This window comes from Thamnophis sirtalis, unplaced genomic scaffold (genome assembly GCF_051295495.1).
Source record: "Thamnophis sirtalis isolate CommonGarterSnake01/CBP01778 unplaced genomic scaffold, rThaSir2_p1.2 scaffold_3, whole genome shotgun sequence".
Taxonomy (NCBI): domain Eukaryota; kingdom Metazoa; phylum Chordata; class Lepidosauria; order Squamata; family Natricidae; genus Thamnophis; species Thamnophis sirtalis.
In genome coordinates this window covers 36,077,588-36,365,945 of record NW_028261383.1, presented here as the reverse complement: position 1 = coordinate 36,365,945, position 288,358 = coordinate 36,077,588, and the positions used below count along the sequence as shown (strand labels likewise).

At 44.2% G+C, this 288,358-nt stretch overlaps 5 protein-coding genes across 12 annotated transcripts; all 5 read right to left on the bottom strand.

The window, feature by feature from the left end:
* Positions 1-1,948: 1,948 nt before the first annotated feature.
* Positions 1,949-19,981, bottom strand: OGG1 (8-oxoguanine DNA glycosylase). Its single transcript, XM_087708684.1, has 7 exons — positions 19,825-19,981; positions 14,061-14,434; positions 12,564-12,743; positions 8,321-8,502; positions 6,468-6,615; positions 4,302-4,351; positions 1,949-2,753 (listed from the first exon to the last, which is right to left on the bottom strand). The coding sequence occupies exons 1-7, from the start codon at positions 19,932-19,934 to the stop codon at positions 2,649-2,651; spliced, it is 1,149 nt and encodes a 382-aa protein (XP_087564810.1). The 5' UTR covers positions 19,935-19,981; the 3' UTR covers positions 1,949-2,648.
* A 3,292-nt stretch (positions 19,982-23,273) lies between these two features.
* BRPF1 (bromodomain and PHD finger containing 1) lies at positions 23,274-59,691 on the bottom strand. 5 transcript variants are annotated; one of them, XM_087708679.1, is made up of 14 exons: positions 59,515-59,691; positions 53,911-54,526; positions 51,510-52,469; positions 43,652-43,850; positions 42,655-42,789; positions 41,087-41,233; positions 36,839-37,145; positions 34,328-34,633; positions 31,577-31,861; positions 28,924-29,071; positions 27,342-27,478; positions 27,124-27,242; positions 24,750-24,904; positions 23,274-24,144 (listed from the first exon to the last, which is right to left on the bottom strand). In XM_087708679.1, exons 2-14 carry the CDS (start codon positions 54,510-54,512, stop codon positions 23,961-23,963), a joined length of 3,684 nt encoding a protein of 1,227 aa, XP_087564805.1. In that variant the 5' UTR covers positions 54,513-54,526; positions 59,515-59,691; the 3' UTR covers positions 23,274-23,960. The 5 variants fall into 5 exon arrangements, with proteins under 5 accessions (XP_087564805.1, XP_087564806.1, XP_087564807.1 ...); XM_087708680.1 differs by having other exon boundaries at positions 27,124-27,239; XM_087708681.1 differs by having other exon boundaries at positions 27,357-27,478.
* Positions 59,692-74,802: 15,111 nt separating this feature from the next.
* On the bottom strand, positions 74,803-105,447 carry LOC106548182 (copine-9). 2 transcript variants are annotated; one of them, XM_087708677.1, is made up of 15 exons: positions 105,375-105,447; positions 100,757-100,820; positions 97,681-97,784; positions 95,544-95,648; positions 93,914-93,955; positions 90,763-90,838; positions 86,472-86,525; positions 85,652-85,713; positions 85,262-85,308; positions 84,080-84,261; positions 82,270-82,397; positions 80,609-80,711; positions 79,873-79,930; positions 78,898-78,971; positions 74,803-75,337 (listed from the first exon to the last, which is right to left on the bottom strand). In XM_087708677.1, the coding sequence occupies exons 3-15, from the start codon at positions 97,770-97,772 to the stop codon at positions 75,185-75,187; spliced, it is 1,176 nt and encodes a 391-aa protein (XP_087564803.1). In that variant the 5' UTR covers positions 97,773-97,784; positions 100,757-100,820; positions 105,375-105,447; the 3' UTR covers positions 74,803-75,184. The 2 variants fall into 2 exon arrangements, with proteins under 2 accessions (XP_087564803.1, XP_087564802.1); XM_087708676.1 differs by lacking the exons at positions 90,763-90,838; positions 93,914-93,955; positions 95,544-95,648; ... (1 more) ...; positions 100,757-100,820; positions 105,375-105,447 and having other exon boundaries at positions 85,619-85,713; positions 86,472-86,521.
* On the bottom strand, positions 98,302-145,861 carry LOC148047918 (copine-9-like). Its single transcript, XM_087708193.1, has 8 exons — positions 145,523-145,861; positions 123,880-123,920; positions 112,022-112,068; positions 110,269-110,372; positions 110,031-110,070; positions 105,375-105,451; positions 100,757-100,820; positions 98,302-98,316 (listed from the first exon to the last, which is right to left on the bottom strand). Exons 1-8 carry the CDS (start codon positions 145,597-145,599, stop codon positions 98,302-98,304), a joined length of 465 nt encoding a protein of 154 aa, XP_087564319.1. The 5' UTR covers positions 145,600-145,861.
* Positions 145,862-148,946: 3,085 nt separating this feature from the next.
* Positions 148,947-261,679, bottom strand: MTMR14 (myotubularin related protein 14). 3 transcript variants are annotated; one of them, XM_087708671.1, is made up of 19 exons: positions 261,401-261,679; positions 259,387-259,535; positions 248,592-248,700; positions 245,501-245,576; positions 244,677-244,737; positions 242,121-242,243; positions 241,315-241,388; positions 237,399-237,469; positions 235,487-235,561; positions 223,104-223,170; positions 220,761-220,846; positions 219,941-220,017; positions 219,014-219,050; positions 215,911-215,981; positions 213,416-213,465; positions 209,566-209,698; positions 200,846-201,022; positions 169,334-169,477; positions 148,947-149,392 (listed from the first exon to the last, which is right to left on the bottom strand). In XM_087708671.1, exons 1-19 carry the CDS (start codon positions 261,662-261,664, stop codon positions 149,215-149,217), a joined length of 2,022 nt encoding a protein of 673 aa, XP_087564797.1. In that variant the 5' UTR covers positions 261,665-261,679; the 3' UTR covers positions 148,947-149,214. The 3 variants fall into 3 exon arrangements, with proteins under 3 accessions (XP_087564797.1, XP_087564798.1, XP_087564799.1); XM_087708672.1 differs by having other exon boundaries at positions 213,416-213,462; XM_087708673.1 differs by lacking the exon at positions 169,334-169,477.
* Positions 261,680-288,358: the final 26,679 nt, after the last annotated feature.

Below are 288,358 nucleotides of genomic sequence, written 5' to 3'. Positions count from 1 at the left end.
AGGCACATTTTTAGGAACTAACACACAGATGGTATTCAACCGGTTTGGACCAGTTTGGGTGAACCGGTAATGGCAAACTGCGGGTGGACCCGTCCATCCGCCCTGGCTCCAAAACATCATATATAGCCTTGTTTTTTACACCATACGCATACATGCGAACTTGCATGCGTGAGCAAAGCACATGTACGGAAGGTTGCACGCATGCACGAAAGGCGCACAAGTGTGGTAAACCTGAATCCCAGCGGTGAACTAATGTGAAAAGACAAACCATGCTAGAAGAGACCTAAGGGACAAACCAGGATTGTTTTATTAGGATTGATACAGCACTTAGAAATAACTTAGAAGCACTTTATAAAAGGATAAAAATAAGTAGATCTTTGCCCAAAACAAAAGGAAGAAATGGATTTGGGCAAGAGAGTATATATATAACAGTTTTCTAAAACAGTACACAGTAAAAAAAAAAAAAAGGCCACAGCCAGACCAGGTTGCACTCTTTAAAAATCTCTCTTCTGACAGTGAGTTTCAAGGAAGTGTTGCCTGAAATCGGAAAAATGTTCGGTTCGGCTGCAGCCATGCTTAATCGTTTGGGTTTAGGAATCTAATTTACGACTTCTTTATAGACGCAAAGAAAATGAATGAAAGCGCAAAAAAGGTAGATATTACAAGGGATTGAATATTAGGGGTAGCGTTCTAAATACATGGGGCAGCAAAGGAAAATTGGAGCGGTTGTGTCACATATACATAAGCAAATGCAAAAAGATAAAGGAGTTGACTCAGCATCTGGATGAGCATCAAAACATCACACCAGAAATGAAACGAAGTACCTTTTAAAAACACCTTCCTATTAATGCTGGATTTTGGGACCACAAACACTGTTGCCACTTCAGTAAAACCGCTTGGAAATCAGCCCCATGTCCAATGACCAGCGCTTTTTTTAGAACAAGGGTCTCCAAACTTGGTGACTTTAAGAGTTGTGGACTTCAACTCCCAGAATTCCTCAGCCAGCCATGTTTTAGAATATCATCATCGGCAAAACACAAATCAGCTGGAGATGGCCATCCCTTAAAGTGCAACTCCTTTCATTTCCTCAGGTGTAACCTGTTCAAGAGGGCTCTTGAACTCTTATCAATCTCAGAGCCAGGGGTGAAATCCAGCAGGTTCTGGAGAACCTGTAGCAGAAATTTTGAAAAGTTCGGAGAACTGGCAAATACCACCTCTGGCTGGCTTCAGAGTAGGGTGGGGATGGAGATTTTGCAGTATCCTTCCCCCAGGAATGGGGAGGGAATGGAGATTTTGCAGTATCTTTCCCCAGGAGTGGGGTGGGAATGGAGATTTTGCAGTATCCTTCCCCCAGGATTGGGGAGGGAATGGAGATTTTGCAATATCTTTCCCCAGGAGTGGGGTGGGAATGGAGATTTTGCAGTATCCTTCCCCCAGGATTGGGGAGGGAATGGAGATTTTGCAATATCCTTCTCCCAGGAGTGGGGTGGGGATGGAGATTTTGCAGTATCCTTCCCCAGGAATGGGGAGGGAATGGAGATTTTGCAATATCCTTCTCCCAGGAGTGGGGAGGGAATGGAGATTTTGCAGTATCCTTCCCCCAGGAGTGGGGAGAGAATGGGGATTTTGCACTAACCTTCCCCTGCTATTCCCACCGGTTCCACCACAAAACCGCGGTAGACAAAAGCGCGCTCGACGAAAGCGCGTACGTGACATCATCATAGCACGACGAAAACATCGCGCTGTGATCGATAAATGTAAAAATAAAGCGAAAACCTTACCCTAACCCCCCCAAACCTAACCCTAAACCTAACCCTTCACCTAACCCTAAATCTAACCCTAAACCTAACCCTTAACCTAACGCTAACCCTTAACCTAACGCTAAACGTAACTCTAACGTTCTAAACCTAACCCTAACCCTTAACCTAACCCTAACCCTAACCCTAACCCTTACCTTTATGTGAATCGGCTTGCTTTAATTTTATTTTTATTTCAATTTTTAATTTTTTTCGTCGCACTGTGATGACATCAAATGCGCGCTTTCGTCGAGCGCGCTTTTGTGGACCGCGGTTTTGACGGGTCACGATTCCCACCAAGCCACGTCCACAGAACTGGTAGTAATTTATTTTGAATTTCACCACTACTCACATCTATTTAATGGGAGTCCAGATTGCCGCCCTCCCGGCTGACATTTGTTACCTCTTTCCAAACAATGATGCTTTTGACATTCTAAATATTTGACATTCTAAAGCCCCAGGCAAGAGATAATGACTCTCCTATGGCCTGCTTGAAAAAATTGCCTTATGCCCAGTACCAACGCACAGCAAGCCTATCGCAATTACAAAAGTCACAAGGAAAAAGCGGGAAACGTTCTACTGTTTAAAATACATGGCAGCTCCATTAGACGCTTTGGGTACAAGCAACCTCTGGTGGGAAAAAAGACAATAAAATCTAAAAAAAAACAAAAGTTAAGAGCTGCCGACTGAGGGACCCCCGCAACAGCCTCGGTCTTCCTCAGTGGCTCACAGAACCCTTATTATTCTCAGCATGGGTGATTTCTCTCTCTGGCTCCAGCCATTAACAGGAAAGCTCTTCTTCCTCGCCTGTATATCAGTCCCATAAATAAGGTGGAGCTGCAAGAGAAGTTACTATGTCAAGGTGGAGTGGCTGCTCTGAGCCACTTTGATGCAACGGTGTTTGGCGTTCGGATCTGTGGTCTCTTGGTTTTTCCTTAGGTCGGCGCAAAACAGGACCTGGCGAGAGAGGGAAAAATCTGGATGGCACAAAGGGTTAAATATATATATTTTTTAAATGGGATATATCAGGTATGGCTGCAAACATCGAGGTCACCTGTGGGTGGCAGCCAAGAGGAGATTGTTTTTTTCCTGTCTCAGTACTTCCCTCTAGTGATTATTCAAATTTTTGCAACTCCCAAAGAGATCAAATCAGTCGATCCTAACGGAAATCAACCTTGGCTGTCCTTTGGAAGGACAGATACTGAAGCTGAAGCTCAAATACTTTGGCTATCAAATGAAAAGAGTGAACTCATTGAAAAAGACCCCGATGTTGGGAAAGACTAAAAGCAAAAGGTGAAAAAGGGGGCGGATTAGATAGTGCCATCGATGGAACGAACATGGATTTGGGCAAACTCCGGGAGACAGTGGAGGACAGAGGGGCCTGGCACGCTGAACAACGACTTATCTACTAGAAATTGTATTCCCCCCTTTTCCTGGTTCCTGTTTCTAATCCCTGAGGTAATGACTGGATCCTTGGAAGTCAAGCGATCAAACCATGATCTGCAGATCCTCTCAATTTCTTCCCAGCATCCACCTGACCTGCATGTAGCTAGAAAGAGAAAGTTGCTCCACTTCTACTTCTGATGGCCTCAATCTTCATCTGCGTCACTGCGGAAAGCTTCAGCCAAGAACCTCCATCTTGGCTGCTTCCGTCTTGGTATATAGAACAAAGTGGGTTATATGCAGGGGCGGGATTTACTTACCTTCCCTACCGGTTCGCAAATGTGAGCTACCTGTCTGCACATGCACTCAGTCTTCCGCGCATGTGCTTTGGCTAAAAAAGGGGCCTAAATAGGATGGCATAGAGCCGGGGCTGGCCCACCCGCGATTTCCACTACCGGTTTGGTCAACCTAGTCCGAACGGGCAGAATACTTCCTCTGGTTATATGAGGGGATATGTCTATAAGGAAAAGGGAAAGGAAAAAGGGAAGGAAAGGAGAAAAGGAAAGGAGAAAGAAAGGGGAAAGGGGAAAGCGAAGGCAAGCTCTACATAAGTGAACATGTGAAAGAAGAATCTATTCTGGCCCACTGTGGGTTTTTGTTTTATTAAGCCCAACTTAGCAACTACATAGAAAAATCCATACAGTTTTTAGGTAACATTTTTAGAAAGGATTGTTATTGGCTTCTTTCCAGGGTTCACAGAGAACAACGTGCTAAATCACCCAGCCGGTTTCCATGTCCATAGGAGGACTAGAATCCATGACTTAAACCATTGGACCAAACCACTATCCACTAATTCAGCTCCCCAATCACGAAGATCCCTCCCCCCACTAGACGGTGTGGGTTCCACCTCTACCTCGAGGAAGAGAGACTTCCTTTTAAAAAAATGAGAATTCAGATTCTAGTGTTGTTGAGCTAAAATGGGTCCTGCAGTTTCCTAATATAACGGAGAGAGAAAGTTTATACAGCATATATAAAGATTCTTCTAGTCTGGCATCTTACCTCCTCTGGCAACCATGGGCACCGAGCAGTAATGGGAGAAGAGGAAAACGATTTCATACTTACCGCTTGCGCCCATCCAGAATATGGTCCCCAAAGGCTGCGGAAGAAATTTCCTGAAGGCGAAACAAACTTAAATTAGAATGTGGTAAAGAGCAAAGTCCACAGAGCTGAAACAATGGAATAAGGGCTGATTTCCAAAATTAGTTCACATCCCTTCCCATATTACTGTATTTCAGTTCTAGGGGGCTGCTGGAAAAGAAATTAAAAATTTAACAGGACTTGTAACTTAAAGTTAAAGGTTACCCTCGCACATATGTGCTAGTTATTCCAAACTCTAGGGGGCGGTGCTCATCTCTGTTTCAAAGCCGAAGAGCCAGTGCTGTCTGAAGATGTCTCTGTGGTCATGTGGCCGGCATGACTAAACACCAAAGGTGCATGGAACGCTGTTACCTTCCCACCAAAGGTGGTTCCTATTTTTCTACTTGCATTTTTACGTGCTTTCGAACTGCTAGGTTGGCAGAAGCTGGGACAAGTAACGGGAGCTCACTCCGTTATGCAGCACTAGGGATTTGAACCGCTGACCTTTGTGATCAATAAGCTCAGCATCTTAACCACTGAGCCACCGTGTCCGAACTTGTATCAAGCTTTAAATATCTATTGATGGTTCTGCATGTATCTAGATAACCAACAGAGGTTTCCTGTCCCAGAATATCCAGAAAACAATCACTGCTATTTTAAGGGGTTTTTTTTCCAAACTAAAAGAGGCTTTTACAGAGTTTATTTTTACCATTTTATTTGTATTGCCATAAATTTCATATTGTTTCATTGCAGTCATGGTTTTATATAATATGATGAGGGTTTATTATCATTCTATGATTTAAGATGCTTAAAAATAGAGAAAGAAAAATAAACATTCTATCAGTTAATTACAATTTAGAATGGCAACATTCCAAGGATAAAAATATTTGGCTTTTCATCCGAGAGGCTTCTACATACTTAAAACCCTTCATATGTTGAAAAATACATTTTATTTATGGAACTCAACTTTGTTTAACTCCTCCGAAATTCATTCAGTCTATGCTTTTAGGAAGTGTTTACCAGTGTCCCAATGTTGGACTAAAACTAGAGGCAATGCAAGGGAAGACCAGGTAAGCTGATATACCTCGTTTCCCCGAAAATAAGACCTCCCTGGATAATAAGCCCAATCAGGCTTTTGAGCGCATGTACTAAAATAAACCCTCCCCTGAAAATAAGCCCTCCCCCAAAATATTGCAATGTAGTAGCAGCCATGAGGTGACCACGCTCGTTTCCTCCTGCACCTTAAAAATAATAAGAGCTCCCCGTAAATAAGGCCAAGTGCTTATTTCGGGGGTCAAAAGAAAATAAGACCATGTCTTATTATGGGGGAAACACGATATCTAGCTTAGCTGCTGACCAGCTATCCTTCCTTCCACCGAAACTATCCTTTGTAACACTATCTGATGGATAGGAAAATTCATGGAAATAAACTTTGCTTGAGGAACTGCTATTTATAATTCCTCTCTGCTTCCTGTAAGGCTAATGCCCTCCAGTTTTATCAGAGTTTATCAGTAGCTACTACAGGAAATAAGATGTGATTGATATCGGTCTGATCCCTCACAACTGTCACCTCCTGTTTGGACTACTGCACACGCTTCATATGGGGATGTCCTTGAAGACATTTGGAAACTGGACCGGACCAGAATGCAGTGGCACACAGAGAGCTTTGGGTGTCCTATGGTTCACCCAAGTAATACCACTGCTGTGTACCAGCTTCCAGTTGCTTTTCAGCTGCAATTCAAGGTGCTGATTATTACCTTTAAAGTCCTACATCGTACAGGGATAGGTGACCTATGGGACTGCCTCTCCCTGAGCGTATCTCCTACCCCTACTACGTTAGATAGGCTGGGTGCGCTCCAGTTCCCTCTCCTACAAGAGTCTTGGGGGCAGAGTGGTCAGCATGTAGTATTGCAGGGAAACTCTGCCGGCAGTTGGAAGTTCAAATCTCCCCAGGCTGACTCAGCCTTCCGTCCTTCCGAGGTCGGTAAAAGGAGGACCCAGATTGTTGAGGGCAATGTGCTGATTCTGCAAACTGGCCAGAGAGGGCTGTAAAGCACTAGGGGGCAGTATATAAGTGCTCCGTTGCTGTCGCTCAGTGTTGCTATTGAATATGGTTACCAGCAAGCAGGACCTGTTCCAAAGCGCCCTCACCAATCTCTCGATGAACACGCTCCGTCACACTGCGGGCCCCCATCCCCAACTCTTGGCCATAGTAACGTTTGGCAACCTGCCATATGTGGGTGTCCACTGGTACCGCTTCAGTCTTGTCCAGGGCCATGAGACACACACAGTCAGCCACCTGCGAGGGAAAAGAAACGGCCGCAACATATCAAATTTACGTGACACCCTGTTCTCTATATCAAGGGTCCCCTTTGGGACCAGGCTGCGGAAGTGGTTGGTGAGAGTGCACAGGAGTGTGTGCATCCCCACTTGTGCAAGCAGTGGGCAGGCATGGGTGCACACTCTCCATTTGCACAAACAGCAGGCGTGCGTACACGTCACTCGTTTGGAGCCCTCCCCCTCCCTCCTCCTGGCCCAAGCTGCAAAGCCAGAAAGGTTGGGGAACTCTACTTTATAAGTAAGAATTCCAATAACATAAAAAGGTAAAAGTAAAGGTTCCCCTCGCATGTATGTGCTAGTCGTTCCTGACTCTAGGGGGCGGTGCTCATCTCTGTTTCAAAACCGAAGAGCCAGCGCTGTCTGAAGACGTCTCTGTGGTCATGTGGCCGGCATGAGTAAACACCGAAGGCGCACGGAACGCTGTTACCTTCCCACCAAAGGTGGTTCCTATTTTTCTACTTGCATTTTTACATGCTCTCGAACTGCTAGATTGGCAGAAGCTGGGACAACTAATGGAAGCTCACTCCGTTATGCAGCACTAGGGATTCGAACCGCCGACCTTTCTGATCGATAAGCTCAGCATCTTAGCCACTGAGCCACCGCGTGCCACTCCAATCCTGTATTACATATTAAAGCAAGTCCCCCTAATCACAGCAACAAACAATAAACTTTGCAAATAAATGCAGACAGCATTCCAACATAACCCCAAACCCTCTTCAGATGGGGAAGCCAATCTAGCTTCTAGAGCAGGGGTCTTTTAAGACTTGTGGGCTTCAATTCCCGGAATTCTGGGAGCAAAAAGCCCACAAACCTTAATGTTGCTAAGTTTGGGAGACCCGCTGCTCTAGTGGGAGGGTGGCTGATCCCCAGAATCGGGGTCATTATAATGATTGCACGCTTCTTCAGTTTCCCTGGTCTCCATGAAATGTTTTCCTCAGGCTGAACAAACTAATAGGCTTATTCTAGTTGGAAAATACCACTGCTATTGTTTGACTATCAGAGATAATCAGAAGTAGGGCCAAGGAATAGGGTGTATTTGGCTTTTGCCTTAAGCCAACTGGGGCCTCAAATATGGGCCACAGCTAAGTTTTTACTCAAAATAACAGTCCGTTGTTTACTTGGGGCCTCAAACTCAAGACTTTGCTGTGTTTTTCCAGTTATAACCCACTGTTTTGTGGCATAAATGGTCGTTTTTCGTTCTGTTATATCTGAAGCCTCAAAAGTTGGAATTGGCCTAGGGCAGGGGTCGGCAACCTTAAAAACTCAAGAGCCACAAGGGTCCTAACCGGAAGCCCTCCTGTTCAATTCTGGAGCACGACCGGAAGTCCGGTTCCCCCACCATAGAGTCTCCTCCTAGCACAGCATCCTTTTTCCTCTATCTGTCCTAACCGAAAGTCCTATCAATTGTGGAGCTGCAGCAGACGGATGAAAGACCCACATGCAGCTCCAGAGCCGCAGGTTGCTGACCCCTGGCCTAGGTGTTTCTGGATCTCAGGGTGGGGAGAGAGGGGGGCCTTGATCACCTCCCACAGCAACAACAAACCTACCTCAAACCCTTTTTCACAAGCAGTTCCTACATTTCCCTCCACAAATAAGTACAACCGAACCCACACGCTTTGGCTAAACAGCAAAACAGGGGTGGAGGGAGCCAGGTTTATGCTCACCTTGACTCCCACTCCTGGAAGGGTGCACAAGGCATGGCGGGCCTGCTCATAAGGGACAGTGCGCAACTGCTGAAGGCCAGCGGCCCCACCCAGAGTCTTCATGACAGCTCGGGCGCTCTCGCTAATAAACCGCGCCCGATAACCGAATCCCAGGTCCCTCAGCCGAGCCTCTGTATCTGCTCCTGCAAGAAGTGGAGACATGAAGCCAAATCCAGAAATAATTCTATTTTCAAGAAGAAATAGAGCTGCCCCTCGAAGGGGTGGGCGGCATATAAATGTAATAAATAAACAGGCAGTGCAACATCAATCAACTGCCTAACAATGAGAAACCGACAGCTTGCAGCCAGCTACTAAAGGAACAATCGAGCGACACCATCATTTTAACGGAGTTACCCTACTCCAAATTAAGATTTCAATCAGGGAAGGATTAGTTTTGTTCACTTTAGTCCTAACCGTAGATCTGCTACTCTTCTCGCCAAATCTTTCAAGAAACTGTTAAAGACCTCTTCGTTAAAGTAGGAAAAAAATAATCAGAATTTTCCTTTGGTAAAACAAATAGAATTTCTGCTGCAGGATGGATCTTGGTAGCTCATCTCTGGGATGTATTTTATTTTCTTATAACTTGTTTCAGTTACCTAAGCCACCAGTTTACCTGGTTCATATTCTAGCAATGAGCAATAACTATTAAGCAAAGGTGTGAATGCGGAGGGCATCAAGTCACTCTTCATTGGCACGTTTTTATACATGAAACAAATCTTTGCCCAAGCAACAATTCAAAGTATCTTTCAAGGAATATTTGTTGTTGTTGTTAGTTGCGAAGTCGTGTCCGACCGATCGCAACCCCATGGACAATGTTCCTCCAGGCCTTCCTGTCCTCTACCATCCTCTGGAGACCATTTGAGCTCACGCCTTTTCCTTCGGTGACTCCAGCCAGCCACCTCATTCTCTGATGTCCCCTTCTTCTTTTGTCCTCAGTTTTTCCCAGCATTAGGCTCTTCTCCAGTGAGTCCTTCCCTCTCATTAGGTGGCCAAAGTATTTGAGTTTCATCTTCAGGATCTGGCCTTCTAAAGAGCAGTCAGGGTTGACCTCCTCTAGGATTGACCGCTTTGATCGCCTTGCAGTCCAAGGGACTCACAGGAGCAAGGTTTAGTTTATGAGACTAGGTATCTTCTCCCACTTCCATTCATTCTTTCTGTATGATGGTAAGAAGACTAGACAGGCTCAAAACTGACTGTGGATGTCTACATTCCCAACAATTGTCAATTCCCTTTTAACATTAAACTTCCAGCACTTCCATGTGCAATCTTACATTGACTTTCCCTTCGGATCATTGTCCACTTGGCTGTATTCCTCTTTTACAAGCCTGAATTGACAGTGGATCCCTTATCCTTGCTGAGTCCTGTTCCCAAGCTCTTAAAAACATTTCTTCAATTATATGACCTACAATAAATTAAGAGGTCTTAAATAACTGCTGAATTGGTCTTCAGAGAGTCATACTGGGAGAGAGTACAAAATACATGGCTCTCGAGAGTTTTCCTAGCTGCAGATTGCTGAGAGATTTTGGTACTGGTGGTATACAAAGTGGAAAGTCCTGTTGTGGTAGGAATTATGACTACAACCAGGGGTGGGATTCTACCAGTTTGGACCAGTTCGGGCGAATCAGTAGCTCCGACTATCAGCTGGGAGCGAACCGGTTCACTCCGACTTTGAAGTGGGCCCCTGTGCTATATTCAACTATATTTCGTTTTCCGAAGCCCAGCTGATCAGTGTGGCAGAGTGGATTGCTGTGCCTCAGCTGTTTTTCTCGCCAGCAGTAATGCTGAAGGTAAGTTTTTGCTCAAGTGTGCATTCGCGCATAGCACACGTCAGGCGTGTGTGTGCGCGCGCGAAGTACGCGCTCAGACAACCGGTTGTTAAACCGGTAGGATCCCACCCCTGACTACAACTAAGATATGTGGAGGTTTAATTTATTTACTGTATTTTTGGAGTATAAGACGCACTGGAGTATAAGACGCACCAAGATTTTGAAGAGGTAAATTAAAAAGAAAAGTTTTTGCCCTCTGCAGACCTCCCAAACCCTCTGCACGCCTCATTTTTTGTGAAAAACGGGGCATGCAAAGAGTTTGAGAGGCCTGCAAAATGCTCCTGGGAGCTGGGGGGAGGAGCAAAAAATGGCCCATTTTTTGCCCAAAAAAGGCCATGCATGGTGTTTAGAAGGCTTGTAGAGTGCTCCTGGGGGGGGGGGGGGGAACGATTGAAAAATGGTCCGTTTTTGCTTGTTTTTGTCCCCCCACCCAGCCCCCAGGAGCACTTTAAGATAGTTCTTAAAATACATTTACTGCCTGCGGCTTTTGAAAGGAGCGTTTTTTTTTAAAAAATGCTTCCCCTCAAATTGTTGTGGCGATCCGACGGGAATAATCAGGGATGAATCAACCATTCTCTTTACATCCTTTCTAAAAAGTTTTTTTAAAACTGATTTAGGGGATTTAATTTTTTTTTTTTTAAAGGACACCGGCTTTTCATTTCAGTAACATCGTCATCTTTGAAATTGCTGTATATATATTTGTACTTGTGTACAGGGCTTTAATAAAAAGATTTTTAAAAAGCCCTCTGCACGGCCATTTCTGCAAAGGGGGTGGGGTTTCGGGAGGCCAAAAACACTGTATTTAATGTATAAGCCGCACCCAGATTTTCACTCTCTTTTTTGGGGGGGGGGAGGTACGTCTTATACTCAGAAAAATACGGTACCTATCTCTTTATGATTTCAGAAATAGCTCCTTTGTGATTTAGAGCAGAAGTGTAGGAAAGTTGCACATTGAGTCAGCCAGCACTGTGACTCTTAAAGTAGAAACAGATATCAGAAATCAGACCAAGGGTCCTTCCTTAGAGTAAAAACAGAAGAGTGGGAAAAGAGGAAATTGCAACCAGGGCCATCTGAAACAGGAAGGTTAAAAGGAGAGTTCCCACACTCTCCCCTCTGGCATTCTGCAAACACTCCAAAAGATGTTTGACATCCACTAAGAACTTCCCTATATTTGGTGAAGGGAAAGGATCGATCTCTGTGTGAGGAAAGTGCCAGTTTTTGCAGGCCCAGTGCTTGTTAAGCATAAAGGTTGCTTGGAGGAAAGAAAGAGGTGTAGGGTTGAGGAGAAGGATGAGGGAGAGGGCAGATGCTTCAGATAAAGTGTCTGCTGCCAGAGTGTCCAACCTTGGCAGGTTTTAAGACTTGTGAACTTCAACTCCCAGAATTCCCCAGCCAGCATGAGGAATTCTGGGAGTTGAAGTCCACAAGCCTTAAAGTTGCCAAGGTCAGACACCCCTGGTCTACTGGATTACCTGATCAGGCCTGCCTCAGTAAACTCCTCCTCTGGTGCCTGGTTGAGACTCAACTCCTTGCCTGTGCTGCTACAGGCAAGCCAGCACCCATAATAGTATGTGGGAATGATTTTTGAAGATGAGGAGGAGGAGGAGGAGGAGGAGGAGAAGGGGGCGGGGAATACACACAACCAGGGGAATGGTTGGATAAAAGGCAGATTTCCTTGAAGCAGGAATGTGAATGTAGCACAAAGGTCTTTTGATATGGGGGAAGAAGAAGAGCACTTCTTTTGATGTAGTCTGGAGGCGTTTAAGAAGAGATGGGCAGCCATTTATCAAATACTAGCCGGTAACCTGGCGTTGCCCAGGTATTTATTTATAGGGGGGAAATATCCGGACCAAACATAATTTCTGATGTTGAATTTTCCCCTTTACCAGAGGGAGCCCCCTTGTGGAGTACTGGGAAGCCATTATCATGGCAACTCCACTGCACTGTACAGTAGGAATCCATTTTACGGCAGTACAGTAGAAGCCATTTTTAAGGCACAACAGGCTGTATCTTAACAGAACACAACACACACACCGAGGGGTGTTGGGGGTATCTCACCCCCACAGTATTTGTTTCCAGAAAGTAAGTCTTCTGTGTACCAAGTTTGGTTGAAATTGCTCGAGGCGTTCCAGAGTTATGCTGGAACATACAGACACACACACACAGCCATTTTTGAATATATAGAAGAGAAGGAGATTGTATAGGTCTCCTGCGAGAGTAGGGGGATGGACTAGATGACCTGCAAGGTCCCTTCCAACACTGTCATTGGTGTATCCTTTTGGGGATAGAACAGAAAGCGGAGAAGCAGTCAGAAGACGTAGGTGGGATGGTTTGTGGAGGGAAAGGCCGCAAAGCAACTATGAGGCCTAAGGTTTTACCTGCCATTGCTTGCAGTGTGGGGAAGGCATGATAGGTCTTGGTATCCAGCTGGCAGAGGCGGCGCCCAAAGGCCTGGCACAGGTGTTGAATCATGTTGGTGATGCGGGACAGGTGGTTGTTGGAGGTGCAGATGAAGGAGAAGAGGCACTCCACTGGGTCCTGCCGCAGCACCCGGACACCTGGAGAAAGAAAGAGCCACTAGGTCTTTTTCTGCCATCCATTTTGTATGTTTCTATGTTTCCTATCTCTAGTCACATGCTTTATGTTTAAGCTAAGAAATTCAGTTTTCCTTGCCGCTGAATTATACGGTGGTTTCCGATTTCTGGATTTTCATGGTACTAGCAGTAAGCTGAGAGAGAACCCTGAGCAAGAAAGCCTCACCAATAAAGGAGAATATTTGTAGCTCAGGGTTAAAATGAGGGGTCCTTGGTGCTCGCTCTTTAAGCGTGGTTGTATTTCTTGCAGACATTTCATTATCCAACTAGGTAACATCATCAGGGCTGCATTTTTTTATCTGCAGTGCAGGTAATAAAATGTTTGCAAGAAAACAACTAAGTTCAAGGAAGCCTCACTTTTGGATCACCTGCCTGCCCATTTTCAAATCTCCCCCTGCCAGACAAGGACAATGTTTGTTCCCTAAAATGCATAAAAATAAAGACATTTAAGAATTCAAATTCTGCGCTCTCGATATAAGACACAGCTTTGCTGCTGGTCAGTTAAAAAAGATAAAAGTAAAGTTTCCCTTCGCACATATGTGCTACTCATTCCTGACTCTAGGGGGTGGTGCTCATCTCTGTTTCTAAGCCTAAGAGCCAGCGCTGTCCGAAGACGTCTCCGTGGTCATGTGGCCGGCATGACTAAATGCCGAAGGTGCACAGAACACTGTTACCTTCCCACCAAAGATGGTCCCTATTTTTCTACTTGCATTTTAAACATGCTTTCAGACTGCTAGGCTGGCAGAAGCTGGGACAAGTAACAGGAGCTCACTCCATTAGGCGGTGATAGGGATTCGAACCGCTGAACTGCCAACCTTTTTGACCGACAAACTCAGCGTCTTAACCACTGAACCACCTCGTCCCTTACATGGGTCAGTTACTGATTATTGCTGGTCAATTACTCTCCACTAAATAAAACATCACTTAGTTCTAATTCCTGAAAACAAGAGCTCACATACAAATTAGGATATTGTTACTATTTTTTCATCATGTAAACCAGTGGTAGTCAACCTGGTCCCTACCGCCCACTAGTGGGCGTTCCAGCTTTCATGATGGGCGGTAGGGGTTTGCTGCAGCTCTGCTTTATAAATTTTATAAAGTTACTTCCCTACTTTATAAATCACCATTACTGTGGAACCGGTGGGCGGTTAGAAAATTTTACCACTAACAGAGATACAAAAGTGGGCGGTAGGTATAGAAAGGTTGACTACCCCTGATGTAAACCAAACTCATATATTTTTATTGTAGCAGTGCATTATTCTCCAGTGCTAGTTTGCCTACCTGGGAATTTAACACCTATTTCCCGGAAATGCGAGTCAACATAAGACCAACCCTGGTATAACCCAGATACATTTACATGTAGCTGGAAATAGTCCTGGAGGATCTGAGAAGGAGTCATCCCATCTGTTCCCCGGGCCAACTCTCCAGGCAAATGGCTGCCCGGACGTTCGCTTGTCCCAGGACGATTCGGTTCTGGCTGTGTTTGCTTCCTGCTCTTCTTCAGGGGAGGTTCGGAGAGGCCTTCTTCTTCTCTGCCACCGTCCTCCTTTTCCTCTTCATGCAAGGTGTACCAGAGATGTTCCTCAGACTGCGTGAGAGTCCAGACTCGTCCGGCCAGCACGCCAGTCCAGTAGCCGGGGCTGGTTTCAGACCACCTGAGAAAATCACAGGCTTGGTTAGCAGCAGAAACAGCCAAGACGTTCTGATCTAGGCTTCATGAGAAAGTATAAATCATACTTTTAGTCCCCAAAACCCTCTTTTATTTAAACGGCTGTGAATTATGGTCATTCACAGCCCGTAAGGATTCACAAACAGTCTGTGAAGAGTCCGACAGATGTCTGCTCGAGTTGCCAAAGTCTTTCAGGGGAATGTTAATAAGCACCCACCTTTAACTCCCTTGAAACGCTGCCAGAGACCTTTTGCAAGGCCAAACGTAGCACAGAGTCAAACGGAGCTTCTCAGAGTTTGAACCAACCAGAATGAACTCATTGCTTCCTGCAAAGGCTCACATCCGTTTACTCCTCTTTTATGACTTACGGAAGGGGCCAATCATCTCCAAGCCTTACTCTCAAGTCGCCCCCCTTTTTTTCTCGTGACCCGTCAAATGAGCGATTGTCAAATCTGCGCCGACAAAACCGTGCCCGCAATCAACAAACAACATAATGGGACACGAAAACAATGTTATAAAGGGTTAGGGTTACAACGTTGTTTTCGCATCCCATTATGTTGTTTGTTGATGGCGGGCGCGGTTTCGTCGGCACGGTTTTGTCGGCACGGATTTGACGATGGCGCATTTGACGGTGAACCCTTTTTCTTAATTGTTCTTGCCTTCTGGCAGCTCTGTGCATGCGCACACTGGGAACAGGCTCCCCCTGTTCTTCTTGTCTCGCTGATGTCAGCACATAACTCCCAGATGGCCCTGGTCCCTTCTCTGCCTCTGACACAGAGCCCTCGTCAGAGCCTTCCCCAGACTCCAGGACTGGCCCATGTTCCTCCCCAACCTCCTCACTGTCTGAATCTGCGGCCAGCTCTGCTGGCCACCGGCGGACTACAACACAAAGCTCATCTAAAAAGAAAAGGATACCCAGATCCTTCAGTCAATTTAGGTAATCCCCCACGTGCAACCGCATGAAAAAGTGAATTATGGCCACTTTCACACATGGCCATTGTAGCATCCCCCGTGATCACGCAATCAAAATTCGGATGCTTGGCAACTGACTCATATTTATGACGGTTGCCGTGTCCTAGCGTCATGGGATCCCCCTTTTGCGATCTTCTGACAAGCAAAGTCCACGGGGAAGCCAGATTCACTTAAAAACCATGCGACTAACTGAACAATTACAGAGATTCACTTAGCAACTGTGGCAGGAAAGGTCGTACAATGGGGCAAAATTCACTTAACAACTGTCTCACTTAGCGACAGAAATGTTGGTCTCAATTGTGTTTGCAAGTCAAGGACTGCCTGTATGTTGATATTGTTTATGTCTATTGAGGCCTGATTTGTCAGGGTGCCAGGCTTCCAGGTATTTTCCAGTGTTCTTGGACTTTTTCCAGGAGGGTCAGAGTTTCCCAGTTGAAACTATGATCAAATCTGTCCATGTGTTGTAAGATTCAGGAGTGTTCCTCGTGTTGTGGGAAGTTATCACCCACCCCTCTCCCAGAGAAATGAAATATCCTAGGAAATATGGAAAAGGCAGAATATTATATTTCCCTGGATGTGAAAAGGAAGAAACATGTTTTATAAAGAGAAAATAGCTCCCTGAGCTTCCTGCCCCCACATGCTTTGTCAATGGGCCATTAAGAAGGCCAAGCCAGTCCCTTTACATAATAAAGAGTTCTCCCCTTCAGCTCCAGGGGGATGGGATTAAGGCATGATAATATTGGCACTTTACCCAACTCCCCACATGGCATCTGAGAACTCAACCAAACCTGGATTCAAAACACAGCCTAGAGCGTTGCCCCTGCATGGCTCCATGGGAGTCCGACAACCAATCAGAATACAAGCTCAAGATCAAAGGCCAGAGAGGGCATAAAACCAGGGACTCAGCATCTCAGCCTCCCTTCCTCTTCTTCTCCACCAACATTGAAGCATGTGATCACCTTTTCTGTTCAGGACTCAAGCCATGTGGTCCTGTCCACCATTAAAACCATCTTTCCAAGTAGCCTCCATGTCTCCAGTGTCTTTTTCCCCACTTGGAGCCGAACCCAGAAAGATATTTCTTTCAACAATATATTCTGGCTGCTAGTTGGTGTCCATGGAGACTGGGTGTGCTAAAACACTATGTATAGATTTGGTACGGTGTGGTATGTCCAGTTCTTGGAAAGCATCTTCACTTTAAGTATTAATAATTATATTAGATTGCATGATGGTACTACTAACATTTTGCTAGCATGCAAAATGAGAAAAGAAAAAAAATGGAAGCTTCTTATATCTACAGTAGTGAGTTTGTTTTCCAACTAACTTGATAGCTTCTGTGACAGCTGCTCTCCAATCAACTCTGATTAACTCTCTAAACTGTTTGAGCAAATAACCAGTGATAGCAGCCGGCTTCTACCGTTAAGCTATTCACGTCCCCAAAGTTATAAAAGTTATTATTATTTCCTGCCTTTTATCTATGGAGCACTCAAAGGTAAACAAGCTAAGTTATTATCGGCTTAACATGCAATTACCTTTATTAGTGGTGCAATTCAAAAATGCATGGTTACAAGGTACAGGATTAATTCCCTTATTGAAAACAGAAGGAGAAATACATTTATTTCTGGAAGAAAGGCACTCCGTTGCTCACAACTGAGCAAGGAGAAGCTTCTTCCTCATATATCCTACAACTGGGGCTCTGAGGGTCCAGGCAATTTTAATGTTATTTATTTCTTTAAAGCCTTAGGTATGGCCACACCTGGAATACTGCATCTAGATTTGGTCACCACCACATTACAAAAAAGATGTTAAGACTTTGGAAAAAGTGCAAAGAAGAGCAATTAAGATGATTAAAGGCATGGAGACAAAAACATGAAGGACGGTTGCAGGAATTGGGTATGGCCAGTCTAGAGAAAAGAAGAATTAGGGGTGACATGATAGCAGTATTCCAGTATTTGAGAGGTTGCCATAAAGAAGAGGAGGGGGGTCAACTTATTTTTCTGAGCACCAGAAGTCAAGAAACAATGGATGGAAACTAATCTAGGAGAGAAGCAACCTGGAATTAAGGAGAAACTTCCTAACAGTGAGGACAATTAACCGGTGGAACAGCTTGCCTTCAGAAGTTATAGGGGCTTCATCACTGGAGATTTTTAAGAAAAGACTGCACAGTCACCTATCTGAAATGATATAGTCCAGGGTCTCCTGCTTGAACAGGGGGCAGGACTAGAAGACTTCCAAGATCCCATCCAGTTCTATTCTGATTATAACCACAAAATATACAAATAAAATAAAACTGATGCGCAGACTAAATTTTGTTACAGCCCTTAAAGAACTTCAGATTGGGGATGAAAAGTCAATGTAACGCAATTTGTCATTTAGAGAAACAGTCTCAAAGGTGTTTTTTTTTTTCAAAGGCAACTGGACTTTGTTTTTTCCTGAAGATGTTTTGCTTCTCCTCTAAGAAGCTTCTTCAATTCTGACTGAATGGTGGAGGATGGAAGGATTTAAATCGTTCGGTCAGAACTGAAGAAGTTTCTTGGATGAGAAGTGAAACATCTTTAAGGAAAAACAAAGTCCAGTTGTCTTTTAAGAAGGCGAGAAGGATAATAGTAATACAGCCCTATTCCATTGGTAATACCTTTAGGCGTAAGACAGTGCTGGGGGAGGTAGGTGTTTTATTGCAGGCTACTTCAGCTGACTGCTAGCTGCAGTTTGGCAGTTTGAATCCCACCAGGCTCAAGGTTGACTCAGCCTTCCATCCTTTCGAGGTGGGTAAAATGAGGACCCAGATTGTTGGGGGCCATAGGCTGACTCTGTAAACTGCTTAGAGCCAAGGTGGCGCAGTGGTTAAATGCAGCACTGCAGGCTGACTGCTAGATCAGCAGTTCAGCGGTTCAAATCTCACCGGCTCAGGGTTGACTCAGCCTTCCATCCTTCCGAGGTGGGTAAAATGAGGACCCGGATTGTTGTTGGGGGCAATATGCTGACTCTGTAAACCGCTTAGAGAGGGCTGAAAGCCCTATGAAGCGGTATATAAGTCTACTGTTATTATTATTATTGCTTAGAGAGGGCTGTAAAGCACTATGAAGCGGTATACAAGTCTAAGTGCTATTGCTACAGCTATTAACAGAGTGATGGCATGGGGGGAAAACTATTTTTGTGCCTAATTGTTTTGGTATGCCATGCCTTATAGCAGCATCTGAGGGGAGAAATTGAAATGGTTTATGTCCAGGATGTGAAACGTCTGTAGACAGTGTCTCTTTCTGGCTCGTGCAGTACACAGGTCCTCAATGGAAGGCAGGCTGGTTAGAATTGTTTTGTTCTGTAGTCCTAACTATTGGACTGCGTTGAAGTCTGTACCTGTCCTGTTTGGTTGCAGATTTCCCCTGATGCAGATTTTTCATAGGTGTATAAAGTGATCTATGAAGTCCTTGGGGCTAATTGGAGAATGAAGCATCTGCAAGTGAGCAACCAAGCTGTGAGAGTGACAAGAACTCCCCAGTTCAACCCTGAGCTACATATCTTGTCTTCTATTTCAGTGTTCGCTCAGGTTCTCTGACAATACGATAGCAGCATGAAGAGAATCCAGGGAGCCAATGGCTGTGCCCAGAGCGACGGATTTGTAGCTCAAGGCTTCAGCTCCATGAAGCCAAGATTACACGCATAAAACAAAAGAGCTCAAAAAGACAGTAGATTCTACCGATGCTTCAAAGAATTAGAAGGGCTTTTTATTATTTAATGATATTGTGGCTTTGGGAGGGGAGGGAGAAAAGGGGCAGCACCGTTTGCAAAATGCAAGGGGTAGCCGCCCCTTCTTCCCCCCTCCCCAAAAAACCCCAAGGAGTGCCACCCCCTTCTTTGCAAAAAGATGGGTTTTCATCCTTCCTACAAGTGGTAAAGCAAAAGGAATCCCTGCGGATTTTACTTCGCCAGCCCTTGCCAACTATAGGGGGCGGTGCTCATCTTCCTTTCTTTTACAAATGGAGGATAAACCATAATAATAATAATGATGATGATGATGATGATTGGAGGTTGTGGATGATGGGAAAAGGCCGCAGGAGCATTGCTTGCACAAGGCAGAATATATACCAAGAGAGCCTGGTATATCTCGCTCTTCTCCCCCTCCGCGAGCCTGTCGGGGCTTTTATGCATGCATTCAAAGCGCTTGCTTCCTTCATCACCAGGGCTCCGTGCATCCCCAAAGCTGCACAACCCTGGGGCGTAGCCAAGGGGGAAGCAAGGCAGCAAACCCAGAGAGGGGCAAGTTAAAAAATGACTGCGGAGGAGAAGCCAACCAAGGGCGAACGGCGATGCAAAGAAAGAAAGAAAAGGGCCGAGGGGAAAATTTAAGGAGATGCTTTCGAAAAAGGTTGCAATTCCTGGCTGGGAGCCGCCAGGGGGCGCACTAACCGGAAGGTCTGCCCGCCACAGAGTACCAGGTCAAGGCGGAGTTCGGTGCGCGGGCAAGGCAGGGAGCGCCAGGGAGTCGCTCGAGGCAGCTGGGTCGGCCGGGGGTTCATGTTGTGCCTTCTGCTGTCCGCTGTCCTTAGGGATGAGCGCGCTCCGGCCGCAGCTCTGGCTGCACCAGTTTGGCGCAAAACCCGTACCTCCGAGTCCGTAAAATCACCATAGAGAGCGGCCCCTGGATTTAGAGGAGGGGCCGCGCAGGGGTAGAGCGGGGCAACCGCTTTCCGCTCTAGGGCTGCGAGGGGAGGTCTTTATGGTCTGTTTGGGCGGAAGCCCGGGTCTTTGGGCACAGAAAGGATTCTTCCTGTCCGCTGGTTAAGGCTGGATAAGGCATGAAAAGGGTTTTGTATGGATGTTGCAAGGCGGATGGGAAAGGAAGCGGCCCTTTTAGCCGAGGACGGAAATGGAGCTATCGTTAACTGGGCAGTAGATGGTAGCACAATTTTCCTTGAACTGGATACTCTTTGCTATAATCATAGTTTAAATATCTAGCAAGAGTTTCAGGCAGAAAACTATTACTATTATTACTATCATCACCATCATTATATACTTTATTCATTAAACATGAGACTCAGCCAACTGAACATTCAAAAATGCATCACAAATACTAATTGTTGTTGCTGTTTTTGGCATAATGCAAGCATCCTTTCAATTATCCTTTCTTTTCTTGTCAAGCATGGGGGTTAGAAAGTTAGTCAGGCCCCGATTAGGGGCATTGTTGTTGTTCTGAGGTTTTTTAAATTCTTGGCAGCCTTTTTTGTTGTTTATTTTGGTTTATAATTATTTATATTGTTTTAAACTCTTCACCCACCCAGATTCACCTTGACAAGCCATATACATTAACATGATATTTAAGCTATTGATAAAACACATTACTGCTGCCATTTCAAGGTGATCAGCCCTTAATCTGTCTTGTAAAAAGTGCCGAAAGACACTTAAATTAAACACTTGATCATAGAGTGTTTGATCTTAACAACAGCAACAAAAGCTACATTTCCACTTTTTTTAGCTGATTAGCTGCTAAAATTGACATTAAGAATAATAGGGTCACATCAAATAAATATGTTGGGAATTGAAGCAGAAGATGGAATTCATTTCCATGGTATATAACATTTTGAATTCTGGATTCTTGTAAGTGATGCATTTTCTTTAAATTCATCCAAATTGATGAAATTAGTGGGAATATAATTTAATTTTAAATCATTATTTTCATGATCAATCATCCAAATATACATTTCATTAAAAATTACTATAATTTAAATAAGATATTCATTTGATCTTTGGGTACAACAATTCACCTTTTCCAAGGCCAGATTGCAAATTGTGTGGAATCAAAGCTCTTACTCAAGTTTTTAAAACCCTTTTTATACTTGTGAGGATTCTTTGTTTTTCAAAAACTGGACACGTCACAGCATGGAAGATAACTGTCAAACTGCTTTATTGTGGTACATGCTTTTCCTAATAATACTTGCCCTGGGTTAACTCCATCCTCCTAGATTTTGAGAGCTGATGTAGCCATGTAAATAATGATAGTTATTCCTTATAGCAAGTAAGTCTTAAAATTTGTATAGTAGCATACAACTTTTGCCTTTCTCTAAAATTCTTGTGTCTTGGGATTAGGGCCTACCTCAATGTGGTTTGTCTTTTTCTGGCTGCTATCAAACTCCAGCCCAAAGTCTTAAGCCAAGTGCCAAGTAGAAATTACCCCATGATGGGTTAAATGTCTGTGGAGATTCTCAATCATCCAGGTCATGGTTATCCCAAAGGGGCTTTTCAAAAGACAACTGGACCACAGTGGATTGCTTACAAACACTTGTAATCCTGGCAGTTGATTGATTGTCCTTTCCGTTACCTCCTGCAGTAATTGTACATTTCCAAACATCACTTCCTGCTTCACTGCCTCCTTGTTGTCTTCTTATCCTCCACCATTTCTCCACACACTCACTCTTGTAGGCTAAGAGCCTGGGTGGAGTGAAGCTGCCTATGGATGTTGGCAGGGTGCTAAAAATGCCAAGATTTGGTTCAGTTAGGTAGACACCTGAAATATCAGTGTGCATTCCTTTGAGTAAACTGCATAGGAGAATTAATAAGCTAATTCCCTTTGAAGTTTCTGGGCCTGTAAAAATTTTACTGCCTTTGGGAGAAAAAGCATGAGTTTAGCCCTAATGAATTGGTGATGAGGATGGTTGGGAGTGGGAGGTGTTTCTGCTTTGCTGCTGTTGCTTTTTTCAAATGCAGGCAACAATCCCAGCTTCATTCTCGCACAACATTAGGACATATTATTTATTTATAACTAGCTGATAGCCCGGCGCTACCCTCCTTCCATGAACGTCGCCGCAATTTCTAATGTAGGATTTTCCCCCTTACCAGATGGAGACCCCTTGTGGAGTACTGTGAAGCCGTTACTATGGCAACTCCACAGCACTGTACAGTAGAAGCCATTTTAAGGCAGTATGGTAGAAGCTGTTTGCACAACAGGCTGTATTTTAATGGAACACACACACCAAGGGGTGTTAGGGTGTCTTGCTCCCACAGTATTTATTTTCAGAGAGTAAATAATCTAGCGAGGTCTCATTCGCCATCTTCAGGCTGTGAGACCTCGCTGAAATATTGCCAAGACAATCTCAATCTTACACTCCCAGTGAGAGAGAGTGTATGTGTGTGTGTGTGTGTGTGAGAGAGAGAGAGAGAGAGAGAGAGAGATTATATTAGATGAAATGATTCTCACGCAGTTTAGTTCATCTAAAAAGACACTTTAGAAAAAAAAAGGGGGGTGGGAAGTAAATTAAAGATTTCTTCGGAAATACAACAAATGAAGCGACTGCAGTGGAAGGAAGGGTAGGTGCAATATCTAAATATTGGATGAAATGAATAGATTTGACAACAATCTTTCCAAAACAATTAATTAGAAGCTTTTTTTAAAAAAAGAACCATATACGTATTTGGCACTCTTGGTCTAAAATGTGACTTTATGAATAACCTGAAAACAAGTTGTTCTGCTAATATCTTCAAGTTCTAACTTTGTCATCTGGATGGGAAAAGCCTTGAGAATAATTTGCTGAGCCCTTTGAAGGAAAAATGAAGCTTCAGTGCAGTAAACTAAAATACAAGGAATGATGAAAACAATTCTTTAAGCCATTTTTTTCTACAAAGTGAAATCATGATCATTTCTAGATATTAAATCTTATGTATGTTGCTAATGCTCCATAAAACAATGGTGGTGGTGGGGATGCTAATCCTGATAACAGGATAGTAAAGATAGCTCGATGATTTAATTGAAGCCAAGAAAACACACAAAGAGAGTCAGCACATCCTATGAGACCAGAAAAACCCAGAGATTCCCTTTTATCTTTTCCGCAAACATTATTTAAAAAGGCAAGGAGCCCACTTGGTTCCAAAAGAGCCACTTTATTTTCTAAGAATCAATAGAGATCTTCTTTCTCCAAAATAAATACAAGTACAAATGCCCTCCCGGCTGCAGCAGAAAGAGCCGGGTTTCTACAAGGGGGGGGAGGAGGGGGTCGAGGGGGTGAGGGGGCCAGGCAGAGTCCAAAAAGCTATAGTATCAAAATGTGCAAGTGAGAAGACGGCGGCCCTGCTCTGCAGAGTGACGGTAGGGCTGGGCCAAGGAAAGGCTGATAGATCTGGACAGGTGCTATGATGCAGGGAAACGGGGGCCAGACTCTGTATGTTGGGAGGGGTAGGTGTACGGAGCAGCCCAAATAATTTACATTCTCCCACTATGATACAGTATCTTACAAAAGTCTAGAGCCTTAAGACCCAGAGGGTTAGGGTACTGCCCATAGGAGCTATGCAGGCAGCTGGGTATTGCTCGTGCAGCTGGTCAGGGCAATTCCAGGCATGGAACAAGGAAGGGCAGGCTGGCACAAGAGGTAGGCTTTGCCCACGTGAAGGGCACAGTGCTCTGTGGGTGTGCCCAGCACACTGGAGGAGCGGTTGGGTGCTCTGTGCGTGTTCCTGCAGCAGCCAGGCTTCCCAAGGCTGGAGCTCCCTGCTCCCTTCTCCCGTACAGTCCAGCTGCACTGAGTGAGCACCCAGGGCGGGAGCCCCTCGGAGGGTCAGTCGCTCTCGCTGGAGTCGCTGGTCTGCTCTCCTTGCACCTTGTTCCGGTGCTGCATGGCTCGGTGATAGGCAATCTGGACAGACTTGCGGATGTTGGACTTGCGGCCTTCCAGCATCTTCTCCTTATCCAAGTCCTGGTTTACGCCGAGGGGCACGAGTTTGGTGCGGGGCAGCCATTGCCTGCAGGAATGGAATGTGCGAAAAGTCACTAGAGCTCGGTTCACTCCCAAAACAAGAGGGCTATTCTGTCCCCACTCTGTTCCCGTTCCTCTCAATTAATTCTCCCAGCCTCGATTGAGCTCTGCTCCTTTCTTGTAGTTTTTGATACCTGGGAAAGAGTGAGCTTCAGCCAGGGGTGGCCTGCTGGGGGTTTGCAGGGGTTCGGGAGAACCTCTAGCTAAGATTCTATGCAGTTCAGAGAACGCCCAAATCCCACTCCTGGCTGGCCCTGCCCGCCCCTCCCCTCCCAGGAGTCCCCATGCGGCCTGTTTGGATGCAGGTAAATGCCGGACGCACGTGGAGGGTCGGTGAGGGAAAAAAATGGGCCTACCGGAAGTTTGGGAAGGCCGAAAATGGGCCTATTTCCAGCCTCCAAAAGGCCCCTGGAGCCTGGGGAGGCTGTTTTCACCCTCCCAGAGGCTCAAGGAAAGTACCCGGAGAGGGCAAAAACATCCCCCCGACAGTGCAGGAGACTGACTAGGCCACATGGCCACACCCACCCAGCAACCAGGCAGAGAACCCCTTGCTAAAAAATTTTGAAGCGCACCCCTGGCTTCAGCCCTTACCAGGTGCGCTTGTTGTCGAAGAAGAGGACCAAGTAGAGATGCTCCCGTGCTTCCTGAGTCATTTGCTCTCCCAGCTTCAATACCTCCAAGGGGGGCACCGGAATGGGGACACCATGGTGGAACATCCCTTCCCGGGGCATCTTCGGATCAATGATCTGCCAAGAGCAGGAGGGAAAAGATCAGGCATTGTGGAGGGGGAGGAGAGAACCATCTATTCGATGTGTGGTAAGGAGAGGTTTGCAGAAAAGGCAGGTTAAAAAGGAAACAGATCCAGGTTTTATGTACCTGCAGCAAAGTCTTGAGAATGAATGTGGCACTGTAGATACAAAGCCATACTGGAAACATTCATCTATAAACTCCAATCTGACCAGAGTTCATCGAGTAGTCTTCTGCTGTTAGTTACAGAAAATGGGTATCCTAAAACCTTAACTTTCTTCTTCCACGCAAACAAGTTTCTCATTTCTTATCACCTTTCCCCAGTCTCATTAGTTCTCATCGTCTCCAGCTGACATATCCAACCGTCAAGTCAGTAATGATGGAAATTGTAATTCCATCTTTAGATTCTGCTGTGTGTGGAAAACGTGCCACTGCAATACTGCAGTGACTAACCTCAGATTTTGTGTGTAGGAAAAAATAATAATTGCCACCCTGCTGTTTCCATTAGGATTGTCCTTAGGCTAGGAGGTTCTGACTGTGCAAGTTATATCGTTTGTAACATTGCAAAATACACTGTTCAGTAAGGATGGTATGGAATGGTATCAGCAGGGCCAAATCGACAGAATAATGTTTCTCAACCTTGGCAACTTGAAGATGGGTGTACTTCAACTCCCAGAATTCCCCAGGCAGTTGCCAAGTTTGAGTAAACTCTGCCATAAATGTCTGTAAGAGGTTCTCGGTCATCTAGGTCATGATTGTCTCAAAGGTGCTTTTTCAGAAGGCAACTGGACTTTATTGTTTTTTTCTTTTGAAAAGCAAAACGTCTTCAAAAGATAAGAAGTGAAATGTCTTCAAAAGAAAAAAAACAAGAAAGTCCAGTTGCCTCCTGAAAAAGCACCTTGGGGTCCTGACATAAGTGGTACAATTGAGGTCTCAAATCTCAAACTTTCTGGTCTTTACAGTCTAGCCCTAACCTGTTCCCTTGAGATAGTGGTGGAGTACTTTCCGTTGCTTCTGCCAATCTTCTAAGAAGCCAGCTCACCTGGTGTCTTTCTCTCTAAAACCTCTGGTATCTGAGTTCCCATAACCCTACCAATTTTCTGGTGAAAGGTAAAAGCATCACAATTGCTGTAATGGCATTTGTCGTGGCCATATCATCATTTGCCATCAAGTAATTTTCAACTCCTAGCAACCATATAGAGAGATCTTCTCCTAGCCATAAGGTGCCATATAATTTAGAAGAATCAGTATTGCTCCACTACCCTTTGAAGGAGATAGATCAATTTCAGAAGGGATAAAGAAGAACCAAATCTTAGAAAGAAAAATATAGAAATCATTGTTTTCTACTTTTAACATTGTAAAAATGTAGCGATTCAGGATCTAACCTACAGGGACAGACAATATAAAGCAGCAGCAGAAAAATGTGTTAAACTGACCCCCCTGTCCCCCGAAAATAGGCAGTGATCTGATGTAATTCCACAAGGCCCCGAGTTTTACTGAGTTAAAAAAAATCCCTATGGTCTCAACATGTTTGAAAGGTTTACAGTTTCAGAGTGTGTGCAAAAATAAAGACTACTGGATTTAAGCATACACTGTCAAAATAAATTAAACTTTAATGCAGATTCTGCCTAAAATATTTATCTAGTTCTTAAAGTTAACCAGTTTCTCAAGGCAAAAGTGCTTCTTTTGCCTGGATCGTCTCTGGAAACAATTATTAGAGCTTTTCAGGAGATGGTGCACCCCAGTTCAGGCACAGCAATTCCGTTCCCCATTTCCCCAGGGTTCTGCCTCTGAATTTTCAACAAAACAACTCCTTTTTTCTCCACCTGGAAGGGACCTAGCAGAAGTTTATATTCAAATCCAGATGCTGACTAGCACTTAGAACGGCAGGAAGGCTGCAGCATTGTGAATACTAGCTGGTGTTTCACAAGAAGTTCACTCTTTGTATCTATGCATCAAGCTGTAATGTATTTCTTTCTACTTTCTAGTCAAACGAATACTCAGTAATGGGTGCGCCATCACCGGGGGTTTTTCAAGAAGAGATTGGAAAGCCATTTGTCTGAAACAAGGTCCCCGGCTTGAACAGGGGGTAGGACTAGAAGACCTCCACGGTCCCTTCCAACTCTGTTATTCTATTATTCTGATAATTCCCACTCTCTTTCTCTCTCTCACAGAGATGCATACAAATATATACACCGGGTGCATATTATAACCTTACCAAAGCTGGATATGATGGGTAACCCCGGCATTTGGCCCACACCAAGTCCAAGGCATCCAAAGGAGAATCTTCATCTTCAGAGAGCCACCCGGCTGATCGGCTGATACTCTTCCGGACTACTGCACAAAGAGGAAGGGGAAAAGGAGAGGGGCTGTGTCAACCTTTTGCCAACCTAGCCCTGATGGGGAAACCAGAAGAAATTGCTATCCTATACTCACTGCCATGGCCCACACCTCGGCCGGTCCCCACCGAATAGGACTCGTTTTCCGTCCCTGACGTGTCTTCACTGCTGTCCTCTGGGAAGTTTACCCGGGAGAAAGAAGGCTTCCCTCTACCTTGCTTGGAAGGTGTAGTGCTGCAAAGGAGGAATAATTGTCTCAGTGGTGGGGCATTAAACCACAACAAAGGGGCCGAAAGGAAGAACGGCGCTAGGAGGGGTGAAGGCTGAGGATAAGGGAGCCCAGAAAGCCCTTTGTGAACTTGGCACAGGAACAACGAGGCCTCCCAAGCAATTGGCAGCAGAACATGAGGAAGCCAGATGAACAGGGCGAGTCCAAAGAACCTTTAATCCAGTACCTTGTTTCCCAGGTTGGTTGCGCAAAGGAGTCTTGGAAGGTTATAGGCAAATGGGCAGAAACTAAGAGCTATGGCCCGCTGCATGCTTTTGCTCAACAATTTATATTTTGAGATGTCTTGCCTGTACTGTAGATACTAGAAATCATAGCTATCAAGACTCAAAGCCATGGAGTCTTGTCTAATTTTCCTCCCAAAGCACATCTCATTGGAAAGATGCAACCGTTACAGAGTGCCAGCAATCTGCCCCATACCAGTCCTTGGCTTTCCTTGCTAGTAAGTGCCACTTGGTCTGTTCTATACTATCCAACCTATCATATTCAAAGAGCATTCCCTATCAGAACAGACAGAATACTTTAAGAGCCATGGTGGCGCACTGGTTAGAGTGCAGTACTGCAGGCTACTTCTACTGACTGCCGGCTGACTGCAATTTGGCAGTTCGAATCTCACCAGGCTCAAGGTTGACTCAGCCTTCCATCCTTCCGAGGTCGCTAACGGGGGGCAATATGCTGGCTCTGCAAACTGCTTGGGGGCAAATATGTTGGCTCTGTAAACCGCTTAGAGAGGGCTTTAAAGCACTGTGAAGCAGTGTATAAGTCTAAGCGCTAGACATTTCCATACATTTTAACGTAACAACAGGTAAGTAGAAACTGTATTTGTTGTTATGTTAAAACATGTATGGAAATGACAAAGCCAGAAAGGTCGCTCTATGTCCAATGTTTTTAATGTATATTCAATATGTATTTATGCATGTATGTGTGTGTGTGTGTGTGTGTGTGTGTGTGTGTATATATATATATATATATATATATATATATATATATATATATATATATATATATATATATATATATATATATATATATATATGTTTTTTTTTATTTGTGCTGATAAATAAATATAACAAAGGCAACAGTAAAAATATTGGGTTTCTGTCGTGATGGACTCTTGTGACGAGCCGAAGGACAGATGATGGAAGCAGTTAGCTTCCTCCCATAATTGGGGCTTACCAGGGGTTGTAAAAAATCATATATATATGCAGTTGTTAAAGTCAGTAGCATATATATAAAAAAGACTTAAGTGCTATTGCCCTTGTGACAATGCACCTTTAAGGAACTGATAAAAAGAAACAAACATGGCAGGCTTGAAGAACGATGGGACTCAGGATTACGGGGCTGCCGTGTGACACAAAGCAGGGTTTCCTGGGGCGGCTGGGTGTTCTGGTACCTGGTGCGATCTGAAGCTGCGCTGCTGGTGCTGGTGCTGCTGGACTCGGAATCGGAGCTGCTGCGTGGGAGGTTGTAGCCGCTGCGGTAGACCAGGAAGCTCTTCTTGACTGGCTGGCTGCCGCTGCTGAAACCATTGGCTGGCAGGTCTGGAGGGAGAGACGGAGCCGTTAGAGAAAAGCCCCCGTCTAATTGCTCCAGTAAAGCAAAAGCTTCCTGCCAGGTCTACCATCAGGCAAAGATGGATGAAAGTTTAGGTTCACAGTTCAAGAAGCAAAGGCGGTAAGGTATTAAGGCATCTGTCTGTGCCTGGCTTCTACAGGTATCCCTCAACTTACGACCGCAACGAGACCAACATTTCTGTGGCTAAACAAGACAGTCGCTAAGTGAGTTTTGCCCCATTTTACCTTTCTTGCCACCGTTGTTCAGTGAATCATGCAGTTGTTAAAGTCAGTAGCATGGTTGTTAAATGAATCTGACTTCCCCCATTGACTTTGCTTGTCAGGAGGTCGCAAAAGGGGATCCCACAATCCCCGGGACACTGCAACTGTCGTAAGTAGGAGTCATTTGTCTACAACAGTCATGTGGAAAACTGTCACAAGTCATTTTTTCCAGGGCTGTTGTTAACATCAAACGATTGCTACATGAACTGTTGTTAGTCGAGGACTACCTGCACCGCAAAGGTAGGCGGCTTGGGGAAAAAGAGGCTAAGCTTCTGCTTTAAGAGGCTAACACTCTTGTCCGTCGATCATCCCCAACTCTGTTTAATAATTTATTTTTGAAATGTTTTATTTCCTCATTAAATATGAACCTTGCTTCCTGCTTATATAGGCACTCCCCTTCGATTCTGTTGAGTGCCTATATAAGCTGAAAGGCAAGGCATATAATTAATAAGGAAATCTTTTTTTTTCCTCCCCAAGCCATCATTACTCTCCGATAAACATGTTCAAGCTGCTTCCGCATGATTGACTCCTAGTGGTGCCAAGCACTGGACTTCCATTGTAGGCTCAATATGGAATCCCCACAGACTGCCTCCAACTCAGGCAGGGAAGACTTAGCATTTTTAAATATGTTTCAACACTGCATGTACATTTTTTTAAAAAAGCATTAGTGAAATCAAGGGAAGTGGGCTGCAGCCTTACATCAGAATAACATGTTTGTCCACAGATATATGAAGGTACTAGCTGGATACCCGTGCTCCGCTACGAAACTATGTGAACAGGCTTGATAAATCGACACTTACAGCTTGAAAATTAATTAGTAGTTATGATTGGCCTCTCCTTTACCCTTCTCTCCCTCAGGCTTGCCCCACAGAAGCCTCTCCTTTCCAATCCCACTTCTCTCCATCAGGCTGTTCCCATTGCTCCTATCTTCTCCCCTTCTCTCCCACAGGCTTGTCCCACAGAGGCCTCTCCTCTCCTATCCCCTTCTCTCCCTCAAAGCGTGTTAATAATAATATAAGAAATACTAATGATCTGATGGTCATTTTGAAAAATCCTTTCTTAGCAAGCACCTAGAAGATAAGAGGAACATACGTGCCAAATATCAAGTTTGTAGGCTTTACAATTCTGGAGATTTTGTGATAGCGCATGAGTGGCATTTTGCTTATATATCTATATATCTATCTTTATATTATATTATTATATTATATTATATTATAATTATATTATTATATTATATTATTATATTATATTTATATAGAGAGATTTTATATATATAGATATAGATATAGATAGATGATAGATAGATAGATAGATAAGATTCATTAGTTCATTAAATTCCTCTCTAATTTATTGCTCAAATTATCTATATAATGAGGCAAGAAAAAGGCGGCATTTAATTACTCCCGTTGAGAGCTCTGGCTGAGACTAAGAGAGCTGTAGTCATCGTGTCTGGAGGGGTGTCAGATTAGGGGAAGGCTTAGATTGTATAAGCATATAGAATGTATCGATAGAAGATGCTACTCCTAGGTTCCCAATATGGATTTTTTTAAAAGAAAAAAAGTTTGAACTGTGGCAGGGTTCACAAATCATGATGATTAGTCTGATTTAGACCTAACAAGTTGTATAAACACAGACATTTGGACTTATTCAGTAAAACACGATTCAATAAACCATGCTAATGTGATACACAAAGTAAACATTTATCTATTGGCCGTACACTGAGCTCATTTATATGACGGCCCTTTTCCTTCACAGTGACGTTTTGAATTAAAACAATAAATATTTATCCAGTTGCCTTTATCAGTACTGCACCTTTAAAGTCAGATCCTCTGCAGATTTACTCTCATAAAGAGCCACTACATTCCCAGAGAAGGGAAGTTTTTACAGGAAACCAAACACCTCTTCCTTCATAAGAGCTGGGGTGATGCAGTGATTAGAGTGCAGTACGGCAGGCTACTTCTGCTGACCGCCAGCTACCAGCAATTCAGCTGTTCGATTCTTACTGGGTCAAGGTTGACTCAGCCTTCCATCCTTCCATGGCTGGTAAAATGAGGACCCAGATTGTTGGGGCAACGTGCTGATTCTGTAAACCGCTTAGAGAGGACTGTAGAGTACTGTGAAGCGGTGTATAAGCCTAAGTGCTAAGTGCTATAATGCACATAAAGTAGAACCAAGGTCCGGCACTCAAGGTTTCCCAGCAGCTTCACTCACCAATCGGAGCATCCTCCACCGATTTGTCGCTGTCGCTGTCGGAGCTGGAACTGGGGCGTGGGCTCCTCACCCGCTTACGCTGCCGCTGGGATCCCATGATCGGGAGCTGAGGCGGCCCCACGGGGCTGTTCCCGTGACCTGCAGCCAGCTGACTGTCACGATTCTTGGGGGGGCGCCCAGGACGCTTTGGGGGCACGGCGGTTTTGGGATTCTTCTTGGAGAAGAGCACCGATGTTCTCCTGCCGACTTCGTGTGCTGGGGTGGAGGAGGAATTGGGGCCAAGGCCTGGAATGAGGTGGAGGCTTTGGTTTAGAGGAACAACTTGAGCACTCTGGGGCCAGGAGCCTTCTTCCAGAGACAAGGGCAGGTGGTCCTTGGTTAACCGTAGCAATTGGGATCATTATTATTGTTAAGTGAATCAACAAGGGTCATTAAGCAGGAACATCACATGGTCACCATTTACAACCACCTGCCGGCTTTCCCACTGGTCTGGCTTGTTGGAAGCCAGGAAAAAAAGTTGCAAATGATAACCACTTGACTGTGAGATGCTGCTATAACCAGAACTCTCAGGACTGGTCGTAAGTACCACTCATTCAGTGCCACCACAAGTGCAAATGGTCACTGAATGAGTAGTCATTAACCAAGGACACTGTAAGTTGAACAGCTGATTTTTAAGAGGGTGTTTAACCTTTCCGCTAAGATGCACTGGCCAGCTGGTCTTCAGGTTTCCGGCTTTCTGGTGCTCCAGTGTGCTTAAAGATCAGCTGTCCGGGGCGCATGTGCGTGCTGGAAACCAAAAGAGCAGCTGTCAACGATGCATGTGCCCACAGAGAGGGCTCTGTGTGCCACCTCTGGCATGCGTGTCATAGGTTCACCATCACAGTTCTAGATCCATCAAGTGCCCTTCTTAACAACACTGTGATATAATTAATAGACTTGGTCTGGGGAAATCTCCATTCAGCTGTGATGCACCTTGCATAACATTAGACTAAACGTCATCTTTCAGGACTGGGCTATGGACAAATCACTTCATGCTGCTCGGGTTTTCTTAAAGGACAAGCAAAGAGCCGAGAGACAGAATTGGAAGACCTCTGGAAGGTGCCATTCTAACATCAGACAAGCATGGCTGACCAGCTTCTGCCAAAGTAGCTTGCAGAAGGAAAACGTTCTGCAATTGCTGAGGCGGACTTTTCCAAGCATAGGTTCAGTGGCCTTGCCCTAACCTAGGAATATTGTCCCATCTTCTGGAAGTGGCACAAAGCCTTCTCTGCATCCAGGAAACAACATGTTTTAAACCGTGATTTTTTTCCCCATTATATGTTCGTTATGCGTCTTTTTTTCTCTTTTTTGTAAGCCGCCCGGAGTCCTTCGGGATTGGGCGGCATATAAATTTTATAAATAAAAGAAATAATAAATGTTAGGCTTTTTTTTGTGAAAACAAGGTTACTGATTCCAAAAGGTTATCTTTCAAAAATTAGGCAAGCTTTAGTGACGGCTGTCTTCCCGTGTGTAACTCAGCAGAGTAATAAGGGCTGGATGAGAGGAGCTTCTGTATACGTTCAGGAAGATGGGCCCCAGGGACAGTGAAAAGCTAAGGAAAAAGGCAGGAGAAATACTGATTCCTCTGAAGAAAAAGGGATCTCGGCATCTTCTAACCCTTCCATTTCATTGTTATCTGGGGAATGATGGGAAATGTAGTTCAAATGTAGGGATGAACTGTGAAGTTCTTGGAGCTCTCTGATTTTGATCGTTTGCTTGCAGACATTTCACTACCCAGCTAGCTAACAGTGTCAATACGCTGATGACATTACGCAGTTAGGTAACAAAATGCCTGGAGGGCAACAACCAAGCTCAGGGAGCTCCAAGGATTTTCACGTATGAAAGATGCCACGTTGGAGGAAACCCAACTAGGCTAATTCCCCATGGAGATTCTCAGTCATCCAGGTCACGGTTGCTCCGAAGGCATTTTTTCAAACGGCAACTTGGACTTCCTTTCTTTTTTCCCCCCTTGAAGGATGTTTCGCTTCTCAACCAAGAAGTTTCTTCAGCACAGGGGTGTCAAACTTGATTTCATTGAGGGCCACATCAGGGCTGTGTTGGATCTCAGGGAACCGAGGTGGGAGTGGTCAGCTCAACGTCACTCATATCGGGGACGTCGCAGTGGTCCGAGCTTTCTGCCAGCAAGAACGGCCTCCTGCAGCTCTCTGTCAGCGAAAACGGAGCCGGGGGGGGCATGCATGGGCCCCGTTTTTGGCCACGGCGGCCTCCTGCAGCCCTCTGCCAGTGAAAACGGAGCCCAGGGGACTCACATATGACCCTTCTGAAGTTTGTTTTTGCTGGCAGAGGGCTGCGGGAGGTTGTTGCAGCCGAAAATTGAGCCTGGGAGGGCCGCAGGCAGCCTCACAAGCTCCATTTTCACTGGCAGAGGCACTGCGAGCTGACCCTTCTCTGTTTCCAGGGCAGCCTCGCAGGCCAGATCTAAGCACTCTGTGGGCCGGAGTTTGACACCCCTGTTTCAGCAGAACTGAAGAAGCTTCTTGGGATGAAAAGTGAAACGTCTTCATGAAACAAAACAAAAAAAGCAAAGGAAGTCCAAGCTGCCTTTTGAAAAAACACCTCTGGGAGAAACTAGGCTAATGTGGCAGGACTCTTGCATTCCCAAGAGATGCCCCTGCAAGCTTCCAGAGAGAAGGAATGCCCCAATTCCGCACAGGGACAAGCAGCTCCAGGCTTGCTAGCCTCACCACCAACCTTTGCTGGTTTCTTGGCTGCTGCTCTCCTCAGCGGCGCTGTCGGTTTGAGGGTCCTTCTCGCAGGGGTTATGGGTCGGCAGAATGATGTGTGGCAAGTGGCCGTGCCCATCCCTCCCTGTCTCCCGCTGGTGTGCCAGCTTGCGCCGCAAGGCGGTGATCTCCTTCTTGATCATCTTGATTTGCCGGCAGCGGCTCACGCTTTGCTTCCCGGCGCTCACCTCGGGCAGACGCTCGAGCAGGAGGTTCAGCTGGTCTTCCAGAGGCAGGTGCTTTTGGTTTTCTGACAGCAGCAGCCGCTCCTCATCTGGGGGGGCGAAAGGAAACATCTGCTTTTACGAAATCTTTGTTTCGTTTTGTCTTAAAAGCGCCCAAAGTCACTTGACTGTGAGACGGGCAGCATATAAATTTAATGCGGAGGTGAATTCAATTAATGTTTTTCCTTTAAATGTATTAAATGTGTAGACCGCCCAACTCACACGTGGTGGCTTTCAGATTCTTAATACAGGTAGTCCTCAACTTAACAACCAATCTATCAGTGACCGTTCAAAGTTACAACGGCATTGAAAAAAGTGACTTATGACAGTTTTTCTCACACTTTATTGCAACATTGCAACATCCCCACAGTCCCGATCCAAATTCGGACACTTGGCATCTGGCTCGAATTTATGATATTTGCAGTGCCCCAAGATCACGTAATCAGGTTTTGCAATCTTCTGACAAGCAAAGTCAACGAGGAAATCAGATTCATTTAACAACCCTGTTACTAATTTAACAACTGCAGTGATTCACTTAACAACTGGTGCAAGAAAGGTGGTAAAATAAGGGCAAAATTCATGTAACAACCTTCTCGCTTAACAGATGTTTTGATCTCAATTGTGCTTGTAGATCGAGGACTTAAAAGATCCTGAGCTCAGCTAAAGGACACACCATTCCTTCTCCTAGTCCTTCTCATCGTGGAACGGCCTCTCAGAACCTCCATTCTGGAGGCACAGCTAAGATGCAGAGCAATCGTGGCTGTCCAGAGATTGCTAAATCATAATTACCAGCTGTCTCAGCCAACAAGTCTAGCATCGAAGAATCCTGGAGTTGTAATTCAACCACATATGGAAGAGGATAGTATTCTGACCTCAAGGTTTGAGTATAAAAACACTGTAGCTTTCCTTTCTAATCAAGGAGAGAAGCAACTTAGAACTAAGGAGGAATTTCCTGACAGTTAAAACAATTAATCAATGGAACAATTTGCCTCCAGAAGTTGTGAATGCTCCATTAGTGGAGGCTTTTAAGAAGATGTTGGATAACGATTTGTCTGAAGTGGTGTAGGGTTTCCTGCCTAAGCAGGGGGTTGGACTAGAAGGTCTCCAAGGTCCCATCCAACTTTTTATTCTGTATTCTGTAACTTAATTAGCTTTAGTGAGTTACCTTTTATCGGTTTATCTCATAATGGCCTTGCTTCCCACAACCTATGCTCACTCCTATTTCTTCCAGTGTTATCAAAATTTCTTAAACAGCTTCCAAACCACTTGTTTTGTTAGTGTTTCTCTTTATTTCTTAGATTTTTATATAAACGTGCAGAGGGGAGGAAAAGATCCATGATAATCTATAATAAGCTAAAATAGTTTGGCCATTTCTGGATTCAGAATTCAAAACAAGTCTGGACTGAGTTTGGATCGGGATCATTTGAATGATCATCATCCTAGCAAGCAAGCAAATGAACAAGCCCAGAAAACATCCATTAAGAAGAACATTATTACATTCTCCATCTTTTGCATTGATTGGCCAAGGCAGATAAGGAAGCATTGGTTTAAGATGGATTACGATGAATGCACCCACAGGGCGATAAATTGCCACACTAATTTTTTTTGCCTGGGCTAATTCTCTCCCCCAATGTTCTCTGCTCTTTCATCCCTAAATGTTTAGAGTTTTTTAGAGTTTTATTGGGATTTATAGGCCGCCCTTTTCCCTGAGGGGACTCAGGGCGGCTTACATTCATAAGGAGAGGGGGGGTGCAATATAAAAACATAAACAATATGTGAATAAAATAAACAATAAAAACACAACTTTCATTCAACACTCAACACTCGGGAGGGGTGAATTAGAAACTTATCCCAGGCCTGACGGGATAGCCAGGTCTTCAGGGCTGTGCGGAAGGTCTGGACGGTGGTGAGGGTGCGAATCTCGACGGGGAGGTCGTTCCACAGGGTCGGAGTTGCTACTGAGAAGGCTCTCCTCCGCGTAGTCGCCAGTCGGCATTGACTGGCGGATGGAATTCGGAGGAGGCCCAATCTGTGCGATCTAATTGGTCGGAGGGAGGTAATCCCTTCCGCCTGACATTTTATTGGAACTGAATTTCAGGCAGAAGGGTTCTAAGCTTCCTTTTCATATATCCCTTACTCCAATGCATGACAGTATTACATCTACATGCTCTTCTGCTCTAATATGCTGGAGCAGGATTTTGGGCCGTACCGTTGCTCCAGAAGGGCCCTGCCCAGCTCTGAGAATGAATACTAACCGTTCTCGGTGCTTCGCAGAGGAGCCTCCTCCCCAGCCATGGGGAAGTGCATGCCGGTCTCAAAGTCAATGCCCATCTTCTCAGCTTGCCGGCGTGCTTGTCGCAGCACTGCACCCCCTTGTTCCCGCAACCGAACAGCTGCCCGGTAGAAGATGGTGTCTTTGGCATTGTACTTCAAGCAGTTGCTGACTATCAGGTTGAAGTCCTCCTCAAACTCATCCAGGTTCAGGTAGCGATAGGCCTCCAGCTTCTGCTTCATTGTGTAGAAGTCCATTGGTTTCTTGATGTGGTCCAGGTAATCTGGGACCTGCAGTGGACAAAACAGCAGGGAGGCTAAGAGGCTGGGATCCCACCTCTGGGGCAGTCCTGCTCCAAGAAAAGAAGAGGTTAGAGCAGCCTTCAAAATGGCTTCAAAGCTCTTGCCCAATCTGGAGCAATGTCCCCACGTAGAAGGGGTACTGCCGTTCCCTGTGGGCACATAAGACACGACGCAACAGGCAGTCAAGAAACACACCCAAGAGCAAGCAAAAATCATTTTAAAAAAAATATCTTGAAAGGACTGCTTGTTTTTCAGGGAATAATGCAGCACGTCAGAGAGAAATAGGCAGGCTCATTTTTGGATGTCAGTGGCTTAAGACGCTGAGCTTGTTGATCAGAAAGGTCAGCAGTTTGGCAGTTTGAATCCCTAGCGTCATGTAACGGAGTGAGCTCCCGTTACTTGTCCCAGCTTCTGCCAACCTAGCAGTTTGAAAGCACATAAAAGTGCAAGTAGAAAAATAGGGACCATCTTTGGTGGGAAGGTAACAGTGTTCTGTGCACCTTCGGTGTTTAGTCATGCCGGCCACATGACCACTGAGACGTCTTCCGACAGCGCTGGCTCTTTGGCTTTGAAACGGAGATGAGCACCGTCCCCTAGAGTTGGGAACGACTAGCACATATGTGCGAGGGGAACCTTTACCTTTACCTTAAAAACTAGCTACTTAGGGTTGACCATCCTTAATCCACCTGGAAACAAAAGTTCTCAATTTTTTTCCATTCTTCATAATCTAGAGGTCCACCTATTCTGGCTCTGATTTCTCAGTCTCAACGCACAGCTCGTTCAATTACTGGGTGCTCTCTGAATCTTATGCATACTGACTTTTTTCCTAGCGAAAGGACAGAGAGGTAAACTGGACATTTAAAAATCAATGGTTGCTACAGCAAGGGAGGGGGAACCATCCTCTTTTTTAAAAAAAAATGATGTTACACAGTGGGTTTCCTCACTCCAACCAACAGAAGGAATGATCTAACTCTGAACCAATGGTTCATTTTGACGGATTCTGTAAAGAGATGGTGTCTTTTGAAATTCTATTGTATTTTGATTTGCGGGTTTTTAATATGTGGAAATGAGGGGGATTGCTTCATTTACTGTATTTTTAGGCAAAGGGGAAAAAAAGAGTCTTCTCTTCTTAATTCTTTATCGTAAATAGCAAAACGGTCCTTCAATAAAAAAATTCTCCTAAATAAAGCAGGTGAAAGGAGATTATTACCAAATCCATGGGCTGTAATCAGATTCTCAGATATTACAGGGAAAACATTGGTATCAGCTAAAAGTTAATACTGTACAGACTTATTGCAACAAGGTGCTCAGAGATTCCCCGCCATGGGAAAAGCAATCCCCTTGACTTCGTCACCTGTAAGTTATGACCCAGCAATTAAAAAAAAGAGAGAGATAATTGATCCACCTAAAGCAATTTGATGATTAGCCTACCATCACCAGCCATGCAGGAGGAGCTTGCTTACCTGGGCCTGGGGAATAGCTGTGCAAAGCCTGCTGCTTAAATGAAGCAGCCACCTCCAACTCCCATTAAATACAATAGTTGCCATGGTTAGGAATGGCAGAGGCTGAAGGCATTTGAACTGGGGAAGGCTGGAGAACAGTCTCAAGATTACAATAGCACTAGCAATAGAGCTTAGACTTATATACCCCTTCACAGTGCTTTACAGCCTTCTTTTAAAGGGTTTACAGAGTCAGCCTATTGTCCCAACAATCTGGGTCCTCATTTTACCCACCTCAGAAGAATGGAAGGCTGAGTCAACCTTGATTCTGGTGAGATTCAAACTGCCAAATTGCAGTCAGCCGGCAGTCAGCAGAAGAGCCTGTAGTGCTGCACTCTAACCACTGCGCCACCATGGGTCATAAGAATGTAATTGGGAAAGTTCTGAGAGCTTATGGCATTCCAGGGGGAGGGGGGGCTCAATTGTTTATTAGCAAATTAGGCAGCCATTCATTGGTTACTGCCTATGGTAGATGGGAGATTATTGGCTGATCCCCAATACCTAAGCAGGAACAGACCTGTCTATTATTTGGATGGGAGACTAGCAGGAAATCCCCGGGCTACAGACTAGACTGGGAAGTCACATCTTGAAAGAAATCAAAGGTAAAACCCATTCTGGTAGAGAGATGTACCCTGAGGATGGGCTCTAGTACGAGTCCAAAAGCTCAGAAGACTAAACCCGGGTCCCGGTGACCAACCCCGATTGGATCCTGCAACATTATCCTGCGACAGGTATATTTGCTTTCATTCGTAAGCCACTTTTAAGCTGTTGTCAAGGAACCTGTATGGGGTTCCACCACAAAACCGCGGTCGACTAAAGCGTGCTCGACGAAACCGCGTACCTGACGTCATCACAGCGCGACGAAAAAAGCACGCTGTGAGCGGTAAAGCTAAAATTAATGCGTAAACCGAAACCTAACCCCCCGAAACCTAACCCTAAAGCTAACCCTTAACCTAACCCTTAACCTAACCCTAAACCTAACGCTAACCCTTAACCTAACCCTAAACCTAACCCTAACGCTTAACCTAACCCTAAACCTAACCCTAACCCTTAACCTAACCCTAACCCTAACCCTAACCCTTACCTTAACGTGAATCGGCTTGCTTTAAAAGCGCCTTTTAAAGCGCCCTTTTTTCTCCGCGGTCGTATTTGTCGTGCTGCTGATGACGTCAGGTACGCACTTTAATCGGGTGCGCTTTAGTGGACCGCGGTTTTGTCGTGCCACGCCTATATGGATGGGACCATATGATCTAGCAGGAGATGAAGTTAATTTGGGGAAGCTTTTGCTTTTAACAGGGTCCGAAAAGGAAGCAGAATAGTCATACTAGGTCATATATAAATTCCACCTGAGGGAAATAGGAAAGTAGAAGAAAACAGCCTTTTCTGGCTGGACTATACAGCACAGATTAGCAGATCTACCCTGCTCATAAGGAAGACTGGCTTCTAGAGCAACTTGAAAGTCAACCAGGATTGGGACAACCAATGTCAGTCTATCCAGAGTCACCCAATCTAGGGAGGCATGAATATTGGGATACTCAAGGAGGAGCCACAGTACTTCTGCTCCTTCACAGAACCTTCCCTCTCCATTCTCAGCCTTCCACTGCGATTACTGATAACCCCAGAAACATCACCTTACACCTAAACTCCAACTGAAATACCAGCTTCAGCCATAACCAGAACCAAAGCGATATCCAAACCAGTGTCTGGGTGGCATGGTGATGGAAGTGATGGAAATGAACCCAAAAGAGCCAGGTTAAAAAAAAAAAAGCCCACCTTTAGTCCAGTTAGTTCTGAGAGAGACTTCTAGGCCAATCGCTGACTCCTGGCCCAGGCTACCTAACGGGGATGTTCTTGAAGGACAAAACATGGATGAGGGAACATTGTCTACGCTGCCTTGATCTCCTGGAGAAAAGTTTTTAAAAAGTAAATAAATAAGAAACCAAGACAGGGACCCCTGAATGGTGATTTCGTTCTGACAACAGGGCCCAAGCTAGAATCAATGGTCATCCACTGATGCCAGGATTGAGAACGGGGGCTAAGAGGAAGAGCACTTGAGGGATCTACTGCTCATGCACATGCCATGTATGAGGTGAAACATACAACTTGGAATAGAAATGCATACTAAAAAACCACTTGAGCCCAAGCATTCTCTTCCAGGACCATGAGAAAATCCACATTATGATTGCACAATGAAACAAGGAGCAGCGATTTAACGTTTTAGGCCAACAGGCCCAATTCTCTAAGGTTTCTCACATTCCGTATTGGGACCTGGATGCTACTAGCCGGCGTGGCACGCGTAACTGCTTGGGCCTAGCCACGAGGGTGTGCGGAGTATCTTGAACAGAGAATAGGACCAGCAAGCCGCAAGTCCAGCCCCTCGGCCGGATGGGAACAGAGCAAAAGATAAATTGGGGGTGGGGGGGTTCTTACTTCGTAGAGTTCTGTTACCTCAGACAGCGGGACCGGCTGGCTGAAGATGTTGCCCGTGTCCTTCTCCTGGAGCTGCTCGAGGGTCCGGCGCAGGAGGATGAGGAACGGAGTCAGCTGCACCTCCAGGGCCACTTGCTGGATTTTAATCTGGAAGAGAAGTGGAAGGTGCTACTGAGCACGTGGCGGCCAAACCACGTTGGTTTGCCGTTGTTACCTTGGGGGGCCTCTGAATCACCGTGGGGGTTAGAAAGCAGGAGGGCCCAAAAGGGAGGCCGAGCTCAAAGGGCACAAGCAGCATCTTGTCTTACGTTAGCAAATCCGTTATCGGTTTCACTCTCAGCTTCCATCCCTGAGACCTGTGCCCACAAACCTGATAAATACCCGTGTTTCCCCGAAAATAAGACTGGGTCTTATATTAATTTTTGCTCCGAAAGACGCATTATAGGGCTCGTTTTTCAGGTGATGTCTTATTTTCAGGGAAATACGGCACTAAATGCATCTGTCTGGCTGAGGATCTTAACTGGGACTTATTTTGTGGGGGTAGGTCTTATATTACAAGCATCCTGAAAAATCATGCTGGGATTTGTTTCTCGGTTGGGTCTTGTTTTCGGGGAAAGGGTGCAATCTCTAACCCAATACAAAGCCAGGTTCAAACTTTCTAACCGCAGGGGGTGGGGTTTTTTTTTTGTATCAACTGGCTGCTCTCTATTTATATAGGGAGGTAACATGCCCCAAAGCCTTCTTGTCACCCTTCGTGACCTGAGTGCTTATAAGCCCCTCAGAGGTGCTCCTGAAATGATGAGCTGCAAGGACATTATCAGTCTAATAAACAAGCTGGCTTTTGGGCAGCTTGCCTGATACGACTGAGCTTGTTTTTGTGAAACCCCCAAGTGAACCTGCGCTGAGCCTCAGGGACACTGGCTGAACGCCACTCCCCAAGGAGAGGAAAAGTTGTAGTATGCACAGCCCAGAGCAGGCTTTGTTTGCATCATGGAAAACAGCCCGGCAGCAGGTAGAGAACGAACACCTTCTAGGTAGCAACAGCACTCAGACTTACACAGCACCCTATAGTGCCTTTCAGCCCTCTCTAAGCGGTTTACAGAGTCAGCACGTTGCCCCCAACAATCTGGGTCCTCGTTTTACCGACCTTGGAAGGAGGGAAGGCTGAGTCAACCTTGAGCTGGTCAGGATTGAACTCCTGGCTGTGGGCAGAGTTTGCCTGCAATACTGCATTCTAACCACTGCGCCACCACGGCTCTAAATGCAAATCAGATGGCCCCCTTCTCCCCCCCCAAAAGCAATTTGTGGTTGAATTCATTGGCTTCTGCGGTTTCCTTTATCCTCCCAGGGAAACGTCACGCCTTTCTCTGTCAGTGTCATCCTCCAATTAAAAAAGGCCTAGAGGGCAAAAAATCCGCCATCTCCTTTCCTTTAAAAGCCTCCAATCGCAGGTATTCTTGGGAGCATCCTACTACCCCTTCCCCCCCTCCCGCCATCCCCAAAGTCATTCAGAGGAGAACTCCCATGCCTTCCCCCCCCACCCCAACTCCCTTCCCTGGCACAGTTACCGTCTCTCTCTTGAGCTTCTCCCGCTTGCGAATTAACTCCACCAGCAAGCGCGCTCGTTCCAGGTCGTGGCGGAGGCGCTGCCAGGACTTCAGCTGCTCTTTCAAGGCCCAGTTCTTATCCTCTGTGTTATCTCGCTGCAGGAACATCAGAGTCTATGAGAGGAAGGGGCATCCCTGCCAAATGCCAGGCTGCCGTTGCTTGTAGAACAGCAGCAAATCAGCTCCTGCCAGAGTTGCTGCCAGGAGCCAAAAGGAAGTGGGGCATGGCAAAAGCCACAGCCGTGTCGGGTGGAATGTGGCAGGCCCACTTTCGGGGAAACTGTTCGCTTTCTCCCTCCCTCCCTTGTCGCAGAGGAAGGAAGGAAAGTGCAAAGGCACTAACAACTTGACACCAAGTTACCCTGCCGGGTTCACTAACTACCATTGAGCAGCAACTACCGTACGGTATTCAGGATCTCAGAGGAAGTGGGCCTCCCGTTCCATGATTCTCTAGGAGGAGATGCCAAGACTGAACATGGGGCTTCCTACCTGCAAAATACAAGTCCTTGGCAGCTAATCCCCCAGCTCACCTTGCTTTGAAAGCTGAAATTTTCCTCCCTCCATAGGAACTGGGAAGCCTTGTCAAACAAGGCTCATGACGGTTCCCAAGCCAGCCCACGTGGCTGCAACCCATCCAGCACGGAGAAACCGATGGATAAACTGAGCCGTTGGGCGAGGCTGCTGGATGGGCCACTCTTGGGAATGGCTGGAAAACTGAAAGCGAGTCGGGCCTCGGTCACGCTACGCTCTTTCCTGTGTGACTGTTTTTTATCTCGTGGATACATTTTAGCTGCGGTTATGAGTTGGGGAGCCATACCAGTCGGTTAAGTCAATAAACGTAAGCCTTTGCTCTCGGCCATGTGCACCCAGTGGTAGCAAGGGCTCTTCCACAGCAGGGACATATACACCCGTTCCCTTTCCATCCACCCTTGCCCGAAAACTCAAGTGAAAGCCGTACCTGCTCAGTCTTGGCCACTGGAGGAGGAGGAGCCGGCCTTCCTTGTTCACAGTTCCTATGTGACTGCAAGTGCGTTTGGAGCCGCCGCAACAAGGGGACTCCATTGCGGGATTGCCTCTTCAGAGTCCAATAACTGTGCAACCTCTGCATGAACTGACTCTTTCGCTGAAGGGTCAAGCGGTTGGTGATCTTACTAAGCCTGCAGGGGAAGAAGAGTGGGGTCAGATAGGAGATATCACAAAAGGCCAGAACCCTACCAGACTGTTGAGAAAGGATGCTGCAGCGGCGCTGGTCAGGGGCAGTAGATAAAACAGAAGGATTCAAATTCTGCATTCAACCAGAATAATCTTAGTGTCAGGTCTGCCATCTTCAGCATTCTTCGCTTCGCTGGCATCCTGCCTTAAAACGCGGGAAGGGGTAGAGGTCACTGTTCCCTCTAAGGTGCGCGCCTGCGCGGCCGCGCACGTGGCAAGGAAATCCCGCGCAGCAGTTTCTATCTGCCGCGCAGAGATTTCTGCCAAAGCAAACGTGGGGAAGTCCTTTGCAGGTGGCTAGAACTGGCCGCCTGCAAAGGACCTCCCGAGACTTGTTTTGAAGAGCACGGCTCTTCAAGTCCATGTTCGGGGGATCCCTTAGAGGGATCCCACTGCTCCTCCTTCCCAGCCGGGCTCCCAGCACTGCAGTTCTGCACCGCAATGGCCACCGCAGCGTCAAGGCCGTTCTCCCGGGGGGGGGGGGGGCGGGCTGCTTCTCCGTGCCGAAGCTGGTGAGTCCCGAACACGCCGCGCTTCTCCCTGTCGGGGAGGCGGTGGGGGTCACCCAGGCTCGGGCAGAAAGGCAGGTCGGGGTGACCCAATTGCGGAGCATCTTCCGCGCTGCCGCCCAGACCAAGGCAGCGAGGGTGGGATGGAGGTTCTGCCCGAGCTGGCCGCCGCGGCGGACTTGCTATCTGCGGTCCGGACTTCGGGAGGTGATCCAGGAGGGCGTTGGCATTCTTGGGGAGCAGCTAGAGTCCGGGGGACCCTCTATGTTCCCTTCCCTTCTGGCCTCGGCAGCGCGAGAAAGGGAGAAGAGAACGGCCAGCGTCGACTTCTTCGGGGTGGTGGCTTTTACTTTCCGGGGCCAGGAGGAAGGTATCCAGAGCCAGTCCGCCTCTGAAGATGGGGTTTTATTTGCAACCGGGCATTCAAAGATTCTCCGATAAAGGAGGATTTAAGAATTGATACTTCAAAAGTTCTTCTCATGCTCCACTAATCTCTCAAGAAAGGAAGAAGGGGGAATCAGATGCTTCCCCCTTCACTAAAGAGGCAAAGGTTTCCAATTGTCCGGCAGCCTTCGTGGCAAACATTTTTTTCCCCATTTTCTTGAGGAAGTTTGACTCCGGCGGTTTCCGTAGTGTTTTACTGGTGGGCTTTTCATTTTAGGAAGGGATTTGGTCCTACATCAAGATACATTTCTGAAGATGTTATCAGTACCTCCTTTCTGATTTTTATTTTTATTTGCTTGTTTGTAAAGTTGCAAAGTTAGCGGTTGCAAGTAGTATGAGGTCACCATTGGGTTTCTGGACTAGAAGATCCCATTGATCTCTCCAAGTGGGTCTCCTGTACTTTCAGTGGGGGTGTCACAACTTCATGCACTGTTCCTGTCTGGGGCTGCATCAGAATGAGGCTCTCTGGCTCAGTGTCAGGGAGGCTCTTCTGGCAGCGGGCGAGGGGGGCATCCAAAAGAGAAGATTGGAGTGGAAGTTGTCTAATATGTCTAAGAGTTGCCTTGGATGAGATAGATGTGTGGCTATATAAATTTGATTAATGAATACAAACTTTATTGCTCTTACTGTTGCAATATATGATTAGGAGGTATATCTGCTTGAACATGTATGTTTATATATTCTTACACACATACAAATATTAAAGTCTGTTGTGGGCACATATTTAATGGAATGGCAAGGATTGGTTTATACGGAAGAATTACAAAGTGAAGTAATGGACATTACATAATCTATTGTATGTGTTTATGTCTTTTTTCCTATTTACTTGTTTAAGCTTTATTCTAGAAAAAGTTTTTTTCTCTTTATTTTCAAGATATTTTTAAATCCTTTGGGGCAAATAGAGAAATGTAGGTATAGTAATGAACATGGCTGACTTCAGAGAATACAGCTTGATATTTTAATTATAGGAAGTTTAAAGCCAACCTGTTTGTTGGCTTTAATTGAAATATTTTCTATATTGGCTTCAATTTTGGTCCAGTAAATTTATTTTTCTAAGTGGAACTAAAATGAGCAAGCATGATTAACATTAAGTAGATAATACAGAGTTTAAAAGACATTTTGGTTAAAAATTTAAACCTTTAACTTCTTCAGGAAAAATTTCAGATTCCAACTGTTTATCAAGCAACAGTAAGAAATCATTCTCCTATGTCTGCTTCCTCCTCCTCCTCCTCCTCCAACAGCACTGCCGGATTTCCGCCCAACGCTGTGGGGGCGCCAGCGGGAGCTTTGGCAGCTTCACCTCAGCCACAGCGCTGGGCAGCAAATGTGTCGGTGCTATTGGAGGAGGAGGAGGTGAAAAAATCCCCATGACCTGCAACAAAATTCATTCTTCCACTCTTATCTTGCCCTAACTTCTGATAGGTTCCTGAAATATAGATCTATAAAATTTAGTGAACATATTTCTATCTATTTTAATACAGACTCGTAAAACAGATTGGGACAAATGACATTAGTGCTCTGGGATAATAGCAGGTTTACTCTATTTGGATTTTCAAATAAAAGGTATCTTTTGTGCTAAGTTCTAACAATGTAGTTCTCTAATGTAACTATGAAACAGTCCAAATATATAATTCCCCTCAGGGAGGAATTCTGGGAGTTGAAGTCCACAAGTCTTAAAGCTGTCAGGTTTAAAGACCCCTGGGTTTTTTTTTTCTAAAGGGTTAGGGGTGCAAGGGTCTGGTAACTTGGCAGTTTTAACACTTGCGTGCTTCAAATGCCAGAGTTTCTGAGCCAACCTTTTGGTTGCTAAGCAGGACCATTGTTAAGTGATACTGATATTATATAACACTTTTAATTAAGCGGGTACCTTGAATAAACATAACTTTGAGTTTCAAATAATACTGATTTTATTGTTGTCTTAGGTGACATCTGTGAAAAAAATTCAGGTGCTCAGGCATGAAAATGTACCGCTCAAACACTATACTTTTCCGCTCACACTGAAAAAAAATTAGAGGGAACATTGGTAGAGGTAGGAGGGGGGAATGGCAGGGTGACAGGAAGCAGAGCAGCCAATCCAGACTGGCTGATCAAGGACGAAGCTGTGAGAACTCCACCAAAGAGGCGGCAAACCTCAAAGCCATTCCCAAAACACCTGATTCAAATTTCCTTGGACCCTGATGGGACTGGTCAAGGGGGGGAGGGAGGACCAGGGAAGAGGGGAAAATGCAGGCTTTGCGCGGGAATATTCAGATCCAGCTTTGCTTATGCTGTAACCACTTCATTTTTTTTTTAGTAAAAGTAAACCTTTCACTTCCAAAAATTGGACTCGAGAGTCTTTCTTTCATAAAAGTTCAAGTCGGGACAAGCTTAACACTTAGAACTACAAAGGCAACTTTCAGCACTCAGCTTGATGGACCGAACAAGATCAAAAAAGGCTAATGAGTAATTCCAAAATCCGTTGGGTGAAGACTGAAGGTATTGTTGTCAACTACATCATTCCCCGGATCGTAACAGGTTGGGAAAGATCGCACAGTGAAACATCTAAGCTGTTGAAATATCACTTCTGCTAAACTTTCACATGTCCTGCTTCACAATCACCCTCTTAGGTACTATTAGAGTCAAAAATCTACTGACGATTTCAGTGAAACCAAGTTTAAGCTTTTAATTGTTTTATATTTATCTTTTTTTTAAAGATAAGACTACCAGTCATTTAATAGTGATATGGGCAACATACAAATACAATAACAGACAGACAGACAGACAGACAGACAGACAGACAGACAGACAGACAGACAGACAGACAGATATAGATAGATAGATAGATAGATAGATAGAGAGAGAGAGAGAGAGAGAGATAGAGAGCTAGAGAGAGAGAGAGATACATACATACATACATACATACATACATACATACATACATAGATCTATATTCTTAAGTAAGGGTTCATCTGGAATTAGAAGACAGGACAAAACCTGTCCAACAAGTTTGTCTCACACGTACTTTTCCTAAGTAAGGTGTAACTAATACCATCCAAGGTACCAACATTAAAATTTGGTTGCAGAGACTAAGAAGGATGAGAGGAAAATAAAATAATTGGGTGCTGATGGTGGCAGCTACAGTTCAACTAACACTCAATTTGACATAGTTTCAAATATCTCCTCGGTTTCATTTCAGCAAGTTACCAACTCTCAGATTAATTCCACTTGCAGCTGCTGATTACTTCCTGTCCTGGAACAAGTCACAAATCCCTTCCAGTGAACAATGCCAACAGCTACTAGTCACAGCAACACAACCATTTGCCCAAGGAAAAGCATTATAGCAGTATGAAATGCTGTATGTGCTGATTGCCTAACCTTTAAGCTACAGAGGAAGGAGCGCTTAGTGAAAACCTGGTTTTATTAACCCTGGAAGGATTGATTTAAACAGGGCGACAGTATATGAGTTGTGAGGAATACATGGGGGGGGGGAATTCACATGACAATGATCAGAACAAAGAGGAACAGAAATCGTAACCATTTGCTAGTGCTCATTTGGGTTTTTACAACTTAGCTACAGTAAGCCCTATTTTAAAGCACTTTTAAAGCAAAGCCACAAACACTGAAAAACTACAGGATCACCAAGAATTTGAAGTATAGTTAGTCCTCAACTTATGACCACAAGCAGCCCAACATTTCTGTGGCTAAGTGAGACAGCTGTTAAGTGAGTCTTGCCCCATTTTACAACTTTGCTTGCCACAGTTGTTAAATGAAATTGCTGCAGTTGTTAAGTTAGTATCCCGGTTGTTAAGTGAATCTGGCTTTCCCCATTGACTTTGCTTGTCAGAAAGTAGCGAAAGGAGGATCCCATGACCTTGGGACACAGCAATGGTTATAAATATGAATCGGTTGCTGAGTGGCTAAATTTTGATTACCTGATCATGGGGACGCTGCAAAGGTCGTAACTGTGAAAAACGATCACGAGTCAACTTTTTCAGTGCCAACGTAACTTTGAACAGTCACTAAGCGAACTGTTGAAACTCGAGGACTACCTGTATAAAAAGTACCCTCCAAAAATGTGCAGCTCACAGCATTCTCAATCTATGCAAAGCAGTTCTACAAGGAAGGGGAAGCCTTCGGGAAAATGAGGCACCACTGGTACAGGCAATGCCCATTCACCCAGGGGTGTGAGTCTTCGGTGCATGCGCGCAGAATTGAAAGGAGGCTACATAGGACATTTGGCGCCACAACCTGTTCAGGCGAACCGGTACGAACCAGCTGAATACTACCTCTGCATTCACCTCACTTTCAGTCCTTCTCCCCAACACCAGTTAGGATGATAACAGTGGGAGGGCAGCATGTAGACAGGAGGAGAGGCCAAATCAGATACATCTGGGCTGCTTTCTTATAAGAATTTCATGGGGAGGGAAGTGCCAAATTAAAGAACAAGGTCAAGAGATTCCAGAAAGCAACTCTGTTTAGCACTGCTGCCAAACTGATTGTGCAAGCAGCGGCTTTGGGTTCTCAGTCCATTAATACATTTCTCAAGAGATCTGAAAGCAACTCCAATTCTGCTTTAAAGAGGATGTCGGATGTGTGGAGTCCACAACGTACAACCATTTGCTTAATGACTGTTTTAAGTTACAACAGTGCTGGGGGAAAAAATGACTTATAATTGGTCCTCACATTTATGACCATTGCCTATAGTCCCTATAGTCACATGATCAAAATTCAGGTGCTTGGCAACCAGCATATAAACTTTATAAACTTTGCACCATCCCACAGTCACATAATTGCCGACTTTCCAAACCGTCTTCTGACAACACACTCAATGAGGAAGCCAGAGTCACTTAACCAGTGCAGGTAGTCCTCAATTTACAACAGTTCATTTAGTGACAGTTCAAAGTGACAATGGTGCTGAAAAAAGTGACTTATGACCATTGCAACATCCCAATGGTCAGCTGATAAAAATACAGGCTGTTGGCAACTGACTCACATTTATGACGGTTGCGGGGTCCCTGGGTCATGTGATCCCCTTTTGCGACCTTCTGATGAGCAAAATCAATGGGGAAGCCAGTTTCACTTAACAACTTCGTAACTAACTTCACAACTGCAGTGATTCACTTAGCAACTGTGGCAAGAAAGGTCGTAAAATGGGGCAAAACTCACTTAACAACAGCCATTTGGAGCTCAATTGTGGTTGTAAGCCGAGGACTACCTGGATATGATTCACTTAAGAAGAGGAGCAAAAAAGCTTACAAAATCAGGTTGCAGAACTCATAGTCACCACCATGATGGTGATTCCAATCCCAATTGTGGTTGTAAATCAAGGGCCATCTGTTTATTTCCTGCATCTGAAATGATTGCTTAGAAGAAGAATGAACAAACCCTTCCAAATGTTATTCCACACTAACAAAACAAAAATATGTTATCTTACTGGAAAGCCAAGCAGAGAAGAAATCCAAAATATTCTACATAATGAATTTCACCAAGCACAGCCCCCAAGGAGCATAGCAGCTATACCTTCAGACAGATATACAGGTGTATTCAAAGATTATAAGGGGAGAAAGGAACAGTTCAAATTCACGCTTAGCTGCAACGGTTTCCGAATGATGCTGGTCAACCTCTCTTATTGTAACTATGTACAAATTATATGTGCAAGGTGGCGCAGTGGTTAAATGCAGCACTGCAGGCTACTGCTAGATCAGCAGGTCAGCGGTTCAAATCTCACCGGCTCAGGGTTGACTCAGCCTTCCATCCTTCCGAGGTGGGTAAAATGAGGGATTGATTGATGATGGGCAAAGACAGGAAGATTGCTGACGGAGAACTTAGTTGCCTGGGTAAAGGTGAGGAGCCCTTGGAAGGGAATTCAGCTTATAGTAACTGAAAGCTTTGCCAATGGGCTTCTGCAAAACTTCCAAATTAAACTAAATTTGGTGCTAAAATTTCCTGAGGGCGATGACAATCTGCAAGTGCTAAAAGTGAAGGTCAGTTAGATGGGCAGTGAGGGGCTTGGACTGCTCAAAGATCCATGACTAAAACAGGGGGAATCCCAATAAAACATTGTCACACAGTATCGTTCAAGAGCCTTGGTGAAGCTGAAGAGCCGAGGTGGCGCAGTGGTTAGGGTGCAGTACTGCAGCCACTTCAGCTGACTGCTAGTTCTGCAGTTCGGCGGTTCAAATCTCACAGGCTCAGGGTTGACTCAGCCTTCCATCCTTCCGAGGTGGGTAAAATGAGGACCCAGATTGTTGGGGGCAATATGCTGACTCTCTGTAAACCGCTTAGAGAGGCTGAAAGGCCTATGAAGCGGTATATAAGTCTACTGCTATTGCTATTGCTATATTATATGTACAAATGTTATCGCTATTTAAAATGCTACCAAATGTATCTCTACTTGGAGGGGGCTATTTTATATGTTTATAAAATGTGCATCTTACTTTATTTTAAGGAACACTGCTGGTGTAACTGGTGCAACTGCAGACAAAGACAGTTCTTACATGCATTCCTGATTAGCTGACCAAAACGTAAGATCCCTCTGAATCTAGCTCTTCTCAGTTTCAGAAAATCCCCAATGGTAATCTCATTGTTACAAACAAAGGCGGCACTCCAATGGCTCTATTTACATTGTTGACATGTGTCAAATAAAGAAGCTGAGAATGACAGCTGCCATACCTGTGAGGAGGTATACAGGGCACTGACACCACCGGGGCAGCTGCTCTCTTTTCAGCCAGAATTTTCCTTGCCTTCTTCATTTTGATCCGGGATTTAGCCTTGGCCCTTTTCACCTTCTCTGAGCTCCAGCTTTTCCCATCCTCTTCCTCCTCCTCTTCTTCTTCCTCCCCTTCGCTATGGGAGAGGGCAGGCAAGCGTCGCATTGAGCCGGGCGGCGTGTGGATGTCACAGTAAGCGGTCTTCCGGACACTAAACGAAGTGCCGTTGGCCCCCGTTTCTCGGACAGGCTCCATTTTCATGTAGAGCCCAGCCTGCTGAGCACAGGTAACGTGGAAGGCTGTGTAGCAGTTAGCTTTGTGGCACTGTATGCAGGCCCCAGAGCCTCGCTGCTTGCAGATGTAACAGGTCAGCTTCCAGCGGGCTGGTGGGATGTGCTCTATGCTGTCTATGGGCTCCAGGAACACCGTGTTCGCAAAACAGACCTCGGGGATCCAGAGGGCACACACCACATGGGCCCAACGGCCATCGTCCGTCTGTTTGAAGGCGCCGCCTTTGTTTGGACACAGGGCGCAGTCCACGGCCCTGGAAGGCGACTGCAAGCAGCGGCGGCACAGCCACTGGCCTTCTGGGATGTAAGGGACCCCATAGCATTCCTGGTGCACAGCCAAGTTACACATGTCACAAAAAAGGATGACGTTGCTATTCTGACATTCCCCGTCGTTGCAAATGCAACAGACGGCATCCTCGTCTACCAAGGCATTTGGGTCACCTTTGTTGTGACTCTCAAAATAGGATTCCTTCTCTAGCCGGTCCATTAGATATTCAAAGATCTCCTGAGGAATCGGGCTGACACCTTCTGTCTTCCGACGTTCGTTCATAATGTCCAACCAGATGTAATCTTCCTCATCCATGTCGTACTCAACCTCCTCATCCAGCTCTTCTGCTGACTTCTCAATGTATCTAAAAGGAGAGAGAGAGAGAGAGAGAAAGTGCAAGGCTGAGGAAAATGGGAGTCTTAGAAGGTTTACAGAGCTGCTATCTATTACTGAGCATCCTTACACTTACTTTAAGCGGTCTGAAAGGGTCACCATCACTTCACTGCCCTGCTCCAGTGAGTTCTAACTCGGCCTGGTTCCCTTCAGGTTTTCTGGATTTCATTTCCCAGAATCCTGATAGTTAAAATAGCGGTGCCAGAGAGTCTCTAGTCAAGTTGGCCAAGGGTCAGTTATTGCTTCCTCTGATTGCAGAACCATAATAATGAACCCCACATCTAGCTGTACTTTATCTCTGCCCTACACCCATCTAACCTGGAAAAGGTTCTAATGATGGGAAAGGTGGAAGGAGACAGAAGAAGAAAACTAACAGCAACGTGGAGGGACTCAGTGGCAATGGACGGAAGTTAGGTTAAGTTAGGTTCAGATTATTATGGAGAAAAATCTATTTATGTGGCCACCAAGAGTCAACACCAACTTGATGACAATCCATCTATCCATCCATCCATCCATCCATCCACACACACACACACACACACACACTGCCATTAGAAGTCACAGTGATATAACAAAGCACAAATGATACAAATCATGTAATTTGTGTCAGTATGTTATGGTGCAAATGCCAAAAAATGTGCCTTTTGCTTCATTTATCCCACGAAGCCATGACCTGTGTGATGTATATGTGTATCTCACTTTTTTCCTTCCTTAGAAAGAAAACTCCATGTCATAATAGGAAACCTTTAAACCTAAGAACTCCTGCTACTGAAGCTGAGTGGAACAGGCTGAACAGTGTTGTTTCAATTGGGGGAGGGAGACACAATGTATCAGTTTCATTCAGTACCAGATACTTTTCTAAATCAAAACAAGAGAGGGAAGGGAATGGAGAATATCTGCTTTTTGTGACCTTCCCACAACAAAGCCAACTTTGGGGAAGTTAAATTCACTTTAGCAACCGTGTTACCAACTTAACAACTGCAGGGATTCACTCAACAACTGTGATATAAGAAAGATCGTAAAACAGGGCAAAACTCCATTAAGTAACAACTATCTCACTCAGCAGCAGAAATTTTGGCCTCCACTGTTGTCTTAAGTCGAGGACTACCTGTATCGCAATGGAGTCACTTCCCAAACAGAAAGACCCTTCTTTCTGTCCCCCCTTCTGTCTTCTTACTGCCCTCCCCCCTGAAAACAGATTACTTTGGTCTCCAAACCGGAACAAAGTGCAGTCAATTCAATTCATTAGATTTATAGGCCGCCCAATCCCGGAGGCCACCTTATGAGAGGGAAACACATCCTGGAGGAGCCCTCCTCTCCCTACCTGAGGCTCCAGATTAAAGGATCCTCTGCCCCTCCCACTCAAGCTCTCTGAGCCGGGGGACTCTGCTTGCGGTGAACTGACTTATTACCTGTAATAAGAAGTGGGGCGAGGTGGGGCATCGGGGGTATCCTGGTCCAGCTCTCGGTACACAGCCTCGGGAAGCTTAGGTGTGTTGCCAGCTGAGGCACTGTGGTGATGGTGGTGGTGGTTGGAATCCTTGCGTTTCTCCTTGTTCTTGTGCTTTCCGGCTTTGGGAGCCACCGAGGGCGTTTCCGTGTTCTCCTTGTTGCTGTTGTTCTCCGGGGCCTCCTCGGGAGTCTCGTCGTCCTCGGACACCACATCCAAGTTATCGAAAATGCTGATGCGATGCACGCGGCCATGCAGATCCACCTCTACCATGCGCTGAGCTTGCGCGTAAGTCATAACGTCCCGCCCTGGGGACTGCGAAGTCTCGGAGGGGCTGGGCGACTGCTTGTTGGTTGCGCGGCCGTGCCGGCCTTTCTTTTTGTGCTTGCGCAGAGGGGTGTTTTGGGGTGGCGGTGGATTGTCATGGTCGTAGTGGTAGAGATGGTACTCGATGCCACTGTAGCTCTTGTAGATTTTGCGGCAGGTGTCCACAGGACATTCGTAGGGTGGCTTGGTTGCCCGCAGGTTGTGGCAGAAAGTCTTCACGTCGAAGTCCACCCCCATGGTGTCCCTTGGCTCTGTAGGGAAGGAGCAGGAATGGTTAGGTTTGCCACATTAGCCACCCACCAACACCCAGGTGCAAAGTGCACAGGCTTTACCAACGCTCTTGAATTCCTAGGACAGAATCTGTTTAACCCCAATTGATTAAGCAGAGCTGAAACCAGAAAGGCAAATGGAGACCTGGATGATCCAGAAGATCAACTGGTCAAAACAACTGGATCAGAACAAGTATTGCAGCCATGTTGTAAATATGATGGGTATATCTTTGCATGTCTTTTAAAACAAGCATTATTTGTCACCCTATTTCTTCCGAATTATTGCTAAATTTTGCAGACTGATAGTAGCACTATCAGGAGACATCTTTAATTACAATCAATCCTTACCACCTGCTGTGTGTTCACCAACAAAATTCATTGTCCTGCGTACGCAGGGACCAGAAGGACCTACCTGCCAATCTGCTTCTTTTCTCCTTTAAAAAATAATCTACATTTTCAACAAAGCTCTCCTTGTATCTTCTTGCCTTATTTGAATACTTGCAGATCCTACTGTACACCAGTCTCATAGTGTCAATTTACACAGCACAGTGAAGATGTTAATAATTGCGGTCAACACACAAGTGTGGCCTGAGATATGAAAAGAATTGCAACGATCCCTCACATCCAAACAAAAATATCCTGCTACAGTCTGTCAAATTTCCAAGTTGAGGGTTTATATATCTTTATTAAGAAAATGTATACAACCGCCCCACTCACGGTGACTCTGGATGAGTCATATTGTTTTGAGTGGCTATCACACTTTATCAGTGCAATTGTGATATGTAGAGGGATTGTTTTGAACACTAAGTCCTGTGTTTTCTTTCTGCTTCAGATAAGGATGCTAATTTCTAAGCCTGGAATGTTGCTGCCGCTACATTACAGTTTATACTGGAAATAAATTCTCGGAGCTGTAGAATTCAGCACATCTTGAAAACAATACTGGGTAGAAATCTGTACTAAACAATTAGTATCAAGTGGCACCACTTTGTTAAACTGATTGTTTTGCTGATTGCAAAAAAACTAAGCAGGTCTGGACCTGGTCGGTATTTGTATGGGAGACCATAGTAGATCATAGAGCTGTAGATTGAGATGGGAAGTCAAGAAACATTTTTAGAAGGCAACGGTAAATCAGTTCTGTGTTTCCCCCCCCCCCAAAAAAAAAACCCCAAACCCCAACCCCTTCTATCTGGACATATTTATGAGGTCGCCAGGAGTTAAACTCTACTCAAAGGAGATTTTATTTTTAACCATCAATCAAAGATGCGAAAAGGATACAAGTTTGAAAATAATCCCATTCTCAGTTGCATAAGGAAGATTATCCGTGACCCGTCAAAAGCGCGGACGCCAAAAGCGCGATCGACAAAATCGCGCCTTTGACGTCATCACAGCGCGACGAAAAAGATCGAAAAATTCAAATAAAAATTAATAAAAATTAAATTAAAGCAAGCCGGTTCACATAAAGGTAAGGGTTAGGGTTAGGGTTAGGGTTAGGGTAAGGGTAAGGGTTAGGGTTAGCTTTAGAGCGTTAGCGTTAGCGTTAGGGTTAGGATAAGGGTTAGCGTTACGTTTTTCGTTACTTTAACGGTTAGGTTTAGGGTTAGGGTTAGGGTTAGGTTAAGAGTTAGGGTTAGGGTTAGGTTTAGGGTTAGGTTTGGGGGGGTTAGGGGAAGGTTTTAGCTTTATTTTTACATTTTTTCGATCTTTTTCGTCGCGCTGTGATGACGTCACAGCGCGCTTTTGTCGAGCGCGATTTTGTCCTACGCGCTTTTGTGGTGGAACCAGATTATCCACATGCTATTTGTACTGAATTAAACTACATTATAGGAAATGATTCCAGGAAAGATTTCCCCAGTGCAGACCTGTTTTAGAGGAAGCATTTCATTTGCCTTTCTTTTCAAAAGTAAATTCTTCTATTTGTTTTTATGCTGAAGCTTTACTGGCTTTATTGAGACAGCTGAAGCTAACACTCTTATATTATTAACGATGTTCTTCTCTGTCTTTTTAATTCCAAGCCTCTGGGGGACTCTGGGACACTCGGATCATGTTCCCAAGTGAGGAGGAAGGAAAGAGGCTCCCAGCCCAGTCCCAAGCATACCTTGCTTTCTCACACACCTTTCTTCATCCGGCAGGGAGCCATTTGGCTAGGCAGGGAACAGGAATTAAGGAGGATGCATGGGGAGGATGAATCAATCACTTCACAATTCTGTTATAACTACCAATACCCAGCCTGGAGCAAACCCAATGGACACTTAAAAGGGGACAGATAGTACCAGTGGGCGGAGAGAGGAGAGAGGTAGTACTAGTGTTATTCTGATGGTAACTTAGCACCAATACCACCAATATGCGGACGATACACAGTTGTATCTGTCCGCCCCGTGCCAACTCAATGAAGCGGTGGACGTGATGAACCGGGGTCTTGAGGTTGTTAAAGACTGGATGAGAGCTAACAAACTGGTACTCAACCCGGACAAGACCGAGTGGCTGTTGTGTTTTCCTCCCAACAATTTGGCCGACGTTCCATCACTCAGGCTGGGGGGGTCAAAATTTATACCCCTCAGACAGGGTCTGCAACTTGGGAGTCCTCCTGGACCCACAGCTGAGTTTCGACCATCATTTGTCAGCTGTGACCAGGGGGGCATTTGCCCAGGTTCGCCTGGTGCGCCAGTTGCGGCCCTACCTGAACCGGGAGGCCCTCACAACAGTCACTCGAGCCCTTGTGATCTCTAGGCTGGAATACTGCAATGTGCTCTACATGGGGCTGCCCTTGAAGAGCATCCGGCGACTTCAGCTAGTCCAGAACGCAGCCGCGCGAGTGATTGTGGGTGCACCACGGTTCGCCCACATAACACCGATCCTCCGTGAGCTGCGCTGGCTACCTGTTGGTCTCCGGGTGCACTTCAAGGTCCTACTTACTACTCACAAAGCGCTCCATGGTAGTGGATCTGGCTATTTGAGAGACCGCCTTCTGCCAATTACCTCCCTCCGTCCCATCAGATCGCATAGAGTAGGCCTCCTCCGAATTCCATCCGCCAGTCAGTGCCGACTGGCGACTACGCGGAGGAGAGCCTTCTCAGCTGCAGCTCCGACGCTATGGAACAATCTCCCCGTGGAGATCCGCACCCTCACCACCGTCCAGGCCTTCCGCACAGCCCTCAAGATCTGGTTATCCCGTCAGGCCTGGGGATAAGACTTTACTCTCGCCCCTCCCGAATGTTGAATGAATGTTGTGTTTTTACCGCTAATCATTTTTACTCACATTTTCTTTTTGTGTTTTGTCCTGCACCCCCCTCCCCTATTATTGTAAGCCGCCCTGAGTCCCCTCAGGGAAAAGGGCGGCCTATAAATGTTTAATAAAACAAATAATAAATAAAACAAAACCTTGCCATGCCACCCCATTACCTTGAGAAGAAATCCCACTAATCTCATGCTGATTCCTGTAGCTCTGTCAAGGAAGGGAACTGACTGAAGACAATCTGTCAGCATGCTAAGGAGGATTCCCCTTTACTGACACTTCTTGCTAATCCCATGTTTTCCCTCTTGCCTCTTAAGAAGGATGAACTCAGGATGGGCTCCCCCATCGCATGGTTAACCACAGCTATGCACAAGGCAGAAAGAAAGGGAGAAGGGGGGAAAATATGGGAAGGTGAAGTGGAGGAATGCCAACAGTTGGTACTACTTCTGACAGTTCAATCTTTCTCCGCAATCTCGCTACCAGCAGGGGAAAAAAATGACAGTTAAGGCAGAGGATGTCGGGTATCGCTCCCGGCGGCTGGGATAAACAGGAGAAAATATTAAAGAGAGTGCAAAGAATGACAAGCACCCTCTCTGCCTATGCCAGTTCACACACCGCCTTCCTAATACCCGCAGCACCTCTCTTTTGGCACCGGAGCTCAAGTTAAAAAGAAAAACCTTCCACTGTCTTCCCATCCCCAGATTCTACCTGCAGCTCTTAAGGAGGGAAGGACAACTGACAGAAAAGGGAGCTGTCAAAACTCAGGCTCAGTTTTGTTTTGGTTTTGTTTTCCAATTCAAGAGAAATCATGGGGGGGGGGGAACACCAGAGAGGAAAAAGACAGGAACAAGAGCTTGCAGGAGAAAGAGAAAGAGAAAGAGGCAGAGACCATTCCTTCTTTAAGCGCGTTTGCAGCCACCCCTGTTGCACATCTGTGCTAAGAAGTTTTTTTGGGGGGTGTCAACAGCAGAGTTTTCCCCAACCGGCGGCCTTTCACGCGTGACTCCCCCCAAAAACGGGAGGGAGAAAGGTAAAAAGTTTCGAGGTCCGGTCCATCTTAAAACAGGCAAGCTTGGCTTGAGCGGTAGGCGGACGGCATCCATCCCGCGCACCCCTGACTTCCCAAACGGGCGGCTGATCCCACCGCCGCCCCGGAGATGCTACCTCTCCCCCCCCCCCGCTTATCACCTGCCACTCCCCCCAAAGGCCTGAAAGGGGGGGCGCAATGTGGGAGCGCAGAGGGTTTCCCCACCGCAGGCTGCTTTCCTACCAACCTCGCTCGCCCCATATTGTGAAGCGGACGAAGCTCCAGATTTTTTGGGAGGGAAGGGAGGAGAAAGACCGGGGGGAGGGGAGAGAGAGAGAGAAAGGCTGTCACGCTAACCAAGTAGCGGCCCGCCGCCTTCCCGCCTCCCGCGGGAACCCCCCTCCCTGCCATGCACGTGCGGCGGCCGAGCGGGGCTCCTGGGGAGGGAGACCCGCGCCAGCCTCCCCGCCACCTGCCGCCGCGACCTCTCTTAACGGGCGGCCCGCTTCATTCCACCCGCCCCGCCTCTCCCGCGCAGCCTCCGGGCGATGGCGGGAGGAGGGAGGGAGGAGGCCCCTGCCTGTCCCTTTCCGGGAAGGGAAGAAACTGCTGCTTTCGGGGGTCCCCCTCCCCGAGGCCGTGTCGCTCCCGCCGCCCGACGGCGCCTCGCCCAGCCAGCCTCCCAGCCCTCGGCGCGCGCGGATCTCTCACCGAGCTCGGCTCAAGCCCCGGCCCGGTTGAGGCGCGGCGGCTGCAGAGCGACTCCAGCGGCGGAGGGGCCCATCGGCCCAACCCGGCCCGGACAATGGAGGTGAAAAAGGCTCCGGCGGCGGCGGCGGCAGGAGAAGCGGCGGCGGCAGCGGCGGCGGCGGCTCCTGCGCGGGGAGGCCGCTGGGTAAAGCGGCGCCCTGGCAACCGCACTTTCGCCACGAGACACGGCTGGGCCCGACGCCCGGCTCTTCAAACACCCCCCCCCAACCCCCAATCCCACCGCCACCGCCCTAATCCCAGCCTCAGTTTGGCGGCCTCCCTTCGACAAAAGCCGCTTGGAGTCACACACACACCCTGGGCGAGGAAGCGCCCCGCCGAGAGAGCAAAACGGCCGGGCCGTCAGGGGCGAATCTGCCGCCGCGGATCGCCAGGCTTTGCGCGCTGGCTGGGGAGCCGGGAAAGGGGCGCTTGCCGAGTCCTCGCGGGCTGGAGCTCTGCCCGGTGCCGGGAGTCACGTTGCTGGAGTAGAAGCCTTGAGGAGGAAGAGGAGGAGGAGGGTGGTAATTGGGTTCCAGAGTGGCCGGGGAGCTTCTCCCTCGAGAAGTCGTGTGTGTGTGTGTGTCTGTGTGTGTGTGCGCGCGCGCGTGTGTGTAGGTCTGTTGCCAGTTTGTCTGTGTATGTGTAGGTCGGTTGCCAGTTTGTGTGTATGTGTAGGTCGGTTGCCAGTTTGTGTGTATGAGGTCCGTTGCCAGTTTGTGTGTATGGAGGTCCGTTGTCAGTTTGTGTGTATGGAGGTCCGTTGCCAGTTTGTGTGTATGTGTAGGTCGGTTGCCAGTTTGTGTGTATGGAGGTCCGTTGTCAGTTTGTGTGTGTGGAGGTCGGTTGCCAGTTTGTGTGTATGTGTAGGTCGGTTGCCAGTTTGTGTGTATGAGGTCCGTTGCCAGTTTGTGTGTATGGAGGTCCGTTGTCAGTTTGTGTGTGTGTAGGTCGGTTGCCAGTTTGTGTGTATGTGTAGGTCGGTTGCCAGTTTGTGTGTATGAGGTCCGTTGCCAGTTTGTGTGTGTGGAGGTCGGTTGCCAGTTTGTGTGTATGGAGGTCCGTTGCCAGTTTGTGTGTATGAGGTCCGTTGCCAGTTTGTATGTGTGGAGGTCCGTTGCCAGTTTGTGTGTGTGGAGGTCGGTTGCCAGTTTGTGTGTATGGAGGTCGGTTGCCAGTTTGTGTGTATGAGGTCCGTTGCCAGTTTGTATGTGTGGAGGTTGGTTGCCAGTTTGTATGTGTGGAGGTTGGTTGCCAGTTTGTGTGTGTGGAGGTCGGTTGCTTGTTTGTGTGGAGGTAGTTTATTTTTGGATCACACTCATTAAAGTGGTATTTGACTTCCAGAGAAAGAAGGAGAAAAAAGAAAAGAAAACCCGCTTTGATGCATGCCTTGAGTGCCTTCAAAGCATTTCGTATTCATTCGGCTGTCATGTATTATCCTGTAGTTCATGCATAGAAATATAAGATTTCCTCGGTCAGAACATTGAGTTTACAGAATTGTGAGAAGTCAGGGTGGGTGGTATTTACCCAAGTTGGTTCTGTTAAGTGCAGTAAAATATAATAGTAAATTTGGGGGATGGGGGCAGAATGATACAAACTAGTGTTACTAGTGTCCCTGTTCTCCAAACAGTTTAGAGAAGTTTCTACTTGAATTGGTATTTACCTGGCAGAAAACCAAGATGACCTTTAACCACAACGTCCAACTTTAATGAAGGCCTGACTTAAAAGCATAATTAATACCTGTAGGTTACAGAATATTGTGAACTTCACAAGAAATCAAAAGAGAGAATAGTGAGAAGCAGATAGTCTATGTTGCTTTCTAATATAATGCAGGTAGGTAGGAATGTTTTGTCAAGTGATCAAGTGCCCAGGCAGTTGCTTCTTTTGGATCCAGAGACAATGAACACTCCAGTAAATAAAGGGATTTTAAGATTTATTGTTAGCTCAAGCAAAGAGATTTAAAAGCATAACAAAAAGCATACATACTAAGCAAGATAACAGTTAACTTCTCTTACAGGCTGCCAGGAGCTCCTTAATAACAATAGCAGAGGTAGCCCAAGGACAGCCAATTTTCACAGTACCTAAAATGTTGGTTCCCTACATAGGTTCTTCATTAATAACAAACACACAGTTTTTATCAAAACCTGATGCCATGACTTCCTGGTCCTGCTATGTTAAGGAGACTGCAAGCCGTGAATTTAACTGAATGGCACCTGACTGGGATGGGAATTGAGAGTCAGACTTTTTGGTGGGTGAGGGGAAGCTTTGAAGATATATGGAAATAATCCTTCCATCCACCCCTTCTCCTTTATTCAGCAAGCTAGAATGAAAAGCAAGCAGACTAGCTAGCCCAGAATGAATGCGAAACTTCTAGACTTTTCTTAATATGAAGGCAAAATCAAAATATGTCACTAAACAGGTTGGAATAACCGTGGTCTTCCATATTATCACTACAATGTAATGACCCAAGGGATAGCTTTTTGAAAGCAGTTGTGGAGTCCCCTGATCTACAAGGCACGGTTACCACATGAAATCTGGGCCACAGCTTGTAGACTTGCAGGAAGATGTGGAAAACATTGGAGGGAAAGTTATCTTGCTCATGCTTCAAAGACTGCCTTATATTTGCTGCCAAGATTAGTCTTTCCAAAGCCGTGCCTCTCAACCTTGGCAACTTGAAGATGTGTGAACTTGAGTTTGCAGAATTCCCCGGGAAACCTGACTGTGTGAAGTCCTGAAGTCTATATTTCTTCCGAGCCGCCACGGTTGAGAAAAACTGCTCCAAAATATTGCAAATAAGGTGGGTTTTTAGTTTATTCTGTTCATGCAGCAAGAGATGATACCTTCTCAAGGATACCTGTAAAAGGCTATGAAAGCCTTTTAAAAGTTGAAAGACAAAAAATGTTAGCTCAAACAGTATTTTAGTTCCCATTATTCTGCAAGAATGAGAATGAAATCTCCAGGTGTTATAATGATGCACTTGAAATTGTAACACTAACTGGTTTTTAAGTTGCATATTTTATTTTATTAAATCACTCAATGCATATCATTTAATTTTTGTATTGTCCTTTTTTTAAAGTATACATTGATTAGAGCAGGGGTATCAAACTCAAGGCCCGGGGGCTGGATCTGGCCCATGGGGTGTTTAGATCTGGCCGGCAGGGCCACCCTAGAAACAGCAAAGGACTGGCCCACAGTGCCTCTGCCAGCAAAAATGGAGGTCAGGCTTCATTTTCGGCTGTGACAGCCTCCTGCCACCCTCTGCCAATGAAAACGGAGCTGGGGGGGGGGCATGTGCGGCTCCCCTGAGCTCTGTTTCCACTGGCAGAAGGCGGCAGAAGGCCATCGCAGCTGAAAATGGAGTTCTGTAGCTCGTTTTCGCTGGCAGAGTGATTGGGCCACCACAGAAGCCACATGAGTGATGTCAAGCTAGCCTTGCCCACCCTGGTCACGCCCACGCTGCCCTCCCCCAAGGTCAAAGAACCCTGATGTGGCCCTGAATGAAATTGAGTTTGATACCCCTAGATTACAGGAACAAATGCTAAGAAAAATAAAAGTCACATATTAATCCTGTTATTTGAAGAAATCTAAGATATTCTAGGTTCTCCAGTGTTATTTTTCAAATTAAATCTTGGCTTATAATTTGTTGTATATTTAAAACATCAATACTACATGAATGATAACTTGACCTTCTATGAAATTTTTTTTCATATGGCTGTAGGGATGCTGTAATCAGAAGCACTAAAAATGATCTAACTTTTTTCAGCACCATTATAACTTCAAATGAATGATTGTAAGAGTATGAGGTCTTCTGTGCATCCAGACTTTGTCAAATAGATATATAATTAACCCTTTGTGCTTTTGTTAGACTTACCAAGGTTAATTCTGAGCTTGGAGGATATTGATACTGTTACAATTTGGCATGAACCAAATTGTTTCTGTGATTCTGAAATGGATAGTAGCAGTCCATATTATTTGTTGCGTAGTTTTGGTCTCATGATGAAGTTTAAGAGCATGGTGGCTCACATGGTTACAACCCCAGGGTTTGTCAATCAACAAGCCCACATTCAAGACCCGAGTGATGCTGCATGATGGGGAGAGTTTCCATCATTTGCTCCACTTCTGACACAAATGTGAATGTAGTGATGAAACGGGGTCTGTCACACCTGGACCATCACATTTGTAGCTTATAGTTATTAGTTAAAGGTAAAGGTTCCCCTCGCACATTTGCTAGTCGTTCCCGACTCTAGGGGGCAGTGCTCATCTCCGTTTCAAAGCCGAAGAGCCAGCGCTGGCCGAAGACATCTCCGTGGTCATGTAACCAGCATTACTAAACACCGAAGGCGCACAGAAACATTGTTACTTTCCCACCAGAGGTGGTCCCTATTTTTCTACTTGCATTTCTACATGCTTTCGAACTGCTTGTTTGGCAGAAGATGGGACAAGTAATTGGAGCTCACCCCGTTACGCTAGGGATTCAAACCGCCGAACTGGTGACCATTCTGATCAACAAGCTCAGCGTCTTAGCCACTAAGCTCCTTTTATATAGTTATTATTCTGTACCAATTGTCATGTACCATGCCATTTAATTCCATGACATATACTCAGTGTACTCGTGGGTGATTACCGTGACAGGAATATGGTATGGCATTGAAGATCTTTCAGAGATAAGTATGAATTATTACATTACCCAACCGTAGTCCCATTAAAAAAGGCAGTAACTACCATCTCTTTTAAAATCCACTTTTAAATGTATTGGGAACAAAGCTTCCAAAAGATGGCACTGTGACTTTAGCCATCCCTAGTAACATTTTGCAGCTCCAGCTGGGAATTGGAGAAGGCTCCCCAAAGCAAGAACAGGGGCAATTGCACCTTGGTTTTCCGTTGCTGGCTTTTAATTAACACAACATCTTTGGAGACTTTTCAAGCAAAAGTCATTACACACCGGAGATTTACTGAAACAGCTACTAAGGAAACATCATAAGCATAAGCAGTGCAAGGAATGAAACTTGCTGGGATGACAGATCATCATTTCCACTGTGAAGTTGTTGTGAATGGAATCCAGGGTATAAATAAAGGTACCAAGAAAGGAGAATATTTGTAGCTCAGGCTTGAAATAAGGGTCCTTGGTGCTCTCTGAACTTGGTTGTTGTCTTGCAGATGTTTCATTACCCAAACTAGGTAACATCAGTGCTAACATCTGGACCATGCTGGCTCAGGAGTTCTGGGAATTGAAGCCCACAGTTCATAAAGTTACTATAAAGTTTCCCACCCCACTCTAGGTTAATTGCAAGCAGGCAATGGAGTCGTGCTGTGAAATTAGGCTGAAGCTGCCATAACTAAAGATGAAGCAAAATCAAATACATAGAGGACAAAAAAACCCAGGAATCTTATCTAAAAGATCCCTTTGGGGGAAGTAAATAAGAAGAAAACAAGTCCTTAAGAAAAGAAAGGGGGGAAAAAACCAGAACTAATTAAACTTCTTGAACGAGAAAAGAAACTTCTTCAAGGAAAAAAACAATTCAGATGATGGTATCACCACCCACCATCACCACATGCATCAGTTTACTCTTACTTGAACTGAACCACATTTGCCGTTTGGTTGACCATTCACTCCAAAGAGGTTTTTCCTCAGCTCTTCACAATCACATCGTTTTTACTACTGTGAATAACATGATATTGGCCAGTCCAAGACAAGATCATTTTTGAACCAGTTAAAAAGCACCACCAGTCCCAGCACAGATCCTGAACGATCACATCTTCCTACCTTTTGTCAAGAATGCTGCCCGTTTGTTCTACTCTCTGCACTCTGGTTTTTAATCAATTGGTGTTATGCCTTTGGAGAGCCTGTTTGGTGTAATGATTATGGCATCATGCCAGGAGATCGGGAGTCCTAGTCCTACTTTAAACATGAAGCCAGCTGGGTAACCTTGGCCTAGTCTCCCTCTCTCATCCCTAAGAGGCAGGACAAAGCACTTCCAAAAACCTTGCCAATAAAACTGCAGGGACCTGTCCAGGTAATGGCCAGGAGACAATACTGACTCGAAGGCAGGTGGGGAAAGAATACATCTTTTGGGGAACTCTTGTGTTGTCAAGGTGTAACAAGTTACCATACAAATGATGTTTTTCTCCTTCCTCTGCCTCTGAGATTGAAACGAAGATTAGATCTTTATAGTACTGAGCAGGTGGCTTCTGAATTGAGATTATGGCATCGTTTTTTAGGGCGGATTAAGGCTCACTGGTGCCCTAAGCACTGACAAATATTGGTGCCCCCCTCCTTTGTACATACTGTACAAACCTTCATTTGTTTTTTTCCTTCTCAACTTTATGGTTCCCCCTTTGGGCCTGTTGCCCTAAACATGTGCTTAGTCTGCTTAATGGTTAATACCCCACTGCATCCAAGCTCTGATTTCGGCATTTGTGTTTTAACAATTGCTACTCTATTTCTCCTATAATGTTGTCTTCAGTAGGGGATCTAATGCTTCTCGGATGTGAAATGACCCATTTCAGTCCATTTCAGTTTGCTGATGCACAGTCTTGACTTCGCTGCTCCAACAATAGCAGCTTTGCCTCAGTTTGGGTCTTCTGACACGACAAGTATGCAATGTGTACATATATTGGCAGCACTGAACTTTCTAGTTGTCTCGGACACATCAGCAACATGATTTCAGTGTTAATCCCGCCATGTCACAAATATCAGTGGTACTCGTACTTGCTCCCATCTCTTCCACTGTCCCTTCTTGGATACCTTCTGACTTGGAAGGCTCATCTTCTACTACATGGTAGTCCTTGACATCCAAGAGTTTGTTGAGTGACCGTTCAAAGCAGGGGTGGGTTCCTGCCAGTTCTAACCTCTTCTATAGAAGAGGTTCCACAAATCTACAGTGCAATTTAGAACCGGTTCCAGCTCCCTCCCCCCGCCCGTCCGCACATCATCAAGATGAAGAGTGAGAGGAGGAATTCTGGGAGTTGAAGTCCACGTCTTAAAGCTGTCAAGTTTGAACACCCCTGGTTTTTTTTCCTAAAGGGTTAGGGGTGCAAGGGTCTTGTAACTTGACAGCTTTAAGACTTGCGTGCTTCAATGCCAGAGTTCCTGAGCCAACTGTTTAGTTGCTAAGCAAGAGCGTTGCTAAGTGAGTTTCACCACATTTTACAAGCTGGCCATACCCACCCAGTCACATGACTGCCAAGCCACTCCCACCCGGTCACATGGCCAGCAAGCCACTCCTACAAAGCAGGCCACACCTACAGAAGAGGTTCTAAAAAATTTTGAAACCCACCACTGGTTCGAAGTTACAACAGCACTGAAAAAAAGGGACATGATTATTTTTCACACTTGCGACTGTTCCCCATGGTCAGTGATCAAAATTTAGATGCTTGGCCACATATTTATGATGGTTTTAGTGTCCCAGGGTCATGGGATCATGTTTTGCGACCTTCTGACAAGCCAAGTCAATGGGGGAGCCAAGTTCACTTAACAACCGTGTCACTAATTTAACAAGTACAGTGATTTACTTAGCAACTGTGGCAAGGTAGGTCGTAAAATGGGGCAAAACTCACTTAACAAATGTCTCACATAGCAACAGAAATCGGGGACTCAATTGTGGTCATAAGTTGAGGACAACCTGCATCATATTGACATTGCCCTGGTTCTCAATGGGCAGAATATTGGACTGGGTTACCATTCCAAAAAACAGTACAAGTAGTCCTCAACGTACGACCACAATTGAACCCAAAAGTTCTCTCGCTAAGCAAGACAGATATCAAGTGATGCGCCCCATTTTTTTTGCTTCAGTTGTTAAGCAAAACACTGTGTTAAGTAAATCGTGCAGTTGTTAATCTAGCTTCCCCGACTGACTTGGCTTGTCAGAATCCGGCTGGAAAAGTGGCAAATGGTGTTGACATGCCAGTTGCCAAGCGCTCACATTCTGATCACATGATCATGGGGATGCTGCAACAGTCGTAAGTGTGAAAAAAGGTTAGGTCAATTTTTTTTCAGTGCCGTTGTAACTTGGAATGGTCATTAAACAAATGGTGGTAAGTCAAGGAGTATCTAAATAGACATAGCAATAGCAATAGCAGTTAGACTTATATACCGCTTCATAGGGCTTTCAGCCCTCTCTAAGCGGTTTACAGAGTCAGCATATCACCCACACAGTCTGGGTCCTCATTTCACCCACCTCAGAAGGATGGAAGGCTGAGTCAACCTTGAGCCGGTGAGATTTGAACCACTGAACTGCAGATAACAGTCAGCTGAAGTGGCCTGCAGTACTGCACCCTAACCACTGCGCCACCTCGGCTCTTTACCGAGGACATGTTTTTATAAACTAGATATTTATGTTGTGGATTTTGTGAATTCTTGTACTCTGTCTCAGTATTTCTCAACCTCAGCAACTTGAAGATGTGTGAACTTAAACTCCCAGAATTCCCTCTCCTGCTGGCTGGGGAATTTTAGGAGTTGGAAGTCCACATATCTTCAAGTCACTAAAGTTGAGAAACACTGCTCTGTCTCAAAGTTGGACATATAATTTGACAAAAGAGAGCTGAGATAAAAGAGCTTCCTCTAAGTTTGGATAGATTGGTTAAATATATCTTGCAGGAAGAAATACAAGAATGCTGAGTTGAAGTAGATCACTCCTTTGTTAATTAGAGCCAGTGTTTTTCAACCTTTTTTGTGCAAAGGCACACTTTTTTCATGAAAAAAATCACGAGGCACACCACCATTAGAAAATGTTTAAAAAATTTAACTCTGTGCCTATATTGACTATATATAAAGTGTTTTTCCCACGGCACACCTTACACTATGTCACGGCACACTAGTGTGCCGCGGCACAGTGGTTGAAAAACACTGAATTAGACCACATAATGCTTCCTGATTTTGGTAGCTGTGTAGTACACATGAGCATACAGCACAGATGGCACAGATTTTATCCTGCTATTGCAAAGACCTGTTTGTTCCTTATAAACTAGCTTGGGACACTCCATTAAGCAGCATTAGCTTACAATCACTGCAATATACACTTGGCTTAAAGTTATTTATCCATTTTCTTTAGTAGTGACCTCATTCTCCCAACTATTATCTGCTTCTTCTTTTTTTCCTGCATTCTCCATTGTTATATAAGGCATTCACTGTTCCTCCACTGATTATGATTCAGGAATTTGAGCATAGGGCAAACGTTGAACACATTTGGTTAGAGAAAAGCGGAGAAGAAATATAAAAGACATGATGGTAGATATGTTAAAAATTGGCATACAAGGCAGAAGATCTGGATAATAGCTCAAGGGACATCCTACAGAGCAGTAGGATATGTGAAAAGGATCTGGGTATACTTGTGGATCACAAGGTGAACCATAAGCCAATGGGATAAGGCTGCCCTCCCCCCAAAAAGAAAATGCAGTACAGGTAGTCCTTGACGTATGACCACAATTGAGGCTAGAACTTCTGTTGCTAAGTGAGATACTTGTTAAGTTAATTTTGCCCCATTGTATGACCTTCCTTGCCACAGTTGTTAAGTGAATCACTGCAGTTGTTAACCTAGTAACACGCTTATTAGGAGGACCTGACTTCCCATTGACTTTGCTTGTCAGAAGGTCACAAAAGATGATTAGATGACCTCTCCCAGACACTACAAACTGTCATAAATATGAGTCAGTTACCAAGCATCTGAATTTTGATCACACGAACATGGGGCTATTGCTGTGGTCATAAGTGTGAAAAAGGATCATAAGTCACTTTTTTCAGTGCTGTTGTATCTTTGAACTGTCATTAAATGAACTTTTGTAATTTGAGGAATTTACTGGTTTTGATTCTCATTTTACTAAATATGAATTATTAATACTGGTACAACTTTAATTCCATCTCCCACCTCCAACTTGCTCTCACATTAATATTACAACAGTAAATTGTTCATCCTACAGTAGATGGATTGGAGGGCCAGGGAAATATGTCAGGGAAGACTTGAGAAACAGGGACAAGAGGTGGAGGAGAATAAATGAGAAGGCAAATAAGAGACTTAATCCCCAGATCCCCTGCCTGCCCATCAGCTGTGTGTTCTGACCTAGGCTTCCCCAAACCACGAAGCAGACTCTTTGTCCTGTCAAAAAACCCTTTTTTATTAAGTTACTGTGAATTCTGCTCATTCACATCCAGCAAAGTCTTTCAAGGGTGAATTTACAGTCACAGATCTTATCTAGCTTGGAAGCTACCAGGCCGATATTTTCAAAACTTGGCAAGGAGTCTCAGATTGTCACAAATCAATTAAGCTTACTAATTGTCTCCTGCAAACTCCACTCCCCTTTTGCTCCTCTTTTATTTGCTCTGGGAGGGGCCATTCATGGGCCACCTGTGGCCTTACTCCCAAGTCACCCCCTGTTCTTTAGCTGTTCCCTTCGTCTGGCACATGCGCACACTGGGAACAGGCTCCAGCTGTTCATCTGCCTCACTGATGTCTGACTCTAAAGGCAGCTGATAACTGGCATACAGCCCTGGCCCCATCTCTGCCTCCGACACAGAGCCCTCATCAGAGCCTTCCCCAGACTCCAGGACTGGCCCAGGGTTCCTCCCCAACCTCCTCATCGTCCGAGTCTGCTGCCAGCTCCACTGGCCACTGGTGGGCCACAACCCTGTGTGCTGCCCCGAAACCAGCAATTGCTTACCTGCTCTAAGGTAACCCAGGACCTGAGGCCCTTCCTCTACATTAACTGGAGCTCTTTGGACAAAAATGACGAAGTAGTCTTCAAGTTAAGATTGAGACAGAAGCAGAGCTTTGTCCTCCTCCTGCTCCTAGCGAATGAGCTGAGGCAAACATCCTGCCAGATGCTTCTGTGGTAGTGCCAGGAAAGCTGTGCTCTCCTTTCAGGAAAAAAAAGAACTAAAGTAGGCCACCCACCCCGCAGAAGCGAGAATTTTCTCCCCCCCCCCCCCAAGCTGCTTGCTAGTTTCAAGCAATTGAACCTCACAGGCCATGTGCTAAATAGTTATCCCTACTGGAGTGTTCTCAGGACTGGAAAAACATATCATGTTTTGTTTTTTTTAAGCAGCTTGTGTGTCCAAAACATCACTGTTTCCCCCAAGCATTTAACCAGCTGAAATTTTCATTCTGGACCTGAGCTGGAAAAGAAGGTATACGCAGAGAGAGAGAGTGAGAGAGAGAGATAGAGAGGGAGGGAGGGAGGGAGAGGAAGGGAGGGGGAGGGACGGAGGGAGAGAGGGAGGGAGGGAGGGGAGGGGGAGGGAGGGAGGGAGAGGGGGAGAGAGAGAGAGGGAGGGAGGGAGGGGGAGGGAGGGGGAGAGGGGGAGGGGAGAGGGAGAGAGAGAGAGAGAGAGAGAGAGAGAGAGAGAGAGAGAGAGTGTCCTTTTATGACTTGTGGACTTCAACTTGTGGACTTCAACTCCCAGAATTCCATGGTCCTTTTATGAATGGTGGACTTCAACTCCCAGAATTCCATGGTCCTTTTATGACTTGTGGACTTCAACTCCCAGAATTCCATGGTCCTTTTCATCTGGGAGTTGAAGTCCACAAGTCATAAAAGGACCATGGAATTCTGGGAGTTGAAGTCCACAAGTTATAAAAGGAGCGTGGTTCCCCACTGCTGATTCTGTAGCAATCTCTGAACAGATAAAAAGAAAGTATGTGGGAAGAATGGGGGGGGAGGGGGGGTTTGACAGAGAATAGAGAAAAAAATAGTAGTTCTCATGATTGGCATTCCAATAGACCTTTCCCAGGGTGCTTACAAACCAGTTCTGAAGTTATGATGGCTAAATCCCTTCCTCTCATCACGTGACCGCATGTTGGGCTTCAGCATTTATGGCCGTTTGCAGTGTCCTGCAGTCATGTGATGGTTTACGTCAGTTTTGCCAAAAAAAAATGGCCTTTAAAATGGCCAGAGGGGAACCATTGGTTCGTTTTGCAACCGTGGAATTCACTTCACGACTGGTGCTCATTTGACAACTGCGGTTTTTTTGCTTAGTGATCTCTGCAGCAAAGGTTATAACATCCAGTCATTTGGGTGACTTGTTTTAAAATCGCTACAACTTATCATCGTGATGGGCATTACAGACGTAAGTTGAGGACTACCTTTATTCCTTGCCCACAACTCAGCAACTTGCTCAGCAACCTAGAACTAAGGAGAAATTTCCTGACAGTTCGAACAATTAATCAGTGGAACAGCTTGCCTCCAGAAGTTGTGGATGCTCCAACACTGGAAGTTTCTAAGAATATGTTGGACAACCATTTGTCTGAAGTCAAAGGTGGTATTCAGCCAGTTCTGACAGGTTCTGGAGAACCGGTAGCAAAAAAATTGAGTAGTTCGGAGAACCGGCAAATAGGCCACCCCAAATGCCTCCCAGCCTATCTTCTTTTGTTGCCCTGAACAAGAGAACGGAGCTGGAAAGCAGGTTAATGGGGTGGAGAGGGAATGGGGATTTTGCAGTAACCTTCCCCCAGGAGTGAGGAGGGAATGGGGATTTTATAGTATCCTTCCCTTGCCATGCCCAAAAAGCCACACTCACAGAACTGGTAGTAAAAAAATTTTTAATCCCACCATTGTCTAAAGTGGTGTAGAGGTTTCCTGCCTAAGTGGGGGGAAGGGGGGTTGGACTAGAAGACCTCCAAGATCCCTTCCAACTCTGTTATTCTATTTTATTCTAACTCTGATCCCAGTCTCGCTAAGCTGACCACTTCATATTAGGGTAGAAGTAGAAACCAAATGAGGATACTAGACTGAATTATAACCGCTAGAGACAAGGCGGTCAAAATGTGAAGTCTGTTTAACTCCTTTTATGGATTTTGATGAGCAATTTCAAATGTTCCTCTCCTGAACCTTTTGCAAAGAAGAATTTATTACTTGGATTTTATTCACCCAAATTCCTGTTAACTGTGCTTGTTGGAAAATCCCAAATGTTCCCTCTCTTTTCGACCTTTCAAATAATTTCTCCTCCACGGTCTCCCTTCCATCCTATCCAAACATATTTCAGATCATAGCCTTTTTCTAAGATGTTGACGTTGGATCTTCTCCAGTGGTGGGTTTCAATTTTTTTTAGAACCTCTTCTGTAGGTGTGGCCTGCTTTGTGAGAGTGGTTTGCCAGCCATGTGACTGGGTGGGCGTGGCCAACTTGTAAAATGTAGTGAAACTCACTTAACAACGCTCTTGCTTAGCAACCAAAATGTTGGCTCAGAAACTGGTCTTTGAAGCACGCAAATCTTAAAGCTGTCAAGTTACAAGACCTTTGCACCCCTAACCCTTTAGAACCCCCCCCAGGGGTGTTCAAACTTGGCAGCTTTAAGACTTGTGGACTTCAACTCCCAGAATTCCTCCTCTCGCTCTTCATCTTGATGATGTGCGGACAGGCAGGGGAAGGGAGCTGGAACCATTTCTAAACAGTACTGTAGATTTGTGGAACCTCTTCTATAGAAGAGGTTAGAACTAGCAGGAACCCACCCCTGATCTTCTCCCTGAGGAAATGCACCCATCGATGGAAAAAGTCCCCACCTTCTGCTAAAAAAAGAAAGAAAAAAGAAAGCGTCGACCTGAGTTAGAACTGGTAAGGAAAAAAAGCAAGGAAATTTCTGTGCCAGGTACTAGTGTAAATTTATGTTAGCTTTCCCTTGTTTTAATTTCATGTTGTAACTTCTTGTCCAGAAGTATCCTCATCCCACATATTCTCAGATTCGCAATGCATGTGGCTGCAGCAGACTGGCAATTTGCAATGAATAAAATATGTCTGAAAACTTACCGCTGTGTTAAATGTAAGTAGGGTTGGGCAGAGAGATCCTCTCTCTTGAACACATCCTCCCCCCCTAGTCTGGGAAGCCTAGAGATAGTGACAGGAACTGACCAAACAGAACAGAATAACAGAGTTGGAAGGGACCTCGGAGGTCTTCTAGTCCAACCCCCCCCCGTTCGAGAAGGAGACCCTATGCCATTCCAGACAAATGGTTGTCCAGTCTCTTCTTAAAAGGCTCCACCCAGTGTGGGGAGCGCCCACCTCTTCTGGAGGCAAGGTTCTACTGCTGAATTGTACTCCCTCTTAGGAAATTTCTAGGCTTAGAAATTAGTTCTAGGCTGCTTCTCTCCTTGATTGGTTTCCATCCATTGTTTCTTGTCATGCTTTCTGGTGCTTTGGAGAATAGGTTGACACACACACACACACACACACACACACACACGGCTCTCTTCCTTGTGGCAAAACATTGGAACACTGCTAACGTGTCACTCCTTGTCCTTCTTTTCACTAGACTAGACCAGGCGTCTGTAACTTTAAACATTCAAAGAGCCATTGGGACCAGTTTCCCACAGGAAAAAGAAAAACACTGGGAGCCACAAAACTTGGGTGGGCGTGGCCAACTTGATGTCACTCAGTCCCAATCACATGACTCTCTTTCCCTCCCTCCCTCTTTCTGTCTCTTGTCTCTCTTTCCCTCCCCCCTCTCACTCTTTCCCTCTCTATCTCTTTCCCTCCCTCTCTTCCCCCCGCTCTGTCTCTCCCGCTGGTGGGGGGAGGCAAGGAACCTCTGAACTGGTGCTGGGTATTGGGAATCTGACCTCTGGATGCCGACAAGTGCAGGAGCAGTGCACCGAAGATCAGCTGGTCGTCGAAGAGCCGAAGGGGGAAGGGGGGCATCATAACACCAGTGGCTCTGCAGGAAAAACAACTGACATTTCGGAGGTGAGAGCGAGCCAACAACGATGCTGATGTTGCCTGTGGCAAGTGGGGCAGCGTCGCATTGTGGCTCTGCATCGTAATGGGCTCCGGGAGGAGAGGACCCTGTCTCCCCCATTGTGAAGCGTGCTAAATTTCACTTTGTTGCGCAAGACGCTGCTAGCGTAGCGGGCAGGCCATGGAGGCAGCAACAGCAAATATACCGCGTCGAAGGTGGAGTGCTGTTTCGGCAAGTGCAGGGGCGCTTCGCTCCCATACTAAGGCTCCAGCTAACACGACAGGGCGACAGCTCTTTCATCCCTCTGCTGCGACAGGGAGCTGCAGCAGAGGGACGAAAGAGCCACATGCGGCTCTGGAGCCACGGGTTACAGACACCCGGACTAGACGTACCCAATTCCTGCAACCGTTCTTCATATGTTTTAGCCTCCAGCCCCTTAATAATGTTTATTGCGCTTTTCGGCACTCTTTCAAGACTAAAATAGAATAAAATAGCCATATGAGAATATAAGATAAGATCATAACATAATAATAAGATTGCCTTAAGAGAACCTGGGACCAAGGAATACTTTATTGTCAATAACCAGGCAGAAAGAGGGCTCCATGGCACCTTATTAAACAAACTGGTCTGGAAGCAAACACAGCTCCAGGATTCCCAGCGCGCTTCTTCTTCTTCTTCTGAACTTCCTCTTTTCAGGCTCTTGCTGTTTTATGAACCTGGAATCATCTCCTTGAGATCCTGGGTGGAGCCAGGCTTTTTGTGCTGGTGTCTCATCTGGGGTGTGTGAAGCATGGCATTCCTATCCTGCCCACTTCCCGGTTAGTGAACTTCCTGTCCCCCCCCCCCCCGCCCTGAACTAGCCAGTTCTGAATGAAAGAGAGGGAAAGCACCCCTCTCGCCTAGGTGGAAAGCATCTTCCCAGTCCCAGCTGGAGCAGAATGATCTGCATTGGCTTCAGGCTGTGGAGAAGACAGAGCTACTGTGGTCTAGCAGAAAGAGGCTTGATGTCCCGGGTCTTCATGTATGAAAGCAGCTGCTCTGGGATTTCGGCTAGGACATCTTTCGCCAGGCGTGCCATGCTTAAAATGTGGTTGCCGGAATGGTCTACGTAGTCTCGGAAGGGCACAAACTACAACAGCAGGAAAGACACAAAAAGGCAGCGGGTGCTGAATTAGATTCCCAAGTCCGGTGCAATCTTCTTGGCTATCGATAGCAACAGAGGAAGGAAAATTTCGTATTTCCCAACTCAGTTTACACGAGCAAAGATACGAGAGCTGAATACCCACCCATACTGTACAGCAATAGCATTTAGGTTTATATACCGCCCCATAGCACTTTATAGCAGTTTATAATGTAGGAACATTATTTACATATTGCCCCTAACAATCTGGGTCTTTATTTTACCGACCTCGGAAGGATGGATGGCTGAGTCAACCTTGAGCCAGTGAGAATTGAATTCCTGGCAGTGGGCAGAATTAGGATCGAACTCTAGACTGCGGGCAGAGTTTGCCTGCAATACCGCACTTTAACCACGGCGCCACCAGTACCCATTTCTGTTGCCCTAGAAATATGTAGATCCACTCTATCTGTCATATTGCCAATATTTTAATTTTGTTTTCTTATGCCCATTAGCAATTCAGGTCCATAAAACTAACACTGAGATTGATCATAGCTCATCTGCAGATTTATACGTTTTGCAAGAAAGCTAAGATGCTCAAATAAGTACGGTATTTTCCAGACTTAATTCTATTTTAATTCCTAAATTGCAGCTATGAACAGCAACAAAAATCCTGCTGTTTCTCTTGGAAACATGAACTTTGCACACTATCCTTTGCACTGCAAGGATAAGTTAATACTGTAAAATCATATCAAAATAAGTGCCGTATTTTCAGGCTGACAATCTAATCTGGATGAGAAAGTAAGGGTTGATAGCAATAGCAATGCCACTTAGACTTATATACTGCTTTACAGTCTGTACAGCTCTCTCTAAGCTGATGTCCAGTCCTCTAGGTCATGAAGGGGTACCTTGATCAGTACACAGTGTTGTATAAGGCCGCAAACACATATGACAATCATGGCAAACATTTTCATGTTAGCATGTAGAGAAGTGCTGATGGAAATGCAAGAGAAAATATGGTGTTGGTTAGGACAAGCAAAGCACACTCCTTCCAAAAACACCTTCTCATGGACGGTTCCACCACAAAACCGTGGTAGACTAAAGCGCGTGTGACTAAAGCGCGGTGACAAAACCGCACTGTCAAAACCGTGCGACAACAGCGCGCCGACAACAGCGCGCCGACAGAAGCGCGCTGTAACATAACCCTAAAAATAACCCTAAACCTAACCCTAAACCTAAAGCTAAACCTACCCTAAACCTAACCCTAAACCTAACCCTAAACCTAACCCTAAACCTTACCTTAAGTTAAATCACGCTTCTGTCGGCGCGCTGTTGTCAGCGTGCTGTTGTGGGTGCGCTTTTGACATCGCGGTTTTAGCACCGCGGTGTTGTCGGCGCGCTTTTGACGTTCGCGGTTATGTCGTGCCACGCTCATGGACTTGTGACGCAATAGACCCTGGCTGTTCAACCTATAAGACACTTAGAAGTTTAAGAAATTTTGATAACACTGGAAGAAATAGGAGTGAGCATAGGTCGTGGCACGACAAAACCGCGCTCGACTAAGCCGCGCCCGATTAAACCGCGTCGCTGACATCATCAACAGGGCGACAACAGTGAGCGCGGAGAAAGAAGGGTGCTTTAAATAGCGCTTTGAAAGCAAGCCGATTGAACTTAAGGTAAGGGTTAGGTTTAGGGTTAGGGTTAGGGTTAGGTTAAGGGTTAGGGTTAGGTTTAGGTTAAGGGTTAGGGTTAGGTTTAGGTTAAGGGTTAGGGTTAGGTTTAGGGTTAGGTTAAGGGTTAGGATTAGGTTTAGGATTAGGTTAAGGGTTAGGTTTAGGGTTAGGTTAAGGGTTAGGTTTAGGGTTAGGTTTAGGATTAGGTTTAGGGGGGTTAGGTTTAGGTTTAATTTTAGGTTTAGCATTTACAGCGTGCTTCTGTCTCCGCGCTGTTGGCGCCCTGTTGATGATGTCAGCTACGTGGTTTCGGCGAGCGCGGTTTAGTCGAACACGGTTTTGTGGTGGAACCAGCATAGGTTGCCAGGAGAAAGACCATTATGAGATAAACCGATAAAAGATAACTTGCTAAAAGTAATTAAGTTAAGAATACAGAATAACAGAAGGAAGGGACCTTGGAGACCTTCTAGTCCAACCCCCAGCTCAAGCAGGAGACCCTATGCCATTTCAGACAAGTGGCTGTCCAGTTTCTTCTGAAAAACCTCCAGTGGTGGAACACCCACAGCTTCTGAAGGCAAGTCTTTCCATTGATTGATTCTTCTAGCTGTCAGGAAATTTGCTCCTTATTTCCAGGTTGCTTCTCTTCTTGATTAATTTCCATCCACTGCTTCTTGTTCTGCCCTCTGGTTCTTTGGAAAATAGATTGGCTTCCTCTTTGTGGCAGCCCCTCAAATATTGCAAGACTGGTCTCATGTCATCTCAGTCCTTCTCTTTTTTTAACATCATTGTCTTGGTAATTATACCCATTACCTCATAGAAACCTCCCCGCTCCCAATATCCCACCACACTAATCAGTTATCTTGCTCTATCCAAATATGTATATATTGTAATTTATCCGCCTACCTACCCCTGCCCTATCCTGTTCTTTATTTCCTGCTTTCTAGCTCATCACAATCGTGTGGCACAGCTGATTTCCCACCCACCTCGCTGTTTTATTAATTGTTGCCGACCTGGAAGGCGCATATACATATACACATACATATGTGTGTGTGTTTCTGTGATTCTATAGCTTCTGTGATTATTGATTCTGTACTTCTGGATTCTGAGTTCTGATTCTGGCTTTTACTGCAATGGGTAAGTTTCTTATATAAATGAATCCTGCTGAATTACCATATTTTTGGAGTATAAGACGCACCTTTTTCCCTCAAAAAAGAGGCTGAAAATCTGGAGGTGGTATTCAGCCAGTTTGGACCGGTTCGGCTGAACCGGTAGCTCCGATGATCAGCTGGCTCCGCCTACCTACCCCTGCCCTATCCTGTCCTTTATTTCCTGCTTTCTAGCTCATCACAATCGTGTGGCACAGCTGATTTCCCACCCCCCCCTCGCTGTTTTACTAACTGTTGCCGACCTGGAAGAAAAGCAGCTGAGCTTCTAAATGCTCCATTTTCAGCACTGTGCGCAAGTGCTTTAGCTGCATGCGTGCCCAAAGCTCTCTCTCACCGAACCGGTTGTTAAACCGGCAGCATCCCAACCACTGTTATAGGGGTGTTTATATCTGCCTTCTTTCATTTCGCTTTCACTCCCTCTGGTACCCTATGAAACCATCCATATTTCACCAGAATGATGAAACAATTTTGGGGGGGGGAAATTTCCCCTGTAGAAGTAGATCAGAGTGAACATCCTCTGTTCCGAACAAAAGGCTCCATTATCAGCATGGGGAAGGCTCTCTCAGGGGATAGGTTTTGCAAAACTCTTGATGATCATCAGTTAGAAATCCTAGCACCTCACTCCTTGCATAGATTGACGCTGTTAAGAGAAACAAGTCGGGAACAGGACAATTCATCACAGAAACCTTCCTTTGGCTCATTCTAACCAGCCAGATTCTCAAAGAAGAGTTACCTGTACAATGTCTCTCTCAGCATAACGGCCCCTGGAGGAGACCCGTACTTCATCTCCATCCAGCTCTTCCATAGCTGATGATAACAAAAAACAAACAAACACAAGATCTTAACATTTGTTGCCATCTTCTAGGAGAACTATTACTATACTGACACTGCTTGACACAGCTGGAGAATAAATCTTAAGGTCCTTAATTCTGCATTTTGCTCTAGCTTTGCAGAGGATAGGATAGAATAATAGAGTGGAGTGGAGTGGAGTGAAATGGAGTAGAGTAGAGTAGTTTAGAGTAGACTAGTGGAGTGTAGAGTAGAGTAGTTCAGAGTAGAGTAGTGTAGAGTAGAATGGAATAGCAGAGTTGCAAGGGACCTTGGAGGTCTTCTAGTCCAACCCCCCTGCTTAGGCAGGAAACACTCGGTGCTGAAAAGGTCACACAGAAACATCGCGTATGCACATGAGTGCTTGTTGGCACTGTGCTCTGGGAAAAGCCAAACTTCTGGGTTCTAGCGTGCATGCGCGCCCGACGATCAGTTGGCCAGCGTGCATGAGCACACTGGTTTTCGGCACTGCTGCATGCGCGAAGGACAGCTGATCATTGTGCACGCATATGCGCCAGAAACGTGGAAGACAAACAGGTAAGGTCACGTGTGCTGCGCGACATGGCTTCGCGTGCCACTTTGGGCACGTGTGCCATAGGTTCGCCATCACGGCCCTATACCGTTTCAGACAGACAATTGTCCAACCTCTTCTTAAAGACTTCCAGTGTTGGAGCATTCACAACTTCTGGAGGCGAGCTGTTCCACTGATTAATTATTCTATGAGGTTTTGCTTATGGATGCAACCAGCCAAGGATTGGGATGCCAGTCTTGATGTCTTGCCAACCTGCGCTCCCCTCAAAACATCCAATCCACTCATTGAATTTCTCAGACTCAATTCCCTGATCACTCACAATTCATCTGAATGAGAAACGACACTTACCCCCAAACTCAGCAGGGCCCACTCCCACGATGATGACAGACATGGGCAAGGAAGAAGCCTGCAGAATAGAAGGTTTATTGTCTCAACTGCACAGGAAATAAACCACAGCTTTCCAAAGTTTTGGAACTTCTTCCCCCTTCTCGTGTGCCAAATGCTGGTAAAATCGAGGTAGGGGAAGACTCTGCTGGTAGTCTTTGACTTATGACCACAGCTGAACCCAAAATTTCTGAGGTTAAGCGAGACAGTTGTTAACCAGTTTTGCCCCGTTTTACAGCTTTTCTTGCCACCGTTGTTAAGTGAATCACCGTTAGTAACACAATTGTTAAGTGAATCCGGCTTCCCCATTGGCTTTGTTTGTCAGAAGGTCACAAAAAGAGATCACCCAACCCCAGGACACTGCAACCGTCATAAATATGAGCCGCTTGCCAAATATCCCCATTTTGATCACATGGCCATGGAGATGCTGCAATGGTCGTAAGTGTGAAAATGGTTGTAAGTCGAGGACTCCTTGTACTTTAAGTCATCTGTGGGCATCTTTCTTGATATCCACACACCCACACCCATACAATTGATGACAGCACACTGTCCCTTAGATATTTTTCTGTGTGGGGTGGCTCACACAGACTATTTAATGGGGATTGAGGGCTTTGGAGCTGGCGATGATGCTTTTATACCCCAAACCTTGGACTTTATTCCATTTCTTATTGCCCGGTGAGATACACCAAGGCCGACTCACACTGACAATGGCTTCTTTAGTCTGCAGCATGTCGGAAATCACTCCATCGGTGACGATGAGAAGAACATAATACTGGGAGCCATCAGTGACCTGGGCAGCCAAACTGGGAAACAGAGAGAGAGAGGGGGGGAGGGAGGGAGGGAGAGAGGGGGAGAGAGAGGGAAAGAGGGGAAAGAGCGAGAGAGAGGGAGAGGGAGAGAGAGAGAGAGCGTGAGAGAGAGTGAGTGAGTGACGGAGAATTCTGATTTCAGCACTTTTGCTTCCCACGGCCTCCTTCAAAGTCCTGTCCACTGTTCCCTTGTCAAAAAAAATTACAACCGCTACCTTGGGAGTAAGCTAAGAAAATGGGAAGCTGACTTCAGCTTTATTCAGAATCAGATTTGATACCTGTCAATCCACCTGACATCAGCTCTCTGCATTGGGACGCCTTCCACCTCTTCTTTTGCAGGTTGGATCTGGGTAATCCTGCAGGCAAGGCAAGAGCTCTTCCCGCTGGGCCACCCTTCCTTCCTTCCTTTCCTTGCTCTTTCTTTCACCTTCTTTACCGCTGCACATATCTTGCATGGGCCGCTGCCTTAATAGGTCAAGCAATGAAGATTGCAGTTGCCCGAGACACATACTGGATTATTTTGGCTCCCCGAAGCCTTGGCTGAGAGTGGCCTACTTGATTCTTTCATTTCATTTATTTATTTATTCATATCCCACCTTCATTATTTTTACAAACAACTCAACACATACAGTAATGGTATGCTATTCTCTTCACTACCGGTTTGGTAGCGGGAGCGCACCTGGTCAAAACATGCATGCGCAGAAGGTCTGTGATGACATCACGGTGGATGGGCGGAGCCTCGTGCCGCCGCCACTACCGGTTCACCCAAACTGGTGCGAACCGGCAGCATACCACTTCTGAACACATCCAACGCACGTTCCTCCTCCTATTTCCCCCCAAATAACAACCCCTCTGGGGGTGAGTTGGGCTGTGAGAGAGGGACGGGCCCAAGGATCACCCAGCTGGCTTTCATAGTTAAGGCAGAACTTGAACTCACAGTCTCCCACTTTCAAGCTTGGTGCCTTAACCACTACACCAAATCACTCTTCAAGGTTTCTGAGAGACAAGAAGACCAACAGGTGGCTTTCTGTTGTGGCCTGTCAGCCGCCGGTCCCTCCAGCAGCCCAAAGGAGGAGGAAGAGGCGTGGGAGTCAGCATCAGCATCAAGGCAACCTGAGAGCTCCGAGGGGGAAGAGGGAGTGGAGTTGGCAGACAGAGGCTGAGCCTGGGCCGTCTGTCAGCCCTCAGGTGGAGAGTCAATAGCTCCCAGGTCTGCAGGTGAATGATGAGGAAGAAGAACAACAGTTGGGTCCAATGCCTGACATTTGGATGCATAGAGGCAAAGGAGAGGAGAGCAGTGGAAATCTATGGGCTGGTCCTTGGGACGGAAGAGACACTACTGCTAGCGAAGCCCCACCCTAGCTCTGGGGATAAAAGGCAGAGGGCGGAGATCAATAGTAGACAACTATTTATCTTCCAGCCAGCCGGCTTGTTAGCCTGCGGTGAGAAAGAAACTTTTTGCCGGAGCTGCCGGCACTCCTAATTAAAAGAATATTTGAGTTAACTTCAGAAGGTTTGGCTCCGAACACTTCCTCGTCTCCTCCCTGCTCACCAGGCCACCTGGTTGATGACAGGTGCAAAGTTGGTGGGTCCGTAGAGCTGCACGGTCCGTAGGCTTTGGAAGTAGGATTCCAATACTCCTTCGATGCCCTCGCAGTTGGGATTGTCTGGGTTATTGTTCTAGGGAGACAATGGCACAGCTCAGCAATCTAGGCAGGGCAGACATGAGAGACTCTTCACTGAACACTCAAAGGGCTCTAGAGCTGGGAATTCTGGGAGGGATGAAGAACACTGTGTTGGGAAAGTCAATCCTTAAGCATTGATGGCATTACCTAGTTTGGTAATGCAACGTCTGCAAGAAAACCACGGAGCTCAGAGAGTACCAAGGATCCCACACTGTCAGACTTCTCCGACGCGGGAGAATTGGAACTTTGGGTTTTCCTAGTGAAAGACTCATAGAAGTCTACCGGAGAAATGCTTTTGATTGTTTTGGCTGGTCTGCATAAGCCGAAGCATTAGCTAAATGTGTAAGCGGCTATGGGTTTGTAGACCATGATTGATTGTATAATCTAATCAGTGGTGGGATTCAAATAATTTAGCAACTGGTTCTCTGCCCTAATGACCAGCTGGGTGGGCGTGGCTTGGTGGTCATGTGACTGGGTGGGTATGGCCAACTCAACGTTACTCACGTTGATGGGCATTTCACCTTATCTGTAACAATGTAATAAGAGTTAACTGGAAAGGCAGTTTCTGTAAGCAGGGCAATAAAGATTAGGCTAGAAACAACACCAGAATGTTTCCTTCCTACCTTCCTTACAGGATTAGCCCTGTAAAGTGGAAAAAACAAAATAAGATTTCTTCCAACAACCAGTTCTCCGAACTGCTTAGAAAGTTAACAACCAGTTCTCCCGAATAGTTGTGAACTGGCTGAATCCCACCACTGAATCTAATCCATAAACATTAAAGGGCAAGTGAGTGGGAATGTCCATGATGTGTGTGTGTGTGCATGTGCGGGCATAAGTTAAGGTCAGCAGTGATTGCCCAGTCCAGTGTCCAGCCCTTTGTAACACGTGCTGTGAGTATAACACAAGTAAAAAATGAGACAGGTCTTGGATTGACCTGTTTGTGTCCACCAACGTGATCTTTTTTTGACCCAACCTTGAGATGCCCCTGACGTATCCCTCACAATGATAACATTTTAGAAAAGAAATATTAAAAGATATAGAACTTTGGAACCACATTCTCTGAATTGGAAACCTTTCTTATTAACTTCTAATCAATGATGTATGGCTATGATAATTTATTCAGTGGTAAAGGAATGTTAAAAGCCCTTTCTATCTCTAGCGCTATTTCTAATGTCACCATCATGAGGTAATACAATTTAATATTATAATAGAATTTTAAATAAACTACTCAAAGATTTCCCCTGTCCAGGTGCGACTAACTTAAGTAGGTGCTCATCTCCGATTCTCAGCTGAGGGAGCCTGCGTGGCCTGAAAGATGCTTCTGTCCTCCTGGGGCCAGCATGAAAATACGGAATGTAGTAATTTCCCCACCAAAGTGGTACCTATTTATCTACTCGCATTTGCATGCTTTCGAATGGCTAGGTGGGCAGGAGCTGGGGCAAGGAACAGGAGCTCACCCTGTTGTGTAATACTTGCGTCTCAAACTCGGGTTGTTGGGGCTTTCCAGCTCACAAGCTCAGTGTCTTAACCTTTGAGCCATCACGCCACACCCCCCCCCATACCCCTACTCTTTCAGATCCATTCAGATGAAGATGCCAGGGATGGGACTTGAGAGTTGCACGTGTACTGGCAGGCATTATGGTCCCTCCTGTCTTCACCCAGGAAGTTCTTTCTTACCAAAGGGAACTGATGAGACACTTTGCCGTCTGGTGGGACCTTGGCACCAAAGCCATAAGCAGGGAAAAGTTTGTCGCTGTCATAATCCTGGATGATTTCGCCAACTGCTTTCAGTGCCATGGCATAGGAGCTGAGTTGATAAGGGCTCATGTAATGAAGAGAAGTGGGCTGTGAAGGGTTCCCTATGAAAAGGCATTTTGTCAGTCTCAAAAAGTCCTGCATCCGCCTTCCCCCCCCCCCCCAAATACCAAAAGTGTCATGCTCCCATCGGAGCCTGAATCTGCAGAGGAGGTCGAGTTGGAGCTAGAACCAACAGAGATCGAGTGGGTGGGTTCATGCGAGAAATGGAGAAATGTGACGAGGAAAAGCCAAGGCAGCCCAGGACCCCTCAGGATTGGAACGGCTTGTTAGCAGGGAGGAATGGGGGCAGGATGACCGAGGGGGGGAGGGCAAGCGGTGGACAGGTGGAGTGACAGAGATCAGGCAATGAGCAAGGACTGCCCCCTCCTGATCCCCGAGCACGGAGAGTGGAGAGAAGGTGGGAACAGCGCAGGCCGACCCAAGAACTTGGAAGGAGAGCACCCAAAAACCCTCTTCACAAGGCACACCTGGGGACTGAGATTTAAGGAGACGCTGTGGGGAGGGGCATTTGTTGGGAATAAACACTGAATTGGTAGAGTTTGACGTGCAGGTACAGGCATTAGGAGTTTGCAGGACTGCTTGCTTCTTCCTTACTTGTGGACTCAGTACCTTGTTCCTGACTTTGTGGAGTCATTGTTTATTTACTTTGCTGGACTGGGTGCAGCCAGAGGCTGCTGTGTGTGTGCATGTGTGCATGTGCGTGCTTTGCTCTGGGACTTGCCAAGAAAGTGGGAGCGTTTGAGGGGAAATTTGGAGCATTAAAGGGGAGTCCGGATTCTCACTGCCCATGTGATCTTTGTGCTGGATCATCACAAAAGGTTTCTTGGAGTCACAACACGGGTAAGTCCTACATCTTCCTCCCTGGCCATCCCTATCCAGGGGCCCCAGGTGAATTCTCGTCCCATCTCCTCAAATGACGGGAGCAGAGACAATGCCCAGGTTGTCTCAGTGAGCATCGGAGTCAAACTGGCTGCTTTGTGTGTTACCAGCAGCAGAGCTGCGCTCGGTTCCCATAGTGATACGCAAGCATGCCGCACTCACCATTGGAGGCCGTGAAGTCAATGGCGACAGTAAAATTCAGTTGCGTCCTAAGGGTGGTGCGGAAAAGAGAGAGAGAGAGAGAAATGGATGCTGCCATCCTTGGAGATACCCTCCGATGTCCCAAGGGTGCTCCCTTTTGGGGTGCTAGGCAATTCATCATCTCACCAGCACCAGCAAGTCTCCCTCTTCAAGAGACCAGAGCATCCCCGCCTTCCCCAACGAGGCGTCTACTTCCTTATCACCTTAAAAGTCATCGCGCTCTGCCCCCGATGCCCTCTTATAGTTCCCCCGCAATGCCTCAGAGGCAGAGGACAGGAAGAGGGCTGAGGGCTCATGAAACCCTCAGAAACCAGGGACCTGAGAGGCATCCAGGATTTTCAACCGACGCACCCGCCTCGAATGTAATCAACAAAGGTGAATTCTGACTGCACTGTGAATGACAGAAGGGTTACCTAACAGGAACAGAGAAAAACAAACACAAGAGAAGGGGGGGAAAAGAAAGAAGAAGAAGAAGAAACGTGAGATATTCTAGATGGTGAGCTCATCTGGGCAGAAAGAAAGATTTGGGGAGGGGATCAGGGGTGGGCTGCTGGGGGTTTGCAGGGGTTCGGGAGAACCTCTAGCTAAGATTCTGTGCAGTTTGGAGAACCCCCAAATCCCACTCCTGGCTGGCCTCGCCCACTCCACCCCTCCCCTCCCAGGACTGCACACGCAGCCCATTTTGGATGCAGGTAAGTCCAAGGCCCGCATGGAGGCGCCTACTGGAAGTTTGGGGAGGCCAGAAACGGGGCCGTTTTCAGCCTCCAGAGGGCCTCCGAAGCCTGGGGAGGCCATTTTCACCCTCCCGGAGACTCAAGGATAGCTCCAGAGCCCAGGGAGGGCAAAAATGCACCCGCCCGCCATGGTGCAGGAGGCCGACTAGGCCACACCCACCCAACAACCAGGCAGAGAACCCCTTGCTAAGGGGATGTCTGTTCTGGATTGGCCTCAAGAGAAGTGAATCAGGAAGAGAAGGGAAATGTGATTGGCTTCGATAACACAAGCGCTTCCTTTTTTTTAATAGCAGGTAAGACGTTTGACTGGAAAAATCTGGATTGTGCCCCAGTGAAAATATTCCCATCAGCTTCACATGACTCGATGCACTGATTTGTAAGGATGAGGGGCGGCAGGGATGTGGGTTAAGAGGGGAAAAAAACTGTCCTACACTTACAGTCCCCGAGTTAATGTACTTCTTTTTCTTGCACTTCTTCCTAGGGTTCGAAACCTGGAGAGGGGAAGAAAAGAATGAATGAATGAATGAATGAATGAATGAGAGAGGAGCTTTTTTTCCCCTTTAACTAATAGAGAACCAGTTTTGGTCAAGCAGTTAAGGCCCCTAGAAACTAGGGGATCGTGAATTCTAGTCCCACTTTAGGCATGAAACCTGGCTGGGTGATTTTGGACCAATCGTTAGGAGACAGAGTTCTAGTCCCGCCTTAGAAATGAAAGCAGCTTGGATGATTTATGGATGAGCTGGTTGCTTTCGTGGTGTGGAAACAATAATTTGGTCCTTAACACCAATAAGACCAAGGGCCTTATAGAGGACTGTAGAAGGATAGATCAGACATCCAGCCCTTGCTTATCAATGGAGATGTAACTTTCCAGATGTGACTTTTATGGAGAAATTTTCCAGCCTGCAAAAGCACTTAGACTTATATACCGCTTCATAGTGTTTTACAGCCTTCTCTAAGCAGTATAGAGAGTCAGCATATTGCCCGCAGCAAACTGAGTCCTCGGATGGATGGAAGGCTAAGTCAACCTTGAGCCGGCCAGGATCGAACTCCTGGCAGTGGGCAGAATTAGCTTGCAATACTGCATTCTAACCATTGCGCCAGCATGGGGCTCTTTAAATTGCAATGTATAAGGGGATCCTAAATGAAGTTGGTTTCCAAATGGAGTCCACTTGTGTTAACTCCTGGTTATTATTATTTCTTTTTATTTTACCACTGAAAACCAAAGAGGGAAGATGGGTGGGAAGTCTGAAGCCTCTCTACCAGGGGTGAAAACCACTTACTTTTGCTACCGGTTCAGTAGCAATGTGAGCATGCTCTCCATGCATGCATGCGCACATTTGTGCATGCGCAGAGCGTCAAAATATACCATTAAAAAGCCTGCTACTGAGCACCCCTGGCAAGTGAGTAAGTGAACAGCGGGGGGGGGGAATCCACTGTGTCACCGATTTAGATTAGCTGAAAGCAGGAAATCGTGCTTTTTAGCTAATATAAATGGTGCGGCACAGCTGATCATTAGAAAAACCAGTTTGCCCAAACCAGCAGGATTTTTTACTACTGGTTCCGGTGAACAGCTGGCATCTTTGCTACTGGGTTGGGCGAACCGGTCAGAACTGGTAGCCTTTCACCCCTGCTCTCTACCAAATGCAATTGTTCTTTTTGGTTGATATTTTCAAAAAGGTACAGAGCACACACAGTTCTGGCTTAAATGAGAGAGAGTCCATTCAGAAGTAACCGTCTTCTGTTCATAATCCTAAGAAAGAAGACCTGTTTTACTATTGGTACCCAAAGATACAGAACTGGTTTTCTTAGTTTTGCACTACAGCGCATCATAATCTTTTGTAAGCAAAGAAACAATACTCTGCAGATACATGGCAGCCCTTGGGGTGGTGGTGGGGAAATTTTCACTTATGGCTCTGTACAGCATATGCATATTGCAGAACATGAAATGTATTTTAGCACATAGCACTGATGTACACACTAAAATATATATGAAATTGCTGATGGCCATATTAAAAGTATAACTATTAATGCATGACTAGGCTTCATCTTCATAGCGCTTAACTGATTCCTTTAATCACATTTTTAAAAACACCTTTCCTGAACATTTCAATCAGAATCTATCAGAATGGAGCTGGGAGTGACCTTGGAGGTCTTCTAATCCAACCCTCTGTTCAAATAGTAAGGCTTGGAGATGATTGGTCCCTCCCATAGGACATACAAGAGGAGTAAACAGACGTGAGCTTTTGGAGGAAGCTACTTTGTTCGTTGTGGTCAGTTTAAACTTTGAAGCTCCATTTGACTCTCTGCTCTGTTTGGCTTTGCAAAACTAATTGGAAATTAGGTCTCTGGCAAAGTTTCAAGGGAGATAAAAGTGGGTGTTTATCAGCCTTACTCTGAAAGACTGTGGCAGACTTCTGTTGGACTCCTAATAAAAGACTGGTTGTGAATCATGGGCTGTGAAAGAACATAATTCGCAGCCATTTAAATAAAAAGGGTTTTTGGGACTAAGCATGTGATTTTTACTGTCTCAGGAAGCCTAGGTCAGAACACAACTGTTGTTGACAAATGCCGCCTTAAACCTCTGAAGGAAATACAGACAGTCCTCAACTTATGACCACAACTGAGCCCAGAATTTATGTGGCTAAATGAAACATTTGTTAAGTGAGTTTTGCCCCACTTAACGGCTTTTCTTGCCACAGTTGTTAAGTGAATCACTGCAGCTGTTAAATTAGTAACCTGGCTGTTAAGTGAATCTGGCTTGAAGAGCCGAGGTGGCGCAGTGGTTAGAGTGCTGTACTGCAGGCCACTTCAGCTGACTGTTATCTGCAGTTCAGCGGTTCGAATCTCACTAGGCTCAAGGTTGACTCAGCCTTCCATCCTTCCGAGGTGGGTGAAATGAGGACCCAGATTGTTGGGGGCGATATGCTGACTCTGTAAACCGCTTAGAGAGGGCTGAAAGCCCTATGTAGCGGTATATAAGTCTAACTGCTATTGCTATTGCTATTGGCTTCCCCATTGGCTTTGCTGGTCAGAAGGTCGCAAAAGATAACCACATGATCAGGGGTGGGTTCCAGCTGCTGCTACTGCTGGTTCGCTCAGGGCGACCAAGGCTGCCAAGTTACTACCTTTTCGGCTGAACCGGTCCGAACCTGTAGGAACCCACCTCTGCACATCGTCCTGGGGACACTTAGAACCATCATAAATGTGAGTCAGTTGCCAAGCATTCAAATGTACGTCACGTGGTTTACATGACCCTGGGGATGCTGCAATGGTCAGAAGTGTGAAAAATGGCCATAAGTCACTTTTTTCAGTGTACCTTCGAACGGTCGCTAAATGAACAGTTGTAAGTCAAGGACTACCTGTATGGGACATAAGCTAACAAACAAACGAAATCAAAATGTTGCCGGGCTGCAATCTTGAGATTGGACTAATGCTAGCAAGCTTCATTAGAACAGTGTTTCTCAACCTTGGCGACTTTAAGTCCCGTGGACTTCAACTCCCAGAATCCCCCAGCCAGCAGAGCTGGCTGGGGGAATTCTGGGAGTTGAAGTCCACGGGACTTAAAGTCACCAAGGCTGAGAAACACTGCATTAGAACACAGGCACAAAAGGGCCAAGAAGCAGAAAACCAAAAACAAACTCTTTCTGGATCCAGATGTTTCACCCATCGTCAACAGATGACACTAGCTTGCTCTATATCAGGGGTGTCAAACTCAAAGCCCGCGGACTGGATCCGGCCCTCGGGGTGCTTAGATTGGGCCCACAGAGCCATCCTGGAAACAGCAAAGGACCGGCCCACAGTGCTTCTGCCAGCAAAAACGGAACTTGGGAGGGCTGCGGGTGAGCCCGCTGAGCTCTGTTTTCACTGGCAGAGGGTTGCAGGAAGCCGTCGCAGCAGTGGTGGGTTTCAAAAATTGTTCGAACCTACTCTGTGGGTGTGGCCTCCATTGTGGGAGTGGCTTGCTGCCCATGTGACCAGATGGGAGTGGCTTGCCGCCCAGGTGACCGGATATGAAGATGCCGACGACACTTGTCAGAACCACCTTAAATTACCTCACACACAGCACTGGCATGCATAAGAATATGATGTCAACTTGTTTTTTAAAAGGCATCTTTGGTTTGCGTTAAAACAACTTCAACACATGCAATGTTCTGATTGCACCACAAACGCAGCAGTCATCCTTACCTTTCACAGAGGCACTGAGTTTTATAAATATGAGCATGATAGTGCAGAATAATCATATCCAAGGACCAGTGGTGGGTTTCAAAAAAGTTTGGAACCTCTTCTGTAGGTGTGGCCTGCTTTCGGGGTCCACTGGTGGAACCTCTTCTAACCGGTTCGGTAGATTTGACGAACCGGTTCTACCGAATAGGTGTGAACTGGTAGGAACCCACCTCTGTGTCGCAGCAAAAAACGGAGCATAGGAACCCATTTTCACTGGCAGAGTACTTGGGCCTACAGGCACCTCCTGACACAAGTGACGTCGAGCTGGCCACGCCCAGCCCAGCCCAAGGTCAAACACAACCCTGAACCCTCAATGAAATCCAGGTAGACACCCCTGCTCTACACCCATGAGGACTAGAAACATGTTGGTGTGCATTCTTTGTAAACCCATTGCGTCCAGATTTCTCAGCAGGCATGCAATTTGTTGGGTCCAATTAATGCAAGCGCTGCACAAAACCTAACATTTCTCAAGAGAATCTGTATTTTGCCAGGAGAAAGTCTTACCTCATAGACTGTGAACTGGTTCTGGGCGCGAGAGAGTTCCCGATAGCTTGTGGCAAATTCTCCAATAAAATCGTGGCTGCAACAAACCCAAAGTAATAAAAAAGTAAATAAAAAAGAAGTAATATAACGCTTCACCGTTGGGGTAGCGAGTGTATGAGTAATAGGTGTTCCGAGTATCTCACATCCTGCGGTGAGGAACTGAGGATTTTTAATTACTCCACCTACCCAATTCACTTAATCCTCTTTGCCCCACAGGGTGCATCTACAAATGCAGCAGATTGAGATGTAGAAAGAATTGTACTGCTTCAAACTGCAGTTGAGGGTGGTGGGTGGGAATGGATTTTGAGTGCTTTGCATTCGAGTCCAAAAGCCCAAGTTGAGTAAGAAGGAAATAACCAAAGCACAGAGTTTGCAGAGCAAAATCCCATTTTCTCTTTCTCTGCTATCTCCGGATTTCATCCGTTATAGATTTTTCTTTGTACTTAAAAATGGCCTCTCCTGCCTGCTTCCCAAAGGACCATCACTCTTGTTATCACTGTATCATGCAGCATTCGATGATCCAGCACCAAACAAACAGGGGTTGCTCAGATCAGGGATTGTGAGGGGGAGGACAATAAATACCATATTTTTCGGAGTATAAGATGCTCCGAAGTATAAGACGCACCTAGCTTTTGGGGAGGAAAACAAGGAAAAAAAATCTGCCTTTGCCTCTCAGCAATTTGCCTCCTTGCAGCAAACAGCCTGTTTCAGTTTCAGTTTAGCCTAATTAGCACAAAGAAAAAAAATCTGCCTCCCAGAAATTTGCCTCAACAATCGTGTGTTTCAGTTTCAATTTCAACACAGCCTGATTAGCACAAGCAGCTGATTGTTGCTTGGATTGCCCCCCCCCCACTGTTTCAGGCTGCAGTGATTGCCATAGCCTATTGCTGCCTCCATGTGCCCTGTTTTCAGCCTTCACATGCCCTGTTTTTGGTTTCTGTGTGCCCCATTTTCCGCTCGTTCTGGGAGGCAGGGATCACAATGGGGAGAAAATGGGGCACCGGAGGCTGAAAATGGGGTGCGTGGAGGCAGCAATAGGCAATGGCAATCCGTGAAGCCAGAAACAGCTGATGATCGGGAGATCGATTCAACCAACTATCAGTTGCTTGCACTAATCAAGCTGTGGTGAAGCTGAAACCGAAACAGGCTGTTTGCTATTTGCTGCAAGGAGGCAAATTAGCAATAGCAATATAGCAGTAGACTTATATACCGCTTCATAGGCCTTTCAGGCCTCTCTAAGCGGTTTTACAGAGAGTCAGCATATTGCCCCCAACAATCTGGGTCCTCATTTTACCCACCTCGGAAGGATGGAAGGCTGAGTCAACCCTGAGCCGGTGAGATTTGAACCGCTGACCTGCTGATCTAGCAGTAGCCTGCAGTGCTGCTTTTAACCACTGCGCCACCTTGGCTCTTGCTGGGAGGAAGAGGCTAAGGGTGGGGGCTGGCGGATGGGCGGGACTACATTTGGTGTATAAGACGCACCCAAACTTTCACCCTCTTTTAGAGGGGTGGGAGTACATCTTATACTCTGAAATATGCGGTAAATTTAGGTTGTCTGAAGGATATGGTGTAACCTCTAGGTGAGTTCAGAGCCACGGCTATTCCATTTTTTGGATAAAAATACAGAATCATTTCCCGTTATAGCTACCGTAGTCTTCACCTGGCAACCCCAATTAGGGTCAACAACTCTATTGTTAAGTGACTCGGTTGCTAGGTGGAAAAACCACATGATTTGGATGGGCTTCCAACAATATTTCCCATTTGGTCAGTAGACAACTGATCACCTGACCGTGACTTGAGATTTTACTTCCACAAGTTCTATTAACTCTGCTTCTCAGGAGCCAATTGTGAAGCACATGAATGGTGATCACATGACTGCACAATTGTAAATGTGTGCCAGTTGAAAAGTGACAGAATGATAATCATTTGACCAAGGGATGCTGCCACAGTCATAAATGCAATGACTGGTTGCAAATGACTGTTTTATTTATATTTATTTATATTTTTGCAACTTTGAACAGTCACTAAATGAGGCTGTTGGTAAGTGAAGACTACCCGTACCGTCTTTTGGTATGTTATTTTGTCATTCTAGCGCCGTGTCAATATCCTACCCAAGTCCTGTCCAAATCTGATCTACCTTTTTTCTAATCACATGTAATATTCTTGTCAACAGAAAGGAAATCCTTTTCCAATTGCCGTCTTTTTCTTTTTCAACTTCCTAATCGACACACAGCCTCTTGGTGGCCTCCCATTCACAAAACTATCGATCAGCCTTATAAAATCAGCCAAGGTTATGGCCATGAACTCTCTTCTAGCTAAGAAGGCTTCAAAAAAATATCCTGGCAATTCTTTCTACCAATCTTAGCTCCAGATTAGGAACAAACAATTTTGAAAAAAAAGGAAATCATGCTTTAAATTTGTTCTGTTAAAGCCAAGTGTTCGATCCTATACAAACACTTATATGGGATTTACATCTAAATAAGCACAAATGGGATTGCCCTATTCAGTTAAGGTAAAACAGTCCCAAGAAAAGTATGACTTTTGGCTCCACTTCAAACAATATTGGCAAATGATCTTTAGGAAAACATTCATTGTCCTTTTACTGGCAGCTCGTAGAGGGAAAAGGATAGAGACAGAGAGAAAGGGAGCATCAGAAAGCAAAAAACCCTCACTCATTTTTAGCTTTAACGCCATATATAATTAGCGTATAATGCCCAGGTAATTGTTTCTTGAATCTCTGGAATAAGAGAAAGTATTATACCAACTTTCCCCTATCATGATGCCCTAAAAAGAATCAGGCTACATTTCCATGTTGGGTGAATTGATAAGAATTGCAATTTCACACTAAAGGAGAATATTTGTGGCTCAGGGCTGAAATAAGGGGACCTTGGTGCTCTCTGAGCTTGGTTGTATTCTTGCAGACGTTTCCTTACCCAACTAGGTAACATCATCAGGGCTAGATTAGACTAGCACAGATGAAGTTACCTAGTTTGAGTAATGAAATGTTGGCATGAAAACAACCAACTCAGGGAGCATGAAAGACCCCTAAATGAATACTTCTGGGGAATTCAGGTTGGGGAAAGGGGTCTATAAAACTGGTCTATATTCTCACCTGCCATCCCGGTCCCAGTCATAGACGTCGATTTTCACGGTCCTAGAACAGAGGTAACAAGTAACAAGAGAAGGTGAGTTCCCAAAGGAGGGTTTCAGCTTAGGAAAACAGGAGCCCAAATGAAAAAGGAGATAGGGCATATGCTGTAGAGTTTATGTCCACACTCATTAAATTCCTTTAACTGCCAGTCCATAATATATAGAACTTTATTTTCACTCCTGAGAAACATGCCAGGAAATATTAATCTCCCTTATACCATTAAAAATTTATGTTCCACCTACAGTATTTTTCGGCGTATAAGACGCACTTCCCCTCCCCCCAAAGTGGGTGAAAATTTCAGTCTTATACAGGAAATGTTGTGACGAGGGGCGGGGGGTTGGTGTGGTGCCGATCAGCTGTTCTAGAATGGGTCGTGGCGGCGGTGGTGAACAGTCCACAGCAGTGGTGGGTTGCAGGTGGTATGGCCCGATATGGGCGTACCGGTGCCTGCCGGGAGCACCAGGTACCACTCCGGTACCGGAGGGCCCACCTGCCCGCCCAAGCTCCTTACCTGTATTTGAACTCCTCAGCGCTTCTGCGCACGCACACGGAGCTTATGGTGCCTGCGCAATGCTCCACCAAGCAGCTGGAGCATCGCAGAGGTGTCACGGAGGTGTCATGGAGGTAAGGACGCATGCACCCGCTGCACACGTGTGCATCTGGGAGGCGCCGGGCCCCGGTGCACTGTACTGGTTGCACAGGGATCCGGAACCCACCACTGGTCCACGGTGGCAGCAAATGGGCAGTGCCGAACAGGCCATGCTGAACGGGCCACAGTGGCACCAAACGGATTGCGCCAAATGGGCCATAGCAGCGGCAAATGAGCCATGCCGATGGCAAATGGGCCACATGGTGGGGAACGGGTGGCGGCAAACAGGCCGCAGCAAATGAGCCGGATGAATACCAGATGGATGCTGGAAGGCAGAGGCAGATTTTTTTTTCTTGTTTTTCTCCCCCCCAAAAAAGTAGATGCGTTTTATAGTCCAGAGCGTTTTATAATCCCAAAAATACGGTATATGGATAATCCTCAATTTACAACAGTTTGTTTAGTGACAGTTCGAAATGACAACGGCACTGAAAAAAGTGACTTATGACCGTTTCCCACACTTACAATTGTTACACTATCCCCATGGTCACATGATCAAAATTCGGGCGCTTGGCCAAGTGACTCATATTTATGACAGTTGTAGTGTCCCGGGGTGTCTCACATAATCCCTTTTTGTGGCCTTCTGGCAAGCAAAGTCAACGGGGAATCCAGATTCATTTAACCACCATATTACTATTTTAGCAATTTAGCAATTGCAGCGATTCACTTAACAAATTTGGCAAAAAAAAAGGTCGCAAAACGGGGCCAAACTCAACAAATTTTTCCCTTCACAACATAAATTTGGGGTTCCATTGTGGTCGTACATCGAGGACTACTTGTAGGCCAATGGTTTTTAATAGCCTTGGGGGCAGAGAACCTCAGAGAACCTTTTGACCTGGAAACAGCATGAAAAAAAAATCCAACTTAAGTTTCTCCTCCTCTAATATTTTGGGTGCTCTGTCCTTTGCCAGCCTTTAGGCCCAAAGTATAAATATAAACTCTAACCTGTCGTAGTCTCCGTTGCACAAGGAGCGGACAGGGATGGAAAACGGTTGCCACACCGGATTCAGATTGTTCTTCACCACCTCTGTCTTGTGGCAGATGGTGAACCTGGAAGCAGAGAGAGTCATGGCAAAAAGGGGAAAGAAACAAACACGCACGGAGAGCTCGTGGGCTTTGAGGTGGTGCGGAGTAACATATTGCAGCCTCCTGAGGCGTTGGATTGCAATGCCGTTGAGAATACAGTTTTGTCATGCTAGTTTCAAGAGGATGAAAACTGTAGTCTGGAACTCTACGCTTGGCAACTTTTTTTTTTTTTTTATATTTTTATATTTTTTATATTTTTTATATTTATATAAATATAAATATAATATAAATAAGACTGGTGGACTTCAACTCCCAGAATTCCACAAGGCAACTGGCCTGAGGGATTCTGGGAATTGATGTCCACAAGTCTCAAAGTTGCCAAGTTTGGAGACCCCTGGTCTACCACATCTTCAGGCCGCCAGATTAAAGAAAGCAGATCCACCCAGAAACCAGAAGAGCCCATCTCCAAGAAGAGCTCATCAGCACAGACTCCTTTGGGTTTCCGAAGCCACAAACATTGAAGAGGGGATTTCAGCGGACGCTCTTGAGCCGCAGCATCTCAATTTCCCCCTTTCCATCTGTACCTCCCAAACCCAGGCCCTGCACACCGTGCCTGTTGGCCTCCTTCCCCAGCATCCTTTATTGGAACATCCACTAGTTGGGGAAGGATGGAGATCAGCTTGATGTGACGGAGAACAAATGTGGAATGTGCTCTCCAACCACTTCTGAGCCAAGCTAGAAATGGACATTGAGTGCTACCGTTGCTAAGCAACCAGGATAGCCTTCTCCACTGAAGGACTGAAGCAAGGCCATAACCGTAGCTGATTTTTTTTTTTTTTTGCCAAATATGGAAAATTCGACTCTTCCACTCTAAGCATGCTGAGGAAAAGAACTCCCCGGCTGCAATCACTTGTGTAAAACCATTGCACAGCCCCATAATACATGCACTGAAAAGCAAATCCCTTCCCTCCCTCGGCATTTCTTCCTCCATCCCAAAAACAGTGGGAGGACGGTTAAAATGGGTTGGGGAGTAAAATAAGCAAATCTACTTTTGGGGGCCCTGAATATACAAGCTCACCTTCAGAAAGAACAAGAAAGAAAGCTGAGATGGCATCCTATAGAGTCACAAGGGCAAAAAACATACCTCAGCTGCTGATCAAGGGAGCCATATTGGCTCGGCTTAAGCTACACTCTATACCACCACCACCACCCCTGCCACCATATGACAACCGGGAATAGTCATTATATTCCTTCATGCTAGGAACATGTAAGGGACTAAGTGGCTAAGACGCTGAATTTGCCGACCAGAAAGGTCGGCAGTTCAGCGGTTTGAATCCCTAGAGCTGTGTAACGGAGTGAGCTCCCATTACCTGTCCCAGCTTCTGCCAATCTAGCAGTTCGAAAGCACGTAAAAAATGCAAGTAGAAAAATAGGAACCACTTTGGTGGGAAGGTAAAAGCATTTAGTCATGCCAGCCACATGACCATGGAGACATCTTTCGCTGCCCTGAGTCTCTTTGAGAGTGGGCGGCATACAAATTAATTGAATAAATTAAATAAATACATCTTCAGACAGCACTGGCTCTTCGGCTTAGAAACGGAGATGAGCACTGCCTCCTAGAGTCGGGAATGACTAGCGCACATATGTGCGAGGGGAACCTTGACCTTTATCTTTAGGGACATGTAAAATAAATAGTATTTTCCCTCAAATCTTAGAATAAAAAAGGCAAGTAAAAACTGGTGCGGGAAAAAATGGGGCTATTGATGTGGGTTGGGGGGGATCACATCTGAGAATCAACATTCACCCTAGCAAACTAGCAAAAAGAATGGCCTGAGAAGAGAGGAGTAGAAAGGCAAGCTTGAGTGTCTCTTGGAAGCAGACGTGTTTGTGTGTGTGTGTGCGCGTGCGTGCGTGCGTATGAGTGTGTGTGTGTGTGTGTGTGAGTGAACAATTCAGGGCCTAATGACACTATCAAGGCAGCTACATGCCATTAAAGTAACAGCCCAGAATGGGGCCTGGGAAGTTGGTTGCCTCGAAAGGGGACACTCTTGCGTACGTGCCGTCTTCGTTGCTGCGGTAGAAAACAAGGAAGGGATCTGATTTGCCAAAGAAATCCTTCTTGTCCAGCTTGTTGGCACACAACTGCATGGTGACAATGTCCTGGAAGGGAAAGGCGACATCAGAAAGGGAAGCGGAAGCCAGGAGAAGGCCATCAAAAAGCGTGGCACGACAAAACCACGCTCCACTAAAGCGCGCCCGATTAAACCGAGTCGCTGATTTCATCAGCAGGGTGACAACAGCGACCGCGGAGAAAAAAGGGCGCTTTAAATAGCGCTTTGAAAGCAAGCCGATTCACGTTAAGGTAAGGGTTAGGTTTAGGGTTAGGTTTAGGGTTAGGTTAAGGGTTAGGGTTAGGTTTAGGGTTAGGTTAAGCGTTAGGGTTAGGTTTAGGGTTAGGTTAAGGGTTAGCGTTAGGTTTAGCGTTAGGTTAAGGGTTAGGGTTAGGGTTAGGGTTAGGGTTAGGTTTAGGATTAGGTTTAGGGGGGTTAGGTTTAGGTTTAGGGGTTAATTTTAGTTTTAGCGTTCGCAGCGTGCTTTTTTTGTCGCGCTGTGATGACGTCAGCTACACGGTTTCGTCGAGTGCGCTTTAGTCGAGCGCGGTTTTGTGGTGGAACCATCAAAAAGTAACCAACTATAGGAGTGGAATAATACCCATAAGAAACACAATAAACCCACCGTTTCAAACTTTTTTTTTTTTCAAACTGACGGACACTCAAAATATATATGTAAACACAAAAGAGTCATTTCTGATTTGATTGCATTTTCTTTAAAAAAAATGTTCTCATTGTATGATTCGTTCATGTTCTTTCCCCAAGGAACATGAATAGCTTACAGATGGTTTCCAGCATCTTCTGGTCTGGGCTGTTTTTAGAGCCAGTCCAGGATTTTTTTTGGTGCTATTATACCTCTGAGAATCAACTTCCATTCAAAACTGCTACTGGCAAAATTTCACAATGGCCCTTTTAAGAGAAGTAGTTCAAGTGGCTGAGTTTCAGTGCTGAAATTTGTCAGGAATGGATAAATTGAAGACATTTTCATCCATGGATGAGCTCTTCCATACTTGAAGATCATACTCTCCACTCATCCATTCCTATATCTCTCCCGTTTCTTCTCTCTCTCTCTTTCTTTTCCCTCCCCCCCTCTCTCTCTCACACACAGCCAAGTTGAGGCAGCAGGAAGCATAGCAGAACTGGGGGCAGGGAAGCGTGTTCCCTGCCATAATGGCATAAAATTAACTGTCCGCATATTTGATTTCTATCTTGAATCTATAACTCCGTTTTGGCTTGCTGCCAAAAAGTAGCAATGTAATTTGGCGTATACAAGGCATACTAAACAAAAGCTTTTGATGTTCTGGGGTTGCCACAAAGAAGAGGAGGTCTGTTATGGCTCGCCAGTGGCCAGCAGAGCTGGCAGCAGATTCGGACAGTGAGGAGGTTGGGGAGGAACATGGGCCAGTCGTGGAGTCTGGGGAAAGGCTTGGAGCAGGGATCTGTGTCGGAGGCAGAGAGGAGGCCAGAACTGTCTGAAAGTTATCAGCTGCTTTCAGAGCAGACATCAGTGAGTCAGATGAACAGCTGGAGCCTGTTCCCAGTGTGCGCATGTGCAGAGTTGCCAGACAAAGGGAACAGCTAAAGAACAGGGGTCGACTTGGGAGTAAGGCCACAGGTGAACAATGAATGGCCTCTCCCAGAGCAAGTAAAAGAGGAGCGAAAGGGGAGTGGAGTTTGCAGGAGACAATTAGTTCGCTTAATTGGTTTGTGACTCTCTGAGACTCCTTGCCAAGTTCTGCAGATATCGCCCTGTCAGGTCTCCAAGCCAGATAAGGTCTGTGACTGTAAATCCTCCCTTGAAAGACTTTGCTGGATGTGAATGAGCAGAATTCACAGTCAATTAATAAAAGGGGTTTTTGTCGGGACAAGGAGTTTGCCTCATGCTCTTGAGAACTAAGGAGAAATTTGCTGATAGTGAGAACAATTGATCAGTGGAACAACTTGCCTCCAGAAGTTGTGAGTGCTCTATCACTGGAGGCTTTTAAAAGACTGGACAGCCATTTGTCTGAAATGGTATAGGGTCTCTTGCTTGAGCAGGGGGGCTGGATTAGAAGACCTCCACAGTCCCTTCCATTATTCTGCATCATGGTACAAGTACATGGCACAATTAATTCAACTTTAAGTTAAAGGCTTTAAACATTGCTAAGTCTTATTAAGATTTTGCTGTTCCCACATAAAATCCTGAAGGATTCTGGCTATGAAGGTTGAAAAGTCATGAGATTTGAAGAGAGAATCCCCGCAAAATCTGGCCATTTTAAAAATAGGTAATTTTATTTTGGGTAGCTACACCACGGATTATTGAGTGACATTGAATAGTGTGAGTTATGGTTGGGTATCTTCCTCCACCTTTTTTCTGGCAATTCACACCATGCCATTCAAAAGTCAAGTATGGTCCTACCGTGTTTCCCCCAAAATAAGACAGGGTCTTATTTTCTTTTGACCCCTCCCCCAAAATAAACACTTGGCCTTATTTTCAGGGAGGTCTTATTATTTTTGATGTGCAGGAGGCGGTGAGTGTGGCCACTCATAGCTGCTGCTGTGTTGCAATATTTTGGGGGGAGGGCTTATTTTAGTGCACGCGCTCCAAAGCCCAATTGGGCTTATTATCTGGGAAGGTCTTATTTTTGGGGGAAAAGGTAGATTCAGCAAAAATTGTTTGTCCCTGCTCTAATTGGACATTGATGTAAAAAGTGTTCACCTCGGTTGCTCTCTATAAGCTGAGTTATTTTCTTGCAGGCATTTTGTTACTTGAACTAGATAACATCATCAGTACTAGTAGTGATGAAATGACCTTGTTTGGGAAATGAAACATCTGCAAGGAAACAACCAAGCTCAGAGAGCAACAAGGACCCGCACAGTTCAACCCTACGCTACAAATATTCTCCTTTATTGGTAGTTCATCTTAGAGCGGCTGCCCCACTCATTTTACTCATGTCCCACTATGCATGAGGTGGTGGGAGGGAAGGGGTTCCTAACTCCACCCCCCCTCCACCAAGATGAGAGAGAGAACAAGCCACTCACCCGACAATTGCTGAGCTCTTCAGCATACAGCACTATGGCACCACATTTCTTTCCTGGAATTCCCCTAAATGTGATAGAGAGATAAAAACCTCAAGGTTAGGGTAGGAGCGGTCCCTTCTTGCTGCTGCAAAGAAGTTGCTCGTGCTGTCAGTAATGGAACCAATGTGGCAATGTAGGATAGATGTGTGGGCAGGGACACAAATGGGAAAGATGAAATACTATCACCAATACACATCCAGGAGGAAGTCAGCAGCCATGCACGGATACCAGTTAGGATTTCATAGTAAAACAATGTCCCCAAACCTGTACCTCTCATACGTGGTGAGCTTCAACTCCCATAACTTCATGTGCCGTGCAAGTGGAGGATCATGGGAACTGAAACCCATCGTTTTTGGTGGCGCCCAAGGCAGAGAACACAGTGTGTGGTAGACAGCTAGATGCTACAGCTAGCTAGCTAGTTAGCTACATAGAATGATAGACAGACAGACAGACAGACAGAGAAACAGAGAGAGAGAGAGAGAGAGAGAGAGAGAGAGAGAGGCAGGCAGGCAGGCAGGCAAGCAGGCAGGAATGCAGGCAGATATAGATAGACAGATGATAGATAGAGACAGAGGCAGAAATAGAGGTAGACATAGATGATAGATAGATAAATAGATAGATAGATAGATAGATAGATAGATAGATAGATAGATAGATAGATGATAGATAGATAGATGCAGACAAATATATATATATAGAGACAGATAGTAGATAGGCAGATATATCTATCTGTCTATCTATCATCTATCTATATCTATCTATCTATCTATCTATCTATCTATCTATCTATCTATCTATCTATCTATCTATCTATCTATCTATCTAATCTATCTATCTATCTATCTATCTATCTATCTATCTATCTATCTATCTATCTATCTATCTATCTATCTATCTATCTATCTATCTATCATCTAAATAGACAGAGATAGATAGATGATAGACAGATAGATAAATAGATGATAGCCAAATAGCCAGATATAGATAGATACATAGATCGTTGATAGACAGACAGACAGACAGACAGATATACATAGAGAGATACACAGAGATAGATTAGGTGATAGATAGATATGGATAGATGATATATAGATGATAGTTAGATAGACAGATGATAGATAGAGATTAACAGTTAGTAATATACATAAACAAAGCTTGGAAATGGTTAAAAGCAAGATAAACAGTAATGATGGAGAAAACCCAATTTGTGGCTTCAACTACCAAAAATGGATTGCAGGCATTGCTTTATAAGAGGGATGGGTAACCTGCAGTCCCTTTTCTGCAGCCTCCACAGAACCCTACCATTCTGCTGCTCAGATTGGGTGGCAAACAATAGACTCCCTATCACTTTTGATTGGAAAATGAAACAAAACAGTTAATGTGAAGCCTCTAGTAGGGCTTCCTTCCTTCTCTGTGTAAAGCAGAAGAAAAGGAAGACAAGCTTGTGGCTATCCATCAACATCACCGTCGTCTTTTATATTCCCCCATTTTCTTGTTAGAATGATGTGCTAATAACCATAACAGCTATATAGCAGCTCTCTTGCTTTATAGCGTGCCTGTCGGAAATTACTGGACCCTGAATCCAAAGTTAGCTGAGCTGAGAAGATTGGCAATAAACAAAAATTAAATACCTAAACTGCAAGAGGCCATTGGGTGGGATAATAATATTGAAGGGAATTGCAGTCCCTTCCCCCCATTATATTAAAGCGATGTGATTCTTATTTGCCTGGCATGGATGGTTAACCTGAATAGCTTCCTTCAGTCAGAAAGCATAAATGCCAACGACACAGCATAGGAATAGATTCCCCACAGTTGGAGATCAGAGTGAAGGAGTAATCAGGGGGCCTGCTTCCTAATTCCCACCATAGCAAAGTGTCAGGTCCCAAGAACGACTGGTGGAGTTATCTTAGTTGCTTTGATTGTTCTTCACCTACAGACGGAATCTTGCCAGACTAAAGCAACTATTTGCAGAGCTATTCTGGGATGTCAACTCTGAAGCTAGCCTGACCGAGGCCATCTTGGAGGCTTCAGTGCTGCCACAATGGTGCTGAGGGATAGGAAGGGGGGAATAGAGATAGCTGGGGTTTTGTAGCCAAAACAAAATAGTTTCCCCTGTGAATCAAGGATATTCCCTGAAGGAGGGAAGGAGGGAGGGAAGCAAGGAGGGAAGGAAGGAGGGAAGGAAGGAGAGAAGGAGAGAAGAAAGGAGGGAAGGAAGGAGGGAAGGAAGAAGAGAAGGAGAGAAGAAAGGAGGGAAGGAAGGAGGGAATGTAGGAGAGAAGGAAGGGGGGAAGGAAGGAGGAAAGGAAGGGGGAAAGGAAGGAGAGAAGGAGAAAAGAAAGGAGGGAAGGAAGGAAGGAAGGAGGGAAGGAAGGAGGAAAGGAGAGAAGGAGGGAAGGGGAAGGAGGGAGGGAAGGAAGGGGAGTAGGAGAGAAGAAACGAGGGAAGGAAAGAGGGAGGGAGGGAAGAAGAAGTAGGACCGTTGTAAGATAAGATGGATCTATGGGATGTTAAAAAAGCAATCTTCAAGTATATTGTCAACTGTAGGGAAAAATTGTTATAAATACATATTATTAATAACAGTTATGAGATCATATAATTGTGAATGTATATATGAAATTGATAAAATAAAATTAAATTATTTAAAAATTTAAAAAAAAGGATATTCCCATAGGTGGCTGAGGAGAGGAGAAGTGAAGTTTCCAAGTGACTGCACATCACCTCGATTGGACCATGTGACAGATAGTTTGGGGTAAAAGGGGAAAATTGTTATTTTTAATTACTGTATTTTTTGGAGTATAAGACGCATCAAGATTTTGAAGAGGCAAATTAAAAAAAAACAGTTTTTGCACTCTGCACACCTCCCAAAAATGGCCTGTTCTTTTAAGTTTTTTGTGAAAAAAAAAAGGGCATGCATAGGCTTTAGGAGGCTTGTAGAGTGCTCCTGGGGGCTGCGGGGGGGGGGGGGATGACCAAAAAACAGCACATTTTTCACTCGTTTTTGCCTTCCCCAGCCCCCAGGAGCCCTCTAGAAGCCTTCTAAAGGCTATGTACGGCCATTTTTGCAAAGGGGGCGGGATTTCAGGAGGCCAAAATTGCTGTATTCAGTGTATAAGATGCACCCAGATTTTCACCCTCTTTTTTGAGGGAAAAAGGTGTATCTTATACTCCAAAAAATATGGTAGGTGAAAACTGTGGGAACCCTTAGAGTTGGTTTTCACCAGCTTGTACCAATATGATATATCCAATAAATGTATTCTTTGAGGAAACTGTTTGCCTCGGAGTTCTGTTTGCTATGGGTGTATTACTTGGAACCCTGACATGGTAACTTCTAGGTTCGACCCTCTTCCTGCCAGCCAAACTTTCCAAGCTTTACTGCCTCTTTGCCCTCCTGGGAATCCAGACTACATTCCACCACACAAGGTGACTGCTGTATATCACAACCATTTTAAGGGGGCAGCTGCATACTTTGTCAGAAGGAATTAGACTCTGACGGGGAAGCAGGTCCCCAGGAACTCCAGCTTTGTCTTTGCTGCCAGGTGGAAAACCCCAGAAGTTCCCACAAGTTTCCCACCCCTCCCCCAAAGCTGAAGGACTGATGGCCTTCAGCCAATAATATCAGCTCCAAACACAATCCTTCCCACACATAGCTCAGAATAGCCAGGCCATCCTGCTCCTTCAGTTTGCTAATGCATCTGTATCAAAGCTGGAGTATTCCAGAAAAATCCCTCCTCCCCCCACACTTGGCTGCCCTCCCACACCCAAGAGCTGAGTTCCTTTTTATTCAGGCTGCCAACTAATGAGATATTTTAATCAGAAGAGCTGAACTGATTAAGCAATTACATGGCTGTTGTTTTTAAAGTGTTTCTCTTCCTGAGATCCTCAGATCTTTGCTGTAACTTGAATGGAACAAATAAGAGTGAAGCCATTGACCTTTGGGAAATTGGAATTGTCTTTTTTCTGATTTCTACATCCTGGGGGTTTCCAAATCCGTAGGGGCTCTGAAGAATCTTAGCCAAACCCCAGAATTTTCAGGCAGAGTTCCAACATCCTGGAAGGATAAAGACACGGCTTCATCTTTCTTTCTTTCTTTCTTTCTTTCTTTCTTTCTTTCTTTCTTTCTTTCTTTCTTCTTTTTTCTTTCTTTCTTCTTTCTTTCTTTCTTTCCTTCCTTCCTTCTTTCCTTCCTTCCTTCCTTCCTTCATTCATTTTTTCTTTCTTTCTCCCCCCCCCTCTTACTTCTGTTAGAGAAGAAAGGGAGATGTTTGGTCTTTTTGCCGCCTTTTTGGCTTACTGGTTATCTCTTTTGCACAATATGTAGATGTTGTTTAAGGCTATGTGTCCGTTGATAGCTGATTTGTCAGAGTGACAGAACAAAAAAATTGGCGATAATTTGTGTGTGAGAGATACAATGGCCTTGTGACCTTAGTCTTCCAAAGCTCTTCTTCCCAAACTTATAATTTTGATTTTAGGTTTCTGGCAATAATGCACTCACAGCATTAGAACAGAGATGCCTCCAGATCACCATCATCCAGGTTCCCCCCAAAACCTTGCCTGATCACCCCTTCCTGTGACTTACGTAAGGTTCCGTTCCAGGCGACCTCTTTGGGAGCCAATGATCTCCCCTAAGGCCACAAAGGCCTGGCCTAAGAAGTCCTGTGGATGAGACCAAGAAAAAGAAGGAGAGGTGAATCCTGAGACACGACCTAGCAGGGGGAGGGGAGAGAGGAGGGGAAGGGAGAGAGGAAAGGAAAGGAAAAGAAGGAGAGAGGAGAGGAAGGGAAGGAGAGAAGAGGAGGGGAAGAGGAAAGGAAAGGAAAGGAAGGAGAGAGGAGAGGAGGGGAAGGGAAGGGAAGGAGAGGAGGGGACAGCTTCCCACCAAGTCAAAGATTTGATCATCCATTGTTCAGTTGGAGATGGTGATATCTCCAGCGTGCTGCACTGACTGCAATCTGATTCTCCTGGGCAGGGTTAGGTTCTCCAAAAGTTTCAAGGACAGCATTAGCTGAAGACGTGGTGTTACCTCCCTAAACTGAGTAGACCTCCAAGATAACAGGGAGGAGGTCATCCAATGTTTCAGAAGCCAAATGCTCTGCATGGTTCAACTTTAATGGGGCTTGCTTGGGATATCTTCAAGTACTATTTGCCCAAACTCAACAACATACGCAACTCTCCCATAATCTGGGTTAGTGCAGCACATTAAGTCACGTGAAAATCCAAACCATAGTTCAATATGGACCAAGCCTATCATGTTTTGGAAATGCATCCACCAGGGTTTCACCTGGCTAAATGGGCTGTGAAAACCTAACCTTTGAACAGACACCTCCCCACTTAGAGTGGTTTAGTCTTTGCTCTCCAGTCTGGTCGGGTCCAGAAGTGGTATTCAGCTGGTTCTCTCTGGTTTGGGCAAACTGGTAGCGGCGGCTGCGGGAGGCTCCGCCCACCCATCCCAAAGTAATGCACGAGCACTGCGCATGTGCAGAAGGCAGTGCGCCTGCATAGATGCGGCATGTGTGCTCACATTTGAGAACAGGTAGGGAAGATAAGTGACTCCCACTGCTGGTCTGGTCCAATCAGATAGTGATCCCACATGATCCCTAGAGGGCGACACACAACTTACCTTCTATAGGTCAGGTTGGATAAAGCAGCATGTAAAAAAAAAAGGACAGTGGAGTTAGTGGCTTCGCAGCCGACCTCAGCTGAGAAAGCTCTCATCTGGTTAACAGATAAGAGTATAGCGCAAAGATCCATCAGTGATATCTTTATCTAGATATGTGACAATGCACAAAGGAAGAAGTGCTTTCCCCATGGGCTTTGGTCTAAAGGGAAACAACAGAGGGGATGGGGAGGCAGGGGGCCAAGAGGAGGAAAAATGTGTGATTCAGTCATTCATCCCATTCACTTTAGTTAAGTCATAGCATGGAATTCATTCATTCATTCATTCATTCATTCATTCATTCATTCATTCATTCATTCAGTTTGCTATATCTCAGGGGTGTCAAACTCCATTTCATTGAGGGTTAAGTTCATTAGTTAAGTCATAGCTTGGAATTCATTCATTCATTCATTCATTCATTCATTCATTCATTCATTCATTCATTCATTCAGTTTGCTATATCTCAGGGGTATCAAACTCCATTTCATTGAGGGCAGCATCAGGGTTGTGTTTGACTTCGGGGAGGGCAGTGGCATGGCCAGGGGGGCGTGGCCAGCTTGACATCACTTGTGTCAGGGGCACCTGTAGTGGCGCCCTGCCTGAGTGCTCTGCCAGCGAAAACGGGCCCCCAATCTCCATTTTCGGCTGGGATGGCCTCTTGTAACCCTCTGCCAGCGAAAACGGAGCTCAATTTTTGCTGGCAGAGCCCACGCGGGCCAGTCCTTCGCTGTTTCCAGGGCAGCTCCACGGGCCAGATCTAAGCATCCCGCATGCTGGATCTGGCCTGCGGGCTTTGAGTTTGACACCCTTGCTGTAGCTTGATACTAAGGATACTAATTTTCTTAGAGAAAGGAGAACTGCGCAAGATTTGAGGGTCATGAAAAAAGTGGCTTTAAAAAAATGTCAGTGGAGACAGCCATAAGAGATAACCAGAAAAGGATGAAGTTTAGGAAGAGAAGCTGAAATGTACTGTGGAAATCCTGTCCCTTTAATTTGTATCTCCCAAGCTTTGGGTTAAGGTTCTCATGCTTGGTTCTCTAGTTATGAGATTAAAAATATAAATTCAAAAATGTAATTTAACTAAAACCATTGGTCTGATTCTTCTCCATGTATTCTTTGTATTTCTTTGTCCTGGCTCCTTCCACTGCAGGTACTGAATCTTCTGGGGAAGTGTCAGAAGGGGCACAGCATTACCAGAAAGGGCATGGCCAAAAACTGATGACACATTTTTTGGGGAAACGTTAAGAGTGGGCATGGGAGCAGAAGGGATATGGATGAAGATGTTATGGCCCACCAGCGGAGTTGGCAGCAGATTTGAACAGTGAGGAGGTTGGGGAGGAACATGGGCCAGTCCTGGAGGCTGGGGAAGGCTCGGATGAGGGCTCCGAGTCAGAGATGGGGCCGAGGCCGTCTGGCAATGATCAGGTGCCCACGGAGCTAGACAGCAGTGAGGCAGAGGAACAGCTAGAGCCTGTTCCCAGTATGCGCATGCGCAGAGCTGCCAGAGGAAAAGAACAACTCAGAAATCAGGGTAGGCTTGGGAGTAAAGTCACATGTGGAAGGATATTGGCCCCTCCCATAGGAAATAAAAAAGAGCGAAAGGGGAGTGGGCTTTTGCAGGAAACAATTCGTTCGTTCAGTTGTTAAGATTCATTTCAGAAGTGTGAAAATCTGTCCGTGAATCTCGGAGACTCTGTGCCCAGTCTTTCCTTTCCAGCACCTCATTTGGAAAATATTTACATGGCAGCTTTCCAAAATAGATAAGGACTGCAGTCATAAATATTCCTTTGAAAGATTGTTTACCAGGCCTTTGCTGAATGTGAATGAGAGAAATTCACATTCATGTAATAAAAGGGGTTTTGTTGGGACCAGGAATCTGCTTTGTGCTTTTTGGGGAAGCTTGGGTCAGAACAGAAGAATTGCTCCATGTGTATCCCATGGATGAAGAACTGCATGGTTATCCTTAAAACCACATCCAACTCTTTTTTTTTTAAAAAAAAAAGGTAGATCAGAATTTGTTGAAATTTGACATCAAAATGGTTGAATTTTGTTGGTGTTGGGACACAGCCAGCTAGGCAAGAAGGTCAAGCAGGGAACTAGCCTTGAGTCTATGCACAGCTTCAAGAGACTTATGGCTGAGTACCTTTAACTTACACAGTAAGTATCTGTTTCTTCCCAAGGGAAGGCAAGCAATCTAGAGAGATTCTTGTACTTTGGGTGGAGCACAATAAAGTACACTTGTACCTTTCCTGTCCAGAACTGGTTGCTTATGCCTGACAGCTGGCAAGTTAGAAGGTAGGTGTGTATGTGTGTGTGTGTGTGTGTGTTAGAGTTGCAATCACTGTCCTAAAAACACATGCCACTTTTCTTTTTAAGGAATACCGTACTTTTTGGACTATAAGACATACTTTTTTGTCTCCTAAAAGGGGGTGAAAATGTCTGTGCGTCTTATAGACTGAATATTGCTGAAGCCTCGTCCACCTGCCAGCTATTTTGTGGCCTCCCATGGCCCTTTTTCAGGCCTTTTTTTGGCTGTTTTTGAGGCTTTCTTGGGCTGTTTTTGAGGCTTTCTTGGGCTGTTTTTAAGGCTTTCTTGGGCTGTTTTTAAGGCTATTTTGGCCCTTTTTTGAGGATTTTTTTTAAAGTAATCTTTATTAGTTATACATTTTTTAAAGAGTAAAACATACAAATACAAATACAATTTTAAACATACAACCCACACCCCCCACCCCCGCGGTGACAGTCATTCACAGCCCAACTTTTTTCTTTCCTTCCTCATTGTTAGGTCTCTAAGCCACATCTTCTCATTACAAAATTCAGGGATCTATTACAATACCCATGTTCACTTTTAACTTTCCCCATTTTAAGTCCCTGCTGTTCTCCTTGTCACCCACATATACCATAAGTTCCAGCTAAGGTAATGTTCCATTTCTCCTTCGTCCCTCAGCCAACCCGTCATTCTGTCCATTTCTGCACATTCATAGATCTTTTTAATTATAGCCTCTTCTGACAGTATGGTAGTGGATTTCCAAAATTGTGCATAAGTTATTCTTGCGGCCACAATTATATGTAGGCTCAAATGCCATATTGAGGATTCTTTTTGGCACTTTTTCAAGGCTTTTTTCAGTCCATTTTTCCAAAACAAATGAGCCAAAAAATCCTAAAAAACAGGCTAAGAAAAGCTTCAAAAATGGGCCAAGAAAAGCCTCAAAAACGAGGCAAAGCCTCAAAATGTGCCAAAAATGCCCCCCAAACAGGCCAAAAAGCCTCAAAAACGGGTAGAAAAAAGGCTGGAAAAGGGCCAAAAAAGGTCCCAAAAAGGGATGAAAATGAGGCACGTGTCTTATAGTCAGGTGCATCTTATAATCCCCAAAATACGGTATGTTTTAAAAAGACAACACAATTCTTTTCTTCCTTCCTACGATTACTGTTGACTTTCTTGCCTAATTTCCACTAATCATTTAACAGAGATCCCAACTGAACCAAAGAAAAACCCCACATGGATGTACAGTACAGGGAATTCCCCCCATGAATTTCCCCCAGTTTGAAGTGTATGGCAAGCCACCATGACATACTCACACTCTTGGGCAGGTTGCACGTTTTGGAATCCACATTGTAACTGGAAAAACATAAGGAAAAAAATGCATTATCCTTTGGCCTTTCGGTGCTTCCCAAAATTTAGCTGCTGCCACAGACAGGAGCAACAAGGTCTAGTATCTGTATAGGAGATGAGTCAAGAAAAACAATAATAATAAAAGAAAACAAGGAAGGAGGGGGAAGGTATGGGAAGAAGGGGAAAAGAGCAGAAGAAACTCACACATCGAAACGCAGGTTCTGCTTTTCCTCGAAATAATAGTCAAGTACAAACTTGCGGACAAAGTCAGGGTTGAGTGTGTTATCAATCACCTCTGTGCGGCCAAACTGGGGAGTAGAAAGGCAAAGGCAGGCGGTTAAGAAGGAAGCAGCTCCTTATCTATACCCCCCATTGGCAGGCTAGGTAAACCCCACAGTTAGACAATCGGTCACCACAGTCAGAAGAGGCTGGGAAATGGAGAGGGATGGCCAGATGCTGCTGGCCTTCAACCTGCCCATCCTCTTCAGCTCCAGTGGAGCATCCTACCCCCATCTCCTTTGCTCAAATAGGATTCAGTTGCCTTCCTTTGCCTCATGCAATGGACCATTTCTCATTTCTGGTTGCATGAAGGTTGACCGGTTTCCTTTCCCATCCTCCTAATCTAAGGATTAAGGCCCCAAAACATTAATCACCAGAGAAGAGAGAGAGAGAGTGAGTGAGTGAGAGAGAGAGAGAGAGGAAGAGGACATATGTCCTGGAAGGCTCTGTATAACACAGGCAGGGATGATAAGGCTTTTGATGAGACTCCGGCCACGTGGCCCACAGAGAGCAAGGCTATGATTTGCAGAAGTGAGAGCTGCTCCAGGGAACATATTTACAGTATCTGTTAGGAGCCAAAGAAATTATCTGCTAGGCAAAGCTGTAAAAAAAAAAAAAAAAAAGCATGATCTGCTCGGTGGCAGATCAGTTGGTCTCATCTCCCACTTCAGTAGACAATTTAAAATCAGCACTTCTGTCAAAGGGATTTGGGCTCTTGTGTTTATGAGTTATAGTTTCCTACCCAGCTTCTGTCAGTAAATACCTTACATTTTGTTCTTGACTTGCTCGTTTAGATTGCAGTGACTGAAAGGATGGAAAATGTTCCAACACTGACTTTGTGCTTTTTTTTTTAATTAATGAAACCAGATCTCCAGGTTTTAACCTTAAAAGGTAAAGGGAAAAAATTCCCCTCGCACATATGTGCTAGTCCAGTGTTTTTCAACCACTGTGCCGTGGCACACTAGTGTGCCGTGACATAGTGTAAGGTGTGCCGTGGGAGAATTACTTTATATATAGTCAATATAGGCACAGAGTTAAATTTTTTTAACATTTTCTAATGGTGGTGTGCCTCGTGATTTTTTTCATGAAAAAAGTGTGCCTTTGCACAAAAAAGGTTGAAAAACACTGTGCTAGTCGTTCCTGACTCTAGGGGGCGGTGCCCATCTCCATTTCAAAGCCAAAGAGCCAGTGCTGTCCAAAGACGTCTCCATGGTCATGTGGCCGGCATGTCTAAACCCTGAAGGTGTATGGAACGCTGTTACCTTCCCACCAAAGCTGGTCCCTATTTTTCTACTTGCATTTTTACGTGCTTTCGAACTGCTAGGTTGGCAGAAGCTGGGAAAAGTAATGGGAGCTCACTCCGTTAAGCGGTACTAGGGATTCGAACCACAGACCTTTCTGATTGACAAACTCAGTGTTTTAGCCACTGAGCCACCATGTCCCTTTTAACCCTAGAACCTCCTAAATACTGTGGGTAACGGGCTAGAATTGGTAGCGGGGTTGGAAGGAAGATTAGTACACCATAGAGAGGTCCTGCATAGAGAGATCCTGGCAGGGATCCACCCAATCAGAACTCAGGTGTCTGTCAATAAGATATGCCAGAAAGGTTTGGCCGACCACTGCTGGATGAAAAACATATGCATCTGTGTTGGACGGGGAGGGCAATGTAACATCTCACCTCTCGCCATTCTTTGTCTGCCGTTTCTTGAATGTAAACAATCACCACTGTAAGAACAAGGAAAACATTCAGTGAAAGTTGCATATGCTTCAAGGCCTCCTTGACGTGGTCCCTGTTGCTACTTGTTTTTAATTTTATGCATGCATATAAGCCCATTTCTTTGATATCACACTCACAATGCACCTGTGGGTGCCTCAATATCCCCCCCCTTCACTGAGGCTGGCTGCTATTTCTAATAAAAAAAGCCATTTTGGAGAAGAGAATTTGGAATGGAAAAAGGAGGGAGGGAAATGTAATTTTTTTTCTCGGTTTTCTGTTATTCTTGCCGTGAACCATCATCCGGTCTTTTTTTTCTTCTTCTTCTTTTGTAGTAGTCAAAACATGTGTTGTTTCTCTCCAGTATTAAGTGTTAATTAAGCTCACACATAATGTTTTCCTCTCTGAGTCAAGATCTCTGTATGTTTGCATCATATAGATGGGGAAAGAGTGCTATTCAGTAGTAAACAACATGAAAAGATTTGAGGCTGAATGTGAAACATTTCTAAGGCTGGAGAAACCCGTTTTTAAAAGCAAATGAGCTGCTGCCAGTCAGCCTAGATAACATCGAGCCAAAAAAACCAATGATTTAATTCAGTAATAAGTAGTGTTAAATGTTCCCTAAGTACATGGCATTGATTGGCTACTGCAAGTGAGATTTATTTTACTTATTAGATATAGCCACTGCCACAATCTTATGACTCTCAGCTATTTACAAGGGGAAACATCCATAATAAAATAGTGCAATAGAAATAATTATCCTATAATTATAGAATTGGTTATAATCATCTAACAGATGTTTGAAATTATCTTAAAACAAGACCACATAAACAGTTCTACACTGTTATCTTAAGCATTGAAAAGAACTACTGGAATAGCTCGGGTTTAGCTTGCTTCTGAAAGACCAAGGAGGTTGGAACAAGCCTGATTTCTGGTGATAAAAGTATTTTATAACAAGGGCCCATAATGGAGAGGCATCCTCTAGCCTTAATTCTATAATCTCTTGGTAGTGAGGGACCACCAAAAGTTTCCCCCTGATTGCTGTTATTGGACAGATTCTATTATGTATTTGAGCTTCCTGTTCCTGTGCAAGAACATGTGTTCTATTGGCTGTTGTCAGATTCCTATGGGGTTATGTAGGGGTCATAGCTGGCTCTATAGGCAAAAGATGTAATGCGAATCCCAGGTGTTTGTCTGAGCTAAGTTTGATTGAAGTTTGGACTGCTCTGAAAGGCTGTTGGGCAATTCCTACTGTGGCTTAATGGCTTTTGTCCTGTTTTGGCTCTTGGTTGAGGGTATTTGCTTATGAGCAAAAAGCTCTTTATCTCTTAAGGGCTGACATCTGCTGTGTGCTATTAAGAAAATGTGGGGGCTGCTTTCTGCCTCTAAAAATATATGCTTCTCCATTTCTCATTTAGGGAAATATAATATTCTTCCTTTTTAATATTTCCCAAAATATTTCACACTTCTGGGAGAGGGTGTAGGTGCTACCTTTCTCCAGCAGTTATCTTACCAATTCAAAATTGATCCTGCTGGTTTTTTGAGTTGCATGCCATTCAGTGGTGGGTTTCAAAATGTTTTAGAAACTCTTCTGTAGGTGTGGCCTGCTTTGTGGGAGTGGCTTGCTGGTCATGTGACCGGGTGGGAGTGGCTTGCCAGCCATGTGACTGGGTGGGCATGGCCAACTTATAAAATGTGGTGAAACTCACTTAACAATGCTCTTGCTTAGCAACCAAAATGTTGGCTCAGAAACTCTGGCATTTGAAGCACGCAAGTCTTAAAGCTGTCAAGTTACAAGATCCTTGCATCTCTAACCTTTAGGGGAAAAAAACCAGGGGTGTTCAAACTTGACAACTTTAAGACTTGTGGACTTCAACTCCCAGAATTCCTCCTTTCGCTCTTCATCTTGATGATGTGCGGACGGGCGGGGGGGGGGGAGCTGGAACTGGTTCTAAACAGCACTGTAGATTTGTGGAACCTCTTCTATAGAAGAGGTTAGAAATGGCAGGAACTGATTTTTAACCAACACAAGGAGTGTTAGTCAATTGTCTGCAGTAACTTGCATCTTCATCACAGAGGCTTCTCACATAAAGAAAAGAGAAGTTTCTTAAGTTAACCAGTGGAACCGCTTGCCTCCAGAAGTTGTGGAGGTTTTAAAGAAGAGACCTCACTGGAGGTGTTAAAGAAGAGACTGGGCAGTCACTTGTCTGAAAGGGTATAGGGCAGTGATGGCAAACCTTTTTGGCACCGAGTGCCCAAACCGGAACGTTTGTGCATGTGCGTGAAAGTGCGTGCATGCACATGCCGGAGCACCAGAAATTCAAAGACCAGCTGACCGGTGTACACATGCCTGTTTCTTTGGCCATTTTTGACTGTTTTCAAAAATTTTGAAAATTTTGGGCCGTTTTCAGGCTGTTTGGGGGGGGGGCTTTTTTGGCTTGAAAATAACCCCAAAAGAACCTGAAAATGGCCCAGAAAACAGCGTGAAAATTGGTCTGTTTTTTTGGCTGGTTTTGGCCATTTTTGAAGCTGCTTTCAGATCATTTTCTGCTGCTCTGGCGCCCGCGAAGACCACCTGGCCGGTGCACATGTGCACACTGGAAACCAGAAGAACAGGTGGTGATGGTGCACGCGCCCACAGAGAGGGCTCCGCATGCCATTTCTGGCATCCGTGCCATAGGTTCGCCATCACAGGTATAGGCTCTCCTGCTTAAGCAGAGGTCTGGACTAGAAGACCTCCAAGGTCCCTTCCAGCTCTATTCTGATTGAAAGTTGTGCTTGCTTGAGCAGAACACACATTTCAAGCCACGATGACATAGTCATTTCAAACTCTATTCCACTGTTGTCTGCCAAGATGTTTTATGAGGAATGTGTCTAAATACAATCCAGCAATCTGCCTCCCTGATCTAAAAGATACTAAACGTAGCCTGGATTTGTACATCAATTGTGATGAATATCAAAGCAAAACTAAACATTTCATCCAATGCTTTCCTATGCGTTGTCAAGCAATTTGTAACTTGACTCAGTATTTCAGCAGATCAAACCAATTATTCCTGGAAAAATAACATTTCTACTTGAAAGGGATTTCTCAGTCCTATTTCCCCTAAAGCGATAGTTTTGCCTTTCCCCCAAAAAATAAAATAAAATAAAATCCAGGCATCATTTCATTTCACAACTCATTTATGATATCTCAGATTCTTCCCCCCTCCGGCATTGCTATTCAGGATTCTAACAGAGAGCAAATGCATTAAACTTTCCCTGACCTGAATTCACCTTTTAAAAATTGTCTGTCATAGAGTCTGGCAGAACGACAACTACCGCTGATAGCTTTAATCAGCATTCCTGGGCATCAGGATCTGGGAAGCTGCATCTCTGGGCATTCCCTCTCTATAAATACCAGGTCCCAATAAAGTCAATATTTTCAGTTCAGGGTTTGAAATGTGGGGTCCTACGGGCTCTCAAAGCTGGGTGGGTTTTTTGCAGACATTTCATTACCAAACTAGGTAACACCATCAGTGCTAGAAAGGAAAGGGATTTGCTCTTATTTTTATACTGTAGTGACTTGCCTGGTCAGTGTTGGCAGGAGTTTTCTTGTTGGTTCCTTGAACAGCCTAATCAAGGATCACCATCACCAACACTAACCAAGCAAGTCACTATTGGTTGTGGCCCGCCAGCAGGGCTGCCAGCAGATTCGGACAGTGAGGAGGTTGGGGAGTAACCTGGACCAGTCCTGGAGTCTGGGGAAGGTTCTGATGAGGGCTCTGTCTTGGAGGCACAGAGGGGGCCAGAGCTGTATGCCAGTTATTGGCTGCCTTCGAAGTCAGACATCAGTGAGGCAGATGAACAGCTGGAGCCTGTTCCCAGTGTGCGCATGCGCAGAGTTGCCAGACAAAGGGAACAGCTAAAGAACAGGGGTTGACTTGGGAGTAAGGCCACAGTTGGACAATTGGAAGAAGCAAAAAATGTGCCCAAAAGTAACCTGTGTGGATGAACCTAGGGGCATTCTCTTCACTTGGGCATAAGAAAACATTCCTAAAGACGGATGATTTGGTCAGATAGCAGGAACTAGGTATGTGTAGTCTAATGCAGAGAAGGAGTAGGGGGTGATAAGACAGCAGTCTTCCAGTCTTTGAGGGGCTGTCACAGAAAAGAGGGGATCAGCTTATTCTCCAAAGCACCGAGGGCAGGTCAAGAAGGAATGGGTGGAAAATCATGAAGGAGAGATCGAACTTAGAATTAAGCAGGAATTTCCTGACGGTCAGAACAATTAATCAGTGGAATGGCTTGCCTCTAGAACAGTGATGGCTAACCTTTTTGTCATCACAACCACCCCTGTGCGCTCTGCCTCCTGCGCATGCGCATACACCGTGCCCCGTTTTGGGCCTAGTAGGCCTCCTTGCAGCCTTCTAGGAGTAAAAACAGGCTGAGGGGGTTGCCCCCCCCATGCGTGTGCGTCTCCTGCATGCCCCCTGACTCCTGCTGATGTGCGGCAGAGCCTCGAAAATCAGCTGGCTAGCGGGAGGCACCACAATTTTGAGAGGAGTTTCCGGTGGGGGGGGGGGGGGAGAAGCACAGTGTGCCAGGAGAAGGCTCTATGGCAAGGGGAGGGTTTTCCAGTTGTCTCCACAATTGATAGGGCTTTCGGTTATGACAGGTAGAGGAAAAAGGATGCTGCGCTAGGAGGAGACTCTATGGTGGGGGAACTGAACTTCCGGTCAGCTCCAGAACTGAACAGGGGGCTTCCGGTTAGGACCTTTGTGGCTCCCGGTGTTTTCTTTTCTGTGGGAAACGGGTCCAAACGGTTCTTTGAGTGTTTAAGTTTGCCGACCCCTGGACTAGGGGGTCCAACCAAGGTCCCTTCCAACTTTGGGTATTCTATGTTCTATGTTTTAACAGCGTATAATATGGAGGAGATCCAGGGCTTTGCCACATTTTCACTATCGCAGAGTAAATCAGGAGTCAAAGCAGAGACTCATGGTCCTCAACTTCATGGAAAGAGGCATGTGTAACACAACTACGGTGCTAACGTTTGAACTAGTCCTTCATTTTAATGGGGTTTCACCCTGATGATGGCAACTTCCCTCCATGCGTGGAGCATATTTTAAAAAAAAAACATTGTTAAGGTAGCTACCAATAAACCTGAAAGAACAGCTTTTGGAAAGGAGGGAAGGCTTCAAAACTAGAGTTAGATCCTCAACCCCAGAACTGCCTCCTTCCGCTGGGCATCCTCCAGATGGGATGGCTTGCAACTTGGTCCTTGTAGCCTCACACATCTGAAAGGCTCTTGGTGGGAAAAAGCTGCTTCGTGATCATTAAGGTCCCTTCTGTGCCCTTTCATGCTGCCCTGATCCAGAATCTATGTTGTAACTTTTAGCTTTCCATGATGCTGCTGATCTTCATCCAATTTGAGTCCCGTCTCAATTGTTCTTCCCAGGAAATGCTACAGATACAGGGTGTTTTTTTTTCAGGGTCATCCCACCTTTTGTGTTTGATCTCCAAAATGTGTTTCGGAGCACAACCGCCGCCTGCAACATCTTAAACAGCAGCGGCTTTTACAATCCCATGGAAAGAGGAAGCTACTGAACTGTGGCAGAGATTTGCCACATGCTGTGAAGCAGCTGCGGAACTGGTAGTTCTGCATTCCTGTAAAGGTTTATGAGAAGGACCTTAAGAGACTGGGTGAAGAGATGCTGCCTAGGGAACGGTCAGATAAGAGAGGGCACAGCCTGCAGCTGCATAAAGGACGGGGGGAAAAGCCCAGAAAGGGACACCACCAAGTTTCTCAGGCTGTAAAAGAGGGGGTGAGAAATTTGTACTTGTTCTGTTAAGGTAGTCTTAAAATAGAGTAGAATTAGCTATCCCAATGGTTTTTCCTGTCTGGTCTATCTGAGAAGAATGCCTGCCTCCTTCTTTTCTCTTTCCCCTCCTGGAGCAAAGATACTCTCCTTACTCCCACACAATTGCCATTTGTTTTTGTTTTTCTTACTGAAAAACCAAGCAGGACAGTGAGAGCATGGAGATGGGAAGAGGATGACCATTGACTGGAATGTCCTTTTCCTCATTCCCCAAAAGGCCACGTGGAGGGCAGCGCTGATCCATTCAGAAGAAGGACAGTTGACATGTAGAGCAGGGGTCCCCCAACCTTTCGGACCTCAGGGACCACTAAATTCATAATTTTAAATCCCGTAGTCCACTAATACGACCTGCCTAATGACTGGTTGGGTGGGTGTGTCCAACTCAACGTCATTCACGTCAAGGGGCACCTCTACTCGCCCCTCCCCTTCCAGCCACTCCTCACCTCCCCACCCGAACTCCCTAGGGCCCCAACAGGAAGCAGTAATAGAAGCTAAGCAGTCACCACGAGAAAGTGTTGGTAAAATAGCTGGCTCAGTTCAAATTGGATCTGACCAAGAAGGAGGCACAAACACCTCACTGAGGACTACAAGCATAGGCTTTCCAAGCAGGGGGAAGACCTGTGGGAGTGCAAAGCCAGGTACTGGTGCACGGAAGCTCAGCGAGCTGAGATGATTAGCCAGTTCCAGGTGATGATACAGTCCCACTGGCACAAGGCCCTCCGGCTCTTCACCACTAGTGGGGCTTCCCTCCAGCCTTTGCCCAAAGCCCCACACCAAGAGGCTGAAGCAGAGCCCAAGTTGGAATTTCTGCCCCCCTCCAACCCACACAAAAAGACCCAGAAGGGGGAGACTCACTGCAGCAACACAAGTGTTAATTGCACATATCCGGCCCAGGGTCTGTAGTTTGAGGACCCCTGATTTAGTGCAATATAAAAAATGCAAATAATTTTTCTGTGGACCACCGAAAATTTTCTCACAGACCACCAGTGGTCCATGGGCCACCAGTTGGTGACCACTGATGTATTCCAAGGATGTGAGAATAATTCCATCCTTATGAGACAATGCTCATCCTTGTTGTGTGTAACATCTGTTCACACTAATGCTGTTGGTAAATAAATAAAAATAATAATAACTTGCCCCTAGAGCTGCCACCTTTAGCATTTGACTCCAAGGTTTTTGAGGGACTGTTTTCCCCCACATTTTTGAGGGAATATTTGAGGGGCTGCTACAAAGGTGAGGGGGGGGGAAAGTATTATCCAAAGCACCAGGAGGCAAGATAAGAAATAACGGATGGAAACTAGGATACAAGCAACGTAAGACTAAGGAAAAAAATACCTAACAATGACAACAATCAACCAGTGGAATGCCTTGCCTTCAAATGTGGCGGGTGCTCCATCATTGGAGGCTTTCAAGAAGAGACTGGACAGCCTATTGGCTGAAATAGCATAGTGCAGGGGTGTCAAACTCAAGGCCTGTGGACCAAATCCGGCCCACAGGGTGCTTAGATCTGACCAATGGGGCTGCCCTGGGAACAGCGAAGGACCAGAAAAAATGGGAGGGCCATGTGCAGCCATTACAGGCTTTGGTTTGAAGGGGGGGGATGTGGGAGCTTTTTTGGGTGGGAAATGGAGATGGGAGGGTCATGTGCACCACTGAACTCTGTTTTTGCTGGCAGAGGTCTGCAGGAGGCTATCGTGGCCAAAAAACGGGGCCCAGAAGCCCATTTTCTCTGGCAGAGCGCTTGGGCCGCCAGAGGCGCCCCCCGATGCAACTGACATCATACTGGCCACACGCCCCAGTCTCCCCAAGGTCAAACACAGCCCTGATGCACCCCTCAATGAAATCAAGTTTGACACCCCTGGTATAGAATCTCCTGCTCGAGCAGAAGGTTGGACTAGATGACCTCCAAATTCCCTTCCAACACTGTTATTCTATGTTCTGTAAGATGGATGTGTCAAAGCACAGCAATGGAGCCGCGTCCCATATTCAGTCTAGCATAAAAATATGAACCAAGCTTAATTCTTTAATTCTGAATACAATCTCCACTGGCATGCCACCAATGCCCTTGTGAATTTCTTCAAGCTTTCCACCTTCAAGGGATTCATTCCAAAACCATCCCTTGGAGGCTCTAGTATATAAATTCCTTTGCCCTGGGGCACCGTGATTGCCCTGTGATCGCAACAATGATGGCTCTGCTAGTTGCTTTGCTGATTTGGAGGAAAGCCTTTCCGACTCCCTCCTCCATTCAGATCGTTTGAATCACCTTCATTTTCTAAACGTGAATTGCCTTTGTCAAGCACCTGCCTGGCCGTTTTTTTCTGCTTCTCCTGCTAGCAATCACCTGCCATTGTGCAGCTCTTTATGTCTTTGCTTCCTGAACATATATTTTTAATGAAAAGAAAAATGATGGGCAAAGACAGGAAGATTGCTGACGGAGAACTTAGTTGCCTGGGTAAAGGTGAGGGGCCCTTGGAAGGGAATTCAGCTTATAGTAACTGAAAGCTTTGCCAATGGGCTTCTGCAAAACTTCCAAATTAAACTAAATTTGGTGCTACAATTTCCTGAGGGCGGTGACAATCTGCAAGTGCTAAAAGTGAAGGTCAGTTAGATGGGCAGTGAGGGGCTTGGACTCCTCAAAGATCCATGACTAAAACAGGGGGAATCCCAATAAAATATTGTCACACAGTATCGTTCAAGAGCCTTGGTGAAGCTGAACGGTCAAAATGCTCTGAGACACCTTCTGATGCCCAGAAGAAAGTTTGCCCAGCTGAATTTTTTGCGAAGACTGGGAACGCTAAATAGGAAGCTGGCACACTTTTGTGAATATGCAGTACTGTCTAATGCAGTGTTTCTCAACCTTGGCCACTTGAAGATGTCTGGACTTCAACTCCCAGAATTCCCCAGCCAGCATTCTGGGAGTTGAAGTCCAGACATCTTCAAGTGGCCAAGGTTGAGAAACACTGGTCTAATGTCCATGCATATTTACCCATGTAGTATGGCAGTGGTATTTGCATTCTTATTTATCTTCTTTACTACCCCCTCCTATTGGTATGATGATGATGGGGGTGGTGATGAGTATTCTGATGCTTTACATCAGAGGTGGGTTCCTACCAGTTCACACCAGTTCGGTAGAACCGGTTCGTCAAATCTACCGAACCGGTTAGAAGAGGTTCCACCAGAAAGCAGGCCACACGTACAGAAGAGGTTCCAAATGTTTTTTGAAACCCACCAGTGACACACACACACAGACTCACACTGACAGAGAAAGAAAAGAAGAAATAAAGAAAAAAGAAAGAAAAAGTGAGAGAGAGATGAAAGAAAAAAGGAAAAAGGGACAGAGAGACAAAAGGAAGGAAGGAAAGAGAGAGAGAGAGAGAGAGAGAGAGAGAGAGAGAGAGAGAGAGAGAGAGAGAGAGAACACATGGTTGGCAAGCCACTCCCACCAGGTCACATGACTCCCACAAAGGAGACCACACCCACAGAGTAGGTTCGAAAATTTTTTGAAACCCACCACTGCTTTACATGTACACTCAGCGCTTCTACATGGGAGACAAATTCCTTGTGTGTCTAATCCACCTATTCTATTCTATTCTATGCCATGCCACACTATTCTATTCTATTCTACTCTACACAGCCATGGTGAGCACATCCACCACATCTTACAAGACTCAAAATCTTGTCTATCCCAAACTGATTGGCAGCAGCTCTCATGGATTTCCATCAGCAATTTGGAACATTGAATCTGGGATCTTTTGTATGCAAAGCATATGCTCTAATATTGAGTCACAGCAACGCTATAATTTCCATTCATTCATGCATGCATTCATTCATTCATTCATTCAGCCATTCATTCATTCCCTCTCAGACACGCAATCTGCCCTTCTCAATATTCCCTATGATTTATTCCCCGCCAAAGACCTGCCAGCTGCTTTGCTTTCTTTCTAACCCTGTGATTATAAATTTAATTTAGCTTGTAATTTTCTTCCTCCTTTGGCACAACATAGATCATCATGCCTGTGCAGGACTTGGGAAGAGGTGATGACCAGAGATGATCAGTTCTGTAGACAACTCTCCAAGGAAACAGCCAAAATAAACAGCTAAAATTCAGCAGTATCACCTCCAACTGCCTGTGACAGGACTAAGAGGCTCTCAATATTCTCCCAATTGTGTAGGGCAGGGGTGTCAAACTCAAGGCCCAGGGACCAGATCCGGCCCGCGGGTTGGTTAGACCTGCCCCCCAGGGCCGCCCTAGAAGCAGCGAAGGACTGGCCCAAAGTGCCTCAGCCAGTGAAAATGGGCTCCACTTTTGGTTGCGACGGCCTCCTGCAACCTTCTACCAGTGAAAGCAGAGCCCTCTCGAGCTCCGTTTTTGCTGAGAGGCTGTCGCAGCCAAAAACGGAACTTGGGAACCAATTTTCGCTGGCGGAGTGCTCAGGCCACCAAAGGCGCCCCTGACACGAATGATGTCGAGGTGGCCACACCCACCTCACCCCACTGAGGTCAAACACAACCTTGATGCATCCCTCAATGAAATCGAGTTTGATTCCCCCTGGTGTAGGGTAACTTGGTTAATGTCCAACTCTGACAGAACATCCCCAAGAGCATTTTTCCTCAACTTCCTCAGGTGTTTTCTGAATGCATTGAACTACCATTCCAATTACCCCCAAATCAGTGGTGGGATTCAGGCAGTTCGCACCACTTCGGGAGAACCAGTTGTTAACTTTCTGGGCAGTTTGGTGAACTGGTTGTTGGAAGAAATCATTAGGGCAGAGAACCGGTTGTTAAACTACTTGAATCCCATCATTACCCCAAATGATGGGAGTTGTAATCCTAACATATCTCAAGGGCATTGGGTTGGGAAAGCTGCCTTGGAAATGTAGGGAGCCATAAAAAGGATCTTGGGGAAACTTTGCAGAGATGCTTACAAGAAACATATTTTAAAGTCAGGAAACAAAGAAAAAATTAGGAAGAAATTCACATTAGCTCCACCTAACTGCCAAGGTAGTCCTTGACTTGCAACCATTCATTTAGTGACGGTTCGAAGTTATAACAGCACTGAAAAAAGTGAGATGACCGTTTTTCATACTTATGACCATTGAGCACCCCCATGGTCAGGTGATCCAAATTCAGACACTTGGCAACTGACTCATACTTATGACGGTTGCAGTGTCCCAGGTTCGTGAGATCCCCTTTTGCGACCTTCTGGCAAGCAAAGTCCATAGGGAAGCCAGATTCACTTAACAACCGGGTTAGTAACTTAACAGCTGCAGTGATTCATTTACCAACGGTGGCAAGAAAGGTCGTAAAGTGGAGCAAAACTCTCTTAACAACTGTCTCGCTTAGCAACAGAGATTTTGGGCTCAATTGTTGATTGTAAGTCGAGGACTACCAATAATAGGGAGGGAAGGAAAAATGTAGAGAAGCTTTCACAATTCGGTTATTGTGGCTTAAATCAGTAAAATATAGTACCAATCAAACTTGGGGAGCTCATTTTCTGGCCTATCTCAAAAGGCACCTGAGGGCAGAACAAGAAGCAATGGGTGGAAACTAATCAAGGAGAGAAGCAACTTAGAACTGAGGAGAAATTTCCTGATAGTTAGAACAATTAATCAGTGGAACAGCTTGCCTCCAGAAGCTGTGAATGCTCCAACACTGGTAGTTTTTAAGATGTTGGACAACCATTTGTCTGAGGTGGTGTAGGGTTTCTGCCTAGGGGGTTGGATTAGAAGACCTCCAAGGTCCCTTCCAACTCTGTTATTCTATTCTAGCAGTCTATTCTGGCTGATGGGAATTAACATGGCTGAATAATATTCTTGTCTCTTCATGGTAGTTGGATGGATGATGTCAAGACTCTGTCAAAGGATGCCAGCCTTTGATTCTTGGGTGGGTGGGGCTCCCACTATATCCATCCACCATTTTGTGCCAATGCCACTATTGTTCCTAGATTTAGCAGCTCGGGCTACTTACCAGGATCAGACTTGGAGAAAGTGTCCATATCCAGCAGATTCCTGCGAAGACGGAGGCGCCAAAGAATGGAAAGAAAGAGCAGAGATTACCAGTGTGCAAATACAGAGGGGATAGGTGTGTAAAAAGCATAGCCTTCGCTTGCTTCCAATCAAGTTCCCTATAATAAAACCGCCCAGACCCTTCGGAGTTACCTGTGTTCTCTGGCCAAAACATTCCTTCCATTAGGATTATAACACATCTAGATTAAGAGGCCATTAAAGGAGGTAATCAAATCTACAGCCGGTGGAGAAAAGAGAACAGAGCTAATCCGTCCTGTTGGTGCTTTTAAACTGCCATCCATTTAAGTGCTGGTGAAACACTCCCATCTATTCTGGTTTACCACTTAGTGGCAGCTTCCGTTTGATGCTTGTTTCTGGCCCTGAGCTCTCCAAACGGAGCTTTATTTATTTTGAAGATCACTTCTACCTTTCCCCCTGACCATAAGACAGCCATTTTAGTCCAGCAGTTAAATCAGCAGGCTAGAAACCAGGAGAGTGTGAGTTCTAGTCCCGACTTAGAGATGAAAGCCAACTGTGTGACATTGGACTAAGGTGACAGGCTGAACCAAAGTAGGCCTCAAGCCTGAACCAAACTAGGGTTTCATGATATTAAGCTTTAGCTGTTCAGATAAAAATTCCAAGGTTTGCTTTTAGGACATGGTGCGGTTAGACACGGGTTAGAAGGAAGTCTGCACATGGAATATGCTGAAGCGAAGCATCTATTTTAGCCTATTTGCTGGCTTGGCTGTTAATCTGTTTAGTAGACACATATTGTTAGTTCCTCAAAATACATGCTATGTCTGTCCGTTGGCTGACCTATGTATTATGACATCCTGTAGACATAATATTGCTGTAACTCAAGGGCAAATCTTGAGGGGTGTTTCCAAAACTAACAGATGGCTTTAGCTGAAAATGATAAACTATATAAGGAATTTCCTGACTTTCACTCGGGGTTCAGGCCATTCATTCTGAACCTGCACAATAAACATTTCCTTCTCTGAAGAGCTGGCTTGTGTGTCCCGTCTTTTCTACAACAGGGCCAGTCATTCTCTCGCAGCCCAATTCACCTCACAGGGTTGTCGTTGTGGGGGAAATGGGAGGAGGAAGAAATATTAGATATTTTCGCTGCCTTGAGTTGTTTAATAAACAATAATAAAGATTGGATCTAAATAAAATAATACATAAATGAAATAATAATTAGGCACTTCTTTTTTTTCTATGCAAGAGACAAACACAAATGGGGAGGCCCAATAATTAGAAACACCTTTATTTATTGGTGCTTAAAACTAGAGGTCCCACAAAGAGCAAGATAGTATTTTCATGTACAAGTTGCTAGGCCTCATGATCTCTAGGCCAAGAGTGTAAGAACATTTGTTCTTTTTTAAACCATTAACTGAAGCTCCTCCAGTTGGAGCCTAATGCAAAAGATGTTTGTTTGTGTGTACTTAAATTGAGCTCAGGAATTTATTTTGAGCATCAGCATTAAAATGTGGCTCACGTTCCTTACACACACACATACACAAAAATCTGTATCTGGTGACCCCCAAGCTTCTTTTTTTTAAATTTAGTAGTGTAATTTAGATTCTAGGACATAATTCCTAAAACCTAACACTAGGTTCTTACCTATCGCCTCTCCATTTCTGATTTGGAAAAGAAAGAAAAAATCAGAAGCTCTTGCTGTACAAATAAGAAATAGCACAACAGGGCCAATGGGAATCACAAAGTTGTGAGGTTGACCCAACATCCCTCAACCTTTTTCTCTCTGCTGTGCTTGGTCATCTCCTTGCCATGTCCCAGGATCCTTGCCACAAAGTTTCCAGTCCTTTGAAATCTTAGAAGCCAAATACACAAGTGAACCACAAGTGAAATACGTCGAAACACCTTTAGAAATGATATGAAGATGACATGGTCCAGCCTCAAGTAGTCCCCAGAAGCTCAGCATGTCTATGGAGATTCTCAGTCATTCAGGACACGGATGTCCCAAAGGTGCTTTTTTCCTTTTTTCTTTTCCCTTTCAAAAGGCAACTGACTTTCTTGGTGTTTTCTTTGAAGATATCTTGGTCCACCATCCTGTGAGAACTGATAAAACTTCTGGGATGAGAAGCAAAAGGTCTTCAAAGAAAATACCAAGAAAAGTCCAGTTGCCTTTTGAAGAGGGGGGTGGGGGGGGGAAGCATCTCTTGAGATTGGCTCAGCATCTTCTGGAGTCACCGTAGTTCAGGGGTGGGTTTCAACCGGTTCGCGGCGGTCCCTGCGAACCGGTTGGTCGGCGAACCTGGAAGTAAGTAACTTCCGGGAACGGCGAAGGGCCCACCCGCGCGCCCGCGTTCCTTACCCGGTTTTGATGAGTTCTGCGCTTCCATGCATGCGCAGGATGCATACAGCGCCTGTGCGATCCTCCAGGAGCAGCTGGAGCATCGCACAGACACTAGTACGCATGCGCGCGCCGCGCGTGTGCATGCGCGTGCACATGTGCGCAAGGACACCGCCGGCTCCGTTCCAACCGAACCGGTTGGAAAGGGGCGAGAAAACCACCCCTGCCGTAGTTCAGCAGGAAAATGTTGAATTGACAGTATTGAGGAAGTCAGGTTTATTCAATGACTTCCTGGAAAGCTCACTTCTGCTGGATTAAGAGCTGAGGTGGCACAGTGGTTCGAGTGCAGTACTGCAGGCTACTTCTGCTGACTGCCAGCTGCAGTTCAGCAGCTCAATTCTCACGGGCTCAAGGCAGGGGGGTGGGTTCCAGCAGTCTCTACTGCTGGCTTGCTCGGGGGCACGACATGTGCACGGGCTTTGTGCGCATACACAGTGTGATAAAAATTGTTCTGTATGTGCAGAACCCAAAAACAAGATGGAGAACCAGTTTGGGGGTGTGGCAGGAACCGGCAGCGACCCAGGATGCCAAACCACTACTGGTTCAGCTGAACTAGTCCGAACCGGTAGAACCCACCACTGGCTCAAGGTTGGCTCAGCCTTCCATCCTTCCGAGGTGGGTAAAATGAGGACCCAGATTGTTAGGGGGCAATAGGCGGACTCTGTAAACCACTTAGAGAGGACTGTAATGCACTGTAAAGCGGAATATAAGTCTAAGTGCTATTGCTATTAATGTTTGTGAAGTACCCGTAGTTCGCCCATGAGGCCAATGTTGAGAAAAGACACGGACACGAGTTTTCTTGGGATGAGGCCACCCAGATTGTGGTCTGGGAGCCCCTTTTATTGAGATAGGACAAAGGCAGGAGGAGCAATCAGCATGTGATTTAAGACAGCCTGTCAAACTACAATTGCTAATCTACTGCTCAGGGAAGTTCTGTCTATATATGGTCAAATCCTGGGCATCGTTGGGTAAGGCACATCTAGAGTGAACTAATAGGATGTTATGTCTTTTGGGAGTTTGTTTTTTCCTGTGTGGTTCAGCGTGGCTGTGCATGCCCTGTTATGCACTGGGCCATGGGTGACCGCCACACCTACACAAGGAGTTATATGACAACAAATGTTAGTGGGGAACTGCCCCTGCAGGGCAGGATCAGAAGTAATTTCAGGGCCTAGGGAAGTGATGGCAAACCTTTGGGGCTGGTTGTGTCAAAAATTGGGAAACTTGACTCTGCTGGTATGTCACTTCCCCTCTCTGCCCCAACAAAAGAAAAATAATTATTTACATATTTATTTATTTATTTAAACAGAACAATTGTGCAATGATTTTTTCTTTTTCTTTTTCGGAAATTTATATTGCTGCCTATTTGCCCACGGCGATTCAAGGCGGCTTAGGGAAATATAAAAACCTTATATATAAAACAATAAAACTAATATTGATACAATTTACATATATTTTCGTAAGACTTTTGATATAGTAGTACATGATAAACTGCTGTTCAAATTAAGCTCTTAGGGCATTTCTGGACCTTTGCACAAGTGCAAATTGCTGCTTTCTTGTCCAACTAATACAGAAAGTCAAAATAGGGAACTCGCTGTCCAATCCTGGATCAGTTAACATTGGTGTTCTGCAAGGCAGCGTTTTAGGTCCCACACTCCCCCCCCCCATATCAATGATTTATGTGATCAACTTAAAAGCAATTGTGTTCTTTTTGCCGATGACGTAAAATTATTCAATAATTCTGTTGTTTTGCAAAGAGATCTCGACTATGTGTCTGAATGGTCATTTCTTTGGCAACTTCAAATTTTGATTAATAAATGCTCTGCCTTATATATTGGCAAACGTAAACAGAATGTCAAGTATAAGCTAGGTGGCATTGATGTAACAGATGACCCTCACTTGGTTAAAGACCTAGGTGTACTTATCTCTAATGAGTGTAACAGCATTGCTAAAAAAGCATTAAGAGTTGTACACTTAATTTTGCGAAGCTTTTTTTCTGGAAACATTGCATTCCTAATGAAAAGGTAAGGGCAAAGATTACCCTCGCACATAAGTGCTAGTTGTTCTTGACTCTAGGGGGCGATGCTCATCTCCATTTCCAAACCGAAGACCCAGCGCTGTCCGAAGACATATCCGTGGTCATGTGGCCGGCATGACTAAACACCGACGGTGCATGGAACAGTATTACCTTCCCACCAAAGGTGGTCCCTATTTTTCTACTTGCATTTTTACATGCTTTCGAACTACTTTTTTGGCAAAAGATGGGACAAGTAACAGGAGCTCACTCCGTTACGCGGCGCTAGGGATTCGAACCGCCAACATTTCTGATCGACAAGCTCAGAGTCTTAGCCACTGAGCCATCGCATCTCTCCGTATTGCTAATTAGAGCTTATAAAACTTATGCTAGACCAATTTTAGAGTATTGTTCAACTGTTTCGAATCCCCACCATATATCTGACATCAGTACAATTGAGCTGGTTCAGAAGTATTTCAGAAGAAAAGTCATGCACTCTTCTCTACACAATAGAATTCCTTATGCAACTAGGCTTCAAATACTCGGTTTGGATAACTTAGAAATGTGTTGCTTATAGTCAGACCTAGGTATTGTATGCAAAATTATAGAAGTAATGTTTTATCTGTAAATGACTTTTTCTGTTTTAATCCCAATAATACGCGCACGAACAACCGCTTTAAACTCCATGTTTAATGGTCTAAACTTGACTGCAAAAAAATATGATTTCTATAATAGAGTTGTCAAAGTCTGGAGTGCTCTACCTGATCCAGTTGTCTCAGCTACAAATGTTCACAGTTCCAGTCACAAATTGACTTCCGTGGACCTTAGTTCATACTTACCATATTTTTCAGAGTATAAGACGCACCTTTTTCCCTCAAAAAAGAGGATGAAAATCTGAGTGTCTTATACACTGAATACAGCATTTTTGGCCTCCTGAAACCCCGCCCCCTTTGCAAAAATGGCCGTGCATAGCCTTTAGCAGGCTTCCAGAGTGCTCCTGGGGCTGGGGAGGGCGGAAATGAGTGAAAAACTGGCCATTTTTCTCTCGTTTTTGCACCCCCCAGCCCCCAGGAGCATTCTATACGTCTCCTAAAGGCTATGCATGCCCTTTTTTTTGACAAAAAAGCCTGCTTGCGTGAAAAATGGGCCGTTTTTGGGAGGTCTGCAGAGTGCAAAACCTTTAAAAAAAAATTTGCCTCTTCAAAATCTTCGTGCGTCTTATACTCTGAAAAATACAGTAAGTGGTCAGTAGAGGGGGCGTGCGTAAGTGCACTATTGTCATTGTATTTTTATTCTCTTATTCTTGTTCTTGTTCGGCAAATTCCAATAAATAAATAAATAAAACTAATAAAAGAGAGTAATCATATAATAAAATAATATAATCCCTAGAACCTGCTGCACACTTCTTACCTTCAGGCGGTATCCTCTTTCTTTTGATAGGTACCTGGGTCTGCCCGAAGCATGTCCAAATGGCACAAAATCTTTGTTCTTGAAGAGGCTTTGGACAATGCTTTTCCATGGTCTCAAGAACCACACAAAAACCTACCTTTCCTGATTTTCAGAGACTTTCGAGGCTTTCTGTGAGCAGTCCTCTCACCTGACTTCCAAAGACTGTGCGAAAGCTCTTCTTCTTCTTCTTCTTCTTCTTCTTCTTCTTCTTCTTCTTCTTCTTCTTCTTCTTCTTCTTCTTCTTCTTCTTCTTCTTCTTCTTCTTCTTCTTCTTCTTCCTCTTCTCTTCTTCCTCTACCACCTCCTCCTCTTCTTCCTCCTCTACTCTTCTTCCGCTACCTCTTCTTCCTCTACCACCCCTCCTCCTCTTCTTCTTCCTCTACCTCTTATTCTTCTTCTTCCTCTACAACTTCCTCATCGTCTTCTTCTTCCTCTACCACCTCCTCCTCCTCTTCTTCTTCCTCTACTCTTCTTCTTCCTCCTCCTCCTCTACCACCCCTCTTCTTCCTCTACCTCTTCTTCCTCTACCACCACCACCTCCTCCTCCTCTTCTTCTTTTTCCTCTTCCTCTTCTTCCTCTTGTCCTCCTCCTCCTCCTCCTCTTCTTTTTCTTTTCCTCCTCCCCCCCTTCTCCTCTTTCTCATATATTCCCGCAAGTGCAGGGTCCACTTTTTGGATCATTGAACGAATCATTGAACACTTGACTCTCATAACAGTTTCCAAAAACGTGCAAAAACGTGCCCCATTTCTGCAGGCTCTGGAGAGAGAGCGCAAAAGCATGGCCCTCTCACACAACTGTCAAAAAGTCCGGAAGCTGTACAAGAGGACGCTCCGTTCTCACGCTGCCTCTGCAGTCTCTGAAAATTGCACAAAAAATGGGGTGTGCTTTTGGGAACAGTTGGGTGTTGGTCAATGCTGATGGGTCACTCAAAACATTGTGGCGTGTTAACTTTGGCACGCATGTCATAGGTTCGCCATCACTGGCCTAGAGTTTGTAATCCAGGCTGAGTGAAGCACCATGGATTGCAATAGTGGCCCCATGCTCTATAGGGGCAGTTGGTCTCCTGTTATATGGGCAAAATCCCTTGAGTTCTTCACCTCTGCCATGATTATTTCCTCCTATTTCACGAAGCCTGGCTCTTACAGGTAATCCTTGACTTACAACTGTTCGTTTAGCGACCATTCAAAGTTGCAATGGTACTAAGAAAAGCAACGGATGCCCCCTTTTCACACTTATGACCGTTTTGCTCAATGACCACGTGAGGACCCGGATTGTTGGGGGCAATATGCTGACTCTGTAAACCGCTTAGAGAGGGCTGAAAGCCCTATGAAGCGGTATATAAGTCTAACTGCTATTGATATTGCTATTCACTTAACAGCTGCCATGATTCGCTTAGCAACCCTGGCAGAAAAGTCTGTAAAATTGGGCACAACTCACTTTAACAACTCCTTTGCCCAGCAATAGAAATTCTGCTCCCAGTTTGTGGTCCCAAAGATGACGTGTAATGAGTAAAAAGCAGAAATGAAGGGGGGGAAAGTGGGGGTGGGGGGAAAGCAAAAGCACAGAAAGAAAGAATAAAAAAGAAATACGAAGAAAATGCTTCTGTTTTTCTTTGCGGCAAATATAAGCACAATTGCAAAGTTTATCTGATTACAAAAAAAAAAAAAAAGCTCATTCTTTTCTAGGATCCATTTTTTTCCTCCAATCTTCAAAACTGCAAATCATTCATGCGTTTTGTTCCATCTTGTGCTAACAATGTAAAAAGGCTTTCCAGTCAACCATGAATGTATTTTCCACCCCGCTCTTATCAAAGAAGTTAATGTAGTCATCTCCATAAGTTCTATCATCTCTTCACCAGCCATCCCTCCAAGGTGAATAGCGTGGAACCTTTCTATTTCTGAGCAAAGAATCAGCTCGCTGCAGCCATCCTATCGTCCTATCCTGTAGCCATGGTTTTGGTGGATTAATTCCTTCAAGATCCACCAAAGAAAGACAAGGATTGAAGCAGAGCAGCTGAGAAAGCCTTGGCTATGTACAGCTGCTGTTTCTCCTTTGCAAGTGGCTACCTTGCCAATTCTACCCTCCTCTTGTGGCCCGCCAGCAGAGCTGGCATCAGATTCTGACACTGAGAAGGTTGGGGAGGAACATGGGCCAGTCCTGGAGTCTGGGGAAGGCTCTGATGAGGGCTCTGCGTTGAAGGTAAAGATAGGGCCAGGGCCGTCTGACAGTTATCAGCTGCCTTCAGAGCCGGACATCAGTGGGGCAGAAGAACAGCTGGAGTCTTTCCCAGTGTGCACATGCGCAGACTTGCCAGACGAAGGGAGCAGCTAAGGAACAGGGGTCGATTCGGGAATAAAGCCATAGATGGATGGTGAATGACCCCTCCCAGAGGGAATAAAAGAGAAGCGAAAGGGGAGGGGAGTTTGCAGGAGACAATTCGTTCATTCCTGCATTCTTGCCAAGTGTCTGAAAGATATCGGCCTGGCCACTCTCCAAGCCTGATAAAAGTTGGTAATTGTGAACTATCTTGAAAGACTGTGGGAGAGGAAAGACTTTGCTGGAGAAGAACTCACTGTGAATTAAATAAAAGGGGGTTTATCAGGACGAGGACTCAGCTTTGTGCTGCCAGGGAAGCCTAGGTCAGAACACCTCCTGTTTTCGGGCGTCAGCCACAAGGAAGGCGCTTCCATCCGACAGCTTCCCTCTGAAGCACAAGGATGGCCCAAAGACGTTCCTCTCTCTGTGTTTTGCAAAGTGGATCTAAAAATCTGATTTCCATAAAATTTGCTCAGCCCAGAGGATTAAGCGAAAATGACTGTCAGGAAAACAGGCATGGTTTAGAGATACCACTACGGTATTTATCATTGGAGTGATACGTCCATGGTATGTACAATGACGCTACCCCATTCCCACCTCTGTGGGATGTGAGTGGGTGGAATTGTTTGCAGTGGTTCACCTCCTTCCTCCAGGGCTGGTATTAGTCAGTGTTGGGGTGGGGGGAGCAGAGATTCAACACTAGGCTTCTGTTTTGCCTCATATTTCTCATGTCTCCCTATTTAACATCTAGATTAAGCCTCTAGGAGAGGTCATCCACTGGCGGCTTGGAGCTTGATATCATCAGTATGCTAATGATACTCAATTAAATATGCTCTACCCCATGTAGAGCAAGTAATATTGCTCAGTTGCTGGCTCAGGGCCTGGAGACCTTGAAGGGCCTGGATAGGAATTTCAAGCCTAGCAAGATGAAGTGCTTATGGTTTTGGCCTTGCCAGAGTCCGGAGAAAGGACACCTTGGACTCGGGATGAAGTAACATTTCTTCAAACAGATCTTGTGCGTCATCAACTTGTAGCTGACGCGGTGGAACCACTGGCTGAAAGAGCAGAAGCCCCAACGAGGATGAGGGGGGATAAAACCAGGGGTGGGCTGCTGGGGGTTCGCACGGATTCGAGCGATCCTGTAGCTAGGATTCTGCACAGTTCAGTGAACCTCCAAATGCCACTCTTGGCTGGCCACGCCCGCCCGGTTTTCTACTGGTTCTCTGAGAGGTGTTTTGCGCACGTGCTGCTAGCTTTGCTCGCGTGTGCGCCCGCCGCACGTTGCTGCGCATGCACAGTTGACTGAAAACTGTTCTGCACATGTGCAGAAACATGCCAGTGACTGCAGAAGAGACCAGGGAACTGGTTTGGGGGTATGGCAGGCCTGAAGCGCTGCTGGTTCCAGTGACCCAGGCCGCCATACCACTACCGGTTTGGCCGAACTGGTAGGAACCCACCACTGAACTCCGCCCCTCCCAGGAGTCTCCACACGGCCCGTTCATCATGCCAGGTAAGTGCAGGGCCATTGCGGAGGCTCTGGGAGGGGGAAAAACAGGCCTACTCGAGGTTCCGGAAGTCTGGAAATGGGCTTGATTCCGGCTTCTGGAGGGCCTCTGGAGCCTGGGGGAAGCAGTTTTCGCACTTCCAGAGGCTCGAGGAAAGTCTCCGGAGCCTGGTGAGGGTGAACCCCCCCTGCCATGGTGCAGAAGGCTGACTAGGCCACGCCCACCATGGCCACGCCCATCCAGCAACTGGGCAGTGAACCTGTTGCTACAATTTTTGAAGCCCACTCCTGGTTAAAACTATATTTCAGCTTGTAAATGAAGGTTCAATCATCCAGGCCAAAAGTACCACATTTTTCGGAGTATAAGACGCACCGGAGCATAAGACACTAAGATTTTGAAGAGGTAAATTAAAAAAAAAGTTTTTGCACTCTGCAGACCTTCCAAACCCTCTGCATGCCTCATTTTTTTGTGAAAAAAAGGACAAGCATAGCCTTTAGGAGGTTGGTAGAGTGCTCCTGAGGGCTGCCAGTTTTTCACTCATTTTTGCCCTCCCCAGTCCCCAGGAACACTTTGCAGGCCTCCCAAACCCTCTGAATGTCCCTTTTTGTGAAAGGGCAGGGTTTGGGGAGGTCAAAAACGCTGTATTCAGTGCATAAGATGCACCCAGATTTTCACCCTCTTTTTGAGAGGGAAAAGGTACGTCTTATACTCTGAAAAATATGGCATCTAAAAAAAGCTTCCATCATGGCAACCAGATCAAAGTTGATTAAAACTGAGACGTTTCGTTACTCTGAAGAAGTTACTTGGATGAGTAACAAAATGCCTCACTCAAGTAACTTCTTCGGTCAAAATGAATACTTGGTTAGGCAGAGACTGGTTGGAAAGAATCAACTCTTGCCATAGGGACTGCAGGGGGTTTCTCCCCAAAATAAAAAGCCAACATGTAAATCAGTCATCCAGGCCAAAAGTATTTAAGAAGATTAAAATGATGGCAACCTAGAACCAAAATGTATATTAAACCTGAGACATTTCGTTACTCGGAAGAAGTTACTTGGATGAGTAACGAAACATCTCGCTTTTATTCAACTCTGGTTCACAGCAGTGGTGGGTTCCAGATCCCGGTGCAACCGATACGATGCAACGAGGCGGGCATCCACCACATGCACACACACAGCACGCACATACTTACCGCCTGTGACACTCTGCAATGCTCCAGCTGCTCGGCGGAGCGTCGCGCAGGTGCTGTACGCTCTGTGTGCGGAAGCCCCGAATGGCTCAAATACAGGTAAGGAGGGCGGGCGGGCATGTGGGCTCTCCGGAGTACCGTACCGGAATGGTACCTGGTGCTCCCAGCATGCACCGGTACGCTCGTACCGGGGCGTACCGGTCATATCCCACCACTGGTTCACGGTTTCCATCATTTAATCTTTCTAGATATATTCCAGCTTTTAGATATATTCCAGCTGTAACCTTTTTGGATATATTCCAGTTTAGAGTCTGTTATGAGGGAGAAACATTTCGGTTCAAACCCTTATTTCTAAACTCGACATTTCCTAAAGGAAGGCATACACTGGTAAGTTCCTTGTAAACTGGTGATCGACAATAAAGAAACCCATTTGACCCATTCTCAGAGCTGTTCCGCTAGCTTGTGCCTGATCCTCCTGCTGGAAGAGCAGGTGGCAGCTGTGGCCAGGAAGGCCTTTGCACAGTTCCACCTGGTGCACCACATGTGCCCATTCCTGCATCAAGAGGGCTTGATGCAGGAAGGACTCATGCCTTAGGTCCGTGATGGCAAACCTATGGCACGCGTTCCAGAAGTGGCACGCAGAGCCCTCTCTGCTGCCACCCATGCCATCGCCCCAAGTCAGATCTCCATGGCGTTTCTTTCGTGAGCTTCTGTTTCCTTGCAAACAACGGAACAGACGCTCATGAAAGAAAAAGACCTCATCTTTTGCTGCTGGTGTTGGGATGCCCTGCCTCCTGTCGGCCAGCTGGTCTGGGTCTCTGCTGTGCATGTGCACATGTCCGCACATGCATGCATGTCCACGCATCAGTGGTGGGTTGCAGGCGGTACGCCCTTGTACGGGCGTACCGGTGCCTGCCGGGAGCACCAGGTACCGTTCTGGTACAGTGCTCCGGAGAACCCACCCACCCTCCTTACCTATATTTGAGCTCTTCTGCGCTTCTGCGCATAGAGCATACAGCGCCTGTGCAATGCTCCACCGAGCAGCTGGAGCATCGCGGAGGCAAGAACGCATGCGCACACTGCACACGCACATTCATGTGGTGGATGCTGGCCCCCGTTGCGCCGTACTGGTTGCAATGGGATCCGGAACCCACCACTGCCATGCATGTGCACATTCGCACACACGTGCACCTTTCAGTTTGGGCATGCACGCACGTGCAGTTTGGACACTCAGGTTTGCCATCACGGTCTTAGGTACTTCCTGATTGGACTACTGCAAAGTGCGCTACAGGGGTCTGCCCTTGAAGACCATCCAAAAGCTCCAACTGCTCCAACATGGAATGGCACATGCGCAGCTTTGGGTGCTCTGTGGTTCAACTGGAATACCATATTAGGCCCAGGGTACCTGCGAGACCACCTACTGCCACCAGTAGCCTCCCACCGTCCAGTGCGTTCCTACAGAGTTGGCCTCCTCAGGGTGCCATCAGCCAGACAGTGTCGGCTAGCAACCCCCAGGGGGAGAGCCTTCTCTCTGGAATGAGCTGACCCCGGAGCTTTGCATAATCCCTGACCTCCAATCCTTCCGACACGCCCTAAAAAGTTGGCTTTTCCAGCAAGCCGGCCGAACCTGGACTATATTACATGCTAGGCAGACATCTTAGCCATTAGGCCACAGGCTCTTATCCGTTATCAGCGAAGCCAGGGTGAAAGGTATCTATTCAGTTCAAATCCCAGTAAGGGTATGGCTTGCTGATGAGAGCTAAATAGCTTGAAATAGATCTATACTAGTCTCCCTTTATTTATTTATCAGCACAAATACAACAAAATGTAACAAAAAGGCAACAGTAAAAATATTGGGTTTCTGCCTGGATGGTCTCTTGTGACGAGCCAAAGGACAGAGAATGGAAGTAGTGATCTTCCTCCCATATTTGGGCATACCGGGGGTTGTAAAATATATATATATAATGTATGTATGTATGTATGTATGTATGTATGTAGGTAGGTAGGTAGGTAGGTAGGTAGGTAGGTAGGTAGGTAGGTAGGTAGGTAGGGAGGGAGGGAGGGAGAGAGAGGGGGGGGAGGAGGATGTTTTTATCTTAATACCTTGGACACACTGCTCAACCACCATCTAAATCAGTGTTTCTCAAAGTTGGTCATTTTAAGATATGTGGACTTCAGCTCCCAGAATTACTCAGCCAGTTATTTTGATGTTTCTAATTCTATACATATTACTCACTAGTAATGCACAATTCTTCCCAATACAGCGTAGGAGAGTACTTGGTTTTGCTACTTTTTCACCTTTCCTTTAACCACGCTTAATAAGCAGGAAGTCCTCATTTAGCAACTGCCTCATTTAGCGACCATTCAGAGTGACAACAGTGATGAAAAAAGTAACTTTGAGACTGGTCCTTGCTTTTATGACCTTTGCAGATCTGGAAAGCAAAGGAAAGATGAAGTAAGATCATAAGCACAGTCTTGGTTCACTTAGCAACCACTTCACTTAACCAACTCGCCAGTTCCAATTGTGGTTGCTAAACAAGGACTATCTATATTATGGGAAATTGTTATCTATTGCTAATTTCATTGCTATTTTTACCACTCCGGGAGGCTTCGCTGCTATTCTTTCAATTGATTAAACTTGTTCTTCCTCAGGACAGGTTGAGTTCCTTACATGTTTCTGCTAATGTAGCTGCTTATGTTTTTATTTACTTATTTGATTTGTCAATCATTTACAAGATAATAGGTATAAGAATAAAAATGAGTATGAACGAAATGGGTACGAATAAATGGGGACCGTAGGCACGCTGGTGCGCTTATGCATGCCCCTTACAGACCTCTTAGGAACGCGGTGAGGTCAACAGTAGACAGTTTAAGGTTAAAGTTATGGGGGTTTGAGGATGTAACAACGGAGTCAGGTAGAGCATTCCAGGTGTTGACCACTCTGTTGCTGAAATTGTATTTTCTGCAATCGAGTTTGGAGCGGTTTACATTGAGTTTGTATCTGGTGTGTGTTCTTGTATTATTGCGGTTGAAGCTGAAGTAGTGATTGACTGGTTGGATGTTGAAGCGGATAATTTTATCTACACAGCTTAAGTCCAACCATAGGTGTATAAGTGCATACTTATAAGTGTATCATGTGCATAAGTATTACAGCATATTTCTTTTGAGTATAACTGTCATGATGACACCAAGACATTTTTGTATGCAAACATCCACCTTTGTTTTAAGAGGGCCAAGAACAAAAACTATAGCCCAAAGCAGAGTAGCCATTCCAAAAGCAAAAAAATATTGGATGGTATAAAGCTGCAACCATCATCTCAGGAAAACCATGTTGATTGACAGTAATAAGTGGGGTAATTGATAACATTCAAGAATCCAGGCTGGAAAAGACAACTCACTATTGCATATGTAATATACATAGGTGTTGTGGCCCAGCAGGAGCCGTTGGAGCTGCCACCAGACTCCAACAGCGAGGGGCCCTATGAGTCGGCCCTGGAGGATGTGGAGGACCCTGGACAGGGTTCCGACTCCGAGCAGGGCGCAGAGAGACTGGTTGGCCACCAGGTGGCGCCTGAGCATTGGATCATTGGGGAGGAGACAAAGGAGAGTGATCCAGAAACCAACAGTGAGTTGTTCCGGGATGCACGCCTTCGAAGAGCTACTCGGTGTCAAGAACAACTACGTAATTACAGGAGGTAATTATGCTCAGCTGATGGGCATTAGGCTCGTCTCCAGACTATAAAAAAGACTGCTTGTGTCACGCCCTTCTTGCAGAAGTCAACGCTTTGACTAAAGAGAAACTAACTTGGAAGGCAGGATTGCTGCCAGAGTTAGTCTGAATTGCTGCCAAGGTTTGTCGGACTTGCTGCCAAGGTCCTTATCTATTTGTTTACTTGGCTTTCAGCCACCGAGATTCTGGTCTTGTTATTAAAGGACATTCCATTTAAGTGTGTCTCGGCTTTCGTTACTGGATGGAGGAGGGAGTCAGAACACATAGGTATGTCTGTCAGTGGCAAATTAAGGCTCACTGGTGCCCTAAGCACTAACAAATCTTGGTGCCCCCTTCCTTTGTACAAACTGTACAAATCTTCATTGGGTTTTTTCTTTCTTTCTCAACTTTGTGGTGCCCGCTTTGGGCCTGGTGCCCTAAGCACGTGTTTAGATTGCTTAATGGTTAATACACCACTGATGTGAGTGGCACAATGACCCATGATGCATGTTATAAGACAAGAGGTGTTGTAAGTCCATCTTTTTCTTTAACAAATGTTAAAACATGTGGTAAATTAAATCTACTTCTATACACTGACTGGGTTTGTACAACACACTTAATATAGGTGTGCACCAACAAGCTTGTGGTTAGAATGCAGTATTGCAGGCTAATTCTGCCCACTGCCAGGAGTTCGATCCTGACCGGTTCAAGGTTGACTCAGCCTTCCATCCTTCCCGAGGTGGGTAAAATGAGGACCCAGATTGTTGGGGGCAATAGGCTGACTCTGTAAACAACTTAGGGAGGGCTGTAAATGCACTGTGTCATGGTATATAAGTCTGTGGTACGTATTGCTATTGCTAGTATGTCTCTAGCTGACTTCACATGACAAGAACCTTACTGTAAAGGATTTGGCATGTGGGACAAATGACTGTTCAATGTAGTGTATGAAACAGAAAATGGATTAATTCAGCAGTTGCACCAATCATGTAAGAACCTAAATACATTACGAACCCAGGATGTAAAATACTGCATTTTTTCAGAGTATAAGATGCACCTTTTCCTCCAAAAAAGAGGGTGAAAATCTGGGTGCGTCTTATACAGCATTTTTTTTTTGCCTCTTGAAACCCTGCCCCCATGCATCCCATTTTTTGCAAAAATGGATGGGCAGAGGGTTTGGGAAACCTGCAAAGTGCCCTTGGGGGCTGGAGAGGGCAAAAAGATGCAAAAAAGGGGGCATTTGTCTTCTCTTTAACAACATTCAGGACAGGAGCTGTGGCCTATTCATGTTGATCTTCACTCCAGAGATAGCAACTGGACTGGACCAAGGTTGCCACAAGGCTTCCTAGTTAAGGAGGATTTCTGAATTTCCCCTCCCTTCCAGCCTAATTTCACCCACTTCTGCTGTGAGGGTTTGTCTGAGGGCCACTGGCTCTGCTGCTACAACAACAGCAATTGTGGATTAACCCAGGCGTCTCTAACCTTGGCAACTTTAAGACTTGTGGACTTCAACTCCCAGAATTCCTCAGCTGAGGAATTCTGGGAGTTGAAGTCCACAAGCCTTAAAGTTGCCAAGGTTGGAGATCCCTGGCATTAACCTGTCTAAAAAAAAAACACCAGGTTAGAGAAGACTAACCTTAGCTTAGCCAAATCTAAACATAAATTTGAATATGACTTCATGGGTGGCTCTATTGTACAAAACAGGTCCTCAATTTACCACCACAATTGGGACCAGAATTTCCATTGCTAAGCAAGGCAGTTGTTATGTGAGGTGTGCCCGACTTCACAACATTTTTTTAAAATTGCCATTGTTGTTGAGTTGTTACAGTTGTTGTTCGGTGAATCCAGCTTCCCACATTAAGTTTGCATGTCAGAAACTGGCTAGGAAGGAGATGACCACAGGATACTGCACCATCATACAGTTAATAAAATGTCAGTTGCCAAGCACCTGAATTTTGATGATGTGACAATGGGGATGTGCGACAGTTGTAAGTTGGAGAGCTGGTTGTAAGTTACTTTTTCAGTGCCATCGTAACCTCAAACAGTCGCTAAACGGATGGTTGTCCCACAGGTGCTTTTTTTCAAGAGGCAGCTGGACTTTCTGGTTTTTCTTGGAAAACCTTTTCGCTTCTCATCCAAGGAGCTTCTTCAGCTCTGACTGGATGGTGGGGAATGGAAGGATTCAGAATCCAGTCAGAGCTTTATACCCTGTTTCCCTAATAATAAGACCTCCCTGGATAATAAGCCCAATCGGGCTTTTGAGCTCATGTGCTAAAATAAGCCCTCCCCCTAAAATAAGCCCTCCCTGAAAATATTGCAACACAGCACCAGCCATGAGATGACCACGCTCACCACCTCCTGCACCTCAAAAATAATAAGACCTCCCCGAAAATAAGGCCAAGTGTTTATTTGGGGGGGGGGGCAAAAGAAAATAAGACCCTGTCTTATTTTGGGGAAAACACAGTAGGACCATACTTGACTTTTGAATGGCATGGTGTGAATTGCCAGAAAACAGTGGAGGAAGATACCCAACCATAATTCACACTATTCAATGTCACTCAATAATCCGTGGGGTAGCTACCAAAAATAAAATTACCTATTTTTTAAATGGCCAGATTTTAGGGGGATTCTCTCTTCAAATCTCATGATTTTTCAACCTTCATAGCCAAAATCCTTCCTGTCTTATTTTTGGGAAAACACGGTAGAAACTATACATTTTAACATCTTTGTCATATCTTGATTGTATTTGCATGGGCAGCCACCATGCTAAATCAATCCCTTGAGTTTTCAATTCTTGCTTAGTTTTAAGTTCCCCTTTTTCATTCAAAATGTCTTTATATCTTGTAATTTCCCCCCATGTTAACAACATTCGGATGTATCAACGACTCCGTTGTGGGGAGCCAGGCTGGTATTTTCATATAATGTTTTTCTTTGATTTTTCCCCAAATGAACAACAAAGCCTTTCTAACATAATGTCTGTGAAAATATCTATGTGTTTTATTTTCCCCATACCATAAAAATGCGTGCCACCCCAGCTGAAGATCATGTTAAGGAGCCAAGGTGGCGCAGTGGTTAAATGCAGCACTGCAGGCTACTGCTAGATCAGCAGTTCAGCGGTTCAAATCCCACCGGCTCAGGGTTGACTCAGCCTTCCATCCTTCCGAGGTGGGTAAAATGAGGACCCAGATTGTTGGGGGCAATATGCTGACTCTCTGTAAACCGCTTAGAGAGGCCTGAAAGGCCTATGAAGCGGTATATAAGTCTACTGCTATAAGTCTACTGCTATTAATAATCGTCAATGCCTCAAATTTATCCATTCTTTCACCCATGTGAGAACAGAAGCCTGGTAATATAGCTCCCGATCTGGCAACCCAAAACCTTTTGTTTTTAGAATCTTGTAACATTTTCAAAGGTATGAGGAAGATGTTAAAATGTATGGTTTCTATAAAGAACCGACAGAATTAGAACTGATATTAACAGGGACAGATGAAAAACTAATTCAAAAGTATCCAGTCAGAGCTGAAGAAGCTTCTTGGATGAGAAGCGAAACGTCTTCAGAGAAAAACCCGGAAGTCCAGTTGCCTCTTGAAAAAGCACCTTTGGGAGAACCATGACCTGGATGACTGAGAATCCCCATGGACATGAAATGAATGGATGTGAATTGAGGGCTACCCGTACTACTGTACAGTAGGCCCACCTTTGAAGTTCATTGGAGTCCTCAGTAAGTTTCCTTCTCTGTTTGCCATCCTTAAATCTCTCTTTGCCATCTGGGTGGCCCAAATGATGCATAGTCCAGGTAGTCCTAGACTTACAACCATAAAAAAAGAGCCGAGGTGGCGCAGTGGTTAGGGTGCAGTACTGCAGGCCACTTCAGCTGACTGTGATCTGCAGTTCAGCAGTTCAAATCTCACCGGCTCAAGGTCGACTCAGCCTTCCATCCTTCCGAGGTGGGTGAAATGAGGACCCGGACTGTGGGGGCAAGTTGCTGACTCAATTTGCTAAAAAATTTGTAAACCGCTTAGAGAGGGCTGAAAGCCCTATGAAGCGGTATATAAGTCAAATAAATAAATAAATAAATAAACAAACAAACAAACAAATAAATAAATAAATAATTGAGTCTAACATTTGTGTTCTTCAGGGAGACATCTGTTAAGTGAATTTTGCCCCATTTTTCTTGCCCCAGTTGTTAAGTGAATCACTGCAGTTGTTAAGTTAGTAACCCGGTTGTTAAGTGAATCTGCCTTTCCCCATTGACTTTGCTTGTCAGAAGGTTGCAGAAGGGGATCCTTTTTGATGACCCTGCTGTGACCTTGGGACACAGCAACGGTCATAAATATGGAACCCATTGGCTGAATTTTGATCCTGTGATCATGGGGACGCTGCAAAGGTCGTAACTGTGAAAAACAGTCATGAGGCACATTTTTTAGCCCTGTTGCAACTTTGAACGGTCACTAAACAAACTGTTGTAAGTTGAGGACTACCTGTATAAGAAGTACCATGGAAAGTATGGTGCTCACAGCATTCTCAATCTCTGCAACGGCTTCTCATTTGACTTTTGCTTGTCGGAGGCTTGTAAAAGGGGATTGCATGATCCCCGGCACACTGCAACCTTCATATATATGAACCAGTGGCTCAGCGTCTGAATTTTGATCAGATGACCATGGGGATGCTGCAACGGTCGTAAGTGTGAAAAGCGGTCAGAAGTCGCTTTTTTTCAGTGCCGATGTGACTTTGAATGGTCACTCTACGAACTGTTGTAAGTCGAGGACGCGCTGCATTTTCCTAAAAACATCCTTCCCCACCTGAGGAACTCAGGAACCCCCAAACATCACAGCTGAAACATAAAAACATAGTTGTGCCTGAACTGATCCCTTTGAATTCAACCTACAGTGGCAAGGGGCAAGCAAAAATGCCTTTGGGATAGTAGCAATAGCAGTTAGACTTATATACCGCTTCATAGGGCTTTCAGCCCTCTTTAAGCGGTTTACAGAGTCAGCATATATTGCCCCCAACAACAATCCGGGTCCTCAAGAGTAGAAGGGCAGGCATCCCCGTCACTCCTCCCCAGCACAGAGCTGCTAAATATGAAGCCAACTTTTACCTCCCTTGACTAAACAGATGTCCTGTGCACTTACCTTCCTCCTCGGCACCCTACTCTCTGCTTTATGCAGACTTGCCATAGGTGACAATGACACCCCTTGGCCTTGTGGCACCAAGGGGTCACCCATGCTTTCTATTCCTCATGGGAAAGAGGTCCCTGCTCTTTTCCTACCAAAACGGAGGGATGCTTATCGTTGGTGGGATCTCCTCTCCTCTCCCTGACTGAAGGCTTCTGTTCTCTATCCATTCAGATCTATTTTTAAACCCAGCCTCCAGGGGCCAGGAACGATTCACTTACAGCACCGCTGCGGTACAGGCCTTCTCTCCCTGCAGCTAGGCTCCCCCATCAGCCTTCCCTATCGACTTATATACCGGGCTTCCTAACCATTCGGAGCCCGCAAGGGCCAAAAAGGCACAACTCTTGCCTGTCTTCTCCTCAAATACGGGGCATAACACCCTACGGGAGAAAATACCCAACATTTTGCAGTGCACCCAACCGGTGAGCCTTTGGGATAGTACATAGATTTTTGCTATCCTCTATTAAGCTATTGGAATAACTAGTCCGAGTTGAGTAGGGTTGGCCAAATGAACACACCACAAATGCCAGAGATCATTGTCCCTGCTTAATTTCTGACAAACGTCCAAGCTGACATTCATAGGTTGTATTCATGGGTACTGAAACATGGATTCAAAGGCAACAGCATTTAAACATGAATATTGGGAGGCAACAGCATTGACACATGAAGCCAAAGAAAAAAAAAGTGAAGGGGAACAACTGTATGGGTGTTTTGAAGTTTTGACTACTGGAAATTCTTTTTGTCTCCAATTTCTGGGCTTCTCACAAAAGCTAATATATGTTTTAAAACTTTTAATCATGACGAGTAGAAAGATTTTTTTTTTCCTATGAAGGGATTTCAGGATTTTGCCAAATTTATTGGACATGCCTTGCAGAGTCAAGTTTAGAACTTTACATGGAACTCTGTGTAGGTCACATTCTTTTTTTTAAAAAAATGTATATATTAACAAATCAGACTGAACTTAAAACAAAATAGGCTTGAAATTTGCAAAGAAGCCCTGATTGTAGTTAGATCTTCATTAGTAAAGAACAATTCTTCTTGTTAGGGATAAGATGGAAACTGTGATATTTGATTCATCCCCAGCCTTATAATTCAAGTGCATGACATTTTGCCTGTAGTACAAGATGGAAAATATGAGTGAAATATGAGTGCCTGCGATGATATTCATAAAAGGCAACTAGTGTGGGGGGAAAACCCACCTAATTCCCAAATACTGAGAGAACATAAATATGCACAAACTAGCCACTGCCAACACAACACAAAATGGGTAGCTGCTTGTTCACTCTACTCTATACATGGAAGAGGAACAATGGGGTGAAAAAGTACACGGAACCAAACAAATGCAGAATAAGTGAAGAAGAGAGTTGACAGTACATGGACACAGAAATGCCAAGAGTAAAAGACGCCAAGCATTACACATATACAGAAAAGAAACTCTGGTTTATGTGCAAGCACTCACAACCCTGGTTGTACCCCACTGGACATAAAGCAGCCTATATAAGAGTGTCACACCTCAACTGGACGCATTCCCCAATCACGAAATGTATTGAGTGTTTTAAACGACCTACTTGCACACTGTGTTCCACATCCCACACACACCCAGCAGGGATATTCACCATACACTTTTGTACAAAAAAACCACCAACAACCACCACCACCCCGGGCTGCTCCTGATCGCAGTTTGCATAGTCTTCATGCAGGTTCCTCAGCTAAGAAGCATAGCTCTCCATCCCATTGCCCTCCCCCCGCTCCCACATATCCAAGGAAGGTGAGTTGAGATCCAGCCAAGCTTCCCGCGGTGGGGCTAGCAGATCAGGGGTCGTCGGGGTTGGGAGCTTCTCTTTCCTTCCTCCCTTCCCGCGGGCCACTTCCGCACTCACCTGCAGGATACGGTGAGCTCCACCTTGGTGGCTGGCACTCGGGAGGGAGCGGACTCCAGGTCTCCCGGAGACGCCATCTCCGCCGCCAGCCTCCCGAAGCGCTAGGGGGAACGCGGGGCGCTCTCCATGGGGCGGGAAGGCGCAGGAGGCTCCGTCGATCGCTCCGGCTTCTTGCTCCGTCTAGCCGCGCCAGGTGGCAGCACGTGTTGCGTATTGGGGGAGGAGGACCCAGAGCCGGGCAGGGCCACGACTCTCCCGCCCTTTCTTTCCGCCGCGCCCCCGCCCACCGCCGCGCCTAGGAACTGTCCGAGGTGCTGAACCCATCGGCGGCTGCCGCTTGTCGGAAAGTCCTTCTTGCCTGGAGAAAGGGCGGCCCCTCCCTCAAAGCCCTCGCAGCTCCGCCTCCACGAGAACGGAGAGAGAGAGAGAGGGAGGTTGCGGGGGGGGGGGGAGGTATCAGGCAGAGCAGGAGATCGAGGCTCGTCCTTCCTTTCCCCTTACCGCTTCTTTCTTGCCCACCCACCCCGCTTCCAATTTGAAAGGTCCGCCGTTGTTCATCAGATGCTACTTGGAGGAAGCCGGAGGAGTTAGCCCAGCGCTCGCTCTGAACGCCCGCTCAAAGCCATCCAAGCGGGAGGTGAAGAGTAAGAGAAGGGATCTGGGGATCGGAAGTCCGTCCTAGCTGGGACTTGGGACTTTTTGGGCGATTGTGATAAACTTGGGGAAGAAGAGAGACGTTGTAGCTGCCTCGCGGGTGTCTTAAAGATAGAGCCAGAGCGCGGCTGAGTTTTGGGAACGGAGTCTCTGCCTGGGAACGGCAATTCTCTTTTATTCGGGAGGGCAGGCTACCCGCTCAGCCAGGGTGCTGGAACACATTAGGATTACTGTCTGATTTATTGCAATTGGTCCGAGGCCACGAGGGGCCAGGGAGCTTATTCTCAATTATGCTGAGGACGGCATCCATGGCATGCATGCAAGGCTCTGGGCTCGCCCAGAGACAGAAGTTCAGTTTCATAACTAACATGTTCGAATTGACTGTTGGTCCTGGATTCCCTCAGTGTCACAGCGGTACATCAACCAAGTGAAAAATAACGTGCTTCATACAGAATCAGCATTCTGCCCCAGCCCCTTTTATGAACCCCTGTGAAGTTTCTTTTTCTTTTTTCCTTTTCCAAGGTCCCAATTCTGCGGTGGGTAATAATTACCCTCCATTACAGGTGGGGAAAATGAGTGTGATTCTCCTGCAATAAAATACACGCAGTTCTTCTGGAAAAGGAAGCAATTCCAGCTTCAGCGTGAGGTTTGATTTCTTTTTCTTTTTAACAGCTTAACATCCTGGTGCTTTTGCTCAATCACCTCATATCAAAGTTTAGGGGGGGGGGGGAACATAGCGTAGAAAATTCCTGCCATTAATAGGCTTCATTACCGAGGCTATATAAATCAAGAGGAAGGAATAGACTGATTGGGTCATCAGGAAAGAATGTGACCTGATTTCATCAGTGGCTCCATCTTAGGAATAACACGGCAGCAGCTTTATCAGCCTACACCTGGTGCTCTCCCATGAATCTCACTCTGCGTGATCTATGGCAACCGACTTTGGGAATTGGGCTTAAGATACAGAAGGATCTTGACAAACTTGAACATTGGGCGCTATCTTAACAAAATGAAATTCAATGGTGAAAAGAGTAAGGTTCTGCATTTAGGCAAGAAAAACGAAATGCCCAGGTACAGTATAGGTGGTACTTTGCTCAATAGTAATAACTGTGAAAGGGATCTTGGAGTCCTAGTGGACAACCATTTAAATATGAGCCAGCAGTGTGCAGCAGCTGCCAAAAAGGCCAACCCAGTTCTAGGCTGCATAAACAGAGGGATAGAATCAAGATCACGTGAAGCGTTAATACCACTTTATAATGCCTTGGTAAGGCCACACTTGGAATACTGCATTCAGTTTTGGTCACCACGATGTAGAAAAGATGTGGAGACTCTAGAAAGAGTGCAGAGAAGAGCAACAAAGATGATTAGGGGACTGGAGACTAAAACATATGAAGAACGGTCGCAAAAACTGGGTATGTCTAGTCTAATGAAAAGAAGGACTAGGGGAGACATGATAGCAGTGTTCCAATATCTCAGGGGTTGCCACGAAGAAGAGGGAGTCAAGCTATTCTCCGAGGCACCTGAGTGTAGAACAAGAAACAATGGGTGGAAACTAATCAAGGAGAGTAGCAACTTAGAATTAATGAGAAATTTCCTGACAGAACAATTAATCAATTGAACAACTTGCCTCCAGAAGTTGTGAATGCTCCAACACCGGACGTTTTTAAGAAGATGTTGGATATCCATTTTTCTGAAGTGGTGTGGGGTTTCCTGCCTAAGCAGGGGGGTGGACTAGAAGACCTTCAAGATCCCGACCAACTCTGTTATTCTAATTTAAAAATTAAAATTGCAGTCTGAAACCTCTTGAGGGCCATACACTATCTATGGATAGAGATATCTATAAGTCATCTACTCCAGCTATCTCAGAGGCTTTGGACTGCAAACTCCATAATTCCCCGCCCAGCACTGGCAAGGGAACTGCAATCTTGCACCTCTGAAAAATAGCAAATACAGAGAGCTATTCCAATTAAAAAGCGCTGCTTTACATGTTAATACATCATACTGTTACAGCAAGTTTCTTCTCCGAAGTTCCAACCAAATGGCAGGGCAGTTCAATGCTCAGAAGCAAAAAGAAAAAAAAAAAGAAGAGAGAGAGCATTTATATTTTACTACACCCCCCCTTTTAAATGTGAGACCTTATACTCAAGGTGGAAAAAGCACTCTTATCTAGGCTAGCATTAAAATATAATTGATTTCTTCAGTGGTACAGAAAAGGCACTAGAGAACATGCTTCCTGAAAAAATCTCAGCTTTCATGTGAAGCAAAAAAGAAAAAAAGAAAGCATTATTTAAAAGCAAATGGGTATTGCCTGCCGAGATTTCGGCAGCCGCAATAACAGCTAAATCAGATTTTCAGTGAGTGGGATGACATAGGAAGAGTTCCATTGCTACATGATTAGCAATCCCAAAATAAATTATGCCAAATAATGAAATTGTACAGTTAAACAAAATCGGCAAGCTTGACTCACAGGTACGGAACTATGAACGATCAAACTAATGTGGGTTTTTTTTTGGGGGGGGGGGGATGTGATCTAGATTTCTTGGGGCCAGAACTCCTAGGTTGCCTAGAATTGGAGAGAATTCTGCAGCTGGTCTGAAGAGCCCAAATGAACCCCTGAACCTCCATTAGCAGCTTCTTTGTTCACCCCAAAGAACTCACATTCTAAGTAGCATTTTTTAACAAAATCTTCAGAGCCATTCCAGGCCAAACTCAGAACAGGACGTAGGTAAAGGGGAAGCAAACATACACACACACACAGAGTCAGAACGAGGAGGTTTTGACACATTTTACTGGTGATATGTCAGTGCTTGCCAAGTCCTAAAAGACTGAGGAGAGGACCCCTTGTTTCCAGTAGAAATCAGCCCAGCTTGAAATAACACAGACTGCAAACCAGTCAGTCAGATGGACCCAGAAGAGCTGGATGTCTGGCAGCCAAGGGCTCTGACACAAACCAGGAGCTGGCACTTGGGGGGGTCACATGGCTTTGAGGTTCCTTCACCTGTGGGATTAGACAGTGTGGTAGGCAGGCAGATGAAATGTCAAAGGACACTGCTTCCTCTGAGTCCTACGCCCCGAACAAATTGCTCCAGAAGACCCCCGATGGCTCCCGATGAGCTTGGCGACACCAACTTCAGCCCCACGGTGCTGTTGTAGGTAGACAAGAACGTTGAGCGCACTTCCTTAAGCCGGGATTCCCTCTCGGTCAGAGTCACCAGCCTGTAAGAATAACAATAATAATAATAATGTTTAAGAGGGTCACATAAAATCCATACGCTGATCATACACCACTGTGCCACTCTCCTATATTATTTCACAGGCGAGGTGGATATGGGGGTGGGTGGGTGAGACATATTGGGTTTCTAAAGCTGCCTAAACGGGGTCTCAACCCCTGAAATGGGGGGGTAGGTGGGCTTCTGGTTCACAGCTCCGTCTCAAAACATGAACTGACAAAATAACAGCTGCAATACAGAGATACTGATGTAGCTCAGAAGATGATTAACTATTCATAGTTGTTTCCTAGACCTCTTATGGGGAAGAAGAGGCACAGAATTGTCATGATGCAGGTGGTTTCTCCATCTTTTGTTTTATGCACTTTGATGCATAATTAAATGGAGTTTATGATCAGGAGATGGTCCAAAAGCAGAAGCTGAAATTCCCCAGGAAAACGGTCCTGTTTCTGGGTTTGTTTGGTTTAGCCTGCGATGCCAGGGGTTCGAAGAGAAGATAATCCGTGTCTGCCTATGACTTGCGCTATTCCCCCCTCTCCCCGCCTCTAAAGACCCCTGGATTTTACACGTTGGGTTAGGAAGAAGCTGCAAGCAAAAGGCAACACAGGAAGTGGAAAATGAAAGCTGCTTTGGGTGGGCATGGGTTAAGCCTGTTTTGGAAAAGTCCTTCTTTAAAAAAAAAGAAAGAAATGCACAGATACACGAGGAGTCGGGGAGAATGTGACAGCCAACAAGTTGAACCCAGAAATTGCACGTCCTTGACCAATTACTGCTCAGTAGGAAAAGCCTCCTTCCCCCAACCTTTCCTCTTGCTTGCAATTTGCCACGCCAGCCCCACAGGATTCGCATTCCACCTGCCCTCTCCTGCTGCTGAATAAAAAGAGGAAGCAGTGGGGGGAAAGGCAGTTTCCCCCTCCTCCAAACAAATCTGTTGCCTCCTTCCTCCACCCTCTAAGGGAAGGCTCTTCAGGAGGCAGGAAGAGCGACTCGTGCTCCGTCCTGCTGGCTGAGCTTTCATCCAAGAACTTTTGGGGATGAAACCTGCTGGCCCGTAGCTCCAATATTTGCCACGCGCAACTCTTCTTCCCTCCACCAGGCTCAAGTTGGGAGCATCCTTTCCAGAGTGGGAGGACTGAGGAGGAGGAGGAGGGGAGAAAAGCCCAAGGATTTCCAATTGCACCTCAGAGCATAAATCTATTCCCTCCTCCCTGCCATTCTGTGAAAAGCCAGGAACCACAGGAGAGGTTCTGCTTTATGTGCAGTAAGGCCACGGTTTCCCCTCGGTGGCCTGCCTCCTCCCCACCTGATCTATGTACTAATGGGGGGGAGGTGGGAAGGGGGAGGAAGAAAAGCAAGCAATTCATTCCAGATGAGAGAAACGCTAAGGGAGATTACAGTTCAAAGGCATCTGTTCTAAATGTCTTAAGAAGGGGAGGAAAAAAAAACATCTTTACTGTGTTTGAAGATGCAGCTCTCCCTTCTTTCTCTCAAAGAGAGAACCAGGCCTTCCTCCCAAGAGGTCATCCCAAGGGTATAGCACCAACCTGCCCATCAAAAATTCCCTTTCATCTCCCCAGTGTTTCGCAGGCTAGAAACCGGCACTGTTAATTTGAATGGAAGCAGTAGAAAACCACCCACTGCCACCAGCTTCGAGTCCGGAAAGAGCAGCCAGAGGATACGGTGGAAGGCTTGGATTAAAAAAACAACAAAACAGAAGTCCAAACAGAATGGCAGCCAACTGGGTTTGCTATTTATCCTGTCAGCTTCACAAACACAGGAGTCAGGAGAGGGAGAAAGAGAGAGCGAGAGAATGCGAGAAAAGGAATTTATTCTCCAGAGTCCCCATCGTGACTGCAGGGTTAGCAGATGGAACTCCCTGTTACAAGATGAACCATTTCAAAACAGAGATGGTATATTTCTCACGTCACCAAATCCACTATTCCAATTCAAGGGCCTACTCAGCAGGTACAACCAAGAAGCCCAAATTCTTTGCATTGTCTTCCACTAAAATCAGGTGACAGGGTTCATAAATAATACCTCCTTTGCCTATCCCAAACCCTTGGGGGTATTTTTTTTTGGATTCATAGCCTCTGTTAGGGGGATGCTGTGGCCAAGAAGATCTTGCTCCAGTTTCAGCTCATATCCCACACGATAAGGGGGTAAACAGGATGGATGGAAGACAATCCATTCTTGACTTGTCATCTTCTAGCTACACCCAGCCACCCTTCAAAAATAGTGTGGCCCACATGCTTATTGGCCAGTCTCAAAATAACATGATACATCACTGCTGCATTGGTTACCAGTATGTCCCCAAAAGGAATATGCATGCTTGGTTGCTATATAGCAGTGATGGTGAACCTACGGCACGCATGCCACAGGTGGCAAGCGGAGCCATATTTGCCGGCATGGCACCCCTTAGCTCCGGCACGCTGGCCAGCTGATTTTCAGCCTTCCGGAGGGCTTCAGGAAAGCCTCCAGAGCCTGGGGAGGGGGGAATCACAAGCGCATGCGCGCTATAGCACACACACACAATTTTGGCACATCTTTAGAAAAAGGTTAGCCACCACTGCTATATAGCCTGGAGACCAGAGCACCAAACTAATAAACTAATTGACTAATAAATTCGGCCCACCCAACCCTAGATGGCCAGAGAGAGCTTACTCAAGGTCTCCCCCTTTCAAGGAATATGATGGAACAGGAGGCGATTCCTGTAGAGGTTTCCTTCCTAAGTAACAGCCTATATCTCCCTCAAGCTGAGAACGGCCGATTCTAGAAAATTGTTAAGGCCTTCTGAGACCTTTGAGTCATATGCCCGGCAAAGTTTTATTATACGTATTATTTGATATGCAATTAATCGATCAGAATAGAGCTGGAAGGAACCTTGGAGGTTTTCTAGTCCAACTCCCTGCTCAAGCAGGAGAACCTATACCAGTAATGGCGAACCTTTTTTGGCTCGCGTGCCAAAAGGGGGGGAGTGCAGGAGGGGGTCACACATGGGCGTGGCACACTCATAATGCAATGCGTGACCCCAGTGTGCATGTGCGCATGACCAGCGCTCCCCCCATTGTTTGCATGCTTTTTTTGCCCTCCAGAGGCTTTATGTCACTTCCGATTTGTCCGTAGGGCTGTTTTTAGTCCTCCGGAGCCTTCAGGGAAGCCTCCTGAGGGTCTCTGAAGGCTCTGGAGGACTAAAAACGGCCCTACGGACAAATCAGAAGTTTGTTCCTGAACTTCCGGTTTGCCCGTAGGGCTAGTTTTTGTGCTCGGAAGGCTTCAGGGAAGGCTTCATGCGCACTGGCCAGCTGACAGGGCAATGCCTTGCGTGCCCTGACAAATGGCTCCGCATGCCGCCTGTGGCATATGTGCCATAGGTTCGCCATCCTGGTCCTATTCCATTTCAGATAAATGGCTCTTCACTCTCTTCTTAAAAACTTCTAGTGATGAAGCATTCACAATTTCTGGAGGCAAGCTGTTCCACTGGTTAATTGTTCTGACTGTTAGGAAGTTTCTCCTTAATTCAGGTTGTTTCTCTCCTTGATTAGTTTCCACCCATTGCTTTTTGTCCTGCCCTCAGGTGCCTTGGAAAATAGTTTGACTCCCTCTTCTTTGTGGCAATCCCTGAGATATTGGAACACTGCCATCATGTCTTCCCTAGTCCTTCTTTTCTCTACATTAGCCATACCCAGTTCCTGCAACTGTTCTTCATATGTTTTAGTCTCTAGGCCTTTAATCATCCTAGTTGCTCTTCTCTGCACTTTCCCCAAAGTCTCAACTTTATAACACATCATAAAATACATAACACATTAAAAAGTATCATATAATGAATCACCTCCAACACAAACATTAATGTTATTGTGTATGACTATAAATTATTAACTGTCTAGAATCCAATCAGATAGAGGCAGGGTATCAATTTAATAAATCAATAGAAATAAAGATCTACCTGCCCCCAGAAGTTTCCCCCCCCCCCCACCACAGAAGAAAACCATTTCTCTTATTCACACTAAATACAGCATCTGGTTTCCAAGCACATTTCTTCCTTCTGGGGCTCTCAAAACCTCTAATGAAACTGATTTGTAATCGGACATTCAACACAAAACTTCGAATGCTACAGAATCTGCTTCTCTCTTTCACTATCATGGCTTTCATAAGAGCCCATCTTTTCCTTTCAAGATGTGCCTGGAGATACACCTGTCCACCAACTAACCAAAATGATTGAACATAGGATGGTGGGTTCGAAAAACGTTTTGTCAAAATGGTCTTCTTAGGGGCCACAAGATGGTTTTTCGCCCAGGCAAAACTACACCTCTAATTCCTAAACTGAATCCATCACTCCAGATAGGGGCTGGCCTACAGGTAAGGTACATTGTAAGGCAATTAGGAAGGATTCCTAACTTACCAAGAGCACTAATGGACCTTCCTGAACTAAGACCTCTATGGAGCAAATATGGAAGTAAAAGCAAAAATCCCAAAGAGGTAAATTTACAGACAATCCTTCACCTAGGACCGGGATGGCGAACCTATGGCATGCCTGCCACACTATGGCATGCCTGCCACAGGTGGCACGCTGAGCCATTTGTCAGGGAATGCATGCGCCCGCTGGCCAGCTGAGTTCAACCTTTTTTTGAGGCCATTTTTCGCCCTCCCCAGGCTCCAGAGGCTTTATGCCTGCTCCTGCCTGGGGAGGGCAAAAAGAGCCCCCCCCCGCCTCCCCCCAGAGGCCCTCCAGAGGCTTCCCTGAAGTCTTCGGAGCACAAAAAAACAACGCTATGGGCAAACTGGAAGTTTGGGAATGGACTTCCGGTTGGTTTTTGCCCTCTGGAGCCTTCCCTGAAACCTCCGGAGGGCTTAAACCGGCCCTGGGAGCAAACCAGAAGTGACTTCCAGTTTGCCCACAGGACCGTTTTTTCACACTCCGGAGACTTCAGGGAAGCCTCCTGAAGGTCCCTGAAGCCCCCGGGGGAGGGGGGGGGTTGTCGCCCTCCCCAGACTCCTATAAAGCCTCTGGAGCCTGAGGTGGGCCAAAAAATCATGCAAAAAATGGGGTCGTGCCTCTCATGCGCGCATGCGCACTGGGGTGGTGGTCACATGCTGCATTATGGGTGGGGCAGGCCCACGCACGACCCCCCCCCGCGCTCCCCCCCTTATGGCATGCGAGCCAAAAAAGGTTCGACATCGCTGACCTAGGACCACAATTGAGCCCAAAACCTCCGTTGCTAAGCAGGACAATTGTTAAGTGAGCTTTGCCCCCTTTTACGACCCCACTTGCCACAGCTGTTAAGTGAATCACTACAGTTGGTCAGTTAGCAACATGGTTGTTCAGTGAATCTGGCTTCCCCAGATTCCCCAAGCTGACACTTGTCAGAAAGTCTCAGAAGGTGGTCACGCGACCCCAGGATACTGCAACCGTCATAAATACGAGTCAGTTGCCAAGCGCCTGAATTTTGAACACATAACAGTGGGGATGCTGCAACTGTCGTAAGTGTGAAAAGCAGTCATCTGTCACTTTTTACAGGGCTACTGTGACTTTGGACTGTCACTAAACCAATGGCTGTTAAGACAAGGACTCTCAGGAGCATTTGGATCAACAGTGATGGGAAGCCTTTTGGGCTCAGGCTGTCAAAAATTCAGAAAATGCCTAACTTGACACTCCTGTTGTGTCACTGCCCCAACAAAAGAGAAGCAACTCTTTGCATATTCATTTACTTAAAAAAAAACCAGTCCAATCAGGTGTGATGCTGTGGATTATAGAAAGAAATATAAAATGATTGCAAAAATGAAATATGAGCAAAATAAAATTATTTTAGGAGGGTTCAGAGGCTGCGTGACCACATACCCCATTCCCATGTGGCCTCTGAATATCAAGAAAATACAATAGCAGAGTTGGAAGGGACCTTGGAGGTCTTCTAGTCCAACCCCCTGCCTAGGCAGGAAACCCTATACCGTTCCAGACAAATGGCTATCCAACGTCTTCTTAAAGACTTCCAGTGTTGGGGCATTCACAACTTCTGGAGGCAAGTTGTTCCACTGATTAATTGTTCTAACTGTCAGGAAATTTCTCCTCAGTTCTAAGTTGCTTCTCTCCTTGATTAATTTCCACCCATTGCTTCTTGTCCTACCCTCAGGTGCCTTGGAGAATAGTTTGACTCCCTCTTCTTTGTGGCAACCCCTGAGATATTGGAACACTGCTATCATGTCTCCCCTGGTCCTTCTTTTCATTAAACTAGACATACCCAGTTCCTGCAACCGTTCTTCATATGTTTTAGTCTCCAGTCCCCCAATCCTCTTTGTTGATTTTCTCTTCACTCTTTCTAGACTCTCCACATCATTTTTACATCGTGGCGACTAAAACTGAATGCAGTATCCCAAATGTGGCCTTACCAAGGCATTATAAAGTGCTATTAACACTTCACGTGATCTTGATTCTATCCCTCTGTTTATGCAGCCTAGAACTGTGTTGGCTTTTTTGGCAGCTGCTGCACATGCTGGCTCATATTTAAATGGCTGTCCACTAGAATTGCAAGATCCCTTTCACAGTTACTACTATTGAGCAAGGTACCACCTACACTGTACCTGTGCATTTCGTTTTTGTTGCCTAAATGTAGAACCTTACTCTTTTCACCATTGAATTTCATTTTGTTAGATAGTGCCCACTGTTCAAATTTGTCAAATTCTTCTGTATCTTAAGGCTGTCTTCTGGAGTGTTGGCTATTCCTGCCAGCTTGGTGTCATCTGCAAATTTGATGAGTTCCCCATTTATTTCCTCATCCAAATCATTGATGAAGATGTTGAAGAGTAATGGGCCTAAAACAGATCCCTGGGGTACTCCACTGCATACTTCCCTCCATGTAGATGCAGTTCCATTGAGGACTACATGTTGAGTGCAGTTGGTCAGCCAGTTACGAATCCATCTGGTGGTGATGCTGTCTAACCCACATTCTTCTACTTTATCTAGTAATAGGTTATGGTCTACCTTATCAAGTGCCTTGCTGAAGTCCAAGTAAACTGTATCAACGGTATTCCTCTGGTCAACTAATATCATGTGAGAACAGGGTGTCTTTCAAGTATAGTTGTTGTTGAGTGTTGGTGAACGCTGCCATGTCACCCAAAACGTCACAACATGTCAGTTTTGGCACGTGTGTCATAGGTTCACCATCACTGACCTACCGTATCCTGCTGGATTGGGATTGCAGACGATAAGAAGTCTAGGAGTTTAGTTCCAGCTCAGTTAAAAGGCACCAGTTTGGGAAGACGGACAATGAACGTTATCAACTATTCTTTAAGGCAGGTCTCGGCACATTCTCTGATTTCAACCTCGGCACAAACTGACCTACATCATCTCAGTTAAAAGGTTTTTCAGGAACAGAACGTTTTTTCCAAGCTCCATGTTGTCGCTTTAAGGACAACTGAGCTGCTACTCTTGCATTTCCCACATCTGTCTTTCCAGTACTGGGTCCTTGAAAAAGACTTGCCATTCAGAACACAACAGCTGCTTTCCTCCATGCAAGGCCTAGTATTGTAAGAGAATTACAATACTGTCAGCTTAAAAAGATTGGGTGGGGGGGGGGAGTAGTTTTTTTAAAAAAAAAGAGAGAGAGAAAAGGCAGAATGATGCCTTTCGGCACACTTTTTTTTAAATAGAAAGACATAAAGTGGCTTATGAATCAGCTATGTGGGACTTCGGAATATGGTTCTGAATAAGGACACCATGTCCTGATAGCATTTTGTTTACACCAGAGGCATCTCTTCTCCTGAAAACAGAGGCTAAAAAGAAAGGAGTGCCAGCTACGTACTCAGTGCGCACATGCTCTCCAACCTGCAAGCACCAAGGGGGACTAATGAACCCTCTAATGCAGTGATCCCCAACCCCCGGTCCGCGGACCGGTGCCGGGCCGTGGAGTACCTGGCACCGGGCCGCGCAGCGGCCGGGGCCCATGATCGCTGCAGCGGCCGGGGGCCATAGTTTCTTTCTGTATGCAAATTAGGGCTAACTGGCACAAGGGGTGTTACTGGACCGCTGGTGGCACTCTGACGTCACCAGCGGCCCACCGCCCCCCTGTGTCCAGCACCGCCCTTCTCATTCCTTTTCAGCGCTTCAGCGCTGGCCGATTCCTGAAAAAAACCTAAGAGCGCCTGCGCAGCTACGTAGGGCTAGCGTAGACAGCGCTAGTAGCATAGCCTTGCACTTTATATTTATGTAATTGTATTTTATTTTGTAAGGCATGTTTAAATACAATAAAATAAAAGTTGTTTAATCAAAACAATCTGATATATAAACAATCAATGTGTCGTCGGGAACAACGCCCCCCTACCCCTGCGCGCGCTCAGCGGGCCACGGTAAAATTATCAAAGGCTGACTGGTCCGCGGCGATAAAAAGGTTGGGGACCACTGCTCTAATGGACTTAAACCTTTCCCACCCATTCCAGATGAACGTAACCTGCAAGAATATTTAAGGGGAGAATCCTGCAGGCATGAAAACCTTTAGGTTTTATAAAACCTCAATAAGTTCACACTGCATCCAGTTTTCACATTACCCCCCAAAAAAGATGTTGCATCTGCATTAGGAAAAAAAATATATTGAGGCTTTGGGAAAAATGCAGAGAAGAGCAACTAAGATGATTAAAGGCCTGGAAATGAAAACATATGAAGAATGGTTGCAGGAACTGGATATGGCTAATCTAGAGAAAATAGCAATAGCAGTTAGACTTATATACCGCTTCACAGGGCTTTCAGCCCTCTCTAAGCGGTTTACAGAGTCAGCATATTGCCCCCAACAACAATCCGGGTCCTCATTTTACCCACCTCGGAAGGATGGAAGGCTGAGTCAACCTTGAGCCGGTGAGATTTGAACCACCGAACTGCAGATAACAGTCAGCTGAAGTGGCTGCAGTACAGCACTCTAACCACTGCGCCACCTTGGCTCTTGGTAGGACCGGGGGGGGGGGGGAAGAGACATAGTAGCAGTATTCCAGTATTTCAGGGTCTGCCACAAAGAAGAAGAGGGGGTCAACTTCCAAAGCACAAGAAACAAGGGATGGAAACTAATTAAAGAGAGAAGCAACTTGAAACTTCCTAACAGTGAGGACAATTAACCAGTGGAACAGCTTCAAAAGTTGTAGGTGCTTCAGGTTTTTTAAAGGAGGTTTTTAAGAAAAGACTGGACAGCCACTTGTCTCAAATTGTCTAGGGTCTTCTGCTTGAGAAGGGGGTTGGACTAGAGGACCTCCAGGTCCCTTCCAGCTCTATTCTGATTGAATGGTTAACCATCACCTCCTCTTTGACTGCTGTTTGCCCCGAAGAGTCTCTTGGGAATTCTAAGTTTCTCCTATCTTAGCTTATTTCTATCAACAACTGTCTCAGAATGCAATGAAAATAATGGTTTCTTTGTTTGACATCTTAGTCAATAAATAGAAGCAGGCTCACTAGCAACTCTTCAGTTTGCTTGCCTATTTAACATAGGACAGTGGAAACTGCACATGGGTTCCTGATCCCTAGCAGTTTTTCCAAATCTTTCCGGAATTTCAAAGGACTGAAAGAAGACCTTCTGTAAGTAGCTTGATTAGATCCATACTTTCCTTCAGGAGCCAAAGGTGGTGGACATATAACATGCACTCCTAACATTTTCCTCTCACAACTGTCAGTGAGATTGATTAGATAGCAAGACAGACTAACCTAGTCGTCCATAGCTGTGGGTGGAATTCAACTAGGATTAAGGACTTGAAGGCTCATACTTTAACGGCTGCATTTCGTTAGTTCTCTGGGATCAGCTATTCAAATCATATCTGTGCTCTACAGAGTGACCAGAATATCAACAGAAATGCCAACCCTGTCAAACTAAAGACTTCAAAGGGGCTTTCTGGAACCTTGTAAGGTCCATATATTCCCTAGGAAGGAATACTGCATTTGGTTCTCTATCTTGTGTATGTATAAAAATGGCTGTGTGTTGTATATGTTCCAGCATAACTCTGGAACGCCTCGAGCAATTTCACCCAAACTTGATACACAGATGACTTACTCTCTGGAAACAAATACTGTGGGGGTAAGACACCCCTAACATTCCTTGGGGGGGGGTGTTATGATACAGTCTGTTGCACCTTCAAATGGCTTCTACTGTACTGCAATAAGATGGCTTCTACTGTGCAGCACAGTGGAGTTGCCATGGTAATGGCTTCACAGTACTCCATAAGGGGGCTCCCTCTGGTAAGGGAGAAAATCCAACATTAGAAATTACATTTGGTCCGGATATTTTCCCCTTATTAAAAAAAAACCCAAAGAATGTTGGGTTATCAGCTAGTTCTCTATACAGTATATTAAAGATGAAAAAAAATATTCTTATTTATTTCATTCACTTTTTTCTCCTACCTTAACATCTGGCTCACTGTAATCCTAGCATCTTTTGTAGAAATATTTTAAACCCAAAACAAAACTCATGGATTCCAAGACTTTGATTTTGAGATCAGAACCTAATATTATTTTTGATTTCACATTGGAGCAAAAAAGGTAGATATTTTGAGTGGTGGTGTTTCGAGCGATGTCATAGAAAACAGATTTTAAAAGGGGATTCCAACTTCAACATGTGCCATTTTAAATATTCTGCCTGATATTAAGTTTTGGAACAAAACACTGAAGCCATTTTAAGTTTTGTTTTAATGGAACTCAGCAAACTCAACCAGCAGAAAGTTTTGAGTTGCATTTTGTTCTGTGCTCAAACAAAAACCTTGTTTTTCAATATCATGCACCTCTTTAGCCTGATCCTATGTCAATCTGCACATTATTTCCTTTCTTCTAATTTGCTTGAGTTTGTGGATTGTTTTAATCTACGCAGTTAATAATTCCTCAATACATGAAATCTGTGTGCATTTTTCCCCAGCCTTTTTAGTGCATATTTCACAGGATGTAATTTTTTTCACAAGTATTTTTTTCTCCTGCATGTTTACACACACTTTCCTCAACACATTTTTGTGCCTATCTTTTTTAAAAAAAATTGTGAACAGTATAAAAATACTCAAAAGGGTGGATTTGGGTCTGTAAGTTTGCACACAGATTCAAAGGTGTGAATTGGGGACATTCACATGAAAAAAAATGGAAACCAAACTCACTTCTCTATCAATGCTAAAGCAGGATAATTAACAAGAGTCTAAATAGGGTTCAACCTGACTAGGAGAAGGATGCTGAAGCAGAATCTTGCACTCCTAGACCATCGTCTTCTTTCCAGGTAAATAATCCAATGCTAAATTGTTGGGTTAATGATATACTGGAGCACCTTATGGTAATCCAGAGCTTCATTGTTTTAGTATGAACGCTGCCTTCCATAAATCAAACTTTCCTAGAAGTGATTATCCTAAGGCCACCTCTGCAGAATGACAGAATAACAAAGTAGCCTTGGAATTTAATCAATTCCAATTTTACAACAGAACACAAACATCAAAACTTGAAGCCCTTCAAGGAGGCAGTGAGTAGAGAGAGATGCAATTATCTGAAGCAAGAACAATGCCACTCTTCCCATCTCTCAAATTTGTAAGACACAGCGGAGAGAGGTCAATGCCACCCAGATAGATACTGAAGATACCACTCAGCTTATCCTAGCTGTGCTGAAGGTAGCGTATCTTCTGCTCACGTTATAGACCAAGGCGATTTTTTAAAATTAGCTTCTTCAAGAGTATTATGGTCTGTTAATTTCTTCTCGAAAGACTTTCCTAACTCGGATTCATCAATTCTTTATCACAACGAAGCACTTCAGCAGGGCAAGCCTCTCAAGAGGATAGCAGCTGGAACTATCTACTATCCAGACCATCCGTTCTATTCGTAGGGTACAATATGCTTGGGTACCAAAGCTACAATGGCATGCGTGTGTTTTGATCCCCCTTGGTCCTACGTTTCAATGAATCCCTTAGGCGAACAGAAATTGAAATAATATCCATATGGTTAAAAACTAAACCTAACATCTTTGTGCAAAATTGAATGCATACTCAATATCATTTAGATGCAATAGTTAAGCTACATTGAGACACTTCCTTCGGAACAAATAATAAGTTCCAAGCATTTCCTGTCACCATCTAACAATCCTATTGCTCTTTTTGGGGGAAATTTCTCCTCTGCTCTTCCTTGCAGAATTCTTCTAGATCAATAAATTTTCTTAGGTCACTTTGCATCCAATGCACGATTAGGACCTTTCAGTCCTGTTCATGTCTGGGAACTGTGAAGGCCATTCGATTCTTCATATTTGGAGATATATTTCAGGTCATTCTTTTGCTGAAATACCCAAAGCCTTTTCAGCTTTAATGTCTACACTGGCCATAGGGATAGGAGTTTCTTAAGATATGCTGATATTTAGATGAGTCTATTCATCCTTTCACCCACATGGTATTTCCTGGGCCACTGGCTGCCATTGTTGTGGCCCGCCAGAGGAGCTGGCATCAGAGTTGGACAGTGAGGAGGTTGGGGAGGAACATGGGCCAGTCCTGGAGCCTGGGGAAGGCTCTGATGAGGGCCCTGCATTGGAGGCAGAAATGGTGCCAAGACAGTTCTCAGCTGCCTTCGGAGCTAGACAGCAGTGAAGTAGAGGAACAGCTGGAGCCTGTTCCCAGTGTGTGCATGTGCAGAGCTGCCAGAAAAAAAGAACAGCTAAGAAATCAGGGTCGACTTGTGAGTAAAGCCACAAGTGGACGGTGAATGGCCCTCCCATAGGAAATAAAAGAGGAGGAAAAGGGGAGTGGGCTTTTTCAGGAAACAATTTGTTTGTTCGTTCATTCATTCATTTCAGGAGTGTGAAGATTTGTCCATGAATCTCAGAGACTCTGTGTCAAGTCTTTCCTTGCATAGCACTGCATTTGGAAAATATTAACATGGCAGCTTTCCAAGCTAGATAAGGTCTGTGGTCATAAATTCACATTCGAAAGACTTGTTTACCAGGCCTTTGCTGAATGTGAATGGGAGGAATTCACATTCGTTTAATAAAAGGGGTTTTGTGGGGACCAGGAATCTGCTTCGTGCTTTTCGGGGAAGCCTGGGTCAGAACAGCCACACAACCTCAAAGTATAATACAACTAACTCCATGCCCAACAACTGACAAATTCTTCATCCTTTTTTTTCTGCAAGAATATTGAGCATGGCTAAGGGCAATACTATTGTTTCATCAATCCAATCATTTTATTCTAAAACATTTCAGGCTTATCAAAGTTTGGATGAGAAGGTTAATTGTGGGTCAAGGTTGGATTGTGGGGTCCTTGCTGCTCTCTGAGCTCGGTTGGTTGCTGCAGACATTTCATTATCAAAAGGGTAATGAAAGGGCATTATAGCAGCATTCCAGTATTTGAGAGACTGTCAATTTATTTTCCAAAGCACCAGAGGGCAGGACAAGAAACAATGAATGGAAACTAATCAAGGAGAGAAGCAACCTGGAATTAAAGAGAAACTTCCTAACCGCGAGGACAATTAACAAGTGGAATGGCTTGCTTTCAGAAATTGTGGGTGCCTCATCACTGGAGGTTTTTAAAAAGAGACTGGACATCCACTGTATCAGTCTGATTTGGTACAGGGCCTCCTGCTTGAGCTGGGGGTTGGAATAGAAGACCTGCAAGGTCCCTTCCAGCTCTATTCTGATCGATGGTAACTTCATTGGTACAAGGTTTTATCAAGATTGTCTTCTGCATGCTTTAGGTGATTCTGTTTATGATGAAGTTGGAGAGGAAGTTTCCTTCTCAAACCTGTCCTATGTAGATCATTGTACTGTATAGGTAATGCTGTAAAATGTGGACTTGTTGACATCTATTCCGGCGTCAGCTGGCTTTTTGGAGTCACTTTTGTGGGTTCGGTTTTGCAGATATGGTCACTTTGGGAGAAGTTCTAGCCGACATTTTTCTTGATGTTCTACGTATTGCCTTGATTTCAGCAGTTCCACACAACTCCCGTGTCCTAAACACGCTTCTCTCCCTAGGACTGCTAGCTGAAACATTTAGATATTTTTCTTATAACCACCCCCTATTTTGTAAGAGTGAGTTCCTTCATTTTCAAATGCTCAAACAGCTACTTTAGGAAACTCGTAGTAGTAGATAAGACAGAACAGCCATTGCAAACTGAGGAGTCAGAAGATTCGGGGAATTTGTGGCTCTCCTATGGAACTGTCATTGTTTTTGGCTAATAACAGGCTTAATAAAGCGGTCACCTTTTTGGGACTTCTCAAGAAGTTTAAAAAGTAGCACAGAATCAACTGGAAGGGTATCCAACAATTGTAGTTCTCATAGTCACCATTTTCTTATTTTGAATCTACAGGTGAAACTTGAAAAATTAGAATATCGCGCAAAAGTTCATTTATTTCAGTAATGCAACTTAAAAGGTGAAACTAATATATGAGATAAGGCTCATTATATGCAAAGCAAGATAGTTCAAGCCGTGATTTGTCATAATTGTGATGATTATGGAGTACAGCTCATCAAAGCCCCAAATCCACCATCTCAGAAAATTAGATTACATGCAATCAATAAAACAAGGATTGTACATAGAACAATATCGGACCACTGAAAAGTATAAGCATGCATATGTACTCAGTACTTGGTTTGGGCCCCTTTTGCAGCAATTACTGCCTCAATGTGGCGTGGCATGGAAGCTATCAGCCTGTGGCACTGCTGAGGTGTTATGGAAGACCAGGATGCTTCAATAGCAGCTTCCAGCTCTTCTGCATTGTTCGGTCTCATGTCTCTCATCTTTCTCTTGGCAATGCCCCATAGATTCTCTATGGGGTTCAGGTCAGGCGGGTTTGCTGGCCAATCAAGCACAGTAATCCCACGGTCATTGAACCAGGTTTTGATGATTTTGGCAGTGTGGACAGCTGGAAAATGAAGTCAGCATCCCCATAAAGCTCGTCTGCGGAAGGAAGCATGAAGTGCTCCAAAATCTCCTGGTAGATGGCTGCGTTGACCCTGGTCTTAATGAAGCACATTGGTCCAAAGTCCTGTTGCTCCTTGGTCCAAAGTCCTCTTTTCTGATGAGAGCAACTTTTGCCAAAAACACCAAAAACTGGTTCAATGACCGTGGGATTACTGTGCTTGATGGGCATCTCCATTCTTCCTCCATACTCTGGGTCCTTGGTTTCCAAATGAGATGCAAAAGTTGCTCTCATCAGAAAAGAGGACTTTGGACCACTGTGCTTCATTAAGACCAGGGTCAATGCAGCCGTCTACCAGGAGATTTTGGAGCACTTCATGCTTCCTTCTGCAGACGAGATTTATAGCAATGCTGACTTCATTTTCCAGCTGCCCACACAGGGGCCCAAACCAAGTACTGAGTACATATGCATGCTTATACTTTTCAGAGGTCCGATATTGTTCTATGTACAATCCTTGTTTTATTGATTGCATGTAATATTCTAATTTTCTGAGATGGTGGATTTGGGGTTTTCATGAGCTGTACGCCATAATCATCACAATTATGACAAATCACGGCTTGAACTATCTTGCTTTGCATGTAATGAGTCTTATCTCATATATTAGTTTCACCTTTTAAGTTGCATTACTGAAATAAATGAACTTTTGCACGATATTCTAATTTTTCGAGTTTCACCTGTATAATTGGCACACAAATAGTGGGTATGCATGTAGATTTGCAGAAAGATGCTATGTTTTTCTTTGTTCTACCTATAGGTTATGTTAGCTTCTACTTACCCATGGTAAGTTTGTCATGAAAGCGACTGCCTGTGAAGGCTCCTGGATTGGGGCAGAAAGGCGAAAGTGGAAGCAGGATGCTTCATCCCATATTTGGGTAGACTAGGTTGCCCTGATAGACTGGTCCCACTGAAAAAACACTTACTTACCTAGGGATTTTAGGTGATTCTCAATTTACAACCATCCGTTTAGTGATTGTCAGAAGTTACAATGCACTGAAAAAAATAACTTATGACCGTTTTGCACACTTACAACCACTTGCAGCATCCCCATGGTCAGGTGATCATAATTCAGATGCTTGGCAACTGACTCATATTTATGACAGTTGCTGCATCCCAAGGTCACGCGACCCTCACCTTTTGTGATCTTCTGTCAAGCAAAGTCAATGGGGAATGGTATAGATTCACTTGACAACCAGGTTACGGACTTCACAACTGCAGAGGTACACTTAACAACTGTGGCAAGAAAGGTTGTGAAATGGGGCAAAGCTTCACTTCACGCCGGTCTCGTTTAGCAAGAGAGATTTTGGGCTCCTCAATTGTGGTCCTAAGTCGAGGACTCCCTGTGATTGAAAGATAACGCTTGAGAATGAGGCCCAAGTTTTTGCATGCGGTTGTAGAATGGCGGATCAAGGACGATAGGGCATACGTAAGAGGTTCTGCAGCAGTTTCAAATTGGATCTTTGCACAATTCCATGGAGGGGACAGGAATTGCAGTCTGAGGAAAAAAGGCCTGTGATTAAACTAATGCTGGTGAGATAGCAATAGCAATAGCAGTAGACTTATATACCGCTTCATAGGGCTTTCAGCCCTCTCTAAGCGGTTTACAGAGAGTCAGCATATTGCCCCCAACAATCTGGGTCCTCATTTTACCCACCTCAGAAGGATGGAAGGCTGAGTCAACCCTGAGCCGGTGAGATTTGAACCACTGAACTGCTGATCTAGCAGTAGCCTGCAGTGCTGCATTTAACCACTGCGCCACCTTGCTGCAAATGTGGACGGTGAGCAACAGTCAAAAGAGGCTTAATGATGGAAGGCGGGGCTTGATGTTGCAATGACACGACATGCAATCTTGGGGCTCCAGGATTGCTGTCGATATCTCTGTTGCTGGACGATCCTTTTGGAACTAAACCATTCTGAAGGAACGGTGATAGAGAGCTGTTGATCTCAGGGACATTGCAAAGTCCCTGATCGATCCAGGAAAAAGCTCTTTTTGCCAGCTATAAGAGAAGCAGTCAAAATGGCTGCAGAAGGTTGGGACAGTCTCCTGAAACGGAAGCAGAACAGGAGAGACAGTGTGTCGAAATGGTGAGAAAAATCCTTATTATTAGAGAAAACCCAAAAGACTTAGTTAAAATAAAATTGAAGACAGAAGAAAGTAAGCAGCGAATTAACCCTGGTTTAAAACTGTTGTGTTATCTTTTTCACTTTAATTTTGTTTGTTTTGTATGGATGGACTTTTTACAAATGCCTCTTACTTTTAAACTGGACTGGTCTTTTTTTTTTCCTTCTTCCTCTATACTTCTTTCATTTTTTGTATTTGTGGATTAAAAGTTTCTTTACTCGCAAGGCTCAGCCGGATCGTAATCTTTAAACATTTTTTTCTTCTGTTACGGAGATCGGAGTTTAGAAAGAGAGGCAAAAACAGAGGGAAAGAATGTAACACTGCTATCTAGAGGCTAGGGGCTTGGTGACATCTGATAATACAAAGCTATTGGCTTTGTTTACTGAAAGGGTCAGTGGATATAGAGGTGTTTCTTTGAAGGAAAGAGAAAGCTTTGACCTGAAAAACTTTACTGAATTTATTTGAAACCTAGCAAAAGCCTTGGATGTTTTAGTGGCAGTGTTTATAACCTAGAAAAATGGCCCAATATGAAGAAGAAAAGGGACTAACATTGCAAAGAATTATGCTAGAAATTCAAAAAGTCTTAATAATCACAGAGATAATTGAAAAGAGACTTGAAATTATAGATCAAAATACAGAAAGTACAGAGGGAAGTTGAGAATACTTATAAAACAACGATGAAATTTGAGGACAGAGTTCAAAAAACCACAGAGACATATGAAAGTGATAAGAAAATTATTGACACTGACAGCAAATCGAGAGTGGAGGGAAATGATAAGTGCGAAATATGGAAAGGAGAGATCGATGAACTGGAACTCTATCTCAGATGTCAAAATATAGATGAAGAAAGGAGAGAAAATTTGGCAGAAACAATGAGAGTAATTTCGGCAGAAACACCAGCGATAACAAAAGTCAAGCTGATGAAAGGAACAGATAGAGGGTTTTGAATCTTTATAAGATATGCAATGAATAATAAGTTGTCAAGAGAAGTCCATACAAGACTTATAAAGAAAACACTTAGAATACAGATTCTACAAATGGCAAGAGATATTGGACTGCACTATTTCTGGAAGGATACAGGATGATGAAATGAAATGTCATAATAAAATTTAGTTAAATGTACTTAAATTTTGACTACTATGTATAAGACAAAGTAATAATAGCTATAGCCAAATAAATGATTAATAATGATAATAAAGCATTTACATATACTAGATTGATAATATGAAATTTTATACAAACTGTGAGGATGATGGAGATGATGTTGAAAAACGTTTTTATAAAAGATAAATGATTCTATATAGAATAGAATATAAAGATGTAATATCATTGGATGATTTCAGGATGATGTAATGAAATGTCATAATATAAATTTACTTCAAATTTAGCATGTTTCATATAAAAAGGATGTAATAATAGCTATGTTTAATGGATGTTTAACAATTATAACAATTTGTATACATGTATATTGAATTGATGATACTAATAGTGGAAAGAACGTGGAATTGAAAATTATTAGAGAATATTATCAATGCTAAAATAATAGAATGATTTAGAGTAGGATATAAAAATTCTTTATTATTAGATATATTGAAGATGATATAATGACTCATTATAATATAAATGGATACATATTTAGAATACCTTGTTTAAAATGGAGAAACAATAGTGATAAGCAAACAAATGAAGTATAATAAGAATGTATACAAAGATATTTGATTGACAATATGTGAATTTTGATAAAGCTCAAATGATGACTATGGAAAGGACGCAGAAAGACCTTGTAACCAATCAACACACTGTATGCAGTTGAAGAGGTTTTTATGTTATATGTCTTGTGTGTTTGTTTGTAAATAAAAATTTTGTTTTTTTAAAAAAAGAGGCTTAATGATGATGGGCAGGTAAAGCACAAAGCCTAGCCTTTGATTGATGTTACAGATGGTTTTTCTCAAATGCATTTTCCAAGCATCTATTAGCACATGGATGGCTATTTGCAAAGGGGGATGAGTGGCTATGTTGCCCTCTAAAGAGGCAAGAACAGGTCATCTCATAACACCCATCCTGACCACTTAGAACATTACCTTTTAAAATGAGATGCATTTAGTATGGATATGTGTATTCTCCCTCCCCCCCAACCCTTTTGGAGCACAATGGCTGCAACAATTCTTGGCCAAAATACATAGGATTGGATTGTAAGAATAGGTGAAGGAAAGATGATTCAACTGACTGCTTATTTCTTTTGCTGACTTGGTGAAGGGCACTGGAAAGAGAAGAGAATCCCTATGCCTAAGAAGAGATACCTTAGAAAATAATCCAAGGGAATACTTTGGCTTGAAGATGCAGCTTTAAACAAATTAAATCCTGAAATGAGGCTCGCAATCTCAAGGGCTACACGGAAGACGTTAATAACGAGGAAGGCTAGGTTAAATAAAAAAGCCCATGCTGAAAACAAATGGGTAAGAGCAGTTGGTTGTGTGCCCCTAATGGGGCTTGGAGGGAGGGGGACGACAAAATTTGAATTGGACAGGTATGATCCAAGCATCCAAGGTCTACTACTTACGCAACTCTTTGCACTCACAAACACACACCCAAAGTATTTTGATGGATGTAAAAGTCCACAGGTATCTGAGCATCATGTGAGCTACGCATATTTGGCCCCGGGAATTCAGGAAAAGCCAATCTGATTGCCAGCCAAGCTATCACATTCCTAGGCATGGATTTGTAAGAAACCCTTACCCTATGACCAACGAGCCAGCAAGCCTAGATCGACTGTATCAGTCTTGACCGGCAAGCGGCTCCTGAGGATCTTAGGAAGATGCCTTATTCTGGACCGGTTCTTTTAATTCTAGGATGCCGGGGGGCTGAACCAGAGACCTCCAAACATGCAAAGTGGGGTCCTTCCATTTCACAGATCTCAAGCACTTACAAGGAACTGTTAGGGAGCTCATCTGGGAAGCTGCAAAGAGAGGAGGAGTCAGTCTGCTCCTGTACACTGCCGCTCCCTGTTACCATCTGCCAGCTGCCAAAGTCGGTGGAGATGGAGGATCCGGGAAGGGAAGGGTCAGTTGATCTGAAGCAGAGAGAGAGGAGATGATGCAAATCAGTGGCTTCGTTCAGGTCTTCTGCTAAGAAAAGGTTCCCTGGTGGGTTTTTTTTTTTTAGCACCTTAAAAAGTTACAAGGCAATGCAAATGGTCAACAGGGGCATTTTAAAAAAAAGAAGAAGAAGATACGGAGGACCACAGAGCCCATGAAGCTTCCCTCTAAGAGTGAAAAACATGCCAAAGTAAAAGTGCTCTTTAGTTCAAAGCAGGTGAATTGAGCCAAACCAGGCAGTGGTTATCTTGGAGCTGCAAGATCCAATAGCCATCATGCTTAAGAGCCCCAGAAACGGATGCTGTGTCTCTACAAGTGTATACGCCACATCGGGTCCCTCAATTGCTCAATTTCTGTAGGGCACAAACTGAGCTTTTTCCAGCCCTTCCCAGCCAGAGGAGAGCTCCCCAACCTGAAGCAACATTCCCAATTTTCTGGGAAACAACAGCCCTTTCCCAGACAGGATTTGGATTGCAAAAGCAGGCATCCGAGTAGGTGGAAGACAAAAAAAAAAAAAAAAGAATTTAAGGGTAAGGTGGTGATTTGGTGGCAGCAAAGTGGAAAATTCTTCAGAGTGTGTGGATCTTCATCTTCTTCTTTCAACAAGACACTTTTCAAATCTGTCACCTACGTTCTTTCTGTTGTTCCAGAAGGCAGAGCTGGTTGGTATATGTGTTAGTATTAAATCATAATACAAGCCGGGCAATTTGGATGAAGGAAAGCCAAAAGAAACACAGAAGCATTGATTCTGCAATAGCAAGCTCACAAGGAGAGCATTTAAAAAAAACAAAACACCTTCAGAATATTTATTTCAATTGGAGCCCACAAACCTGATTTATAGTAATATTGGATGCCTTACCTGAAGGGTCATTTATATGTACAAGGAACAATCCAGATGAATAATTTGAAACGACAACTATAGTACAGATAAACGATTGGTCTTCAATTATTAACAGGTGCCGCCTTCACACATCTCCCCTTGCTATCCTACAATATTGCCATAAAGGTAAAGGTTCCCCTTGCACATATGTGCTAGTTGTTCCCAACTCTAGGGGGCGGTGCTCATCTCCATTTCAAAGCCGAAGAGCCAGCGCTGTCCAAAGATGTCTCCATGGCCAAGTGGCCAGCATGACTAAACGCCAAAAGCGCACGGAACGCTGTTACCTTCCCACCAAAGGTGGTCCCTATTTTTCTACTTGCATTTTTTACGTACTTTTGAACTGCTCGGTTGGCAGAAGCTGGGACAAGTAACAGGAATTCACCCTATTACGCGGTGCATAGGGATTCGAACTGCTGAACTGCCGACCTTTGTGATTGACAAGCTCAGCGTCTTAACCACTGAGCCTCCGCATCTCTTTTGTATTATATACACTATGGCTAAAATGTTAGTGTAAAACAGGCAGGAATTACTGTAAAGGGAGTTGAGGAAATACCTTCGGACTCTGACTTGTAAACTGTGGGAAATGCTCTGTAAAACCCACTGGTGGACATGGGTGGGATAAACAGGCTTTGAGAGAGATCTTAGTGCGCCACTTTTTCTGCAGAATAAAGCTTTTACCTACAATCTCCACCTCAATGTGTAACGTGACTGGAGCAGGAAAGGTAACAAAAAACAAAAGTAAGTTTGAGTTCAGAAGGATCTCTTGCCTTCTTTCAACTACCATAATCACACGTCACAACTATGAACCAGTTGTCAAGCATCCGAGTTATGATCATGTGATCCTGGGGATGCGACAATGGTCGTAAAAGTGTGAAAAATGATTGTAAGTCACTTTTTTCATTGCCGCCATAACTTTGAAAGGTCCTAAAATGAGTTGAGAATTAACAGTATTTATTGACTCTTGGACTTTTCAAAGTTATAGCTTACAAATGAGCATAAAAAGCTTTTCAATCCCCCCCCCTCCGATGACTTATCCAAAAACATAACTGATGGGGCTTAGGTAACAGATCACATGCAATTTGTCATAACGGCTAATGGGATATTTCCCTGAAATTCTCCATCCCTGAATCTCCCGAGTCTCTGAATCCAGAACACTGAATCTCCATATAGGTACTGTGACTAATAGTAACAAAGGTCAGTTATCAGAAGGCATCTATTCTGACTTCATACATGCTAAGACCAGGAATCTGTTGGCAGCTTTTTCCCTTGGATTTTTCCAAGGATAATTCCAGAGGAGAAGTGGATTTGTCTATAAAAGAAAAAATAACCTATGCCCAGAGGGAAAAAGGGACCTTAATACAATACAATACAATAGCAGAGTTGGAAGGGACCTTGGAGGTCTTCTAGTCCAACCCCCTTCCTAGGCAGGAAACCCTATACCATTTCAGACAAATGGATATCCAACATAAAAACTTCCAGTGTTGGGGCATTCACAACTCCTGGAGACAAGCTGTTCCATTGATTAATTGTTTTAACTGTCAGGAAATTCCTCCTCAGTTCTAAGTTGCTTCTCTCCTTGATTAGTTTCCACCCATTGCTTCTTGTTCTACCCTCAGGTGCCTTGGAGAATAGTTTGACTCCCTCTTCTTTGTGGCAACCCCTGAGACATTGGAAGACTGCTATCATGTCTCCCCTAGTCCTTCTTTTCATTAAACTAGACATACCCAGTTCCTGCAACCGTTCTTCATATGTTTTAGTCTCCAGTCCCCTAATCCTCTTTGTTGATTTTTTCTTCACTCTTTCTAGACTCTCCACATCTTTTTTACATCGTGGCGACCAAAACTGAATGCAGTATTCCAAGTGTGGCCTTACCTTCACAGTCATCTTCAGCTAATTTACAAGAGAATTTGTTCGTCTTAATTTTTATTGTCTGTAATTATAAACTTTAATCAAACTACTATTAAAAAAACAAGAAAACATGAAAATGCAATTGCAAAGACTGTGGTCTATCTAATGAAAAAATGCTTTTGGAAGAATGGAAACTGGCTGTGTATAAGAGCCTATTCCTGCCCACTATGCTACATGGAAGTGAGAGAACAGTAGGAGAAATATACTAGTTCATTGAATGTACTAGGCATGAGGTATTTGAGAAGTGAATGTTGAAAAACAAGAGGAGACAGGTTCAAGAATGCAGAGTTGCTGAATTAAGATAGATCCAATTTAAAAATAAGTGGCCAATATAAAAGATTTGTGCACATGTGTTTGCTATTGCTTTATTTGTAGCGTTAATAAAATTTTGAGGGAAGGAGGGAAGAAAAGGCATGTGTCAGGCCTGGAAGCCATCTTGGGCATTGGATCTTCAGGCCTGCCACATTTAGTCTGTGGGAAACTGGGAGGGGGAATTGTATGGAGTTGGGGAGATATATATGGTCATAACAACATTCCTTTCTCGAGTCAAGGACATTCTGCCCTGCACCTGGAGGGGCGTGACTGGGAGGCATCTCCGGTTGGGACGGTGCTTTGATTGGACCATGTGGGCAGGGACTTGGGCTTTCAATTGGGTGGGGAAAAACTGGAAGCTTTCAGATTCGGGTTTTCCCAGATGTGCCAATATGACATCTCTAATAAAACGGAGCTTTGAGGAACTTCAAGCCTCGGAGTCTTTTTTCGTTGGGGGTGTTACTTGGAACCCTAACATTATATCTGGAAGCCCACTTCCCTCTGTTTTGAAGAGGTTTACGCAAGAGCTCTGAAATCTGGACTTCCCTTGAAGAGAAGGAAAGCCGGCAAAATCTTGCTTACAAGGAGCTGCTTAACAGAACTGAAAAGCATGTAAAAGAATGCGGGTCTGACAGAGAAAGTGGAGGGAAACATTAAGCAGCTATAAAAAGGACGTTTTTGGGAAAACAGAAAGCTCAAGGAGGAAACTTAAAACGCAACCCAATCCGCCTAGATTGTCCTGGGTATAAAATGAAATAAAGCATGGGGGCTCTGCCAGGCTTTCAAGAGTCTATTACTATCCCAGCTGCATTAAAGTACATTGCAAGACTCCTAATGATTCCGCTTTCCTGGCCTTGTCCGTCTCAAATGGTTGACAGCGGGGCAGCATTGTGAGAGAATCGGCTGAACAAGGAAACCTGCGTGTTGGGGGAAACTGATGGACTAGATGGGGGTCAGGTGTTAATGGCTCCCGGAAGCAACCAACACACCAGCGCAAGATTGCTTTCACTGAAGTCATAGCAACTGTCTCCTCCTCGTGCAAGGGTAGAAGGCCTTGCCGATTGTTACAACAAGATCATTTTGGGAGCAGAGGAGAGAGCAGTGGCAAATGGCCGAACCCAAAGCAGAGAAGAATTATTCAATGACTGGGGGACAGCACTCATGTCCTGGGACTGAGATAAGAGAAATGGAGGTTGGGAGGGAGGATTAGTTAGGAAGGTTGCAGGCAGCCAAGAGGTCTTCTGCAATAGGCATGGTAGAAAAGACTGTTTCATCTGAGAGGAATTACCTCAGAAGGAGTTTGCCACAAGTCCCTTGACCGTCAGAGGTCTAGATCAGTGTTTCCCAACCGTGCTTATTTTAAGATGTGTGGACTTCAATTCCCAAAATTCCTCAGCCAACGTGGCAGGCATGTGGCGGGGGAATTCTGGGAGATGAAGTCCACACATTTTAAAGGAGGCAAGGTTGGGAAAAGTTAAATCTGGACTGTCCACCTTATAGCAAAATAACAAGAACAAAATAATGGGGCAGGAATAAAGGGACAGAACGGGCCTGAAGAGCTGTAGATAAGAGTAATGTCATTCTTCATCATATATAAGTGTATATTATTCCAGACATAATCAAACTTTCCCAAAAATCTGGTGCTTCCCCTTGTTTTACATTCTGACAGAGTTCACACCAGAGAGCTTTGCAATCAAGGAATCCAATTAAGAACTATAATTTGTAAAGTCAAAGGAAAGCCAGTGGAATGCAAGAAATGGAAAGCAAAGAGGATAATGCTGGTTTCTTGGTCAGCAAATCAAAAGGAAGAGAAATGCCAAAAATCTGGCACATGCACTGGAGACAGCCAAAGATGAAAAATGAAAGGCCTTAGCCAAAATAGATTCACTTGCAAGATTTTACTACTGTCATACCTTGCTGTATTTCGTTCCAGCTGTGGTACTCAGACTACGGAGTCTAATATCTGAGTAAGTGCCCTGGGATGTTCTAGTTTCATGAAAAAGGAAGGTTACAACAAGTTTCTAGTCCATAAGATTTTACAGAAGAATTGAAGAAATAACATTGAGAAAAGGAGAAATTGAGAAGATTGTCCATGAGACAAGCTTGAAGTGCCCAGTTCATCTTCCTAGAATTAGATTGTCTCGTTTTCTTGCCCATGCACAAATTACTGTAAGGGCTCATCTTAATGGTATAAGAAATCAGCATTCTGGTTCTCAGAATACTTGTTCAAATGCTTCTGGGAAGCCACATGTAATATGTGTGAGCAACAGCATCTTCCATTCATGTACCACAACAATGGGCATTAAGAGATAATAAGTATTCTTAATGACTAGCAGACATTGATTATTCACAGTACATTTTGTCTAACTTCCTTTTTCAAGCTATCCAAGTTGAACTCAAACTATAATAACAGAGAGCAGCAAATCTCTAGTAATAGGATTGAGAGGGATATGTCAGAGTGGAACTGAAATAAAAGTTGATGAAAAGGAAATCACAAATCCTGTGAAAATGGGGGAAAATGGTAAAGCTCTAGAAATAGAGGATATAATTGGTAGAAATGTTTAAATATGGATGTGGTATGCGTATGGAGTGACTGTAAGACTTATGTGTGTAAGAGATGGGAGAGAGGTGGGAGATTAGAAAAAGGTGGTGCAAAGATCACATAATTCATAATTGCCAAAACAACAGGAGCATTACAGGTAGTTCTCATTTAGTGACCACAACTGAGATTGGCAATTCTGTCACTAAGCAGGGAAGGAGATTAAGTGAAGTACAGGAGAGAATGCCTACAGAAATCACTTCCCTGTGGGATAATGTTTTGATTTTTTTTTTAAATAATCTTTTAAAATTTGGATACAAGCGGAAACCAAAAATTAAACTAAACTAAGGAAAAGACCACATATATTCATCCTGCAATTATAAAATGAAGCAAACTTATTTTAATATTGGGCACACTAACGAATATTTTTGAACAATGCACTGGGAAATTAATCTGATAGGATCTATGCTTATTGATAGACTGTGTCTAAAACATTTTATGGAATAACTTTTACCAGACAAGGCTACGGCTGATTTGAAAGTGGATTTAGAAAAATTAGTTAGTGGAATATAGAAAAAGATGATATATTGGATATATAAATGAAAGCATTGGTCTTATTAATGAAAAAGGATATACCATACAAATAACAAACCGAAAGAGTAACTTGAATAATCTTCCTATATTAGATTTACAAAAGAGGCTTGTTAAAGTTTTGAAGACTTTTGTGAGAAGGCACAAAGGAAAAAATGAAAAGGAATCAATTTTCTGTAACAATTCTTGAAGGGATTAAAGATTATGATTGCTAGAAGTAAAAGGAAGAAATATAATGTTTGATCAAGGTTAAAATACATATGTTCTCTCTGGCAACTCTGAACAGATTTTTACTGACACCAGGATTGAAATGAAATTGCTTTATGGATTTGTTTATAGTTAAGAAGAGATGGTATATATAAGGGAAAAATGAGTGATTGTTGTATTTCAAAAGAAGGAGGTAAGTTTCTAAAAAAAATTATACTTGCTGTGATGAAGGTGGGAAGTCACTTCTTTATACATACAGGTAGTTGTTGACATACAACACTTCACTTAGTGACTGCTCAAAATTACAACAGCACTGAAAAAAGTGAGTTATGACAATTTTTCACATTTACTTTGAAGCATCTCCATGGTCACGTGATCAAAATTCACACTTGGCAACTGGTTCATACTTATGACCGTTGCTGTGTCCCAAGGTCATTTGATCATCTTTCACAACTTTCTGACAAGTAAAGTCAATGGGGAATCCAGATTCATTTAACAACCGGGTTACTAACTTATCAGCTGCAGCTTCATTTAGCTAAAATCTCAGCAAATACCACCCCAAAATGTTGGAAATGTGAATCAATACACGGAACATATTACCACTTATGGTGGACTTGTGAGAAGGCTAAAAAATTTGGGAAAAGGATCAAAAATTGGCTAGAGGCAATAACAGGAGTCAAAATAGATTGGAAACTCGAAGTTTTTTCACTAGGAATAATGACTGAAAAATATAAAAAAGAAATCCAGTATTTAATTTTACATATAATTATGGTGGTGAGGATTGCCTTCACTCAAAAATGGAAAAACAAATTAATTCCAAGCGAAGATGAAATAATAAGAAAGGTGATGGACTGTGCCAAAATGGATAAATTAACAAAAGAAATCCAGGGAAAAGAAAAAACAGAATACTACCAGATATGGGATAAATGGTATAGGTGGATGGAGGAAAGAAACAAGGATCAATGAAGGAAGCCAATAAAGCCCAAAAATAGTAGTTAAGGACAATTAAGATATATATATGCTCTCAAGGAAGTTTAAATTTACTAGAGGTAATCAGCCAATATAGCAGACAGAAGAATAAAATAAGAGGGTTAAGAATAGTGAAATGCAAATGAAATATACTAGAAGGGGAAATAATATAAGGAGAACAGTATCGATTGGCAATTGCTATTAGAAAGAACAGGAAGTTCCTGTTCGTATCGTATTGTGTAAATGTGGTGTACATCTAAGTTTAGTGTGTGTGTGTTTTGCATGTTTGTAAATAAATAAAAATTTATTTTAAAAAGCTACAGTGATTCACTTAACAACCAAGGCAAGAAAGGTCATAAAATAGGTCATAGAGCCGAGGTGGTGCAGTGGTTAAATGCAGCACTGCAGGCTACTTCAGCTGACTGCAGTTCTGCAGTTCGGCTGTTCAAATCTCACCGGCTCAGGGTTGACTCAGCCTTCCAGCCTTCCGAGGTGGATAAAATGAGGACCCAGATTGTTGTTGGGGGCAATATGCTGACTCTGTAAACCACTTAGAGAGGGCTGAAAGCCCTATGAAGCGGTATATAAGTCTAACTGCTATTGCTAAAATGGAGCAAAACTCACTTAACAAATGTCTCACTTAACGACAGAAATTGTAGGGCTCAATTGCAGTAGTAAGTCAAAAACTATCTGTATATTTCTTTTTCTTTTTTCTGTGTTTTCCTTTCTTTTCTGCACTATTTTTTTATTCTATTTTCCCCCCAGTTTGTCTTAATTTTTATTGTCTGTAATTACAAACTTTAATTAAACTATACTATTAAAAAAAAAACAAGAAAACATGCAAATGCAAACTCTGTGGTCTATCTAATGAAGAAATGCTTTTTGGAAGAATGGAAACTGGCTGTGTATAAGAGCCTAATCCTGCACACTATGCTACATGGAAGTGAGAGAACAGTAGGAGAAATATACTAGCTCATTGAATGCACTAGCCATGGGGTATTTGAGAAGTGAATGTTGTAAAACAAGAGGAGACAGGTTCAAGAATGCAGAGTTGCTGAATTAACATAGATCCAATTTAAAAGTAAGTGGCCAATACAAAAGAAGTTATGATAACATGGGTGGATTATTTTTGGGAATGAAGTGGCGTTCGTTTGTTTTTTAAATGACTGGGTCAATAGAATGGAAATTTGTGAATGTAATGGTTGGATGAAGATGATGATATGCTCCAAAAGTACAAAGACAATTTGCATGATGTGATGGTTGAAGGTGGTACAGCAAGGGTGTAGAAAAGCACGGCCATTCCCATTCTAAAACACCTGGTTACACCCTGTCAGCACCTCCTTAATTTATAAGCATATTTTCCTGCATCACATAGCTACTATAAAATGCTGATAGACGAGAATATCTGTAGCACAGGGTTGAACTGTGAGGTCCTTGGTGCTCTCTAAGCTTTCTTGTAGAAGTTTCATTACCTAACTAGGTAAAGGTAAAGGTTCCCCTGGAACATATGTGCTAGTCATTCCTGACTCTAGGGGCGGTGCTCATCTCTGTTTCAAAGCGGAAGAGCCAGCGCTGTCCGAAGACGTCTCTGTGATCATGTGGCTGGCATGACTAAACGCCAAAGGCGCACAGAACACTGTTACCTTCCCACCAAAGGTGGCCCCTATTTTTCTACTTGCATTTTTACATGCTTTCGAACTGCTATGTTGGCAAAAGCTGGGACAAGTAATGGGACCTCACTCTATTACGTGGCGCTAGGGATTCAAACTGCCGAACTGCCGACCTTTCTGATCGACAAGCTCAGAGTCTTAGCCACTGTATCCCATTACCCAACTCGTTAACGCCTTAAAGCCACTAACATATAAACAGGAGAGCAAATCCCACCCACCTCCTCTAACACTGATGATGTTAAGCGATTGGGTAAAAAAAAATGTCTGCAAGGAAAAAAAAAACCAAGCTCAAAGAAAACCAAGGGCTCCACCATAAAATCCCAGGAAAAGACTTTTTAAAGGAAGTATTGAAAGGTGCTCAGACTTTTTTCACCTTTGTGATACTGGATCCCCCAAAGCATTGCATATTTGTAGGAAGTAGGTGAAAGATAAGACAAATTTCACTTGAGTGATCTGAAGCTGAAAGTTTTCAATTCATTAATAAAAAGTCAGGACCCTCTTTTAGCAGCAGGTATGGGTATGATACCAGGCAAAATTCATTGGTTTTCTTCAAAGCATTTCCATCTGAACTTGAAGGCGTTAAATTGCTAATAAACCTTAGAATAAGCTTTTTCCATCGTTAGTTGCTTCATCTCCTCAGACTCCTTTCCTAGTTTTCTATATCAGCTCAAGCACAGGTAGCTGACCTACATCTTCTGTAAGGAAGACATCTGTTGTCTGATTAATCAAAGGATTAATTCAGTTTTCTACTGCCTTCCATTAGTATTCCCATGTCATTCAGCTGCTCAACCATCTCCCTAGCCAGCTCCCTGCTCTGATTTAAGGATTTTGTGTGCTGGATTTAGCTTCATTAGCAATATGTTCTTTTATAAAATCTCTCTGTATCCCTTATTTGTTTATTTATTATTATTAAAGAAAGTTGCATTTCTTTTGCTTGTACTTGTTCTTCTTCTTGTCCTTTGGGCATGCTTTAAAGGCCATTTACTATAGAGCAATTTTTTTTCTTCTTCTCAAACTCAATAACTTCAAGATGTGTAGACTTCAAGTAGCCCTAGTCAACAAACGAGTTCCAGCCACGAAAACCGACACCGGTTTATATATGACTATAAGGGATGTGGTGGCTCAGTGGCTAAGACGCTGAGCTTGTCGATCAGAAAGGTCAGCAGTTTGAATCCCTAGTGCCACATAACAGAGTGAGAGCTCTCGTTACTTGTCTCAGCTTCTCTCAACCTAGCAGTTCGATAGCATGTAAAAATGCAAGTAGAAAAAATAGGAACCACCTTTGGTGGGAAAGTAACAGCATTCCGTGTACCTTCAGCATTTAGTCATGCCGGTCACATGACCACAGAGACGTTTTCGGACAGCACTGGCTCTTCGGCTTTGAAACAAGAGATGATTACCACCCCCTAGAGTCGGGAACAACTAGCACATATGTGCGAGGGGAACCTTTACCTTTACATATATATGATGTTAGTACCTCCTTGATATGATCAGAATAATAGGATTTGGAAGGGACCTTGGAGGTCTTTCTAGTCCAACCCTCTTCTCAGGCAGGAAACCCTATACCACTTCAGACAAATGGCTATCCAACATCTTCTTAAAGACTTCCAGTGTTGGGGCATTCCCAATTTCTGGAGGCAAATTGTTCCACTCATTCATTATTCTAAGTGTCAGGAAGCTTCTCTTCAGTTCTAAGTTGCTTCTCTCCTTGATTAGTTTCCATCTATGGTGTCTTGGATGGAAACATGTATTTTACCAGTCTGTGGAACCACAACCACAACTTTAACTTGAGATTTCATCTTGAACATTTCCAGGGGCCTTCAAGAAATCTCCCATATTAGTTGTAGGATTGCGCAATGCTTTAGATTCCATATGCAAAAACCGCTTCAAGTATCTGAGTCTCACCTTGAGATCATGCAACAACTGCAGAAGGCAGCCATGTAATCCAGGAAAGAAGGACCTGCTTTGAGATGTTGCAGGCAGCTATGTAGTTAAATCATATTTATGTAAGTGTTTGAGATGCTTTCTTTGAACACAGCGCTGCAACAATCCCAGCAAGACTGAACTTTATAAAAAAAAGACTTTTTTAAAAGAATAGAATAGAATTCTTTACTGGCCAAGTGTGATTAGCACACACAAAGAATTTGTCTTTGGTGCATATGCTCTCAGTGTTCATAAGGAGAATAAAATACATTCATCAAGAATAAAAAGATAACAAAATTTAAGTGATAGTCAAGGTTACTAATAAGCTATCAAATCGTATTTCCACTCTCAATAAATTTTAAAGAACAAAATACAAGCACTGATCTGTTTTAGCTTTATTTAAAAGATGGCTGGCCATCTTTTAGAGCGCAACTCCGGGCAGCTCACCACCAAAATAAAACCACAAAAATGATTTAAAAAAACAGAAACGAACGTCCTTGTTGTGACATCTTAGTCCTAGGCTTTCTTCCCTACAACGAATCCACTCTGGATGCAAGAAACATTCCCAGCCCTCTTTCCCAATTTCATGCTCTCAGCACTTTTCCTTTGGGAGCTGGTCCACTTTCCATTTCCTATGTTTCTTTCTTTCTTTCTCTTTTCTTTCTTTCTTTTTTTTTTGCTTTCAGATCCTCACTAAGCTTATTGTGTAACTACATTTCTTCTGCTGTTCTCTATTTTTTTCCCCTCATTGAAATTCCTTGCAAGTTTGCTTTTAGTTATATCTTGTTTTCAGGCTGTCCCATGCCGTCTGGAGCATTGTTTTTCCCAATCTATGTCTCCTATTATAGAATCCAACTTATAAATTGCCCCACGTTGATGATTTTTTTTTTTAAAGGCCACAATTCACTTCTGAACACATAGGGCGTGAGTTTCTTTTAAAAGCAAGATCTCCAGCATTATATGAACACTTTCCTCCAATGCTTGTGCTATTTTCACTTCCTTAATAAAGAATTCCATACAGGTTACAGGTAGTCCTCGACTTACCCACAGTTCATTTAGTGACCAAGGTTACAACGGCCCTGAAAACAGTGACTTAGGACCATTTTTCACACTTTTGACCATTGGTCTCGTGATCAAAATTCAGGCGCTTGGCAACTGACTGGTATTTATGACGGTTGCAGTGTCCGGGGGTCAAGTGATCACCATTTGCAACCTTCTGACAAGCCAAGTCAATGGGGAAGCCAGATTCATTTAACAACCAGGTTACTAACTTAACTACTGCAGTGATTCACTTAACAACTGTGACAAGAAGGGTCGCAATACGCAGCAAAACTCACTTAACAAATATCCCACTTAGCAACATAAACTTTAGGCGTAAGTCAAGGACTATGTGTATATAATTAGGTTAGAAAGTTATAGCTTAAGTCTCACAGGTTTCTATCTACTAGGTGTTTAGGTAAATGAAGAACTGGACTTGAATAAACTTCACTGTTTTGTCTTTGGACTTGGGCCTGGCAACTGGTGAGAAAAATCATAAGACCACAATATTGCTTTAATTCATGTTCTTTAATAGAGATGCAGTCAACATTATTGCCTAATTAATTCGCTCGGATTTCTAAGCAGATGTGAATCATTTGGGCACAAAACACAATTCCTCCCTTTCTTTTGCTTCTATTCTTTTTGAACCTATGGTATCCTTTCATTGTTATATTTCCATCATGGCAGACAGCTCTCCAAACCTGTTTCATACTGTAAAATCAACAATGTTTGGAAGTTAAGCTTGTTTAGGCCTGCTGAGTATTTTAGACGGGACGTCATGAGGGAGAATCGAGGCTGCATCTTAGGCCCGTGATGGTGAACCTATGGCCTGTGTGCCACAGGTGGCACTCAGAGCCTTCTCTGTGGGCACGCGAGCCATCGCCCCACTCAGCCCCACCATGCATGCACGCATGCCTCCTGCCAGCCAACTGATTTTCGGGTCTCTGCTGCACATGCACGGGGGTGGGGCGCATGCAGGAGACACACATATATGCATGGAGGGCCATGCATGCATACGTGGGGGAAGGGGGATGTGGCACACACACCCATGAACCATTTTTGCTGCAGGGAGGCCTACTAGGCCCAAAATGCAGTGTATGTGTGGGGGTACGGCACTTCCCACACAGCAGAACATTTTTGCCCTCAGGAGGCTGAATGTAGGCCTACTTGGCCCAAAATGAGGTGCGGAGTAGGTCGCCCCCCCCCCCTCGCGCAGCCTGTTTTTGCTCCCAGGAGGCTGCAGGGAGGCCTACTAGGCCCAAAATGGGCTGCGTGGCGCATTGCATTATGGCTGCTGTTGTGCATGTGTGCACACACTTAAGACATGTGACAACAAAAAGGTTAGCAATCACTGCTTTAGGCTGTGTGTGTGTGTGTGTGTGTGTGTGTGTGTATGTGAGCACGCACATCTTAGACTTAAGAGTGTGGGCTGTTGGCGACTGCCTGGACTAATCCCTGCATTAGAGCCAAGGTGGCGCAGTGGTTAAATGCAGCACTGCAGGCTACTGCTAGATCAGCAGGTCAGCGGTTCAAATCTCACCGGCTCAGGGTTGACTCAGCCTTCCATCCTTCCGAGGTGGGTAAAATGAGGACCCAGATTGTTGGGGGCAATATGCTGACTCTCTGTAAACCGCTTAGAGAGGCCTGAAAGGCCTATGAAGCGGTATATAAGTCTACTGCTATTGCTATTGCATTTTACTTTGCAAGCTTGTTTTGGAAGTGGTTTGCCATTAACCTTCTTCCAAGGCAATTGCGGTTACACGAAGGAAGTCCAAGAAGGCACAACCAGTCAAATTTAGTTCAAATTATAAACTTTGTCTTTGGTTTATGCTCATTTTGTTCCCGAAACTCTGAGTGCTAGGTCATAGACCAGTATTTTTCAACCGTGGCCACTTTAAAGTTGTATGAACTTCAACTTTCAGAATTCCTCAGGCAGCATGCAGGCTGGGGAATTCTGGGAGTTGAAGTCCATACAGCTTAAAAGCTACCAAAGTTGAGAAAGACTGACCTGGACAATGGAGACCGTGAACTTTATAAGCCTGTGATTTTCCAAATTTTTCGAAGTCAGTAACGATAAGGTGTTGCTCGTCTTTGCAGTGTCATTTGTCCCCCCACGTGGATTAATGAGACGGGTACACTGTCAGAGGATTTATTGGGAGGTGTTTTGGAACAACGCTGAGCCTTGCTCCCTGTTTTCCATGTCTCCTGAAGCCTGCCCATTAAAGTTAATTACAGAGCTGTAAATACCTTTCAGTCCTACAGCAAAGGCAATCAAGCTTGTGTTAAGGCACCTCAGGCAATCAAATGCTGTCCAGGAAGCCTCAGCAAAGCTGAACAAAAACTAGAGAGGGATTAGGGAGCACAGTGAAACAACAGACCAAAGGAGGGTCTAACAAGAATGTAGCAGCTAGCAGCAGATACTGCGGAAGAGGTACCATATTTTTCAGAGTATAAGATGCACCTTTTTCCCTCAAAAAACCCTGCCGCCTTTGCAACAATGGCTGTGCATAGCCTTTAGGAGGCTTCTAGAGTGCTCCTGGGGGCTGGGAAGGGCAGAAATGAGTGAAAAACGGGCCACTTTTTGCTCATTTTTGTCCCCCAGCCCCCGGGAGCACTCTGGAAGCCTTCTAAAGGCTATGCATGTCCTTTTTTTGACAAAATACAGGCCCATTTTCATGAAGAACAAGCCATTTTTGGGAGGTCTGCAGAGGGCAAAAACTTTTTTTAAAAAATTTGCTTCTTAAAAATTTTGGTACGTCTTATACTCCGGTGCGTCTTATACTCGGTATTTCCAACAACTTGTAAAGGAAGACTAAAATACTTCTCCATAAATCTACTACCAGCGCATAGCTGTGAATCATCAGTTTTCCTGCAGCAGTTCAACTGCTTCCCTGCCAAAATTTATGGTCTCTGAGCCAGCGTGACAGTTTTGGACTGTGCAGTTAGCGGAATAGTCAGATTTTCAGATCAGAGTCAGAGTTACTAGTCCTGATTGAAGAATCCCAAGTCTTTGGCCAGGCAGGATTTGTTTCCCTGATATAAGGATTGCTGCAGCTTAGGGTTTTGGGAAGCTTGCCTCCTGTTCATCTCCAAGACACATCTGACGATGTACCTCACATTTCATTATTTGATGGACCTGGTCAGCTTTATTTCAACCCCTTATAGCAGTGAGTCACCAAGTACTACCTTTTTTTCCCCAAAGCAAATCCGTTACTTTTCTGGTGTGCGTGTGTTAAGGTTTCAGAAATTAACTGTGCCAGTAAGTTACATTACCCTATGTTCCATATTCTTTGCACCCAAATGCCTTGGGAGTTTGAATCTTTTCTTCAGACTAGAGAAAAACCCAGACTGGGAAAAAAAACACACTTCTGACTTGAGACAGTGAAAGTCAAGCACAAAAAAAAAAAGTAGATAAAACATGTAATAGCCAGCATCTCAGAAAAGAGATTCACATTCCTTTCATACTTTATACTGAACTCACATGACCAATCTCCCTACAGATGCTTAAAACAGATATCCAGCTCGGATGAAAGGGAATTTCAGAACGAGCGATAGGTAAGATTCTGCTGCAGTGATTTGCCAAAACACTTGAGTGAGCATCAAAAAAAAAAAAAAAAAAAAGCTTCTACTTTCAGATGAAAAATTAAACAGCTTGGCTCCATGCTACATTTCTATTGATGGTAAATCTAGCTGCACATATTGCCGGTACTGTATCTCAGAACTGAGATCTGTGAAAAAATTAATGGTATTCGTCCCAATACTGTACAAAAAAAAAGGTGACTAAATTAGTGCATCAGGAAAATGCGGTGGACAAAGTATATATGGACTTCAGGAAGGCATTTGACAAAGCAGCCTATTTCTTGATAAGATAGAAAAATGTCTTATAGACTGTAATATCATCAGATGGATTCGCAGTTGGCTGACCAGCCGCACTCAACATGTAGTCCTCAAAGGAACTATATCTACATCAGGGGTGGGTTCCTGCCAGTTCTAACCTCTTCTATAGAAGAGGTCCCACAAATCTACAGAGCTGTTTAGAACTGGTTCCAGCTCCCTCCCCCCGCCCATCCGCACATCATCAAGATGAAGAGCGAGAGGAGGAATTCTGGAAGTTGAAGTCCACAAGTCTTAAAGCTGTCAAGTTTGAACACCCCTGGGTTTTTTTTTTCTAAAGGGCTAGGGGTGCAAGAGTCTTGTAACTTGACAGCTTTAAGACTTGCGTGCTTCAGAGTTTCTGAGCCAACATTTTGGTTGCTAAGCAAGAGCGTTGTTAAGTGAATTTCACCACATTTTACAAGTTGGCCATGCCCACCCAGTCACATGACTGCCAAGCCACTCCCACCCAGTCACATGGCTGGCAGGCCACTCCCATCCAGTCACATGGCCAGCAAGCCACTCCCACAAAGCAGGCGACACCAACAGAAGAGGTTCTAATAAAATTTGAAACCTACCACTGATCTACATGGGGGAAAGCAAGCACTCCAAAGTTCTGTACTGGCGTCAATTCTTTTCAACATATTCTGACTGGTCTAGATTTAGATAATAAGATTTAGGGACTAGAGGCTAAAACAGGTAAAGAATGGTTGCTGGAATTGGATATGTTTAGTTTAATGAAAAGAAGGACTAGGGGTGACATGATAGCAGCGTTCCACTATCTAAAGAATTGCCACAAAGAAGAGGGATTCAACCAAGCCTTCAAAGCACCTGAAGCAATGCATGGAAACTAATCAAGGAAAGAAGCAACCTAGAACTAAGGAGAAATTTCCTGACAGTTAGAACAATTAATCAGAGGAACAACTTGCTTCCAGAAGATGTGAATGCTTCAACACTGGAAGTTCTTTTTAGAAGAGATTTGACAACTATTGGTCTGAAATGGTATAGGGTCTAGTCAAACCATGAAAATATAAAATCCATTAAGAATACAACAAGTAATGTTTATTTATTCTTACATGGCTAAATACTGTAGGAGTTTAAGCAAAAACATTTTAGTAGTCTTACCATCTTTACATTACTAAGATTCTCATTGTTCTTATCTGTTCATACCCTCAGGTTAGCCCAAACAGTGCAATATCCTGCAATAAAAACAAGGTACTAAGATTTGCTAACTTGAATGATCAAAATTGATCTTGATAATTAACCCATAAGACAGCTTATATCACTTATTTAGAGTTGCTGCCAATCAATCATCAGTGATAGATTGTTGTAGGAGAGAAGGAGTGTTTATACAATTAGCCACTAATGAAAAGACAGACTTCAGATTTCCACATAATGTCCTGTCAGGTCCCTGTCCATCTCCTGTGATTTGATCTAATTATTCTAATCATCTTTGTCCCCAAATATAATACCATGTTTCTCCAAACATGGTATTATAAACCCACCTCTTTGAGCGCATGCAATCAAATTAAGCCCCACCCACAAAATTAGTCCTAATTAAAACCCTGCCCACTCTGGAGTGCAGGGCGTGGGGCGAGGCACAAAGGTAAAAAATAAGCTAGGGTGGGCATGGAGGGGTGCAGCTGCCCTACTTACCAGGTCTCACACCCCCCGACACCTGCCTCACCTTCTTCTGCGGCCGCTTGCCGCCACTCGCATGTATCGCCCTGGCCTCCGTTTTCCCTTCAGATTCCTGCCGGAAGATATCTGCAGCCAATAACAGAGCTGTTATCAGCTGCAGATGCCTTCCGGCAGGCATCTGAGGGTGAAATGGAGGCTGGGGCGATGTGTGTGAGAGGCAGCAAGTGGCCGCAGAAGAAGTGAGCTAGCAGTGGGCTCCGCTGAGGGAGGTTGTTGGTGCCACCGCCGCAAGGTGAGTCAATAATTAGAACCCTCCAAAAATAAGACCTAGCCATTTTTTCAAGGGTCAAAAGAAAATAAGACCTGGCCTTCTTTTTGGAGAAACGTGGTAGAATCATAGATTTTAAAGGGGCCAGTAATCTAGTAACATTTGGGATTTCAGTCTTGTCTTCTAAGATATTAGTTACCCTCATCCAACTTGGTGTCATCTGCAAATCTGATTACATAATATTCCTTCTATCTCTAATATTCTCTTGAATTTCATACCTACTACATGGAAAGCGACAACTGGATAACGAAAATAATTCTTTGTGCACTTACTGTAGCTAAAATACTGGTAGTCCTCGACTTAACAATTCATTTAGTGACCATTTAAAGTTACAATGGCACTGAAAAAAAGTGACTTATGACCATTTTTCACACTTATGACTATTGCAGCATCCCCATGATTTTTATTTAGCTGCTTGGACAACTGGTTCATATTTATAATAGTTGCAGTATCCCAAATCCACGCGATCACCTTGTGTAACCTTCTGACAAGCAAAGACAATGGGGAAGCCAGATTCACTTAGCAACCATGTTTATTAATTTAAGAACTGCAGTGATTCATTTAACAAATGAGGCAAGAAAGGTTGCAAAATGGGGCAAAACTCACGTAACAAATGTTTCACTTAACAACATAATTTTGGGGCTCAGTTCTGTTGAGGACTACCTGCACTGATGCTCTAACCCTGAAAAAAAATATGGCTCCATTTACTCTATGGATTAAAGACTACGGTACCTATGAGCGGATGGCCTAAAAACATAGATTTTGTAGGATAAATATAAGGAATTGTGGAACTCGTTTATACAAAGTATAGTAGATTTTAAAAAGCATGATAATCATATAAGTGTAATGGAAATAAATAAATTTGAATAATGTTTGTATTAAATAACTATAGAATTGTAAGTATCATTTTAACAACATATACTTTGCATCTTATTGTTTACTTATTTAAGCACTTGTATTTTTGATAATGTATATATTTTTGTGTTCTTTTTCCATACCTTTTTCTGTTGTTATTTTAAAATCAACACAATTTATTTTTAAAAATGTCATATCTTCATCCAAATCATTAACAAAACTATTAAAAGGCGGGGGATCCAACGCTGATCCATGTAGCATCCCACTTGATAATTCTCTCCAATTTGATGAGGAATCACTAATTAGCACTTCTTGAGCATAATTTTTGAGCCAGATATATTTCTATTTAATTGTTATGCCATTTAGCCCACACAGCTAACTAGCTAATCTACATGAAATGGGGTACTTAATTAAATGTTTTGGAAAAGTTAAGAGCTATTACAGTATTTCCACCTCCTATTAAGGAAACTACTTGATCAAAAATGAAGTAAGATAAATCTGGCAAGATTTGTTCTTGACAAATCCATGCTGCCTTCTGATAGCTACCAAGCTATTTTTCCAAGATGTTTACTGATCTCTTTATGGTCTTCTTTAGAATCTTCCTAGCTGTTGATGTTAAACAGACAGATGTCATTTGTTGGATCTTCCTTTTACCCCTTTACCACAGGTGGGCGTGGCCAGCTCAACAGCACTCGTGTCAGGGGCACCTATGGCCTGGGTGGGGCTGGAGGGATCCATTGTCTCCACCGAAGGAAGCCAAGACCAGGGAAAGCAGTAAAACCTGTCCTCCAAAGGAGCCTCACTGTCCCTTCTCCCCTCTCCTGCAGCCGCGTGTGACCCTTCTGGACTCCGTTTCCACTGGCAGAGGCACCCAGCAGGCCGGATCCGGTCCACAGGTCTTAAGTTTGACACCCTTGAGTTAGTTCATCTGACGTTTTACCATTTCTCCAGGATTTCGCCAAAGTAATAAATAAATAAGGTTTGGCCAAACTATCAGATAGTTCCTTTGGTAACTAGAATCCAATTAACCTAGTCCTGGAGATTTAAAACCATTTAAAGTCAAGAAGTATTCTCTGACACGCTTCTTTTCATTTCAAGCTTCAATCGTGTTCCTTAATCTTATTCTTCACAGTGGCCTGGTAGGGAAAAAATGATTTTCTCTTAGAGAAGACTAAATTATCAGTGATAACTCTGCTTTCTTTTTGTTATATTTTGCCTTTTTCAACAAGCAGCAGATATACCGATTCTTTATTTTTAGCCTCCTGCACATAGCTCCTTCTGAGGTTTCACTTTTCTGATCCCCAAATCTAAAGTTATAGGTTACTTGTGTGTACTCTGACCTAGCCCCTTTTTCTATTCTCTATAGTGTCTTCTTCACTAAGCTTTTTGTGTAGTCATCCGGTCTTCCCTTAGTGAAATTGTTCGCAATTCTATTTTTTAATAATTTTCTCTTTAGGAATTCCCATCCAACCTGAGCAACTTTTCTCATTAGCTTCTCCTGTCCTGGTATCCTATTTAGAATTGTCCCCAAGTTAATTAAATGTTGCTTTCTTTAAGTCTAATATACACGGTCACAGTCAGTTTTAATTTTCTTTAAAATCAAGACCTCCAGCCTGACACGTTCACATTCCCTGATGTCCTTCCACTTTTACAACTGCGTCTCCCATGTCGATTAGCATCAAGCCCAAGATAGCTCATCCTCCTTTGTCAACCCTCTGAAGAAGAAAGTTGATTACAAGACATGAATTTTGTGGAAGAATCATGCTCAGCAGTTTGTTTCCAACAAATATTTCAGCAATCCCTTTTCTCCCTTCAGCTACAGCACAAACAAGAGAAGAAATTCCAGCTTTGCAATGTTTGCTTTTAGAAATGTGCCTATTTTCTTAAGAGTTCCATCCTGTTGCCACTGTCCCAATTCTCCATCAAGATATAAGAACATAAGGCCCATCACAACCTTTTTCTTACTCTGGATAACCTTTTCCCCAGGTGTTCCCAAGTGGAAGATGGAAACATACATCTCTTTTGCTTCCTGTTTCCCTGCAGCTCATATTAGGAATAATGCTGTAGGTTGACATTAAGGCTTAAGATTAATAGAACCTGACTGGCCTGTCCAACTCCCCAATTCTTAAAAAAAAAACATTAAAAGTGAAGCTCATCATTATGCAGTAATGAATCCCACATTGATTATTCCCTGTTTAAAGAAGTACTTTCTTTGGTCCATGCTAATACTTTTTCCAATCAGCACCATTGAATCGCTTATGATCATAGTGTTTTGAGAAAGGGGGGGGGGGATTCCCTTTCCACTTTCTTCATGCTATGCATCTCAATCACTTGTCTTTTTCTAAACTAAAGATTCCAAACATTCTAGCCATTTCTCATAACAAAATCATTTGAACTCCCTGATTATTTTTGGTTGCCTGCTTCTATGCAATCCTAGGCTGCATTGACAAGAGGGATAGCTACAAGATCACACACAAAAACAATAAGACAATTTTTTAATGCACTAGTGAGGCCACATTTAGAATACTGCATCCAGTTCTGGTCACATAGATATAAAAAAAGGAGCTGAGACCCTTAAAAAAGTGCAGAGAAGCAGCAACAAAGATTATAAGGGATCCGGAGGCTAAACCCTACAATGAATAGTTGAGGGAGCTGGATATGTCTAGCCTATCAAAGAGAAGGATTAGGGGTAATATGGTTATTTGAGGGGCTCTTACAGAGAAGATCAACGTATTCACAAAGGCACCAGAGGGCAGAACAAGAAGCAATGGGTGGAAGCTTATCAAAGAGAGATGCAACTTAAAACTAAGGAGAATATTCCTAACAATTAATCAATGTAATAGCTTGATGGTAAAGGTAGCTCCTGAAGTTGTGAGTGCTCTATCGCTGGAGGTTTTCAAGAATATACAGCGTAACTATTTGACTGGGATAGTAAGGGCTTCTGCCTTGATCAGGGCGTTGAACTAGAAGACCTCCAAAATCCCTACCAGCCCTATGAGAACACAGTGTGTTCTATGTTTTAACAAAGAAATGTGTTCTATGTGCTACACATTTTCAACTCTATTATATCCTTTTCTCAAACACGAATATCAGAACTATATACAAGATTCCGGATATGGACATGCTACAGATTCGCATACCAACATTACAATCTTAGCAGCTTGATTTTCTTTTACCTAATTGTTCATGGTACAGAACTTGCTTTTTTTTTTAACCAGATGGTATTTTCATTGATAATTATAATCCCAAGTATTTTTCTTGTTTATTTACAGAGAGCTCGGACCCCATCACTATATAGCTGAAATTTAAAAAAAATATGTCCCAATACATTGTTACAATGAACCTCAATTTAACAGGCCCTTGTTTAGTGGGCTTCAGAAACAGATAGCACTTTTCCAGATATCCAGCCAGAGCGGACCTGTCCCTTTCATCCAAAATGACTTTCAAAAATTTCACCACATTTTTAGAGTATAAGACGCACCTTTTTCCCTCAAAAAAGAGGCTGAGAATCTGGATGCATCTTATACACTGAATACAGCATTTTTTGCCTCCCGAAGCCCGCCCCCTTCACCAAAATGGCCGTGCAGAGCCTGTAGAAGGTTTCAGAGAGCTCTTGGGGGCTGGGGAGGGCAGAAATGAGTGAAAAACGGGCCAGTTTTTGTTCGTTTTTGGAGGGGCCCCACCCCGCAGGAGCACTCTGCAAGCCCCCTAAAGGCTATTCATGCCTTTTTTGGGGGGGAGGGGCCATTTTTGGGAGGTCTGTAGATGCAAAAACCTTTTTTAACTTGCCTCTTCAAAACCTTGGTGTGTCTTATACTCCGAAAATACGGTAAAAGCCCTATTCAATGGACATTATTTGCAGCATTTAAATCATTTGCGTGAAGACATTATTACACTGGGGAAGAACAAATACCTCCCCTCCCCCACTAAGGATTCATTAGCCTTTTCAATGTATTTAATTTAAGTCACAATCCCCACATGGCCCACCTTCACCCAGGTTAAAGAGTCCTTGTCCAAAGTTCTCCACAACCACTTTTTCTATTCAGCAGCCTTAATAGTTTGGTATGATTCACAAATCTGGCTAAGTCACAGCTTCCCCATCCGTCAAGATAATTTGTAAGCACTGGTCTCAACACAGTAACCCCTGGGGGACTTTTCTTACTTCCTTCTATTGAGAAAAAAACGTATCCTCATTCTTTGCTTTCTGCTTTTGAACCAGCTAGCAGTTCATACAGGGCAGCCTTCTCTTCTGATCCTTAAGCTTACGCAAAATGAAGTGAGAGCAGAAACGCTGCACGTCCTATAGAGCAGTCAACCAGCCCCTCTGAAAGGAAAACCAGCTAATGAGGGCAAGACAGGCGGTGATAGGGTTGTCCTTCTCTGTAGCAGGTAAACCATTAAGATCCTTTCGGTTTCCAAGCAGATCCGGTTTAAGCTGTAGTTCTGGAGAAAGGACTTCGTTTAATTAGGTCATATCTTTCCACTGCACCAACTTTCTCTGCCAAGAAGAAATATACCGGGGGTTCTGAGAACTGCGTTTTCCTTCCTCCCACTGCCTGATTAGACAAGCTAAGTTAGCTAGTAAGGGAAAGAGAGAGAAACTTGAACAGATGCTAAACTTTGGAGCAGCGCAGGAAGGAGAGTTCAAGACTTGGGCAAGGATTTCATCTGATAGGAGGTTCCGCTTTGGAAGCAATCTCTCTGCAGGTGAGGATATAAAACTGCCATAAAGATAAGGTAAAAGTTCCCCTCGTACATATGTGCTAGTCGTTTCCGACTCTAGGGGGCAGTGCTCATCTCTGTTTCAAAGATGGAGAGCCAACGCTGTCTCTGTGGTCATGTGGCCGGCATGACTAAACATCAAAGGTGCACGGAACGCTGTTTCCTTCCCACCAAAGGTGGTTCCTATTTTTCTACTTGCATTTTTTATGAACTGCTAGGTTGGCAGAAGCTGGAACAAGTAACAGGAGCTCACTCTGTTATGTGGCACTAGGGATTTGAAACGTTGAACTGCCAATGTAGCTCAGGATTGAACTCTGGGATCCTTGCTGCTGAGCTTGGTTGATTTCTTGCAGACGTTTCATTACCCAACTAGGTAATATCATCAGTGCTAGGAGGGAAGAGCACCAAGGACCCATAGCTTGATTTTTTTGCAAATTTTGCAGTAAAATCCAGGTCCCAGGGAAAATCTTTTATATCACTCGTTATCGGCTCCTTCCAACTCCAGATACTGGGTTTCTGGAAGCTGGGAGTCTTCCACATGCTATATTTTCTACCTATTGGCAAAGGCTTTAGTTACAAAGGATATCAATTTGGGAGTTTGTTAAGAGGACACAAGCAGTACAAAATTAGAAGATGTGGCCCATAGAATTGCCAAAGGTTGAACACAACTGATGATGAATGGATAACATTATCATCATCATAAGAGGACACAGAGTTCTGTGATTGCAGGTTCCTTTCATTTAATATCCCATTTCAGATATTAAATCTTAAAACCAAAGATTTCAAAAGTATCAGAGAGCATGGGAGTTGTGGAGGTGGTCAGACAAATCTTTCCTTCTGAACACACGAAGAAAATCCATCAGGTGTTCTTGGTGCTGTCTGAGCTTGGTTGTTTACTGTATGATTTTTTTTTTGAACAGGTGTAAGGATACAATATGATAAGAAAAAGGAATCATGGCTGCACTGAGTTTCTTGAAATAAAAGCTAGACATTGATACAATGTGGCAGACTACAGCCACCTTAGGAAGTCCAATTTTGAAATATAAATACAGAATAAAATTAGTACCATACATAGACAATCGCCTCAAGGCGAGATGGCTGGCAAAGAAATCTAATAAATAGCAATATTCCGCTTTACAGCGCTTTACTGTAAGCGATTTAGAGAGTCAGCCTATTGCCCCCAACAATCTGGATCCTCATTTTATCAACCTCAGAAGGATGGAAGGCTGAGGTAACGTTGAACAGGTAAGAATCAAATTGCCAACCTGCAGGCAGATGGCAGTCAGCAGAAGTAGCCTGCAGTACTGCATTCTAAGCACTGCGCCACCAATGGCTCAAACAAACAAACAAAAATATAGTGCATGCCCCAAACAAAATTAAATGCAGCCTTAGATCATGAGGGATCCCATAATGCTCTCTGATCTTGCTTGTTTTTATGCAGACATTTCATTACTCAAACTAGATAACATCATCAAAGCTAGTAAGGAGTAGAGTTTGCTCTCAATTTATATTCTAGTGGCTTGCCTTCACAGGGCAAACTTTACTCCTTACTATCACTGATGATGTCACCTAGTTTGAGTAATGAAACTTCTGCATAAAAACAACCAAATTCAGGGAACACCAAGGACCCCTTCATGTCAACCCTGAGCTACAAATACTCTCCTTTGTTGGTAGCCTGAGATGATATCAATAGAACTGCAGTTTCCAATCTACGAAAAAATATCATTATACTTAATTTTGCATTCATTAGCTCAAATCTCAGGAACTGAATCTAGGCAGCACCGTTTATGAAAAATTCAGAGAAATGGATATAATTTGAAAGAAGGGGCAGTGATTATGATTAAAGAGCTAAAAATTTAAGATCTGTTGAAAAGATTTAATTTAAGATAAGGAAAGGCAAATTCCAAATGAATGTCAGAAATGCCATCCTAACATTAAAAGTGGTTCAACAACTGAACTAATTAGTCAGAGAAAGGATAGAATTCTCATCCCTGAATACGCTCAAGTGAAGGTTAGATGGCTATTGTGGGTCCCATCCCGGAGGGAGATACACCTGGTGGGACCAAGAAGAAGGGCCTTCTCCATGGTGGCTCCCTCTCTCTGGAACATCATTCCCCCGGAGATTAGAATGGCCCCTATTCTAACCCTCTTCTGGAAGGTGCTGAAGATCTGGTTCTGCTATTGAGCCTGGGGAACGCAGTGCGGGATGGAGCCCATTAAATGGCTCATGTGATGTGTTGTCGCTGGGGCGGGGGTGGTGGTATTTTATTATATTATTTTATTAATTTATTATATGATTCTTTCTTTTATTAGTTTTATTATTTTTATATGAGGTTTTTATATTCTTGTAAGCCACCTTGAGTCACCATGTGCAAATAGGCGGCAATATAAATTTCATAAATGGATGGATGGATGGATATGCTAGATAGGTAAGTAGGTAGATAGGTAAGTAGATAGATAGATAGATAGATAGATAGATAGATAGATAGATAGATAGATAGATAGATAGATAGATAGATAGATAGATAGAAAGATAGAAAGATAGATAAGGGTTCCTGTACCAAGTAGGAGATTAGACTTGAATGGCCCAAATCAGCGTTTTTCAAACGTGGAAACTTTAAGATGTATGGACTTCAAATCCCAGAATTCCCCAGCCAGCCAGCCAACATATCCAGCAGCCTCATTTGAGGGCCCATATTAAATATACTGAACTTTTGCACAAAGATGGAAGTGGTGAAAAAAGTGTGCCCTTTGGGGACAAAAATATAATTTCCTAGGACTCTCAGCCTTCCAGAAAAATGTTTTATATCCTACAAATCTACACAAGCAACTCCACAATACATTTCTGACATTGTGGAGAGAAGTGAACCGGAATTTCAGCATTTGTGCCACGGGTGCTTGCGAGCTTTTCTGTCAAACCAAAAAAGCTGAAATAAATTGTACGAACATATTTGAAGAACAGCTTTTCTTTTTCTCCTCCTCTGCACCTTTGTTCATCTCCATTAGTTTATACATGCAGCAGGATTCAGCCTGTCTTGGGAGCTTTGCGTGCCTGTCACAATTTGGATTTTAGTTTTATTATTAATGGTTAGATTCTACATCAGTGCCTGGTGTCTAAAACCGATAGTTGTCCATAGCTGCCTGATGTAAGCAGCAAATATGGTAATCAACAGACATGCTAAGGGCTCCCTATGTGCAAATATTTAACTAGAAACAGCAGAGACCTAATAATTACTCTATTAACAGTGACTGAATGGCAGACGGATCTTTCTACAGACCCTAAAAATACAACCTGCAATCAAACACCACTTGGGGCAGTCAGTAGAAATGTTCAAGCAAATCACTTTGCTGACATGTTACAGCATGTATTACCTGACTCAGGGCATAATTGTAAGCTCACAATAGCTCAGATCCAAGAGTCGTGCACCCCAAACCACAAAGAAGGTCTCGCCTACAGTAGTAGCCATTAGCGTATCTCAGAGATGTGATAGATTTCCCCAGGTTATGGCATTTCTCAGATACTCTTTTTAACGTTCCGACGGATGAACCCGACTTGACAGGTAGATCGATTAAGATGTTGCCTCCAGAAAGATCCAGATTCAAATGCACATTGATTTGCAGGTCTTAACTGGGTGCCATAATAAGTCATTCACTCTCCCTCAGTCCAGCCTCTCATAGAACTAGAGACAAAATCAGAGGAAATCCCGGAGTAAGGTATAAATGCGATATATAAAAACAATGGGTGTCTTCAGAATAGCTGCAGGTAAACATAGGAACAAGAATCAATGGCCAGAAGCTTAAAAATTACAGCTGCAGCAGGGATTGAGATAGGCAAGAAGAAAGTATACAGGTAGTCTGTTTTTAGTGACTGCCTCACTTAGCCACCATTCACGGTTACAATGGTGATGAAAATAATTTTGCAACCAGAATGGAAAACTGAAGATAAGCTCATATAGCCCTTGACTTACAACAATTCATTTAGTGACTGCTTGAAGTTACAACACCACTGAAAAAAAGTGACTTATGAAATTACAGAGTTGTAATTCTTTTTCACCAAGCGAAAGTTTCAGTTTCTTTCAGATTGGAATGAATTCATTTAAAGAACAGACAAATATAAGAAGCATAAAAGACAACACTGTGAAGTTCTGGAGAAGATACCAGCACTTCATCCAACAGTCCATTCCAAACTTTTGCAACAATACAGATAGTCCTCAACTTAGATAAAGGTTCCCCTCGCACATATGTGCTAGTCGTTCCTGACTCTAGGGGCCGGTGCTCATCTCCGTTTCAAAGCCGAAGAGCCAGCACTATCGGAAGACATCTCCGTGGTCATGTGGCCGGCATGACTAAACGCCGAAGGAGCAAGGAACGCTGTTACCTTCCCACCAAAGGTGGTCTCTATTTTTCTACTTGCATTTTTACATGGTTTTGAACTGCTAGGTTGGCAGAAGCTGGGACAAGTAACGGGAGCTCCCTCCGTTACGCGGTCCTTGGGATTCGAACCACCGACCTTTCTGACAAGCTCAGCGTCTTCGCCACTTAACCATTAAACCTCGACTTACAGCAGTTCATTTAGTGACCATTTGAAGTTACAACAGCAGTGAAAAAAGTGACCTATGACTATTTTTCACAGTTATGACTGTTGCAGCATTCCCAATAGTCCCGTGATCAAAATTCGAGTGCTTGGCAACTGGTTCATATTTATGACAGTTGCAGCTTCATCTTTTTCGATCGTTTGACAAACAAAGTCAGTGGGGAAGCAAGATTCACTTTACAACTGTTTTATTCACATAACGACTGTAGTGAGTCATTTAACAACTGCAGCAAAAAAGATTGTAAAATGAAGCAAAGGCAAAACTCATTTAAGTCTCTCGTTTAGTAATAGAAATTTTGGGCTCATTTGTGGTCATAGGCCAAGGACTACCTGTATTCTCAAAATTATCACAAAACTGCCAGTGAATTAAAAAAAAAAACGCTTCCAGATGCAGTATGAACAATTTGCTACCTGCTTGTGTGAGTCTTAAACATCATTTATTCTGCTGATTGCAAACCCCCTCCTGAGTATCATCTTTGCTCTTTGAAGAATATTACTAGTATAGAATTTAAGCTGGCTTTAGAGTCAAGCAGCTTGTACAGCATTGTGAACAACACACGAAATTAAAAAAAACCCATCCAGATTGGCCACGAGGTGCAAGATCACTTTAAAACCTTACTTAAAAACAAAAGAAATCCACAAAGGGCCTCTCAATGCAGGAGGGGGGGGGGGAATACCATGGACAGCTCCTCACAGTTAAAAAATTCTTCATGCCACCAAGACACAAATTAATTTATTGTATGTTTGTGGATACGATAAGCTATTACGCCTCGTTTTATTTTTCTACCAGGGGCCACGTTGATTAGGTAGGACAAACCGTTACAGGGGATCCTCAACTTACGACTGGTCACTTAATGACCATTTGAAGTTATGACATTCCCTTCTCCAAAAAAAGGTACTTATAAACTGGTTCTGAAGTTATGACAACCCGATTGCATCACATGACTGCATTTCAAATTCTTGGCAACCAGTCCACATTTATGGCTGTTTGCAGCATCCTGTAGCCACATAACCGTGATTTTATTACAGTTTTGCCCCAAACCAGCATTTTTCAATGGGTTTGCTTATCAAACGCCACCAAAAGATCATAAAATCGGATGGGTTACATGATCGACCTACTTTATGACCGTCAAGACACAACTGTTACTGGCAGGCTCAATTATGGTGGTAAGTTGAGGACTAACTGCATTTATTTTATTTTTAAGCATTTCTTTTCACCGCAGTTGACCCAGCAGTCTTGCTGCAATTACTGTAGGAAACCAGACAACTCCCAACAGGGCAGTACTGAGTGATGCCTTTTAATTTCACTCATTCATGGCTTCAGGCAACTGGAGCGCAGGAATGCATATGCCTGCCAGCTTAACTACCAATATGTTTCTTTGGCTTCAATTAAACATCACTGTAGCCTCTTCAGAAACAGACAGCCATGTCTAGTCTGCCACTCTGCCCATGTAACAGGCTTCTTCTCATGGGAGATGGGATCAAAGCCAGCCAGTTCCCCCCCCCTTTTTTTTCCACAGCTGTCTTCAACTCCCAAAATTCCCCAGCCTCCCAGAATTCTGGGAGTTGAAGTCCACACATCTTCAAATGGCCAAGGTTGATTTATACCAGGGGCGTCCAACCTTGGCAACTTTAAGGCTTGTGGAACTCCCAGAATTCCTCATGCTGGCTGGGGAGTTCTGGGAGTTGGAAGTTCCCAAGTTTGGACACCCCTGATTTATACTTTAGAAACATGCTTATCTCTCAAGCAGACTCCCACCCCCCACCCCCGCATCCTATTAAAGAGTTACTAGTGGAATACAAGCACCCAGGTTTTAGTTTTTCTTCTTGGACAGCAGAATAAAGGTTTTTGTTTTTTTTAATACAGGATCTGAGAGCATTCAATGTTTACTTATTACACCTAATATTACACTAGGTTTCTAGGCAATAAGCAAGTCAAGCTAGAGTAAAAACCTTAATACCAAACTGTGACACATGAAACAGGACACAACATTTGAATCCAAACCAGCCAAATCCGTAACCAAAATTGGGAGGAGGGGGGGAATCTGGGACACATTTCTGTAGTTCAATAGACCCCTAGATGGAGAACTAGTTTCAAGAAGAAAATCCTGCATGGGATCTCCCCCAAAATCTTTCTTTTCCAATGAAAACAACCTGAGCACCTGTTCATTTTGGCTTGCCCCACTGTCATTTTTTGCCTATGGTCAAGGTCTATTACAAATACAGCAAATACTGTGTAATTTTGGCTTCCCCTTGACGAAACTGAACTCCGCTCTGGTATCTTAAATACATCTTTGATAGGGTGGAGGCTTTGACCAACAAGAATTACAGCAGAAGACTTACCTGGTCAAAAAGGCAAAACCCTCATCAAATTTGCATTTCAATTTTACCTGTATTATAATCGAACTAGGCTTGTGCTGCTGAACTGCATCCACCCAAATGGGTGGGGCATTCTTTCCCTTCCCATCAGCCTTTAAATTGCAATTCTAGTGATTCATTTCCACTTGTTCGTGTCCTATCCGAGTTACATAAATCCACTAAGTGCATCCTTCTTAGGGGTCTTGGAAGGACCTCATATACACGCATGCTACCTTTCTACAAGCGCCTTAAGATTTCTGTGTTTACATTAATGCTCCATAAACATTTTCCCCATGTCCCTTTAAATCTGGATATAGAACTCTGCATCCTAAAAAACTCAGTGTTGTTTCATCATGATGACTATATTTTTTTCAACCAGAAAGCCATGGGCACAAGCCTATAAATTGCAGACATGAAATCATCGGAACCGGAAAAGAACTGAGCTGAATCTTCTAGCTGTCCCAAATTCAGTTCATTACGGCTCTTTGTTCCTCCGATATGGTGACAACTCTCTAAACCTCCAGACTCTGGATGCCAACCATTAAATTTAGAGCCTTATCTCCACTTTCCCTGTGTCAGCCAAGTCCCTATTTATGGCAGCAAAAACAAGCCTCTCAGGTGGCAGAAGCCAGGTGTAGCTGAAAAGCACTAAATTGCTGCTGTAAATATTATTCTACTGCAGGAGGCAAAAAAGCTCATGCTGCTTTTTTCTAGGAAGTTATTGGAGACGCTTCCAGAAGATTCTCAGCAACCGCTTGCATGCGTCTGCCTGACCAGGCTTCCTCCAAACACAGAAAAAAAAATGTTTCCCCAATAGGGATCAGGGATTTCCTCTGTTCCCAGGAGGAGCCCTGCTCAAACCTATGCTTGCTAGCAACGCCCGAGCCCCGTCCCCCCCCTTCCCAAGAAGCTGACAGGAACGAACGGCCTCTCACCTGGTCTTAGGGACTTCGAGGGGACTGCTGCCTAGTCTCGAGAAGTTCTCCGAATGATTGGAAGAAGAGGAGCTGGAGGATCTTGCGTCAAGCGTGCCCTGGACGGGCAGCCTGTCTTCAGGTTGCTGCGTCCGATTCCACAGGACAGCCTGAGGGGACGATGCACAGTTTTTCCTCCTGCGAAGGCATAACATTATTTATTTGATGTCTGATCCATTGGGGGATTTTTTACTCAGCCTTTATACCAGTGGAGTTCCTAGGCATGCCTTATACATTTGATAAACGTATAAAGTTAAGAGCCGTTGTGGTGCAGTGGTTAGGGTGCAGTACTGCAGGCTACTTCTGATCACCAGCTGCCAGCAGTTTGGCAGTTCGAACCTCACCACGCTCAAGGTTGACTCAGCCTTCCACCCTTCCCAGGTGGGTAAAATGAGGACCCAGATGTTGGGGGGCAATTGGCTGACTCTATAAACCTTTTAGAGAGGGCTATAAAAGCACTGTGAAGCAGTATATAACTCTAAGTGCTATTGCTGTTGCTATTCCTCCGGACTTTGGAATTATTTCCAAATGACTCTGTGTTAAGGGAATTTTTTCTTGACATTTAGTAATAGACTAGAAGCAATGAAGTTAAAGTTACTAACCTGTTTTAAACAGGCAGCATAGAAAAACAGGCAGCCAACATAATTAAGGTCTGCCAGCAATAGAAAAACTCAAAGGAGGATCTTAACGTACAAATCACAATTAGGAATTTAAAAACTATTCATAGTCAGAATAGCCTCCAAAATAAAGATGTCCGACATCTTTATGTATTCCTACCATCCTTTTGTTCAATATCCAGAGGTTTCATATCGGGACAGCCTCCATATTATAAATGGGAAAGTCAAGTCTCAGATAATTATTTCTCTAAGTCACCTCACACAAATGGGGCAACAGCAGACTTCATCATTCACAGTATTACTTTGATGCTCCACCAATGCTTTAAGAGACCTGCACAGGTCTTCAAACACTTGCACACTGAATAGGCTCCCAAGATAACTAGCTTCTTCCATTATTGGAATTCATAGTTCATACTTCTTGGTGAAGTCTAGCAAGTTTTGCAAGTTGATTCACTAACCCAGTTCTTGACAGAGTTGAGTTTCCTGAATATCCACAAGAAACATCTCCATACCCTCTGCATACAATACAATACAATAGCAGAGTTGGAAGGGACCTTGGAGGTCTTCTAGTCCAACCTCCTGTCTAGACAGGAAACCTTATACTATTTCAGACAAATGGCTATCCAACATCTTCTTAAAGACTTCCAGTGTTGGGGCATTCACAACTTCTAGAAGCAAGCTGTTCCACTGATTAATTGTTCTGTCAGGAAATTCCTCCTCAGTTCTAAGTTGCTTCTCTCCTTGATTAGTTTCCACCCATTGCTTCCTGTTTTGCCCTCAGGTGCTTGGGAGAATAGCTTGACTCCCTCTTCTTTGTGGCAACCCCTGAGATATTGGAACACTGCTATCATGTCTCCCCTAGTCCTTCTTTCTATTAAACTAGACATACCCAGTTCCTGCAACTGTTCTTCATGTTTTAGCCTCCAGTCCCCTAATCATCTTTGTTGCTCTTCTCTGCACTCTTTCTAGAGTCTCCACATCTTTTCTACATCGTGGCGACCAAAACTGAATGCAGTATTCCAAGTGTGACCTTACTAAGGCATTATAAAGTGGTATTAACACTTCACGTGATCTTGATTCTATCCCTTTGTTTGTGTAACCAAGAACTGTGTTGTTGGTTTTTGGCAGCTGCTGCACACTGCTGGCTCATATTTAAATGGTTGTCCAGTGGGACTCCAAGATCCCTTTCACAGTTACTACTATTGAGCAAGGTACCACCTATTCTGTATCTGTGCATTTGTTTTTCTTGCCTAAATGTAGAACCTTATTCTTTTCACCACTGAATTTCATTTTATTAGATAGTTCAAGTTCGTCAATTGCATGGCCTCTTCTGTAATTTGTCACTTTCATGATTTAAACTCCTCAGTGCTGTACATGAACAAATTTGATAAATCAACACAGGTTGTCCTCCACTTACTACCACAATTGAGCCCAAAATGTTTTGTTGCTCAGTGAGAAATTTGCTAAGTGAGGTTTGCTCCATTTTACGACTTTTCTTGCCACATTCGTTAAGTGAATCACTCCAGCTGTTAAATTGGTAGCACGGTTGTTAAGTGAATCTGGTTTCCCCGTTGACTTTGCCTGTCAGGAGGTTGTAAAAGGATATCGCCTGACCCTGGGATACTGCAACCGTCATAAAGGTGAGTCAAGTTGTCAAGCATCCAAATGTAAAACATGAGACCATGGGGATGCTGCAATGGTCACAGGTGTGAGCTTATGAACGCAAGTCACTTGTTTTGGTGCCGTTGTAACTTTGAACGGTCACTAAGTGAATTCTTGTAAGTCAAGGACTACCTGTATGTGTTTTTAGAAACACCTGTTTAGATATTCATTAGCATGTGAGACAGATAAAAGGGAACCACTGCCTGAAGTTACAGTAGCACTATTTTCCAAGGCAACCGATGGCCAGACAAGGAATAATGGATGGAAAGTGATCAAGGAGAGATTCAACCTGGAAATAAGAAGAAATTTTCTGACAGTGAGAACAGTCAACCCATGGAACAGAAGTTGCCTTCAGAAGTCATGGGAGCTTTATCCCTGAAAGCTTTCAAGAAGAGACTGGACTGCTATCTGTCAGAAATGGTGTAGGGCCTCCTGCTTGGGCAGAGGGTTGGAATAGATGACCTACAAAGATCCCTTGCAACTGTTATTCTGTTAGTCAGAAATTGTGGGAACATCCTTTATATGGCTTAGACTAGCGGCCTCCAACCTTGGCACCTTTAAGCCTGCAGGACTTCAACTCCCAGAATTCTGGGAGCTGAAGTCCACCAGGCTTAAAGTTGCTAAGGTTGGAGACCCCTTGGCTTAGACCAGTGGTTCTCAATCTGTGGGCCGGGACCCCTTTGGGGGTCGAACGACCCTTTCACAGGGGTCGCCTAAGACCATCAGAAAACACATATTTTCAATGGTCTTAGGAACTGAGACATCAATTTTATGATTGGGGGTTACCACAACATGAGGAACTGTATTAAAGGGTCGCGGCATTGGGAAGGTTGAGAACCACTGGCTTAGACCAACCTGGAAATGGGCTGTATCCGTTCCACAGAGGCACAACATCCTTCCACAGTTCCACACACAATTTCACTAGACTTGCAATCAAGGAAGTGCTATGGCTTTTCAACTGTTGACGCTCATCAGCTCATCTGAACCTGCCACAGACTCCCTACCAAATCCACACTTGTTTGCCTTTCCTTTCTCCTCTGCTCTCTGTCCATCCATCTCTGAATCCCCGGCTGCTCACTAAGCAATGATCAGAAGTCTGGCTTATTTACTACCCGTGGCTGTGTATGTTAATAAGGACTCTCCTCAATCCCCAGGATTTCCTTGGAAAACCCTCAGCCATTCTTTCTCTGACACATGACAGCAGCCCCAAGCTTTCAAAAATCTTTTCCCCCCCCTCCTCCCCACCCAAGTTGGCAGGTACAAGGCTGAGATTTAATGAAGTACTTAGTAGCTCAGCTAGCGGCACTCAAGCAAGCAAGGAAGCCGCCAGAGATGAGATGCAATTAAATGGAAAAAGGCTGTTTCAAACTGAACAGGGCCTGTCTCCGATTTGTGCATCCATCCGAGTTCTGGTTAGAAGGGACACTGAGGGGGAAAGACCTAGAATATCTCTTTAAAATGGGTCTCCTTGCATATAGGCGATTTCCTTTTCTTCCCAACAGTTTCTGTCACCTCACTCAAGTCGACATCATCATTGGAGCCCAACCTTAAGACATTCCCCCCACCCCCCCTAATTTCATGACATCTCGCAATGCAAGATAGACAGCACAAGTACTTAAATCACTGTGAATTGACAGCTTCATTTTGAATTGGGGACTATGACCTTTACCTCAGTTGGCTAGTTTCCACTCTCAAAAAAACTGTTCTGCTTTCGTTTTAAGCATTTGATTCCAACACTCTTGTTTTAAAGGGGGGAAATATACAAAATAAAAATAATTCTATTCAAAAATGCCCTTTTGGTTGACAATTAATACAATACAAAACAATACAATAGCAGAGTTGGAAGGCCCCTTGGAGGTCTTCTAGTCCAACCCCCTGCCTAGGCAGGAAACCCTATACTGTTCCAGACAAATGGCTATCCAACATCTTCTTAAAGATTTCCAGTGTTGGGGCATTCACAACTAATTAAGGATAGAATAGAATAGAATAAGAGTTGGAAGGGACCTTGGAGGTCTTCTAGTCCAACCTCCTGCTTAGCCAGGAAACCCTACACCACTTGAGACAAATGGTTATCCAATCTCTTCTTAAAAACTTCCAGTGTTGGAGCATTCACAACTTCTGGAGGCAAGTTGTTCCACTGATTAATTGTTCTGTCAGGAAATTTCTCCTTAGTTCTAAGTTGCTTCCCTCCTTGATTAGTTTCCACCCATTGCTTCCTGTTCTACCCTCAGGTGCTTTGGAGAATAGTTTGACTCCCTCTTCTCTGTGGCAACCCCTGAGATATTGGAACACTGCTATCATGTCTCCCCTAATCCTTCTTTTCATTAAACTAGACATACCCAGTTCCTGCAACCGTTCTTCATATGTTTTAGTCTCCAGTCCCCTAATCATCTTTGTTGCTCTTCTCTGCACTCTTTCTAGAGTCTCCACATCTTTTCTACATTGTGGTGACCAAAACTGAATGCAGTATTCCAAGTGTGGCCTTACCAAGGCATTATAAAGTGGTATTAACACTTCACGTGATCTTGATTCTATCCCTGTTTAAGCAGCCTAGACTGTGTTGGCTTTTTGGTAGCTGTTGCACACTGCTGGCTCATATTTAAATGGTTGTCCACTAGAATTGCAAGATCCCTCTCACAGTTACTACTATTAAGCAAGGTGCCACATATACTGTACCTGTGCATTTTGTTTTTCTTGCCAAAATGCAAAACTTTACTTTTTTCATCACTGAATTTCATTTTGTTAGATAGCACCCAATGTTCAAGTTTGTCAAGATTCTTCTGTATCTTAAGCCTATCTTCTGGAGTGTTGGCTATTCCTGCCAGCTTGGCATCATCTGCAAATTTGATGAGTTCCCCATTTATCCCCTTGTCCAAATCATTGATGAAGATGTTGAAGAGTACTGGGCCTAAAACAGAGCCTTGGGGTACTCCACTGCATACTTCCCTCCATGTAGATGCAGTTCCATTGAGGACTACATGTTGAGTGTGGTTGGTCAGCCAGTTACGAATCCATCTGGTGGTGATGCTGTCTAACCCACATTCTTCTACTTTAGCTGGTTATGGTCTACTTTATCAAGTGCCTTACTGAAGTCCAAGTAATATCAACAGCATTCCTCTTGTCCATTAATTTTGTCACTTGTCAAAAAACGCAATAAGATTAATCTGGCATTAACTGTTTTTGACAAACCCATGTTGGCTTTTGGTTATTACTTTGTTTGCTTCTAGATATTTGCTGATTTATTGCTTGATTATCTTTTCCAGAATCTTCCCTGGAATTGAGGTCAGGTCTGTTGGATCTATTTTTTTCCCTTTTTTGAAGAATGGGAACTACAGTACATCAGCTCTTTTCCAGTCCTCTGGCAGTTCCCCGGTGCTCCAGGATCTTTGAAAGATATAGTTCAGTGGTTCTGATGTTTTTATTGATTTTAAACCTTAGGCCTATCTCATGATAATCCCTAAGCTTTGTCACATTTTAAACTTGTTTCTTAGGAAACTGACTTCTTATTTCAGCTCCTCGCCAGCAAATCCTTCCTTTACTGGACACTGTGCCTATACTAGAAATACGATAAAATAAACAAGGAGCCCATGGAAAAATTAAGGCATGGCACCGAAGAGTATCACAGACATCCTCTCTAGAGTAATTTAGACAGTATTTGAATGACAATCTAAAATAAGGATTTCTGTGTTGACCTGTGTATCTGAACCAGGTGCTCCAAGATTCAAAGGCTTAAATAATGAAAATAGAGCAGCCACTTTAGACAAGCTTATCTCACTATGTATTTTGGTTAAAATCATTTGTTCTCCCAGTTATGGAATGTCCATTCCTAATCCCCACAACACTGTCAAATCATCCACTAAAGTGTATTACTATTATTATTCTCTTCCTTCCAAGTACCTATCTCTCTTTCCACTTATGACTATAACCATGTTGCTTGTATCTTTACAATTTATATTGTTTTATTTGTTTCCTAGTATGATTTCATTGCTTATTAGTAACCTATGACTATCACTAAGTGTTGTATCTTATGATTCTTGATGAATGATTTTTTTTCTTTATGTACACTGAGAGCATATGCACCAAAGACAAATTCCTTGTGTGTCCAATCACACTTGGTCAATGAAGAATTCTATTCTATTCTATTCTAATTCTGTCCTATTCTTTTGCTCAGTCCTGCAGTCCACCACAAAACAACCACATTCAGCTTTGAGCGGTTTGCCTGTCTTCCTGTTGGTTCAGTTTTTATCAACAGCTCTTACTTCTATGTGCATATAGCATCTATAGGGTACAGGACAGACAAGGGCAGCCCTTTCTAGAATGCCCCTGCCAGGAGCAGATTTAGATTTCTCCCCCACAGACACATACTTTATGTGCTTCAAGAGGCAAAGCGTGACAACAGCAAGCTGAGAATTTACGGTTTACCCAGAGGACTTTCACTGGCTTCTCAGCGCAGCCCAGATTTAGCTCAGAATAATTGCACGGTAAAATATCATTAGCACACATGCTTGGGGAGAAGAAAGAAAAATTAAACGGAACAGGGAAAGCCTGCAGGCAAGGCTCTGGAATCCCCAGCCTCTCTGCTCCTGCCTATCATGTGGGAGAGGACTAGCAAGCTCCTCGGATCCTCTCTAGGTCTCCAAAGTCAAGCCAAAGATTTGTTGGGGGGGGGGGGGGAGAGAACCCAAATGGACTGGCAAATACATATTTCAGCCAGGTATACTATGCAACATTGTGCTGTATATCGGGGTCACTAACTTTTTGGACTTCAGGGACCACTAAATTCCTAATTTCAAATCCTGGGGACCACTAATATGACTCCAGTGCGCTGCTGGCTGAAGTGCCTGGACTTCCAGTGACAGGATGGGGTCCTTCAGGCACTTAGCTCGGCCACCTGTTTCTACAACCTTAAACACTCAGAGTCATTTGGAACTGTTACCCACAGAAAACAAAACACCAGTATCTCTCCTCTCTCTCTTTCATCTCTTTATCTCTCTCTCTTGCTGACATTCGTTGCTTCAACCCGCCTGTGCCGCCACCCTCTTCCTTGCCACAACAGCACCATTACCTCATTCCGGCCGGCGAGCGCTGCGCAACTCCTTGAACGCTGCACCTCCTGCAAAGTTGCAAGTTTCATGTACCTCCCTCTATGGCGGAGATTTCCAGCCCCACCACGAACTGCCTGGCCATATTTCAGAGCTCTAGTCACAGGACAGGCCCATTGGTCATCCTGGAGCAGCTCCTCCACCTGGGTGCGCTGCGAACCACCAACATTTTCTCATGGACCACCTGTTGGTGACTTCTGCTATGTATTATGCCCAGCCAAAATTTTTGCAGATTGAAGAAATATTTCTGCACAGAACTGTTGGGAAGGTGCTTCACCATGGCTGTGAGAACTTCAACCTCAGCACTGACGACCCTCACTGGCATCCATTCTGCAAGGACAGTGAGGAGTCTCTGCCTGGCCATGCCACAGACCTGATTGCAAGACTAATCAAATGAACTTGGAGGTGGCGGGGGAGTTCAGGAGAACAATTTCAGACTCAAAGGTCTCCTCAGCCTCGAAGGAAGGTTTGTGATCATACAAAACAGCAACCTCCTTGGTGAAAACCGAAGGGTGCCTCGGAGCACTGAATGATCGACTAGATTGTGAACGGGCTTTCTTTTGGTGTCCGACAGCCATGCCTAATATTTTGGAAGAGCCCACGGGGCACAATAAACAAAGCAATGATGCAAAGGAGCAGAGCCTGAAGATGGTTTTGAAAGATTATTTCACCAACTTGCTCTCACAAAGTAGCACAAAACCATGCTAGAAATTTTCATCCATTATGCCTGGATCAGAGACTGTAAGAAGAGATGCTTGGGAGTTGTACCTGGCCTGCCCACTATGTGGGAACAACTTAACCATAGCATTTAGGCTCATATACTGCCCCATAGTATTTACAGCACTCTGAACACTTCAGTTTCAGCATGTAGTTGCCCCCAGTAATCTGGGTCCTCTTTTACTGACCTAAGAAGGATGGAAGGCGGAGTCAACCTCGAGCCCCGTCAGGATCAAACTCCAGACTATGGGCAGAGTTAACCTGCAACACTGCAAAACCCTAACCACTGCACCACCAAGAGCTCATGCCACTAAATTAATAATTCACCTATGCATAATGAAAAGTGATCATTATAAAGATATGTAATAACGTAGAAATTTGTACAATGTTATTATTTAGCAGCCACACCCACGCGGGGGAAGCAGCTGAAGGTATTCTCTCTTTCCACCTCCCTTTGCTAAATTAGGTTGCTGAAAAATTCCCCAGTTGTTCGTCATTCTGCTTTCCTGGTCAATGTATAGAGCCATTCATCTTCAGGGCATGCAGATTTCCTACAGTAGAAAGTTTGTATATGGGTGCTGACCAAGAAGCTTGAGGTCCTGTTAGCATCAACTCCACAGCGTCGTAAGTGAAACTCCCTGCAGCTCCAGGTGAATTCTCCATCATAAGAGAAAAGTCACTGCTCAGACTGGTGGTGCTGCCCCGGTCCCTCTGCTCTGTAACAAGAAAATATATCCAGATTAGGAGTGACTTGATATGATCTCCATACTATCATGGAGAATGATCATGTCTTAAGGCAGGGGTCAGCAAACTGCGGCTCTGGAGCCACATGTGGCTCTTTCCTCCCTCTGCTGCAGCTCCGTCACCGGTTGACGCCACAATTTTGAGAGGAGCTTCCAGTGGGGGGGGGGGGGGGGGAGAGAAGCACAGTGCGCCAGGAGAAGACTCTATGGCAAGGGAAGGGTTTTCCAGTTTTCTCCACAATTGATAGGACTTTCAGTTAGGACAGGTAGAGAAAAAAGTACGCCCCACTAGGAGAAGACTCTATGGTGGGGGAACTGAACTTCCGGTCAGCTCCAGAATTGAACAGGGGGCTTCTGGATAGAACCTTTGTGGCTCCCGATGTTTTCTTTTCTGTGGGAAACAGGTCCAAATGGCTCTTTGAGTGTTTAAGTTTGCCAACTCCTGTCTTAAGATCCTCATTAACACATTTCCAAAGAGAAAAAGCCGAGCATGAATTCATAGAACACAGACAGAAACTGCTCCTATTGCAGACTAGAGATGGTTCAGTTTCTGCAGGTGGATATCTGGAAATAGCTCACCAAGATATTCTGGCTCTAATTTTTCTCAATGGTACCAGCAGCAAAATAATTCTTTTACAAGATCACAGTAAATCATGTGTTGTTTAAGGATGTTTACTGGAATAAAATGAAACTTGCTGGAATCATACAACCTGCTAAATCAAAAACAAGCAGTTGTTAAATCCCACTCATTCAACACTATCATAACTTGGAGGGGTCACTGAACAAATGATTGTTAAGCAAGAAATACCTGTATAGTCTTACACTAGACACTGAGTGTTAAGTGTATTGTTTTTGCACACAGTACATCTATAATTGTCTGTCTTCACTTACAGACAATTCACAAAGGTTCCACAAAGGGTCTAACCAGAAGCCCCCTGTTCTATCCCCTCTATACAATAGTTATTTCACTAGATTTCACATGAAAGTACATAAGGTAAAGGTAGAGGTTCTCCTCGCACATATGTGCTAGTTGTTTCCAACTCTAGGGCGCAGTGCTCATCTCCATTTCAAAGCCGAAGAGCCAGTGCTGTCCAAAGATGTCTCCGTGCTCATGTGGCCGACATGACTAAACGCCCAAGGCGCATGGAACGCTGGTACCTTCCCACCAAAGGTGGTTCCTATTTTTTCTACTTGCATTTTTACATGCTTTTGAACTGCTAGGTTGGCAGAAGCTGGGACAAGTAATGGGAGCTCACTCCATTACGCAACACTAGAGATTCGAACTGCTGAACTGTCAACCTTTCTGATTGACAAGCTTAGCATCTTAGCCACTGAACCACCGCATCCCATATGACTGTACATGTCAGTACAAAAATGTAATCCTCCATTGTATATTTTTTTAAAAAGGAAAACAAACCCGGATTTAAACTTCAGAGGCAATCTTGAAGACTGGGTGGTCAATTGCCCTAAAAAAATCAGAGTTGTGGGGGGGGGGGGTTGGTAAGGGAGGAGGAGGAAAGGTAGATGTAAGATTTCAACAGCATAAATGAAAATGAATGTGTTTTGCATAACTTGTGTCCCTGTATCAAATAGAATATTCATGACCAAGTTATGGCTATTTTGTGTGTATAGAAATTGGCTTTTCTTGCCAGAATATACAATATCCTAAATTTGGATTGTCCAGAAATAGACTCTTTTTTAGAAGTGGTTAAAGAAAGCAAGCAGAATTAAAAGGACTCCTACGCTATTTATTTTAATTGCTGGTTGGGAGATAGTCAAGATGACAGCTAAGTGATGTGTTTCAAAATTGAGCAGTGCCATCTGCGGAACTGAGCACAAGTCTTCTCCAGAAAAGGGATCATGTCATGTTCGGTGGACACGATTTGCCAACTGGTGCTGGCTGGAGATGGCGAGACCAAGGTGGGTGGCTGGGAAGAATCTATGCAGCCTTCTGCCTCTTGCCCATCCTCTCCCCCTTCCAGAGACGGCCAGAAATAGAAGCAGAGAAAGCTAGTGGCCAGAAGGCAGCCATAAGTCTCCGTCCTGCACAACAAAAACTGTTCAAGAAATACATTTTGGACAGAAGAGGCACACTGACATTATTGTTCTTATTTTGTATCACTTTTTCTGAGATAATGGAAGGCACACTGACTCATTATCAAAGGTGGTATTCAGCCAGTTCAGACCGGTTTTGGCGAACTGGTAGTGGAAACTTTTGAGTAGTTTGGAAAACCGGCAAATATGATCTCTGGTTGGCCCCGCCCTCCCGTCCCATCGTTCCCTGCCCTATATTCCCTTGTTTTTTTAGCTCAGCTGATTCACACGGCAGAGCGGATTGCCATGGCTCAGCTGAGCTAAGCAACAGCTAAGTTCAACAGCACCGAAACCAAGGGCGGTTTTTGAGTGCTGTGTGCACTCTCATAGAACCGGTAGGAAAAGATTTAGAATCCCCCCCCCCCCCCGCTGTTCATTATCTCATTCCCCTCTCATTGGAAGTCATCTTGCAGTTTTCCAGAGTCATTATCTTCACAGGTCTCCAAAGGGACGGATATGGGACAATGGTGTATGTGATGAATGACGGTAGTCTTTGGGAACTCAAACTGAGTGTTTGTCACATTTAGTAGCAACGTAACACCTTCCAGACAAAGTAATAAGAGACTGGGGATTTAAAAGCTCACTATTCCTCAGAGAATCAACAAACCCGTTAATCCTTCAAGGCATAAACATGACCCTCCATTGAAACAAGACCATCATTGAAATCCCTATTGAAAATGCAACTGTGTTATCTTTCTGGCATTTTCTGATGTTCAGAGAAATGTATCAGTATTATCTAGTCAGAATCGCACATCCATGTACAGGAGGATCAACAGTGGAAGCCTCCACAAAACTATGTCCCATAGAGCACACTTCAGGCTGAGTATGCTCAGAGGTGACAGAAGACCTGCTGTTGGGAGGAACAGAACATCTGGAAGGACACAGGAAGGAAGGAGAGGTCTGTGGGGACATCAAAGAGGCGTGGCACGACAAAACCGCGCTCGACTAAAGTGCGCCCGATTAAACCGCATCGCTGACATCATCAACAGGCCGACAACAGCGAGCGCGGAGAAAGAAGGGCGCTTTAAATAGCGCTTTGAAAGCAAGCCGATTCAAGTTAAGGTAAGGGTTAGGTTTAGGTTTAGGTTTAGGGTTAGGTTTAGCATTAGGATTAGGTTTAGCGTTAGGTTAAGGGTTAGGTTTAGGGTTAGGTTAAGGGTTAGGTTTAGGGTTAGGTTTAGGTTTAGAGGGGTTAGGTTTAGGTTTAGGGGTTAATTTTAGGTTTAGCGTTTACAGCATGCTTTTTTCTCCGCACTGTTGTCGCGCTGTGATGTCAGCTACGCGGTTTCGTCGAGCGCCCTTTAGTCGAACGCGGTTTTGTGGTGGAACCCAGAGAGGTGCTTTCCTTATTGGGACATTGTGTGTTATGTTCTGCTTTTTATCTTTATATTCTGTACTCTCTGCTAGCGGCCACCTTCTCTAGATTTTGATGGACCAAAATGTGCTCAGCTGACTTTACCAACCCCATGTGTCCTTCATGGCTTAAATCCTAAATCCTTCCGAAGAATCAAGAGTTACCATCTCAAAAGCCTGAGAAAAATGAGAGTCCTAGCTCAGATTAAGGACCTTGTGTAAAAATAGAAAAGAGAAACTCACTTAGCATACAGATTTCTTCCAGAGTGAATCCAGGTGGCAGACTCTTCCTTCTGGGACAGAAAGAAAAGAGGTCAGGAAATGGGAAGGGTACACTCAAACGGCTCCACATTCTATAGCAGAGAACATATATAGTGCAGGGTTGAACCGATGGGTTCTTAGGGTTCTCAGCACTTGCTTTATATCTTACAGATGTTTTTTTTTATTACTCAGCTAAATAACATCAGTGTGAGGAAGATGGGATTTTTTTGCTGGGTAATGAATGTTGCATTGATGTTGTTAGTTAGCTGAGTAATGAAGCGTTTGCTTCATCAAAAACAACCAAACTCAGAAAGCACCAAGAACACACCAGATCCAGACCCTGAAATAGCAGAACAAATCCAGCTTAGAATAGTCGCAGTCACATGATCTTCTGAACCAACCTTATCTCCATCATGCAAGTAATTTCATGGATGGGTTTACACAACATGCCAAATCTTGGTTTCTGTGTTCTATCCTAACAAACAAGCAAGCAAGCAACCACGTTATGGTTTAATAATAGGATGGGCCAGTTTGCCCAATGCATTAAAACAAGACTGGATTTGCAGAAGACACTGAACCACAAATTACCTAACCCCACTTGAACTTAATCAACTGCAGATTGAAGCAACAATGTTCTTCCTATTTTGATTAAGTACAAGATTTGGCTGTTAACAAGCACCAAAAGAAGGGAAGCGAGGGCATATGAGCGATGGGTTCTTCAAATTTTAAAGAGACCAGAGTCAATGTGTAATATGTGTGTGTGGGGGATGACCTTGGAAGACAGTGGTGGGGAGTGCTACAGCCAGGGAAACTGAGGTATAAAAAGCAGCTTGGCCCACAGAGGAATGTGAGGATAGGAAAATTCTAAGGACCCACCCGACTTTCTTGGGCATTAAAGGTGATGGGGAGAAATATACTTTGAGACTGGCATGATGGCTTTCAATCTTGAGAGGTAACCCAGACAGGAAACACACCCAGATGAACTAATCCTTACTTTACTGTTAGGTTACATTAACAGAATCTTGCAAATCTGTAAGTATATCTCTGCCCCATCTCCTTTACAGCCTAAGAAACTAAGCAGGTCCTTTCTGAGACTTTTGCCACCCTCACAATCCTGGCCAAGCTGTCTTTTATATACCATATTTTTGGGACTATAAGATGCACTCCCCCGCCTGCCTCAAAAGTGGGTGGAAATGTCTCTGTGTCTTATAGACCGAATACGGCCCTGTTTTTTGGCCTTCTGAAACCCCTCCCCTCCAGACATCCTGTTTCCACCAAAAACGGGCTCGTTTTTGGCTAAAACAGGCTGCGTGAAGGGTTTGGGAGGTCTGCAGAGTATTCCTGGGGGCTGGGGAGGACAAAAGTGGGATCATGGAGGGTTTGGGAGGTCAACAACGGGCCCATTTAGGAGACCTGCACAGTACTCCTGTGGGCCAGGAAGGGCAAAAACTGGACATGCAGAGGCCAAAAACAATGCTTTTTTCTTGTTTTCCTCTTTGAAATCTAGGTGCATCTTATATGCCGAAAAATATGGTAATCATCTTGCTAGCTGCGGCACTTTCTCATCTCCCAAGGTCATTCTCACATACCATTACATAATGAGAGAACTTTCATCCCAAAGACCAAGTCATCTCCTGAAACTGCTAACATTTTTTAGATTTTTTAATGAATCCTGCCTTTAGTATTTTTATAAATAACTTAGAGCAGCAGATATACTAATAATTCTTTCTCCTCCTATTTCCCCCAACAACAACCCTGTGAGGTAAGTAGGACTGAAAGAGAACGAGTGGCCCAAGCTCACCAAGCTGCCTAAGGTGGGACTAGAATTTGCAGTATCCTGGTTTCTAGCCTGCTGCTAAACCACTAGACCAAACTGGGGCACACAACCTACTATTTTGAAACACCTTCAACTATAACTCCCACCGCCTCCAAGCAAGGACTGTGCTAGTTGGGGATTATGGCATGAATGGTCTAAAAATGTGTATCTCCTCTTGCACTGTAGGCCAATAGCATAAAAACCCATACCAGCTCAAGATAGAACCTCAGGGGTCAAGGGACTGGGTTCTGGAAACGAGAGGCTATCTTGCTTATGAGCTATGTGGAAGTTGGAATCCTGAATTAAATAGGCCCTTGGTGGGATCCATATGAGTAATTCTTCAGCTTCGAGATCAGATTGCCTGACGGCAGGCAGTGTCATTGAAAAGGGATTGCTATGCTAAACTCAGACGATGGATTAACTGAACTCAAGTCATGCTCCCCACCCCCCTACCCCCAATGTAGGGCTTCTAGAAATAGCTCTAGACCAAATGGTATGGCCCCATTTGTGCGGGTTTCTGAATGCAAAATCAATTAAAATGAACTGGGCCAGGACACCAGGGTTCCTATCTTCCAGCAGAAAGGAAACGTGCACAATAATAACATTCTGAGTTCTTCTTGCCTACCTCTGAGGGTGGCAGTTGCAAAACACAACCTCTTACCTCAGCTGCTTAGCGGCAGAAAACTCCTCAGAGGTTATGTGCTTCAGAAAATCGAAGCAGAAAAAGAAAATCTAGAGGCAAAAAAATAATAATAAGACAAATAAAAGAGAGGTCAAATGCCATATGCAGGTAATCCTCGACTTATGACCACAATTGAGCCCATAATTTCTGTTGCTAAGCGAGACAGATGTTGAGTTTTCTCGCATTTTACGACCTTTCCTGCCACAGGTAGTCTTTGTTTCCCCATTGATTTTGCTTGTCAGACCCCGAGACACCGCAACCGTCATAAACACATGCCAGTTGCCAAGCGGCTGGATTTTGATCACGTGACCATGAGGAGGCTGCAACAGTCATAAGTGTGAAAAACGATCATAAGTCACTTTTTTCGGTGCCTTTCTAACTTTGAACGGTCACTAAACAAACTGTTGTAAGTCAAGCACTACCTGTAGTCAAACAAGGGCTTCCTTCATTTTGGAAAGGCTCTGATGCTGGGATCTGTCAGCCACTCCCACCAAACCCAATGAATGTGGCTCACCATTCATCTCTTCAAGAACGACTTCCACTGCCCAGCCCTTGGTACTGCATGCAAGATGGATCAACAAGGGGACTGATTATTTAAGAAGATGGCAGACTGCCATTTGACGGACGTCTGGAAATTGCTCTTTCCAGCTCTCTAACTTTAGGTAAAGGCAAAGGTTCCTCTCACACATATCTGCTAGTCAATCCCGACACTAGGGGGCGGTGCTCATCTCCGTTTCAAAGCCGAGGAGCCAGCGCTGCCTGAAGATGTCTCAGTGGTCATGTGGCCGGCATGACTAAACACCGAAGGCGCATGGAACGCTGTTACCTTCCCACCAAAAGTGGTTCCTATTTTTCTACTTGCATTTTTATGTGCTTTTGAACTGTTAGGTTGGCAGAAGTGGGACAAGTAACGGGAGCTCACTCCATTACGCAGCGCTAGGGATTTGAACCATCAAACTGCCAACCTTTCTGATCGACAAGCTCAGCATCTTAGCCACTGAGCCACCATGTCCCACATAACTCTCTAACTTTATGAGTTCCCAAATCATTGGCCAAAAGTTGTGAGGATCAGGAGAGGTGGGTTAAGAAAACCCATGATTAAACAATCCCCAAATCCCTATGGCTAAACATTACATTGGCTCAGGGTATCCACTGGATTCCTTGGGAGCCATGCTGATAGTGGGTGGCCAAATTCTGACCTATGAAAAACAAAGAGTTATAGAAATATAATTCTTCCACGCTTTCCCCATTTCTCCAACTTGGAGAAAGTTTAAGCCACTTTCCTCAACGTGGTGCCCTTCTAAATTAAACTATGAATCCCTTGGGGCATCCTAGCTGGTACTTACAAGGGGCGTATTCTAAATGCATCTGGAGGTCACAAGGTCAGAGAAGGCTGCATTAGAACATTCACTTGCTCAATCTTGCCTATCTCAGTATTAATCACAGCAAAGAAGGAAGGGGGGAGGGAAGTAAGTGTTAAATGTCTCTCCCCCAAAAAGGCACCACAGCATGACTGTAGCAGAAGGCAAAATTAGAGAGGGCACAGATGGGCAAGCCAAGTCTACTGTGACACTTGTGCCAGAGGAAGTTTGTTTTTCTCTCTCCCCTAATCCCACTTGCAAGACTAGAACAGAAGGGACCACAAGCCTGGCTGTGGCATGAAATCACACAGACACTCTCTGTGTGTGCCATTTAGTAAGATGAGATGTAATCATGTGCAAGGCGAAGGGTAGTGTGTGTGTGGGGGGGCTAATAATCTGGGGTATTCATAAGCATGATATAACATGAGATATTGCTTGCTGGAGACCATAACGTTATGGGTGCATCAAAGCCCAGAGTTCAAAATGGTCCTTTAGGCCAGTGGTCTCCAACCTTGGCAACTTTAAGACCTGTGGACTTCCCAGAGTTCCTCAGCCAGCAAAGAGACCACTGCTTTAGGCCATCAAGACCAATTGTTTGCTCAAGTTCAGGAATCCAAAGCAAAACATTTTTAACACGTGGATGCTTAAATCTTCCCTGAAGGGGAGCAGAACTATTGCTGCTGAGATCTGCTTGGGAGCTTCCTAAAAGGTATTAGGTTGGCTACAATGGTAGATTTGTTATAAGATCTAATGAGGTTCTTGGATTCAGTTTTCCTCAGTCCAGGATCTAAATATTGTGTACTCTTGTTAAGTTCAGGTGTAGAATCGGATTCAGAATAACAAAGTTGGAAGGAACTTTGGAGATCTTCAAGTCCAACCATCTGCTCAAGCAGGAGACCCTACACCATCTGTCTGCCTGTCTGTCCGTCCGTCCGTCCGTCTGTGTATGTGTGTTCCAGCATAACTCTGGAATGCCTCAAGCAATTTCAACCAAACTTGGTACACAGATGACTTGCTCTCTGGAAACAAATACTGTGAGGGTAAGACACCTCTTAAAACCCTTTGGTGTGTGTATTTTGTTAAGATACAGCGTGTTATGCCTTAAAATGGCTTCTATTGTACTGCTGTAAAATGGCTTCTACTGTACAGTGCAGTGGAGTTGCCATGGTAATGGCTCCACAGTACTCCACAAGGGTAAGGGGGGAAAATCCAACATTACAAATTACGTTTGGTCCACACGTTTCCCCACTATAAATAAATACCCTGGCAACACCAGGTTATCGGCTGGTTTCAGATAAATTGCTGTCCAATCTCTTAAAAACCTTCAATGTTGGAGCACCCATACCTTTTGAAGGCAAGCTGTTCCACTGATTAATTGTTCTCGCTGCCAGGAAATTTCTCTTTTGTTCTAGGCGTTCTAGAAATTTATCTGGGATCTCTCCTTGATAAATTTCCATCTGTTACTTCTTGTTCAACCTTCGGGTGCTTTGGAGAAAAGGTTGATCCCCTCTTCTCTGTGGCAGCTCCTTAGATATTGGAACATGCTATCATGTCACCCCTAGTCTTTCTTTTCACTAGGCTAGACATATACAGTTCCAATTCAGATGAAGCTTATATATATTTGAGCTCCTCTCTATTTTTGCTGCCTGGGAAGTGCTAAAAAAGCATCTTTAGTGTGACATGGACAGTCGTTACATGGCATAATTTCTAGAGACACTTACTTCCTCTCCTTTGCTGAGCCGATCCACTAACATGTGCCTGTAGGAGGAAGAAGAGAATTTGGTATTGACCAAGTACGTTCCAAACGGCTGTGAAGACAGGTCCACTACACTTATGCAGACAAACCAGGATGTCTAAAATTCAGGTAGGGATCTAGATCAACCTCAAGAACTGGGAGTCAAGCTGCCACCCCAAAGGACCGCAGGACAGATGGAGAAAACCCCCAGGGGCAGTGGTTTTGAAAAGGATTAATCTGTTGTGGCATGCCAGCAGCCAGCAGAGCTGGCAGCAGATTCAGACAATGAGGAGGTTGGGGAGGAACATGGGCCAGTCCTGGAGTCTGGGGAAGGCTCTCATAAGGGCTCTGTGTCGGAGGCAGAGAGGGGGCCAGAGTTGTATCAGCTGCCTTCAGAGTCAGATATCAGTGAGGCAGACATACAGCTGGAGCCTGTTCCCAATGTGCGTATGAGCAGAGTTGCCAGACGAAGGGAACAGCTAAAGAACAGGGGTCGACTCGGGAGTAAGGCCACAGGTGGACGATGAATGACCCCTCCCAGAGGAAATAAAAAGCAGAACGAAAGGGGAGTGGAGTTTGCAGGAGACAATTAGTTTGCTTAATTGGTTCTTGACTCCTTGCCAAGTCTTGAAATATTGGCTTGGCAGCTCTCCAAGCCACATAAGGTCTGTGACTGTAAATCCTCCCTTGAAAGACTTGGCTGGATACAAATGAGCAGAATTCACAATAAATTAATAAAAGGGGTTTTTTTTGGACCAGGAGTTTGCTTCATGCCCTTGGGAAGCCTAGGTCAGGACAGAATCAAGAGGAATGGAGCAAGCAAGTTAAACCAACTAAACATGCTACATAAATCAGGCTTATCAATGCCTGTGCTCTTCCCGCCACCATGACCGCCTAAGCCCATCATGCCTACCCAAAGAGGAACCAATCATAAGCCACTGTCAGGTAAAGGATCTCTGCAGGTTCCAGGGATGTGTGGATCAGCCCATCCTAAAGAAAGAAAGACTGAGAATACAGTAAACATTATAACGATTCCCTGCTCTGCACTTCCCTCCTTTGTATACATCAAAATGACTTAGGATCAGGAAAGTTTCTTAAACAGACAGGCAAACAAATAAACAAGCCCCATTTAAGAAGCCATCTCTTCTACAATATTCTTTCTAATGCTGTGCATTCTGCAAGAAACTGCACAGCAGCATACAATCTCAACCCTGGGATTTCCTGAGCTTAATGCTTTATTTCAAAAAGAAGCTTAAAGTTTGTTATAGATGCAAAGTGGTAGCGTTAAGCTCTTTTCCTACATCCTTTTCCCCGGTCCTTTTTCTTTCTTCCCACCACACAAAAGTTGAATTATACAAATGGAAAAAGATCCATGCAAATTTCACGCACGTGAGCCCAATTGGTTCATTGGTATTGCAGAATGCAAATAAAATAGCAATTTCTCTTCAGAGATATTGTGATGGACAGGGATGGAATTCCAACTCTTGAGTTCCCAAATTAACCCCAAGTAACCATAAAGCTCCTATCTTTTAAAGAACCACCCTTTGTTTTCTTCCAGCAGAGTCAGGCACTTTTAAAAGGCACCCCACAAAACCGTAGGGGCCTTGAACTCACCAATCATGTTACAGGTTAAATAAACCTCCACTTTCACCACCACCACCACCATCTTGCCAAATCTTGGCTACACCCCCCGTGCCAGCTACAGATACAGGAATGTGCTTATCGGTACTCACAGCCCACAGGGAGAGACGCAGGAGAGAGATGAAAAGCGGCGTCCTGTCCCATCCGGATATACAATGAACCAGGAGCCCACCATCATCTGTGCAAAGCCGGCAGGAAGGGAAAGCAACAGCGGAGGGAAAAAGCTGAGTTACTTGTATGGCATTCTGGATGAAAAGCCTCCCACTGTCCCTGGGCCTCCAGCAGTCTCCAGGGGATAATGTGGCATATGCTAGGCCAGCTGCAAAAGACAGAAGCCTTCTCCACACCCTGCCAGACAAAGGAGGTAAGAGCTACAGCAGGCTGGAGGACAGCAGATAAGGGGGATATTAGAAGTCACCCACGAGGAAAGCTACCTATTGTATAAAAATGTGCAAAGTGGGGCTCATTTAAGCAGAATAGCATAGAATGGCATAGCATAGTATAGAATAGTAGAGTTGGAAGGGACTTCGAAAGTCTTTTAGTCCAACTCCCTGCTCAGGCAGGAAACCCTATGCCATTTCAGACAAATGGTTGTCCATCTCTTCTTATAAACTTCCACTGTTGGGGCATTCACAACTTCTGGAGGTAAGCTGTTCCACTGATTGTTCTCACTGTCACGAAATTTCTTCTTAGTTCTAGGTTGCTTCTCTCCTTGATTAGTTTCCAACCATTGCTTCTTGTCCTGCCTTCAAGTGCTTTGGAGGATAGCTTGACTCCCTCTTCTTTGTGGCAACCCCTGAGATATTGGAACACTGCTCCTTCTTCTCATTAAATTAGATATACCCAATTCCAGCAACCATTCGTATGTTTCAGCCTCCAGTCCCCTAAAACCTTTGTTGCTCTTCTCTGCATTCTTTCTAGAGACTCAACATCTTTTTTACTTTGTGGCGACCAAAACTGGATGCAGTATTCTAAGTGTGTGGCCTCACCAAGGCATTATAAAGTGGTATTTTCGTGTCTTCTTCCCACGTGGAATAAGGAATAGCAAAGGCCTGTAGTGGATCTTCCAGTGCATCACAGGGAAACCCACTGCCGTGGGTCCTCCACCTTGGGTTCAGCTGTAACACCTCCTATAGTTTTTCGGAATTCCTTTCTACTCTTCCCTTCTATCAAAACCAGAATCTACGAGATTCTCCAGAAGAATTAAGCTTTTCTGCATTTCAATAAGCTATGCAAGCTTTTTAAAGTACTGTTTTAAAGATTTTAAGATACTATGCCCAAGTGCCATACTCATTCCTGGAGGTTTTTTTTTTTAAATGAGCTTATCAATCAATCAATTCTTGAGGCCCAAGGACTGACTCAATCAATCAATCAATCACTGAATGAAGTGATCGATGCAGGGATGTCCATCCTTGGCAACTTTAAGACTTGTGGACTTCAATTCCCAGAATTCCTCAGCCAGCCAAATATCTCTTACTTTCACACATAGATAGTTCTCGACTTACAACCATTCATTTAGCCACCACTCAAAGTTATAAGGGCGCTGAAAAAAGTCACTTACAACCGATCTTCACACTCATGACCACAGCAGTGTCATGTAATCAAAATTCAGGCATTTGACACCTGGCATGTATTTCCAACGGCTGCAGCATCCTGAATGACACACCTGGCATGATCTCCATTTGTGAACTTCCCACCCACCTTCCAAAAAGCAGTCAGTGGGAAAAGCTGGATTTCCTTAACGCCCACGGTGGCCCACTTGATGATGGTGGCCAAAAAGGGTCACAAAATCAGGCACAACTCACTTAATGACACATTGCTTGGTCCCAATTGTAGGTGTAAATCAAGGACTTCCTATAAGCCAAATATTAATTCTTTTTTCTAATAGAATAGTTACTGCCCTGATCCAGAGGTCTCGAACCTGGGCAACCTTAAGACTTGTGGACTTCAATCTCTGTGTGTGCTTGTGTGTGTTTTGGCTCTGCTGGGTGAGGAATTCTGGGAGTTGAACTGCACAAGTATTAAAGTTGCCAAGGTCGGAGACCCCCTAGCATAGATAGTAAGTAAAGGATCTCTCTCGCACTTATTTTTAGACATCTCAAACAAAAACAACAAAGAGTTTTCCTGCAGGTTCAGTTAACCATGAAGAATCCTAGGACTGTAGAAAATTGAGCAAGATCATAAGAGTTTTTTTAGAATGACAGAAACAAAGAGAAAAGGTCATCTCCCCCAGGTACCAGTACACTGGTCAAATCATGTGGCAAAAAACCCTGGTATTAAATCAAATCTATTGGTTTCATGGTTGGCTTCCCAATTTTTGCCAAACTATATTTCCTTGGTTATTATATTTTTAATGATCACTAAAAATTACAAGTTAATTATGAAAATCTCCCAAATCACGAATTCACCAGTAGGGGGAAAAAAAACCATCTCACCGTCACTATTGATAATGGAGATCAGTAGCTTCAGGTAGTTCTGTGTCTGCTGTACAAGGTCCCAGTTCTGGGTGGGGAAGGGAGAATGGGAGAGGAAGAGAGAAAGAAGACAGAAAACATGAAACAACAGGAGTCCATTGGGAGACACGTCCAACCCTGTTCAAGATTTGGTTTCAAAAACATTTAATCTAAACCCATCACCTGCTAACCTAAATTTGTTTCTTTGTACACCTTGGCTTCGGTAGCAACATCTCAACTTCCACAAAACCAAATTCTCAAGAGAACGTTCACTGATTCTATCTTTTCCTTTTCAGAGGTACTAGTATTTAGTGTCTAGGGATGCGGTGGCTCAGTGGCTAAGACTCTAAGCTTGTCGATCAGAAAAGTTGGCAGTTTGGCAGTTTGAATCCCTAGCGCCACGTAACAGAGTGAGCTCCCGTTACTTGTCCCATCTTCTGCCAACCTAGCAGTTCAAAAACATGTAAAAATGTAAGTAGAAAAATAGGGACCATCTTTGGTGGCAAGGTAACAGCATTCCGTGCGCCTTTGGCGTTTAGTCATGCCGGCCACATGACCACAGAGACATCTTCGGCTTTAAAACGGAGATGAGCACCGCCCCCCTAGAGTTGGGAACGACTAGCACATATGTGCGAGGGGAACCTTTACCTTTTTAGTATTTAGTGACATTTAATCTTTTCACTTGGCGTGGGTTCCTAAGTGCAAGACCTATTTTTCTCAACAGCATCCATGAGAGGTAGATTGGTCTGAGAGAGTGAGTGACTAGCCCCAAGTCTTCAAGAGAGAACTTCGAGTCCACCCTCTTTACCACAAAACCACGCTGGCTTCCTTGCTCCTGTGCTTCTAGATTTTAAGAGCATCCTTTCTCTTTGTAAGTATCCAGGAGATACTTGCCAAAAACTTCATCCGTAATCAATAAGGACGGCCCACTCATTAGGTCCTAATGCAAATTATGAGACAAAAGTTGATAAAGGATAGCAGGATCTGTATGGGTTGAATTATCCACAAAGGTTGAAGTTCAAAAGACATCGGTTCTGCTGTTTGCAAACATCTCACAGAATACTCCTTCGCGTAAAGAAAGCCCACTTTTACTGAAATCTTAGAAACTGAAATAATTTGGGGAGGATCTGCTGGCCATAAATATCTTCCTAGTCTTCCCTATACCCTTTTTTCATTAATCTTACTCTCTATTTGAATTTCTGGCCTACTCTTTCCCTTATTTAAGATGATCTAGACCAGGAGTGTCAAAACTTGCATTGTCACAGTGTCGTAATGTGATGTATCGTGACTTTTTCCTCCTTCCCTAAACCGGGCGTGGGCATGGCCAGCATGTGACACATCTGGCCTGCAGGCCACAAGTTTAACCATCCTGATCTAGACTCCTAGCTTGAATATGTCTGTCACATTTGCAGCTTAAATACCTGTCACTTGTGCATGGTGCTTCTCCTATCACTCCCTCCACAATATAGCCAACTGGGTGGCTTTAAGCCAGCCCCTCCCTTGCAGCCTCACAGGGCTGTTGTGAGGAAAATAGGAGGAAGTTCGATGCCACGAGTCATTTGTAAAAATAATGAAGGTGGGATAATAAACAAACAAACAAAAGCAAAGGTGAATGTACTGCAGATCCACTAGAAGATGGCGGTGTGTCCTGTCTGATAGGGAACTACAGCTAGCGGGACCCAAGATTTGGGCTATTTCGGTTGCGGTGCACAGCCATTCTTCGGAGGGAACATCATTCCTTCTGAGGTAAAACTGATCCCATCCTTGGCATCCTTCCAGAAGTACTGTACCTTGGTACTCAACAGTTTTGAAATTCATCAAATGTGGTACTCAATACACAAAAATTTTGTCCCAGTACTCATCATTTGTTTGGTACTCAATACACAAGCTAGAACTTGTTGGCATCAGCTGCCTTGTGACTCACTATATTATTCCTTATGGGAAAAATGTGTTTGGTAACACATTGTTTTTGCTACTCATCGCTCTTGGAACTAATTAACGATGAGTACTGAAGTACCACTGTACCTCAAAACATGGCTGTGTCAACAGACTTGAGGACTTCAAGGATCTGGAAAATTGTTGCAGTGGGATACGCTACACACTCTTTTAGTCGCGCTTAACAATATGGGTGTTTTTGTTAGGGAATGTTTTCATATCTGTTTCTTTATGGTTATTTTTTATTGTACAGTATGCCACTCAGAGTCACATCTGTGAGATGGACAGTTCTATAAATATGGCAAATACGAAAAATATAATTCCTAAAATTACTTTTGAGATAATGGAGGATAGTTTGAAATATATAATAGACACTTGCTATATTAACAGTTGTCAAAATACCAGGGAAATTCTTTTATATCTCAGCAGGACCCAAATTCAAATATCTTCACTCCAGTTTCATTTTGCACTACAGCTCTTTATTCTAAAGATAATATCTGAACTGCAATTTATTGACTATGGGTTATTTGGGACAAGGAGTAATGGTGGTAGCAGCACAGAATCTTCCTAAAAACGTATAACACCCTCCCCCCCTCCATAACTGCGGAAAAAATGGAGAAGAGGGAAAGGAGCAGACTTTCCGTATCTGAGTCATTACTCAATTGTTCAGGAGAATTAGGTCCCAGAGAATTATAGAGCACATGCAAGACTCCTAAAGCTGAGAAAAATCACTCCACGGCTCAATAACAAAGCACTTTCTGAAAGATTGATTAGAGTCTGAGAATTTCCCTGCTGGGTCCTGACCCACTTCAACAAAAAACCCAAAATGGGAAAGCTGCACGGCAAAAATAGGACACGTATGCAAGTAAAAAGGGGGCTCGGTAAAAGAAGACAAAAGGATGAGTTCTTCCTCTTTGCATCAGGAACAGCTTTTTTTACATGCGCTGCAACTAAAGGGATATAACACAATGCGCTTTATTTTGGAATGACCCCAAGTCCTCACCCTTTCCCTGCTACTACCCGCTCACAATTCTAGCGCCATAAAGTTGGAAATAGCAAGATGAGATCGTCAGGCTGCAAGGGCCAGGAAATGAACAATGGGATGTGCTTTCGGTAAAGAGAATAAAGCATCAAGAAAGGGTTACAGGTAGTCCCTGACTTACGACCCAGAATTGATGTTGCTAAATGAGAAATTTGTTAGGTGAGTTTTACCCAATTTTATGAATTGTCCTGCTGCATGTGTTAAGTGAATCACTGCAGTTGTTAAATTAGTAGCACAGTTGCAGGGGTGGGTTGCTGCCGGCGTTGCTGCTGGTTTGCTTTGCCTACGCTTCATCCAAGAAGTTTCTTCAGCTCTGGCTGGATGGTGAGGATAAAGGCTGCCTGCAAGTTTCTCAGCAGCCTGCTCTTCTGCGAGGTCTTTACTTCCATCCCGCTGGTCCAAAGTTCAGGTAGTACAGGTAGTCCTCGACTTACAACATTAAGTTTAGTGACTGTTCGAATTTACAACAGCACTGAAAAAAAGTGACTTATGACCGTTTTTCACACTTGCGACCATTGCCCCATTCCCCATGATTGACCTTCGGATGCTTGACAGCCGGTTCACATTAATGACGGTTGCAGTGTCCTGGGATCGTGTGATCCCCTTTTGCGACCTTCTGACAAGCAAAGTCAATAGGGAAGCCAGGTTCACTTAATTAATTAATTTATTTATAGCCATCTTAGCAACTGAACAACTGCAGTGATTCACTTAACAACTGTGGCAAGAAAGGTCGCAAAATGGGGCCAAACTCACTTAGCTACATAAATTCTGGGCTCAATTGTGATCGTAGGTCGAGAATTACCTGCATCTTTCCAGTGTCATTAATCATAATGACCAAGGCTGCTGGGAATTGTAGTTCATTGGATGGTTTTCAGTTTCCTGTTCCAGAACTGACTGCAAAAGCTGCTCTGTTTGGACTAGAGAGGCCCTTTACTCCAATGTAATCCCCAGTCCTGTAATAACTTGGCTACTTATTTTCATGTGGCATCAATGCTCATTTACAGGGACAGCTTCAATTTTTGTTGGGGGTCTTTGTACCTTGCTCTTCTCCCCTCACGATCTTGTCAGTTAGTAGTATTCTGGCCTGCATTAGGCAAACCTTTTACTGTTATGATAGCTATTTAAATTTTTCCAAATTTGTGCCCTCAAAAGGACACTACAGAGTTGGAAATGTGAGGTCTGGCAATTGCTCACCACTGACTAGAATACTAGCAGGTTTATTTTGTTTCTTTATAATTATCTATCTATCTATCTATCTATCTATCTATCTATCTATCTATCTATCTATCTATCTATCTATCTATCTATCTATCTATCTATCTATCTATCTATCTTACAAGCATATCAATGTATGAACAGTGTGGAACCTGGGTGTCATACATTCTAACACAAATAAAACTAATAAAATTAATCACAAGTGTTATATTCAATCAACATATATTTCTAACAGTAATTCATAATTATATTGTTGCAATCTGCCATTATTCAATTATTCCATGTTTTCTCATTACTGCTCTTATTTTATTGTATAAAAATATAAACATTGATATTCCCCCTTTCTCTTATTTCTATCTCTTATTCTAACTTTTAATTATATCACCCTTTATTAAAAGACATATTTTTTCTATCCTACCTAACTTCTAATCATGACACCTACCTAAAAAAGGAAAAGAGAGAGAGAGAGAAAAAAGCAAAAGAGAACAATAACCATAAAAAGAAATCATCTATCCCTCGTCTCTTGCCCGCTTCAATACTTTGATTGCTATGCTTTTTTTTTTACTTGCCTCCCATATTCCTCTCTTGGATCTTGTCTCTGTCTGCATCTACTTTTTGGCTGTTCAATTTAAGTATTTCTCCCATCTCTACCCTCTTCCACTGCCTTGTTTCCAAAATTATCAGGCAAACCTTCTACTGTTATGATAGCTATTTAAATTTTTTCCAAATATGTGCCCTCAAAGGACACTATAGGGTTGGAAATGGGAGGTCTGACAATTGCTTGCCACCGACTATAATACTAGCAGGTTGTTTTTTTTAAGGGCTGGGATGCAGACATCTCTCCGAGAATGCTCTGGACTAAACCCAAGTTTGCTTCTGGCCTTTAATTTCCCATCCATTCTATCCTGTCTTTGTGCTTCTACAATTCAAGTAAAATATCTGTACATTCAAGTAAAGAATATTTCATCCCAATTTAGCCCCAACCGCAGCTATTTGTTGGTTTTCAAAACAGATATATCACAGGCAGATTAACTCTCTCCACCCCCCACCCCTCTTCCTACAACTGTGTTAGCACCACCTGGCTGCTGAGGAACTGAAAGAAAATGACTGACATGCGACCACAACATTCTCACTGGCAAGGATGAATTTAAAAAACACATATAAACACACAACGGTAAGCTATATGCTTAGGAGAATGGAGATGAAAGTGCAGGGCATCAGCATAATGTTAAAGGCTATTGGCTTTCTCATCTCAGCGTTCTCAGTGCTACAACAGAGAGCATCCTACAAATGTTGGGCGTTATAGCGTAAGTAATTTTTAAAATACAGGTAGTCCTCGATTTACAACAGTTCATTTAAAGACTGTTCAAAGTTACAATGGCAGTGAAAAAAGTGGCTTATGGTGGTTTTTCACACTTACGACCATTGCAGCATCCCCGTGGTCACACGATCAAAATTCAGACATTTGGCAACTGCCTCACATTTGATCAGCTTTTGCGACCTTCTGACAAGCAAAGCCAAAGGGGGGATGTCAGATTCACTTAACGACCACATTACTAACTTAACAAAAGAAATGATTCATTTTCTGGGGCAAGAAAAGCCATAAAATGGGGCAAACTCACTTAACAAATGTTTCACTAGGCAAACATAAATTTTGGGCTCAGTTGTGGTCGTAGCTCGAGGACTACCTGTATTTATTTAACATTATTTTTAAATAATGTTAAATAAACACAACCGACTAAACGTTGCTACCAAAGGCACTGATTTTAAGCTCCACATCTTCCCCCTCTCCTTTTCAAAAATGAGCAGGTGATTTTGAGAAACTATCAGGACTTTTATTCATTCATTCATTCATTCATTCATTCATTCATTCATTTTACCAATTGAAGAGAATATCTGTACCTCAGGGGTGAACTCTGAGATCCTTAGTGTTTTCTGAGCTTGGTTGTTAGCCTGAAGACATTTCATTACCCAACAAGGTAACCCCATCAGTGCTAGAAGGGAGCAGAATTTGCTCTCTCTGAGCAAGAAAACAACCAAGCTAAGAGATCACCAAGGACCCAAAAATTAATTAATTTATACAGCTGTTCATCTTAGAAAAAGTGACTCTGGGCAGTGTACAATAAGCCACAAAATAGTAAATGCATAAAAACAGACATTATAGGAAAGAACCGATGTTAACAGCAAAAATGGAGCCACCTCAAGATCTCAACAGTTCCTTGGGACCTCAAGGCCTGCTGACACAGCCAGGTTCTGAGAGACTTCTGGAATATCAACAGAGAGCAAACTAATCTCGCTTCTGACGGGGAGAATGTTCCATAAGGCAGGTGCCAAGGCAGAAAAGACCTGTCTCCTGGGACCTGCCAAATGTAGTTCCCTAGCAGGACATCCCTATTCTAGTGGATCTGATGGGACAAGTGGTCCCTTCAATAGCCTGGCTCCATGCCATGAAGTGCTTCCAAGGTCAAAATCAGCACCTTGAATTGGACCCGGGAGCAGACTAGCAATCAGTGGAGCTCATGGAGTAGAGGTATAATGTCCTGTTCTAGGGGCACACATTCTGCACCAAGGGAAAGCCCCATGTAGAGCTCTGACTCCCTTTAGAAAATATTAAGCCAACAGATCCTTAAGTAAACCCAGTTAAGGGACTTCAGAGAAAAGGCAGCTAAAGTGGTGAAATAACTTTTAGAAAAGCACCTGAATCTAACCATTCATTGCCTCCTTAACAACAGAACCTGAATGTCTATGGAGATTCTTAGTCATCCAGGTCATGGTTGTCGCCGTGGCACGACAAAACCGCGCTCGTCAAAATCGCGGTGATAAAATCGTGGCGCTAAAGCCGCGACGTCATCACCACGCGTCATCACCGCCGCGACAACAGCGCGGCAACAGGGCACTTTAAAACGGCGCCGCGGCAGAAAGCCGACTTCAATTAAGGTAAGCGTTAGGATTAGGTTTAGGGGTTTGTTTTAGGGTTTGTTTTAGGGTTAGGTTTAGGGTTAAGTTTAGCATTAGGTTTAGGGTTAGGTTTAGGGTACTGAGTGCTTGGGAATGCGCGAATTTGCCCTCTGCGATTATGTCATCGCGGTAGGGTCGCGTTTTTCCTTAGCGCTTAGAACGGCGCAAATTAGTCTTTGCGCTTATGTCTCCGCGGATAAGGGCTTCGCGGATTTGTGGTGGAACTGGTTGTCGCAACAGTGCCTTTTCAAGAGACAACTGGACTCCCTGGTTTTTCTTTGAAGATGTTTCGTTTCTCATCCAAGAAGCTCCTTCAGCTCTGTTGATACGTTTGGTGAACACTTCCAATTCCTGTATTTCGATCTCGATGCAATTATCGCCCACATATCTATACCAGTGAGTGGATGGAATTCCTGTGAAGAAGTTTAGGGCTTCGGTTTCTACCTCTTCCACGTAGAGATTGGGCCCACTGGGGGACACAGGTGAAGAAGCTGAAGAAGCTTCTTAGATGAGAAGTGAGGCATCTTCGAAGAAAAACCAGAAAGTCCCACTGCCTCTCGAAAAAGCATCTTTGGGACATGAGAACGTGAAAATCCACCAGTTTTGCACAGCGCAAGATTGCTGCTCCATCCAAAAGACAACCCTAGGTGCTAAAAATCTAGCTAGTTACCACTTCCCCCTCTGACTTTCCTGCAGTAGATTCCTATTGTAATTTTCAGAACATGAGAAAGATACATTGATATGGGATCCTTTGATCTACAAATCAATAATGCAGCATTTGCTGCTGAAGCCCAATTGCTACTGTCTCTAGAGATGGACCCAACAGGCACTGATGATAATTTACTCACGTGACAAATTATATAAGTTTTAAGGGAAGGCTTTCCCTGTAAGGGTGGTTTTTTTCTTTTCATCACAACACACTTCCCACAAAGTCTGGAAGTTATCTATAAGCACGATTATCTCACTTTTCAAGCCAAGTTAGCATTTTGACACGGTGACAATAAAAAGGAACTAGGATAAAAATAAAGCTTGCATCGCTTGGAGAGCTCTAGCTGTAAAGCTTTATGTGTCTAGGGAGATGGCAGGGAAGGATGGTAAAAAATACCTCATTTTTGGACGGAGGCATGGAAATCGTAAGAGAAAATGCAGAATGAGAAGTTCCAGCAAAGGTGAGAGGGAATTAGAGAGAATGAAAAGCCTTGTTATTTTAGTTGAAATGCAGAGAAAGTGAGATTAAACAGAACTCTGAGAGGATTTCTAATTCCACAGATGGCTAGGAAAAAAATAATACGAATTTGCAAGGATAGATTCTTCTGTTTAAGTCATGACTTACCGTTACAGCTTCAACCCTGAGCAAGGCTTTCTGAATATAGTATAGAAAACTCAAAAGTATGGCCTGGCCCAAAGTTTTTTGTCCAATTTCCAGGGAGAAGATAATGGGTGGGGAACTGCTCTCCTTCTGCAGAACTGCAGAGCCAAGGTGGCGCAGTGGTTAAATGCAGCACTGCAGGCTACTGCTAGATCAGCAGGTCAGCGGTTCAAATCTCACCGGCTCAGGGTTGACTCAGCCTTCCATCCTTCCGAGGTGGGTAAAATGAGGACCCAGATTGTTGGGGGCAATATGCTGACTCTCTGTAAACCGCTTAGAGAGGCCTGAAAGGCCTATGAAGCGGTATATAAGTCTACTGCTATTGCTATTGCTATTCCAGATATGGATTAACTATAGATCTCTGCAACCCTCACTATACAGATAGTCCTCGACCTACAGCTGGTCACTTAACGACTGTTCAGATTTACAACAGCCTATAAAGAACCCATGGTCATCGTAAATGGTTGTCCCGCAGTCACATGACCACACCTGGTTGCTTGGCAACCTGCCACCTTTATGACTACTCATGGCAGTCTGCGGTCACATGACTGTGATTCTCAATGATATTTTTGTTCTGGTTTCTGGCCAAAAAGATCCACTTGAATGGATTCATACTTATGACTGTTGCATTCACTTAACAACTGTGGATTCAGCTAATGGCCCTAGCATTCACTTAATAATTACCACAAAACTGGTCATAAAATAACTTCTGGTTATGTGGTGTCTCGAGTTACAACCGTAAAGGCTTATGACCTGATTGTGGTTGTAAACTCAAGCGCACTACCTATATTTACTGATCCTCTTAGGAACTGCAATTAAGCAACTCATGGACTTGTCACACTCTCCATCTCTCGGTTAGACAAGCAATTGTTCCCATCCTTCCCAAACTAGGTACTGTATTTTTCGAAATATAAGACGCACCTTTTTCCCTCAAAAAAGAGGCTGAAAATCTAGGTGCATCTTATACACTGAATACAGCATTTTTTGCCTCCCGAAACCCCGTCTCCTTCACCAAAATGGCCATGAAGAGCCTTTAAGAGGCTTTCAGAGTGCTCCTGGGGGCTGGGGAGGGCAGAAATGAGCAAAAAATGGGCCGTTTTCTGCCCAATTCCCCCCACCTTGCCCCCAGGAGCACTCTTTAAGCCTCCTAAAGGCTATCAATGCTCTTTTTTTGACAAAAAACTGGACCATTTTCACGAAAAACAGGCGGTTCTTTTCTCGTTTTTGGGGAGGTTTGCAGAGTGCAAAAATGTTTTTTTTTAAATTTGCCTCTTTAAAACCTTGGTGCGTCTTACACTCCAGTGTGTCTTATACTCCGAAAAATATGGTATTCCCCCACCCCCCCAAGTGTATTTCTCATTTTATAGTGTTTTCACCTCAATCCAGACAGGAACCAAAATGAACTGTAAGTTCACAAGCCTGCTTAATTTTGCTGTGGTTATGTTTTCTTGTATTTTGTATCACTGATGGAATTTTCTTTTAGTTTGTGTGTTTTAATGATCAATATTTTTTGTAAAATAAACCTTGCAGGCTACTTGTGGATATATTTCCCCAAAACACAAAATGCAACTGCAATAATAAATTGCCACCCTCATTTAAGAAAAACGTATAAGTACATTTGACATATACCACTGACTAACAGTATAGGTGATATGATGAATAGAATAATAATAGCCCCATGTAATTAAGGATGGACGTGGTTGCTCAGTGGCTAAGAGGCTAAGCTTGTCGATCAGAAAGCTCCCGTTACTTGTCCCATCTTCTGCCAACCTAGCAGTTCGAAAGCATGTAAAAATGCAAGTAGAAAAATAGGAACCACCTTTGGTGGGAAAGTAACAGCATTCTGTGCACCTTCGGTGTTGAGTCATGCCAGCCACATGATCATGGAGATGTCTTTGGACAGCACTGGCTCTTAGGCTTTCAAACAGAGATGAGCACCACCCCCTAGAGTCGGGAACGACTAGCACACATGTGTGGGGGAACCTTTACCTTACTTATGTAATTAAGGGTTTTATAGGTGGTAATCTTTTGTAAGCTATCCAGAGTAACTGGGTAAGTGGGCAGCCATTTGTATTTTACCAATCAATCAATCACCACTCAGAATTACACCTAGAAGCCCACAGGCAGTCAATGCAGCTCATGGAAGAGTGATGTAGCATGGGCATACCAAGGTTTGCCCATAACTACCCACGCCATCACATTCTTCAAGGGTAGCTCCATGTAGCCCACATTGCAATAATCCATGTGGGAGCTGACCAAAGCAGGAGTGGCCAAGAGCAAGGCGTCCCTGATCTAGGAAAAGGCACAACTGGCAGATAAGATGAAGCTATGCAAAAGCCCTGCTGGGTGTAATTGTCACCTGCTGTTCCTCATACAGGAGTTATAAGATCAGGAGGCCCCTACCGATTATGGGCCAGTCTTGTCTGGAGCAGTGAGAGAAGGAAAATATTTCGATAGGGATGGGCTGGCTGCTAAAGCAAGGTCATGGCACACACTTGAAAGTAAATCAGGAAGACTGGAATTGTGGGGGGTCTGTCTGGCAAGAATGCTTATCCACAGGAAATATGCATGTGTAAAGCTTGTAGCAATTATGCGTAGTTAGGCAACTTGCAGACCTCAGCTAAAAGTTAGGGATGGCCTGGAGCAAATGAAATGTGTATTAGATAACTCCTGGGGCATTCATTAGCCAAAGTTTAGGAATAGGGACAGTTAGAGAGCAATAGAACAAATTGTAGAATTTATTAATGACATTTCTTATTATCTCACCTCATCCTGCCTTCTCCTTTAGTGAAAATGTATAAAACTTACTTAATCCTTTGTTCTTGGCCTTTTGACCAGGAACCCTTTTCCTTGGAGTACTCCAACAAAAAGCAATCAGAAAACCTGCGCCTCATGTCTGGCGTCCATCATTGGCTTCAGTACCAGGCTCAGACCCAAATTGGGGACAACAATAGCAATAGCATTTAGACTGATATACTGCTTCACAGTGCTTTACAGCCCTCTCTTAAGCCCGGTTTACAGAGTCAGTTTATTGCCCCCAACAATCTGGGTCCTCATTTTACCGGCCTTGGAAGGATGGAAGGCTGAGTCAATCTTGAGCCTGGTGAGATTCGAACTGCCAAAGTGCAGGCCTATTTCCCTGGCTTAGCTGATAAAGGAGGAGAGCCTGTGGCTTAGTGGCTAATATAACTGCCTAATATGTAATACAGCCCAGGTTCGATTCCCAGTAAGGGTATGGCTAGCTGATGAGAGCTAAATAGCTTGAAATAGATCTATACTAGTCTCCCTTTATCAGCACAAATGCAACACACGCACATGCACGCGCGCGCGCGCACACACACACACATGCCTTGTAGATAAACCACTGTTTGAAAGACAAACCTCTGTGTACTGTATTTTGCTCCTGGGTTGTCTCAAAATAGTAGTCACACTGTGCACATTCTGACACATTTAGACTAAGCTTCTCCACTAAGAAACTCCTGGAGAACCCCCACAATAAATTGTTCTCAGATTCAGAGAGAGCAAGAAAGGCATAACAAAATAAATGGCTAAGGCTTTACAAAGCTGTCAGGAAAACCTAAGAAGGATAAAGGATGAACTCATACATTTGATTTATTTATTATACTTATATGCCACTCATGTTGCTATCTAGTGACTCAAATTTCGGACACTGCGACTCAAGCATTAATCCAGGCAATCCCTCCAATACTTTCACATACAACAAATCTTGGATCAAATGATGGGAAGGCAGAAGTCCTTGCAAACCCCAACCCAAGAAACAGCCCTACCATTTGTCACTTGCAAGAAAGCCAGTTTCATAAAGGTGCCCCCCTTTTTCCTTCTTACCTGATATTCACTCCAATCGATGTTCAAAGGCTTGGTAAGGGAGAGGGGGATACTTAAGGGGGCATCTACATAATCCTGCAAACAAATGGGAATATTCATTCATCGGGTGGTGTGACAAAACTAGCTTTAGAAAATATCAGAAACAGGAGAGTATAATTTGCTTTTGTATTACCCTTGCAATACCAAATTATATACCAGTCAGGGAAATCCAACTCCTTCAATCACATCTATGCATGTTTTATGGCAAGGGATACTGCCACAAAACTTCCTCCCAAGTCCTTGGAATCTTAGTTCTGCCTTAGCATAGCATTGGTGTGCCAATACTCATGTTCCTCAGTGGCTAAGTTATCTCCCATTCTCCCCAGGGGTCCTTCTTGGCACCGATTATTCTGGTCACCTAAACAAGGGACAGCCATCCGACAATGTCTTGCATGCCTGCTGGTTTTGACAGAAATAATGCTTTGCCTGTGCTATGATTCTTACTTGCAAGCAATGATATGGCCCACTCGTCTCCTTCATAGGCAACGAGGAGAAATCCTATGGGGTTATGGTTTCAAAAGAGTTCCTCAATGGGAAAGGCCTGATGATGATGATGATGGAGGAGGAGAACAAAGCAGCAGGAAAAGACTGAAAGCATCTAGTCTTCTGCAGGCAGCAAACACAGGACCGGGGTGGGGGAGCAACCTGATAGGCACTTTCTTAGCAATGAGGCTAAACGGAATTCCATTTTGTGTATTTTTTGAGAGGTTGAGAATTGTATGGGAGGGATCATGATGCAAAACTACTGGTACCGCATGAGAGTCTGGACAATCACTTGTCTGAAATGGTATAGGACCGGGATGGTGAACCTATGGCACGCGTGCCAAAGGTGGCATGCGGAGAGCCCTCTCTGTGGACACGTGCACCGCCGCCAGCTGCTCTTCCAGGTTTTGTCGCATGCATGCGCACCGGCCAGCTGCTCTCTTCTGGGTTCCAGAGGGCCCATGTGTGCCCGCCAGCAGCACGCATGCACCCAATGGAACCTGGAAGAGCATGCGCACCAGTCAGCTGCTCTCTTTGGATTCCGATGCACGTACAAGTGCTCCAGTTTCGGCCCTCAGTCCCGAAAAGTTTAGCCATCACTGGCAGAGGGTTTCCTGCTTCAGCAGGCGGCTGGACTAAAAGACCTCCAAGCTGCCTTCCAGCTCTATTGTGATTGAGAATGAGATCGCAGGGTTATTTCATGCTTGGGAGGGATGGGGTCTAAACTCTGTTTAAAGTCTGTTCTAAACATTCTGTTTGATTCTTATTACCCTGTTTCCCTGAAAAATAATAAGATAATAAGCCCAATCGGCTTTTGAGCGCATGCGCTAAAATAAGCCCTCCCCTAAAATATTGCAACGTAGCAGCAGCCATGAGGTGACCACACTCTCCGTCTCCTGCACCTCAAAAATGATAAGACCTCCCCGAAAATAAGGCCAAGTGTTTATTTCGGGGGGGTCAAAAGAAAATAAGACCCTGCCTTCTTTTCGGGGAAACATGATACATATTTCAAAACTGTGGGAACGAATGCTATTTTAGCAGTTGTATCAAAAACAGCCAACATCTCAGAAGAGATGTCCAGACGTAGCTCACAGGCGCAGGTGAAAGAAAGCCTTCTAGAGGCCTCTTGGATTCACCTGGAGCTAACCTTTTATTAGGCAGAGCAACTGGGTCAATTTAGGTGACAAAGGCAGAGTTTTCCTATCCACTTAAGCTAATATCTGCATGTCGCTGGCCTGGTCACGGTTCCTTGGCTGGTTGTTTTCTTCCAACAAGGCAGGGATGTTAATGACAAGCTGAGGCAAGCCAAAGTGTTCTTACGGAGTCCTAGTTTAGATACATCCCATTCAAACAGCATTCGGGCGAGTCTGTTTTTCTGCCTGGCCCATACCTGCTTCCAGTTGAAAACCAGTCCTTCTGCTGCGTAATCCCTGTCCTTGTACTCCTTGAAAAATTCACAGCCTGTGCAAGAAGAAGAAAAAAAAAGGGAGGACGGGGAAAAATGGAAGAAATGTAAGCTGAGGTAAAGAAGCTCCTCCGAAGGAATCACAGATCCCAGAATAAACAGTGTTAGAGCCACAGCTTGACTCTCATTAGGTATTTAGAGCAGTGCTTTTCAAACTTGGCAACTTTTAAGATGTGCGGACTGCGACTCCCAGAATTCCTCTGCCAGTACGCTGAGACTGTGGAATTCTGGGAGTTGGGATCCACCTAACTTAAAACTGCCAAGTTTGAAAGACGCTGCATTAGAACAACAATCAGCTCGACCTCTTGCAGCAAGTCAGGAAACAATTCTCAGTTGGAATCCAACGTCGCTGGTAAGCAGGAGCCTGAGCTAGCCAAAAGCTTCAGGAGCTTATTTTCAACTTTGCCTCCATAGCTTATGCCAGAGATCAACCAGCCATTCTCCAGCTATTAATCCCCCTCTGAAGTTGGCACTCTGGAATTCTGACATAGAGTTGATTGCCCAGAGAGGCATTCTGGGGAAATCCTCAACACTCAGCAGGTTAAGGATTGCGGCTACAACCAATAGCAGAAGACGACCTCTTAGCTGGGAATTTATAGAGGTTTTGGGGATATGGCAGATTCTGTACCCCTGCTCTCAATCATATGCTTCTGGACTGTTTTATTAAACTGCTAGATAGGATTCAAGGTACTATATAGGTAGTCCTCAACTTATGATCACCACCACCACCCCTAATCTACTTCCAGAGTGCCGACATTTGCACACATCCCTGTGATCACGTGACTGCATTTCAGGCACACATTATGGCTGGCTGCAGCGTTCCACAGTCACCTGACCACAGGCTATGACTTTTTCCCCCAGTTTCCACCTTAAAAATATCCATAGGAACACAGAGATTCTTTTTAACAATCATGATGTTTGCTTAACAATAGTTGTAAAATCAGGTCTGGTCACATGGGTGCCTCAACTTATGGCCATCATGACTTACAATGGAAATTCTAGATCTCGTTATGAAGTTGAGGACTATCTGTAATGCTTCTGAACAGAGAAGCACAAGCATAGGATGTGCATGTGTATTGGTTTTCTGCCCCAATTCTGAGCAGGTTTTAGGTTACATTGCAACATAGTTGTATATGTTATATAGTTGAATAGAGATATAAAGTCAGACACGACAAGAGATAGGTGGACCTAGGAAGTAACAGGTTTGGATTATATAAAATGCAAAAGTTTACAGAATTGTGCCATTCTGATTCTCTCTCTCTCTCTCTCTCTTTTAAAGTTGTTTGTACAAACTTCTAATTCTTTCTCATTACATGCAAAGACCGAGGTAGTGCCTAAATGGATTCAGAGAGAGAGAGAGAAAAAATTATCATTTGTTTTTTAAAAAACCCTTCCAACCTAGTTACTTGGTAATTTCAAAACCATGCTCTAGAAGGCAACTTCATCCACGGCTTGATGTAACTTTAATTGGAATATTCCCTCTGTGGGCTCTCATCCATTAAAAGACAACGAGTGTTTATGTGCTCATTTTTCCCATGTGACACCTCCCAAGGAACATCTCATAATGCATAAGGACTTTCCAGGTCAGTATTTCTTAGCCAGAATTTCCTGGCAGCGCTTAGCTCCTTGGACTGTGATTCACTGCAGCGAGATCAGCTTCGGGAAGAGCCAAGAGGAAAGGGGAAACCCATTTTCAGCATTGCGCTGAGAAGCCAAACCAATTCCTCCGGTTGTATATTACCCTTGCCCGCTACACTAATTTTCAACCTCATTTACTTTCTAATGAGGCTTCCAAAAGCGCCGAGGCGGAAAAGGCAAACCACACCCCACATCTGAGATAAATATTGTTCAGACACAACGATCCACCTTATCTTTTGATGGAGGAATCTATTAATTGGGGAGAGCCCATTTCAAAAATAAACAAAAAGAGTCCTTTGACTAGGTGAAAAGTTACAACTAATGTTCCCGATGAACAGTGGATAAGTGGCAGTTGTTAAGTTATATGAAAGCTGGCTGGGGGACTTACAGCTGGTCACTCTATCTCAGTCAGGCTAACCTCAAAGGGTTGTTGTGGGTAAAATAGGAGGAGAAAGAAAGAGTATGTCTGCTGCCTTAAACCAACGACCCTCAATTCGAAGTGGGCACCTGGGAGGTTTTTCCGTGGTTTTCCGGAGGAAGCGTGGTTCCACGTGCTGTGTGCATACCGGAGAGGGTGCTCGCTTGTTTGCATGGCCCGGTTTCTGGTACCCTGGTCTAGGTGGCATCTGGCTCAACAGTAGTAACTGCAAGAGGGATCTTGGAGTCTTAGGGGACAATCATTTAAATATGAGCCAAAAGTGTGCAGCAGCAGCCAAAAAAAGCCAATGCAATCCTAGGCTGCATTAACAGAGGGATAGAATAAGAGCCGCAGGGGCGCAGTGATTAGAGTGCAGTATTGCAGGCTATGTCTGCTGATCACTGGCTGCCAGCAGTTTGGCAGATCGAATCTCACCAGGCTCAAGGTTGACTCAGCCTTCCATCCTTCCGAGGTGGGTAAAATGAGGACCCAGATTGTTGGGGGGCAATAGGCTGACTCTGTAAAATGCTTAGAGAAGGCTGTAAAAGCACTATGAAGCAGTATATAACTCTAAGTGCTATTGCTATCAAGATCACATGAAGTGTTTGAGAGGTGGGGCTGGCGTTGCGATGGTACAATGCACGATCTTGAAGCTCCAAGATCGCCGTCGATATCTCTGCTGCTGGATGGTCCTTTTGGACCTAAACAATCCCGTAGAGACGGTGATAGAAAAGGGCACATCCTGCTGATCCCAGGGACACTGCAAAGTCCCTGGGATCTGCTAAACTTGGTTACAACCACACTTGGAATACTGCAACAGGTTTTGGTCACCACAATGTAAAAAAAAAGATGTTGAGACTCTGGAAAGAGCACAAAGCAGAGCAACAAACATGATTAGGGGGCAGGAAGCTAAACATGTGAAGAATGGTTGGAGGAATTGAGTATGTCTAATCTGGTGAAAAGAAGGAATACGAAGTGACATGATAGCAGTCTTCCAATATCTAAGGCAGTAGCCCCCAAACATTGAGGCATCAGGGACCGGTTCTGTGGAGAGAGGTTTTTCTGCAGACCGGAGGGGGCATGGTTTCGTGTTCTGCCTGCATCCCGCGGATGGGGCTTCGCTTGTTTGTGTGGCCCAGTTTCTGACATGCTGCAGACTGGTGTTGATCCACAGACTGGGGATTTAACAATAAAGGTGGGACTAAAAAAAACTTATTTAAAGCCTGAAATATAGTTTCACATGAAGATTAAAAACTATATAGGTAGTACTTGACTTACAACAGTTCGCTTAGTGACTGTTCAAAGTTACAGCGGCACTGAAAAAAGTGACGTATGATCGTTTTTCAGAGTTATGACTTTTGCAGCATCCCCACAGTTGTGTGATCGATATTCAGATGTTTGGCAGCTTGTTCATATTTATGACTGTGGCTGTGTCCCAAGGTCATGTGATCCCCTTTGGTGGCCTTCTGACAAGCAAAGCCAATGGGGAAGCCAGATTCACTTAACAAACGATGTACTAACTCATCAACTCCAGTGATTCACTTAACAACTGTGGCAAGGAAGGTCATAAAATGGGGCGAAACTCACTTAACAGATGTCTCACTGAACAAGATAAATTTTGGACTCAATTGTGGTCGTAAGTCAAGGACTACCTGTACAGTACTTAGCATCTTCTAGTCTTTTGCCTTGAGTCTCTGAAATATCTTCTATTCCCAATTTACCTAAAAAGTACCAAAATCAATTATTTTGCTATTACCCAAATTTTAATATATTGCTCCAACCTACCTGGGTAGGGGATGGAAAGGAGAGTGAAGTCAGCATACCGCTGTGCTTTATCCACTTTCTCAGAAGATGTCACACTGAAAGAGAAAAGGAAATGCACTGTGTGTGGGGGTGAAATTCTTTCGCAATATCTGGCAAAAGCGCATTAATATTATGGAGTCACTTCACTACACCTAGAAATTCTGGGTCTATTTTCTTTTATACATTTGCGAAGCTTAACTACATTTTCTGGCTGTCAACAATTAAGGCTGTAAGTCAATTCTCTCTCGCAACCCTCTAAATAAATGGGGCCTTTATTTCTGTGAAATGTGGACAACAACAATATATCATCATCTAGGAACTTACATTATTTTATTTTTCCCCCACCCCTCTCCATAGATTTTAGCGCAGCAATCAAGATGACTTCCTGCCTTTTATCCTCACAAATGAGATAGGCAACAGCACTTTGCCCGCAGTCAACAAATGAGGACAGTTCATGGTAGAATAGGAATTTAACAGAATAATAGAATTGGAGGTGACCTTCTAGTCCAACCCCCTGCTCAAGCAGGAAACCCGATATCATTTCAGACAAATGACTGTCCAATCTCTTTGAATCTAGTTATCATTGAGGCCGAAGCCCAGCTCTAAGTTGTGAGTGAAGGGATTGGACAACCATTTGTCGGAAATGGTACAGGGTTTCCTGCTTGAGCAGGGGGTTGGACTAGGAGACCTCCCAAGTCCCTTCCAATTCTGTTAGCATTCTTCAGCTGGAGGAATGTGGCTCAAAATTCCCCTGATGCATCTGGAGTACATCATGCGCAGGTGCTTACTTCAATCCAAACTTCACTTTTTTGTTCTCCACCATCAGGTCACAGATGAACGCAACTGACAGATACCGCAAGAGCTTGATGTCATGACCTCGGACTTTGTCGAAGAGTTGTGAGTCTGCATTTCTGAAATGAAGGCAAAATGAGGCTTAAGGGGAGATCAAGGGATTCTAGGAACCTCACATCCCCGAACTTCTATGAAATATTAGCATCGCATTATAAAGCCTTGGTAAGATCACATCTGGAATACTGCATTCAGTTTTAGTCACCACATTACAAAAAAGATGTTGAGACTTTGGAAAAAGTGCGAAGAAGAGCAACTAGGATGAGTAAAGGCCTGGAGGCTAAAATGTATGAAGAAGTGTTGCAGAATTTGGGTATGGCCAGTCTAGAGAAAAGAAGAACTTAGGGGGGGACATGATAGCAGTATTCCAGTATTTGAGAGGCTGCCACAAAGAAGAGGAGGGGGTCAACTTATTTTCCAAAGCACCAGAGGGCAGGACAAGAAAAAATGGATGGAAACTGATCAAGGAGAGAAGCAACCTGGAATTGAGGAGAACCTTCCTAATAGTGAGGACAATTAACCAGTGGAACAGCTTGCCTTCAGATGTTGTGGGTGCTTCATCACTGGTGGTTTTTAAGAAGACACTGGACAGCCACTTGTCTGAAATGGTACAGAACCCCCCGGTTGAGCAGGGGGGCTGGACTGGAAGACCTCCACATCTCTATTCTGATTGAGTCCTGAAAATCCCATTCATTTCAAGATGTTTTTTTGCAAGGGAGGTGGCTCAAGAGATGGCATCCAGCTCAGGACTAAGGCATTTGAAGTTCTCTATATAAATGAGTTAAAATAAGGGGTAAAGAACTAGGGAGAAAGACATGCTAATAAACATAATAAATCTGGACAATTTGATTGGTTTGGATACATACAACAGCTCCCCAATTCACCTCTCAAACTGGAGCATTATTGTCCCAGTAGTTGGGAAGTCCCAAAAAAAAAGCTCTTCAACCGCTTCAAAAAAAATCACTCTCTACAGAATCAGATTGGAAGGAAAGCCAAGCAAGATAAACTATTAAGTGACGTTAATCACCTCAACCATGCTGGCTGGAGAATTTTGGGAATTGAAGTCCACAATTATTGAAGTTGCCAAGGTTGGACACCCCTGGTATACAGAGAAGAATTTTAAGTGCTTAATCTACATTTATGACCTAACAGAACAATACTTTATGGATTGTGTAAAACACTTTATTCTTGTCTGAGAAATTTTAGGTTTTTTTGAGATCTCAGTGCAAATTCAAATTTATCATTTTAAAAAAAAAGAAATCTGCCACAAACTACCTTGAGTATCTTCAAAAACTTCTTTTGAAGTTAAAATAAAATAGAATTTTTTAAAATCTGCCATAAACTACTTTGAGCATCTTCAAGAACACCTTTTGAAGTTAAAATAACAATGCTGTAAGAATTTTATCCTATGGTCTACAGAGTCTTGGCTCTACTTATCTCTCCTGATAGCCCCTAATTTTATTTATTTATCACATTTTTTTGAACTGCTCATCCCCCTCACAGAGGGAGGCCCAATAAAATACTTATATAACTAGTTATATAACAGGACAATGGCTATTGCTTCAACTACCATCTTCTGAAGTTCTAGGAATCTTTTTAATTGTTTTGCACTGGCACAACAGAGATTCAGGAGATATAACCATTAATTACTGCCCCTGCAATTCCAGGCTATCAAAAGAAACTTTTTGATGAGTTTGAGTTGGAGAGAGAAGGAGGGAGCGAGGGAGGGAGGGAAAGAGGGAGGGAGGGAGAGAGAGAGAGACAGAGAGATAGAGAGACAGAGAGCGACACAGAGAGGAAAAAGAGAGAGACAGAGAGAGAGAACGACAGAGACAGAGACAGAAAGAGAGAGACAGAGACAGAAAGAGAGAGACAGAGAGAGAGACGGAGAGACAGAGACACAGAAAGAGAGAGAGACACACACATAGAAAGAGAGAGAGACAGAGAGAGAGAGACAGAGAGAGAGCGACAGAGAGACAGACACAGAAAGAGAGACAGAGACAGACAGAGAGAGACGGAGAGACAGAGACACAGAAAGAGAGAGAGAGAGACACAGAGAGAGACAGAGAGAGAGACAGAGAGACGGAGAGAGAGTGACAGAGAGCGCGACAGAGACAGAGAGACAGAGACAGAAAGAGAGAGACAGAGAGAGATGGAGAGACAGACACAGAGAAAGACAGAGACAGAGAGACAGAGACACAGAAAGAGAGAGAGACAGACACAGAGAGACAAAGAGAAAGAGAAAGAGAGAGACTCAGAAAGAGAGAGACAGAAAGAGAGAGAGAGAAAGAGGGAGACACAGAGAGAGACAAAAAGAGAGAGAGACACAGAGAGAGACACACAGAGAAAGAGAGAGAGAGAGAGAGAGAGAGAGAGAGAGAGAGAGAGAGAGAGAGAGAGAGAGAGAGAGAGAGAGAGAGAGAGAGAGAGAGCGCGCGCTGAGGAAAGAAGTCAGAATCTGATATATAATACATCAGCACAGAAAACAAACAGACCTTAAAGCAGAGTCCTCTTCTGACAAGTCTTCGGTATCTGCCCAGGGATCATCTGAACCACCTATAGCCATAAAAAAGGAAGACAAAGTTAGCAGTCGTATCAATGCTTGCGATGAGTTATAGCAACTATGGTTTGGGACTGAGAAAGTTCTTTTTATGATCTAGTATTTTTTCTAGATAGTTTCAGACTTCCCATCAGTTAAGCATAATAAACAGTCCAAATGGACTTGCTATGGTGAATGAGTCAAGTGAGATCGTCAGGGCTATCCCAACGAGCAGTTTTTTTCAACCTTAGCGACTTTAAAAAGTCTGGACTTCAACTTCCAGAATTCCCCAGCCGGCATGGTTGGCTGAGGAGTTCTGGGAGTTGAAGTTCATAAAGAGGCCACATTTAGAGACCCCTGCCGTAGAAGAGTCTTATTGGGCCATCCCATGAAGCCAATGAAATAAACTTGGTTGGGTTTTGTTTTTGATGCAAAAGATCACCAAATGGCTAAATCCTGGAGTCTCTTTGCGCATTCCAGGAATTTGGTTTTCATCTTGAACTAACCAGTGACTATTTACATATAAACACTGTGTGCATTAACCTATGATTTGTTTTAACTTAATGAATGCACAACAGTAAACATTAAACCACATTTTACAAGCCAGAGGGCCTGGATTTATACATAACACTAACTCAAACCTAGCAATCCATATTATTATGACTTCTTCCTCCAAGCTTAAAGGAGCAACCCCTACTAATTTCCTCAGATGCGCCATTTCTCTTCAAAGAGCATCATCACCAGTAAAACTACATCTCCCACAAACCTCCCTTCCCTTACCTGAGAAAATGTAGTTGTATCCTGTTCGCCCATAAAGTTCTCCCCACCCTGCCAGTGTGGCTGATCGGCATATATGCTGGGGAGACAAAGACCAATAACAGTATAAACATACAGCAAAGATACAAAGATACAGGCTTATTGAACTATCCCAAATCAAAATGGAGCTGCGGATACAGTTTTATAGAGAAATTATTGAGACTGTCATCTGCACCTCTATAACTGTCTGGTTTGGTTCTGCAACCCAACAAGACAGACACAGACTTCAGAGGATAATCAGAACTGCAGAAAAAACAATTATTGCCAACCTGCCTTCCATTGAGGATCTGTACACTGCACAAGTCAAAAAGAGGGCCGTGAAAATATTTACAGACCTGTCACATCCTGGACAAAAATTGTTTCAACTCCTACCCTCAAAACTACACTCTAGAGCACTACACACCAAGACAACTAGACATAAGAACAGTTTTTTTCCCAAACGCCATCACTCTGCTAAACAAATAATTCCCTCCTCTCTGTCAAACCATTCACTAAGACTGCATTACTATTACTATTGGTCTGCTCATCGTTCCTATCACCCATCTCCTCCCACTTATGACGGCAGAACTGTAACTTTGTTGCTTGTATACTTATGATTTATATTGATATCAATTGTTTCCTGATTGCTTATTTGTACCCTATTACTATCATTAAGTGCTGTACCTTATGATTCTTGATGAATGTATCTTTTCTTTTATGTATACTGAGAGCATATGCACCAAAGATAAATTCCTTATGTGTCCAATCACACTTGTCTGAAATGGTATAGTTTCCTGCCTGAGCATGGGGTTGGACTAGAAGACCTCCATGGTCCCTTCCAACTCTGCTATTCTATTCTATTCCATTCTATTCTAATTTTGCTCTGGGGCCTTCTTGCTAGATGGTTGCAGAGTTTACAAGACGGGTTTCATTCCTTACCGCAGTAACCCCAGTGCAGAGTTCCCGCACTTCCTTCCCATTCTCCCACGCAATCGCTCTTAACAGCGCTCTCTTAATGCTTATCAACTCATTATCTTTAATGAAGATTATCTCATTTAAGAAACAGTGGGAATGTTGGAAAAAAGTAAAGTTCTTAATTTTGTAAGAAGAAGCTACCCTAAAACTACGGTAACTATATTCAGACAAGTCTCTTGCACTTTAGAAGGATTTTAACCAACTCTGGAGCAATGATAAATAAGATCTCAAGTCTATGGAGATTCTCAATCATCTAGGCCATGGTTGTCCCAAAGGTGCTTTTTTTTACATGAGGCAACTGGACTTTCTGATTTTTTTTCTTTGAAGAAAACTTCAAAGAACAAGCAGAAAGTCCAGGTGCCTCTTATAAAAAGCACCTGTGGGAAAAGATATCAAGGGATGAAAAGCTAATGGGAAAAGGAGTTGAAGCTGAGTGGAAGTTTCTAAAGAAGATGATATAGGTGATCCTTAACTCATGGTCAGTCGCTTAAGGATTGTTCACATTTACGACGGTCACGAAACTTGTGCTTTACAACCTATAAAGCAACCCCTGGCCATTTTAAATGGTCACGTTGCACTGCTCCCTCCTGGTCACATGATTGCATGTGAGCCCCTCAATTTACAACCATAACAGCTTATTTCTGAGCCCAATGGTTTACGTAAGTCGAAGACTATCTTCCTTATAATTACACCAGCAAACAATTCTAGCAAGGAACAAAATGGAACACCAGCTTGGGGGGGGGGGGGGGGGAGGCGGGGAGCCCCAATGTGGCTACACCACCAAAAGCTTATATTTAAAATCTGAGCGCAGAAAAGAAGATCCATGGAGGAGAAATGGGAAACAGGCCAGGTCACAAAGGTATAGAGTATAGAGCGGAAGCCCAGAACTGCAAGGAGAATGCCAGGGAAAGGTCCAAGCTCAGAATGAGATGAGGTTAATTAAGGAAATGATAAATAAATATGAAAGGCTTCTTGACAAGAAAAGTGGAAGAGAGAGAACCAGCTCTTCAGTAAAGGCAGCAAATGTTAACAAGTAAGGAAAAACTCTGAGCCACCAGATGTAGGTCTTCTAAAACAAAACACCCAAAAAACACCCTGACCGATCTATCCCCAATAAAACCCCTCCATGTGCCCCACCACAAAATTATGACAAGCTGAAGGCTTAAAATGAGAGAAGGGCTTGTTTCCTCTCCTGCCTCTCTGAGGGCATCTTCAGGTGGTGAGAATAAGCAGGAAGGTCTCTCTCTCACACACACAGAAGGTCCTGGCTAATTTTCAGCCCTCCTCATAGTCAGTCCAGCAAAGGCTGCCATGACGCAACTCTTCAAAGACAGAAGCAACCAGGGTGGATTCGATTTAAATCAAGTCGGTTTAAATCATCATTCTGAAAGAGCAACTGTCATCTCTGTCCCACAGCGGCTCTTCCTCTGACCCACTGCTGACTCACCGACAGTCCCAACATTGCAGAATATACAGCTACATAACTAAGGTCCCTTTCATTCTGAATAAACTAAATTATTAATGTATCTTAAATAGAAAATGATCTTTGAATAGATTTTTACTCCAAAAGTATTTTATTAAAATAAATTTGATAAAAATAAAAAAATGACTTAAATCAAAAAATATGATTTAAATCAAAAAATCTGATTTAAGTAAAAAAATCCAATTTAAATTAAAAAATCCGATTTAAATTTTTAAAATCCAATTTCAATAAAAAAAATCTGTTTTAAATAAAAAATCCAATTTAAATTAAAAAATCCAATTTAAATTAAAAAATCCAATTTAAATTAAAAAATCCAATTTAAAATTTAAAAATCCGATTTAAATTTTAAAAATCCAATTTAAATAAAAAATCCTATTTAAATAAAAAATCCTATTTAAATAAAAAAATCCGATTTAAATTTTAAAAATCCGATTTAAATAAAAAATCCAATTTAAATAAAAAATCCAATTTAAATAAAAAAATCCAATTTAAATTTAAAAAATCCGATTTGAATCGAAAGACTTTTTTTTTTTTAAAAAAATTAAATTTAAACCTCATTGATTTTTATGCACCCTGGAGGCGATCTAGGGAAGGCGTACAGGATACGCACAGCTTTACCTTGCCCTTGTAGAGGATAACGGGGCAGACAAACCGGCCTCTACATCGGGCCATTTTACTGCGGTGGATCAGGTCTTGCAGCTTGCTAATCTGGACGGTGCTTTCAAACCTGTGGGGAGCAAAGCAGTTCATTAGTTGTACGGGCATCCTTTGGAATGAGGAGGGATGCGTCATGTGAAGGCATGCAAATTCCTACCTGGGCATTTGGCATCATCAGCCTTCCATAGCTTGGCTGCTTGGGTTTGTCCCTTCTGAAGCCAATAGTTTGAGAGAAGGGAGAGAAGGACTCGCTTTGCGAAACAACCTCCTGCTTTTGCAAACTTTGTGGCCATAAGAGAGGCACCCGTACAAAGTGTAGGTTGTGTTATAGAAGTGTACAAGCACATTCTGGCCTCCAAAGGGAAAGACAATGTTTTAAAGTTTGGTTTCACATAGCTGTTCGGACGTAGGCTTCCCAAGAGCATGAAGCAAACCCCTTGTTCCGACAAAAAACCCTTTTATTAATTTACTGTGAATTCTGCTCATTCACATCTAGCAAAGTCTTTCAAGGGAGGATTTACACTCACAAACCTTATCTGGCTTGGAGAGCTGCCAGGCTGATATCTGCAAAACTTAGCAAGAGTCTCTGAGCATCACAAACCAATTAAGCAAACTAATTGTCTCCTGCAAACTCCACTCCCCTTTCGCTCCTTTTTTATTTCCTCTGGGAGGGGCCATTCATCGTCCACCTATGGCCTTACTCCCAAGATGACTCCTGTTCTTTAGCTGTTCCCTTCATCTGGCAACTCTGCGCATACACACACTGGGAACAGGCTCCAGCTGTTCCTCTGCCTCTCTGATGTCTGACTCCGAAGGCAGCTGATAACTGGCATACTGCTCTGGCCCCCTCTCTGCCTCCAAGACAGAGCCCTCATCAGAGCCTTCTCCAGACTCCAGGACTGGCCCATGTTCCTCCTCCACCTCCTCACTGTCTGAATCTACTGCCAGCTCCACTGGCGGGCCACAACACTAACTAGTTTTATTTCTCCCCCCCACACCAGCTGAAATCCATTTAAAAGTGAAAATATGTGTACACATTCTTCTGAAAAGATTCCCTTTTTACACAGGCTTTCTTCTGACATGTCTATTTTTGGAACTGCAAACCACATTACAAAAAAAAAATGGAGAAAAGTAGATTTGGTGATACAAGGATGTTGCTTTTATACTTCTCCAGGTCTTGTCAGAGGGCAGGATAAAAATGGAAAATGACATAAATAATTCTGCTCATCAGGTTCAACAGAGGAGGTCGAAATATTCAGGGCTGTGAATGTTCAAGAGACAAGGCAGCAAGGCTCCCAAAATCACTTTTAGCCACTTTTAAACCATGCTGTCTTTAGAAATCACGTTCTGGGGGCCCCAAAGGCTGACATTGAGGAAAACATTTGCATCTTCTTCAGCGTGGAAGTTTAATCAAGGAAACATGATGTCGGAATGCGTTGCTTGGTGTCACCCCTTCCATGTTTCAGAAATAAAAGACGGTGCTTCAAATGGAGTCCTAGTGGACAACCATTTAAATATGAGCCAGCAGTGTGCACAAGGCACAGGAACAAAACCAGAGGAAACCCACACTACACGGTTAATCTCACATATAGCCTCTGAAACAGCCAAAACCTTAGAATAAACAAAGATGTTACTTACTCTGGTTAATCTGGATAACACAGAGGGAATCCTGGACACCTGACAAACTCTCAATGAAATCAGATTTAAGGCTGTGCAATAACTGTATGCTATATATTCCGTGATGGTGAACCCACAGCACATGTGCCACAGGTGGCATGTGGAGCCATTTCTGAGGGCATGCAAGGCATTGCCCTATCAGCTCCAGCATGCCAGCTAATTTCCGCCTTGATTTTTGGCTGTTTTTCACCCTTCGGAGGCTTCTGGGAAGCCTCCTGAAGCCTCTGGAGGGACAAAAACGGCTCAACGTGCAACCCGTAAGTCCGTCCCTGAACTTCCAGTTTGCGTGTTGGGCCGTTTTTGCTGTCCCCAGGCTCCTAGAAAGCCTCTGGAGGCTGGGGAGGGTGAAAAATGGACCTACCGGACTCACCCGAAGTCGGAAAATGGGCCGTTTCCAGTCTCCAGAGGGGCCGTTTCACCCTCCTCAGGTTCCAAGAAAGCCATGCGTGCATATGCAGGGGGTCATGCTTGCATGCAATAGCGCACGCTTGTGTGCTTTTGGCACCCAAGCCAAAAAAGGTTCTCCACCACTGCTATACAATCCTAATCTGACTCTGGACTAAATCCAACTCAGAAATGAAAATTTCCTTTTTCCTCTGTCACTTTTTTTGCAGTCTTCAATTCTCAGAATTTTGAATTCAACCCTTTGTCTTGAAATTGGCCTGCACAACTGGCTGAAATGAATGTTTCCTTCTACTGACCGCACAGAAGCAACACAGAAATTTGTGCAACCGTTACAAAAGGCCGAAGAACTGATGGATTGTTCCCCATGGGGCATAAGAACATACTCAATCATTTATTCTTATTCAAGGGAAATAAATATTTTAATGTTTTATTCAAGTTATGGAATCAATTTATAGGGCCGCTCTGGGCAGCCAGCATCACATTAAAAGTACATTCGGCCCTTTTTCTGTTTTAGATAAGATATTGGAGTGGAAGCAAAGTTCAGATGGACTATGACAGCTTGCCGGGTGATTATTTATACGCTACATGTTGCTACGATTTGGGTCAGGAAGAACCCTCTTCTTTAGCCTTCGGCGGAAGTACTTTCGTCTGTGGGATTATTTAAAAAAATTAAAGTACATTCTAGAACAGTGGTTTTTTAACCTCAGCAACTTTGAGGTGTGTGGACTTCAACTTTCCCAGGAATTTCCCAGGATTAGGGGAACCTGGGAGTTGAAATCCACACACTTTAAAGAGGATAGGAAACACTGTTCTAGTGTTGCAATGCATTCTAGTGCCAAGCCATTAGGTTTACAAAAAGTTGCAACTTAGCACTCTAAATTACACTTGGAAATGCACCAGCCATTCCTGGAGGGCCATTAAAGTGGCTTCAGAGAAATATCTGGCCAGTTCCTCTTTCACTTCTCTTCAGGCTAGATATACAAGTTTGGCTTCAAAGCAAGGAACAAACAGCAATTGCAGAACTGAGAAAATGTGGTGTGTGTTTTCTTTTCATCGTGTTGCAGCTATTTCTACATGGTTTAAAATTTCAAAAACTTGCCTCCTCTTTTGTGAAATGTTGGATAGACTCTAAGAAAAAGGATTGGCTACTACCATATGGTTTTTTTCCCCCTTCATTGGGCAACATGGTTCTTTTTTTAAAAAAATTTTATTTTATTTTAATTGCATATTTTTAGATGCCTCCACAGAAAGGCAATATATGCATGTATAAATCAACATCTGTTAGGTGAAGTTCAACCTTCAACCCTGAAATAAGTGTACAGATCTAGTGTTTTCCTGCAAAAACTAACATCAATATTTGAAAAAAAAATATTAGTTGTGGAGCGTTTCATACAGCACAGCTGCAATTTTTCACCCGGCTGTGGTAAAAGAGGCAGACAAGCCACCTGCAAGGCCTAGAGATGCCAAGAATACCAATCCTTTTGAACTTGCGGTTCCTAGAGGCACAAAGAAGTCCACCATTTTTCAACCTAAAGTGGCGTTTCTCAATCTTAGTATCCTGAAGATGTCTGGACCAACTCCCAAAATTCCTCTGCCAGCATTCTGACTGGTGAGTTCTGGGACTTGAAGTCCATACATCTTCAAGTTTCTAAGATTGAGAAATACTGGCCTCTCATGGACTGTTCCTCCAACATAGTTTGTTGTGACTTGTAAGTGACAACTCTGAAAAAAGGGCACATTTTGCACTGCAAAGTATTAGGAAAGAAGTGGAAAAATGAACCTCATACTGTTTAGAGTGCTGTGCGTTTTTCTAGTCACTACACATCGAATATTATACAAAGGCCCTAGTGAGTAACATCACATTTACAACTTAGGTTTTTTTTATTCAGATAAGGTAGAATATGATAGAGGTGTCAAAGACAGGAAGAAAATTTTTCCCTCTTTTCTGAAAACACTAGATGTGGGATTCATCTGACATGAAGATGAATCATATCAGGTAGAGGTTTGGGACAGAAAGAAAGTGGTTTACTGACGGAAGAGTGTAGCTCAGGATTGAACTGTGGGGGTCCTTGGTGTTTTCTGGGCTCACCCATGCTCAGAAACACACCTTTCTATGGGGTCCTTAATGCTCTCTGAGCTTGGTGGTTTTCTTGCAGATGTTTTGTTACCAAACGAGATATCATTCGCACTTGTGACATCAGTGCACTGATGTGACCTAGTTTGGTAACGGAAATATCTGCAAGAAAACCACTGAGCTCAGAGAGCATTAAGGACCCCAATAAAAAGGTGTGCTTCTGAGCATGGTGCATTACCTTACTCTGGAATTTACTGTCACAACATACGGTTATTGTTTTGGATGATTTCCCAAGAGGATAAAGGTTTTGCATTCATTCACCTCTCAAGGCCTTTTGTTATGACTGCTCTACAGTTTCTCTAGTGTCGGAGGTAATATGCCTCCTGATCCTAGTTGCTTGGGAACATGAGCTGAAGTGACTTCTGATTTGCTTGTACGTTTCAGGTTGGCCACAGGGAGAAGAGAATTCTAAACTATGTACACTGAACTCTTGAGATGATCCAAAGTTATTCTTCTTAGGTTTTTTATGGTTTAATGCCAACTCCATTAAGCTTCCCAGTCAATTTTAAAAGGCCTCTACAAGCCATGACATTTCTATGATGACCCAAGCCTTTGGTAGTGAAAGATACATAAATTATAGTATTACAAGTATTAAAAAGCATGAGCGCAGAGCAAGCATTGCCAATTAAGTTTGAATATCCCAAAGAGTATTCTATGACTGTACAGTTCATATATCATCCAACCAGCAGTAAATTTGTGTGATAAAAGTCATGTCGTATGGACACACAACTACTCCATTGCCAGCCTCTGCCAAGGGTTGGCCGGGGGGGGGGGGAACAATCTAAAAACACAGAAGAAAATGACTAAGCTTGCTCTCTCAACCTATAACCCTGTGTTCAAGGAAGCTATGATTCCTTCAACACAAGAAGATGCTTAATAATCCCATCTCAGGTGTCGTCAAAGAGTTACCAGAATTCTGAAGCCAAGACACTAAAAATCAAGGTACAGAACGAACTCCTCCAACCTGGTGAACTCCAGGTATGCTGGATTACAACTTTTATCATTTCCAGGAGCCCAGCCATTACGGATCGATAACTTTTATTGCCATTTTTTTTAACTGTTGGCACGCTGGCACACATTAAAAATGAAATGATTTGATTTGATTTGATTGCACTTATATGCCGCCCTATTCCCGGAGGGACTCAGGGCGGCTAACAAATCAAAGGGAGGGGATACAGACAAGAGGAAAAACAACAAACAAGCAACTATAAAAGAATTTAAAAACAATCAACAGCCACACAGTTCGAGCGGGGACGGGAACTCGTCAGCCCCAGGCCTGTCGGAACAGCCAGGTTTTAAGGGCTTGCGGAAGGCCTGAAGGGTGGTGAGGGTCTGAATCTCCACGGGGAGCTCGTTCCAGAGGGCCGGAGCAGCCACAGAGAAGGCCCTCCTCCGGGTGGTAGGCAATCGGCATTGGCTGGTAGATGGGATTCGGAGGAGGCCTAGTCTGTGGGATCTAATAGGTCTGTTGGAGGTAATCGGCAGCAGGCGGTCTCTCAAATTCTGTTGCCTTCTCTTAAAAGTGTACACATACATCACATATGCCCCCCCACACACAGTCAACTCAAAGTTGCCATGATGAGAAAAGGGGCAGAGCACGTTCCACGCATACCTTCAGCTAGAGTCAGATCTCAGATTACTACAGCAGGCTTGTGAGGGATGCACTGCATTGGAGAATGTGATTTATGACACAGACTGAGGGAAGGGAAGGAACAGGGGTAAAGTTCAGCTGTAATTCAAATGAGGCTTAGATCTGACTGCGATATGGTGTTGCCAAAATGGTGCTAATAAATAAATTTTCTTTTGAAACTTGGCTGGATGCTCATGAATCAATTAGGGAAACTTTCAGAAACCATACATACATACATACATACATACATACACTCATATAACACACACACACACACACACACACATATATATGCACACACACACACACATATATATGCACACACACACACACACACATATAAAAATAACTTGAGAGTTCACAAGGTTGATGCTATATGCAACTGCCATCCTTACCACTCTCCCCACGCCTTCCTGTCTGAAGCAGTAATGCTTCCAAACGAGACGGTAATGCAATATGATAGGATGCTCCCGATCGTCCCTCTATAGAAAGTGATAAGGACAGGGGGAGGAAGATGTACTTTTGTCATGTGACACAGAAAATGCAGACGCTGCTGTCCCTGCTTCACCAGTGTCTCTCTGTTGAGCGACCAAGCGTGATGGATGGTGGATGATATGCTCCAGGCTTCAGAAAAATGCACTATTCCGATGTCTTGTGCAATTGCCTCTGCCCTGTTTAGGCATTTATCAGCCAGATGTCATCTCATCCACAAGGAGCCGGGACAACCCAGTTCTCTTATTCAGATATATGCAAATAGAATGGGATGCAGCATAGTGTGAGGCAATACTGTGTGGATAATCTACTTCATAGAATCACAGAATCCTAGGGCTAGAAGGGACCTTGAAGGTCATCTAGTCCACCCCCACCCAAGGCAGGAGTCCATATACCTTCCCAGACAAATAGCTGTCCAATCTTTTCTTTAAGACCGCCAGTGATGGAGCACCCACAACTTAGCGAGACAAGCTGTTCCATTGATTAAAACCGTTCAGGAAATTCCTCATTTCCAATTGTCCAAATAAATAAATAAATGTAGGTTGGCACAGAAGTCTTTTATACAAGGAAGGATAATTATGGATTTTAATTGGCAGAGTGGGTTTGCAGTAACAGGTAGGGCACAATTGGGACTGCAACTTACGTTACTAAGTGATGCGGTTGTTGAGTTTAAAGAAAGTGTAGCTGTTGTTCATGAGAGACCACATTATCAGCGGATCCACTATGGAAGGTTTTTTTTTTAATGTTAATTTAAGTAACTTGTGAATATGAAATCCTTCCCTCATTCTTGCCTTCAGCCAGAAATATCTGGGGTGTGTGTGCGTGTGTGTATGACAGTCATAAAGCAGGTCACCATGTAACCGGACTCGTTTTTATGACCTTTTTTGCTTCAGTTGTTAAGCGATCATGATTGTTAAGCAAAACCACTGCCCACTATAGGCGGGGAGGGGTGTTTTTGCTAAAAACTCAAAGTAAATGCTGGTTTTCAACAAAAAAGACATAAGTTGCAATCTACAAATGGCCGAAGTGTGAACCGGCTGCCGAGCATTCGAATCGTGGTTATGTGACCATGAGAGGAAGGGGAGCGGCTGTCAGAACTGGGTCAACCAAACTTTTGGGTAGTCTGTTGTAAAACAAGGACTATTTGTACCCCATTCCCTGCAGAAGGTCAAACTAGTCAGTATATCCCATCGCCATGCACTATAACCCACATAAAATTTGCTTCTGAAAACCTGCTTTTGCTTCAGGGAAACTGCCAGAGATATTGCAAGAAAGCACATTTAGGGGCCAGTCATAAAGTAATCCTAATCCTCAAACTGATTATGAAGATGGTGCATAGGTGGAACCATTTACAGTTCTGCCTCATCCCTAATCTGACTCAATATTCTGGTTTTGTTCTTCCCAACCACACAAGGAACATCTTGCAAGACGAAAATGTGCTCATTCTTATGATAACAGTGAGCAGAAAGGCTGTGAAGCTTTTTCTTTTTTTACAAGAAACCTATTCATGTGTTGGCATACATTCGCCATCATGGCACTAGCTCATCTCTAGGCCCAGCCATTCTACTTTGGAGGGAAAAGGATACAGGGGTTGATCTGGAAAGCTAAACGGGGTCAAACCTGTTCAATATTTGGATGTAAGACAGACTGGATATCCTAGACTGGGACTTTAAGAAGACAATGACAAACCACCTGTCACTGGATGAAGCCATCAGTGGAACTTGACTCAAGGGCCTCTTTCCAAGCCACTAGGAGTTGATACTCACGACACACCCAGGTTTGACTTATGCTAATTAGGGGTATAAGAGGTAAGCATATAAATAACTGCTGACAGCAATCAGACCATTTCCTTCTACTGCAACTAAAGTCTTGGCTACTATTGAGTGAGCAGCTTGCTGGCAAGCCTCTTAAAAAAAATACTGCCACTGTACATGGCAGAGGGGGAAGGCCATCTTAAGTTATCTGCAGGTGGGGGAGATGCAATCAAACCAGAAACCACAGAGTTGTTGGAGAATCAGTTCTGGTTTGTTCTGCTAGTGTTACCACTCAGCTCAGTGTCCAGATGCTAGGAATTAATCATTGTTTGTTTATTCTCTGGGACTGGGCAGTATCCAGAGTCATGACTGAAGCAAGTTACTTTAATACAAACCATGGCACTGGATTGCCTTGAAGCAGATTTATGCAAATGTTCCCTGTGATTTGTTCTAGGAAACTCCATACATTATCCTTCTCCTTCAGGATTAGCTGTTAGGACTGAGGCAGGGCAGCAAAATATGTAATCCAAAAGAAAGAGAAGTGAAGGAGAAAGAAATATAGCCTTTAAGTTGTAAACTTGTGCTTGAAGGATGCTTCATTTTTCTGTAAGCATAAAATAAAAATGATTGATTTCATTGTATCACTTGATTCTCGTCCCAATTTCCTCTTATTGCAGAACAGAGATCTAATATCTGGAAAAGCTAATTCTTTGGCCAAAGAATTACCAACTGCTGAACTTTTGTTTTATCAAATAAATCTAATTGGGCATTTTATCTAAGTCACTACTTCTTTTGGCTCTAAATTAACATGCAAAAACAGTACCAAAAGACACTCAGGCACAGAAAGCATTCACAGGGAACAAGGGAAATACCCTGCCACTGATGGATATATTTTTAAAAACCACAATAAACCACTGCTGCATTTGAGGAAAATCTGTAGCAGTGGTGGGTTCCGGATCCTGTTCCAACCAGTACGGTTGGAGCGGGCCCGGTGTCACCCACATGAGCGTGCACAGCGCGCACAAGCATCGCACCTGCCTGCGACATCTCCCCAAGCCTCTGCGATGCTCCAGCTGCTCAGCGGAGCGTTACACAGGCGCATTATGCGCCATGCAGGTAAGCGCCGAAGGCTTAAGGTAAGGAGCTCAGGCGGGCGGGCCTTTCGGAGCACCATTCCGGAATGGTATCCGGTGCTCCAGGCAGGCTCCAGTACCGGGCGTATCGCCTGCAACCCACCACTGATCTGTAGATATTTTGTACTTTCACAGAAGATTAAAAAAGAGAAATTTGCAGTTCCAAATAGAAGAATGAAGAAAGATAGAAAAGAATGAAGTATTACTGAATGTGTTTAGTACAGAGACTACATACTGATGTAGCACCTAGGAAAGAAAAGTATATGAAGCTATAAACAAAACCTTTGTCAGTAATATTGCCCTCATCTTGATACTCAACCATAAGAGGAAGAATTCAGGTAATCTTCGACTTATGGCCAGATGGTTAGTGATTATTCAAATTTGTGATTTACCTGCAAAAAAGGGAATTAAAGCATAAAGCTGATGTGTTTCAGAGTAGAGTGAAGTTATCAGAAAGGAGAACTGGGTGGAACATAATCAGGCCTACTCTTTTTAGCATGCAACTCTGGACATAAATCACCTAACAGATTTTCTACGTAGCTGCCGCTATCACATGAAATGTCATACGCTTTATGACTTGTGACCTATGAATGAACAGCCTGAATTAGAGTTGTAAACAACAACTTGCTTGGTCACCTATAGCAATAAATCAGAAGTTCCATACTCACTATGGCACTTCAGTGCCCACTATTGAGTTTCAAGAGATTTTCAAAATAACATCATACACAACATGAATGTAATCAGCCACACTAAAACCTATTAAATAAAAATGCAGTCTTTTTTTAGTGTGTAAAAGTTTGCATGAACAGTTTGCTAGTAAGATTCATGGTCTATTATATGGGATTATCCCATTCTTTCTGATATAGCCCAGCATTTATACACACTCACTGGTATTTCTGACAAGATACAATACAAAGCATTTTTATTTCCTATGATTCAAGATTTGCAGTTTCCAACAGGAAAACAGCATTACTATATAGGATGTTTCACAGAATCCTAGGGCTGGAAGGGACCTTGAAGGTCTTCTAGTCCAACCCCCTCGCCCAAGGCAGGAGTCCTTATACCTTTCAAGACAAATAGCTGTCCAATCTTTTCTTGAGACCTCCAGTGAATCAAGAGAGCCACAATATTAACTGTTTAGCTGATTAATAAAAATTAATCCTACTAAGTTCAGGATTGGTTCTGGTACACCCCCCTCTTCCTCAGTGCTGTCTCAACCTTCTCCGTTTGCTAGCCAAGTGAACTATTTAATCACCAAATCAAAGGGATTCCAATCACAGGAAGAAATACAATAGCTGTGCAGAAGATTTCCGCAGAAGTTTGTGAAGCTGAGTTAAGGAAAGCACCCTCATAATAAAGACACTAACAGCACAAAATAATCTTGACCACAGTCAATCAATACAACTGTTAACACTGTTCAGATTTATGTCCACATATTTATTTCTACTTGGTGATTGGCAAGCACATTTTGCACAAAAATATTTAACGTAGGTATTAAATACACAGTCTTCCCAGGGCATTCACAACTTACGTGTGTCTTTCTCGGTCACTGCTCTCATATTCCAAAATGACCATCAGACGTGGGTAATGACTGCAGATTTCACCATTCACATTGTGGATCAGGCTATAGCAATAATCCTTACTGAACAATTCAAGGCAGCATTTTTCAATGTGTTCTACCTATATGAGTGAGAAGCAAACAAATGTAATGTTGCACACCTCATAAAAGTATTTATATATTCAAATACAATAGCCTCAACTTTAGAAGCTCAATAACCCAAAAAAGAAGTAACATTGATATTTAATACCAAATTAAAATACCCCCAAAAAATCCAAACAAGAAATATTCTAAGCAGCTAGCATTTATCCCATGGATTTGCAAGGTAGTAGCCATATTTGTACATAGAGTAGCATTCATTTGAAATGCTTATCATTCAAAAAGCTAAACTTTATTGGCAAGTTTGGCAAGGGAACTTTTAAATAGAAGTAGTCATTACGTTAGTAACATGGTTAAGTGACTCTGGCTTGCCCATTGACTTTGCCACTGAAAAAGTTGATTTATGATCATTTTTCACACTTAAGACCATTGCAAGCATCCCCACTGTCACGTGATCAAAATTCAGATGCTTGACAACTGGCATGTATTTATTGCAGTTGCAGTGTCCCAGGGCCATGTAATCACCTTTTGCAATCTCTGACAAGCAAAGTCAATGGGCAAGCCAGATTCACTTAACCATGTTACTAACTTGACAACTGCAAGGGTTCAGCTTAACGACTGGCCTTAAAATCGGGCAAAATTCACTTCATAAATGTTTCACTTAGCAACATAAATGTTGGGCTCATTTGCAATTGCAATTCTAGGACTCCCTGTATAGGGAACATGTGATACAAATAAGAGGCCACTTCTTTAATAGACATGCAAGCATGCAGACCCCCAGGATGGGCTTCACACTGTGCAAACCATGCTTAAATGCTCAAACTTAAAAATGCTCCATATATTTCTTTGACCTTAAAAGGCTGTCTCACAGCTCCAGTTTCAACTCCTACCCTCAAAACGACACTATAGAGCACTGCACACCCAGACAACTAGACACAAGAACAGTTTTTCCCCAAACACCATCACTCTGCTAAACAAATAATTCCCTAACCACTGTCAAACCATCCACTAAGGCTGCATTACTATTATTATTAATCTTCTCAGCCTTCCTATCACCCATCTCCTCCAGCTTATGACTACATGACTGTAACTTTGTTGCTTGTATCCTTACTATTTATATTGATATTGTTTCCTGATTACTTATTTGTATCCTATGACTTTCATTAAGTGTTGTACTTTATAATTCTTGACGAATGTATCTTGTCTTTTTATATATTCTGAGAGCATATGTGCCAAAGACAAATTCCTTGTGTGTCCAATCACACTTGGCCAATAAAGAATTAAATTCTATTCCTATTCTATTCCTTATTCTATTCTATTCCTTATTCTATTCTATTCCATTCCATTCCCATCCCCATTCCATTCCTTATTCTATTCTATTCCTTATTCTATTCTATTCCATTCCCATCCACATTCCATTCTATTCCTTATTCTATTCTATTCCATTCCCATCCACATTCCATTCTATTCCTTATTCTATTCTACTCTATTCTATTCCTTATTCTATTCCTATTCTATTCCTTATTCTATACCATTCCATTCCTTATTCTATTCTATTCCTATTCTAGTCTATTCCATTCCTCATTCTATTCCTTATTCTATTATTCCTATTCTATTCCTATTCTATTCCTTATTCTATTCCTCATTCTATTCTATTCCTTATTCTATTCTATTCTATTCTATTCCTATTCTATTCCGGCTGCAACACACTCTCCCTCCTGTGATGGCAGGAGTTAAAAGTCCCGCGCAAGAGGCTTCCCAGGCGGGTCTCTGCATGCAGGCGTGGTGCCACCCGAACCCTCCTCCATATCTTAAAAGAGGCCAATCCACGGCCATGCTGGGAAGGCGGGTGCCATGTAGTAAGTCCCACGAAAGCTTCTTCCCTTACCTTATTATTGCCGCTGCTCGCAGCGCTGCCTCCAGCTGCTCCCCCACTTTCCCGGGCCCGGTACTGCGCCCTCGAAAACTCCAGCAGCAGCTCGCCCAAGGCGCGCTCTCCGGAGCCAGCGGCCTGCAAACAGGCGGAGCCGCTCCGGACACTTGCCATCCGCACCCCCGCAGTCACGGGCCGACCAAGCCCCGGACTCTCTTCCCCAGCGCCTTCGCCATCCCCAGGCTCCTTCCGCTTCCGGAAAGACGGCGGTGACGCCATTGGAAGGCGACGGAATCTTCCCCCTCCCGCGAGCCCGCCTGGAGGGGGACTCGGAAGAGCCCTCCCGCCGCCTCCGCCGCCCCTCCTCTTACAGATGGCTGAAGGGGAAGGGCGTGGCTTTGTCTCTGGTGGGCGTGGCTGAAATGTTGTGGGAGACAAGGCCTGTGTCGTAGCAGAGCATAAGACTCTTTTGCTGGGCTGAGGAATTAGAATAAAATAGCAGAGTTGGAAGGGACCTTGGAGGTCTTCTAATCCAACCCCTGCTTAGGCAGGAAACCCTACACTACTTGAGACAAATGGTTTTCCAACATCTTCTTAAAAACGTCCAGTGTTGGAGGTTTCACAACTTCTGGAGGCAAGCTGTTCCACTGTTTAATTGTTCTAACTGTCAGGAAATTTCTCATTAATTCTAAGTTGCTTCTCTCCTTGATTGGTTTCCACCCATTGCTTCTTGTTCCATCCTCAGGTGCCTTGGAGAATAGTTTGACTCCCTCTTCTTTGTGGCAACCCCTGAGATATTGGAACACTCCTATCATGTCTCCCCTGGTCCTTCTTTCTATTAAACTAGACATACCCAGTTACTGCAACTGTTCTTCATATGTTTTAGCCTCCAATCCCCTAATCATCTTTGTTGCTCTTCTTCACTCTTCCTAGAGTCTCCACATCTTTTCTACATCGTGGCGACCAAAACTGAATGCAGTATTCCAAGTGTGGCCTTACCAAGGCATTATAAAGTGGTATTAACACTTCATGTGATCTTGATTCTATCCCTCTGTTTATGCAGCCTAGAACTGTGTTGGCTTTTCTGGCAGCTTCTGCACACTGCTGGCTCATCCTGAATTCTGGGATATCCACACATTTTAAAGCTGCCCAAATTGAGAAATGTTGATGCCATTACTAGCTATTTATACACTATATTAACCTGAAAGCTGCACTTTTTTAAAAAAGTCATTACATTTTATTAGATTTTAGAATAAAATACAAAAGCAAATAGAAGATCACTGAGGGGAAGGGCAGGGGAAAGAAAAGTGGGGAGGGGAGAAAGAAAAGAGGGGGGGAAGTGTTGACTTCTGACACTGTTGCAAGTAGAATAAAGCATTAACATGCTTTATTCAATTTTCAATTTTTTACTTTTCCATAATAATATAAAGTAGCCATTTCTATAAGAACAAATCAATATACCGTATTTTTCGGAGTGTAAGATGCACCTTTTTCCCTCAAAAAAGAGGCTGAAAATCTGGGTGTGTCTTATACATTGAATACAGCATTTTTTGCTTCCCGAAGCCCCGTCCCCTCCACCCAAATGGCCGTGCTTAGGCTGTAGGAGGCTTTCAGAGTGCTCCTGGGGGCTGGGAGGGAAGAATTGAGCAACAAACGGGCCGTTTTTGCCCCCCCAACCCCCAGCAGCACTCTATAAGCTTATGCGTGCTCGTTTTTGGCCCTCCATGCCCCCAGGAACACTTTGCAAGCCCCCCCCCCCCCCATGGCTATTCGTGCCTTTAAAAAAAACAAAGCAGTTTTTGTGAAAAACGGGCCATTTTGGGGAGGTTTGCAGAATACCAAAACTTTTTTTTTCCTTTTGAAAAGCTCTTTAACTGATAGATGAGAATTAGATTGATCAAGTGCTGTGCCAGCAGAAAACAAAGTCTTAGGTGCTGCAAATTATCAGTGATTTCCTTCTCCAGCACATGGATAAATACACCTGTAAACATCTACCTACTTACCTACTCTCTCTCTCCCCTACCTATCTACTGTATTTCTCCCTCTCTCTCTCTCTCTCTCTCCCTCTCCCTCCCTTCCTCCCTCTACCTCCCAATTCTCTCTTTTCTTACTTATCTACTATATTTCTCTATCTATCTCTCTACCTACCAACTAACCGTCTCTCTCCCTTCCCATCTACTATATTTCTCTCTATCCCTCTACCTACCTACCTATCTTCCTACACACTCTCTCTCCCCTACCTACCTACTGTGTTTCTCTCTCTTTCTCTCCCTCTCTAACCCTCTATCTACCTACCTACTTTTTTTAAAAAAATAGGCCTCTTCAAAACCTTAGTGTGTCTTATACTCTGAAAAATATGGGTAATCAGTAAAACCCAAAATCAAGTTTTCATATTTTTTTCCACCCTAAGCACGAAGTCCAGAAGTGGTTTCCATGTAGAAACAAAACTACTTATAGCTATGAGAAGTTAGCACCCATCCCTCTCCTAGAAAAATGAGATATTTTAGGAAATATTGAAAGGGCAGAATATTTCCCCTTAAAAGGGACGCAGAAACTCAAACCCCCCCACCTTTGTCAATGGGCCATTAAGGCCTGGGCTATTCTACATAACAAAGATCTACCTCCTTCAGCAATAGCAATAGCAATAGCAGTGGACTTATATACCGCTTCATAGGCCTTTCAGGCCTCTCTAAGCGGTTTACAGAGAGTCAGCATATTGCCCCCAACAATCTGGGTCCTCATTTTACCCACCTCGGAAGGATGGAAGGCTGAGTCAACCCTGAGCCGGTGAGATTTGAACCGCTGACCTGCTGATCTAGCAGTAGCCTGCAGTGCTGCATTTAACCACTGCGCCACCTTGGCTCTTCAGGCAGAGCCACAGTAGGAATTGCCCAAAGCCTCTTCATGACATCACCACCCAGCAAGGCTCAACCAAACGTGGGACTCGGGACAGCCTACAGAGTTGCCCCTGCATGGCCCCAGGGGAGTCTGACAACCAATCAGAATACAAGCTCAAATTCAGACGCCAACAGAAGGTATATATATATATATATATATATATATATATATATATATATATATATATATATATATATATATATATATATATATATATATATATATATATATATATATATATATATATATATATATATATATATATATATATATATATATATATATATACTTAAAGTCACAACCCCTGGTATGCCCAAGTGTGGGAGGAAGGTCACACTTCCACTCTCTGTCATTAGGCTCGTCACAAGAGTCCATCCAGACAGAAACCCAATATTTTTTACTGTTGCCTTTTTTGTTACATTTGTTATATTTATGCTGATAAATAAATAAAGGGAGACTAGTATAGATCTATTTCAAGCTATTTAGCTCTCATCAGCTAGCCATACCCAAGTTTTGGGAATCGAACCTGTGCTCTATTGCCTCCCAGGCAGGGAGTTAACCATTTGAGCTACAGAGAACGACTCCTTTATCAGCGAGGCCAGGGTGAAAGGTATATATATATATATCACCCATGTGCCTTTTTGCCCAGGACCTCAAACCACGTGATCCTGTTCATCATTAAACCATCTTTCCAAACAGCCACCATGTTTCCAGTGTCTTTCTCCCCACTTGGAACTGAACCCAGATGGTCATTTCTTCCAACATAGTCAATGGAACAACTTGCCTTCAAAAGTTGTGGGAGCTTTATCATTCCTGGCAACTTTCAAGAAGAGACTGGACTGCCAGCTGTCAGAAATGGTGTAGGATCTCCAGCTTGGGGGATTGGACTAGATGACCTACAAGATCCCTTCCAACTCTTGTTATTTTTTTCTTTAATCAAAACAGCCAATTTAGCCATCTATGCCAACTCCGTCAGCTTCTGTAGCTATTCGTCCATGGTGGGAATTGAAAAGTTCTTCCATTCCCACCCCCCCCAAAGTCTTTTTCCATTAAACCAAAAAGAAAAAATTCTGGAAGAGTTTCTATAATGATTTGATGCCTAATCTTACTTGCCCATTGTAGCTTAATCTAACATAGGGCTGCCCGCAGCCAAAGAGAAGTCAAATAGAGGATTTTTTAAAAAAGAGATGCAAAGGAATTGGATGCAGGTTATTTTAATGCAAGTTATAACTCTTTGAGATGTTGCTATCCTAACATCTCTCTTAATGGGTTCACAGTCAGTGTAACCAATGGTGCAAAATACAGAGAGGTGAAATTCAGCTATGTGTGGAAGGTCATAAATGCCTCTGCATCCTTCGGGGGCCATTTCTTCATCTGTTATTGTTGCTTCATTCTGTTACTTCAGTTGGTGACTACGATAGCAGAGGCACCCAATTCCAAGGCTGTTCGACAATGATCGTGTAGTAAGTTACAGCAATGTTGTACGGTATTAATGGAGAGATGAATGGTTGGAAGATTAGCTTGGTTTGCTTTGTTATCCCTAACTTTGTGGGTGTGCCTTCAAGTCACTTTTATCTCCTTATCAACTGCCTGGACCAGTCCCTGCAGTTTTCCTGGCAACATTTACCATTACCGCCAGTTCCATGCAAGTGCATGCACATTTGACCATAAATGCAATAGAAATTGTTCTGCCCATGTGCAGAAGCAAAAAACAAGATGGCGCCACCTATGGTGCCACTGGGAGAACCAGTTCGGGGGCGTGGCAGGCCTGGGTCGCTGCCAGTTCCAGTGACCCAGCCACCAAACTACTACCGGTTCGGCTGAACTGGCCCAAACCGGTAGGAACCCACCACTGATTGTCTCCTTCCTTGGGCTGAGAGAGAGGGACTGGCCCACATCACCCAGCTAACATTGTGCTTAAGGTAGGACTAGAGCTCACTATCTCCTGAGTTTCTAGCCTGGTGTTTTAACTACTACTACTGGTAAACCAAAATGGCTCTACCTGCAAACTAGTTAAAATACAAAACGTTGGTGAACATCCCATCTGGTCTGTTTGCTTTGTAACCACTAGATGGCGCCCAAGCACCACTCTGTTATCTTTCCATTCCTTGACTCTTGGTGACCAGCCCTCCTCTAATGAGTTTCTATTGAATCTCTGCTACCCTTCCCTGGGAGAGCTGATGCAGCTTACCTTGTAAGCTGGAAAGTCCCTGGATCATATATCATCAGTAATGCCAGGGTACCACTGTTAGCTGCTTAGCTTCTTGGTTTGCCATCCTCTGCACCATCCAGAAAGGACTCTTGGAATGATCTAGCCAAGGGGTGTCAAACTTGATTTCATTGAGGGTTGCATCAGGATTGTATTTGACCTCAAGAGGGGGGGGGCAGGGAGGCATGGCCAGGGTGGACGTGGCCAGCTCAATGTCACTCATGTTGGGAGCACCTGTGGTGGCCCAAGCACTCTGCCAGAGAAAACGGACTCCCAAGCACCGTTTTCAGCTGCGACAGCCTCCTGCAATCCTCTGCCAGGGAAAACAGAGCTCCATTTTCACTGGCAGAGGGACCACAAGCCAATCCTTTGCTCTTTCCAGGACAGCCCTGTGGGCCGGATCTAAGCTCTGCGGGCCAGAACCGGCCACCGGGTCTTAAGTTTGATACCCCTGATCTACCTTGAGTGATCTGAGCCCTTGTGATCTAAATGCTTAGGATCTTAATGATATAAAACTGCATTGCAAATTGAAAAATGCTATGTCCTCTCATTATCTGCACACTGTGAAATATGAAAGAGGCACTCTCAGCGTGCCCATATCGTAGATCATACTCAGTGACCTGAATAATGCCGTGATGCTCTTCAGCGGAAAATGAGTGTGTAAAATACAATTGCTAAGAAAATGATAGTGTGTCATATGAGCTTTAGGGGCCTGGCTTGGCTGCTTTGGTGCCGGCATGAGTCAGTAGGCAAGAAAAGGGGAGAAGAAGCTCAGGTGTAGCCTTGGAGTGCTAACCAGGTCAATTGTAGGACAGAGGTAGGCAGCATTCTTATGGGTCAGGCCTTGTATATAGGTGGTGGTGGTGGTGTGGAACTGTGTCTTAGTTCCTGGGGGAGATGCTCATGGGCTGGCCTGTGAAGAAGAAAGAGTTGGTGCCACATTTTAGCAAATGTAGAACATAACTGTTGGAGAGGCTCTGTTAGAGATTTTGGGGAGAGAGAGAGAGAGAGAGAGAGGGAGGGAGGGAGAGAGAGAGAGAGAGAGAGAGAGAGAGAGAGAGAGAGAGAGAGAGAGAGAGAGATGGAAGCACGTTTCTTCACACCATGCCTTCCCTTTTCCCTTCTTCCTATCATTAATCATTCCAAATACTTGCAAAGAGGGAGATCCGACCTGCATCAGAACACCATCTCGACAGATTAGAAAAAAAATCAATACACATAGCATATGTGTACACATACACAGAGAGAGAAAGATACACAGAGATAGAGAGAGAAGAAAGAGAGAGAGGTGAGAGCAAAAAAGAGAGAAAGTACATACAGAGAGAGAGAGAAAGAGAGAGATGAGCAAAAAAGAGAAAGTGAGATACAGAGGGAGAGAGAAAGATGAGAGAGAAAAAGAAAGTAAGATACAGAAAGCGAGAGAGAGAAAAATATACAGAGAAAGAGAGAGGAGAGAGAGAGAGATGAGAAAGTGAGATATAGAGAGAGAGATGAAAGAAAAAGAGAGAACATGAAATACAGAGAGAGAAAGAGAAAGATAAGAGAGAAAGTGAGATACAGAGAAAGACAGACAGACAGAGACAGACAAGAGACAGAGAGTAGTTGCAATTTTCTGGCCCTGGAAGGGTAAAGAGGATGCAGAAATGGAGCAGAGGCTTCTCCTTGGCAGAAGAGAAAGAAAACCTCAGGTGGAAGGATGAACTACACTTCCAGCCTGAGGGAGGCAGCTGGTTGCAGGCTGACGCTTGGAATCTTTGGGGAAGCCCCAGACCAGGAATGGCTGAGTAGAAAACCCAGAGGGAGGTGCGTCATGCAGTCACGATGCAGAGGGCTGACTGACGAGATCCAGGAAGACAAGACACACTAAGCACACACTCGGCAGTGATACACAGCCAATAATTCCCTTTCTATCTCTCTCTCGGTGAAAAACTGAAAGGAGGTGGGGGGGGGGAAGATGGTAGTTTAGCAACGGAGGGGTGGTTATTTGTGAATAGCCCTAAAAAAAAGGCTTGGAGAAAGTGACGTCTTTGTGCATAGAGGCTCCTACTTGTAAATAGTTGCATGTAGTAAAAATAATAAAGCCTCCACAATCTCTGTAATGTTGCAGTGTCTCCCCAGCTGTCAAAGAACCCAGGGTCCCATTTGTTACAGTGCATATTTTGCTGTCCATGACTGAGGTCTCAACACCATTTTTTTCCTGCTTTAACAAAAGGTGATTGAGATACAGGAGAGCTCTTTGCCTCACGTTCTAGCATTTTCCAGCAGCTTCCAGACTCTTCTTTTGTTACCTATCTTGTTTGCGGCTCTAGGGATCATCACGGGCAGTGAGAAGGCGAATTCCTTGGAATCTGTAGTTCAAGCTTCATTTGAGGGTTGGTTACAGAATCTGTAGCAATGTGTCTCCATTCTTAATATGTTGGGGATGAGCTAACTCTTGTCACCAGGGTGTTGTTGGAAGAAATGTCCTTCTTGGTTCAGTTCCAAGTGGGGAGAAAGACACTGGAAACATGTTGGCTGTTTGGAAAGATGGTTTAATGATTAATAGGATCTCATGGTTTGAGGTCCTGGGCAAAAAAGGCACATGGGAGGAAGGTCACTACTTCCATTCTCTGTCCATCAGCTCGTCACAAGAGACCATCCAGACAGAAACCCAATATTTTTACTGTTGCCTTTTGTTACATTTGTGTTGTATTTTGTGCTGATAGTCTCCCTTTATTTATTTATCAGCACAAAATACAACACACACACACACACACACACACACACACACAAAGTTTAATGGCTTAGCTTAGCCATGGCTAAGATGTTTGCCTAAGATGTAATATAGCACAGGTTCGAATCCCAGTAAGGGTATGGCTAGCTGATGAGAGCTAAATAGCTTGAAATAGATCTATACTAGTCTCCCTTTATTTATTTATCAGCACAAATATAACACAAAATGTGTAACAAAGGCAACAGTAAAAATATTGGGTTTCTGTCATGATGGACTGTTGTGACGAGCCGATTGACAGATAATGGGAGCTGTTAGCTTCCTCCCATAATTGGGGCTTACTAGGGGTTGTGACACTATCTATCTCTATCTCTATCTCTATCTCTATCTCTATCTCTCTCTATCTCTCTATCTCTCTATCTCTCTATCTCTCTATCTCTCTATCTCTCTATCTCTCTATCTCTCTATCTCTCTATCTATCTATCTATCTATCTATCTATCTATCTATCTATCTATCTATCTATCTATCTATCTATCTATCTATCTATCTATCTATCTCCTCTGTTGGGCTTTGAATTTGAGCTTGTATTCTGATTGGTTGTCAGACTCCCCTGGGGCCATGCGGGGGCAACTCTGTAGGGTGTCCTGAGTCCCAAGTTTGGTTGACTCTTGCTGGGTGATGATGTAATGGAAGGGTTTTGGGCAATTCCTACTATGGCTCTGCCTGAAGGAGGTAGAGCTTTGCTATGTAGAATAGACTGGCTCAGGCCTTAATGGCCTATTGACAAAGGTGGAGGGGGGGGGTTGAGTTTCTGCCTCCCTTTTAAGGGGAAATATTCTGCCCTTTGAATATTTCCTAAAATATCTCATTTTCCTAGGAGAGGGGTGGGTGCTGACTTCCTACAGTGTCTTTATAGAGGTACTCTTTTGTATGAGAATTGTACATATAGCTTCTCAGCCTAAATAGCACTACCTCCAGGAGTAACAAAAAGCCAGGCCATTTCTCACTTTGGCTCCTGCTAGAGCTAGCCACAAATGTTCAGGGGCAGCCCTCGTATTCAACGCCTGGGCTTGCAAGGAGGATTTTCCAACTAACCAACATGCACAATAGGATCCTTGGAATGCATTAAATCTCTCCTAATGGCACAAAGAACACATCACAGTTTTGAAAGTCTGGAACAATTTAGACCATGATCTGATTTGTGTATCACACTAAGCCATGGTTTATTAGTGGGTGAGGTTCACACATTACATTGTCATCAACTTTAATTTAAAAGATTAGGGAATTGATTTATAGTAGTTAGCTGTAGACTAAGGGGGGGGGGGACTCACACAGTTTCCAGTCTGTTTTTATTTGTTTGAATGCAGACTCCTTGCATAATCAAAAGTAATGATCCATAACATACACTATATTGCCAAAAGTATTCGCTCACCTGCCTTTACTCACATATGAACTTACTGTAAGTGACATCCCATTCCTAATCCGTAGGGTTCAATATGACGTCGGTCCACCCTTTGCAGCTATAGCAGCTTCAACTCTTCTGGGAAGGCTGTCCACAAGGTTCAGGAGTGGGTTTATGGGAATTTTTGACCATTCTTCCAGAAGCGCTTTTGTGAGGTCACACACTGATGTTGGATGAGTTTACGTGGCCTACCACTTTGTGGCTGAGTTGCTGTCGTTCCCAAACACTTCCACGTTCTTATAATACAGCTGACAGTTGACTGTGGAATATTTAGGAGCGAGGAAATGTCACAACTGGATTTGTTGCACAGGTGGCATCCTATCACAGTTCCACGCTGGAATTCACTGAGCTCCTGAGAGCCACCCATTCTTTCACAAATGTTGGTAAAAACAGTCTGTATGCCTAGGTACTTGATTTTATACACCTGTGGCCATGGAAGTGATCGGAACACCTGATTCTGATTATTTGGATGGGTGAGCGAATACTTTTGGCAATATAGTGTATCAGTGTGGCGCTTGCAGGCCACACGGCATGCAAGATCCCACTCTCAATAGCGTCTACATGATCCTAAAATGAAATAAAATGAATGGAACAAAGTATTTTTTTAAAAAAAAAATAATTAAATGGCCAAACCCGTTTTCAACCAAGAATGCTAAAATTTTGTGAGATTTGGTAATCATTTCAAGATTTGCGCCATGAAAAAGATACTTTAGGTTGTGTGTGTGTATGTGTGTGTCTGTGTGTCTGTGTGTGTGTGTGTCTGTGTGGAGCAGGGACTGCTTTTAGGACTCCTGCGTATCCCATTTTCTCAGTGCATCTTTGATCTCAGTGTTTCAAAAGTCCATTTCCAAATCGCCAGAGAAGTGCCATCATTCCGAATGGCAATCATAGTGAATTGGCTCAGGTCAGAAAAGACCAGCCTCTGAGTCCTTATGCGGCCCCCTGGAGAAATATCGATGTGGTACTAAATTTCACTTAACACAGCATCTTCCGTCATCTCAATTCTGAGGATCATCTTTTCATCCAGATCATGGCTGTACCAACGGTGCTTTTTTTCAAAAGGCAACTGGTCTTTTTTTTGTTTTCCCTTGAAGACATTTCACTTCTCATCTAAGAAGCTTCTTCAGTTCTGAACTGAATGATGAGAAATGAAATATCTTCAAGGAAAAACTAAGGGTTGTCTTTTGAAAAAAAAAGTACCCTTGGGAGCTTTCTTTGTTCTTTCAGAAATGTCTAAATACACAGATTCACTGGATGATCCCAGGGTCTATTAATATAAGAAAGGGGGAAGATAATATTATCTCTGGGCAATCTGTACATCATTTTTATAAATCTTAATCATTCCCACTTTTCCTCCAGTCAACTCATCAAAATTCTCTCAATTGGCCAATATATATGCTATGCAATAAATGAAAGAATCAATCAATCAAAATTATGCATCAGCACAATCCAAATTCTAAGAGAACCTGAGCTGAATTCTGTGAAGAATATTAATTATTTTATACAATTTATTCTGCTTCTGTTACCCTGTTTTACCGAAAATAAGATCTCCCCGGATAATAAGCCCAAATGGGCCTTTGAGCGCATTTGCTAAAATAAACCCTCCCCAAAAATATTGCAACATGACAGCAGTCACGGTCGCCGTCTCCTGCACCTCAAAAATAATAAGACCTCCCCGAAAATAAGGCCAAGCGCTTATTTCAGGGGTCAAAAGAAAATAAGACGCTGTGTTATTTTCAGGGATACATGGTAGTTATGAGAAAGGATAGCGACTCAAAACCTAGACTCTCTACTTCTAACCATCTATTCCAATCCTTCTGCATTAGGTGTTTTGCATGTTGCAATTTTGCATTGTTTACGCGGAGAAAAGCTCTTTACACTTTCCCATGTTGCATTTCTGTTTATAGGGGTAGCCCTCAACTGGCCACCACAATTGAACCCAACATTTCTGTTGCTAAGTGGGACATCTGTTGAGTGATTTTTTTGCCCCGTTTTACAACTTTTCTTGCCACCGTTCTTAAGTGACATGGTTGTTAAGTGAATCGGGCTTCCCTATTGACTTTGCTTTTCACAAAAGTCACAAAAAGGTAATCCCATGACCCTTGAGACCATCGTAAATATGAATCAGTTGCCAAGGGTTGAGTTTTGATACCCGTTGAGTCTGAGTTTTGATCACGTGACTGTGCTGCAACGGTCATCATTGTCAAAAGCAATCGTAAGTTACTTTTTCCCATGTCATTGTAACATTGAACAGTCACTAAACAAACTGTTGTCATTTGAAGATGACCTACGCTAGGTCTGGAGATCAGGGCCTGTGACTCAACCTTCTGTGCTTATTAGTCAAGATCTCAAGTGGAAAAACAACATGTCCCTGGTGATTGGAAAGGCCCAACAGAGACTTCATTTCCTTAAAGTCCTGCGAAAAAAATCAGGTGGAACAACGGCTGATGACCTCTTTCTATCGGTCCACCATAGAAAGTGTCCTCAGATATTGTATTACAGTACGGTATGCTGGTTTAACAGCTGCAGACAGGAAGGCACTACAGAAAATGATCAATCTGGCACCACTGGTTGCCCTTTAACCCAACTGGATGACATTGCCAGATCTCTCTGCTTTAGCAGAGTAAGGAAGATACTCAGAGATGATTCACACCCTGGTCAGTGTCTCTTCGCACTTCTACCATCAGGCAGCAGACATCAAAGCATAACCAGCCAAACAAATAGGTTTAAAAATAGTTTCTATCCTTGGGCTGTCAGACCCTTTAAACACAAACACAATCATTCCATGCACACGGGGAAACATATGACTAGTTTTTCTTTCTTTTTTTCCTAATTCCTTGCATAGGGATTATTCTTTATTCTATTTATATTGTTTGTATCTGTTGTCATGGATTGCACCAGTGAGGCTAAAACAGGGCTGAAATGCAGCAGGTTCTGACAGGTTCTAGAGAACCGGTAGCGGAAATTTTGAGTAGTTCAGAGAACTGGCAAATACTACCTCTGGCTGGCCCCAGAATGGGGTGGGAATGCAGATTTTGCAATATCCTTCCCCCAGGAGTGGGGAGGGAATGGGGATTTTGCAATATCCTTCCCCTGCCAGGCCCACCAAGCCACTCCCACAGAACCGGTAGTAAAAAAATTGGAATTTCAACTCTTCTTTATCTTTTCAGAATATTATGAAATTTGGAACAATTGGTACAAATGGCTGCAAAACAGGAACAAAATTAATTAAGACAAACAATTATATATATATATATATATATTTGTTATATTTATGCTGATAAATAAATAAAGGGAGACTAGTATAGATCTATTTCAAGCTATTTAGCTCTCATCAGCTAGCCATACCCAAGTTTGGGAATCGAACCTGTGCTCCATTGCCTCCCAGGCAGGGAGTTAACCATTTGAGCTACAGAGAACGACTCCTTTATCAGCCAGCCAGGGTGGGAGGTATATACTTAAAGTCACAACCCCTGGTATGCCCAAGTATGGGAGGAAGGTCACACTTCCACTCTCTGTCATTAGGCTCGTCACAAGAGACCATACAGACAGAAACCCAATATAAAAAAATATAAATTTATATAGAACTGTGTATAAAGTGTGTAAATATAGAAGCAAAATATTATATACATGTACAGGTATGATGACATAACAATGTTGATGTAATGACTGTAAGGTGTTGTAGAAGGAAAAAAATAAAAAAAAAATCTGTTGGGGAAAAAAATGGAATTTCACCACTGGGCTAAAACCAATTTCATTGTATATATAATGTACAAGGACAATAAAGGCTATACTATACTACTGGCATCTGGCATTTGCTCCTGAGAATCGCTGCTCTCAGAAAATGAAGTATTTAAAGACCAGAAACCTCATGTTCTGTGAGCAGAGATTTTTCAGGAGCAGATGCCAGATGCCAACAGGATGTGACTGAGAGGCCCTGGTCTCCAGACTTAGCACAGGCAGAAATGCAATATTGATGAAAGAAATGTCCTTCTGGGTTCAGCTCCAAGTGGGGAAAAAGACACTGGAAACATGGAGGCTGCTTGGAAAGATGGTTTTAATGGTGGACAGGACCACATGGCTTGAGTCCTGAACAGAAAAGGTGATCACATGCTTCAGTATTGGTGGAGAAGAAGAGAAGGGCTGAAGGAGGGGCTTGCTAGGCTTTTTATAACTTGTTCAGTCTGTTTCCTGTTTCCTGTTCCTGTGTAAGAAATGCATTCTGATTGGTTGTCAGACTCCCATGGGCCCATGCAGGGGCAACTCTCTGGGCTGTGTTTTGAATCCAGGTTTGGTTGAGTTTTCAGATGCCACGTGGTCAGTTGGGGCCAATATTATCATGCTTTAATCCCATCCCCCTGTAGCTGCAGTGGAGAAGCCTTTATTATGTAAAGTGGACTAGCTTGGCCTTCTTAATGGCCCATTAACAAAGTGGGGATGGGCAGGAAGCTACAGGGGGCTATTCTGTCTTTTAAAACATCTTTCTTTTCACATCCAGAGAAATATTCTGCCTTTTCAATATTTCCTAGGATATTTCATGTTTCTGGGAGAGGGCTGGGTGATAACTTCCCACAATACGGAAAGGTGCAAAGAGAGATTTTCGCCATCTAAAACAAGCAGCCTCCAGCACTGTTTGCAGAGCAGTGTCTTCTGTGGTTTCTCCCAGCGAAGACAGGGTGAGTTAGACTCATCACAGTCCTTTTCTACCCCCAGATACATGAAAGTCTTTTTCAGAAGCTTCTGCCTGGAAAAGAAGCAATTCTGCTTTCTGCTAAATTAATTCAGCAGTTTTAAAACTGCGCTCCGAAATTGATTCTGAGATTCGTGATGGGCTGCTGCTGCTGTTTGGATTTTCTCTTGTTTTTTCTCTGTCCTCAATACATACTGTATTAGCAGCCACACCTGTGGATCCCAGCAACAGCACATGTCCCGAATGTGAGCAATTATTAAAACCTTGGATCCGTACATCAGTTGGGTCTCATACTTTTTTTGTTAATCTGTAGCAAGAACTCTTGTTGAATGGTACATAGCATCAATTCCACCAGAGGGAGGAATAAATTGCTTCCGGTTATGAGTATCCTATTCAAATATGAACCTTTCAACAGCCAGGCAGGATTAGTTGAATTGCAACTGGCTCTTTAATACTCGTGTTGATTTTGCTAAAATGAATCCTTAGGAATGTAATGTTATTATATCTCTTCCCCTCCCGCCCGTTTCTGTGAGCTTCAGTTAATACACTTGTGCAATGGACGAGATTGTTGATTTGCAATTTAGAAGTGCAGCAAAAATATTGCACTGTATTCTCATCCACTTAATTGATGGTGAGCCACTGCAGGGCAGTTAGCCATAACTGGAATGCTATAAAACTATTTTCTCCAAGATATTGGAAATGCTGTAAGTTAGACTCATTTTAATGTAAAAAGGTAAAGGTAAAAGTTCCCTCAGACATATGTGCTAGTTGTTCCTGACTCTAGGGGACGTTGCTCATCTCTGTTTCAAAGCCGAAGAGCCAGCGCTGTCCGAAGACGTCTCTGTGGTCATGTGGCTGGCATGACTAAACACTGAAGGTGCACAGAATGCTGTTACCTTCCCACCAAAAGTGGTCCCTATTTTTCTACTTCCATTTTTACGTGCTTTCGAACTGCTAGGTTGGCAGCAGCTGGGACAAGTAACGCAGAGATGGTGGCAGTGGGAGGCTTCGCCCACCTGCCCAGATATTATCATGGATGCTCTGCGCGGGCACTCCCAGTTCCAAAACAGTAGCAAAAGCAGACATTTCATGCCTTGAAGTAACCGGAGCTCACTCCATTACACAGCGCTAGGGATTCGAACTGCAGAACCTCTGATCTTTCTCATCGACAAAATCAGCATCTTAGCCACTGAGCCACCATGTAGTGGACTTCATAAACCAGAATTCCCAGCTAGTGTTGCCAATTCCTCAAACTTTTTTGGTTTTGCAGCTTTCCACCATTGGAACAGTAAAAGGCACAAGGCTCACTACATTGCACAACCCCCTGGAGCATCTCAATCACCAAAGCCCATAACCCTATAAAAATCCATCCATTCACTCAGCCGTTTTGTCAGCCACCTCAGAAACATGATGCTGCCACTAAAGTTTCTGGAAAACCAAATAAACAGAGGCCTTCTTTCCTTGTAGCCAATTATCTCCGGGCAATCTGTAGTTATTGACGGCTGCATTTGTTTAATGTTTAATGACTGTAATGTTTACTTAATTGCTGCCACAAAGAAGGTCATAAAATCAGTCATGGTCATGTGAAGACCCACTTAATGACTGCCCTGACTTATGACCATCATTTCAGGCTTATTTATGGTGGTAAGCTGAGGACTACTTATAGTTCCTTATTATAGAGTAAGGAAGACGACCTTGGTGGAAATATGCAGAATATTCAGAAGTGTTTCACGCAGGGCATCTCCTTAATTGACTGAACTGTAAGAAGGAACAGGAATACAGCCCAATCGGACCTGCAAGATTTTAATATAACCAACCTCAATAAAAGTACAGGTAGTCCTCAAGTGACGGCCACAATTTAGCTCAGAATTTATGTTGCAAAGTGAGAAATGTGTTGTGAGTTCCCCCCCCCCCCCACACCATTGGATGACTTTTCTTGCCGCATTTGTTAACTGAATCTCTGCAGTTGTTAAATTAGTAATAGGGTTGCTAAGTGAAACTAGTTTCCCCATTGCCTTTGCTTCTCAGAAGGTCGCAAAAGGGGATCACATGATGCCAGGACACTGCAACCGTCATAAATGTGAGTCCATTGTGAAGCATCCAAATGTGACCGTGCAGATGCTGCAATGGTCATAAGTGTGAAAATGGTCATAAGTCAGTGTTTTTTTTCAATGCCGTTGTAACTTTGAAGGGTGACCTAAGTGAACTGTTGTAAGTCAAGGACTATCTGCAGTTTTAGGCTTCCTGTTGAGTTGATTTTCTGGTCTGGTCTACTTAGTGGGGCTGACATTGTAATGTAAACCCCTCATTTTGTGTTCTGCCTTCTGCAGCCTTCTTCTTCTTGTGCCATATCCATCATCGGACATTGGTGATCATGTTGGTGACACTATTTTTATCAACAACCGCATGAAAAAATGCTGTCCAAACCAGTTTTGTCCAAACCAGCCTCTTAGAGGTTGAAGCCATGATGTTCTTCTTCTGCCTGGACCTCGTTTTGGTCACCAAACTATAAAAAAGATGTGGAGACTCTAGAAAGAGTGCAGAGAAGAGCAACCAAGATGATTAGGGGCCTGGAGGCTGAAACATATGATGAACGATTACAGGAACTGGGCATGACTAGTTTAGTGAAGAGAAGGACCAGGAGAGACATGATAGCAATGTCCCAATATTTGAGGGGCTGCCACACAGAGGAGGGGGGTCAAAGCACCCGAAAGCCTGAGCTCCATTTTCACTGGCAGAGGCACCACAGGCTGGTCCTTCGCTGTTTCCAGGCTGGTCCTGCCGGCAAGATCTAAACACCACATGGGCTGAATCCAGGCCTTGAGTTTGACATCCCTGATCTAGCTGGTTTCTGCCTGTTCTTCCAGTTTGTCAAGATGATCTTGCACCAGGGGTGGGTTCCTGCCACTTCTAACCTCTTCTATAGAAGAGGTTCCACAAATCTACAGTGCTGTTTAGAATCAGTTCCAGCTCCCTCCCCACTGCCCGTCTGCACATCATCAAGATGAAGAGCGAGAGGAGGAATTCTGGGAGTTGAAGTCCACAAGTCTTAAAGCTATCAAGTTTGAACACCCCTGGGTTTTTTTTTCTAAAGGGTTAGGGGTGTAAGGGTCTTGTAACTTGACAGCTTTAAGACTTACGTGCTTCAATGCCAGAGTTCCTGAGCCAACATGACTGGAGGAGGAATTCTGGGAGGTGAAGTTGACCACGCCCACCCAGGCACATGGACGGCAAGCCACTCCCACAAAGCAGGCCACACCTACAGAAGAGGTTCTAAAAATTTTTGAAACCCACCACTGTCTTGCACCCTGAGATTGTCCTGTAAAGTTTTTGTGGTTCACCTCGCTTTGGGTCACCCACCAATCTATAATTTGTTGCACTCTCATCCAAGTAACATATGATATCGGGCGACACCAGTTCCTAAAACAAAGTCCCACAGCATGTCACATCAGCCTCCTCTTCAACTTAATGTGGAATCATTGATGTGTACTAACTGAATACAGCTATTCAACCAGTTTTATATCCTTAGTTCAGCCAATTTTTTTGTCATCTCCTCTCACAGGAGATTTTGTGGAATGCTTGGCTGCCTTGACTAACATTCTGCAAATTTATGAGCACAAGATACTTCTTTATGTGAACATATGACTCCAAAACTATAATCTGTTTGCCTAATTTTGTTGTCTGAACTCAGCCAGTGTGTTTCGTAAACCATGGCTTATAGCAGTGATGGGCACTGAGTGCCCAAACCAGAACGCATGTGCATGTGTGCGTGTTCTGCGCATGTGCGAGAACCAAGATGGCTGCGAGGCTTTTCTCGTCGTGAGCTTTTCCGACGAAAATGCCTAAAAAAACCTCCGGCAGCAATTCTAAACTAAAGAAAGAAGGTCTGCCCGGGATGCTTAAGATTCTGGGAACCCAGGAAGATCAGCCAGCGGTAGGGGTTGCCACTTTGGGACGACCCTGGACGACGCCGGCTCCAGCGACTCTGGCGGTTTCCGTGCTTTACCAGCTTCTCCGGCTGTTCCGGCTGTTTGACAACGAGGGAGAGAATCCCAGCCGGATAACAGCGACGGCGCTCCTCGGAGGCTTCGTCGCCTATTCCATCTCTCTGCCCTATCGACTAGCGACGAGGACGGCAAGGACGAGGTCTTGGGGAGACCGCCCCTGTGCTGTGCAGACCGTGGCGATCCCAGTGGTTTCGGAGGCTCCGGTGATTTTAGTATTACTCTGGCCATTTGATACCGAGGAGGCAGGCTTTATTCTGAGAACAGCAGCAGCGTTCCCTGGCCATTTTAGTGCCTGTTTCACCTTTTCGCTTTGCCTGCCTCTGACGGTGAGATTTTGGGAACTCCCTGGGGTGGTTTTACCCCCAGAAAGAAGACCCTTGGGCTGGGCTACCGTTGAGACTGCGGGTGGACAGATGATGGCGGCATTGGGCGTCCCCATTGAATCCCCGCAGCATTTTCTAACTAACAGTGCCCAGCTGGCTGAGCTTCCGGTTTCCTCCCCAAACGGACAAACAAATCGACATTACTTTAGAGGACGTGGATTGGGGTTGAGTGCCTGTAGAGACTGCCCAATTTATGGGACTGACTGTGACTGCCATCATCACAACTCTCACAGACACCCTCCCCTCCCCCCTGCCTTTCCCCGTGGCTTAGCCTTCGCTCTTAACATCACTATTGTCTCGGTTCTAACATCATTATTGCTGACTGTGAAGCCATCTGTGGAGAACTATTTGACCTCCCCCGGAACTCGCAATTTTAATAGAACTTTTGCACATTTTATAACTTTTTCCTTTCTTTCTCCTTCCTTAGTAAATCCCCTTCTCTTCCCTTTCCCTTCTTCCTTTCTCTACTTCTAAATCTTAAATTTTTAAACAGGTATGCTGAGTATATGGGATTGTATGTGAGTGTGTGTGTGACCCACTTTTACTGCTGTTACTGTTGTATTTGTGTATTTTAATAATTATGTGGGGATTGGTTGTGTGAGTGTTTGAGTATGCTTGATTCGGAGGACCTGCTGGGGAAGGCGGGGGGTACCGGGGTGGTTGGGGGGACCATGGCCACGGGAGTGGGTCGGAGCATTGCGGTCATGACAGGGAGGGGCAGATATGGCGGGGACTTTAGGGCTAGCCATTACCGGGGAAGGAGGGTTCGCTACATTACAGAGATCCCTCCTTCCGGCCCTATGAGTCCCACTCCAAGACCAGATGGCGCGAGCAGCCAGGACCCTGGTCTCAGGCTGCTGTTGCTAAATGCCAGGTCTGTTATTCACAAGGCTCCTCTCGTCCGGGACTTAATTGTTGACGAGAGGGCAGACCTGGCATGTATTACTGAAATCTGGCTGGGCACAGAAGGAGGAGTCCCCCTTGTAGAGATGTGCCTTGAGGGATTTCAGGTGCTTCATCAGCCGAGAGCCCAGGGAAGGGGTGGCGGTGTGGCTATTGTTATCCGGGAGTCTTTGTTACCTCGTAGGGTCCCTGCTCCGGAGCTTGTCGGGTGTGAGTCCCTGCTGATAAAGTTGGACCTCAAGGGTCAAGTGGGTTTGCTGCTAACGTACCTGCCTCCCAACTGCGTTGCAGCATCCCTCCCCTCGCTCCTCGAGTCAGTAGCCGAGCTGGCAGTTGAGCTCCCCAGGCTTATAGTTCTGGGGGACTTTAACTTGCCATCGCTCGGTGAACGCTCTGACGGGGCGCAGGAGTTCATGGCCTCCATGACAGCCATGGGCTTGACCCAGGTAATTTGGGGCCCAACCCATACAGCGGGTCACATGCTCGACCTCATATTCCTCTCGGAGCAGTGGATGGGTGATCTTGGTCTGAGAGGTAATGAGATCATACCCCTGTCGTGGTCAGACCACTGCCTACTGAGGCTTGACTTCCGGAGGCCAAACCCCCACCGTAGGGAGGAGGAACCGACCAGGTGGTTCCGCCCCAGGCGACTTATGGACCCTTTGAGGTTCCAGACGGAGCTTGGGGTAATTCCTGATGCTCTCGCCCACAGTTCGGCGGAGGCTCTAGTTGCCGCCTGGCATTCGGCGGCATCGGAGTCTCTTGACCGGATTGCGCCACTACGGCCCCTCCGGGTCAGTGGATCCCGGAGACCTCCTTGGTTCACCGAGGAACTCCGGGAGAAGAAGCGCCGGAGGAGACGCCTAGAGCACCTGTGGAGGTCCGATAAGTCCGAGGCGAACCGAGCACTTCTGACCACCTGCACCAAGGATTACATCCGGGCACTAAGAGCTGCCAAAAGAACGCATATCTCCGCCTTGGTTGCGTCTGCCGAGTCACGCCCAGCCACCCTGTTTAGGATCACCCGCTCCCTCCTTAATAAGAGGGATGTGGGAGACCCCTTGCAGGGTAGGGCTGAGGACTATGCCCAGTTCTTGGAGGACAAAGTTGCTCGGTTTCGGTCGGACTTGGACTCCACCGCAGTAGATTCAGCCGAGACACAGGGGGATTACTTGGCAAACCATCTCTGGGTTGAGTTCCAGGATGTTACCTCCGGGGATGTGGACAAGGCCATTCGAGCTGTAAGTGCTTCCACCTGTATTCTGGACCCGTGTCCCTCCTGGCTGGTTGCCAACAGCAGGGAGGTGACACATGGCTGGATCCAGGCGGTCGTGACCGCCTCCCTTCGGGAGGGGCACTTCCCCGCTGTACTTAAAACGGCGGTGGTGAGACCCCTCCTGAAGAAACCATCCTTGGATCCAGCCATTTTAAACAACTATCGTCCTGTCTCCAACCTCCCCTTTATTGGGAAGGTTGTTGAGAAGGTGGTGGCCTTCCAGCTTCAACGGGCCTTGGAGGAAGCTAGTTATCTTGACCCCTTCCAGTCCGGCTTCAGACCTGGTTACAGCACAGAAACCGCTTTGGTCGCATTGACCAATGATCTCTGGAGGGCCAGAGATGGAGGCCATGCGTCCATCCTGGTTCTCCTTGACCTCTCAGCGGCTTTCGATACCATCGACCATGGTATCCTTCTGCGACGACTGCGGGAGGTGGGGGTGGGAGGCACTGTTTTGCAGTGGTTCTCCTCTTACCTCTCGGACAGGTCACAGTCGGTGTTGGTCGGGGGGCAGAGATCGTCCCTGAGGCCCCTAACATATGGGGTGCCGCAGGGCTCGGTCTTATCCCCCCTACTATTTAACATCTACATGAAACCGCTGGGCGAGATCATTCGAAGGCACGGGATAAAATACCACCAATACGCGGACGATACACAATTGTATCTGTCCGCCCCGTGCCAACTCAATGAAGCGGTGGACATGATGAGCCGGGGCCTTGAGGCCGTTAAGAGCTGGATGAGTGCTAACAAACTGGTACTCAACCCGGACAAGACCGAGTGGCTGTTGTGCTTTCCTCCCAATAATTTGGCCGATATTCCAACACTCAGGCTGGGGGGGTCGAATTTTATACCCCTCAGACAGGGTCCGTAACTTAGGAGTCCTCCTGGATCCACAGCTGACTCTCGACCATCAGCTGTCGGCTGTGACCAGGGGGGCATTTGCCCAGGTTCGCCTGGTCCGCCAGTTACAGCCCTACCTGAACCGGGAGGCTCTCACAACAGTCACTCGAGCCCTTGTGATCTCTAGGCTGGAATACTGCAATGGGCTCTACATGGGGTTGCCCTTGAAGAGCATCCGGCGACTGCAGTTAGTCCAGAATGCAGCCGCGCGAGTGATAGTGGGCGCACCGCGGTTCACCCACATTACACCTATCCTCCGTGACCTGCACTGGCTACCTGTTGGTCTCCGGGTGCGCTTCAGGGTACTGATGACCACCTTTAAAGCACTCCATGGTAGTGGATCTGGATACTTGAGAGACCGCCTTCTGCCGATCACCTCCCTCCGACCGATTAGATCACACAGGCTGGGCCTCCTCCGGATTCCATCCGCCAGTCAATGTCGACTGGCGACTACACGGAGGAGAGCCTTTTCTGCTGCAGCTCCGACCCTGTGGAACGATCTTCCCGTTGAGATTCGTACCCTCACCACCATCCAGACCTTCCGCACAGCCCTCAAGACCTGGCTCTCCCAGCAGGCCTGGGGATAGGTTTCAAATTTACCCGCCCGAGTGTTGATTGTTGAATGCATGTTGTGGTTTACCATTTTATTTTTGGTCACTTATTGTTTGTCTCTTGTTACTGCACACCCTTCCCTTTGTGATTGTAAGCTGCCCTGAGTCCCCTCAGGGAGAAGGGCGGCCTATAAGTCTTAATAAGATGTCTCAAAAAATGTCTCAAAAATGTTGGAGCGCTGAAAACACAAAGACCAGTTGGCCTGTGTGTGCATGTTTTTTGGGCTGTTTTTCAAGCCATTTTTGGGCCCAGAAAATGGCCCGAAAAACAGCCTGAAAAAGGCCCCCAAACAACCTGGAAAGCAGCCATTTTTGGAGCCGTTTTCAAGCCATAAAGACCAGCTATCTGGTGCGCATGAAGAGCAGCTGGCAATGGCATGCATGCCCATAGAGAGGGCTCTGCGTGCCACCTCTGGTACACATGCCATAGGTTCGCCATCACAGGCTTATAGTATACATTGTGTGAAGTGAACCCATAAACTGTGGCTTGTTCATGTTCAAACCAACTTTTCTGTTGAGCCAAAGATTGTCTACTCTGAGTGGCAGATTTCCAGTGCATCAAGCTAGAACTTTCCCTGACTGACACAAGAAACCTTTCAATTTGAAATGGCAGAGTTGGGCCAGGTTTTAATCTGTTAGAATTCATGAATTATAGGACTATATTGAAAGAAGACTATAGAAAAAGGGCAGAGGAGAGCAACCATGATGGTTAGGGGACTGGAGACTAAAACATATGAAGAACGGTTACAGGAACTGGGCATGGCTAGTCTAGTGAAGAGAAGGACCAGGGGAGACATGATAGCAGTCTTCCAATATTTGAGGGGCTGCCACGGAGAGGAGGGGGTCAAGCTATTCTCCAAAGTACCTGAAGGCCAGACTAGGAATAATGGATGGAAAGTGATCAAGGAGAGATTCAACCTAGAAATAAGGAACTTTCTGACAGTGAGAACAATCAACCCATGGAACAGCTTTGCCTTCAGAAGTCACGGGAGCTTCATCACTTGAGACTTTCAAGAAGAGACTGGACTGCCATTTGTCACAAATGGTGTAGGGTCTCCTGCTTGAGCGGGGGGTTGGACTAGATGACCTATAAGGTCCCTTCCAACTCTGTTAATCTGTTAAAGAATTGATCTCATCAATCCGCATGGCTGACATAAGTACAGAAGCAATTCTGAAACAAGGGGCAATTTTTTTTAGTTTTAGATGAGGTATGTGTGTCCTATAGAGAGAGCATCAGGAGTATAAAAGGCATTTCCTGTTCTGTGAGAGAAAACAAGTACAGGTAGTCCTTTACTTACAACCATAATTGAGCCCAACATTTATGTTGTTAAGTGAGTTTTGCCCCATTTTATGACCTTTCTTGCCGTAGTTGTTAAGAGAATCACTGCAGTTGATAAGTTAGCAACTCGATTGTTAACCAAATCTGGCTTCCCCACTGACTTTGCTTGTCAAAAGGTTGCAAAAGATGCTCACATGACCTTGGGCCAGAGGTGGTATTCAGCCGGTTCTGACCGGTTCTGGAGAACCGGTAGTGGAAATTTTGAGTAGTTTGGAGAACTGGCAAATACCACCTCTGGCTGGCCCTGCTCTCATCTATTCTCTGCCTCCCGACTTCCAGCGATTGGCTGGATCTTCTTTTGTTGCCCTGCACAGGAGAACGGAGCTGGAAAGCAGGTTAGTGTGGAGTGGAGGGAATGGGGATTTTACAGTATCCTTCCTACCAAGCCACACCCACAGAACCGGTAGTAAAAAAAATTTGAATCCCACCACTGCCTTGGGACACAACAATGGTCATAAGTTGAACCAGTTGCCAAGCATCTGAATTTTGATTATATGATCATGGGGATGTTACAAAAGTTGTGTGAACAATGGTCATGTCACTTTTTTCAGTAGCATTGTAACTTTGAATGTCACTAAATGAATTGTTTTAAGTTGACGACTACCTGTAAAGTTTTCCTCTTCACAATTACTGCTTGCTGCTTCCAATTGTATAATTCATTACTTTTCCATTAATTGAATAAACATGACAGGCTTAGCTTTCACCGACTTGGAAAACGTTATTAACTATTATTTTTTAAAATCAGCATAATATTCTCTGTCACGCAGTTTGAGAGGCAGAAGGAACCCTGGATCAGGAACAGAGGTGGGTTCCTACCAGTTCGGACTGAATAGGTAGTAATATGGCCTGCCATGCCCCCGAACCTGTTCTCTCGGTGGCACCATAGGCACTGCCATCTTGTTTTTGGCTTCTGCACATGTGCAGAAGCATTTTTTAAAATACTGTGCATGTGTGCATCAAGGGTGTGCACGTGCAAAGTGCACACATGCACACAATGCATCCCTAAGCGAACCAGCAGTAGCAGCAGCCAGAAACCCACCCCTGATCAGGAAGAATGTCAGAAGAATAACAGCTGTCAATCGTTGAGTAGTTATCATGTGGAGTGGTTTCTTCCCCTTCACGGGAGGCTTTCAAACTGAGGATGATGTAGTGAATCCTGCAGTGAGCATGGAGTTGAACTTGATGACCTCTTAGGTCCCTTTCAACTCTACAATTCTAACCAGCGTTCAGTTCAAAGGAGGTCACTATTTCCAATTCAGTCTTAGAACATATAAAAAGTATGTATGTATATTTGAGAGGGGTGGCATTCAGAAATCCACAAATCACATTTCTGATCATTTATATGGTGAGTGTTTGAAGTTATCTTTATGTTTGTATTTTTCATAAATGATTAATCACACTGCCACTGTCTTGTATGTACTGAACTGTATTCATTATACAGTCAAAATCTTGACACTATTTTTAAACTGTAGATTCATTGCTGGTTTGATGTTTAGACTTTATTTTCCTCGATTCTTTAATCTTTAATTTTTAAAAAAATCTAACAAGGGGCTCTGAAAAACAAAGAGGTTTATTAGCGAAGATGCAGAAGTGTGACATGATAATTATCCAGGACCTATTGAAAGGTTTAATACCAATCAGATTGAATGCATTTCTTGGGTGCAGATGTCCTGGTACTTCCATAATCTCCAACACTGGAAGTTTTTAAGAAAAGGTTGGATAACCATTTGTCCGAAATGGTATAGTTTCCTGCCCGAGCATGGGGTTGGGCTAGAGGACTTCAATGATCCCGTCCAACTCTGTTATTCTATGCTGTGCTGTGCTGTGCTGTTCTATTCTATTCTATTCTCTCCTGAATGGAGATGAGAAATGTGTGTCCCTCCTGATGTTCTTGGACTGCAGTAACTGTTGCCCCTCACCATTGACCATGCCAACTGAGGTTACTGGGTTGAAAATTCAGCAATATTTAGAGAGCCAGAAGATGCTCCTCCATGCACCGGAGGGAATCTCATTCCTGAGAGATCAGATATACTCCAGCTTCAGCAACCTCTACGACCTTCATCATTCCATTTCAATTCCTACAGATCAGACTCCCTCCCCCCCCCCCCCGGCGCTTCATTGTTGATGGTGCTCTTGAATTTAGCTCACCCTTTCTGCCTTTTCCCTGGACTGATCAGGGAAAGATATTTACCTTTGAAACCTGATCTTAAAAATTATTTAAGAAAGGAAAAATTGACTTCTGAATAGAGACGGTTGAGACTCCCGGGTCTCTGGAGTTTAACCTTGTTTCTGTCACATTGGGATGAGTCCTTAAAGCAGCACAGCTAGTCCTTGACGTACGGCCACAATTGAGCCCAAATTTACATCGTTGAGTGAGAAATTTGTTAAGTGAAGTTTGGCTCCCATTTCCTTGCCACTTTTGTTAAGTGAATCCCTGCCATTATTAAATTATTAACACGGTTGCTAAGTGAATCTGGCTTCCCCACTGACTTCGCTTATCGGAAGGTCACAAAAGGGGATCCCATGACCCCGGGACACTGCGGCTATCCTAAGTACGAGTCGGAGCCAAGCATCCAAATTTTATTCACGTGACTGTGAGGGTTGCTGCAATGGTCATAAGGGTGGGAAATGGTCACAAGTCACTTTTTCCAGTGCCGCTGGGACTTCGAATGGTCTCTAAAGAAACTGTTGTAAATCAAGGGCTACCTGTAATCCCCCTCTAATGCAGGACTGCAGTTCCCATTAGGCTGGCATTGGGTTATAGCCCAAGAACAGTGGCGGATTAAGACTCAGTGGTGCCCTAAGCATTGACAAATCTCGATACCCCTTCTTTGTACATACTGTACAAATCTTCATTGGGTTTTTTTTCTTTCTCGACTTTGTGGTTCCCCCTTTGGGCCTGGTGCCCTAAGCAGATGCTTAGTTTGCTTAATGGTTAATACACCACTGCCCAAGGGGCATCACTTCCATCAGGGTCAGCTTGGAGAATGGGGGAACTCAAACGGCTGAAGGATCCCCCACCTTCCTTCCAAAGCTGGAAGAAGAGGGGGGAGATGAAAAGAACAACCAGCAGGATCCCCCCTCTTCACCAGCCGCACAGTCCCCTGTCCCCCTTGCCTCCCCGAGGAAATTCCTCTTCCAGTGCCTATTGCTGGATGAACAAGCTGGCTAGGAACAGCTGCGGAGGTGCGCGTGTGTGTGTGTGGGGGGTCTCCCCCTCCGTCCCTCCCTCCTTGTCTTCCGCCTTCCTTCTGCGCCTCTCTCCGCCGCGGCTTCTTTTCTTTTTGGTGGTGCCGGTGGGAATCCTCCGCGTGGGGAAATCTCTCGCCTGGGCTGCAAAGACCCAACCGTTCAACCGAGGGCAAACGTTCTGACAACCGAAGAGAAAACAAGGATAGTTTGCTGGCCTCTAGCGGCCGGCCGTATTTTCGCAAAGCCACAAAAAATCGGCAAGGGGGAAGCCGGCTCACGCTGCCCTCCGCCCTCGCCTCCCCGTCCGCCGCCACAGCCTCAGTCGCCCGGGGGGAGAGAGAGGGGGGGGGGGAGAGAAACAGAAACCGGCCAGCCTCCGGCTCCCTCGACCT

Coding starts and splice junctions, on each gene's coding strand:
- OGG1 (XM_087708684.1), bottom strand. CDS start 19,934: ATGAACCCCCGGCCGACCCAGCTGCCTCGAGCGACTCCCTGGCGCTCC. Junction 12,744..14,060: donor AATAGGTGTTAAATTCCCAG/GTAGGCAAACTA, acceptor TTCTTTCTCCAG/GTGTCCGGGTGCTGCGGCAG. Junction 6,616..8,320: donor TTCCAGGAGTGGGAGTCAAG/GTGAGCATAAAC, acceptor TTTCCCTCGCAG/GTGGCTGACTGTGTGTGTCT.
- BRPF1 (XM_087708679.1), bottom strand. CDS start 54,512: ATGGGGGTGGACTTCGACGTGAAGACTTTCTGCCACAACCTGCGGGCA. Junction 31,862..34,327: donor CAGCCAAGAAACCAGCAAAG/GTTGGTGGTGAG, acceptor ACCTCATTCCAG/GCCTTGGCCCCAATTCCTCC. Junction 29,072..31,576: donor GGTGGAGGATGCTCCGATTG/GTGAGTGAAGCT, acceptor CTCTCCCTCCAG/ACCTGCCAGCCAATGGTTTC.
- LOC106548182 (XM_087708677.1), bottom strand. CDS start 97,772: ATGCAGTTGTGTGCCAACAAGCTGGACAAGAAGGATTTCTTTGGCAAA. Junction 95,649..97,680: donor CGCAGCAACGAAGACGGCAC/GTACGCAAGAGT, acceptor CTCTGCTTCCAG/GTTCACCATCTGCCACAAGA. Junction 79,931..80,608: donor CTAAAGAAGCCATTGTCAGT/GTGAGTCGGCCT, acceptor TCTATTCTGCAG/GCTTCTTCCTTGCCCATGTC.
- LOC148047918 (XM_087708193.1), bottom strand. CDS start 145,599: ATGGCGTCTCCGGGAGACCTGGAGTCCGCTCCCTCCCGAGTGCCAGCC. Junction 110,373..112,021: donor CAGACAAAGAATGGCGAGAG/GTGAGATGTTAC, acceptor TCTACTCCCCAG/TTTGGCCGCACAGAGGTGAT. Junction 110,071..110,268: donor CAGAACCTGCGTTTCGATGT/GTGAGTTTCTTC, acceptor ATGTTTTTCCAG/TTACAATGTGGATTCCAAAA.
- MTMR14 (XM_087708671.1), bottom strand. CDS start 261,664: ATGGCGTCACCGCCGTCTTTCCGGAAGCGGAAGGAGCCTGGGGATGGC. Junction 248,701..259,386: donor AGTGACCGAGAAAGACACAC/GTAAGTTGTGAA, acceptor TGCTCCCCACAG/GTTTGAAAGCACCGTCCAGA. Junction 213,466..215,910: donor TCTGCCGCTAAGCAGCTGAG/GTAAGAGGTTGT, acceptor TTTCTGTCCCAG/AAGGAAGAGTCTGCCACCTG.